At 42.5% G+C, this 288,358-nt stretch overlaps 2 protein-coding genes and 1 long non-coding RNA gene across 5 annotated transcripts; 2 read left to right on the top strand and 1 right to left on the bottom strand.

Annotated features, from left to right (window-relative positions):
• Window positions 1-22,082: 22,082 nt before the first annotated feature.
• Window positions 22,083-22,994, top strand: LOC110528488. Its single transcript, XR_002474264.2, has 2 exons — window positions 22,083-22,433; window positions 22,660-22,994. It is a non-coding gene; the product is annotated as an uncharacterized LOC110528488 (long non-coding RNA).
• Window positions 22,995-74,275: 51,281 nt separating this feature from the next.
• LOC110528483 (disks large-associated protein 4) lies at window positions 74,276-284,531 on the top strand. 2 transcript variants are annotated; one of them, XM_036984063.1, is made up of 13 exons: window positions 74,276-74,632; window positions 117,499-117,565; window positions 178,844-178,892; window positions 226,924-228,308; window positions 229,059-229,279; window positions 234,179-234,341; window positions 237,635-237,899; window positions 258,241-258,689; window positions 260,165-260,262; window positions 266,317-266,810; window positions 269,018-269,109; window positions 275,811-275,975; window positions 281,659-284,531. In XM_036984063.1, exons 4-13 carry the CDS (start codon window positions 226,995-226,997, stop codon window positions 281,896-281,898), a joined length of 3,501 nt encoding a protein of 1,166 aa, XP_036839958.1. In that variant the 5' UTR covers window positions 74,276-74,632; window positions 117,499-117,565; window positions 178,844-178,892; window positions 226,924-226,994; the 3' UTR covers window positions 281,899-284,531. The 2 variants fall into 2 exon arrangements, with proteins under 2 accessions (XP_036839958.1, XP_036839957.1); XM_036984062.1 differs by having other exon boundaries at window positions 266,311-266,810.
• On the bottom strand, window positions 206,795-212,291 carry LOC110528486 (GTPase IMAP family member 7). Of its 2 annotated transcripts, XM_036984064.1 has the most exons (4): window positions 212,196-212,291; window positions 209,287-209,376; window positions 208,428-209,171; window positions 206,795-208,290 (listed from the first exon to the last, which is right to left on the bottom strand). In XM_036984064.1, exons 2-4 carry the CDS (start codon window positions 209,366-209,368, stop codon window positions 208,265-208,267), a joined length of 852 nt encoding a protein of 283 aa, XP_036839959.1. In that variant the 5' UTR covers window positions 209,369-209,376; window positions 212,196-212,291; the 3' UTR covers window positions 206,795-208,264. The 2 variants fall into 2 exon arrangements, with proteins under 2 accessions (XP_036839959.1, XP_021466264.2); XM_021610589.2 differs by having other exon boundaries at window positions 206,795-209,171.
• Window positions 284,532-288,358: the final 3,827 nt, after the last annotated feature.

Raw genomic sequence — 288,358 nt, 5'->3', positions numbered from 1 at the left:
TGGTTTCCGGGGGACTCGACAGATCCCAGAAGTCCAGCCACATAAGGATGACATTGACAAATGTGCTGTACACTCGTGTCCATGACACTAAGAAACAGGTGTCGTGCCATGACTGGCATGGAGCATTTGTTCCAAGATAGGGAAGCCACTGATGCCACTGTCAGAGTTAAGGATGATAGACATAAAGACAGGAAGTTGGATAGCCTTTTGGGAATGAATATATATAAATACATATATATATATATTTTTGCCTGTTGCTAGGTCAAATACATTGGCATACTTTATTACATAGTGCTTGGTGGGTCAAAATCCTGTGGACCAATAGCTGTAAAAAAACACGGTAACATCTGTTTAATTTTACACTCAGTTGGTGAAAAAAAGTACTAAAAACAACAAGAATCAATGCTATAGACAAAGGTGTGTGTAGAGCTCTCGCTCAAAACAGGACCTTGAAAACTACCTTCACAATAACAGGAAATCCGTGGCAACAAGTTACTCAAGTCAGTTGCCCTCCCAACCGTAAAATGAATCAGTCGACATATAATGTACTAATCATATCCCCTCGTTGAGAATTCAATCCAGGCACACACATTTTGAACTTTCGCTAAATGTAGTGCAATTGGTCGCTTATGATAATTAGCGATTTAGTCAAGGTCTATCCGGTGATGCGGTTATGTCTCTAATCTCATTTGGGAAATAACAGTAATTAGGTTTGGCTCGGGCTGAGTCACTTTCTCTGATGTCGTGATGGTGTATTTATTGAAGTACATTTAAACTGCCCAGCCCATCCTCTGACTAACAACATCCATCTATGGGCTGTTTGTGTTTTTATGAGATGGTTCAAATCTCAAACACTGTTATGATGTAGAGATATAAAACTAAACAACTGAGGTCATGTCTGAGTCCCACAAAGATATTTACTCTAGATAATGTTTGCTCACAGGTCCAACTTCCTTCCCTGCTCATGACACCGGCATAGTGAACTGAAAACTACTGTAGCTTATTGTAACATACAGTGCAGGGCACTGATTTAGATTTAACTGCTTGGCTATACATATACCCTTGGGGGAAAGATTAATATGTTGTGCTCTTCTGGTTTTCATGACGTTTAAATGCAATATCCGGTATAAGCCTAAATGCGTTGTTATCTGAAATTAGATTAGGAATAATGAGCAGTTCATGCTGGTTGTAAATTTAAATGAACCTTGCATTGAAAGACTCCCAAACCTTTGAGAAAGCCCCCCTACTAACAACAAAAAGGATAAATGTGGATATATTATACAGCAAAGGAAGGAGATTGAATTGATCCTTTTATTATAATTCACCTTATGAATGACGGGGAGCTTAGCGATTATGAACAAAATTATATTAAATATTCTGTAATGTAATATCTTATTAGTACCTCGCCGTTGGGCTTTGGCTTTCATTACTTTGAAATAAGTCTAGAAAGCCAATACATCCAGTGAGTGAGACTCATGAATTCTGCATAATAGCACAATGGTCCCAAGTCTGGATGAATCACTCCCAGATAAATGAGCTATTTTCAAATCCATCGTAGGTACAGTAATTATTATGTTTCCCATGTACACATTGCACAATGTACAGTTTATATTCCATTTAACTTTGACATACCACTTCTCTGATCCCTACCACACCTCGAAATTACCCCATTTTGGGTGATCACTCCACCACTAAACCTACCTTAGTCACATTTATTGCACCACATTCCTAATTTGACTCATCACCTTACTGTCTATGTTAAAGGTGAAATAAAGACCACACAGAATACTTTTTAAAACAAACAAATTGTAGAAAACAAGCAAGAAAAAGCAAAGTACTATCAATATTTATCGCTTGAGCCCCACCTCCACTTTACCAATTCCTTATACTTGAGCAGACAAAAGGTGACAGCCAGTGTAAAATATTAAAGGGATACTTCAGGATTTTGGCAATAAGCTCTTTATCTACTTCCATGGAGTCCGATGAATTTGTGGATACAATTGTTATGTGTTTGGGTGCTGTTGACTGGAAGTCTATGGGTAGCATTGGCTCGCGAAACTACCTCTAGCTTCCTTCATACTGGACACAGAGACTCTGGGGAAGTAGATAAAGGGTCTCATTACCAAAATCATGAAGCATCCCTTTAACAATATCTTCTGGACCAGAGAAAATACAAAAGGCTGTGAATCATAAAGACAGACAGTGCCTGAGGCTGAGTATTTTATTGTGTGTGTGTGTGTGTGTGTGAAACTTTTCAACTTTCTCTCACTTTGTTCACGCACCCATTCAGAACCAAGCAGTGCAAAACATTAAAGGGTTCTGTAACTAAACATCTTAGACAAGAAAACACATTTGGTGATAAAGTTTTGATACAAGCTTAATAACTAACCCCACCCCCCCACCCCCCCCACCCAAAATGAATAGTCACCTACATTTCAAAGTTGTGTAGACCTAGCTTGTCTGTACAAAATAAGAGGATACACAAAGTGAAAATAGTTAGTTACCTGGTTAAGAAGTTTTTCCCTTCTTGAAGCTTTAAAAGTCCAAATGCTAAATGTTGAGAAAGGTCTCCAAACTCTGTGTAAGCCTTTTGGTTTTGAAGCAGTAGACACAGCTAAAGTGACATATGTTGTGTGTCAGACAGGTGCGGAGAGAGAGAGAGAGAGAGAGACAGAGAGAGATGGAGAGAGAGATGGAGAGAGTTTGAGTTGAGTTTTAAAATCATCTTTATTGGGTCTGGGAGCCCACCACACAATAAATACTCATACAAAACCACAGTTACACATCAATTAAAAACACAACTCCAATTCCTTCTCCACAGTAACTACACACAACAGCCTCTGAATACCCCATATACTCATAAACATATCAATATTGTTGACAAGTTTATGATAGGCAAACTCAACCCTTAGTCTCGCTGCCAACATTCCCTCCAGCATTCCCACCACAACCAAAGACCCCTGTCCCCGATTACTGTTCTTTTGGGTCTTCCATATCGCTAATTTTGCTGCCAATAACACAAAATTAAGCAACACAACTACACCCTTTTGACTAAACCTGTACTTTGGCCCAAATATATACAGTTGGGAAGAGAAAACCTCTCCCAACGTTGAGAACCAATTAGTGATCAGGTCAATCATCCCGACCAACCTGGGACACAGTAAAAACAGATGTGCCAGAGTTTCAGACTCAGCACAGAATGGACACCCCTCCCCAACAGTAGGGTCCAGGTGTACCAGATGCATGTTGGTGGCTATAGCTCCATGTATTATCCTCCTGTCCTCTTATCAATAGGCAGTTTGTATAATGATCGCCAACAGCCTTTTGGAGAGGCACCTGGACCAAGCACACCCGCCAACATCGTCGATTTTACCCCTTCCAGGGAAGAGGCATGGGACACCTTTACACATATTCTGTACATAGCCTTCTTTCCCACCTCCTTGAACTCCCCCAGCTCCGGGGTATCGAAGGAAAGCAGCATCCCCACGTCCTCCTTGAATGCCCCCATCGCAGCACTAACAATCAGTGCAGGGAACACATAATCCAGACCCTCCTTCCACCGATCAGAATTGGAAGTGTCAGTCACATACTGCAGATGAAGCACTGGCAAGGAGTCGCAGACCTCAGCGACGACCTTCCTCAGTAGGCAACCCAGCTTGTAGGCTCCTCATCAGATGACCCAGTCAGGCCAAGCAAATCACCCCCCTCCAGCCTTAAGAGGAAAAGGTGCTTTCTAAGCCCAAACAGCCCTCTCTCCTCATCAATATGTAGGCTGTTTCGACCCAGCTAGAACCGTCTCTGTACAACAATCTCTGGGCTGCTTGAAGCCAAAAAGGTGGTGGTGGAAATGTCCACCAGGCCTTGCCCACCCTCGTGCAGTGGCAGGTACAGGGCTGCAGCTTTAATCCAGTGTTGTCCAGACCAGAAGAAATTGACAAGAGTCCTCTGATGCTCTTGTATCAGACCCTTTGGTGGCTACAAAATCATTAGTCTGTGCCACAGGGTAGAGGCAGCAAGATCATTAGCTAACAGGACACTTCCCCTATAAGACAGCTGGGGCAGCACCCATTTCCATCTTGACAGTCTGGCACACACTTTCTCCAATACACCCTCCCAGTTCTTTTTCTGAAAGACATCGAAGCCTAGAAAAAAAAACGAAGTCTTCATCCCATCTCTGCCCCACTGACGCCCCCTTGGTAACTGTGGAGCGGACCCCATCTGAAGCTGACCTACCCACAGCGCTTCACTCTTTCCCCAATTGACTCTAGCTGAGGAGGCCCCCTCATCCACCTTTAAAGCGTTTGAGAGAACCTTAACATCCTCACCCCCTGTAATAAAAACTATCACGTCATCTGCATACGCAGACAGTGCTATCGTGGGACCCTTCCTTACACCTGGCACAGAGAAACCAGTAAGCCTCGCTCTTAAAAAACAAAGCATAGGTTCAATCGCCAGACTATATACCTGCCCTGAAATTGGGCATCCCTGCCTGATGCCCCTTTGGATAGGGATGGGGCAACTCAAACCACCCCCCACCTTCACCATACATGAGGCCCCAGCATACAATAAATTCATCCAAGACACAAAACATCCCCAAAGGCTTTCATTGTTTTTAACAAGTACTGGTGGTCAAAAGCCTTCTCCTGATCAAAAGAAAGTAAACCCACATTTACATCAGACAGTTTACAAATGTCTAAAACATCTCGTATCAGAAACAAGTTGTCAACAATAGAGCGATCAGGTACACAGTAGGACTGGTCCTTGTGGACCAACAATCCCAGATACTCTTTCAACCTGTTTGAGAGACATTTAGAAACAATTTTGTAATCAGCGCACAGCAAAGCAACAGGTCTCCAATTTTTTTACGAGAGCCAAATCCCCCTTTTTTGGCAACAGTGAAAGCACCGCAAGTTGACAGGATACAGGAAGAGAACCCTCATGAAAAGATTCACACACCACTTCATAAAAATCCTCCCCAATAGACCCCAAAAGTGCTTATAAAACTCAGATGGTAATCCATCGATGCCAGGGGCTCGGCCTGTTGAGAGCTGCATAACTGCTGTGGACAGCTCTTGCAGTGTAATGTCAGAGTCCAATGCGACTCTCTGCTCAGCTCCCAATTGAGGAAGACCGTGTAACAACTGTTCAGCACACAGAGTCACAATCCTCAGCCTTATAGAGGGGCGAGTAGAAATCCACGGCATGTTGACGCATTTCACTGTCATCCGTGGTCACCTTCTCATCAGGGAGACGAAGGCAGATCATTTGTTTACGTTGCAATGTCGACTGTCCTAGTTTTTTTTTAAGCGCTAGGAGCATCCATATCCTTGAGGGAAGCGAAACGAGACCTAATCAAGGAATCCTTCACTCTTTCAGAAACGACCTCAGTTCATGTCTCTTCTCCTGTAAGTTCATGACTAGTCTATGGTCGTTCTGAGTGAGCAGCTTCAATTCAATAGACTTGATGTGCTGTTCAAGGGCCTTGATAGTCTCTTTAACTTCAATTTGAGACGGAGCAGTATACCTGGGCCTTCCCAACCTCCCACCATTGTCTCAAGGACTCAAAATTCCCCTTTTTTCCCAAAACAACAAAAAACCTTTCACAAAACATGACATCATGTAATAATTTAACATTAAAATACCAGTAAGGTGATGACCTTCGTGGACAGGACAAGTGAATATCAACAGTAACAATATGATCAGAGAAACCCACAGGAGTAATGTCACTCCTTCCAACCCTACTACAGTAGTGCTCAGATACATATAACCTGTCTAACCTTCCAACCCTACTACAGTAGTGATCAGATACATACAACCTGTCTAACCTTCCAACCCTACTACAGTAGTGATCAGATACATACAACCCGTCTAACCTTGCTGCACTGACACAACCTTCATTAATTTTTAGCCATGTGTACTGCCTAACTTTCGCATTCCTTACTCTCCACACATCAGAAAGCTCACACTCAGTTAATAGACCAGACAGGCAAGTGGCTGACCGCAGGTGAGGTTCTTCAGCGGTGCGATCAACAGTAAAATCCACTGTACAGTTCCAGTCCCCCCCTAAAACCATCCACCCCTCTTGGTCACACTGTCTTAAGTTTTCCTTTATTTGATCAAATACAGCAATACGCTCGGTACCCTCATTAGGAGCATAAACATAACAAAAACAAACAAAAAACCCATGACATCCACCTTGACCAATAAAACCAGACCCTTGACAATCTCTGTTGTAGATACCACAGTCACCCCTAAGCCTGAGGAAAACAAGATTGCCACCCCAGCACTGAAATTAGTACCATGACTGAGTATATGCTGCCCCTCCCACCACATACCCCAATCAACCTCATTAGCCTCATCACAATGTGTCTCCTGTAGAAAAACTACATTAAGCCTTTTCTGTTTTATTACTTCTAATACCCAAGCCCTCTTATTCCTGTCCCTTCCCCCATTAATATTGAGAGAACCTACCCTTAGTACCTCCATGTAGAAAAGAGAAAAGAAAATCAGAAGAAACCACAGAGAATCCAAAAAGAAAAAAAACACCCTATGAAGCATGATCATCATCGTTGTTTTAATCTTCCCTTATTAACCTGACCACGTTTCCCACCACCTTTTTCTGCTGCAACAGCAGTAACAAATTTCCTCAAGCGAAACCGCTTCTTCTCACTCAACTGGTCTAACCCCACCGTCTTCTGTAACATCACAGCTGACCTCACAAACTTATCAACATCAAAATAATCTGACAATTTGACAGATTTCCCAAAAGTCGGATCCAGAAACCCATTTACCTCCTCTAGATCGTAAATTGAGTCCTCACCAGCTGCTATCATATCAAAAGAGATAGCCCAATAAGCCCAATAACTCGCGCTCCAATAGCTCATTTGGAATAAACGGCGGTACATTTGAAATCGTTACCCTTGTTGACGGAGAAAAAAGCGCCATGCTCAACCATACGATCTACAAGGTGCTCTTCTTTAAGAAATACCACTACCGCTTTATTCATCCGGGATGCATTAAGCAACATTTTCGTATCCTACCTTCTCTCCTACGGCGACCAGAAACTCCTCCACCGTGACAGTAGCTTCAGTAACACACCTAAAGCCGTGCCGAAGTGACAGGAACGGCATCCCCATTCGGGCTGCCATCCCCTCCAAAATCTGGGTAATTTCGATACGAAAAATAAAACACTTAATTCTACCACAGCAAACATAATAACCTTAATCATGCACAGAAGAAAACCAAAAAATGCCACCAAGAAATAGAAAACCGGAAGAAAGTTCTGTATATCTAACTCTACACAACACACGCACTCCTTCGCTCATACAATTCCCAGCATGCACCAAACACTCCCAGCATGGAGAGAGAGAGAGAGAGAGAGACCCTGGCAATAAACCCCAATATAATGATTTTCCAGAGAAGATCCAGATCTCAGGGAATTAGACCAAAGTTCTCAATTGATACAAAATATATAGAATACTGCACACACTACAATTACTTAGGTTTAAAAAAAGCTCAACTGGACACCTTAACGATGCAGTGAATAAACAGAGAGAGAAAGCACGCAGTGCATTCTATGCTATTAAAAAACGAATTCAAATTTGGCTAAAACTAATTGAATGTGTCATTTAACCAATTGCACTTTATGGTAGCGAGGTGTGGGGTCCACTTGCGAAACATAATTTCACCGAATGGGACAAACACCCCATTGCAGCGTTATGTAAGATTCTCCTACACGTCCAGAGGAAAACTACAAACAATGCATGCAGGGCAGAATTAGGCCACTAATAATGAAAACTCAAAAAATAGCAATTCAGTTTTGGAAACATATAATACAGTGACCCCCTCTCATATCATTACCAAGCCCTGCAATGCCAAGAGCTGAGCAAAGAAAAGAGTCCCCTCATCCAGCTGGTCCTGGGGCTGAGTTCACAAACGTGTTCTACTAACACACTGAAGCCTCAGGAGCAGAACATCCAATCAATCAGAATAAAATAATTTACAACACAGTCAAAACAAAACTACATTGCTTATTGGGAAACACAAGCAGAAAGCAAAATGCAGTGCTATCTGTCCCTAAATAGACAGTACATCGTGGCAAACCATTTGACCATGGTTATTGATCAAAAGCTTAGAAAAACCTTGACAAAGTACAGGCTCAGTGAGCACAGCCTTGCCATTGAGAAGGGTAGACACAGGAAAACTTGGCTGCCTGTAGAGGAAAGGCTGTGCAACCACTGCACAACAGCAGAACCTGGCTCCCTGTAGAGGAAAGGCTGTGCAACCACTGCACAACAGCAGAACCTGAGACAGAGCTGCATATCCTGTCAAAATGTTTCAAAAATATAAAACAATTAGAGAGTGTCGTTTCCCAAAATTTTAAACCCTTATTCAAGGCTTCAAAGACCTCTCTGATGAGGATAGGCTACCAGTCCTGTTGGGTGGAGGATGCTGAGAGCTGTGGGTTGGCAGCGTACTACATTGATGCCTGCCATAAGATGAGGGACAGTGTCTGATAAACCAACCAACATGAACATGGCCTCTATGCTTATTTTTATTGTTCAAGGTATGGTTATTTTGACCCTTGGTTATTGTTGTTACTGTTGTCCCATTGACAATTTTGATTCTTATTATTTTAATATTGTAAACATCCAAAGTAAGCTTTGACAACATGTGCATTGTTACATCATACCAATAAAGCAAATTGAATTGACAGAGACAGAGACAGAGATAGAGACAGAGACAGAGACAGGGACAGAGACAGAGACAGAGACAGGGACAGGGACAGAGACAGAGACAGAGACAGAGACAGAGACAGAGACAGAGATAGAGACAGAGACAGAGACAGAGACAGAGACAGAGACAGAGACAGAGACAGAGAAAGAGAGAAAAAATACATCCATTGGTCAGTTATGTATTTTCCAGTATTTTACACATATATCCTATTGCAGTTGACAACAACATTTCTCAACAACAGATGTTTCTCTTCAACCTCAAGAAATGAGCCTGGATTGGACTGGCTGATGAAGATGAAGAAGGGAGCTGGAAATGGGAAGAACGCACACCCCTGACCACAGGGTAAGAGATAAATACTCTACATGAAAACATCTTCTGGATATACTTGTCAATTATTTTCTACCACAGTGTCTGACTGTCTGGTTCTCTGTGTTGTTTACTCACTAGGTAATGGATTCAGATGAGTCTTCTGAGGCTTGTGGGGGCTGTAGAGAAAAACGTGTTCATGAGAGCCATCTTTCAATGGAGTGGTCATAATAGTTTTGTAGGGCAAACTGTTCTGGCGCTACAGATGTTTTCATGAAAAAAAAGATTTTCAGGATTTCTCATCGTCTGACAAACACCACTCTAGCTCTGTCACCTTTCACCGCAGATGCGGAAGGGCGATATCGGCGGATGGACTGGACTGAGACACAGATATTTCTAGGTTAAACAGACAGATTTTGATGGGGATTTTTGTATAATGTTAATTAGATTTCCGCGGGCCACGAAATTGGAGGCTAAGTACTAGGTACTGGAGGGAAAACTTCCATAGTGAGGATAGGAGGCAGGAGGACTGTGCTGAGATGAAAACAGAGAACAGGTTCCTTTAAATGCGTGGAATGACTTATGTGTCAGCCAACGCAACTGGATTTGTGAGAAAATGGTTAAACAGCACCGTAACAACATACTGTAACACAAACTGCAGACTACAGTGAACACAACGTCCTCCTTTCATTCTCTGTATCGTTCTCTCTACGTCTATATCCCTCTGTCTCTGTCTCAAACACACAAAAATGCAAACATGTTCTATTTTTTTGCATTTGCATACGAATAAAAGTCCTACTTATTTCCTGAGGTTGGTGCTTCCTGTGTAGCATCAGTGATGTTTCACACATCATTAGTACAGTATGTTCAAAATAATATATTTGTAAAGAAATTGATCCTGTTGCTTTCACAATGTAGTTTATAGTTTATTTATCTGCAAATAAAACAAGTGAAAGACACAGATAAACTGTTGTACAGGTCAGGTTGGAAACCTTTCTACCAGGTCCGCTTTATCCAAAATCTGCGTAACTGATGTCTTGACGGTGTCAGAGGTGGGGACTGCGTTAGAGCTATCAAATTCACATGCGGCTCCCGGCATTATACCTAAAGCATTACGATAACTCATATGCAGCCTTGTTCAAAAAGTTCCAACACTTGAATGTGAGATGCAATCCATACATTGATTTGGCTGTTAGACTTTAGTCAACATATTTTTGTAGACGGGAGTGGCGCTGAATAACTTTTTATTACCACGCTACAGATGGCTGTATCGGTTGTCTAATACAGGACTAGTAAAGGCCCAGTGCACTACTTTCATCAACAACAACAACAAAAAATCAGGGGGTGCTGAAGGGGGTGCTCAGTACCTCCACTTCCCACAGCTATGTTTGCTTGTATTCTATAAAATGTGTAAATTGTCAAATGCAGGGCTCTCTTGTAAAAGAGACCTCGGTCTCAATGGGACTCCCTGTTGAAATAAAGATAAAATAAAAGGTAAAAAAATCTAAGGATGATGGATATTTTGGCAATGTGAATATAGGAATGATTGAGTATGCAACCTCTGTATCTGATATAAAATGTACTGTGTGTGGTACAGCAATGTGAATATAGGAATGATTGAGTATGCAACCTCTGTATCTGATATAAAATGTACTGTGTGTGGTACGGCAATGTGAATATAGGAATGATTGAGTATGCAACTTCTGTATCTGATATAAAATGTACTGTGTGTGGTACGGCAATGGGAAGGGTGAAGGTTATATTAGAACCAACACCTATTTACCAAACGCATTCCTTGGTCAGAACTAACTGTTTTCTAACTTTAACGTCACACTCTATAGTGAAACTTGAGAAGGTAGATACATCTAAAACTATTCAGTCATATTGTCAAATGCAATTCAGTTATGTGAGGTTAGCATGCTTTTCTTACCTTATTTCTACCAGCTAAACTCTTTTGAGGAAAAACCTTTTGATTTAAGATGCAAAATGTAGTCCCATAAAAACACAATTCCCTAATCCAACATTAGATGGCAATATAGCTCACTCTGTAAAGTCGACTTTGGTAGAAAGTGACTGTCCCTGATTTCCACATTTCCTTAGATTTACCAGTTATCTGTGGGAGGTTAAAAGAGAACATGTTCCCTAAATCAATTCTTTAAACTCAAGAAATCGTAGTCAAATAAACATTGTAATGAGAAACATTAAAGGGGAAATCTGCTGTTCAAACAACAACAAAACAGTCACTGAGGTGTTTGGGGAGAAATGTAACTACACTCAAATTCATGGTCATTGACAGAGTTATCAGATCATAGTGTATAGTGTATAAGTGTATATTTTGAGTTAAAATTCCGTAATGGGGTACGACAGTTGAACTATAAGCTCATGAGGCCTTTGTAAGTTATACATCTTTAAGACTCAGTGGGTGTATGTCATTAATTTAAAAGTCCAAAAATCTATGTACCAATTGCAGATTGCGCCTTAAAAGGTTGCGTATATAAAATAGCATTGCTGAAGGTGCTTAATAACTGTGGCCTAATTCAGTTCAAATGACCCTGAGATTACCATTGTCCCTCCTATTGTATTATGATCAGCTGACGACAGAAGTGGCTAGAGGTAACCTCTTTAGAATAAATATAGCCTTGCGCTCCCTCGTGCTGCTGCCCAACCCTATTCCCACTACGCCCAATGTGCCATACAGTCCTCCACCTGTCACATGTCTTTGTATTTGGGTCAAGCATCCCTAGGAGTCAAGAACTACCAGGTTTGGTTGAGACTGCAGAATCATTCCAGACTACATAGGACTACAGATACGTTTGTTATTAGAGTACTACTCTAAAGCATGACAATACTGTATAAATAGACATACAGTATAGATTAGAGGTGTACTTCTGTATTTTCTTCAGTAATTGAAGTACCAACCATTTGTAAGAATAGGAATGAATGACATCATAGGGCTTGGTAGAATCTGTGTGGTGGAACCCTCACTTTCAGCTCTCCAATCGTGTTAGCATAGGGCCTATGTACAGGTAACTGCCAACTCTATTGGAGGGATGCGACTTCATTCTTCCATTAGAATTTCCATATAACAAAAATATAAAAAATGATGGTGGTGGAAAACACTGTCTCAGGCGCAGCGCCAGAATCTTCCATAAGTGTTCAATTGGGTTGAGCTCTGGACACACACACACACAAACATACGTACACACACACATACACACATATATACCCTTTAAACCCCCTATGCTCCTTTGACACCCCTCTTTCCAAGTCACTGAGATCTCTTCATATTGCCATGGTAGCCAAAATAATGGGCAACTGGGCATTTTAATACATGGTCCTAAGCATGATGGGATATTAATTGCTGAATTAACTCAGAAACCTCACCTGTGTGGAAGCACCTGCTTTAAATATACATTATATAGACTGTTACGTTCCCCAGTTTCTATGTTGTTGTGGGTTTGTATGTATGTGTATATGTGTTAGTAACTTTGACTTTCTTTGCTTTGGTTCCGTCCAGCCCCTTTTCCCCACCTTACCTTGTGAAGGAAGAATAAATGATCCGGTAAATGGTAATGTTCTCTGCCTCTGTCATCCTTACTCGCACCTACGAACACATACCTCTTTCACGCCACGGGGAGTTGAGTAGTAGCAGGGTGTTGTGATTCTTCCGCCAAGAGGTGTATGTAACATAGACAAAAGTACAGTGCCTTGTAAAAGTATTCGGCCCCCTTGAAGTTTGCGACCTTTTGCCACATTTCAGGCTTCAAACATAAAGATATAAAACTGTATTTTTTTGTGAAGAATCAACAACAAGTGGGACACAATCATGAAGTGGAACGACATTTATTGGTTATTTCAAACTTTTTTAACAAGTCAAAAACTGAAAAATTGGGCGTGCAAAATTATTCAGCCCCTTTATTTTCAGTGCAGCAAACTCTCTCCAGAAGTTCAGTGAGGATCTCTGAATGATCCAATGTTGACCTAAATGACTAATGATGATAAATACAACCCACCTGTGTGTAATCAAGTCTCCGTATAAATGCACCTGCACTGTGATAGTCTCAGAGGTCCGTTAAAAGCGCAGAGAGCATCATGAAGAACAAGGAACACACCAGGCAGGTCCGAGATACTGTTGTGAAGAAGTTTAAAGCCGGATTTGGATACAAAAAGATTTCCCAAGCTTTAAACATCCCAAGGAGCACTGTGCAAGCGATAATATTGAAATGGAAGGAGTATCAGACCACTGCAAATCTACCAAGACCTGGCCGTCCCTCTAAACTTTCAGCTCATACAAGCAGAAGACTGATCAGAGATGCAGCCAAGAGGCCCATGATCACTCTGGATGAACTGCAGAGATCTACAGCTGAGGTGGGAGACTCTGTCCATAGGACAACAATAGTCGTATATTGCACAAATCTGGCCTTTATGGAAGAGTGGCAAGAAGAAAGCCATTTCTTAAAGATATCCATAAAAAGTGTTGTTTAAAGTTTGCCACAAGCCACCTGGGAGACACACCAAACATGTGGGTGCTCTGGTCAGATGAAACCAAAATTGAACTTTTTGGCAACAATGCAAAACGTTATGTTTGGCGTAAAAGCAACACAGCAGAACACACCATCCCCACTGTCAAACATGGTGGTGGCAGCATCATGGTTTGGGCCTGCTTTTCTTCAGCAGGGACAGGGAAGATGGTTAAAATTGATGGGAAGACGGATGGAGCAAAATACAGGAACATTCTGGAAGAAAACCTTATGGAGTCTGCAAAAGACCTGAGACTGGGACGGAGATTTGTCTTCCAACAAGACAATGATCCAAAACCATAAAGCAAAATCTACAATGGAATGGTTCAAAAATAAACATATCCAGGTGTTAGAATGGCCAAGTCAAAGTCCAGACCTGAATCCAATCGAGAATCTGTGGAAAGAACTGAAAACTGCTGTTCACAAATGCTCTCCATCCAACCTCACTGAGCTCGAGCTGTTTTGCAAGGAGGAATGGAAAAAAATGTCAGTCTCTCGATGTGCAAAACTGATAGAGACATACCCCAAGCGACTTACAGCTGTACTCGCAGCAAAAGGTGGCGCTACAAAGTATTAACTTAAGGGGGCTGAATAATTTTGCACGCCCAATTTTTCAGTTTTTGATTTGTTAAAGTTTGAAATATCCAATAAATGTCGTTCCACTTCATGATTGTGTCCCACTTGTTGTTGATTCTTCACAAAAAAATACAGTTTTATATCTTTATGTTTGAAGCCTGAAATGTGGCAAAAGGTCACAAAGTTCAAGGGGCCGAATACTTTCGCAAGGCACTGTATATGGACACCCTTCATATTAGTGGATTCGGCTATTTCAGCCACAGCCCTTGTGGACAGGTGTGTAAAATCAAGCACACCGCCATTCAGTCTCCATAGACAAACATTAGCGGTAGAATCGCCTTACTGAAGAGCTCAGTGACTTTCAATTGGGCATTGTCATAGGATGCCATCTTTCGAACGAGTCAGTCAAATTTCTGCCCTGCTAGAGCTGCCCTTCTCAACTGTAAGTGCTGTTATTGTGAAGTGGAAACATCTAGGAGCAACAACAACTCAGCCGCAAAGTGGTAGGTCGCACAAGCTCACAGGACGTCTGAAGCACATAGCTTGTAAAAAACCGTCAGTCCTCAGTTGCAACGCTAACTACCAAGTTCCAAACTGCCTCAGGAAGCAACGTCAGCACAAGAGCGGGAGCTTCATGAAATGTGTTTCCATGGTCGAGCAGCCTCGCACAAGCCTAAGATCACCATACGCAATGCCAAACGTTGGCTGGAGTGGTTTTAAGCTTGCTGCAATGGATTCTGTAGGAGTGGACACGCATTCTCTGGAGTGATGAATCACGCTTCACCATCTGGCAGTCCGACGGACGAATCTGGTCTTGGAGGATGGCATGTAAAGTTTGGAATAATGTTTTGGAGCTGCTTTTTATGGTTCAGGTGAAGGGAAATCTTAATGCTACAGCAGACAATGACATTCTAGATAATTCTGTGCTTCTAACTTTGTGGAAACTGTTTGGGGAAGGCCCTTTCCTGTTTCAGTATGACAATGCCCCGGTTCACAAAGCGAGGCCTATACAGAAATGGTTTGTCTGTGTGGAAAAACTTGACTGGCCTGCACAGAGCCCTGGCCTCAACCCTGTCGAACACCTTTGGGATGAATTGGATCACCGACTGCAAGCCAGGCCTAATAGCCCACCATCAGTTTTCAACCTCACAAATGCTCTTGTGGCTGAATGAATGGAAGCAAGTCCCTGCAACAATGTCTCAACATCTATTGGAAAGCCTTCCCAGAAGAATGGGGTCTGTTATAACAGCAAAGGGGGACCAACTCAATATTAATGATTTTCGACAAGCTTTGTACTTTGTAGTGTACTTTGTATCCCTCAGTTACTCAAGTGTTTCCTTTATTTTTGGCAGTGACCTGTACAGTATGTACCCTACTGTATGTAGACGCTCCGGGGTATGTTTCCTCTAAGTAAAGTTCAGCTTCCCCGCCCTCAATCCTGACCATTAGTGGGGATTCAGCTTCTAGGGGCAACTTCACCCTACTCCTATGTGGAATTTCTCCACGTCTTAGCCACACACATGGTGGTCGGTATTATCCCAGAGCCTGTTTTGCTCATGCTGAGATGTAGGACAAACCCACACATGGCATCCCCCTTACCTCAGTGACACAGCTAGGAAGCAGAACCAGGTAGCCAGCTAGCCCTGGAGCTGGACCGCAGCCAGTTAGGGAAAGGGGGATACCTAGTCAGTTGTCCAACAGAATGTATTCAACTGAAATGTGTCTTCCACATTTAACAACCCCTCTGAATCCGAGAGGTGAGGGAGGGCTGCCTTAATCGTTATCCACGTCTTCGGCGCCCGAGGAAGAGTGCCTTGCCCAGGGGCAGAACAACAGATTTTTCCTTGTCAGCTCTGGGATTCGATCCAGCAACCTTCCAGTTAGCTTCAAAGCTAATGCATGTTGCTGTGATAATCATGCTAATTGATATGCTAAGCCACACTTAGCTAGGCGCTAAGCTATGTTTAACTAGACCTAGATATAAGACAGGATATGGGTAGATAAACCTGAACCTAAACCAACACAACCTCTATCTCAAGCATGGTTACTTTTCAATACTGTATGCATATTTATATACATTAGAGTAAGGCTGTGTCTTGTCGCCAACAACTCACCATTTGTATACCAGAATTAACAGAAATCAAAGTGCTTGCTCAACCAGGGGGCATGGCTCTTGAGTAATGACTTGTAATTCTGGTGGTGAAATAAGTGATCGCTATTACAGACCTCTACATGCTTTGTAAGTAGGAAAACCTGCAAAATCGGCAGTGTATCAAATACTTGTTCTCCCTACTGTATACAGTCCCCTAACCGATGATGATCAGGATGATGTTGATGGTGGGGATGATGATGATTATATTTGAATTAAATTTTATGATATTTTTATGCCGTGGACAACACTAAATGTATTTAGCAACATGGGCAACGATACACCCAACCTCAATATCTGGTGTATGATATGGTAGACTAATATACAATGTCTTGCAAAGTTATTAAGAGCCCTTGGATTTTTTCAAATTTTGTCAACAATTAACACAGCATTTTTTTCCAAGGCTAATAAAAATTCAAGAACTCAAATATAGTCCTTGCAGAAGTTTTCAGCTCCCTAAGTCAATACATGTTAGAAACACCTTTTGGCATCGATTACAGCTTCTTGGGTAAGTCTCTAAGAGCTTTCCACACCTGGATTGTGCAATATTTGCCCATTATTCTTTTCAAAATGATTCAAACTCTGTCAAGATGTTGGGGATCATGGGTAGACAGCAATTTAAAAAAACTTGCCATAGATTTTTAAGTAGCTTTAAGTCAAAACTCTTCACTGTCTTCTTGGTAAGCAGCTCCTGTGTTAATTTGGCTGTGTTGTAGGTTATTGTCCTGCTGAAAGGTGAATTCCTCTCCCAGTCTCTGATGTAAAGCAGGCTGAGCAGGTTTCCCTCTAGGATTTTGCCTGTGCTGAGCCACATCTTGTTTCTTTTTGTCCTGGAAAACTCCTCAGTATTGGCCGGTGTCAACCATACCCATACCATGATGCAGTCACCACCATGCTTAAAAAACGAGGCAGTTACTCTGAAGTGTTGTGTTGGATTTCTCCCAAACATGAAGCATTTTTTAGCATTTATGCCTAAAAGTGTGCACCTTTGCTGTGTTTTTGGCTTTATTTACTTTAGTTCCTTTATTTTTTATTTTGTTTTATTTTCACTGTCATTTAGGTCATTATTGTAGAGTCACTACAATATAGTTGATCAATCCTCAGTTTTTTCCCATCACAGCCATTTAACTCTAAACTGTAACTGTTTAAAAATCACCAATGGCCTCGTGGTAACGTCTATGAGCGGTTTCATTCCTGTCTTGCAGCTCAGTTCAGAAGGATGATTGTATCTTTGTCTTGGTGGTCTAAAAGTTGATATATGGAATTGTTTTAAGATGATCATACTGTGGATAATTTAGCTATTTGAATTTTAGGACCACATTTTTGTGGATAAAATGTTTAATTTAGCAGTTAGTGCTATAGCCCACAGAGATGCATTGAATAACACATTCATAAATGTCAAATCAGATAGTCCAAAAAGAATCAATCATCTACTTCCATACATTTATTTTTTTTTGGACCGGTACTTGGTTACCTTCAGATGATTCCCATGACACTAGTGAGGGTCGTAGAGTGAAACGAGAACACCATCGCTGTCACACCCTGACCATAGTTTGCTTTGTTTTGTTTGGTCAGGGTGTGATCTGAGTGGGCATTCTATGTTGTGTGTCTAGTTTGTCTGTTTCTGTGTTTGGCCTGATATGGTTCTCAATCAGAGGCAGGTGTTAGTCCTTGTCTCTGATTGGGAACCATATTTACGTAGCCTGTTTGGTGTTGGGTTTTGTGGGTGATTGTTCCTGTCTTTGTGTTTGTTACACCAGATAGGGCTGTTTTCGGTTTTTCACATTTTCTTGTTTTTTTGTATATTGTTCTATTTTAATCTTTATTAAAGATGTATCACAATAACCACGCTGCGTTTTGGTCCGCCTCTCCTTCAACAGAAGAATCCCGTTACAATCGCGTTATTGAGTCTCCCTTTCCCATAGTGGGGTCATATTAGTTTGTAGCCCAAACGGTGGGACACTACAGACAGAAGTTGGCACATCAGCGTTATCGACTTTAGATGAGTCCCGTGGGCCCAACCGTTTGGCCGCTACAGATGTTGTTTTTTTTAGAAGGAACGGGTCCTGGTCTGACAAACAGTAGTATAGCGCTGCCACTGTCCACCGCAGATGCGGAAGTGCAACATATGTGGATGCGATGGATTGAGACGTAGCCCATGCCCAAGATATCTCTACCTTAAACTGACGGATTTTGATGCAAAAAAAAAATTTCATTAGATTAGCGCACAGGTGCGTCAATAGACTCTTAGGGAGTCATACATAATCAAATCAAATCAAATGTTATTTGTCACATACACATGGTTAGCAGATGTTAATGCGAGTGTAGCGAAATGCTTGTGCTTCTAGTTCCGACAATGCAGTAATAACCAACGAGTGGAATTGTTAGGTTAGATTACAACTACTACCTTATACACACAAGTGTAAAGGGATAAAGAATATGTACATAAAGATATATGAATGAGTGATGGTACAGAACGGCATAGGCAAGATGCAGTAGATGGTATCGATTACAGTATATACATATGAGATGAGTAATGTAGGGTATGTAAACAAAGTGGCATAGTTTAAAGTGGCTAGTGATACATGTATTACATAAAGATGCAGTAGATTATATAGAGTACAGTATATACATATTCATATGAGATGAGTAATGTAGGGTATGTAAACATTATATTATATTAAGTGGCATTGTTTAAAGTGGCTAGTGATACATTTTTACAGTCTGTTTGCCTTGAGATAGAAGCTGTTTTTCAGTCTCTCGGTCCTTGCTTTGATGCACCTGTACTGACCTCGCCTTCTGGATGATAGCGGGGTGAACAGCGGGGTGAACAGGCAGTGGCTCGGGTGGTTGTTGTCCTTGATGATCTTTATGGCCTTCCTGTGACCTATGGTGTAGGTGTCCTGGAGGGCAGGTAGTTTGCCTCCGGTGATGCGTTGTGCAGAACTCACTACCCTCTGGAGAGCCTTACGGTTGTGGGCGGAGCAGTTGCCGTACCAGGCGGTGATACAGCCCGACAGGATGTGGATAGGGGGATGCTCCCTCTGCTGTTTCCTGAAGTCCACAATCATCTCCTTTGTTTTGTTGACGTTGAGTGTGAGGTTATTTTCCTGACACCACACTCCGAGGGCCCTCACCTCCTCCCTGTGGCCCGTCTCGTCGTTGTTGGTAATCAAGCCTACCACTGTAGTGTCGTTCACAGGATAATTATTAACTTCACCAGGCTTAAAAATATATTTGTTATTGTTACCCATCTACCAATCGCTGCCCTTTGAGGCTTTCGAAAAAGCTCCCTGGTCTTTGTAGTTGAATCTGTGTTTGAAATTCAATACTTGTATGGGGGAGAGAGGAAGGGTCAGTCATTGAAATTGTCAACCCCTAATTTTACACCTGAAATAATTTAGGCTTGCCTAAACAAAGGGGCTTAATACTTATGCAATGACTATTTTTAATTCTGAATTTTGTTTATCTTTAAAAATGTATGTGTGTAGATTGTTGACCAAAAAAGTACAGTAAATCCACTACTTTGAAACATAATAAATTGTGAAGAAATCCAAGGTGTCTGAATACTTTTACAAGGCAATGCAACTGTCATATGTTATCAAGCTTAAATTAATAAACATGCAACGCTGTCCCCTAACCTTTCTGAGTGCTGAAAGATGGTGATGGTGGTGATGATGATTTATTTAATATATTTGATCATCAAAATTAGAAGGCAGCAATTTCACTGCGGTCCTTTAATGAATTAAATCAAAGGTTTTTGGTCGCGTACACATTTTGCAGATACCGTACTATCCCCGGTGTAGCTAAATGTTTATGTTCCTAGCTCCAACAGTGCAGTGATGATGAGAACACCACATTAACCCAGTGAAGGGACAGCATCGCGTGTCAAACTGTTTCTGAAAGTGTTGACTGATTTCCTCTTGATAACAGCGTATCATAGAATCAGACATTGAGGTTAGGTAAAGCGCTGTCTGTGTTGCAGAATACATTTGGTGCTGTTCACAGCAGCTTTGTGTGTTTATAAAAATACCATCATCGTCATGTTCAGTGGTGTAAAGTACTTAAGTAAAACTATTAGTACTACTAAACTAGTTTTTGGGGGTATCTGTACTTTTCTTTACTATTTGTATTTTTGACAACTTTTACTTCACTACCTTCCTAAAGAAAATAATGTACTTTTTACTCCATATATTTTCCCTGACACCCAAAAGTACTTGTTGCTTTTTGAATGCTTAGCAGAACAGGAAAATGGTCTAATTCCTGCACTTATCAAGAGAATATCTCTGGTCATCCCTACTGCATCTGAACTGGCGGACTCACTGAACACACACACTTTGTTTGTAAATTATGTCTGCATGATGTAGTGTGCCCCTTGCTATCCGTAAATTTGTGCTGTCTTGTTTGCTGAAGGAATTTTAAATTATTTATAATTTTACTTTAACTTTTGATACTTAAGTATATTTTTGCTAATTATATTTACTTTTGATACTTAAGTATATTTAAAAACATTACTTTCATTTTTACTTGATTCATTTTCTATTAAGGTATCTTTACTTTGGCCTCCCGAGCGGTGCAGCGGTCTAAGGCACTCCATCGCAGTGCCAGAAGTGTAACTTCTGGGAGTTCCATAGGCCAGCGCACAATTGGCCCAGTATAGTCCAGGTTAGGGGAGGGTTTGGCTGGAGGGGCATTAATTGTCTCATCGCACTCTAGCTGACCTCGTGGAACGATGTTTCCAATGACACATTGGTGCCTCTGGCTTCCGGGTTAAGTGGGCAGGTGTTAAGAAGCGTGGTTTGGCGGGTCATGTTTCAGAGGACGCATGACTCGACCTTCGCCTCCCGAGCTCATTGTGGAGTTGCAGCGGGTACTTTTTCCACCACTGGTCATGTTACAAAATTACCAGTGAAGGGACAGCGTTGTAGGTTTAAATAAATGTTATCATCACCATCATCATCAATCATCATGTTGCAACCGGTTAGGGGACAGCACAGTATGTTTAAAGAAGTGCTATCATCATCATCATCTTATTGCAACAGTACCAGTGAAGAGATGGCATAGCGTATGAAACTGCTTAAAGTGATCAGTCATTTCCTCTTTATCAGGGCATATTACACATTATCATACTTTACATTTGTGTATGGCTAATTCCAGGTGATGCCCTATCGCTTACGTGGTGCACTGCTGAGGGCCCTATGGGCCTTGGTCAGTAGTGGTGCTCTCCTGAGGGCCCTATGGGCTTGGTCAGTAGTGGTGCTCTCCTGAGAGCCCTGTGGGCCTTGGTCAGTAGTGGTGCTCTGCTTAGGGCCCTATGGGGCCTGGTCAGTAGTGAGGCTCTGAGGGCCCTGTGGGCCTTGGTCAGTAGTGGTGCTCTCCTGAGGGCCCTATGGGCCGTGGTCAGTAGTGGTGCTCTGCTGAGGGCCCTGAGGGCTGTGGTCAGTAGTGGTGCTCTGCTTATGGCCCTACGGGGCCTGGTCAGTAGTGGGGCTCTGAGGGCCCTAAGGGTCCTGGTGAGTAGTGATGCACTGTGTTGGGAGTCGGGTGCCATTTGGGATGCAACCTTAGGCCATTGTAAGGTATGATATGGTGTAATAGCTGTTATCAAAAGAACATGACTGATCAGTTTCATAAACAGTAAGACAGGCAATGCTGTCCCTTCACTCCCCTCTCCTTGGAAGTGGAACTAGCGATAGTGATCTCTAATGTCACTAATGCCATGCCCCCTGGTTGAACCAGCACAGTGACTTGGATTAATTCTGGTATAAAAATGGTGAGTTGTTGGAGACAAAACACATGCAGCCTCCAGCATATTGTTACTGAAGCTGAACCAAACACTCAGACTCACTATCAATTCTCATCACCATGAAGATGATGTTGACCATCTCTCTGCTCCTCAGTGTTGGCTTTGCACTGGCTGATACAATGTCTGTTCCAGAATTGAGAAACGACCTGAACAGACCAGGTTGGAAGGTCATCAAGAACTGTGTGAAAGTGACAACGACCGTGGTAGAGGAGTTTGACAACATGCCGCCGCAGGAGAAGGAGACGGTTCAGATCTTCGGGGGACCAGAGTGTGAGAACAACAATGAGAGAAGCAAAAGAGGATTTGTTCGCATCGGCCGACAACTCTCCAATTACTGAAGGTATCCATTTAAATATTTGTTGTTCTTGCACATAATTAAATAGTACAGTGGTGCTTGAATAGTACAGGGGTGCTTGAATAGCAGTGGGATAGATTTGAACCCACTTTTGCACTGGTACATGTATTCTGGAGGCAGTGGCTAAGACCGCTAGACCACCTCAGGCCACAAAGATATCAATTTGACAGAAAACAATATGAATCCACTCTTTCTTTCTCCTCTCTTACAGCCTTGAGTAGTGTCACCTGGAGAAGACTGACCTGGCCTCCCCAGTTTACGTACGTGGCCCTTGACTGTGGGTATCCGGTGACAGTGGACGATCCAGTACAGTGACAGGCAGTGAAGACGACATGGGAATGTGGGATAATCATGAATTAGAAAGTTCAATTAAATTTATTGGATTCACTCCAACTACTGTCTGTCTGAAAAGTGACACACTATACCCTGTGTTTTGCAGATTTTGATGGTCATAATTAGTTTGCTTCTCTGTTATATACCATCTGGTAACTCTCTCTAACTGTGAAGTCTCTGAGGCCATACTGTAATGTATATGAACACAGTATTGAAAAGTAACCTTGAATAATCATAATGTATGTTAACGCTCACATTTTTAATGTTGCGTTGGATATGTATTTTATGGAATGCTTCTAATATGATCAAGATAAAAATAGACTCATCTAAGGTCAGTTTTGTGTGGGTTTCTCCCTAGGGTTTACAATTATAGGCAGGGTTTCTCTCTAGGGTTCAGGATTTAAGGTAGGGTATCTCCCTAGGGTTTAGGATTTGGGGGAAAGGGTTAGCCTTGGTTTTAGGATTTAAGGTAGCTAGGGTAAGCCTAGAGTAGGGTTTCTCTACAGGGTTTAGGATTTGGGGGAGGACAAGCCTTGGGTCTAGCATTTAAGGTAGCTAGGGAAAGCCAATAGTTTAATATTTAGAGTAGAGTTTCTCCCTAGGGTTTAGGATTTGGGGGAGGGCAAGTCTAGGGTTTAGGATTCAAGGTAGCTAAGGCAAGTTTAGGGTTTAATATTTAAGGTACCTCGGGCAAGCCTAGAGTTTATGATTTAAAGTAGAGTTTATCCGTAGGGTTTAGCAATAGTGGGAGGGCAAGCTGATCAATTTATTTCCAGAGCGTATTAAGCTGTGCTACACTAAGTGCTTAAGGTTAACTCTAAATGTCTAGGATCAGGTTAATATCCTAATCGCAATATTTTTGCTATTTTGCTATTTATTAGGATCCCCTTTAGCCACTGCAAAAGAATCAGCTACACTTCCAGGTGTCCACACGAAACATGAAATAATACATAGCGCAGAACATTATTAGTCAAACTGAAATAAATACATTTAACTACTAGCCTACAATGGCCACACCCCCATGGAAATTTAATTAACATAATTTTAAAAATCTGTCTGTTTATGCGAGAGAGAGAGAGAAAATTCCGCATGGGCCAATATCTTACTTTAGCATCTGCGGTGAAAGGTGGCAGAGCTAGAGTGGTCTTTGTCAGACCATGAGACATCCTGAAAATCGTTATTTCACAAAATCGTATGTAGTGTCCGAATGGTTTGGCTTACAAACTATTGTACAACCATACTGAAAGTTGAGACTCTCATGAACACAATTGTTTTATCCGTTTTTGTCACGAATCCCGTTTCCTGAGTCTGTTTTTTGCCTATGTTCTGTCCTGGAGAGTTTTTTCCGGCGTCCTGGAACACACCCTGTCTGGTTGCCGGGCAATGTAGCCAGCTGGGGTTTCTGATTACCCGCACCTGTATCCCATCAGCTATCTGCACACCTGGTCCTGATCATCATCTCTCCTCTTCATAAGCCCGGACTTGACATCCATTCCCTGCCGGATTGTTAGCCATCAACAGTATGTTGTGCCAGAGTATCAGCCTCAAGTTGGATAGAATTTGTTTTGTTGTTTGTTACGTATTGCTTGCCTTGAACTTACCGCCGTTTGTTCTGTCTTCAGTTTCTCATCCGGATCATTTACCCCATTCCCGCCTGGTCGTCGGAGGATTCCGCTTCCCCATTGGATCCACCTATTTACTCCCATCAACTCACCACCGCTACCCGCTACGCCACCTGGGTATATCTACCCATTCACATTCACTTGTAAATAAATACTCACCTTCTTCCTACTCTCCTTGTCCTGGTCTGCTTCTGGGTTCGATTTTGAAGAAACCTGACAGTTTTGCTGTAGGGTACCCACAAGCCACACAAGACGAGTCTGCATGTCCCCAGTACTAGTTTATAAAATGAATGGAAGTATTATTGCCTAAATTAAGGGGATAAATATAACAAATATATACACTACAGGTCAAAAGTTTTAGAACACCTACAGGTTTTTCTTTATTTTTACTATATTCTACATTGTAGAATAATAGTGAAGACATCAACTCAATGAAATAACACATGGAATCACGTAGTAACCAAAAAAGTGTTAAACAAATTATTCAAATAGCCACCCTTTGCCTTGATGACAGCTTTGCACACTCTTGGCATTCTTACAACCAGCTTCATGAGGTAGTCACCCGGAATGCATTTCAATTAACAGGTGTGTCTTAAAAAAAAAAATGTTAATTAGAAGTTCATTTGTGGAATTTCTCTCCTTCTTTATGAGTTTGAGTTGTGTTGTGACAAGGTAGGGGGTCTACACAGAAGATATCCCTATTTGGTAAAAGACCAAGTGCATATCATGGCAATAACAGTTCAAATAAGAAAAGGGAAATGACAGTCCATCATTACTTTAAGAAATGAAGGTCAGTCAATGCGGAAGATTTCAAGAACTTTGAACATTTCTTCATGTGCAGTTGCAAAAACCATCAAGCGCTATGATGAAACTGGCTCTCATGAGGACCGCCACAGGAAAGGAAGACCCAGTGTTACCTCTGCTGCAGAGGATATGTTCATTAGAGTTACCAGCCTTAGAAATTGCAGCCCAAATAAATGCTTCACAGAGTTCAAGTACTGTAACAGACACATCTCAACATCAACTGTTCAGAGGAGACTGTGAATCAGGCCATGGTTGAATTGATGCAAAGAAATGAAATCAATAAGAATAACATTTGCTTGTGGTAGATGATTTGGAATTTGTACAAGTAGTATCAAGAATTGCACTTTTGATCTAAGAAATGCACCAAAGCGACTCAGAAAAACTGTAATCAGCTTCTTGACATGCCACACCTGTCACGTGGATGGATTATATTGGCAAATTAGAAATCATTTGTTGGTGCGTATGGAATGTTTCTTGGATATTTTATTTAAACTCATAAAACATGGGACCAACACGTTACATGTTGCTTTTATATTTTTGTTCAGTAATACATACCAATAATTGTTTCACCTCTTCCACACCCACTTTGTGGAACTTAAAACTATAGTGCTTGTCTTTCAATATTTGGTCCATCATGCATGAATATGAAGACTCAGCATTTGTTATTTGCATGTCATGCCTAAGTATGCAACTCTTGTCAAGAAGAAAGTTATTAAAGTACTTGGCAATATCAGAAGGTTGTGTTATGAACAAGCAATCTGCCTTAATGAAGGATGGAGCCAAGTTTGCTTTTTTGCCTAGAATTGAATTGAAAGTACTCCAAAGCTTTTTACTATCATTCTTTATATAATGTCTATGTGTTCCATAGTTTAGTTTATTCTACTTTTTGTTTAGTTTAGTTACATTATTTCAAAATATACTGTATGTTTGCCAGTCTGCTGTGTATACCCTTTGTCTCATCCCTTTCAGTTTTTCAATTCATCATCTATCCATGGGGATTTGGCAGTTTTAACAGTCAGTTTCTTGATGGGTGTATGCCTGTCAGTAACTGGAAGAAGCAGTTTTATAAGTGTTTCAAGTGCAGAGTCAGGATGTGTTCCTCATTGCACACATCAGACCAACAAATATTTTCACACCTTCAAGATAGGCATCATTGCAAAACCCCTGTCGTGATGTTGGATTGATTAATGTGATGACTGCTGTTCATCGAATGATTAACTGTTTATAATTACGTGATTAAATCAGTTAATAATAACTTAGTAACCTGGGGCACCATGGCTTTATTACGTTTCTATTTCCCAAATTAACTCAAAGAATATCAGAATATCGTTTTTACAACAGTCGCTAATTAATTCATTTCCTCTACAGTCTCATTCTGAACGTCGCATAATCCGGGATTCTGTACAAAGCCGAGTCCCAATAAATAAATCCGTACCACACCAATTGAGTTGATTATTTATTTGCTAACAAGCTAAAATGATAACGTAAGATACACATACACAAACACACAATCTAGGCTATTGGTTAGAACTTAGTATGATAAAACAGGTCCCTAGTGGGCCAACACAGTATGACACGTGTTACACAAGATGGGGATTTCAAAAAAGAGCGATAGAGAGAGTGCACAAGAGAAAAGTACACCTGGGTACATTTGTAAACTATGCTTAGTTTAACCCTAACCTTGCCCCAAACTGCCACTCTGATGAGTAATTACGTGATGTAATTATGTAATTACGTGTCGAAGGTGTCCGATGGGCTGTCTCTTCGTAGACGGGGTTCGCCTTCTCCTCTGTTGACGGCACTTCTTTGGTTACCGGGTCAGTGTCCTTTGTCTTAGTGGTCCTGTTTCCTCGCCCTTGTTCTGAAAAGGGTTCTTCTGAAGACAGCCAGCCGTGTAGCTCAGGGATCCAGCATAGGAATGAAAGCAGTGTGGACACACGATTCCTTGGAGAGTGGTAACCGGGTGGTCCTGATTGAATTCCCCCTCTTAGACACAGCTACTTATCTGTAGCATAGACTGTTAAAAGGTTCCTTTGTCTTCTTCAACGTCGAGTTGCATTTTGGGGTTACAACTAATCATACCTTGGCTGCAGCTCATGGTCAGCTAGTCATGATGTTCATTCTTAACTCACATGTTTTATACCCTCGGGTCAGAAATGGGCGTTTCTGACTTTAGGGCAATTCTCTGAGCGTACCAAGTTACGAGGCAAGGTCTGGATTTTACTCAGATCCAATTTAGACAACTAACTTCACATTTCATCTTAACAAAAACATTCTCTTTGATCTGGACATTTTCCACACAATGTACAGTATGCAAACATCAGGTAAATATTGTGAAAACTCTTCAAGTTATAATGTTTAGATTACAATGTCGTCATTTAACTTTTACTAACATAACAAAAACGACATTGATTTTCACATATCGTCATTACTACCATTTTGGCTGATGAAACATACTGTCCCAAAGTCCATTTTTGCATGTTATTGTTCTGAGGTAGGTTCTCCATAGACCCATCATTCATTCCATTCCTCCACAGTGAGAGGACAAGGGATTTGGTCTGCTACCTTAAGATTTACAATAGGTGTCATAAAACCCCCCACCTCCATACCTCTTGATCTCTGCCCCTCTGGCGGGTGTGAGAGATGTCTCTTGTAGGAGTGTGGTCCACAGTAATCTGTCCCGGCCAGTCATGACAACCCCTTGTATGATCATTTATACACAATTTTAGGAACTTTTGTTTTCTAGATATGGGTATTGTATTTTGATCACTACATACATGGGTGTGGATACTGCTTTAGAGCAGATTTCTGCAACATTAGGTAAAATGTGATCAATACACGTGGATGATTTAGTTCCTGTTCTGTATGTAAATACCCTGGTAGGTTAACTGATAACTTGAACCAGATTGCAGGCACTGGTTATAGCTAGGAGCTTCTTTTTGAGTGGGCAGCTTGATGACAACCAGCCAATATTTATGTCACCCAGAAAATATTCCTCTCTGTTGATATCACATACATTATTCAACATTTTATACATATAGTCCAAATACTGACTTTTAGCACTTGGGGGTGTAGCAACTTCCTACAGAAATATGCTTTAGTGGAAGCAGATGAACCTGTAGCCATATTACTTGCACATCATCTCACTTGAGATCCTCTCTCAGCCTAACAGGAATATGACTCTATTGTAGTAACTTTTCAACACTGTTATCAGTCATATTGGTGGGCAATGGATGAACATATTAATGTTAAAGATGATCTTCGTGTCTTGTGAAAAACCACCCTAAATCTAGTACAACAGTAACACAATGTCGAAACATTCCTTATATGTCTTTGTTGCATCTTTTAGTGTCCCCCTTATTTGCATTCACAACATTGTTAGACTTAGCACAAAATGACCTCTAGCTAATGAAAATGCTTTATATGCTTTTGAAAATATGCTAATTCAAAACAGTGTGCAACATAAATAAAAAATAACATATGCTTATAACATTAGTAATTCAACTCTGCGTTTTCTCTTTCACTTCTTCATAGGTCCTTCACTTCGTACTTATCCACATGACGGTACAGATGTAAGATCTTAATTTGATCACCCTGTTGCAGAATAACTTTCCTGCAATGCAGGACATTTAAAATGTATACCATATTTGAGGTTTAAAAGGCTTCTGAAGTTTGTAATTTGCACTTTGAAATTTCAGACTTCATTTTCCCCTACAAAAATGTCACATTTCCTGTTGCTGCAGGAATATTTTCCTGCTGTAGCAAACTATCTTAAATTAAAATCCTACATCTGTACATCTTTTAGAAACACCACTTGTCCTGAGGCAAACCGCGCACTTCAAAGCAATATTGATATTGGGGTATATATATTTATTTTCTTTCAAAAATGATTCATTTCCCCATAGCTGTTAGCAGAAAACGACGTAAGTTCAGAGAAACTGGGGTTTTGATGTGGGATAAAAAATAGACTGCATGAATGGAAAACAAATCTCATGGGAAATAAGGCCTATTACTGCAACACAACAGTAGCAAATTTAGACTGGAATATGAGTAGTTGAACGAGTCTATATTTGAAGCATTGACACTCATACTGGGGTTGTTAAGGTACACAGACACCATTATAGTGACATGTGGGTAGTTGACATGACTCTCCCTTTTTTTTGCCCATCATGGTAAACACAAGTATAACTTTATGTAATTATTATTATTATTTTTCATGTGGTAATTGTCCAATAGTGTGACTGTCCCAGTTAAGGTCATAGAACTTAAGTAAATTCATGAAAAAAATGTGTATAATTCCCTTCACATACTCTTTTTGTTGTAACACATAAGTTTATTTCATGAAACAATAATCCGCAAGTCTATTCAAGATACTTCAAAATAGTTCTGATTGATTACATTTTATGTCCCTCAAAGCAATGTCCACTTGGTGTGACACAGTTATGTGATTAAACAATGAGTTTATCATGTTTCAGGTAAGACCCAGATGCCGACAACTTCGAAGTAACAACAGTTTATTAATCCAACAGGGATAGGCAAAAGACAGGTCGAGGGCAGGCAGGGGTCAGTAATCCAGATACAGTGCCTTGCGAAAGTATTCGGCCCCCTTGAAGTATTCGGTCCCCCCTCGCTCTTTGTGAAGAATCAACAACAAGTGGGACACAATCATGAAGTGGAACGACATTTATTGGATATTTCAAACTTTTTTAACAAATCAAAAACTGAAGAATTGGGCGTGCAAAATTATTCAGCCCCCTTAAGTTAATACTTTGTAGCGCCACCTTTTGCTGCGATTACGGCTGTAAGTTGCTTGGGGTATGTCTCTATCAGTTTTGCACATCGAGAGACTGACATTTTTTCCCATTCCTCCTTGCAAAACAGCTCGAGCTCAGTGAGGTTGGATGGAGAGCATTTGTGAACAGCAGTTTTCAGTTCTTTCCACAGATTCTCGATTGGATTCAGGTCTGGACTTTGACTTGGCCATTCTAACACCTGGATATGTTTATTTTTGAACCATTCCATTGTAGATTTTGCTTTATGTTTTGGATCATTGTCTTGTTGGAAGACATATCTCCGTCCTAGTCTCAGGTCTCAGACACCATCAGGTTTTCTTCCAGAATGGTCCTGTATTTGGCTCCATCCATCTTCCCATCAATTTTAACCATCTTCCCTGTCCCTGCTGAAGAAAAGCAGGCCCAAACCATGATGCTGCCACCACCATGTTTGACAGTGGGGATGGTGTGTTCAGGGTGATGAGCTGTGTTGCTTTTACGCCAAACATAACTTTTTGCATTGTTGCCAAAAAGTTCAATTTTGGTTTCATCTGACCAGAGCACCTTCTTCCACATGTTTGGTGTGTCTCCCAGGTGGCTTGTAGCAAACTTTATATGACACTTTTTATGGATATCTTTAAAAAATGGCTTTCTTCTTGCCACTCTTCCATAAAGGCCAGATTTGTGCAATATACGACTGATTGTTGTCCTATGGACAGAGTCTCCCACCTCAGCTGTAGATCTCTGCAGTTCATCCAGAGTGATCATGGGCCTCTTGGCTGCATCTCTGATCAGTCTTCTCCTTGTATGAGCTGAAAGTTTAGAGGGACGGCCAGGTCTTGGTAGATTTGCAGTGGTCTGATACTCCTTCCATTTCAATATTATCGCTTGCACAGTGCTCCATGGGATGTTTAAAGCTTAGGAAATCTTTTTGTATCCAAATCCGGCTTTAAACTTCTTCACAACAGTATCTCGGACCTGCCTGGTGTGTTCCTTGTTCTTCATGATGCTCTCTGCGCTTTTAACGGACCTCTGAGACTATCACAGTGCAGGTGCATTTATACGGAGACTTGATTACACACAGGTGGATTGTATTTATTTAGGTCAACATTGGATCATTCAGAGATCCTCACTGAACTTCTGGAGAGAGTTTGCTGCACTGAAAGTAAAGGGGCTGAATAATTTTGCACGCCCAATTTTTCAGTTTTTGATTTGTTAAAAAAGTTTGAAATATCCAATAAATGTCGTTCCACTTCATGATTGTGTCCCACTTGTTGTTGATTCTTCACAAAAAAATACAGTTTTATATCTTTATGTTTGAAGCCTGAAATGTGGCAAAAGGTCGCAAAGTTAAAGGGGGCCGAATACTTTCGCAAGGCACTGTAGGTGGGGAAAAGGTACAGGACAGCGGGCAGGCAGGTTCAGGGTCAGGGTAGGCAGAGGTCAGTAATCCAGATAGGTGTGGAAAAGGTACAAGACAGCAGGCAGGCTCAGGGTGAGGGCAGACAGAAAAGGTCAACACCGGGGGAAATTAGAAAACATTGAGAGACAGGAAAGAGGGAAAACCGCTGGTAGAATTGACAAAACAAAACGAACTGGCAAGAGACAAACAGAGAACACAGGTATAAATACACAGGGGATAATGGGGACGATGGGCGACACCTGGTGGTGGGTGGAGAAATCACAAAGACAGGTGAAACAGATCAGGGTGTGGCAGAGCTAGCATTTGGGCAGCATTGCTTGGAAGGGCTGGAGCACATGGTCTGAACAGATTGTAAGCTTTATAGGAAATATTTATCAAAATATTGCACTTTTCTGTCATTGCCATAAAATCTAATCAAATCATATTGTATTTGTGACATGCGCCGAATGCAACGTTACAGTGAAATGCTTATTTACAAGCCCTTAATTAATTAACCAACAATGTTTAAGAAAAAAATACAAATAAAGTTACAAATAAAGTTACAAATAATTCAACTGCAGCAGTAGAATAACAAGCGAGGGTACCAGTACAGAGTCAATGTGCGGGGGCACTGGTTAGTCAAGGTAATTGAGGTCATTTTCTTAGTCCTTTAGTGTGGCGCCTTTTGAATGTACAGTACCAGTCAAAAGTTTGGACACACCTACTCATTCAAGAGTTTTTCTTTATTTTTACTATTTTCTATATTGTAGAATAATAGTGAAGACATCACAACTATAAAATAACACACATGGAAGCATGTAGTAATCAAAACATTTTTAAACAAATGAAAATATATTTTTACTTGAGATTCTTCAAAGTAGCCACCCTTTGCCTTGATGACAGCATTGCACACTCTTTTAAAAAACATTTTTTATTAAGGGGTGGATCAACTTTAATATTGCAGATAGATTGTTGCTTCCATCAATGTAATTGTCTGCATAATTTCTAATCTCCCATATATTATTAGGGTAAATATAAATATACATATATATATATATATATATATATATATATATATATACAGTGCCTTGCGAAAGTATTCGGCCCCATTGAACTTTGCGACCTTTTGCCACATTTCAGGCTTCAAACATAAAGATATAAAACTGTATTTTTTTGTGAAGAATCAACAACAAGTGGGACAGAATCATGAAGTGGAACGACATTTATTGGATATTTCAAACTTTTTTAACAAATCAAAAACTGAAAAATTGGGTGTGCAAAATTATTCAGCCCCTTTACTTTCAGTGCAGCAAACTCTCTCCAGAAGTTCAGTGAGGATCTCTGAATGATCCAATGTTGACCTAAATGACTAATGATGATAAATACAATCCACCTGTGTGTAATTAAGTCTCTGTATAAATGCACCTGCACTGTGATAGTCTCAGAGGTCCGTTAAAAGCGCAGAGAGCATCATGAAGAACAAGGAACACACCAGGCAGGTCCGAGATACTGTTGTGAAGAAGTTTAAAGCCGGATTTGGATACAAAAAGATTTCCCAAGCTTTAAACATCCCAAGGAGCACTGTGCAAGCGATAATATTGAAATGGAAGGAGTATCAGACCACTGCAAATCTACCAAGACCTGGCCGTTCCTCTAAACGTTCAGCTCATACAAGGAGAAGACTGATCAGAGATGCAGCCAAGAGGCCCATGATCACTCTGGATGAACTGCAGAGATCTACAGCTGAGGTGGGAGACTCTGTCCATAGGACAACAACAGTATATTGCACAAATCTGGCCTTTATGGAAGAGTGGCAAGAAGAAAGCCATTTCTTAAAGATATCCATAAAAAGTGTTGTTTAAAGTTTGCCACAAGCCACCTGGGAGACACACCAAACATGTGGAAGAAGGTGCTCTGGTCAGATGAAACCAAAATTGAACTTTTTGGCAACAATGCAAAACGTTATGTTTGGCGTAAAAGCAACACAGCTCATCACCCTGAACACACCATCCCCACTGTCAAACATGGTGGTGGCAGCATCATGGTTTGGGCCTGCTTTTCTTCAGCAGGGACAGGGAAGATGGTTAAAATTGATGGGAAGATGGATGGAGCCAAATACAGGACCATTCTGGAAGAAAACCTGATGGAGTCTGCAAAAGACCTGAGACTGGGACGGAGATTTGTCTTCCAACAAGACAATGATCCAAAACATAAAGCAAAATCTACAATGGAATGGTTCAAAAATAAACATATCCAGGTGTTAGAATGGCCAAGTCAAAGTCTAGACCTGAATCCAATCGAGAATCTGTGGAAAGAACTGAAAACTGCTGTTCACAAATGCTCTCCATCCAACCTCACTGAGCTCGAGCTGTTTTGCAAGGAGGAATGGGAAAAAATGTCAGTCTCTCGATGTGCAAAACTGATAGAGACATACCCCAAGCGACTTACAGCTGTAATCGCAGCAAAAGGTGGCGCTACAAAGTATTAACTTAAGGGGGCTGAATAATTTTGCACGCCCAATTTTTCAGTTTTTGATTTGTTAAAAAAGTTTGAAATATCCAATAAATGTCGTTCCACTTCATGATTGTGTCCCACTTGTTGTTGATTCTTCACAAAAAAATACAGTTTTATATCTTCTTGTTTGAAGCCGAAAATGTGGCAAAAGGTCACAAAGTTCAAGGGGGGCGAATACTTTCGCAAGGCACTGTATATATATATATGTATATATATATATATATATATATATATATATATATATATATATATATATATATATATATATATATAAAATGAAGGCTATTCCATGTGAGATATTGCCAAGAAACTGAAGATCTCGTACAATGCTGTGTACTACTCCCTTTACAGAAGAGCGCTAACTGTCTCTAAGCAGAATAGAAAGAGGAGTGGGAGGCCCCGGTGCACAACTGAGCAAGAAGGCTTCAGGTCGCCCAAGAAAGTCCAGCCAGTTGATTCAGCTGCGGGATCGGAGCACCACCAGTACAGAGCTTGCTCAGGAATGGCAGCAGGCAGGTGTGAGTGCATCTACACGCACAGTGATGTGAAGACTTTTGGAGGATGGCCTGGTGTCAAGAAGGGCAGCAAAGAAGCCACTTCTCTTCAGGAAAAACATCAGGGACAGACTGATATTATGCAAAAGGTACAGGGATTGGACTGCTGAGGACTGGGGTAAAGTTATTTTCTCTGATGAATCCCCTTTCTGATTGTTTGGGGCATCTGAAAAAAAGCTTGTCCGGAGAAGACAAGGTGAGCGCTACCATCAGTCCTGTGTCATGCCAACAGTAAATCCTCCTGAGACCATTCATGTGTGGGGTTGCTTCTCAGCCAAGGGAGTGGGCTCACTCACAATTTTTCCTAAGAACACAGCCACGAATAAAGAATGGTAACAACACATCCCCTGAGAGCAACTTCTCCCAACCATCCTGGAACAGTTTGGTGACGAACAATGCCTTTTCCAGCATGATGGAGCACCTTTCCATAAGGCAAAAGTGATAACTAAGTTGCTCGGGGAACAACACATCAATATTTTGGGTCCATGGCCAGGAAACTCCCCAGACCTTAATCCCATTGAGAACTTGTGGTCATCCTCAAGAGGTATCTAATGTCTAAAAAATATCTAAAGACACTGAAGCAGCAAACTTTGTGGAAATTAATATTTGTGTCATTCTCAAAACTTTTGGCCACGACTGTATATTTGAGTTTAACCACAACATTTGTTGTATTATTTGTTCTGTATTTTCAGGTGGATGAAACTGAAATTGCAACCAACTTTCTAAGGCTTGATTTCATTTTCAAATAACCGAAAGTGAGCAGCTGTAATCTGAATTAAGGGAAAAGGCCATTCTTGAGCATTAATTTACTAGAGAACCATTTCAAATTTAAGTATAACTTTTGTATGACTGATGCCTTTAGTGAGAGTTCTAATGCTTTGATATGTAATCATTTCTGCCCTCCAAATTCATATTCGTTATATAAATAGAACCTCTTAACCTTTCTGATCTCCCCATCCCGGATCCGGGATCATGAATACAGACTCAAGCTCATTACCATAACGCAACGTTAACTATTCATGAAAATCGCAAATGAAATGAAATAAATATGCTAGCTCTCAAGCTTAGCCTTTTGTTAACAACACTGTCATCTCAGATTTTCAAAATATGCTTCTCAACCATTGCAAAACAAGCATTTGTGTAACAGTATTGATGGCTAACGTAGCATTTAGCGTAGCATTTAGCATTAGCATTCAGCTGGCAACATTTACACAAAAAAACAGAAAAGCATTCAAATAAAATCATTTACCTTTGAAGAACTTCAGATGTTTTCAATGAGGAGACTCTCAGATAGCAAATGTTCAGTTTTTCCTGAAAGATTATTTGTTTAGGACAAATCGCTCCGTTTTCTGCGTCACGTTTAGCTATGAAAAAAACCCTGTATCCAGGATTGTGTAAATCTATCAGCAAGCTCATTAGCATAACACAACGTTAACTATTCATGAAAATCGCAAATGAAATGAAATAAATATGCCATCTCTCAAGCTTAGCCTTTTGTAAACAACACTGTCATCTCAGATTTTCAACCATAGGAAAACAATAATTTGTGTAAAAGTAGCTAGCTAGCGTAGAATTTAGCGTTAGCATTTAGTGTTAGCATTAGCGTTAGCATCCAGCACGCAACATTTCAACAAAAACATAAAAGCCTTCAAATAAAATCATTTACCTTTGAAGAACTTCAGATGTTTTCAATGAGGAGACTCAGTTAGATAGCAGATGCTCAGTTTTTCCAAAAAGATTCTTTGTGTATTAGAAATAGCTCCGTTTTGTACATCACATTTCGCTACCAAAAAAATCCGAAAATTCAGTCCTCAAAACGCGAACTTTTTTCCAAATTAACTCCATAATATCGACTGAAAATATGGCAAACGTTGTTTAGAATAAATCCTCAAGGTGTTTTTCACATATCTCTTCGATGATATATCGTTCGTGGAAGTGTGCTTTCTCTCCTGAATCCCAGGAGAAAATGCCCGCACCTGAAGATTACGCACAAATTTAGACAAAGGACACCGGGCGGACCCCTGGAAAATGTAGTCTCTTATGGCCAATCTTCCAATGATATGCCTACAAATACGTCACAATGCTGCCGACATCTTGGGGAAACGGCAGAAGGTCTAAGCTTATTCCTGTCGCATTCACAGCCATATAAGGAGACATTAGAAGAGCTTCAGAAATTCTGCTCATTTCCTGTTTGACGTATCATCTTGGTTTCGCCTGTAGAATGAGTTCTGGGGCACTTACAGACAAAATCTTTGCAGATTCTGAAACTTCAGAGTGTTTTCCTTCCAAAACTGTCAAGAATATGCATAGTCGAGCATCTTTTCGTGACAGAATATCGCGCTTAAAACGGGAAAGTTTTTTATCCAAAAATGAAATAGCGCCCCTAGAGATGCAACTGGTTATTAATGTTGTCTGGCTTGCCATTCCAAATAAAATGGAATATTTTTTGTTCATATAATTTAAAAAGTAGGTCACTAGGTGTAGGCAAAACCAAAAGCAAATAGGAAAACTGTGATATGACCTAAGTGTTAATCAGGGTGACGTTTCCACAAATAGTGTCACGGATCCCTCCGAAACTTCCATCACGCACACCTGTCCCCTATTCCCACTGATTAGTATTTGTATATATGTGCCCTTTTGTTTCCATGGTCTTGTAGATTATTGTTACAATGTCCATTAGTGCTTGTACCTGTGCTGTGTGTTTTGACTTTCGTGCCATTTTGGATTGCGTAGATGATTATGGGTGTTCCCATGTGTTAATCATTGTGCACGTGTGTTATTTATTCGAGGTACTCCTCGCTCTTTTGTTTTGGTTTTCTATCCTGTGTTTTGTAATATGTTTGTTTGGTCTTTTACACGGCACGCCATAATTTGGGCTTAATAAAAAACCCTATCATACATTCCTGCGACTGTCTCCCGAATCTCTTCATACCAACGTGACAAATAGACAGGTATTTTCCTTTCCATGGTAGCAAGATCTTATCTATTTTTGCTAACTTTCTATAAAAACGTATTGGAGTGAGATCATTTCTTTCTTTCAGGATTTGTATACAGCGTATGCCCACATCCCCGTCAGACCATTTTATTGGTAAACTACACGGTAATGTAAAAGTTGAATTTTTTTGTGATCCAATATGTAATGTAGTACTTGTCATAATTTGGTTTTAATCCAGAGAGGTTAGCAAAATAGTCTAGATCCTCTGAGGCTGTTGAGGGATTCTAATTGTGGTTTTAAAAGAAAACATGAATCATGAGTGTACAATGACACCTTGGATCTAATTTTAACAGCTAACATTTTGATGGCAATAATATACTATATGCCAATAGTGGACAACCTTGTTTTACTCTTCTTGACAGTAGCCATCATTTACTATTTTACACCTTACTATAGGGTTACTATACATAACTTTAATCCATTTTATAAGAGATTCTCAAATTGAAATATTCAAGGTATTTATAAATAAACTCCAGTCGTACTTTATCAAAAGCCTTTTCAAAATCAGTGTCACGGTCGTCCTCCTCTTCATCTGAAGAGGAGAGGCGAAAAGGATCAGAGGACCAATATGCGGCGTGGTAAGTGTCCATGGTAAATCTTTAATAAAGAAAGTACTGAACACTGCCTACAAAACAATAAACAAATAACGACCGTGAAGCTACAAATTAGACCTGAAACAAGCAATCTACATAGACAATCACCCACAAACAAACAGTGCAACCCAGGCTACCTAAGTATGATTCTCAATCAGAGACAACTAATGACACCTGCCTCTGATTGAGAACCATACTAGGCCGAAACATAGAAATGCCCCAAAACATAGAAAAACAAACAGACTGCCCACCCAACTCACGCCCTGACCATACTAAATAAATACAAAACAAAGGAAATAAAGGTCAGAACGTGACAATCAGTTATGAAAGCCAGGCTTGGTTTCCCCGATATTTCATAGTATTCTACTGTTTCCAGTACTTGTCTTGTATTGTCCATGTAAAAAACCTGTCTGATTAGAATGAATAAAATCTGACTATATTTTTAATTCTATGCGCCAAGCATTTATTTAGCATAGCTCTGTTACATAGAATCACAACACTGAAGTGGAAGAGGCCTCCAATTTCCAAATGGACTGGATCTTTATATATACCACTTGGATCTTATTTCAGTAATAATGAAATCAGACCTTGTTGCGTGTCCGATAATCTACAGTTTACATAGGAGTGTTTTAAACATGCTAATAATGGTCCTCTGAGTATATCAAAACGTCTGGAATACTTCCATTGGTATGCCATCCAGCCCTGGAGTTTCCCCAGCCTTAAAGGCTTTAAGCTTTAAATACGTGAGCTCCAAATATCTCTAACTGTCGCCCCAGCATCATTTATTTTATGCACGTGATGTTAGAACGTTCTCTCCATTCCAGAATGTGATTGTTGCGCAACAATACATTTAATCCGCGCTGCCCTCAAATCAAGGCACGCAGCCTGTTTTTATTTATAGGCTGTTTAAACTTGTCAATTTCAAATGATTTACTAACAAGTTTTTATTTTCTAAGAGCAATTCGAATTGAGGTGTGTTACGACGACTCATTCATTCACATAAAAACAGTCCTTTTTGCTTTTGCGGATGAATCATTTTTGGGACATTTCTGACCTGGACAAAATTCCCCAAGCACTTCCCAATTGTTTGTGCAGTTCAAGTCTGCAGACATTTGCGCATCTCCCGTCAGAACAGGATCTGCACACACGTGTTCATATTTTCCGTATGTTGCCCGCAGTCATTGTTGTTTTCGTACTAATATCAACTTTGGAAATGTGTGCTTTTCTATCAAAGTAAGATCCTTATTACATTATAATAGTTTCTGTATGTCATGTTATGCCGCCTCTACTGTCGCTGACTGTACTGTGTGTATAGAGCAATACTATGTTTGTGTATATTCCTTATAATCACGAACACGCTAGGTAACGTTACTCATTTCATAAGCTTTATGTTGTTATATTCAATCGTGCTTATGTAGCTAGCTGCATTCTTCTATTAGCTCTGTAAAACAATGCTAATTCCGTCAGAGAAGTATTAGCTTGTGTTGTATTTTGAAGCTAGCCTTGACTTATGACTCCCAAATGGTGCAGTGGTCTACGGCACTGCATCTCAGTGCTAGAAGCACTCTGGTTCGAATCCAGGCTGTATCACAACCGGCCATGATTGGGTGTCCCATAGGGCGGCGGATAATTGACCCAGCGTCGTCCGAGTTTGGTCTGTGAAGGCTGTCATTGTAAATAATCATTTGTGGTGAAATGCATGGTGATGTATTTTGTCAACTTCCTCTGCTTACTTCTCCTAGTGGCAGACTTTGCAGTGCCTCCGTTTTCCAACTACCTTGAGCAGCAGTTTGAGAGACTTTGCAGGGAAAATGCAGTGCAGTGAGGCGTAGGGTTGTCCGCAGCAGGACGACCCCCAGTGGATGGGCACAGAGGGGTGTGGTGCTCCTCCAGCAGCTCTCTCATGAGGTTCTCTCTGTACTTTTGGTAGGTAAATACTTTACCTATGAGGGAGTGGGGGGGATAGGGGAGAGGATGAGGCAGTGGGTAGGTGGGTGAGATATTGTCACTATAATTGCATAATGGAACTATGTGATTTGTATGTTAACTGTATGTCCAATTACAAAAAATACCTTGTTCAGTAATCATCTCACCTGTTAGTTGGTGGTGAACTATGTGGCCATTGAGGGCAGCAGTGTCGATCAGATGTAAAAATATCTTCTTATACCACTTGTTCGTTTTCCAAGTGCATTCCACAAAACTGTTTATAATGTCCGCTTATCCACGGTTATAGTCAAGCACACAGTCTGGTTGGATTTTTCTCTCTCCCGTCAGGTGGTCCACCTTCCCTGTGGCTGACATAGTTGCTGTATGGACAGTGGAGAGGACATGGACTTCTCGTTTGTCATGCCACTTTACTGCCAGCTGTTGACTGTTCTCGAACTCCACCTTCCCTCTCTGCATCTTCCTGCAACCGAATTCCGACATCCCCTTCTTGTTCGACCTGACTGTGCCACAGGCCCCTGCGCTGTTAGAGAGCTTATGCTCGAAGAGTGTGGGACTGCTGTACCAATTGTCCACATACAAAGTGTGTCCCTTGCTGAGATGAGGAGCAATTATGGTCATCACCATGGATCCGGACACCCCAAGCCCCTCATAATGTTGGATGTCAGTGGTGGACCCTGTGTAAACTATAATATCCTGGACATATCCTGTCTTCACACGTCGCACATGACAAAGAACTTGACCCCAAACCTGTGCATAGTGGAGTGAATATATTGACAGAACGCCAGCCTACCTTTCCATAACATCAGGGACTCATCAATGCATAGGTCCTTGTATGGCACAAAGACCAAATGCTGATGTCAGGCTGGTAAGAACATTTCTTATTTTGTATTACGGGTCATTTAGGTTGGCAGTAGCATTGTTGACTAAATGCAGGCATCACAGCAGAACTAGGAAGCGGTCTTGGGAAAAGAGGGTGTAATAGAAGGGAGTTGCAAACATAGCATCTGTGCTTCAGTATTCTCTTAGGGAGTTATTCTTTACTATCCCCATGAGAAGGACTGTGACCAGGAAGGTATACATTTCATTAATTGTGGTTTTCACCCATTTAGCGAGTTTCCCCCCCCAAGACTGGCTCTCTCTTCTCCTGTAGCTCCAAGGCATAGTGATTGGTCTCCTCTACTATGTCTCCCACCAGCTCCTCTGTCAGAAACAACTTGAAGCACTCTGTTTCAGATGCAAATGGTATGGGGCTTTGCACTCCAGACTGGGACTCATCAAAGCAAACAGCAGGGCCAGGAAGGGTTATATGGCTGGCGGCCTTGCAGCTACCACAGAACTCCTGTACTTCATCCACTGTCTGTCTGCTTCCATCACCACCAGCATCTTCAAAGGGAACTGGGACTTCGTCAGTGGACAAGGGGTTCTCAGATTCAGGGTTCTCAATGTCTACAAGGTTGGTGGGCAGCTCCTCAATGGCACTGGCACTGTCAGAATCTTATTCCTGACTTTCATACTCAGTCTCATTGTCAGAATTTTTAAAAATCTCCAGAATTTCCGCATTTGTGAGTTGTCTACTTTTGAAAGACATTGCTGATGCTACAGCTTAGCTCACTAGCTACATACATAAACAACAACACTGAATGGCTCAGAGTGAGAGGTTACGTGATTGACTGCTTTCACGCGCCACTTGTATCAATAAATCACTATCAGAAAATGTTTTGTGGTAATTATTGATATATTTACTGTTATTTTCACATGTTTTCAAGTACCAGTGACAAATCATGCATTCCGATTCTTGTGTAGATTGTAATGGGCACATATTATGTGTGTAAAATACTTTTTTGAGGGTTGTACTGATTATAATGAGCTAAGCTAATTTCAGCTGTGTGTGGAGCCATGTTTGTTGACATACAATGCATTCTGGCTTTCACATAATGCTGGGATTCACGTCTGTCAGACCAAAGATGTTAACAAAATGAGGTGAGTAAGGATTCACTCATTTTTTGAGAACTTCCAGAAATTAATGGTGGGATGTGAACGATGGTAGACGACACACCCCCTTCAACATGCATTCTATTTACAGACCAAACTCCTCTTGTCTTCTCTTATCTTTGGTTTCTGTGAGCAAAAAAAGCATAGCAGCGCACAGAAACTACCCATAGTCGAATTACTTTCAATTTTTGGAGAATGTTTTACTCAATTATTTAGATCAATGGTGAGCTCACCTGTGATGTGATGAATTATAAATAGTAATTTCTATTAGCTAATTCATATTGTAGTTTCTGTCAGTCGAGAGTTATACAAACATGACCGCTTGTGTTATAGCGCGAGGTCAAATGTAGCCTACATTTTTACGGTTTGGATGATTGTGTTATGCTGTAGATATTTCTGTGAATGTCTGAACATTGCATCCAAAAATAAACTGCTCATGTTCTGGACATAACTTTGTAAGGACTGTGTTTGTGCAAAATGTTTCTGAAAAAAAGTATAAGTAATAAGTATAAGTAATACGCCAGCTTAGTTGACCTAGTTATGTCAGCTGAGATTACATTTTAGTTCTAAGGTTAAATGTTACTGTTTCAACATACTCTTCTAATGAGACCATACAGATGTACAGGATTATGTATAAAAACCGTAAGGGCGTGTCACATTGTTAACTGGCTTGCTTAATCCTTTCCCGTCTCCTTCATTTCCTTGTTCATTTCATTCACACTGATCTGAAAAGAAGGAATGGGTGAAAATAACTTGGTGGATAGTGGAAACCACTGGACTTACTTTCACCTGTCCAATCCTTTTTACAGCATATCAGCGCAGGTGAAGGACAGGAGACAAATAAAATACATTTTCACTCATTGTAGTCAATAAGTGATAGCTACAGAGTCTCTAGCAAAACTGCTAATTATCTTACCCCTACCTAGGTATGTTGTGGAAACCTGTACTTTTCTCACTCATAAATATCAACATAAATGACATTACCATTTTGCATCCCCTCTAGCTAGTCTTGTCTGTTTCATGTGGGATATGAATTGGTACAGTACTGAACCACCTACCGACCACTTATTCAGATACTAGGTCATCGTCATGAATCCAACATGCTGTGCATTACAGAGAATTTGAGGTTTAAATATGTTGGACGTGTATGCATTTTCCTTTTCTTATATACTGTATTCTGTGTCCCCCTCCTCTCCAAACACATTAAAATGCACACGCACACACACACGCATGAACACACACACTCTTCAGTAGTGGCCTGAAGGGTATTATGTGTCTCTGTGTGTATCAGCTCATAACTGTAAAGCCCCCTCAGTAGCTGTGTGTGAGATAACAAAGGGAGAATGCATATTATTCCAAGGTCACCATTTCATCCAAGTATATGCAGACCTTATTATAAGCCTCACCCCCAGGACCATACCACATTATAACCCTCATCCCCAGGACCATATCCAGACCTCATTATAACCCTCTTCCCCAGGACCATAAACTAATTATAACTGTCATGTCTACTCCTGCTCCTCCCCTGCGGCATTCGACATTGATGGTTTACTAACCACCAGTCCTGGCAATGATCACTACGCGCACCTGCTCCTCATGATTAGGCTCACCTGGAGGCGCCGAGAGGCGTTTCATTACCTCCCCTTTATCTGGCACTCCCTTAAGTCTACTCCCCAGGCAGTATTGACTATGTGTTCTATGTCTGTATGCTACTCATGTTTCTTGTTCTGTCCATGTTCCGTTTATTATTAAACTTACAGCGTCCATGTTACAGAATACTGCCTCAACAAATGGAAGCAGCAGGAAATCAGGACATCTCCCAGACAGTCGACGAACAGGGATACCTGCTTCGTAAGCACCATGACCAGCTGGCGCAACAGGGGATGGCTATGGAAGAGGTTCTTTGCAGTCTTCAACGTCTCGAGCATGCCCTAGAGGCGTTGCCTTCCACTAGCGAGGATAGTCTGCTACCAGTCGATCCAGCACATCTGTCCATTCAGCAATCCGCCCAGGTCAGCGATGCCTGTTTGTCCCTCACGGATAAACATGATGGAACCCCATATAAATGCTGTGGCTTCCTACTCCAGTGCTCCCTCTGTTTTGTGCATCAAATGGGAGCCCCCACCACCGAGAGGTCCAAGGTTGCCTCGGTTATTTCTGACTGGGAGGTCGTTGGAGTTGGCTACGGCTGCCTGGGAGAGAGGAGAAGAGGAGCTGGCTTCGAATGAGGGGTTCATGGCTCTGTTCAGATGTATTTTCAATCATCCACCGGAGGCCAGAGAGGGGGTGAGCGCCTACTCCAACTACGGCAGGATGACTAGACCGCTGCCAAGTACGCACTCACCTTCCGGACAGTAGCAGCATCCAGTGGATGGAAGGAGCCAGCACTCCGTACACTATTCCCGAAGAGGACTGCACTAGGAGGTCCAAACGGAACTGGCATGTCGTGACGACAACCTCAACCTCACCACCAGGCGGACTCATCGCGATGGCCATCCGGTTGGATAACCTACTTGGTGATTGTCAGTACCCACATCGCTTCTCTCCCTCTCTCCGTGAACACTGTAGCAGAGCCTGAACCTATGGAGGTAAGGGTCACACGCCTCCCTGAAACAGAGCGACGCAGATGGAGACAGCTGAGGCTATGTCTCTATTGCGGTCAAGGGGTGCGCCAGCTTCAGCAATGTCCGGTATGTCCCATGAGAGCAGAGGGACGGTCACGTCCTGGGGCAGGTGTGAGTATTCCATCTTCATCAGTTTCTGCTAAACCCTTTTTAGTGTCGATCACACTAGCTGGCTGTCCCTCATGTACTGTTTCTACAGCGCTAGTGGATTCTGGTGCTGCGGGGAACATTATTCACCAGACCCTTGACTCCTCTCTGAACATCCCGTCATACCCGTGCTCCTCTCCGTTTCTGGTTCAAGCCCTTGATAATTGTCCACTAGGATCCGGAACCATCACACACATCACCACACCACTCACCCTCACCGTGGAGTCCATTCATCAGGAAAACACCCCCTTCTTCATCACTTGTGCACTAGCTCACAAGATCATCCTCGGCCTCCCATGGCTCCAACACCATAACCCCACCATCTCATGGTCGAAGACGAGAATCACAGACTGGTCACCCGAATGCCGGAGGACCTGTTTTCCTGCTCCCTCTCATGTCGTAGCCCCTGTGGTCTGGGAAGTAGATGTGGACATTCTCCAGGCTCTGGAGAGGGAACCTGCTCCCACTACCTGTCCTCCTGAGCTCATCTACGTTCCAATGGGGATAAGGGAGTGACTGTTGACCTGGGCTCACACAGCTGTCATTGTTGGACGTGCTGGGATCACCCGTACTATACAATCTCTCTCCAAGGGTATTGGTGACCAACCTTGGCGCAGGACATTACTCGCTACGTCAACTCCTGTTCTGTGTGTGCCCAAACTAAGTCTCCCCGGCAAGCTCGAGCAGGGAAACTCATTTCCCTTCTAGTGCCTCAGTGTCCCTGGTCTCATCTGTCCATTGACTTTGTTATCGATCTCCCCTCTGATGGTTTCACCACCATTCTGGAGGTTGTGGACAGATTTTCAAAATCATGTTGTTTAATCCCTCTCTCTGATTCTCCAGGTCACTGAGGCACTGGTCCAGCAGGTCTTCCGGCATTATGGCCTTCCGGAGGACATCATCTCTGACCGTTGCCCCCAATTCACATCACAGGTATAGAGAGCCTTTATGGAGAAGTTCGGGGTCACGGTCAGCCTCACTTCCGGGTATAGGCCTCAGTCAAACGGGCAGGTGGAGAGGATGAACCAGGAGATGGGGAGGTTCCTGAGGAGTCACTGCCAGGACCGGCAGGGGGAGTGGGCCCGATTCCTTCCATGCGCGGAGTACGCCCAGAATTCGTTATGGCACTCCTCCAGTGGGAAGAGTTCTGGATTATCAGCCAGCCCTGGCTCCAAGGAACCCGGGACAGACTGAAACTCCTACGGTGGATGAGTGGTTCAGGCGTCAGAAGAAGCAGACCGTCACCGTAGTGAGACTCCCGTGTTCCATCCTGGAGATCGTGTCTGGCTCTCTACCAGGAATCTCCCACTCTGCCTTCCCTGCAAGAAGCTGAGCCATGGGGACGTTCAATATTCTCCGGAGGGTCAATGAGGTGACGTATAGATTACAACTCCCCAGTGACTACCGCATCTCACCTTCCTTTCATGTCTCACTTCTCAGGCTGGTGGTTTCTGGTCCCCTGTCTGAGGCTGCCCCCCCCCCCCCCCTCTCCTATGCGAACAGATCTACTGGACTCCCTACTGGACTCCCAGGAGGGGTACGGTCCAGAGGAGTGGTGTTGGGTTCCAGTGGAGGACATTCTGGATCCAGTGGAGGACATTCTGGATCCCAACATCATCCGTGATTTCCATCTTTGCCACCCGGACCGGCCCGCTCCTCGACCTCGGGGCCGTCCCTCTGGCCGGCATCATCCTGCTGCTGGAGCCACACGTCAGGGGGCACTCATTATAACCCTCATCCCCAGGTCCATACCTCATTTCCGGTCACAACTTGCAGACTTGTTTACGTGCCGCTGTGCAATTTGTTGCCAACCTTACTTTGCTACCTGACAAATTTACGGTTTATATTTTTAGTATTTCCCTCACTCAACTTTTTTTCATTAAACTATTTCACTCCGGACGTTTTATCTGGACATGGTTCGTCAGGACTTCCAACAGCTGAAGCTAATTAGTAACATTAACATGATGCCTTTTAATTGCAGTCGCTGTACTCACAATATACAGGAGAACGATCACCTTATGGGAAGGATAGCTGTGCTGCAAGTCCAGCTTCAGACGCAATCGTTAGGCAAGGGTAATTTCAGTGTAGGAAAGGATGAAACATCATCTGTGCCACCAGTAAGTACAGATAGTAACGTTAGTACAAATCCCCTCGCACGGTCCCCGCAGCCGAACAACTTTCTCATGGCTTCTGGAGGGAAATGCTGTAGGAATGCTCAACCGGTGTCGCTCATTCGGCCGACAGAAACCGGTTTTCCCCATTAAAAACGTCTTATGGCTGCAGGGGCAGTATTGAGTAGCTTGGATGAAAGGTGCCCAGAGGTGCCCAGAGTAAACAGCCTGCTCCTCAGTCTCAGTTGCTAATATATGCATATTATTATTAGTATTGGATAGAAAACACTCTGAAGTTTCTAAAACTGTTTGAATGATGTCTATGAGTATAACAGAACTCATATGGCAGGCAAAAACCTGAGAAGAAATCCAAACAGGAAGTGAGAAATCTGAGGATGGTATATTTTCAACCCAGGTCCTATTGAATTCACATTGGGATATGAATGAAGTTGCACTTCCTAGGGCTTCCACTAGATGTCAACCGTCTATGGAAACTTGAATGGGGATTCTAATGTGTTGTGGGACTGAATAAGAGCTGAATGAGTCAGCTTACTGGCAGAGAGCCATTTCCTGGTCACGCGCATTCCACATGATATTGCCTTGCGTTCCGTTGCTCCTGTAGACACAAAGGATTTCTCCAGTTGGAACTTTATTGAAGATTTATGATAAAAAAACATCCTAATGATTGATACTAGTTTGAAATGTTTCTTCAACCTGTAATATAATTTTTGAAGTTTTTGTCCGAAGTAATGCACGAGCGTTTGGATATGTATACCTAACGCTAACAAAAGTAGCTACTTGGACATAAATAACGGACATTATCGAACAAAGGTAAGGGAATATTTATAATGTGATTTCTGGTTTCTGTTGACTCCAACATGGCGGCTCATTTGATTATTTGGCGGCTCAGATTATTGCATGGTTTGCTTTTTCCGTAAAGTTTTTGTTAAATATGACACAGCGGTTGCATTAAGGAAAGGTATTCCATGTGTATAACTTGTATTATCACCTACATTTATGATGAGTATTTCTGTTGAATCGATGTGGCTATGCAAAATCACTGGATGTTTTTGGAACTACTGAACGTAACTCGCCAATGTAAACTCAGATTTTTTTATATAAATATGAACTTTATCAAACAAAACATACATGTATTGTGTAACCTGAAGTCCTATGAGTGTCATCTGATGAAGATCATCAAAGGTTAGTGATTAATTTTATCTCTATTTGTGCTTTTTGTGACTCCTCTCTTTGGCAGGAAAAATGGCTGTGTTTTTCTGTGACTTGGTGGTGACCTAACATTATCATTTGTGGTGCTTTTGCTGTAAAGCCTATTTGAAATCAGACACTGTGGTGGGATTAACAACAAGATTACCTTTTAAACGGTATCAGATACATGTATGTTTGAGGAATTTTAATTATGAGATTTCTGTTGTTTTGAATTTGTCGCCCTGCACTTTCACTGGCTGTTGTCATATCATCCCGTTAACGGAATTGCAGCCCTAAGAAGTTTTAAGCAGCGAGTCGGAGTCAGAGGCCACGCCTTCTCTGGTCTCCACTCCTCCTGTTACGGGGTCTGAGACGCCGAAGGCTCCCTCCATTAGCTCTGACAAATTGAAACCCCTAGTCATTGGCGACACATTACCGCAGTATTAGACTTAAAAGGAATCATCCAGCGATCATACACTGTTTACCAGGGGGCAGGGCAACCGACGTTAAGGCTAATCTGAAGATGGTGCTGGCGGTGTTCGCCTTAGCAATCTCACTAGAAATAAGACCTCCTCCATTCCTGCCAATATTGAAAGAGATTGAGATACCTCACATCTCAAAATAGGGCTATTTAATGTTAGATCCCTCACTTCAAAGGCAGTTATAGTCAATGAACTAATCACTGATCATAATCTTGATGTGATTGGCCTAACTGAAACATGGCTTAAGCCTGATGAATTTACTGTGTTAAATGAGGCATCACCTCCTGGTTACACTAGTGACCATATCCCCCGTGCATCCCTCAAAGGCGGAAGTGTTGCTAACATTTACGATAGCAAATTTCAATTTACAAAAAAAATGATGTTTTCTTTTTAGCTTCTAGTCATGAAATCTATGCAGCCTACTCAATCACTTTTTATAGCTACTGTTTACAGGCCTACTGGGCCATACACATCGTTCCTCACTGAGTTCCCTGAATTCCTATCGGACCTTGTAGTCATAGCAGATAATATTCACATTTTTGGTGATTTTAATATTCACATGGAAAAGTCCACAGACCCACTCCAAAAGGCTTTCGGAGCCATCATCAACTCAGTGGGTTTTTTCCAACATGTCTCTGGACCTACTCACTGTCACAGTCATACTCTGGACCTAGTTTTGTCCCATGGAATAAATGTTGTGGATCTTAATGTTTTTCCTCATAATCCTGCACTATCGGACCACCATTTTATTACTTTTTGCAATAGCAACAAATAATCTGCTCAAGACCCCGACCAAGTAGCATCAAAAGTTGTGCTATAAATTCTCAGACAACCCAAAGATTCCTTGATGCCCTTCCAGACTCCCTCTGCCTACCCAAGGACGTCAAAGGACAAAAATCAGTTAACCACCTAACTGAGGAACTCAATTTAACCTTGCGCAATACCCTAGATGCAGTTGCACCCCTAAAAACTAAAAACATTTGTCATAAGAAACTAGCTCCCTGGTATACAGAAAGTACCCGAGCTCTGAACCAAGCTTCCAGAAAATTGGAACGGAAATGGCGCCACACCAAACTGGAAGTCTTCCGACTAGCTTGGAAAGACAGTACCGTGCAGTATCGAAGAGCCCTCACTGCTGCTCGATCATCCTATTTTTCCAACTTAATTGAGGAAAATAAGAACAATCCGAAATGTATTTTTGATACTTTCACAAAGCTAACTAAAATCAGCATTCCCCAAGAGAGGATGGCTTTACCTTCAGCAGTAATACATTCATGAACTTCTTTGAGGAAAAGATCATGATCATTAGAAAGCAAATTACGGACTCCTCTTTAAATCTGCGTATTCCTCCAAAACTCAGTTGTCCTGAGTCTGCACAACTCTCTACTATATCTCTTGACACAATGATGAAAATAATCATGGCCTCTAAACCTTCAAGCTGCATACTGGACCCTATTCCATCTAAATGGGGACCCTATTCCATCTAAACTACTGAAAGAGCTGTAATGTTGAACATAATAAACGGCTCTCTATCCACCGGATGTGTACCAAACTCACTGAAAGTGGCAGTAATAAAGCCTCTCTTGAAAAAGCCAAACCTTGACCCAGAAAATATAAAAAAATATCGGCGCTCTTCCATGCCGTCCCTAGGAGGGGTGCGTCACTTGAGTGGGTTGAGTCACTGACGTGATCTTCCTGTCTGGGTTGGCGCCCCCTCTTGGGTTGTGTCATGGTGGAGATCTTTGTGGGCTATACTCTGCCTTGTCTCAGGATGGTAAGTTGGTGGTTGAAGATATTCCTCTAGTGGTGTGGAGGATGCGCTTTGGCAATGTGGGTGGGTTTATATCCTGCCTGTTTGGCCATGTCCGGGGTATCATTGGATGGGGCCACATTCTCCTGACCCCTCCTCTCTCAGTCTCCAGTATTTATGCTGCAGTAGTTTATGTGTCGGGGGGCTAGGGTCAGTCTGTTATATCTGGAGTATTTCTCCTGTCTTATCCGGTGTCCTGTGTCAATTTAAGTATGCTCTCTCTAATTCTCTCTTTCTTTCTCTCTCTCGGAGGACCTGAGCCCTAGGACCATGCCTCACCCTCAACAACTACTGTGATGATTATTATTTGACCATGCTGGTCATTTATGAACATTTGAACATCTTGGCCATGTGCTGTTGTAATCTCCACCGGGCACAGCCAGAAGAGGACTGGCCACCCCTCATAGCCTGGTTCCTTTCTAGGTTTCTTCCCAGGTTTTGGCCTTTCTAGGGAGTTTTTCCTAGCCACTGTTTGGGGTTTTAGGCTGTTTGGGGTTTTAGGATTCTGTACAGCACTTTGAGATATCAGCTGATGTAAGAAGGGCTATATAAATCATTTGATTTGATAACCCTCATCCACAGGGCCAACCCTCATTAAAACCCTCATCCCCAGGAACATACCTCATTGTAACTCTCAACCCCAGGACCATATCCATACGTCATTATAACCCTTATCACATGGACCAGACCTCATAATAACCCTCATCACCTGGACCAGACCTCATAATAACCCTCATCACCTGGACCAGACCTCATTATATCCCTCATCACCTGAACCAGACCTCATAATAACCCTCATCACCTGGACCAGACCTCATATAACCCTCATCACCTGGACCAGACCTCATTATAACCCTCATCACCTGAACCAGACCTCATAATAACCCTCATCACCTGGAGCAGACCTCATAATAACCCTCATCACCTGGACCAGACCTCATTATAACCCTCATCACCTGGACCAGACCTCATAATAACCCTCATCACCTGGACTAGACCTCATAATAACCCTCATCACCTGAACCAGACCTTATAATAACCCTCATCACCTGGACCAGACCTCATTATAACCCTCATCACCTGAACCAGACCTCATTATAACCCTCATCACCTGGACCAGACCTCATTATAACCCTCATCACCTGGACCAGACCTCATTATAATCCTCATCACCAGGACCAGACCTCATTATAACCCTCATCACCTGGACCAGACCTCATTATAACCCTCATCACCAGGACCTGGACAATCAATTGCCACAACCCTATTCCCTATATCATTCTATACTTTTGACGAGAGTCCTGTGGGCCCTCAGATGACAAGTCATGTACTAAATACGGATATAAAGAGTAATTTGTTCTGAAGCCTAAGTCAAGGCTAAAATAGAAGGAGGGCAGAATGTGTAATCTCTATGGAGAAAGCACAGCATGTGTGAGGTGTGCGTGTGTTGTCTGTGTGCACGTGTCAATCACTATTACACGTGTCAATCACAGACCTCCTATGAGGAAATGTAGTACTGTATGAGTGCAAGGATCTCTATGAAATGATGAGGGAACAGAACATTCAGTTCAATGCAGCAACCCCATAAGACCTCATGCTGTGCAGTTACTGCAGTGCTGGTGTGGTGTAAGATTATGCTTCCCATCAAAATGGTGGCCTACTGTTATTGGCATCACAGAAATAAAATGAGTTGCAGCTGACCTTGGCAATTTGACTGGTAACTCATGAGTACACTTAAAATGGCAAGCCTGAATACCCGTTCGATTAAGTTCAACGGTGTTACCCCGCTTATGATTTGACCTCTACTGATTTCCTTTCTTAAAAGTGATATTCCAAACATTCTCTAATATAATTATATACAAACAAACACACTCACTCGCTCTCTCTCTTTTCTCTCTCTCTCTTTCTCCCTCTCCCTCCCTCTCTCCCACAGATGTCTTATATCACAACACAATAACAATCTCCCAGAAATGTACAAAGAAATCTGACTGGTGTGTCATACTGGATGAGATTTGCGTCTTGGTCCGTGGTTGCAGCTGTCTGTTTATGTTCAGATCTAGTCCTCTAATGAGGTAGAAATTGTCAGCGTCAATTTTTGTTGTGTGTGTGTGTTTTTTTTTATATCTGTGAGCCCTACGGTACTCTATCAGTACTTTCTGGAGGTTTCTAATAGTGTTTTCTAATAGTCTCATTACTGGTATGTTTTCCTGGTTTATTCAAGACTCACACACACACTCATACACAGGCACGCACACACACACACACAATCACACCATAACACTCAGTGAGGTGTATTAGAGATGGGTGACCAAACGAAGAGATTTGTAGTTACAGTACCTTTGAAATTCCCTTCACCCTTTCCAATGCTAGTTGACAATTACGTCCTAATTTTGAATGATGCAAGTAAGCATTTTATTGCACTGCGTACCCCATGTAAACTCAGCAAAAAAAGAAACTCACTGTCAACTGTGTTTATTTTCAGCAAACGTAACATGTGTAAATATTTTTATGAGCATAACAAGATTCAACAACTGAGACATAAACTGAACAAGTTACACAGACATGTGACTAACAGAAATTGAATAATGTATCCCTGAACAAAGGGGGAGGTCAAAATCAAAAGTAACAGTCAGTATCTGCTATGTCCACCAGCTGCATTAAGTGCTGCAGTGCATCTCCTCCTCATGGACTGCACCAGATTTGCCAGTACTTGCTATGAGATGTTACCCCACTCTTCCACCAAGGCACCTGCAAGTTCCAGGACATTTCTAGGAGAAATGGCCCTAGCCCTCACCCTCTGATCCAACAGGTCCCAGAAGTGCTCAAAGGGATTGAGATCCGGGCTCTTCACTAGCCATGGCAGAACACTGACATTCCTGTCTTGCATGAAATCACGCACAGAACGAGAAGTATGGCTGGTGGCATTGTCATGCTGAAGGGTCATGTCAGGATGCAGGAAGGATACCACATGAGGGAGGAGGATCTTCCCTGTAACGCACAGCGGTGAGATTGCCTGCAATGACAACAAGCTCACTCCGATGATGCTGTGACACACCGCCCCAGACCATGACGGACCCTCCACCTCCAAATCAATCCCGCTCCAGAGTACAGACCTTGGTCAAATGCTCATTCGTTTGACGAGAAACGCGAGCCCGAACATCACCCCTGGTGAGACAAAACCGCGTCAGTGAAGAGCACTTTTTGCCAATCCTGTCAGGTCCAGCGACAGTGGGTTTGTGCCAGGGCAATGTTGTTGCCGGTGATGTCTGGGGAGGACCTGCCTTACAACAGGCCTACAATCCCTAAGTCCAGCCTCTCTTAGGATTGTGCGTTCCTGGTGTAACTCAGGCAGTTGTTGTTGCCATCCTGTACCTGTCCTGCAGGTGTGATGTTCGGATGTACCAATCCTGTGCAGGTGTTGTTACACGTGGTTTACCACTGCTGTCCGTCCTGTCTCCCTGTAGCGCTGTCAAAGTGTCTCACAGTACGGACATGGCAATTTATTGCCCTGGCCACATCTGCAGTCCTAATGCCTCCTTGCAGCATGTCTAAGGCACGTTCACGCAGATGAGCAGGGACCCTGGGCATCTTTCTTTTGGTGTTTTTCAGAGTCAGTAGAAAGGCTTCTTTAGTGTCCTAAGTTTTCATAACTGTGACCTTAATTGCCTACCGTCTGTAAGCTGTTAGTGTCTTAACGAACATTCCACAGGTGCATGTTCATTAATTGTTTAAGGTTCATTGAACAAGCATGGGAAACAGTTAGTTAAATGCTTTAAAATTAAAGTGAAGTTATTTGGATTTTTACGAATTATCTTTGAAAGACAGGGTCCTGAAAAAGGGATGTTTCTTTTTTTGCTGAGTTTATATCATACGAATAAACAAACTTGACCGTGAACTTAAAAGGAGAGAGGCAGAGCCATCAAACCATATAGAGCTATTTCTGGGTCTAACACTTTGGTTTAGGAAGCCAGGCCTCGCTGTACATTACCAATCACAGACCAAATCAAACACCAATTTGTTTCATTTGTGCACAGTAAGGAGTCCCTTTGGGGGGAGGGGGGGGCTGTCTTCACATGTAGAGAGATGAGGAGTGATGCCTGAGGAGGGCTGGAGACTACACACACACACACTAGCACAGATACAAACATGCACATACATAGTCACCCACCCACACACACACAAACACACACACAAGCTAGAGCAGACACTAACATACACACACACACAGTAACACACACACACTCACCGTGGACCTATGAAGCTAGTACTCACTAGGATCTGCCTCAGTGGACGAGCATGCCCACTATCCCCATCATGATTTGTGTGCTGCAACATTAATCACACTGTGCTAGCAAAACAGTCCTGTAGCGTAGCATCTGTGTCATCTGACTACTTCCGTATTGAGCGAGTCACTGGTACTTCATGCTTTAGTTTTTGTTTGTAAGCAGGAATCAGGAGGATAGAATTATGGTCAGATTTGCCAAATGAGGGATAGCTTTGCACACGTCTCTGTGTGTGGAGTAAAGGTGGTGTAGAGTTTATTCTCTGGTTGCACATTTAACATGCTGGTAAAAATTTGGTAAAACTGATTTAAGTTTGTCTGCATTAAAGTCCCCGGCCATTAGGAGCACCGCTTCTGGATGAGAATTTTCTTGTTTGCTTATGGCCTTATAGAATTGGTTGAGTGCGGTCTGGGAGCCAGCATCGAATCATATAGCTGAGAATTATCTTGGTAGATAGTGTGGTCTACAGCTTATCATAAGGTTCTCTACCTCAGGCAAGCACTACCTCGAGACTTCTTTAATATTAGACATTCGACACCAGCTGTTATTGACAAAAAGACACGCACTCCCACCCCGAGTCTTACCAGACGTAGCATCTCTGTTCTGCCGGTGCATGGAAAATCCTGCCAGCTCTATATTATCCATGTCGTTGTTCTGCCACGACTCTGTGAAACATAAAATATTACAGTTCTTACTGTTCTTACAGTTCTTAATGTCCTGTTGGTAGGATAATCATAATCGTAGGTCATCATATTTTCCAATGATTGCATGTTAGCAAGTAGAACGGAAGGCAGCCCGACCTGCATCCTCTTTTTCTTTTCTTCATCCAAATGACGGGGATCTGGGCCTGTTCCTGGGAGAGCAGTATATCCTACTTGTCGGACTAGTTAAAGGAAAAAGCTTCTAACAGTTTGTGGTGAGTAATCACTGTTCTGATGTAAAGAAGTGATTTTCGGTCATAAGAGATTGTAGCAGCAACATTATGTACAAAATAAGTAAAAAATAACTTACAAACAAAAATACTAACATATTAGCACAATTTGTCAGGAGCATGTAAAACATCAGCCATCCTCTTCGGCATCATCTTCTTAAACATGCCCTTAAACACGCCATTAAACATGCTAACACACACACACACTAATCGACATGGCATGAATGTTTCAGTCTGTGTGCACTGACATGCTTATTGACGTATCGCGTGCTACGCCATTACACAGGCGTGAGGCCGTTAGCATGTTCTGTAGCAGTCAGACAACTCATATTAACATGTGCATTACAAGAAAGTGTCAAATTCATTTATATGCTGATGACACTGTCATGTACTCTATCGCTTCAACGGCTGACCAAAAATGTTCACTATTGGAGACAGATTTTAAGATATTACAAGGGTCTTTTATACAGCTGAAACCTGTTTTAAATTCAAAGAAAACACATTTTATGATTTTTCATAGGTTCAAAAAGTTGGTTGAAAATACAGTGCCTTGCGAAAGTATTCGGCCCCCTTGAACTTTGCGACCTTTTGCCACATTTCAGGCTTCAAACATAAAGATATAAAACTGTATTTTTTTGTGAAGAATCAACAACAAGTGGGACACAATCATGAAGTGGAACGACATTTATTGGATATTTCAAACTTTTTTAACAAATCAAAAACTGAAAAATTGGGCGTGCAAAATTATTCAGCCCCCTTAAGTTAATACTTTGTAGCGCCACCTTTTGCTGTGATTACAGCTGTAAGTCGCTTGGGGTATGTCTCTATCAGTTTTGCACATCGAGAGACTGAATTTTTTTCCCATTCCTCCTTGCAAAACAGCTCGAGCTCAGTGAGGTTGGATGGAGAGCATTTGTGAACAGCAGTTTTCAGTTCTTTCCACAGATTCTCGATTGGATTCAGGTCTGGACTTTGACTTGGCCATTCTAACACCTGGATATGTTTATTTTTGAACCATTCCATTGTAGATTTTGCTTTATGTTTTGGATCATTGTCTTGTTGGAAGACAAATCTCCGTCCCAGTCTCAGGTCTTTTGCAGACTCCATCAGGTTTTCTTCCAGAATGGTCCTGTATTTGGCTCCATCCATCTTCCCATCAATTTTAACCATCTTCCCTGTCCCTGCTGAAGAAAAGCAGGCCCAAACCATGATGCTGCCACCACCATGTTTGACAGTGGGGATGGTGTGTTCAGCTGTGTTGCTTTTACGCCAAACATAACGTTTTGCATTGTTGCCAAAAAGTTCAATTTTGGTTTCATCTGACCAGAGCACCTTCTTCCACATGTTTGGTGTGTCTCCCAGGTGGCTTGTGGCAAACTTTAAACAACACTTTTTATGGATATCTTTAAGAAATGGCTTTCTTCTTGCCACTCTTCCATAAAGGCCAGATTTGTGCAATATACGACTGATTGTTGTCCTATGGACAGAGTCTCCCACCTCAGCTGTAGATCTCTGCAGTTCATCCAGAGTGATCATGGGCCTCTTGGCTGCATCTCTGATCAGTCTTCTCCTTGTATGAGCTGAAAGTTTAGAGGGACGGCCAGGTCTTGGTAGATTTGCAGTGGTCTGATACTCCTTCCATTTCAATATTATCGCTTGCACAGTGCTCCTTGGGATGTTTAAAGCTTGGGAAATATTTTTGTATCCAAATCCGGCTTTACAACAGTATCTCGGACCTGCCTGGTGTGTTCCTTGTTCTTCATGATGCTCTCTGCGCTTTTGACGGACCTCTGAGACTATCACAGTGCAGGTGCATTTATACGGAGACTTGATTACACACAGGTGGATTGTATTTCTCATCATTAGTCCTTTAGGTCAACATTGGATCATTCAGAGATCCTCACTGAACTTCTGGAGAGAGTTTGCTGCACTGAAAGTAAAGGGGCTGAATAATTTTGCACGCCCAATTTTTCAGTTTTTGATTTGTTAAAAAAGTTTGAAATATCCAGTAAATGTCGTTTCACTTCATGATTGTGTCCCACTTGTTGTTGATTCTTCACAAAAAAATACAGTTTTATATCTTTATGTTTGAAGCCTGAAATGTGGCAAAAGGTCGCAAAGTTCAAGGGTGCCGAATACTTTCGCAAGGCACTGTACACTTGCACTTACGAGCTTAAATGATTCTCGAATTAATCAGGTCTCTGCATTTAAATACTTAGTGATATGGTTGGATGATAAACTGTCTTTTAAAATGCATATTGACCAACCTTGTAAACGGCTAAACATCAAGCTAGGCTTCCTCTATAGAGACAGGACATGCTTGTCCTCTACAAATAGAAGACAAATTGTGCAAGCTACTTTTATGTCTGTTATAGTTTATGGGGATATTATTTACATGCATGCTACGGCATCAACACTTAAATCACTGGATGCATTGTGCACTTAGGTTTATTACGGGTTCTAGCTACAGAACTCACCACTGTGTTTTATATCAAAATGTGGGTTGGACTTCGCTGTCCGTGAGACGAGAACAACATGCTCTCGTGTTTGTCCATAAAGCACTTCTGAATAAACTACCTTCTTATTTATCATCACTCATCAATATTATAATTATAATTCCTAAAACCAGGTTTCAAGCATGGATTACACTTGAGGCCCATGTGATTTCCACAGAGTTGGGTATGGCTGCCTTTTCCTGTTACGCTCCTTGTCTATGGAATAGCCTGCAGATTAAACTTAAACTTGAGACTCTTGTCCCCCTGTCGCCCATTTTAAATATTTATTGGAGGATTTTATTTTTGTATTGATTGTAACTGTTTCGGGTAATGCAAGTTATTGTGGTGTTAGGGGAATAACCTGTCTGTAAATGTAATCTGTTGCTGTATTTTTTTGTGTTATCTGTGATTGTTTTGTTTGTCTTGTGTAGTTTCTTAATCATTGTACCTAAACTGTATGTGTAAACATGTATACGCAGGGCCCAGCTGTAAAAGAGACCTTAGTCTGTCTGTGTTCCTTGTTGAAATAAAGGTATAATAATAAAAACTAGCCATTAACATAGAGAAACGTGGTTGTCGTGATGGTTTGTGAAAACAGACAGCTTTTTAAAAAGACAGGGAAAGTTTAGCCTAGCTTCCACCCTGCCACCACATTCTCTTCAGTTGGAGGCACATGTCATGTGACTGGGGTACATCATTACAATTAGTTAATGGACGCCGGGCTGTGCAGCAAGGTATAGTCCTCATCTGGTCAATCCCCTCTACTAATCTTCTCTTAAACCACATGCATCTAATCCTGCATTGGCCTGGTGCTGGACAATAACCTTTGCCAACACTATTCTCGTCAAATTAGAGACAGGAGTTGAAAGTTACCTAACATTTTAGGTTTTTAGCCTGTCGAGGAAAGCCGGAGGTAATGAAATGTTAACCTAGCACTTTATCACTTAATTTCAGCCCTTTCCCCCCTGTGTGTGTGTGTGTGTGTGTGTGTGTGTGTGTGTGTGTGTGTGTGTGTGTGTGTGTGTATGTGTGTGTGTGTGTGTGTGTGTGTGTGTGTGTGTGTGCGCGCGCACACATGCATGTGTGTGTGTGAGGGAGATGTTGCAGTAGTAGTCAGGTCCTGATGCTGAGAGACTTGGGCTGCACAGCCTTGTCAAAAAACCAGCAGAGCATGAATTAATCTCGGTAAACCCAGAACAGAAATGTTAATTTGGTCAGACACTCAATTATATTTACTCAGTCTGTCCACAAGAGATTAAATGTTTATTAAACACAGCTGGCTAACTCATTGATGCTGATTTTATCAGCTCGTATGGAGAGCATGCATACAGTACGTCCGTATCTGACTCAGCTAATTAAAACCAGTCAGTGCACTTCCTCCCTCAACCCTTCCTCCTATCCTCCTTCAATCCCTCCACTCTCACTACACCTCTCCATTCTTACACCTCTCTCCCTCATTCTGCTTTCCCCTCTATCCCCTTCCTTTCTCTCTCTCTCTCTCTCTCTCTCTCTCTCTCTCTCTCTCTCTCTCTCTCTCTCTCTCTCTCTATATATATATATATATATATATATATATCTTTCAGTTGAATGCATTCGGTTGTGATTGTCACAATGGAATATTAATTCTTAGCTGTCTCTCTCTCTCTCTCTCTCTCTCTCTCTCTCTCTCTCTCTCTCCCTCTCTCCAATATGTTACTCCAGTGCTGTTCCTCTTAGCTCCTCTCTTAGCTTGTCGACAAGCAGCTCATCACCTCTTTGAAAATGTCCTCAATTCCTCTCTAGCCCGGCCGTTACTCACACGTACTAGAATAATGATAGGCAAACCTAGGGCACTGACAGTACTAATCTACTCCCTCCCTCATAAGTGATGGAATATATGTAACAATACCGTTAGACTGATGTTACATAACAGTGTAACGTGTGTGTTCATGTGACAGGAGACAGGGGTGAGGTGGAGTGTCTTCAAATTAGACAACAGAGAAAAGGAGAATGAGTGTGAAAACAAGTTGAGAACAAGGAGAGTGAAAACAAGGTGAGAACAAGGAGAGTGAAAACAAGTTGAGACACAAGGAGAGTGAAAACAAGTTGAGAAACAAGGATAGTGAAAACAAGGTGAGAACAAGGAGAGTGAAAACAAGGTGAGAAACAATGAGAGTGAAAACAAGTTGAGAAACAAGGAGAGTGAAAACAAGTTGAGAAACAAGGAGAGTGAAAACAAGGTGAGAACAAGGAGAGTGAAAACAAGTTGAGACACAAGGAGAGTGAAAACAAGGTGAGAAACAATGAGAGTGAAAACAAGTTGAGAAACAAGGAGAGTGAAAACAAGTTGAGAAACAAGGAGAGTGAAAACAAGTTGAGAAACAAGGAGAGTGAAAACAAGTTGAGAAACAAGGAGAGTGAAAACAAGTTGAGAAACAAGGAGAGTGAAAACAAGTTGAGAAACAAGGAGAGTGAAAACAAGGTGAGAACAAGGAGAGTGAAAACAAGGCGAGAAACAATGAGAGTGAAAACAAGTTGAGAAACAAGGAGAGTGGAAACAAGGTGAGAACAAGGAGAGTGAAAACAAGTTGAGACACAAGGAGAGTGAAAACAAGGTGAGAAACAATGAGAGTGAAAACAAGTTGAGACACAAGGAGAGTGAAAACAAGGTGAGAAACAATGAGAGTGAAAACAAGTTGAGAAACAATGAGAGTGAAAACAAGTTGGGAAACAAGGAGAGTGAAAACAAGTTGAGAAACAAGGAGAGTGAAAACAAGTTGAGAAACAAGGAGAGTGAAAACAAGTTGAGACACAAGGAGAGTGAAAACAAGTTGAGACACAAGGAGAGTGAAAACAAGTTGAGACACAAGGAGGATGAAAACAAGTTGAGAAACAAGGAGTGAAAACAAGTTGAGAAACAAGGAGCGATAGAGCAACGGAGGGTGACCTACAGGTGGAACATTTTTCTGACTCCTGTTTTGCATTTTCAGTCTTATTGAGAGGCGAGGAGAAAGAGAAGAGAAGGAGAAGTAAAGGAAGAGAAGAAAAAAGATAGATCTCACCCCTCCTCATCCACCCCCTCCTCCTGTCAGCTCCTCCTCCACTATGAACATAATTGGTGTGACCTCTCAGAGTGTAAGAGAGATCAATTATATGTGTTTGGATGTCAGCCTTGTATTTTTTTCTCCGATGAAGGCAAAGGTCATTGCCAGTTGGAGCGGGCAGGTGTACAATGTGCTGAGTGTGTCTGGAATCTAACAACTGATATGAGGTTTTCAGGGTTTCTTACTTTGCAGCTGTGACTCCTATAATCTTTGAATAAAACTCTGGTTGTTTGATGATATGGTTTTAAAGAAATAAAGGAGGCAACTGATATTCTCTCTGCATTCTCCCTCTATGTGTGTGTGTGTGTGTGTGTGTGTGTGTGTGTGTGTGTGTGTGTGTGTGTGTGTGTGTGTGTGTGTGTGTGTGTGTGTGTGTGTGTGTGTGTGTGCACATTTTTTTTTTTAACTGCATTGTTGGTTAAGGGCTTGTAAGTAAGCGTTCACTGTAAGGTCTACCTTCACCTGTTGTATTTGACACTTGACAAATACAATTTGATTTGATTTGATTTCCAGCAGGCATCCTCTCTCAGCTGAGTGCAACTAGCTCCCACACCCAGAATATACTTTTTGTTTTTAGATTTAAAAGTGCAGAACTAGAGGTGATCATTTAGAAAAGGTGAATGGCATCCCGTTGACAGTGGTAATAAACTATCACTCTGGGCCGAATAGAATGAGGTCACAATAAATATTAGCTTCCAACTGTACTCTTATCTTGTTGGGGATTTCCTGGCTATTATTCCTTGCTTACTTCCATTGTCTGAATAAGTCGCTGGAGGTGAGTCGTAAAGCTCGCCTGCCATCTTTTCACACGTGAGCCTAATGTAGACAATAGAGATGTATTAGAGATGGTAAAGAAGTGTGTCTTTTTTTGCCCAGGCTTTTGTGTTGAAGATGAAATACATACAGTCGTTTGAAATCAAATGGACATGCTCCAGGGTTTAAATCAAGCACACCCACAATGCAAAGCAATATAGTATTATTGTATCTATTCATATTTGGATTGAAGTCATTACTTTTGTTTCTGTTATACCCAAACTTAATCTGAGTACTTACGTGATGATATAACCAAAGGCACACAGTTTTTTTTATGTGCTTCGAATTGAATGCTTCAAACTTCCTAAAACAAAGAAAACCAGTATATACAAATCCAATTTCACTGTGAGTACTCTCTCTCTCTCTCTCTCTCTCTCTCTCTCTCTCTCTCTCTCTCTCTCTCTCTCTCTCTCTCTCTCTCTCTCTCTCTCCATCTCTCGCTCTCTTTCTGTTGCTCTCTCTCTCTCTCTCTCTCTCTCTCTCCATCTCTCGCTCTCTTTCTGTTGCTCTCTCTCTCTCTCTCTCTCTCTCTCTCTCCATCTCTCGCTCTCTTTCTGTTGCTCTCTCTCTCTCTCTCTCTCTCTCTCTCTCTCTCTCTCCATCTCTCGCTCTCTTTCTGTTGCTCTCTCTCTCTCTCTCTCGCTCTCTCCCGCTCTCTCTCTCTCTCTCTCTCCATCTCGCTCTCTCTCGCTCTCTTTCTGTTGCTCTCTCTCTCTCTCTCTCTCTCTCTCTCTCTCCATCTCGCTCTCTCTCTCTCTCCATCTCGCTCTCTCCCGCTCTCTCTCTCTCACTCTCTCCCACTCTCTTTCTGTTGCTCTCTCTCTCACTCTCTCTCTCTCTCCATCTCGCTCTCTCTCGCTCTCTCCCGCTCTCTTTCTGTTGCTCTCTCTCTCTCTCTCTCTCTCTCTCTCGCTCTCTCTCGCTCTCTTTCTCTCGCTTTCTCTCTCTCGCTCTCGCTCTCCCTTTCTCTCTCCCCCTGTACTCTCTTTATATCTCCCCCTCTCTCTAGTCAAAGAAGGGCAAAGGATTTGACATTTAATTAACTTTGCACAGTGTTAAAGGCCTTCCTTTGCCATCAATGACAGCCAGTTCAGATGTTAACATTTGGCTGAAGCATTTGACGAGGCTCTGTAAATTGACAGTACACCGTGGCGGCTGTTTGTGTGTTGACTATCTAACAGGCCCTTGTTATTGAACAGAGGGGCCTGACAGCAGTGATTATAGGTGCTTGACAGCAACAGGCGCTTGACGGGGGCTTGTCTGGGTTTGTTGGTTTGACACAACAGACATCCGAATACAAGAGATGCAATAACCACTCTATTATGTGTTGTGAATAGGATAGCTCATGATCAACATCATCATCGTCAAAGTAAATAATCAGAATCCTACAAGAATAAGCGTTTGCGTAGCTTTGCGTTAAATATTTAAAGAGTAGTCCTACATTATGGGTTTAATTCGTAATTTTACAGTATATTAATTATTGTTGTGCAAAATGTATGCAGAATAACTGTACATGAAATTTGTGCCCACATATGTCAACTGGGTAAGTGAATACCTCCCATCAGTAATATATAGAAAGGGATGACTTACTTACTTAATTAGGCCTATCGCCATATGAGGAGCGCAGGCCATCGACGATGAATGTTCTCTCCTCCCTTTCCCCTGGGAATCCCATTTCCATACTGACAAAAACAAATCTGTCCTGACATACAGGTAACTGACAAATTCATGGAAATACTTGAGGAAATGAGGGATACAAAGTACAGTATATTGAAAGCAGTTGCTTCCACAAAGGTGTATATCCTTAATAAAGCAATTAGCATCCCATCATGTAAAAACACGCAAGGCAGGCCATTATATTGGCCATTAGTTTGGCTACCATGACTATGACCCTATAGGATGGCAATGCCCCCATCCACAGGGCACGATTGGTCACTTAATGGCTTATTGAGCATAAAAACTATATAAACATTATTCCATGTCCGTCTCATTCACCAGATCTCAATCCAGTTGAACATTATGGGAGATTCTGGAACGGTGCCTTTGATAGCGTTTTCCACCACCATCACCGAAACCAAATTATGGAATTTCTGGTGGAAGAATGGTGTCGCATCGCTCCAATAGAATTCCAGACACTTGTAGAATCTATGACAAGGTTCATTGAAGCTGTTCTGTCTCGTGGTGGCCCAACGCCCTATTAAGACACTTTATGTTGGTGTTTCCTTTATTTTAAGCAGTTACCTGTACATTCAGCACACCCCCTTGAGTGAGTTGCATTACAGTATAGGTGTCCACCACATGGATTGTAGCGAAAGTATGCATCATGCTACTCTAGCATGGCTGTGTTCTAGGTTCAGAGTGTTTTTAATTCCCAGGTAGTCAGTACAAACCATCTCTTAAAGGAATATAATAGACCGTAACTAGAATGAGATTAAATGGAGAGAACAGATGATGTCATAAGCAGATGATAAACTTGTGTGATGACCCATTTGATAAGCAGATGGTCATGAACACTTGACAGTTGCATATTTTAGCAGACACTCTTATCAAGAGTCACTTACAGTAAGTAGTGAGTGCATATATTAAAAAACAATTCCGTACTGGTCCCCCATGGGAATCAAGCCCACAACCTTGGGGCTACAAGTGCCATGGTATGTCAACTGAGATACACACACAGTTCTGCATTACAATTATCTTTTCAATCACTTTGGTCCTATTTTCACACGTGCTGAATTTTCCAAAACTCTTACTAAAACAAACTGCAAACTGGTTCACTAGTAATGCAGCCAGGCTTTATTCAAAACGTTAATTTTGTTCGAATACATTTTTCACCACAAAACCATTGATCCAAATATTTAAAAGTTTACTGTGAAATATCATTAAAACATTGATTTAATCACCAAAACATCTTCTCTTATGACAAGACACTCATATCAAAAGTAATGTGAGCATTGCATTATGAAAGGCATTTCCTCTTTTCATTATAGATACAAAAGTATGTGGACACCCATTTAAATTAGTGGATTCGGTCACACCCATTGTGGGACAGGTGTATAAAATCTAGTGCACAGCCATGCAATCTCCATGGACAAACATTGGCAGTAGAATGGCCTTACTGAAGAGCTCAGTGACTTTCAACTTGGCACCGTCATAGGATACCACCTTTCCAACAAGTCAGTTCATCAAATGTCTGCCCTTCTATAGCTGCCCGGGTCAACTGTAAATGCTGTTATTATGAAGTGGAAACCTCTAGAAGCAACAAGGGCACAGCCGCAAAGTTTTAGGCCACACAAGCTCACAGAACAGGACCACCGGGTGCTGAAGGGCATAGCATATAAAAATTGTCTGTCCTCAATTGCAACACTCACTCACTCACTGAGTTATAAACTGCCTCTGGAAGCAACGTCGGCACAATAACTGTTCATCGGGAGCGTAATGAAATGGGTTTCCGTGGCCGAGCAGCCGCACACAAGCCTAAGATCACCATGCGCAATGTTAAGCGTTGGCTGGAATGGTGTAAAGCTCACCGCCATCTGGAACATTGGAAACACGTTCACTGAGTGATGAATCACGCTTCACCATCTGGCAGTCCAATGGATGAATCTGTGTTTGGCGGATACCAGGAGAACGCTACCTGCCCGAATGCGTAGTGCTAAGTGGGGGAGGAGGAATAATGATGCGGGGATGTTTTTAATGGTTCGGGCTAGGCCCATTAGTTCCAGTGAAGGGAATTCTTAAAGCTACAACATACAATGACATACTAGGCAATTCTGTGCTTCCAGCTTTGTGGCAACAGTTTGGGGAAGGCCCTCTCTTGTTTCAGCATGACAATATCCCTGTTCACAAAGCGAGGTCCATACAGAAATGGTTTGTCGAAATTGGTGTGGAAGAAATTGACGTGCCTGCACAGAGCCCTGACCTCAGCCCCATCGAACACTTTTGGGATGAATTGGATCGCTGACTGCGAGCCAGGCCTAATTGCCCAACATCAGTGCCCAACCTCAGTAATGCTCATGTGGTGGAATGGAAGCAAGTCCTCGCAGCAATGTTCCAACATCTAGTGGAAAGCCTTCCCAGAAGAGTGGAGGCTGTTATAGCAGCAAAGGCAAGACCAACTCCATATTAATGACCATGAATTTGGAATGATATGTTCAACGAGCAGGTGTCCACATACTTTTGGTCATGTAGTGTATGAACATGTATTCATGTGAAAAATGTACAATATTTCTAGATGAAACACTGATTATGTTTGTTGAAAAAGTGACCTTACATGTCTGTGTTCTTCTTCGTCAATTGAAAATGTGATTACAGTTTTGAAACAACTGTGTTTTTGATGATCTGTTTTGAGTTTTGTAGTAAGTGCTGTAAAAATACTTGGAATAAAACACCATAATATTAATCTAATTAATTAAGCAAGTACCAGTCAAAGGTTTGGACTCATTCCATACTCATTCCATGATTGTTCTTTATTTGTACTATTTTCTACTATTACACATATGGAATCAGTTAAGAACAAATTCTTATTTGCAAGGACTGCTTACTCCTTCCTCCCTGTCAGGCAATTGAACCCTGGTCTCCCGCGTGCCTGTATTCTCTAGTACAGCCATTATTGAAGGTACTCGAGGTCACCGAGAAAGTCTTGACATGGCCTGTTCTCCCTGGTGTAAGAATTAGGTGCTTTCCCATGCCAAATAAACATATGCAGGTGGCTTAAATTCTTTATTATCCTAATGTAAAAGCATATGCTGTACAGTGGTGTATTTGTTCATCAGCATCTTTATGCTTTCGTTAACCTCTTACATTTACCCCCCTACTTTTTCAATTTCCGCCTGAAGACATACCCAAATCTTACTGTCGTCCTGTTCCCTTTGCAGAAAAGCATCCCCAAAGAATGATGTTTCCACCTCCATGCTTCACGGTTGGGATGATGTTCTTGGGGTTGTACTCATTCTTCTTCTTCCTCCAAACACATCGAGTGGAGTTTAGACCAAAAAGCTCTATTTTTGTCTCATCAGACCACATGACCTTCTCACATTCCTCCTCTGGATCATCCAGATGGTCCTTGGCAAACTTCAGACGGGCCTGGACATGCGCTGGCTTGAGCAGGGGGACCGTGCATGCGCTGCAGGATTTTAATCCATGACGGCGTAGTGTGTTACTAATGGTTTTCTTTGAGACTGTGGTCCCTGCTCTCTTCAGGTCATTGACCAGATCCTGCCGTGTAGTTCTGGGCTGATCCCTCACCTTCCTCATGATCATTGATGCCCCACGAGGTGAGATCTTGCATGGAGCTCCAGACCGAGAGTGATTGACCATCATCTTGAACTTCTTCCATTTTCTAATAATTGCACCAACAGTTGTTGCCTTCTCACCAAGCTGCTTGCCTATTGTCCTGTAGCCCATCCCAGCCTTGTGCAGGTCTACATTTTTTTCCCTGATGTCCTTACACAGCTCTCTGGCCATTGTGGAGAGGTTGGAGTCTGTTTGATTGAGTGTGTGGACAGGTGTCTTTTATACGGGTTATGAGTTCAAACAGGTTCTGTTAATACAAGTAATGAGTGGATTTATTATATTACAACAGACCAGCTGTATCTACTGTCTCCATTTCACTTTGGCCATTGTTGTGGGTCTGCCCTCCCCTCAACAGCCTCAAATAGGCTATTTCATGTGGGGGTGGGGTGGGGCGGCAGACACACGCATCTCACATTTCATTACATTACATTTTTATATATTGCTACTAAATCTTTTTTAAATCACAAATAATATTTTAGATTATTAATTTCAATCAACGGCATTAGCATGAGAAGAACTTACCAGTCCAAAACGATGTCCCCTCCGTTCAAAAAATATTCCTGGGGTGGGGCGGCAGACACACGCATCTCACATTTCATTACATTTGTGTTACAAACAAACCAGTTGATTGCAGGGAAACTAAACAAGAATGACCTTTTTCTCGCTCACTCTAGGTTAAATTAAATGAAATATCCAAAATATTGTTACTTTTTAAACAAAGCGATTATTATTAATAATTAATTAATTAATTAATTTAGAATTAGGTATTCTTACAGATACTAACGGAAAATGCCCCTTAGATATTCATTTGGAATCCTCCAATCTTCTAAATGTGATTATTGGTCGAGAATCAGGTCTTTGAAAAAAATATGTTTAGATATACTGTAGGCCTACCATACGCAAAATTAATATTGTTTACACTACATTTAGGGTGTGGAAATGTTATGCCCCTTAGATATTAATTTAAAATCCTCCAATCCTCTTATGCTGGAGCCTAGTCCAGACCGTCACGTACGGTGCAATATTTGCCATTCCGGGGTTTAATTTTTAGTTTTTCTCAGAATAGAAGCTTCATAATATTAATCAAATGAATTAAGGCAAATTTCTTAAATTCAATCCCATGTATTATGTTATTTCAAAAAAGGTTTTAAATTCTCTAGTAATGCCAATATGGGAGACTATCAAATGCTTCTCAATGATGCCCGCTGGTGGTCAAACTATCACTAACTTGCATTAACATAAAAAATGGCTGACAATTAAATAACGAGCCATAGAATGCTGCAGCAGCCCACAAGGTGTGCTGCAGTATGACACCACTTTTAAAGGAGGAACCACTGTACGGTCACTGTGGGGACAAGGTCATCAATGCAATTATTGATGAAGCCAGTGACTGATGTGGTGTGCTCTTCAATGCCATCAGAAGAGTCCTGAAACATATTTCAGTCTGTGCTAGCAAAACAGTCCTGTTGCTTAGCATCTGCGTCATCTGACCACTTTTTTATTGACCGAGTCACTGGTGCTTCCTGCTTTAGTTTTTGTTTGTAAGCAGTAATCAGGAGGATAGAATTATGGTCAGATTTGACAAATGGAGGGAGAGCTTTGTACGTGTCTCTGTGTGTGGAGTAAAGGTGGTCTCGAGTTTTTGTCCCTCTGGTTGCACATTTAACATGCTGGTAGAAATGAGGTAAAACGGATTTAAGTTACCCTGCATTAAAGTCCCCGGCCATTAGGAGTGCCGCCTCTGGTTGAGAGTTTTCCTTTTTGCTTATGGCCATATACAGCTCATGCGGTCTTTTAGTGCCAGCATCGGTTTGTCGTGGTAAATAGACGTCTACGAAGAATATAGATGAAAAATCTCTTTGTAGATAATGTGGTCTACAGCTTATCATGAGATACTCTACCTCAGCCGAGCAAAACCTTGAGACTTCCTTAGACATCGTGCACCAGCTGTTGTTTACAAATATACATAAACCGCCACCCCTTGTCTTACCAGAGGCTGCTGTTCTATCCTGCCAATACAGTATATAACCCGCATGTTATTCATGTGGTCATTCTGCCACAACTCGGTGAAACATAATATATTACAGTTTTTAATGCCCAATTGGTAGGATACACATGCTTGTAGTTCGTTCACTTTATTATCCAGTGATTGTACGTTGGCCAATAGTACCGATGGCAAAGGCGGATTAGCCACTCGTCGCCGGATACTGTCTTTTTCTCCTGAGAATGATGGGGATGAGGGCCTTGTCGGGTGTCTGGAGTAAATTCCTCTCGTCCGACTCATTAAAGAAAAATTCTTCATCCAGTTCAAGGTGAGTAATCGCTGTTCTGATGTCCAGAAGCTATTTTCGGTCTTAAGAGATGATAGCAGCAACATTATGTACAAAATAAGTTACAAACAATGTGAAAAAACTAACAAAATAACACAGTTGGTTAAGAGCCCATAAAACGGCAGCCATCCCCTCTGTCGCCATCCTAACCATTACTCATGCTCCAAGTCTCTAATATACAGTAGACTGTGAAAACTACTGACAAGGGCAAACCTTTAAATTTCACAACTAGGGTTGTGTTCGATTGGACTCCAGACCCACATCCCTCCCCCCTCCAAAGCCACCTCTCAGACCTCACCCTCCTCTCCAGACCTCACCCCCCTCTTCAGACCCCATCCCCCTCAATAGACCCCACTCCAAACCCCAACCCCTCTCCAGACCCCACCTCCTTTTCCAGACCCTACCCCCTCTCCAGACCCCACCCCTCTCTGCATAATTAGTATTTTATTTTAGTATTTCGTATTTTATTAGGATCTCCTGCTAAAGTAGCAGCTGCTCTTCCTGGAGTCCACACAAAACATCAAATATCTATTATTAGACAGGCAGTGGTGGAAAAAGTAAACAATTGTCATACTTGAGTAAAAAACATATGCTTCCCATGCCAATACAGCCCTTGAATTGAATTGGTTCAGAGCGAGAGTAAAAGAGAGAGAGAGAGCTTGTTTGGAGGAGGGGCAGAGATGTCAGATATTGTTTTTAAGAAGAAAAACACAGTGAATATATTACAGAGCCGTTCTTTTGCCGTCCTTTTGCCGTCCGACAGTTGAAAACCAGTGCTGTAAAGTATTTAAGTAAAATTACTTTAAAGTACTACTTAAGTCATTTTGGGGGGTATCTGTACTATACTTTCAGAGTTGGGGAGTAACGGATTACATGTAAGGGATGCCAGTAAAATATCAGATTACAGATACTTTCGAAAAACTAGATGATTACTCTAAGGATTACTTATAAATTCAGAAAGGATGTTTGCGGAAAAAAATCTTTGACACTTGAATGGAAAGAGTGCTCAAAGCTGTTATGAAGGCAAAGGGAGACTACTTTGAAGAATCTCAAATATAAAATATATTTAGATTTGTTTAACATTTTTTTGGTTACTACATGATTTCATATGTGCTTTGCATAGTTTTGATGTATTCCCTATTATTCTACAATGTAGAAATAGTAAAAATAAAGAAAACCCCTGGAATGAGTAGGTGTGTCCAAACTATTGACTGGTACTTTATATTCATTGATTCTTGAAGAATATACAGTGCCTTGCGAAAGTATTCGGCCCCCTTGAACTTTGCGACCTTTTGCCACTTTTCAGGCTTCAAACATAAAGATATAAAACTGTATTTTTTTGTGAAGAATCAACAACAAGTGGGACATAATCATGAAGTGGAACGACATTTATTGGATATTTCAAACTTTTTTAACAAATTCAAAAACTGAAAAATTGGGCGTGCAAAATTATTCAGCCCCTTTACTTTCAGTGCAGCAAACTCTCTCCAGAAGTTCAGTGAGGATCTCTGAATGATCCAATGTTGACCTAAATGACTAATGATGATAAATACAATCCACCTGTGTGTAATCAAGTCTCCGTATAAATGCACCTGCACTGTGATAGTCTCAGAGGTCCGTTAAAAGCGCAGAAAGCATCATGAAGAACAAGGAACACACCAGGCAGGACCGAGATATTGTTGTGAAGAAGTTTAAAGCCGGATTTGGATACAAAAAGATTTCCCAAGCTTTAAACATCCCAAGGAGCACTGTGCAAGCGATAATATTGAAATGGAAGGAGTATCAGACCACTGCAAATCTACCAAGACCTGGCCGTCCCTCTAAACTTTCAGCTCATACAAGGAGAAGACTGATCAGAGATGCAGCCAAGAGGCCCATGATCACTCTGGATGAACTGCAGAGATCTACAGCTGAGGTGGGAGACTCTGTCCATAGGACAACAATCAGTCGTATATTGCACAAATCTGGCCTTTATGGAAGAGTGGCAAAAGAAAGCCATTTCTTAAAGATATCCATAAAAAGTGTCGTTTAAAGTTTGCCACAAGCCACCTGGGAGACACACCAAACATGTGGAAGAAGGTGCTCTGGTCAGATGAAACCAAAATTGAACTTTTTGGCAACAATGCAAAATGTTATGTTTGGCGTAAAAGCAACACAGCTGAACACACCATCCCCACTGTCAAACATGGTGGTGGCAGCATCATGGTTTGGGCCTGCTTTTCTTCAGCAGGGACAGGGAAGATGGTTAAAATTGATGGGAAGATGGATGGAGCCAAATACAGGACCATTCTGGAAGAAAACCTGATGGAGTCTGCAAAAGACCTGAGACTGGGACAGAGATTTGTCTTCCAACAAGACAATGATCCAAAACATAAAGCAAAATCTACAATGGAATGGTTCAAAAATAAACATATCCAGGTGTTAGAATGGCCAAGTCAAAGTCCAGACCTGAATCCAATCGAGAATCTGTGGAAAGAACTGAAAACTGCTGTTCACAAATGCTCTCCATCCAACCTCACTGAGCTTGAGCTGTTTTGCAAGGAGGAATGGGGAAAAAATGTCAGTCTCTCGATGTGCAAAACTGATAGAGACATACCCCAAGCGACTTACAGCTGTAATCGCAGCAAAAGGTGGCGCTACAAAGTATTAACTTAAGGGGGCTGAATAATTTTGCACGCCCAATTTTTCAGTTTTTGATTTGTTAAAAAAGTTTGAAATATCCAATAAATGTCGTTCCACTTCATGATTGTGTCCCACTTGTTGTTGATTCTTCACAAAAAAATACAGTTTTATATCTTTATGTTTGAAGCCTGAAATGTGGCAAAAGGTCGCAAAGTTCAAGGGGGCCGAATACTTTCGCAAGGCACTGTAACTTATAAATGCCTCATGAGTTTAGTTCAACTGTCACACTCCGTGAGAACCCAAAATATAAGCTTGTTTTACTCCAATGTTTGCAAACATTGTAAATGTAAATATACACTGTATAGCCTCATAACATGGTTAAAACAATCATTTTGATGTCATGGACGGTCAGTCCTTGCATCCATCTGAGAGTGGTTTTTCCAGGCCCATCCCTCAGCATTTTACCAAAACAGAGACTGTTATGTTATAGTTTCATCTGTGGATTCGCGGTTTAAACAGCTGCATATTATCAAGATATCAAAATGTCACCAACAAAAATGTAAACAAATGCAAATGCAGCATATGACATTCATTTTTCACATGTAAATAGCACTTTTCAGTAGTGCTCAAAGAATGTCATTCCATGAGTGCAGCATTTTTTCAGTCCAATCAGTCCTCCATGACAACAAAATTATAAACCACAGTAGAGCTGGTTAATACATCCTTAGTTTTGGGGTCATGCTCAGGTAAAACAATTTGGCTAATCTATTATTCCATATTTCCAAGTCCTATTCTTGAAGATCAAGGTGTATAACATTTATTGGAACGACAGGAATTCTGATCGACCTTTGTTTTTAATGTGAATATATAAGTTAATCAAATTACTATATATAGTAGAAAGCGATGGGTTAGAAGAAGCCTACAGAACCAACCCATAAAGTAACATTTTACATCCATATATGGCCAGCTATGTAAACTTTGACGTTGATTTATCCTGCAATAGATGTTGTTCAATTGGTAACATACATTTTTGTCTTCTTCTAATGCCTCTGGAAAGTAATCAAAAAGTATTGGAATGTAATCAGATTACTTACTGAGTTTGGGTATACCCAAAATTACATTACTGATTACAATTTTGGGCAGGTAACTAGTAACTGTAACAGATTACATTTAGAAAGTAACCTACCCAACCCTGTTTAATTGTCTATTTACTTTTTGACAACTTTTACTTTTACTCCACTATATTTCTAAATAAAATAATGTATGTTCTGCTCCATACATTTTCCCTGAAACCCCAAAATACTCATTACATTTTGAATGCTTAGCAGGACAGGAAAATGTCCTTAACGAGAAAATCCCTGGTCATCCTTACTGCATCTGATCTGGCGGACTGACTAAACACAAATGTTTTGTTTGCAGTTTATGTCTGAGTGTTGGAGTCCGGTTTGCTTAATATAAGGAATTTGAAATGATTTATACTTTTAACACTTCAGTATATTTAGCAATTACATTTACTTTTGATACTTAAGTATATTTAAAACCAAATACGTTTAGACTTTTACTCAAGTAGGATTTTACTGGGTGACTTTCACTTTTACTTTAATCATTTTCTATTAAGGTATCTTTACTTTTACTCAATTGGGAAATGTAAAATTGGGTAATTTTTCCACCACTTTTGAGAACAAAGCTTTAACAAAGGAATATAAATTGTCCTATTAATCCATCCTGTTTTAAATGTAGGTCCGTCTATTTACATATCATACGGGAATCTAGTAGCTGAGAGTATTTGTATGGTATAAGAATTAAATCACATTAGTTAGTTATTTTTATTGCAATGTTATTTCTTGCAAATTCATTCATAATCCTCAAACCTCATGCAAATCGATCAAAGCAACCTGCTCCAGTGCTTTCCATGGTACTGATTTGAATCTCTCTCTCTCTCTCTCTCTCTCTCTCTCACACACACACACACCCTCTCTCTCTCTCTCTCTCTCTCTCTCTCTCTCTCTCTCTCTCTCTCGGTTTCCCAAGTGGTATGAGAGCGTTGCAGCATCTCTGCCTCGCCTGCCTGCCTGGCCTCACAGAGCCCCTGTCTCGGCAGTCTCCCTAATGCAAACGAATATGAACTGCTCAGTAATGGGGATCGCTGTGAACCTGGGCGCTTGCATTTCCTCTAAACGGAGAGAGACGGGCGAATAACAGACTCGACATCGGTAAAGTGTGCTATTTAAAAACTGGAGCACTGCGTTCGTTTATCATATTTGTGTTTATAACCGTTTTTATTTATTCTCAAAACGTTGCTGCCGGTCTTCAAAATATAGCCCGATTAGGAAGTTCTCGTCAATAAGAGCAGGATAATCGCAAATCAAGTCTAGTTCAATCTTTCTCCAGACCGATTGAATAGCCGATTTGAGGACTCCGAAGGTAAGATTTGAAAAACGGATTAATAAATTGTGTTATGATGTTTACATGGGCGTTTGTAGTTTAGGCTAATAAACTAAATAAATAACCAAACCCATGGCACAGGAAATACATGTTTATATGTGTCACGAACGCCAGTTATAATGTTATTCAGCGACTGCATAAGTGGTTGGCATCAATTTATTTCTACTGTAGTCGATGGTGGTTTTAATCATAGTTTTTTATTTTTTATATATTTGTGCATTAGGCTACAGGAATGAATTGATGCTGGTTGGCAGGTGATTTTTTTTTAAACTGGTTTATTTCAGCCGCTTGTGGCATGACATGTAGGCCAAGTCGTTTTGTCCATTAACAGAGCTTTTGGAGATTGATTTAAAGCAATAACCTCAATATTCAATTGAACAAATAATAGTAGTAGCCTAATAATGTTGAACATAGAAGCTTTTCCTTTGGCGATAGAGGGGGCTTTGAGGCAGAAATTGAGAAATTGAGAAAGAAAAAGTGTCGTATTAGGAATTCTTGGAGATATATTTCTCCATGGTGTTGAGCCAAGTCAAAAGCAGGTTTGGTTTCTTTGAATGTAAGAAGAGACGCAACACTAAACATCAACATTGACCCTTGCAGTAGCCTAGTCCGTGGTTTTTGACTTGGCCTATGTGTTGTTTTGCACACCTTGGAGAAAATGCCGCGTTGCACTATTCGGATGAAACCACTTTTCAGAAAGCTTAGACGTTAAAAATAGAGCGTACCGCTCACTGGGTTGTTATGTGGCAGTGATGTGACTCTTGTTAACAATGCGTGTCTGCGTTCAACACCTTTGAGTCGGCTTTGGGCTAGAGCACCATAATGTCCAACTACTTTGAAGTTTGACGCTATCTTGTTTTGCCTTATTATATGTATTTGTCAGTGACAGAGAATGGTAGTAGCCACCGATTCTCCCACCCTCAGAGTATGAGGGTCTGGTGGGGATGTAGAGTTGTTGACATGCTGCAGGAGGAATATTGATATATTTTGATGATATGGTAACAACTGCAGACTGCTGATTCTTAAGACTACATTCTTATCATACTATGACGAAATGGTCAGCAGCTCTACTTCAGCGTTGGCGAGAAATTAGCTATTGAACTTCACATGGACCTATTGAACACTTGGAACCTGCCAGGAAACAACCCCCTCGTCCTTACCTTAGAGCTTAGACCCTACCAACTTAATAAACATTATTTCCACGTGAACTGACGTGAAATAGACATTGAACTGACATCTGTGCCCAGCGGGTAGTTGCTTCATGTTGATCTGAACTAGAATTCTATATATAAGCAATATTGGAGCTCCTACCTGCCGTCTGATAGGGGATATGGAATTGTTGCATATTACTTATGCCTATCCAGTTTAGATCTACAAAGTGCCTATGGGCAGGGGCAGGGCTTGTAGGCCTTGGCCTAGGGGTTGTTTCTGAAAGGGAGCAATGATGACTCGTCTTACTAGAAATGATGACCATGTCCTCGCTCTGGTGAAGACTAATTATAGAGTAATTTATACTACGAGCCAAAATGAGTCACTGCATCTAATTCACAGTGACAGACACACCACGTGCTGGGCCAAAGATAGACCGTTAATCAAAATAAATCAATAGCATTTTCCCGCACCATTTATTCATATGTTGTCCATAATGGCCAGTCGACTTCGGCAACTCTCCATTTACTGTGAGGTTGTCATGAGGATAAAGAGTTATGTTTTGCCCTGAAAGGTAAGTGCGCCATAATGTGCCAGACTACAGTATTAGGTAAATGTGTCTTTCATGCCATCAAATGAACATCAGGTTTAGCGCCCTTTGAACAGTTGTTCTGTGTGACCTCAATAGCATGGCCCAACTGCATTAGTGTCCTCAATTTGTTTCAGTTAGAAAAAATGGGGGAAAAGAGAAGAGCTGCCAGGGTATGGGCATTCGCAGCCAGTTTGGAGTCCCTCTCCTCTCTCGTTTTCACATTCTCTCACTCACTCTCATTTTCACGCTCTCACCCTCTTTCTCTTTAGCTCACATGCACTTACTCATGTCATGTTCGCCAGTTTCTCTCATCTTCCACACACACACACGCAAGCACGCACGCACACACACACACACGCACACGCACACACAGATGGATAGAGCCCTGTTTTAAAATACTTACTTTAAGCTTTTGATTGTTGATGTATATATCACACTAATTCTTTGTATGTGAATTCAGCCCCTAAGTGTTTAAAATGTTTGTTTATGTATGGCCTGTCCCAAACCCTGTGGCCCGTTCTTATATAAAACCTATATACACCTGCAGTAGTTTTACAGTTACCTACGTAATGCTACGTAATACGTAATACTACGTAAAAATTAAACTGATATCTAATTTCTCCTAACCCCAGGAGTATACAAAGGGTAAGTCATTGCTATTTAGTCTATTTGCGCATAGAGGCTGGGTTAAGAGAATAATGTAATATTATGGCAGGGGTAGGACAAGCATTATGTATAGCCAACACTGTAATGAATATCTGCAGAGATGAAGGTGTGCATTCCAGTTCTCAGACGGACCGCTAGATTACACCATGTTACATCAACGAGAAAAATGAGAATTCTGAGAATGAGAGAAAAACAAATACGAAGAAAATTCAGGGCTTCCGTTCCCCCAAGATAGCTTTGGCAAAGATTCTCAGCCTTTTCTTGTGAGCTGGTAGATTCCGAAAGCATCTTTATTGACTTTGGGTGCATCCATTGCAAAGCTATGGTTGTGAATGAGTTATTATGGCTGTCTGACAAGAGAAGGAAACGAGAGAAAGAATGTGGATGTCATTGTATTGACTTCCCGGGCTGAGGTATGGAGAGAGAGGGGGGAAGCAAGCACAGGAGAACGCACACACGAATACTCTACAGCATCAGTGGCTATGCTTTGAAGTTTAAGCTTCCACAAACAGACAAAGTAGCAGCTGTCATCCCTCTCTGCTTTGGTATTTAACATAGGCCTAGTATCTGCAGAGACAAAAAGGCAAACCTCACATTCATATCAACATGTGTGCTTTGTTTTGGTGTAAAATCTCCTTTCAGCAAAGCTACAGTGCCTTGCGAAAGTATTCGGCCCCCTTGAACTTTGCAACCTTTTGCCATATTTCAGGCTTCAAACATAAAGATATAAAACTGTATTTTTTTGTGAAGAATCAACAACAAGTGGGACACAATCATGAAGTGGAACGACATTTATTGGATATTTCAAACTTTTTTAACAAATCAAAAACTGAAAAATTGGGCGTGCAAAATTATTCAGCCCCCTTAAGTTAATACTTTGTAGCGCCACCTTTTGCTGCGATTACAGCTGTAAGTCGCTTGGGGTATGTCTCTATCAGTTTTGCACATCGAGAGACTGACATTTTTTCCCATTCCTCCTTGCAAAACAGCTCGAGCTCAGTGAGGTTGGATGGAGAGCATTTGTGAACAGCAGTTTTTAGTTCTTTCCACAGATTCTCGATTGGATTCAGGTCTGGACTTTGACTTGGCCATTCTAACACCTGGATATGTTTATTTTTGAACCATTCCATTGTAGATTTTGCTTTATGTTTTGGATCATTGTCTTGTTGGAAGACAAATCTCCGTCCCAGTCTCAGACTCCATCAGGTTTTCTTCCAGAATGGTCCTGTATTTGGCTCCATCCATCTTCCCATCAATTTTAACCATCTTCCCTGTCCCTGCTGAAGAAAAGCAGGCCCAAACCATGACGCTGCGACCACCATGTTTGACAGTGGGGATGGTGTGTTCAGGGTGATGAGCTGTGTTGCTTTTACGCCAAACATAACGTTTTGCATTGTTGCCAAAAAGTTCCATTTTGGTTTCATCTGACCAGAGCACCTTCTTCCACATGTTTGGTGCGTCTCCCAGGTGGCTTGTGGCAAACTTTAAACAACACTTTTTATGGATATCTTTAAGAAATGGCTTTCTTCTTGCCACTCTTCCATAAAGGCCAGATTTGTGCAATATACGACTGATTGTTGTCCTATGGACAGAGTCTCCCACCTCAGCTGTAGATCTCTGCAGTTCATCCAGAGTGATCATGGGCCTCTTGGCTGCATCTCTGATCAGTCTTCTCCTTGTATGAGCTGAAAGTTTAGAGGGACGGCCAGGTCTTGGTAGATTTGCAGTGGTCTGATACTCCTTCCATTTCAATATTATCGCTTGCACAGTGCTCCTTGGGATGTTTAAAGCTTGGGAAATCTTTTTGTATCCAAATCCAGCTTTAAACTTCTTCACAACAGTATCTCGGACCTGCCTGGTGTGTTCCTTGTTCTTCATGATGCTCTCTGCGCTTTTAACGGACCTCTGAGACTATCACAGTGCAGGTGCATTTATACGGAGACTTGATTACACACAGGTGGATTGTATTTATCATCATTAGTCATTTAGGTCAACATTGGATCATTCAGAGATCCTCACTGAACTTCTGGAGAGAGTTTGCTGCACTGAAAGTAAAGGGGCTGAATAATTTTGCACGCCCAATTTTTCAGTTTTTGATTTGTTAAAAAAGTTTGAAATATCCAATAAATGTCGTTCCACTTCATGATTGTGTCCCACTTGTTGTTGATTCTTCACAAAAAAATACAGTTTTATATCTTTATGTTTGAAGCCTGAAATGTGGCAAAAGGTCGCAAAGTTCAAGGGGGCCGAATACTTTCGCAAGGCACTGTATAACCTATACAGAACATAGCTTTGCTTTGTTTGTCTTCAGACTAGGCCCTGCAAGGGTGATTCATTTTTCCTCGATTAAGAGCAAAAACAGTCGCAGGACTTTAAATGACCTTCTTCAGCTTTCGCCACGTCTCTGGTATTGTCAAAAGTGTGAATAATTTAGTCTATGAAAATGTCAAACAGCCCCTCTCCGTATGCCAGAAGATGTTTGGGTTTTTAAAAGTCAGCCACAGACATTACAGCACTGACAGAGGGCTCTGTTAGAAACAGCTAGCTCAGATTCTAATTAGACAGTGGCAATGCAACAGGGATCAACAAAGAATATTGAAAATTAAGTGGATGTGGATGTTGCACAGCGATAGTTTATAATGAACAGAAGTAATCAGCAGTCTGATAACTACAAGAGGACACTGATTGTCAGGAAGGCAAATGTGAATTTCATTGAGCTTTTTGCCTAAACGTTGTAGTTAGCTGTCATTGAATATCTTGTTGGTGATAGAGCATTTCATTCATGCGATGGCAAGAAAATGTATATTGTACCCTTAAAATGATCACTGTCGTTGTAACTTTTCTTCATTTTCAAGGGCTGTTCTTTTCAAACTATTTTCAATGCTTTGGATAAATATCATTGTAGGCCATCTTCTCAAGGTCTGTCTTCATGTGAAATATACTTTGTTACGGTACAATCTTAGAAAAAAGGGTTCCAAAGGGTTCTTCGACTGTCCCTGTAGGAGAACCCTTTGTGGTTCCAGGTAGAACCCTTTTTTGGTTCCTGGTAAAACCCTTTTGAGTTTCATGTAGAACCCTTTCTGGAAAGGGACCCAAAAGGGTTCTACCTGGAACCAAAAGGGCTTTACCTGGAACCAAAAAGGGTTCTTCAACGGGTTCTCCTATGGAGACAGCCGAATAACCTTTTCAAGTTCTAGATAGCACCTGTTTTTATAGACGTGTAGCATGAAGTACTTTAAAGGCCTTTCATTGTGTGTGGACATCTAATGCACATAGACACATACAGATATGACATGAACAGGTTGACTGTCTGTCTGCCTCTGCAGTGCACAGCTCTGGTCCTCGAGAGCCAAAGTCCTGCAAAATGTTTGTCCTTGCCTTAGGAACTTAATTTATCCCTGAGAAACCAGGTGAGTAGACTAGCCAAACCAGTATAGCATCCAACAATCAAACAACTGAAAACCAGCAGGTCTCCAGAACTGATAACCAGCAGAACTGCAGAACTGAAAACCAGCAGAACTGCAGAACTGAAAACCAGCAGAACTGCAGAACTGAAAACCAGCAGGACTGCAGAACTGAAACCCATCAGGACTGCAGAACTGAAAACCAGTAGGACTGCAGAACTGAAAACCAGCAGGACTACAGAACTGAAAACCAGTAGGACTGCAGAACTGAAAACCAGCAGGACTGCAGAACTGAAAACCAGCAGGACTGCAGAACTGAAAACCAGTAGGACTGCAGAACTGAAAACCAGCAGGACTGCAGAACTGAAAACCAGCAGGACTGCAGAACTGAAAACCAGTAGGACTGCAGAACTGAAAACCAGCAGGACTGCAGAACTGAAAACCAGCAGGACTGCAGAACTGAAAACCAGCAGGACTGCAGAACTGAAAACCAGTAGGACTACAGAACTGAAAACCAGCAGGACTGCAGAACTGAAAACTAGCCAGACTGCAGAAAACAAGTGGTGGTATTGTGCACCCCTGCCTTGTTCCTCTGGGGTTCTTTCCCAAACTCATTAAATTGGACTGCAGTCCTGTTGTCTCTTCTCCGACCTTCTCCCACTCTGAGTCTTCTCCTGAGTCTCAGTGGTATTGAAATGTGGGGACGGAATGGGAAGAATTAGTAAGAGATTCTTGACATCAATAAAGTACTCCCCACTCATCCCAACCCGAAGCAATACGCCTCGAATTAAAATGTCCGTCTTCCCCAAGCTGCTTAGTCACGAGCTGCTTAGTCACGGTCACTAAGGCTTCAAGTAACCTGCCAGGCAGACGCGAGCCACCCTTCTCGGGAAACAAGACTGGCATGATGCCCAAACTCATGGCATGGCAGGGGTTAGTCTATGTCGCTCTGCTGAGGCAGTTGTTATTCTACACACAGCAAGTACAGGTTTCAGGTTGAAGCGGTGCAAGCGAGCGATAAGGCTGTGTTGCCGCTAACTGCTGTTTGAAAGTGTGGACAGGGGTTGTTGTTACGTTTTAGTTATATATGTAGGTGTTTTCATACTGTTAGACTTGTTAAACTCTGTGTGAGTTCTTGTTGTTTTGGATTTTTCAGGATTATTAGCCAGAGGCAGTGAAGAGAGACAGGAAAGTAAGGAGGAGAGATGGCATGCTAGAAAGGCAGTGGCATTAACTGCTAGACCACCACAGGTCACATACTTCATGTGAGTTAATGTATCATATGTCTTGCGTGAACTATACAAGACTGTGAAAATGGTTACATGGAGGGTGACCAATACTATTCAATTATCTTCTCTCTGTACATAATATAGTAATTGCTGCTAATATGATTTATACACTACATAAACTGACACTGGCTTTAAGCTGTGTTTTTCTCCCCCCACAATTCTACGGTTTATTCTCAACGGAAAGCTAACGTTAAAAAAAGGCAATTGTTCAGTATTCCAACTCTCTGCTAATGACTGTATGTGTTATGCTTCAACGCCCACCTTAGGTCTAACAACCGTCTGTTGCCTCCTGAGAAATGTCTCTGCAATTGAAGGTCCACTTTGCTTAGCCTTATACATGACTCCAATTGATTTGTCAATAGAGATGGTGATTTCACCATGGATCAACATCCTATAATCTCCCGACAGAAAATATGTATCCCGTAACATGCTGTATCTCTAGGACCTCCATTTGGCCCTCATGATGAGACGTCTGCATCTGTACTGACCTGGGTTCAACTAATTTTTTTAAATGTTTTTTTTGTGTGAATTTTTTGGTATCCAATTGTTTTTTAGTAGCTACTATCTTGTCTCATCGCTACAGCTCCCATACGGGCTCGGGAGAGATGAAGGTTGAAAGTCATGCGTCCTCCGATACACAACCCAACCAAGCCGCACTGCTTCTTAACACAGTGCCATCCAACCCGGAAGCCAGCCGCACCAATGTGTCGAAGCCAGCCGCACCAATGTGTCGGAGGAAACACCGTGCAGTGCGCACTAACCAACCCGGCCCGCGATGAGACAAGGATTTCCCTACCGGCCAAACCCCCCCTAACCCGGTTACGACAGAGCCTGGGCGCGAGCGAACCCAGAGTCTCTGGTGGAACAGCTGGTGCAGTACAGCGCCCTTAACCACTGCGCCACCTGGCCCGGGTTCAAATACTTTAAGTGTTTGCGCTAGCCTGCCCTACAGTGCCAGATGGGTGGGGTTTTGCAGTCTTGCTACTATTCTATTGGTGCCATTGCACCAGGCAAGCTCAATCAATCCCAGCTAAAGTATTTGAAATAATTTCAAATAGTACCACACAGAGTGGGATCCATTCACTTCAATTTAATTGACAGGCCAGCCTAATAGAACATGTATGAAAATAACCACGCTGATCTATAATTGATGAGGGCCAATGGAGTGTGAAATAGTTTTTGCTCTGTGTTTGCATGTGTGTGTGTGTGTGTGTGTGTGTGTGTGTGTGTGTGTGTGTGTGTGTGTGTGTGTGTGTCCTGGATCTAGCAAGTGGGTGAGATCCTTATTGTCAGAGTCCTCTGTGGTGCTCTATGATTCATTAATGGCTCCTATCACCTAAAGAAGTTTACACAAAGCAGCGGGACATCCCCACACAGACAGAGAGACAGAGGGGGAAACAGTGCTACAGTATGTATGTGTTACATGTGTGTGTTACACAGGATGATTGCTTGGGCTATAGAGCCTATCAGATCCCCAATCATTGACAGCTCAGCAGAGACTTTTGCAACTGGCCTATTCAACGTTTCCTAACATGTCCTAATGTCCACACTAGCATTAGTATGTGTAGCAGATGAGGAGGGCAGCTTCAGGAGGGCGGTCAAGTGTGTTTGCGTGGGGGGAGCCTGAGGCTTTCTAAGCTTAGAGTATTGACTGGATTCAAAGGGAAGTAGGTGTATTGTAATCAAGGTCGAGAGAATGTTCACCTGAAAGCTTTGTGAAGAGAGTGAACATTGAACACAGCATAGCGGACCTTCTTCCATCCCTCCCTCCCTCCCTTCCTCCCTCCCTCCGTCAGTCCCACCCTCTTTCCTTCCTTCCTTCCTTCCTTCCTTCCTTCCTTCCTTCCTTCCTTCCTTCCTTTCTTCCTTCCCTCCCTCCCTAGATTGAGAATAATTTTTGGAGGTTCGACAATGGCCTCTAACTCAGAGCAGTGACAAATAGAGACACCAGAGATAGAGAGAAAGTGAATGAGAGAGAGAGAGAGCGATACAGAGGGAGGTACTGATGAAAGGGGGAGAGATAGGCAGAGTGAGGCAGACAGAGAGGAAGAACAAACACCTCTCGCTCTCTTCCGATTGTTCATTGGTCCCCACTTCACCCCGTCAATACAACACCCGTAGAATCCATTTTCACAAGTCACTGTGCCACATCACCCCCATACAAGATAGGCTACGGTAATGTGGGCCTTTCCTTCTAAAGCCTATCTGTTCCCTGTTGGCACTCTCTCCAACTCTCTCCTTCTGTTTTTCTACCTCCCTCTCATATTCTGATCTCTCTTTCTCACTACATCCCGCAGTCTCTCCCCATACCTAAGACCTCTCTCTGAATGGCCTCAATCAAATCGCTTGCCTTCCTAGTGTGAATGATAGCCTAGCCGCTAGCCAGCCGGCCTGTTTCTGGCACTCTCTCTAATGGAGATAAAATGGCCGTCTCTCGACAGATGCATCTCTGTGAGGTGCTGGTCGAGCTGCCGGCCGCTCAATCATAACAGTGAACCTGGGAACTGCAGTGAGTAAAGGTCTTTGTCTTGTGTTTTCATGATAGAATGTGTTATGGTGTCAAAGGTGAGACAGGTGAGATATACTGTACTGTAGGTCTAATGTGCAACCTGCTTATTGGATAACTCCAGGGAGGTAGTGGTAAAAAAAGGATGGGAAACATTTATTGCCAGTAAAGATAAACATTATCGGTAGCACTAACGGTAGCACTAATTTAGCATAATAGTGCATAAAATGTTACTCACAGGAATTTTCAAGTGTTTGTCAACTGTACATCCCCTGGTTAAATCAGTGATGGAGAAAAAAAATGGAATTCTTAACAGAGCATTAGCTCAAATCCGAGGACACAGGTATCTATCCCTCTCGTAAGGAGATTAAATAATTGTTGGAGAATTAGACCGAGACCTTCTTGCTTCTCAATTTACTAAAAGGCTTCATTGTAATACGTGTTCCCTGGTGTGTATCTGGATAAGAAATTAAATTAAAGAGATGTGCTCTGCTTTACTTGTTCCTCTGTCGTCTATGTTCAATCCAGTTGTTATGTGAACACTGGCACGGTAATCATCTCTCCCCATTGAGGTGAACAGAATCAATTTAACCGACGGTGTCTGTGACTAGAATACTGTATTCTGACTTCGGATTAGGCTGTTGAGCATATGAGATGGAGTCGTCAAAGCTCGTTTCTGACTCTCAATTATTGTGTTGCAGCCTTACAGTCAAGGGCCCTATAAGGAATACATAGCAAGCATAGCATAGCATAGCATAGCATAGCATTACAGTTCACAATACCTTTGTAATCATGTAATAAGCATGAATTCATTATAATTATGAATTCATTATCTCTGCATTTAGTTGTACAGTAATTAAATGATTTTGGGTTTCCTGTTTGACAGTCCAAGAGCATGTCTACTTTACTGTTTTGTGTGTGACGTTCAGACCTGGGTTCAAATACTATTTGAAACCATTTCAAATACTATATCTGTGCTTGAATGAGCTTGTCTGGGTTAATGGAACCACTCAGAATAGTCAAAATACTGCAAACTCCGCCCATACGGCATTTCAGGAACATTAAGTAAACGCTCAATGTAGATTTTAAATACTATTTGAACCCAGGTCTGTTAGTGTGACATTGTCCTTCCCGTGTTTTCCAGTGGAGCGGACACATTGTGTGTCCCTTCTAAGCACTGTGTAGGATAAGCCCTGTAATTGCTTTGTTGTTGAAGATAGGTAGCTATAGAGCAATTCCCCAGCACAAATTGCATATTAACTTCGACTTCATGCACCCGGAGAACAATAAAAACAATGTGGCACAATTAATAGCTTGACACCACTGAAGAAAACACAAGAGGAAAGAAATGAACACCATGTCATGACTAGGTTTTCCATATTGTCTTGTACTGCACAGATTCCATGTGCATTTTCACTGTGTGTTTTTTATTGCTTTGATCAGCCTGTCACCACAGGCTTAATTCAGATTCAAATTTTACCAGATGAAAGTTTATTCAGGAGCTTCAAAGATTGAAAGGTCTGTGTGTGTGTGTGTGTGTGTGTGTGTGTGTGTGTGTGTGTGTGTGTGTGTGTGTGTGTGTGTGTGTGTGTGTGTGTGTGTGTGTGTGTGTGTGTGTGTGTGTGTGTGTGTGTGTGTGTGTGTCCTGGATCTAGCAAGTGGGTGAGATCCTTATTGTCAGAGTCCTCTGTGGTGCTCTATGATTCATTAATGGCTCCTATCACCTAAAGAAGTTTACACAAAGCAGCGGGACATCCCCACACAGACAGAGAGACAGAGGGGGAAAGAGGGAGAAATATAGAGATAGAGAGGTGGGAAGATACATAAGTGGCAAGAGAGAGAATGAGAGAGAGAGAGACGGAAAGACAGAGAGAGAGAGAGAGAGAGAGAGAGAGAGAGAGAGAGAGAGAGAGAAATAATGGTGTTCCAAAAAGGTCCAGTCGCCAGGACCACAAATACAAATTCCATCTAGACACCATTGCCCTAGAGCACACAAAAAACGAAACATACCTTGGCCTAAACATCAGCACCACAGGTAACTTCCACAAAGCTGTGAATGATCTGAGAGACAAGGCAAGAAGGGCATTCTATGCCATCAACAGGAACATAAAATTCAACATACCAATTAGGATTTGGCTAAAAATACTTGAATCAGTCATAGAGCCCATTGCCCTTTATGGTTGTGAGGTCTGGGGTCCGCTCACCAACCAAGATTTCACAAAATGGGACAAACACCAAATTGAGACTCTGCATGCAGAATTCTGCAAGAATATCCTCAGTGTACAACCTAGAACACCAAATAATGCATGCAGAGCAGAATTAGGCCGATACCCACTAATTATCAAAATCCAGAAAAGAGACGTTAAATTCTACAACCACCTAAAAGGAAGCGATTCCCAAACCTTCCATAACAAAGCCATCACCTACAGAGAGATGAATCTGGAGAAGAGTCCCCTAAGCAAGCTGATCCTGGGGCTCTGTTCACAAACACAAACACACCCACATTACACAGATCCACAAAGAATTCGAAAACAAACCCAATTTTGATAAACTCCCATATCTACTGGGTGAAATTCCACAGTGTGCCATCACAACAGCAAGATTTGTGACCTGTTGCCACAAGAAAACACTGTATATATACATAATGTGACATTTGTAATATCTTTATTATTTTGAAACTTCTGTATGTGTAATGTTTACTGTTAATTTGTATTGTTTATTTCACTTTTGTATATTATCTACCTCACTTGCTTTGGCAATGTTAACACATGTTTTCCATGCCAATAAAGCCCCTTGAATTGAATTGAATTGAGAAAGAGAGAGAAGGAGAGTCCGCCAGGTTCAGAATGTAGCTCAGGAAAACAATGAGCAGTAATGCACAAGCTTCGAGTATGCCAGAGAGCTCAGGAAGGGCACCCGATGATAGTGCATGGCATAAATAGGTATTTTTTAGGGGCCTTGCTTTTGATCTGTCACGACAGAGACAATTTGTTTTTCACTTTGTATGCTGGTGTTCAGTTGCTCCTTTGTGTCAAATCGCCTTTTATTATTGTTATGTATTTTTTACCAGCGTACAATTTGTCATTTCATATGATTCAACCTTTTTATCTGCAGTACGTTTGACGTGATAAAAAACGTGTTTTTCTCAGCACATTTTGTTTTTCAAATAGCTCTCTTAGTGTTGTCGTATTACTGTGGGTGTTACAGCAGAAAACTCCATATGCTGTCTTTGACACCTTTAATAACAGAAAGTTACAGAACAACTTCATACATCTCTTGGAAGGGAACGTAATGCTTCAGATGACATTCTGTTCTGGCACCACTGAGGAACAACTTCATCTGGAACGCCACGTTTGACACAGTAACAATATAGGAATATGCAGTGCATTATGGGTGATGGTGACTTTTATTAGTAATTTCTGTTTTGGTCCTCAGACTGTTATAAATGCTCAAGAAACGCTTTATGACTGAGAGTCAGACACTGGTTTCGTGTGGACCATGGCCACCAGCAGTATACCCAGCTAACAAATGTTGCTTCACAGAATGTAGTGGGAAAGTTATTTGTCATTAAACCAAACCGTAACACTCTATCATCCCCCCCCACCCACACCACCTGTTTTGGGCCCAGTTCAAAAGTAGTGCACTACATAGGGAATAGGGTGCCATTTGGGACATGTTTTTCTTATCACTGTGGCGGGTGTCTGAAACAACCTAATTACTCACTGTAGAGTCTGAGATTGCAATCTCCTCCATTTCCATATTTTCTATGTTGCTGCACTATCTACATTCTCTGGTATCCTCCACAAATTCAAAGTGCAGAATAAAAGCACAGTTTGTGAGCGTATAAGAACTCGTACTGTGATCTTTGAAAAATGCTTTGATCACTTGGATGCTTTCATTTCATTTCATTTTTGCTAATGCATTCTCTTTGTTTTGTGTGCAGCGCTGTGTGAGGTCAAATCAAATCAAATTGTATTTATCAGCCGAAAATCACTGGTGTAGACTTTACAGTGAAATGCTGGCTTAAGAACCTTTCCCAAAGATGCAGAGTTTAAAAAGAACAATGAAAAATAGAATAGTAGCTAACACGAGGAATGAAATAAAATACACAAGAATGGAGCTATATACAGGGAGTGCCAGTACCAAAGCAATGTGCAGAGGGAAGAGGTACACTACATAACCAAAAGTATGTAGACACCTGCTTGTTGAACATCTCACTCCAAAATCATGGGCATTAATATGGAGTTGGTCCCCCCTTTGATGCTACAACAGCCTCCACTCTTCTTGGAAGGCTTTCCACTAGATTTATTTACTATTTATTCATTGATCTGGCCAAGGCTTTCGACTCTGTCAATCACCACATCCTCATCGGCAGACTCAACAGCCTTGGTTTCTCAAATGATTGCCTCGCCTGGTTCACCAACTACTTCTCTGATAGAGTTCAGTGTGTCAAATCGGAGGGTCTGTTGTCCGGACCTCTGGCAGTCTCTATGGGGGTGCCACAGGGTTCAATTCTTGGACCGACTCTCTTCTTCTTCTCTGTATACATCAATGTCGCTCTTGCTGCTGGTGAGTCTCTGATCCACCTCTACGCAGACGACACCATTCTGTATACTTTCGGCCCTTCTTTGGACACTGTGTTAACAACCCTCCAGGCAAGCTTCAATGCCATACAACTCTCCTTCCGTGGCCTCCAATTGCTCTTAAATACAAGTAAAACTAAATGCATGCTCTTCAACCGATCGCTACCTGCACCTACCCGCCTGTCCAACATCACTACTCTGGACGGCTCTGACTTAGAATACGTGGACAACTACAAATACTTAGGTGTCTGGTTAGACTGTAAACTCTCCTTCCAGACCCATATCAAACATCTCCAATCCAAAGTTAAATCTAGAATTGGCTTCCTATTTCGCAACAAAGCATCCTTCACTCATGCTGCCAAACATACCCTTGTAAAACTGACCATCCTACCAATCCTCGACTTTGGCGATGTCATTTACAAAATAGCCTCCAATACCCTACTCAACAAATTGGATGCAGTCTATCACAGTGCAATCCGTTTTGTCACCAAAGCCCCATATACTACCCACCATTGCGACCTGTACGCTCTCGTTGGCTGGCCCTCGCTTCATACTCGTCGCCAAACCCACTGGCTCCATGTCATCTACAAGACCCTGCTAGGTAAAGTCCCCCCTTATCTCAGCTCGCTGGTCATCATAGCATCTCCCACCTGTAGCACACGCTCCAGCAGGTATATCTCTCTAGTCACCCCCAAAACCAATTCTTTCTTTGGCCGCCTCTCTTTCCAGTTCTCTGCTGCCAATGACTGGAACGAACTACAAAAATCTCTGAAACTGGAAACACTTATCTCCCTCACTAGCTTTAAGCACCAACTGTCAGAGCAGCTCACAGATTACTGCACCTGTACATAGTCCACCTATAATTTAGCCCAAACAACTACCTCTTTCCCGACTGTATTTAATTAATTTATTTATTTTGCTCCTTTGCACCCCATTATTTTTATTTCTACTTTGCACATTCTTCCATTGCAAAACTACCATTCCAGTGTTTTACTTGCTATATTGTATTTACCTTACCACCATGGCCTTTTTTGCCTTTACCTCCCTTCTCACCTCATTTGCTCACATTGTATATAGACTTGTTTATACTGTATTATTGACTGTATGTTTGTTTTACTCCATGTGTAACTCTGTGTTGTTGTATCTGTCGAACTGCTTTGCTTTATCTTGGCCAGGTCGCAATTGTAAATGAGAACTTGTTCTCAACTTGCCTACCTGGTTAAATAAAGGTAAAATAAAAAAAATAAAAAAGATGTTCCACTACTTGCTTCCATTGAGTCATAATAGCATTAGTGAGGTCGAGCACTGATGTTGGGCGATTAGGCCTGGCTTGCAGTTGGCGTTCCAATTCATCCCAAAGGTGTTCGATGGGGTTGAGATCAGGGCTCTTTTCAGGCCAATCAAGTAATTTCTGTATGGACCTCGCTTTGTGCACGGGGGCATTGTCATGCTGAAACAGGAAAGTACCTTCACCAAACTGTTGCCACAAAGTTAGAAGCACAGAATCATCTAGAATGTAATTTTATACTGTAGCATTAAGATTTCCCTCCACTGGAAATAAGGGGCCTAACCTGAACTATGAAACAGCCCCAGACCATTATTCCTCCAAAATGTACAGTTGGCACTATGCATTGGGTCAGGTAGCGTTCTCCTGGCATCCGCCAAACCCAGATTAGTCCGTCGGACTGCCAGAGGATAAAGCAGGATTCAGAGAACAGAGGATGCTTTGCGCACAGTGATCTTAGGCTTGTTTGCGGCTGCTCAGCCATGGGAACCCATTTCATGCAGCTCCCGACGAACAGTTAATGTGCTGACATTGCTCCCAGAGGCAGTTTGGAACTCGGTAGTGAGTGTTGCAACAGAGGACAGACTATTTTTACGAGCTTCAGCACTCAGCGGTCCTGTTCTGCGAGCTTGTGTGGCCTACAACTTCACAGCTGAGCCGTTGTTGCTCCTAGACGTTTCGACATCACAATAACAGCCCTTACAGTTGACCGGGGCAGCTTTATCAGGGCAGAAATTTGACTAACTGTTTTGTTGGAAAGGTGGCATCCTATGATAGTGCCACGTTAAAAGTCACTGAGCTCTTCAGTACAGGCCATTCTACTGCCAATGTTTGTCTATGGTGATTGCATGGCTGTGTGCTTGACCTGTCAGTAACGGGTGTGGCTGAAATACCCAAATCCACTCATTGAAGGGGTGTCCACATACCACATACTTTTGTATATATAGTGTACTTGAGGTAGATGTGTACATGAAGGCAGGGTAAAGTGGCATATGGATAGATAATTATAAGTAATAAACAAATAAAGCAGCAGCAAATTTTGCGTTTAAAAGTAAGTATGTGTGTGTGTGTGTGTGTGTGTGTGTGTGTGTGTGTGTGTGTGTGTGTGTGTGTGTGTGTGTGTGTGTGTGTGTGTGTGTGTGTGTGCGGTGCAATTGCCGCACAAAGCTGTGATGCAGCCAGTCAAGATGCTCTCAATGGTGCCACTATAGAACATTTTGAGTATCTGAGAGCCCGTGCCAAATCTTTTCAGCCTCCTGAGGGGGATGAGGCGCTGCTGTGCCCTCTTCACGACTGTGTGAGTGTGTATGGACCATGTTAAATCCTTAGTGATGTGGACGCCAAAGAACTTGATGCTTTCGACAGCCCTGTCCATGTGAATGGGGGCGTGCTTTCCCTTCTTTCTCCTATAGTCCACAATCAGCTCCTTGGTTTTACTGACGTTGAGGGAGAGGTTATTGTCATGGCACCACAATGCTAAGTCTCTGACCTCCTTCCTGTAGGCTGACTTCACGCCATCAGTGTTCAGGCCTACCACTGTTGTGTCGTCAGCAAACTTAACTTCTTGCGACGAGCAAACCCGTATCCGGGAGTGTAATCATAGCCTCAAGCGCATTACCATAACGCAACTTTTCCTATTCATGAAAATCGCAAATGAAATGAAACAAATATATTCAAACACAAGCTTAGCCTTTTGTTAACAACACTGTCATCTCAGATTTTCAAAATATGCGTTACAGCCAACGCTAGACAAGCATTTGTGTAAGTTTATCATGGCATAATGCTATGCTAGGCTCTGCTGGCAGCAGGCAACATTTTCACGAAAATAAGAAAAGCAACCAAATTAAATAATTTACCTTTGAAGAACTTCAGATGCTTTCACTCAGGAGACTCCCAGTTAGATAGCAAATGTTCATTTTTTCCAAAAATAATATTTTTGTAGGCGAAAAAGCTCTCGTTTGTTCATCCTGCTTGGCTGAGAAATCTACCGAAAAATACTTCAACTATAACGCCAAACTTTTTTCAAAATTTGCTCCATAATATCAACAGAAACACGGCAAACGTTGTTTGGGATCCATCCTCAAGGTGTTTTTAACATATGTATTCGATAATATCTCCGTCGAGGCAATTGGTTTCTCATAAGAAACGATTGGAAAAATGGCTACCTCAGTATTTTACGCAAGATTTTCTCCGGGAGACACCATGTGACCACTCGCTATATATGGTCCCTTACAGCCATTCTCCAATGGAAAAGCCTAAAAAGCTCATTTGTAGCTCATTCACGGCCATATAAGGAGTCATTGGCATGAGGCGGTTTAAAAAAATGAGGCACTTCCTGATTGGATTTTTATCTGGGTTTCGCCTGTAACATCAGTTCTGTGGCACTCACAGACAATATCTTTGCAGTTTTGGAAACATCAGAGTGTTTTCTTTCCAAATCTGTCAATTATATGCATAGTCGAGCATCTTTTCGTGACAAAATATCTTGTTTAAAACGGGAACGTTTTTCATCCAAAAATTAAAATAGCGCCCCCTATATCCTTAATGATAGTGTTGGAGTCATGCGTGGTCACGTAGTCGTGAGTGAACAGGGAGTACAGGAGGGGACTAAGCACACACCCCTCAGGAAGTTCAGGATCCAGTTGCAGAGGGAGGTGTTCAGTCCCAGGTTCCCTAGGTTGGTGATGAGCTTGAAGGGGACTATGGTGTTGAACGCTGAGTTGTAGTCTACGAACAACATTCTCACATTGTTATTTCCCCTCTTGTCCAAGTGGGAGAGGGCAGAGTGAAGTGCAATTAAGATTGCGTCATCTGTAGATCTGTTGGGGCGGTATACAAACTGGAGTGGGACTAGTGTGTCTGGGATGATGGTGTTGATGTGTGTCATTACCAGCCTTTAAAAGCACTTCATAATTACAGATGTGAGTACTACAGGGTGATAGTCATGTAGGCAGGTTATCTTGGAGCTCTTGGGAACAGGGACAATGGTGGTCATCTTGAAGCATGTTGGGATTACAGACTGGAACATGGAGAGAATGAACATGTCTGTGAAGAATCTAAAGAGGCCCTTGAAGAGCGAAATGACTATGGTGGAGTGGGGTCCATGTCCCCCCCCTATAGGTTTAGTTTTTTTTGCGGCCGGAGTCCGCACCTTAGGGGGGTGGGGTACTGTCACACTCTGACCATTATTTCAGTTGTTTGTTTCTATGTTTTGTTTGGTCAGAGTGTGATATGAGTGGGCATTCTATGTTGTATGTCTATTTTGTCTGTTTCTATGTGTTTTGGCCTGATATGGTTCTCAATCAGAGGCAGGTGTTTGTCGTTGTCTCTGATTGGGAACCATATTTAGGTAGCCTGTTTTGTATTGTGGGGTGTGGGTTGTGGTTATTGTTCCTGTTTCCAGTGTTCCTTTGTTCACGTTACGGGACTGTTTCGGCTTTGTTCATTTAGTCAGTTTATTGTTTTGTTCGTTGTTTAAGTTTTCAATTAAAATGGATTATCATCACGCTGCATTTTGGTCCGATCCTTACTCGTCCTCCTCGGACGAAGAGGAGGAGTTTCGTGGCAGAATACCCCACCTACAATGGACCAAGCAGCGTGGTAACGGCCAGCAGCAGCAGCGGCAAAGAACGCAGGACTTATATACTTGGGATGAGATTCTAGACGGCGAAGGACCCGGAGCACAGCCAGGGGAATATCGCCGCCCCAAAGCAGAGCTGGAGGCAGCGAAAGCAGAGAGGCGCCGGTATAAGGAGGCAGCACGGCTGGAAGCCCGAGAGGTAGCCCCAAAAAATTATTGGGGGGGCACACAGTGTTATGCGGTGGAGCGCACAGTCTCCCCAGTGTGTGTGCATAGCCCGGTGTGGTACATTCCAGCTCCTCGTATCGGCCGGGCTAGAGTGGGCATCGAGCCAGGTGCCATGAAGCCGGCTTTACAAATCTGGTCTCCAGTGCGTCTCCTCGGGCCGGCGTACATGGCACCAGCCTTACGCATGGTGTCCCCGGTTCGCCAGCACAGCCCAGTGCAGGCTATTCCACCTCGCCGCACTGGCCCGGCTACCGGGAGCATTCAACCAGGTAAGGTTGGGCAGGCTCGGTGCTCAAGAGCTCCAGTGCGCCTGCACAGTCCGGTCTATCCAGTGCCACCTCCACGCACCAGCCCTCTGGTGGCAGCCCCCCGCACCAAGCTGTCTCTCGTCTCATCCCTACAGGTGCTCCCGCCTGTCCAGCGCTGCCAGAGCCTTCCTCCTGTCCAGCGCCGCCAGAGTGTCCCGTCTGTCCTGAGCCGCCAGAGTGTCCCGTCTGTCCTGAGCCGCCAGAGTGTCCCGTCTGTCCTGAGCCGCCAGAGTGTCCCGTCTGTCCTGAGCTGCCAGAGTGTCCCGTCTGTCCTGAGCCGCCAGAGTGTCCCGTCTGTCCTGAGCCGCCAGAGTGTCCCGTCTGTCCTGAGCCACCAGAGTGTCCCATCTGTCCTGAGCCGCCAGAGTGTCCCGTCTGTCCTGAGCCGCCAGAGTCTCCCGTCTGTCCTGAGCCGCCAGAGTCTCCCGTCTGTCCTGAGCCGCCAGAGTCTCCCGTCTGTCCTGAGACGCCAGAGTCTCCTGTCTATCCTGAGCTGTTAGAGCCGCCAGTCTGTCCTGAGATGTCAGAGCCGCCAGTCTGTCCTGAGCTGTCAGAGCCGCCAGTCTGTCATGAGCCGTCAGTCAGCCAGGAGTTGCCAGATCCGTCAGTCAGCCAGGAGCCCCCAGAGCCGTCAGCCAGCCAGGAGCCGCCAGAGCCGTCAGCCAGCCAGGACCTTCCAGAGACGTCAGCCAGCCAGGAGCTGCCAGAGCCGTCAGCCAGCCAGGAGCTGCCAGAGCTGTCAGCCAGCTATGAGCTGCCAGAGCCGTCAGCCAGCCAGGAGCTGCCAGAGCCTTCAACCAGCCAGGAGCTGCCAGAGCCGTCAGCCAGCCAGGAGCTGCCAGAGCCATCAGCCAGTCCAGAGCTGCCCCTCAGTCCGGAGATGCCCCTCAGTCCGGAGCTGCCCCTCAGTCCAGAGACGCTCCTCAGTCCAGTGGGGCCTTTAATTAGGGTCTTAAACCCAAGGTCGGAGGCAAGGGTCGCCACTCTAAAGAGGCCCTTGAATGACTATGGTCGTCCCGCACCAGAGCCGCCACCGCGGTCAAATGCCCACCCAGACCCTCCCCTATAGGTTTAGGTTTTGTGGCCGGAGTCCGCACCTTAGCAGGGGGGGGGGGGGGGGGGGGGGGGGGTCTGTCACACTCTGTCACACTCTGACCATTATTTGAGTTGTTTGATCTATGTTTTGTTTGGTCAAGATGTGATATGAGTGGGCATTCTATGTTGTCTAGTTTGTCTGTTTCTATGTGTTTTGGCCTGATATGGTTCTCAATCAGAGGCAGGTGTTTGTCGTTGTCTCTGATTGGGAACCATATTTAGGTAGCCTGTTTTGTATTGTGGGGTGTGGGTTATTGTTCCTGTTTTCAGTGTTCCTTTGTTCACGTCACGGGACTGTTTTGGCTTCGTTCATTTTGTCAGTTTATTGTTTTGTTCGTTGTTTAAGTTTTCAATTAAAATGGATTATTATCACGCTGCATTTTGGTCTGATCCTTACTCGTCCTCCTCAGACGAAGAGGAGGAGTTCCGTGACATGCGTAAAAGGCATTTAGCTCATTTGGGAGTTCTGCGTCACTGGGCAGCTCATGGCTGGGTTACCCTTTGTAATCCTTTATTGTCTGCAAGCCCTGCCACATACGACGAGCGTCGTAGCCGTTGTAATAGTATTCCACATTCCTCCTGTATTGTCCTTTTTCATATTTGGTGTCTCGTTGGAGGTCGTAACGGGATTTCTTGTATGCGTCCACGTCCGTGTCCCGTTCATTGTTAGACGTAGCTTTAGCCCAGCCTGGATGTTGCCTTTAATCCATGTTTTTTTGTTAGGGTACATTCTTATCGTCACTGTGGGGATTTTTTAAATTTTTTTTTACCTGTATTTAAGTAGGCAAGTCAGTTAAGAACAAATTGTTATTTTCAATGACGGCCTAGAAATAGTGGGTTAACTGTCTGTCCTCGTCTATGCACTTATTGATGAAGCACGTGACTGTTGTGGTATGGTTCATAAGGAAACGTTGTCAATGAATCTGTGAATGTAACGGTTTTCCGTATGAGAAGGAGAGTCGGACCAAAATGCGGCGTGTCTATTGCAATCCATGTTTAATGAAGTAACACACTAAACACAAACACTATCAAAACAATAAACTTAACGAAAACCGAAACAGCCTATACTTGTGTAACCTAACACAGAACAATGACATCAGGACACTAAGGACAATAAGGACAATCACCCACGACAAACTCAAAGAATGTGGCTGCCTAAATATGGTTCCCAATCAGAGACAACGATAAACACCTGCCTCTGATTGAGAACCACTTCAGACAGCCATAGACTTAGCTAGAACACCCCACTAGCTACAATCCCCATAAATACACACCACATACAAAAACCCATGCCACACCCTGGCCTGACCAAATAAATAAAGATAAACACAAAATACTTTGACCAGGGTGTGACAGTGAATTGGGAGCTTTAACAGTTGGGAGCCTTCTTGTTCTATACTATGCTTCATAAGGACATCAAGAGATACGCAGAGAAGATGCTTCTAACATCTGATTCAGGGTCAGTATGGTGAAGGTCAGTATTGGGGGTTGGGTAATCTGATCCTAGATCTGTGGTTAGGAGCCACTTCTATTTCTACCTCAAGCCTCACCAGATACAAAGATGTCCAAAGTCAGCCTGTAACATCACATACCATACTAACTATTGGTCAAACCTTAACCGTGCACTTGTCTGTGGGTAGTAGAGCAACCAAACTATAATACGACTAAGCAAATTCTTTCCCAGAGCCGGGTTTCTATTTCCATTGCCAGGTAATACAATCTGTGTCTTTCAAGGCAAAATATCAAGTCAAACTTTCCCTGTCTTCGTTTATAGCTCAGCATAAACCTGAGTCCCCTGGGTACAGGGCCCATCCATGTCAGTCAAATCGTAGCCTGTTCCTGATTAACTTGCCTCATCCTATCACACGACCCTTATAGCTTATATTTGAGGAGAACAGTATTAACGACATCATCCATTTTTTTACTGCATCACAAGGGTTTAGCGTTTTGATGCTAATTCATGCCAATCTAAACTCCCCTATGTCCCTTTTCTGCTTGTCTTTTTTCTTTGACTGAATCATTATTTTTGGGAGATTTCAGTTAAGAATGTTTTTATATTTGATTTGGGTTTGACAGATTTATGATAGCTTTGAACGGCACCTCAATGTCAGTGATCGTCTGAGTGAGTGTGTGATGTATGTTGATCCCTCACGGATTATCGATGAGTAAATAAACAGAGAAATAGCTCTGTTATTCTCTTAAAGGCTTGCAAAAAGTGAAAACCATTTTCTCCCTAGATTAGCTATAGGTTCGGATAGAATGGGATTTATTGTGAGGTAATAATGGGAAAATGGAATTGTGTCCATTTAATCTGCTGTAAATTTTTTTGGTTAGGAGCTGAGATTTGATGGTCACAGTAACATACCTATTTTCTGTAATGGGGAAATGGGAGAGCATCATACTGTAGCTAGGTATGAAAGCGCTGGTATGAAAGAGCTGGTATGAAAGATCTGGTATGAAAGAGCTGGTATGTGTGCATGTGCAGTCATTTACATTTGACATTTTAGTAATTTAGCACTCACTCTTATCCAGGGGGACTTGCTCAAGGGCACATTGACAGATTTACACATTGCCAGGGTTTCAGACAGTCATACATAACATAATAGAACAGATAGACAGACAGACAGACAGACAGACAGACAGACAGACAGACAGACAGACAGACAGACAGACAGACAGACAGACAGACAGACAGACAGACAGTGCACTTAACACATGATTGTATGCATACATGTTATAATATTATATTACTTGATTATTTGTGCTTGCAAACATACTACATCTCCTAGCCTAGCCATCTATCAAGCCTCATGAAACTGGTTTAGCACACCATTGTTCACGGGATCTGACAGGCAGACAAAGAGAGACAGAGAGTCTGGTGAAGAGAATAGTGCTAAATCACAAGCGTGGAAAATCAATTGATTTCAGAAGAGGAGATAAACATTGAAGCCACAACACCGCTTAGCCTGTGAAACAGCTGGAATTGACTGATTTCTTTGCCTGGGGATTGTAACACTTGGCACTCACAACCCTAATTGTTGTCCCTGCATTCATGCATGTGTTTGGGGTGTACCAATAGAAATAACTATACTTCTGATTACATCTTATGGTGACTAACTTACTATGGCTAACTCCTGATGAAATTGGTCAGAACTCTGCCCAATTGGGTCCGATGGTCTCTCTGTGAACTGGTCAGTATGAAGAGAATCACTTCAGTAAATCGTGTTAAGGTCGATGGTGCTTTCTTCACACACTAGTTTTTAGAAAGAAACAAGGATCAGACCTCACGTGGTGTAGCTGGCAGGAGAATGCCAGAAGCTTCAGAAATGCTCAAAGAAACAGAAGAGAAATATGTGGGAGCAAGACCAGAAGGTGTCAGAGGAAGGCTCCAGCCACCCTAGTAATAGGCTGTTCTCTCTGCTACCACACCGCAAGCGGTACCGAAGCACCAGGTTTAGGTCCAAAAGGCTTCTTAACAGCTTCTACCCCCAAGCCATAAGACTCTTGAACAGCTAATCAAATGGCTACTCGGACTATTTTTATTTTCCTCAAACCACCCCCATTTTTACGCTGCTGCTAATCTCTGTTTATTATCCATGCATAGTCACTTTACCCCTACCTACATGTCCATATTACCTTAATTATCTTGACTAACTGGTGCCCCCGCACATTGACTCTGTACCAGTACCCCTTAAATACAGCCTTGCTACTGTTAATGTATTGTTGCTCCTTAATAATTTGTTATTTTCCTATTTTATTTTAACAAATTTTACTTCAGTTTATTTTAGTATATACTTGCTTAATACCTTTTTTTCTTAAACTGCATTGTTGGTTAAGGGCTTGTAAGTAAGCATTTCACTCTAAGGTCTACATCTGTTGTATTAGGCGCATGTGACAAATAACATTTGATTTGTTTTTTTTGCTCCATCCAACCAAGAGCTGTTTCTTACACCAGTGAAGAAATCCCTTTAAGAGGTTATGAGGCATTAGAACTGCTTCGGTTCAAAAACATGTCCGTTAGTCGCTGCTGTATATGTCATCCTGTAAATCGCCTTGAGTGACTGACCATTTATGTGCTTGATTAAATATATAGTTATATACTTACATACTTATATACTTATATTTGATGCTTCCAATTTTGAATCTTTAATTGAATCATCCAATTTAGGATGTAATATATTGAAATTCATCTTAGAAATGAACTGATCTTCCTGACCTGATATGCAGTAAATATTCTCAGTCCTGCTATTTCTTTATTGGTTAAATTGTTAACTTACACTAATTTATCTTGAAATCACTTATTTGTTAAATATTTTGGTGCTGTGTTGGGTAGGCTTACTTGGGTTTTAGTCCCAATTGGTCAGAATTCATTTTTGTATAATCTGTATAGTGTAGTGTTATAAAATCTGGATTTGTTATTGTCTTAGTCAAGTTTTGGTCTTGATGTTGTATTTATTACAGGTCTATGAGGTCATGGTCCAAAGGTGTATAAATGTTGATGTGTACTTGGTTCTGTTCATAACTGTTTTATATTATGCAGTTATGTTCATGTCATGGTCATCACTGGTCTTGGTCTCACTCACCCTTGATCTAGTTCATTTAGATTTTGACTCAACCCCTCCATGGTCATCTTTGGGACATTTATGATGGACTGCTGGCTTATCTCCCAGCCTTGTGAATGAAAGATGCGGTTACAACCTAGGCCCTCATTACAGAACATCCCTTGTAGGACTGTGAAGGCCACTGAATCCCACTGTGAAAGCCATTGAATCCCACTGTGAAAGCCACTGAATCCCTCTTCTCACCCTGTGATTCATTTTAAATTTAATTTCAAACGTTAACTTCATCTGTACAACTAAAAGCTGTGATTTTCCCCTAGTTTGTCACTGTAACTTCTTCAGTTACTCTATATACTGTATACTGTATGGTGCATTATTGGTACTACTCTACTGTATTTGGATGGTGTATGTGCTTGGTGGTTTAACTTCTTTAGGACTGGGGGGCAGTATTGAGTAGCTTGGATAAAAAGGTTCCCAGAGTAAACTGCCTGCTACTGAGGCCCAAAAGCTAGAATATGCATATAATAGTAGATTTGGATAGGAAACACTCTGAAGTTTCTAAAACTGTTTGAATGATGTATGTAAGTATAACAGAACTCATATGGCAGACAAAAACCTGAGAAAAAAATCCAACTTGGAAGTGGGAAATCTGAGGTTTGTAGTTTTTTAAGTCGAATATACAGTGTCTATGGGGTCATATTGCACGTCTTAATGCTTCCACTAGATGTCAACAGTCTTTAGAACCTTGTTTGAGGTTTCTACTGTGAAGGGGGAGAGAATGAGAGCTGTTTCAACCAGAGGTCTGGCAGAGTGCCATGAGCTGATCGAGCACGCCCGTGAGAGTTAGCTGCGTTCCATTGCATTTCTAAAGACAAAGGAATTGTCAGGTTGGAACATGATTGAAGATTTATGATAAAAACATCTTAAAGATTGATTCTATACATCGTTTGACATGCTTCCACGAACTGTAATATAACTTTTTTGACATTTCGTCTGAACAAGTGATTGCTCATTATGCATTTGGATTACTGGGCTAAACGCACAAACAAAAAGGAGGTATTTGGACATAAATGATGGACATTTATTGTGGAACTGCATTCCGATCAAGATCATCAAAGGTAAGTGAATATTTATAACGCTATTTCTGATTTTTCTGACACCTATCCTTCTTTGGAAAATGTCTGGATGTTTTTCTGTGGCTAGGCGCTGACCTAACAGAATCGAAAGGTTTGCTTTCCCGTAAAGCCTTTTTGAAATCTGACACAGCGGTTGCATTAAGGAGAAGTTTATCTATATTTCCATGCAGAACACTTGTATCTTTTATCAATGTTAATTATGAGTATTTCTATAATTTGATGTGGTTCTCTGCACTTTCACCGGATGTTTGTTTGAGACAATGCATTTCTGATCATAACACACCAATTTCAAATGAGGTTTTTGGACATAAAGATTAACTTTATCGAACAAAACACACATTTATTGTGTAACATTTAGTCTTGTGAGTGCCATCTGATGAAGATCATCAAAGGTTAGTGATTCATTTAATCGCTATTTCTGATTTTTGTGAGCCCTCTCCTTGGCTGGAAAATGATTGTATGGTTTTCTGTGACTAGGTGCTGACCTAACATAATCGTTTGGTGTGCTTTTGACGAAAAGCCTATTTGAAATCGGACACTGTGGCTGGATTTATAAAAAGTTTATCTTTATTAAAATGGTTTAAAATACTTGTATGTTTGAGGAATTTTAATAATGGGATTTCTGTTGTTTTGAATTTGGCACCCTGCAATTTCACCGGCTGTTGGCGAGGTGGGACGCGTCCCACATATGCCAGAGAAGTTACTGTAGAAACAAATAACCAAGGCTAGGAGTAAGCCCTAGAAAAGTCTACGGCAGCTAAAATGGGAAATCTGATGTTTCCTTATGTTTAAGTGAAGTTGAATTTTCACAATATCAGCACATTTCCTGTGCTACGTTCGGAGAAACGTGGAAAGTTGCACACACGAAAACCTATGCATATTTGATGACACTCTACGATTACCCTCCAAGGTGAAATAAAATGGTTTTGTGTCTCCCACAATTTGTACAGCTATTGGGTGCTTTCACCATATGCACTTTATGTCAAAAGACTGATTTTAAACACAGTTAGCATACGATGTAGCAGAAGTTAGTGCAGTCTTTGATAATCTCAGAGTGCCGGAGCAAATTTAGGCCCTTCAGTGAGGTTTTAAATAGGCCATGGACTGACCTAATTGCCTGAGTACCGCAGCTGTCAGTGCAAATGGGACTGGTACTCAGCTGAGGAGGAGGAGGAGGAGGAGGAGGAGGAGGGAGCAGGAAGGGATGGGTGAGGATTCGAGAGGAACGGAGAATAGGAGGGCAGAAGGTGGGGAAGTAAAAAGAGATGGGTGGATAGAGGGAGAAGTAGAAGAGAAGAAGTACTGAGGGAGGGGAAGGGAGATGGGGAGTGAAGAAGGGAGAAGTGACTGACAGTAGAAGGCTGTCTAGACCATCACTCCTGTGAAGGAGAAGGGCTGCTGTAAACACACACACACACAAACCAACGATTGCCCTAACCAAAATGGCCTTGCTTTATTTTGCCCCTGCTCGCTGGAATTGACGGGATGAGAAGAATTACATTCTGGAGGTCATTTCATTCAATCTCTACCTATGACACATTTAGACTGGTTTTGTTAGGGCAATAAAACAGGTGGAGATTGGGAGTGCGACCGTATGACTCCATACCTGTTGGTCACAGCAGTTCCAGTGAGGACGACCGTGAAGGTGGCTTGGAAATGAGTAAACGGCAACAAACTCATTGATCTGTGTGATATGAACCTATCAAAGGTGGATTGTTTTGAAGAGGAAAAGTTTGGTTGTTTCAAATCCCTGCTCTTTGATTGACAGATTCCGGCAGGGTTACCATGTTCTCGCTCTCTCTCTCTCTGTCTTTGTTTCTTTCTGTTTTTCCCCAGCTGCCACTGTCCTTATTTTTGACCCATATTTTGACCTGGAACAGTTCTGACCACATAAGGAAACATCAGATTTTCCATTTAGCTGCCGTAGACTTTTCTAGGACTTACTCCTAGCCTTGGTTATTTGTTTATACACTATTTGACATATGGTAAAGATGGTTGTTTGAAAGTTCTGGGGAACCACTGTGGGTTATTTGCAACAGGTTTGGTTGTTACAAAATGAAGACTGTCCTTTTAGCAAAACCAAAAATATTGTATTTCTAATATTAGTACACAGTAAGCAGATGGACTATTTTCAGTGGTGTAAAGTACTTAAGTAAAAATACTTTAAAGTACTGTACTACGTAAGTACTGTAGTTTATTTTGGTATTTGTACTTTACTATTTATATTTTTGACAACTTTTACTTCACTACATTCCTAAAGAAAATTATGTTATTATGTTATAAATGATGTTACTCCATACATTTTCCCTGTACTCATTACATTTTGAATGCTTAGTAGGACAGGAAAATGGTCTAATTCACACACTTATCAAGAGAACATCCCTGGTCATCCCTACTGCCTCTGATCTGGCTGACTCACTGAACACATGCATCGTTTGTAAATTATGTCTGAGTGTTGGAGCGTGCCTCTGGCTATCCATAAAAAAATGTAAAACAAGAAAATCGATCCTTCTGGTTTGCTTAATATTAAACATTTGAAATAATTTATAGTTTTACTTTGACTTTTGATACTTAAGTATATTTGAGAAATTACATTTACTTTTGATACTTATTCATATATTTATTAAATCCAATTATTAAAACCTTATTATATTTTTAAATCCAAATACTTTTAGACTTTTATTCAGTAGGATTTTACAGGGTGACTTTCACTTTTACTTGAGTCATTTTCTATTAAGGTATCTTTACTTTCACTGAAGTATGACAATTGGGTACTTTTTCCACCACTGGCTAGTTTGTAGAATGAGTGATGCACCCTACCATTGTGTGTTTGGGTAGCCTCATTGGCAGTCAGTGTCTACTATAGTATCTTAAACAGGTGAATCTACCATATGATAACAAATCTGGAAAGAATCCACCTGTCACGACTCCGACCGAAGGTGGCTCCCCTTCCCGTTCGGGTGGTGCTCGGCGGTCGTCGTCGCCGGCCTACTAGCTGCCACTGATTATTTTCTCCCCCTCCTTATGTGTGTATTGGTTATACCTGTTATGAGTTTGTGGTAATTAATTGGGCTTTATTAGTCAGCTGGCCCGTCTGTTTCTTTGTGCGGGATTAATATTTGTAACATTTGTGTATGTTGGAGACGAACGTGTTTGTTTCTGTTCGTGGATTTTGCTGGACTGTTTTCGTCCCCGCGTTTGGGGCATTTGTTTTGAGCACCCAGTGTTTCGTGGGGGGGCCGTTGTTCACCGCATTAAAAGAGCACTATATTGAACTCTCTGTTTCCTGCGCCTGACTTCACACCCACGAAACCCAGATTGTTACACCACCCCTCCCTCCCTCTGCTGCAGATACAATTGCAGAAGATTACTGCAGCATATTGTCTTGCATAAGGAGATGACTGTACTAATGTTAGCACGGTGACAAGACTGAGTGTCACATATGCACATGACTCACTATACAAAGACTTCTGTCTTCACACCAGGGGATTATTGGGTGATTGCATCATCATTTGAGACAATGGCTGCCAACAAACACATTTTATTTGGAGTTTTGTGACAATTAGTTCTTCTTCATGCCCTTATTGCTTTGTCTGCTTTTTCAGTACTTAGAGAGCTTCATTGCAAAATAAGATTGTGGCTAAATTCCATCATGCATGACATTTAGAATGAGATTAGTCAATTGGTGTGACAATGTGACATTTGAACCCTGGGGAAAGTTTGTGAAGTTAGTTATGCTGCTAGTTGATAGTGATGTCTTGCAATTTAAGAAGGATCACCTGTGCAAGAGGATAAGTCACTTCAGTTGTGGAAGGTAAAATATGCTTTTAGCAAAACAGTAATGCACACAGTATCACCATGCTTACTAGTTTCTAAATCACAATGCTGTGGTAAAAAGAGCATAAAGCTAGACGAAATGGGAGTTTGAAGTCCTGTCATAATGCAAATATAAAAGGTTCATATAGGTAACAATGTTGACGTGTCATGCTCAGTTTTCTACCACAAAACACCAGAAAATTGCCAAAGAGAGTAAAACCAACTCACCTGCTTTTCACTGTGATTTTCTTATTCGATGTTCAATGTTTCCTTTTAAAACAATATTTTAAAATAATAGTTTCACCATTTTAAAGAGAAGGTTCAGTTCATGTAACAGGGTTTACCTTCAAAATGAGGGACAAATGTAAATGAATCACTAATCACATTAAATAAATAACAATCTTCAGAAAATACTTAGTCCCTGAAAATAATACTTGGACTTTACAATGATGGTGAAAACTTTGGGAACTTCGGGTAAGTGGGTTCAAATCTTCCTAGAAGTCAGAAAAACATGACGTGGAACATATATTTAAAAAACAGATTTATTAAAATGTCCATTTAATATAAAAGTCTTGGTGAAGAAAGTTATGCAATGATTGAACATGATGCCATTTATCAGTACTTGATTCATCAGAAGACAACAATCAGGCACCAGCAACTGTCTTTTTTTTTCTTAGAGGCTCAGAAAACATGTTCCTTATCCATACACAGGCCCGTTTTGAATCAGACCTGGCTTCTATTTGAAATCTGTCAAATACTTCTAGCATTTGCTTTAGCCTGCCTTGAGCGACAGGTGGGCGGGATTTTCAGTTTTGGTACTTTGCTATTGGTTCCATTGCAACATGCAATCTCAATCAAGCACACCTAAATTATTGAAATAATTACTTCAACCTGTGCCTGTTCTGTATAGTGAATAACTCATTTAGATCAATTGTTTTTATTCAACATTTTTTTTGTATGATCAAAACACTTTTAGAGGCACTTTTCACTGTCCTCCAAGAGTTGCTGAATTTTCTCTTCACTTCAATTTGCTTCTCTATTCGTGCACCTTGGTTGAGGAGTGACTTAGCTGTAGTGTTCTTTTCCCTTTGTACAAAGCCCTCACAGCCTCTCATGAGCAGTAAACTCTGTGAGAGAAGAGATGCCAATAAACGGCCTGAAGAACCCTGCCTCCAGGCAGAACCCTGACCCAGGAAGAACCCTGCCTCCAGGCAGAACCCTGACCCAGGAAGAGGTGGCGGCGAGGCCGCACGCAGACGGCCAAAGCGGCTAATTAGAATATCTGGACACAACAGCCTTGTGTGGGTGGCCAATGAAAGGGTTGTGCTGCAAGCAAATGTGTCAAGTGATTCATTCAATTTGTTTTGGGGGCACTCAATGGAGCCGTCTCATGCCAATTGCAAAACACTCAGGGCCCTTTTTCCTTTATTTCAAAGGGCCTGGTCCTGGTTTTTGGGATGAGACAAAATCATTATCTCCATGCACTATGATAATGCATGTTTGGATCCATAGAACAATGATGAAACAGAGAAAATTACTTAATATTAAAGGAATATACACTTAGTCTGGATTAATTTAGTGAACTGTCTGTTTAATTAAACATCCTGTCTTGTAGCATATATTGTATATTGTAGGAGGTGAGTGAGAGGCAGTAGGGCATATTTCCTGCAAATGCAAATTCATCGTACCCAATGTTTTTCAGCAGTACTTCATTGTCTATGTGTGAGTGTGGGATGCGTCCTGCTTGCATCTGTTGTGTGTGCGTGTGCTTGTGTGTGTGTCGATGAGTACTTTTGTGTGTTTGACAATTGTACTCACAACTACTCTTATGGAATTTAAAGAACTGATCATCAAAGAGCAAACAGCCTATCTACTTAACCACAAAGTTGAACATGAAACCTGGGTCATATCCATTAGGCACCAAACGCAAGAAAACTGACTGAAACTTGGAGGGATAACATGAACCTGAAGAAAAGTTTGTTTTTGTTTTACTTTGCAAAACGTTTTGGTACAGTGTGCCCTTAATGAATACCCTGAGATTACTTCTCTTCCACTGTTTTCAAGAGAATAGTAGAGAATCGCTACACTCACTGTTTTCACGTTTCAGCTTTCATTACATTGTAATTACAGCTATTTGCTTCTGCTTCCATTGTACTGTCCAACCTCTATACCTGTCCAATGCTGTTTTCAGGGTCAATATTGTGATTCAAATGACAAAACCATAATTTTAAGTGTTTCAATTAGTGTAATTATGAGTTGAAATGGGTGAGGTTGGTAGGGGCATAACTGTTGTGGTATGGTCCACCCCGGGCTATATCTTTATTTTATATTCTTTTAAATTCTATTGTGTCTTAGTAGACTAACTAAGATGACGTTATCATAATGAGCTAACTTCCCAGTTCCCTACATGCAGACTGCCTTTATGGATTCTTCCCAACGTGGACATGCAGGGTGGCAGACGTTGTAGTAAACCACCCCATAATGATAGTCTTGTCAGAGAGGAATTCTGCCAATGTTGTTATCTATGAGTAGGAAGATGCCACATTGTTTTTGATGATGTCATTGTGCTGAGTGTACCATTAACCTGTTTTACAGAGTTTTCCGCCCCTGTGTTGGCTCAGTAGTTATACATCTGTCTGGGAAGCTTGTTGAGTGTGTCTGTGTACGCACCTCTTTTTCTCCCCCTCCATTGTTTCCCTCCCTCCATTGCTCTCTCTCTACCTCTCTCCCTCTCCTGCCTAGTTCTTCTTCTCTCTGTCTCTCCATCTAATCCATACAACATCTTTGGCCATAGCAGTAGCCACTTTAAACCATAGAAACATTCAGTGGATTTTTTACAGAAAGGTCAGCCTCACTGGACTTCCGATTTCTTTCTCTGTAGCCTTACTATAATCAGAAATAAGATCATCCTATTGGCTTGATGTGAGAGGCACTTCCTGTCTTTGCTGTGATTTCATCTGAGAGACTATAGTGTGTTGTTGACAGATTATAAGCAGGTTAAACCTCTAAAGGTCTAAGCCTTGGCGGAGGGATGGGGTTCTACTAAGCTAACATATCTTTTTGAGATATTTATACCATGGATCATTTTGCTATTTCATTTAGAATTTTAGGACCCCTGTAGGTATCTGAAAAAATATTGCATTTGGCCTTTACTACTATCGCCCATAGAAACGCATTATGTAACACATTCTTAAATGGCAAAACAGACATTCAAAAAATGATCGTAAGGAAGAAGGTTTTGAAGTTTCTGTTCTATATCTAGGAGATATAAAAAAGCTCAGGAAATATTTTTGTTTTTTGGACACGTAACCCCTTTTTTGTTGGCACAAAACTACCTCCATACTTCCATAAACCGTTTAAACCCGTACCTGGTTACCTTCAGATGAGTCCCAAGAACACTTATGGGCGTCGTAGAGCAAAACGGAGAACACTATCGTGTTCGTGAGAATCTCCCCTTTCGATATCAGTTTGTAGCCCAAACCGTTCGGACGCTGGAGACGTTTTCATGAGAAGACACATTTTCGAGATGTCTCATGATCTGACAGACACCGCTGAAGCTCGGCTACCGCGGCCACCCATCTCTAGCTTAAACTGACGGATTTTGATGGGGATATTTTTATTATGTTACTTAGATTGACACACGGGTGGTCAGATAACAAGGTTACAACCAATTATCAACCTCTTTTTCTGGTCGCTAACATGACATCCAAAAAAACGGCATTTTACAATCAGTTTACAACCTGACCAGAATCTCACAGACAATGCTAGAATGAAGTCATTGCAACCACCTGGCTGGGTCAATGCAGGAAACCAGGAGAGGAAACCTTTTTTGAAACAATTGAGGTGCAACCTAACCCCTAGCACTGTGGACACAGATCCTAAGGGTCAATCATGCTTTGTAAGGCCAAACTGGTCCTAGATCAGTATTACTACTCTGAGATGCTCAAGCTCCCGAGTGGCGCAGAGGACTAGTTCACTGCATCTCAGTGCTGGAGGCGTCACTACAGACCCTGGTTTGATTCCAGGCTATATCACAACCGGCTGTGATTGGGAGTCTCATAGGGCGGCGCACAATTGGCCCGGGGTCATCTGGGTTTGGCCGGGGTAGGCCGTCATTGTAAATAAGAATTTGTTCTTAACTGACTTGTCTAGTTAAATAAAGGTTCAATACATGTAAAAAATGCAAACTGATTCATTTTATTGTCGCGAAAGCCACCATTTTTGACCTGGACTATCTTTCCCCCTTTAGATTAGGACATACTGCATTTCATAGCACAAATTGGATTTAAAGATCCCTTTAAACAAAAAGAGGTTTAGGTAAATAGAAAGCACGGTGGCGTAGCTTTACGTCTGATTAAATGTTATTGCTTCCCTTTTTAAGAGGGGTTTAAAAGTAGGGCTTACTTTTTATTTGCTTAAAGACCACCTGCCATGAGTGAGTGAGAGAGAGAGAGAGAGAGAGAGAGAGAGAGAGAGAGAGAGAGAGAGGCCGGGGCAGTATTATAGTAATCTAGAACAGATTGATGGGTATGGAAGTGTGGGACTGGACAGTGGAAGCTCCACGGAAGAAATGCCTATGCCAACTCTCTCTGCCCTCATCTGTCAGACCTCTCCCTCTTTCTCTCCCCTCTCCACATCTCCTTTACCGTCACCCTTTCTCTCTGTCTTTTTTCACTATCATTGTTCTCTTCCCACCTTCATCTATCCTCTGTCATTCGTCCACCTCGTCTTAATTTCTCTCTTTCTTTCTTTGCCATCTCTGGTCCCTCTCATCCTCCCCCTCTGTTGTCTTGTCATCCGTCTCTCCTCTGTTACTATCTCTTCTCTCACTTTGTTTTCTCTCCCTCCATCCCCTGTCTACTGTACATGCTGTATATATTTTATCTTGCTATTCTTACTCTACCTCTGTGTTCTCTCTCTCTTTCTCACTCTTGCTCTCTTTCCCAACCACGGCCTAGCTTGAGGTAGATTCAGTCTCCATGGCGATCGCTGGAGGCTCCGCTGCTCTTACCAAGGTCACCTCTACGCTAGTGTCACCCAGTACAGCGCTACTCACCAACAGCTGAGAAAGAGGGAAAGAGAGAGAGAGAGAGAGGGGGAGAGCAAGAGAGCGAGAGGGAGGGAAGTTGAGCGATGGAGAGGCTTACATGTAATCTGTTACTCACAAAATAGAGGCATAAAAAGACAAAAGTAAAGGAAATGCAGAGTGAAGGAAATGCAGAAATGTATGAAAATGCTGAAAATATTTTTTTATTGAAGTTTGATTGAACAGTATAAAACAATCAGATAAGAGAAAGCCCCATTAAAACCACTAATGTCACGTTCTGACCTTAGTTCTTTTATTTATGTCTTTGTTTTAGTATGGTCAGGGTGTGAGTTGGGGTGGGCAGTCTATGTTTTGTGTTTCTATGTTTAGGTTTCTGTTTCGGCCTCGTATGGTTCTCAATCAGAGGCAGGTGTCATTAGTTGTCTCTGATTGAGAATCATACTTAGGTAGCCTGGGTTTCACTGTTGGTTTGTGGGTGTTTGTTTCCGTGTCTGTTTTGGTTTGGTTTTCGTTCATGTTCACATTTATTGTTTTGTATTTCTTAGTGTTCAGTTTCTGTTTTATAATAAACGATAGGGACACTTACCACGCTGGGTTTTGGTCCGATCCCTGCTACACCTCTTCAGACCAAGAGGAGGAAATCTGCCGTTACAACTGACTGGTTCTGCTTCGGTTCTGTTGGCACCTAGTGTGCTTGCATATTCCCTTGAAAGACCTTCACTTGAAAAATGAGACGCCATAGCCAATATACAATTCCTCAGAATAGACAGAATTAATCTAAGATAACTCAAGAAATCTGTAATTAATTAACAATTAATTAAACAATTAAGTGGACATTTTAGTCACGCATTTAACATCTAACTAAGTAGGATGTTTGGTGCAGTATTTCTCAAGTTAAAAAATGTGCATGACAACGAGTCGTCTATCGTTGAATGAAAATAAACACTTCATTGAAGAATCACTACTGTTGACCAATCACCGATTTAGGGGCGTAGACTTCGGCTTCCGAACTTCGGCTTTCCTCAAGAAAATGCTTTGTGTGCACGAACAGCTGAAAACAAAAACCTTGCCAAAGACCAAAACGAACTAAAACATCACAAAATGTATTCATAATATATACACTAACTGTTTTGGATGGGAAGCAAGTGGACACATTTAAAATGTTTTTGTTGCCACCCTTTTATTATAAAAAACATGATCATACTATTTTGGCAATATTGCAAACAAGAGAAGTGGGTTAACAAAAACATTGTGAGGTTCCACAAAGCAGGGGCTTGTGCGGGAGATCATCTAAGCACCACAGTACAGCACACAGAGTGAATAAGAGCACTGAACAAAACACAGGCATTGCAATTGACAAGCTCTAAAGACACGCCATATGAGCTGGAAGCAAGAGAGTGGATGTCTATAAGCCAGCTGGCAAGTGTTTGGCTATGCCATTAGGATGCTAGCAAGGTTACCGATTTAGCCTACAAAGCACTGGCTGTTATACTGTAAATGGTTGATACTGTGCAGTGCTACTGACTGACCTACTTGGAAACCAATGATTATGTTAAAAGGTATATTCTGCAATGGTAAAACTGGGTCAGACAAACACTTCTTATACACACCTATCACACATACAACTGTACACACACACGCACGCACGCACGCACGCACATACAAACACACACACACACACACACACACACACAAGCGCACGCACGCGCACGCACACGCACACGCACACACACACACAAACAAACAAACACACTCACCCTCACCCAGACTTCATACCTCTTCTACAGTTTTCTCATCCCTCTTACTTAGGTTCATCCCCCTCTCTCGTCCTCCCTCTCTCCGTTCTATGGCCTCCACCTCCCAGGGAGTGTGCTGGAGGAGTCGTCTGCTTAGAAACATTAATATTTCAGCCACTACCACGCACCACACACACACACTAGGGGATCCACAAGTTCAGTATATGGGAGAAGATAAGGGTCTGAGTGTCTGATGCAATGGGGGAGTGTGTGACAGCGGGAAGGAGAGGGAGAAAGAAGGAGTGAGAGAAGAGAGATAAAAAAAATGGAGGGGATATCAGCGAGTTGAAATGGAGAAGTGAGGGAGGGGGGTTACGAAACAAAGATGGAGCAAGTGTCTCGTTTTTTCCCCGTAACCATGTCTTTGGTGAAATTGTCTCGCTTTTGTGAAGGTAGTAGTCGCAGTCACGCCACTAAAACATAACATTGAAATGTAAAGCGAAAGAGAGGAAAATAGAAAGAATGGAAGGGTAGCAGAGAGAAAGAAAATAAGACAAGGGGGAGATTTAAAAGGATATGTGTGTATAAGAGAAATTGAAAACACAAGATGAAAATGCATTATTTAAAGAAAGAGAGCGCTAACAGCATAATGTGATCCAATACCATGTAGGAGAAAGAGGGGGAAAGGATAGAGAGAACAAGGCCCATTCGGGAAGGAGGAGGGAGTGATGGGGAGGGAGAAGAGGGAAGTGGTGAAGGTGTGCCAGACACAGCAGGATATCCTGTATGGCTGATGATTGAGGGCTGTGGGCAGGCTTCCCCTTCCTCTCTGTGTGAACTGCAGTGTGGCCAACTTTTTACCTCCTGTTAACTAGGGCGGTTGCCACAATGATGTTTGTCATGGTTACGGTTGGTACTTTCCTGTAGTCAAATGACCAAATCGCCCTTAATGGCCTCATGGGTGGAATGTTAATGTTTTAATAATTTCAGAATTAATAAACATTTTTCTTTTTAATGCAGATGATCCGGTGTTTCTATGTCAAATTGTTTTGTTATACAAATACAGGGATTGTTGTTTAAGCCCTTAACCATGTGTATACTTTTGTGTGGTCCTGATTTAGCCCACTGCAGTAAAAGGCTAACACGGCAAGGGCCATCCCAGGGGAAACCAGAGGGATGCTATACCTGGTGGTTAACTGTTTTTTTACTCTATGTCAAATCTACGTTTGTGTGATGCCACGCCAGCAGGAGCAAACATTTTTGGGGTTATCTCAGATTGTTCTGGCAATTTTCATGTAGAAACTTAATTAGGAGGATATATTTTTTAAATGCTTTTTACACAAACCATTTTTTACACAAACCATTTGTATCACCAACCATTTAAAAAAAAAAGATAATTAAAGTGTCCATTTTAGGCCCTTTTCAGACCTATACATGCCTCATGTACATGTAAGATCCTATGATCGGTGAATATTAATATATATATATTAATATATCATATTAATATTTCAAATCCAGACTTTTTTATTTTGTTCATTTTAAGACATATTGTTTGGAACAATATACTCTTCAATTAAATCACATTTTCAGAGAGGGCTCTCTGCTGTTTCTGAAGATATGATACATTTTATGAGCACCACCAACACAGTGAATGGGAAAATGGATTTAAATTGAACCCTGCTGGTAATTTGCTGAATGTACAATCTTAAATGAGTGTTGTAATTGGTTAATGACTTATAATAGCCATTTATATTTATAAAATGGGTCATATCATTAAAAGTAGCAGAGAGCCTACTCTGGAACTTGGACATGTGTGAAGAGTACAGTATTTTGTTACAAACAATATGTCTTAAAATGAACAAAATAAAAAAGGCAGTTTTTACGATATTAATATGAATATTTGTAATGTTGAATTAATTAATGTGGATTTTTTTAAATTTTAGAATCAAAACATACTACATTTTTTAGAGCACACTTTAAGGAGTATGACACGAAGATGTTGTCAGTATCATGTATGGTTCACAGATCATAGTGTCTTACAGGAGGCATGTATAGGTCGAAAATGTAATAAAATAGATTTTCGTGATAAATGTAAAAAGCATGTTAAACATCCTTCCTCCCAATAAAATGTGAGGATTGCCAGAACAATCTGAGATACCAAAAACATTTAACGCTCCCTCTGTCGTGGAACCGCCCCATTTTAGTACATTGTGTACAGTATACACAGTGCTAGTGTAGATGTGAAACTGACAGCTCAGCCTAAAGTGTCGCCAATTGTGCCGCTAAATAGTTCACTTTTCGGTGTCTCGACTGGTAAGACACTTCGGGAGGGCGGTCACGTGTGCTAGCCAGGCAGAGGTCCTCGGTTCGAGCCTTGGTGGACCCAAATCAGGTGGAAGCGGTACTCGCTATGCAAGCAGTGTGACATCCTTTACACTAGCAACCCATATGTAGTTGATAAAAACACATTGGATGACTTCACATTCAGCTGAAATTGCTGCTATATTTGGTTGTCTCATGGTATTGGCATGGTCAAAATACTGCACCAATCGGGCCTCCCGGGTGGCGCAGTGGTCTAAAACATCGTAGTGCTAGCTGTGCCACCAGAGACTCTGGGTTCGAGCCCAGGCTCTGTCGCAGCCGGCCGCGACCGGGAGGTCAATGGCCTAGCGTCGTCCGGGTTAGAGAGGGCTTGGCCGGTAGGGATATCCTTGTCTCATTGTGCTCTAGCGACTCCTGTGGCGGGCCGGGCTGACCAGGTTGATAGGCATACGGTGTTTCCTCCGGCACATTGGTGCGGCTGGCTTCCGGGTTGGATGCGCGCTGTGCAGCTTGGTTGGGTTGGGTTGTGTTTCGGAGGACGCATGGCTCTCGACCTTCGTCTCTCCCAAGCCCGTACGGGAGTTGTAGCGATGAGACAAGACAATTGGATACCACGAAATTGGGGGTAAAAAAAATAATAATAATTAAATACTGCACCAATCAAGTGTGATACATGATATTTTATCAAATTCAATAAATGTGTTTATGGTACATTTGTTATTATGAAAGCCTCATCTTGCAAACTCACTCTTTGCTGTCTTGCAATAGAAGACAAAGAGCATTTGCGCTTGCATAAATCAATGACAAACTGATTCCATCGAACAAACAACTTTACAAACCACTGTCACATAAGACATCAAACTACAAACTCTTCACTCACCCAAACACCAAACTCACATTTGAGCTAAATGTCCCCATCATCTCTACAGTCCCTTCTTCCTTATGCACCACAGCTCCCCCAGTTCCACAGTGTCTTTGTTTTTAATTAAGGTGTTTCGATGGATGTTTTTGATTAGCTAGGCCTTATTTGCCTAGCTATGAACCACATGTTGCTCTCTCCATATTTACCCCGGACTATAAGGCTAGGCCTGTCAATGACCATAGAGAGGGAAACAGACTCACTGCACCCCTCCAGCCAAAACAGATTATGGGAGCATATCTCCCATGGTGCATTGCGTGTGCATTGTGTGTGCCTGAGCACCTTTGTAACGGCCAGGGGGTGCATATCACAATAGAATGAACAGAGAGAGAGAGAGAGAGAGAGAGAGAGAGAGAGAGAGAGAGAGAGCGATCACAGAGAGGTGATATGTTCAGTTTGTTTATCTGGAAATAGATTTCTTCACACTGATCTCCCAGCGGAGTAGCAGCCGTTGCTATGCGCCCTCTGTGATTCGAGTGTGAGAGGAGAAGCATGGAGGAGGAGGTGGAGGAGAAACGGGGGGAAGGTTGGACTGTCTTTTTAATCTCAAGAAGAGTTTTGTCATTCATGCTTATAGATGCTGAGGTAGAATGATAAAAAGTAGGCCAAGTGTGTGCGTGCGTGCATGCATGCGTATCTGTATGAGTGAGTGAGTGAGTGAGTAAGAGAAAAAGAGAGAGACAGGGAGAGAGAGTGCCCTGAAGTTAAGATTTCTCTGAGTGGACTGTGAGTGGTTGAGCTCAGATGGCCCCACTGCGCTGCTGAAACAGAGGCTGTAATGTATGTGTGTCAGTGGAGTGCTACTGTAGGTTAATGCACCACCACTCACTGAGCTTCTGTATGCTATGAGGGTCCTGTGGTTAGCACCAGTGTTAGCGATGCCTTAGGAAACTGAAACTGCATTGAGCCCTAATGGCTGGTCAGCTGTACAATACATGGTCAAACAAACCCTCCAGTCAAGACTTCCTGATGACTAATGTTAACTTGTGAGCTATGTGTACATCTTTTGTCGCTGCTCAGTCAGCAAAACATGAAGCCTCTTTTTCTTCTATGTCTACCATGATCCGACATATCCCTCTCCCTCAGGCTTCAGCATCTTAACTCAAGCTGCCATCGCTTTGGCTGGTCTATTTGTGCGGTCTAGTCCGAATATTGATTTAACTTTTTTTCTATCTAGTTTATCCTGTCGGTCCTGTCACTATCATTAATTATCACGGCTCTCACCTTGTGTTGATGTATCCAACACATTTGATTGTGGCTAAAGGCTAGAATGATAGGAATGATATGTTCAAATCCCTCTTGATGTGTCTCTAAGGGGGTCCTGTTCTGTTGGATGAACAAGAGCTGAACTGTGATAGCATTGATTGAACAAGAGCTAACTGCATGCAGACACACATACACACACACACGAGTGTACGCACGCACGCACACACAGAAACACTCACTCACACACACACACAGGATCAAACTCAAGCGCAACAGCAGATTGCAGGGCAATGGTAAGCTATGACTCCAACCTGGCCTAGATGGCCCTATTGGGTTCAAGCCAAGGTATCAGGGGACTAGGCTTCCATAGAAGTAGTCCATCCCACCAAAGGTCAGGGCTGGTACGGCCACATTTGCTATCAATCAACATTCATCCCTTATCAGTGTGTGTTACCAAAAAGGAAGACAGAAGTAGTAATAGACTTACTGTGCAGTGGAGGCTGCCGATGGGAGGACGGCTCATAATAATGGCTGGAACGAAGCAAATGGAATGGCATCATGTATTTGATACCATTCCACTAATTTCACTCCTGTCATTACCACAAAACCCATTCTCCCCAAATAAGTTGCCACCAACCTCCTTTGCTTTGTGACAACTCTTATCCACACTACTGTATATGTATGGCTTTTGCTATGTGGCGTCATGTGATGGTAATATGGGTGTAGCTTTATCTCATTGAGGACCTCCACCAGTATTGTAAGGGGGCAGAGTTTTGTCTGGTTATCTCAACTACCATGCACGTTGTTGCTTACACTCAACTCTATGGTTTTGAAGTTTTAATGATTATTACAGCCAACAATGCTTTTCCAACGCTATGTGGTATGTTCAATATTTTGAAACAATTCTCATTGGGAAAATATCCTTTCCAAAACTTGGTTCACTTTTAAGGGAAAGTACTTGCCGGAGCTTCTTCCTGAAGAATGATCTTAATCGGAAGTTAGGATTCTTAATTAAATTGTCTGATCTCCAAAGTTGCTCCAATTCGCATACCTCTGAAAGATAGGCCTAATTGATTTCCAAAACAAAGAAATGGCTGGATAATTCAATTTCTTCTGTTGATAATTACCGAAAAGATAAGTAGGGTTTTGAAGACACTAGATTAAGATGAAGTGCATTAAGTCTTGTGTTATTTGCTGACTCATTGCCTTTTAAGCTAAAGCTATTAAATTATCTGAAAAACTCATTAACTCAAACTCGAATCAGCAGTATTAATGTACAGATTCTATATCCCTTAATTCCTTGTACCCTGCCAAGTCCTCTATTTACTACAGAAGGCTCACAAAATATGTGAATGTATTGTAACTTTCACTATTACTATGGCTAATCATGCTAATGTTTCCCTCCATTTTGTGTTGCAGGATTTCTTTATCTATTGGCCACTACGTCCATGTCTTTGAAGACGGATTATCTAAACCATTCAACAAGGTATGTGTGCTGAAATATCAGATATCTTCTACCAAAGTGTCCCTGGTCTTCAAAAGTGCAAAGTGACATTCCCTCCTCTTTGGGTCCTGTCACCTCCTTGCTTTCCTCCTTCCATCCGAATCTGGCTGACATTGTGAAGGATACCGGTGGTTTGAGTCCTAAGGAGACACTGACCTACTTGTGGTTGATGCTGGATTTTTTGAAAAGGCTGAACTACCTAGGGAATTCGCTTATGGGGGAGGCAGTTGACATTGTCCTTGCCCAGGTTGAACGTTGATGGATACCAGGCATTTGGATGGAGCGTCACTGTCAGGCTCACAAAAGGATGGGTCTATGAACGGTGGAACTTTTTGTCCAGTGTTATGAGCTTTGATGAATTTCTTGCTTTTCTAAGCTCACTTTTGTCCTTACCGATTAGAATATAAATGACAATTTACATAATGATAAATGGTTAGGGTATTAGACGAGCACATATGTTGTAGTAGTGTTCTGCGGTTTCAAGGATGATAAGGCCTATTTTGTTTGCCAAAGGTACGCACACTGTTGCCTGCCGAGCACTTACTGTAACCCTGACTGAACAAGCTTGCTGCTCAACATTATGAGTGGTGTCGGGATATAACCCTAAAGTACACCACTGGACTAAGTTATTTCTTGTAGTCTTTTAGGATTTCATTCAGAGCAAGTGTAGATATGTATAATTTTACCTGGGATACTGTTCCTTTTGAAGAGCTACTTCCGAAGTACAATGAAACATTTTTAAAACAATCCCTCCTCTCTCCTCTACCAATTGGATGGAAGGAATCAAATTAGGATGATTAGAAAATAAATAAATTCACTTTGGTTTTGTATAAAAACAGGAATGTGTGTATTTGCACACTGCTAGAAGCATGACTCTAACTAGTTAAGCTGTTTAACGGTGGGTGTTAAATATTCCAGGACAGTGATAGTGGCTACTTGGTTATCACACTTCAGACCAATTCAATATTTTGCTGCAGCTGTGATTTCTCGCTCTGTTGGGTTCCCGGAACATACATGGTCATGAAACAGTGACCCATTTGATAAAAGCTTATAGAATGAAACATCAGAGAGAGCAGAAGCTACACATACTTAGAGCTGTTGTTTTCAAGGAAGACCCATGTGATAACAAGGAATACAACATGCATGCTCTGTGTATGCATTCTGCAATCCTCAAACATCCCCTTTTACATAGAAATGGTTGCTCCCATAATGCTTCCTAAGCACACACACACGCACAGCAACTCTGACCTCTGAATTCAAATCTTATAGGGTTCATTTAGAGGAGCCTGTCACTCTATAGCAACATGGTGATGTTTCAGAGCTCAAGGCCAATCATATTCCTCCTTGAGTTCAAACAGCCTTGGGAGACCAGCACATGATTTGGCCTGAAATTAGCACATGGCCTATGGCCTCTGGAACAACCGTTGCAGACATCCGTCATCATTTTAAGGGGTAATAAACATGTAAATAAACATGCTAAGGAGGAACAAACCCATTCATTTATTTCTCTAATTGCTCTTTACATGGCAGGGTGTTGGGAAGAAGATCAGTGCCTCCCTGGAGGGCTTGAGTTCCCCGCCCTCCAGGGATTCGAACCAGTGTTTCTGTTTGTCAAATCAGTCTTTCCCCCTAACCTTCCAGGCCATATTGTTGAATGTTGTAGATTTTTACATTAGGGTGTTCCTACAACTAAAAGGCAGCAGAGTTATTAGGGAGAGCTTACCATTTCATCTGAATTGCAAATGGAAGTGAATAGGTGTACTGTAAATATCTATGCATACTAATGCCATGTACTTTAGGCCGTGTGTTCTCTCTCGTGTGTCACCAAGAATAGAAGCCTCTGCCCAGCTATGATGATTTATGATTTCATTACAGAAATGTCCGCCACACTTTCCCGCTGTCCATCAAGCAAGCCCATTGAGAAATGTGGTTACACTTACAATTTCAGGTATGTTGCAATTGATAATAGCTGTGCTGTACACATACTGTCTATAGACTGTTGTAAGGCTAGCTCTATGTCAGCAAAACATGTAGCCCTTGGATTATGTCAAGTAATTATTTCATCAGTGTTCAGAAATTCCAATTATATTCATCTGTCTGACACCCAGAGGTTGTAAAGTTCTGGTCTTAAATAAAACAGACAGAATTCCCAACTCACAAGTGATCAGATCCCAATTTATTTGCGAGAGTTTTCGCAAATACATTTCTTCTTATACCATCCTAAACTACGCACATACATACATACATACATACACACACACATACATACACACCAACATGGATTTTCTCATGAGTCTAACCACAGTTTATAACCCCTCAGCTAACCGTTCCAGTCTCCCCCAGACACTAGAACTCTGGAGGAGCTCTCCCTGTCCTCTCTTATCTCCACATACATTCCTTTCTCCCTAGGTACATGCCATATAACCTCTTCCTAATGAACAAACATTATTTAATACTACAAGAAAGACAGGGTGGAATTCTTGCAAGTTATAGTGCAGTATACCTCATTTAGTCATTATTGATAAAAATCCCATAACAGATTATCAGAAGGAGTGCTAGTAAACAAATAGCTGATTTATCCCATGATGATACTGTTTGAGAAATATTTAATATCCAAGCACGAGAGATTCTCTAGTTTCCCCCAAGGCTTATTACATTTGCTTCAATCAGCCCACTCACTTTTACTCACTTCTATATTGTTTTCTCGGAGAGCTCGGCTCATTGCATTGCATTTTATCTAGTTGATGAATTGTTGATGCTATTACTCTTATTTGATTTTATCTATCAGAGGCTACTGTGTACCAGTGTATCTACTGTACACCCCCTGCATATCTTTTTTTGCAAAAGCTCCACAACATGATGCATATAAACTGATACCAGGTTGGCAATCCGCGTGCGTTATTTATCATGGGAACGTTGCAAGGGAGATTGCCGATTTTCCCCTATGACTGTGGCATACTGTTTAGTCAAAGTAAACCCATTTACAAGAGCTTGGGACTATAAAGTTCTCTCTGCAAAAAGATAATTCAGAGATAACTGGCTATAAGGTTCTGAAACCTCATTGGTTTGAATGGTGTCAGCAATTTTTTATCTTCAATTCTTTTGAACTTAACCTGAATTGGGGTATTTACACTACTGTACGTATAGGTAGTGAACATTGAACAGAACAAGGCAATGTCAATAACTCAATCTTGACCAAGATGCAGATAGAAACTTATAGTCCCACGCTCTTTATTTACTATGATTTCAGCTGGAATCATACAATTGATAGACGAGTATGAAGGGGCTAGCATAACATTTGCTCAGGGGATATTCCCCCTGACTGCTGATTGGCTTACAACCGTGGTATATCAGACCGTATACCAGGGGTATGGCAAAACATTTATTTTTACTGCTCTAATTATGTTGGTAACCAGTGTCGTGTCTTTGGCTATGCCGGATTAAGTGATATGACATGCTATTCTATAAAATCCTTTCTCTGTAATTAATATTACATGATTGAGCTAATCATATAAATGTAATTAACTAGAAAGTCGGGGCACCACGAAAGAGTGTTTATAGAGCTAGTAATATTTTACATCAATAGCAGTCAATATTAATTGTCACCTTATTTCAGTCTCATCTGAAAGTTGTAAATTATTGGTTATCTTCACAAACCCCGGCTAACAAGTTGAATCAGCAATACAAAATTGGGTTGAATTATTTATTTTTAAAATGTCCCTGATGGATGGAGCCGACATCATTTCTGGTTACACAAAGGAAAGGAGGTTGGGTTTGAGTGAAAGAGCGGGAAGACTGAGGAACAAAGGGAGAAGCCATGCTATCGTAAATACAGTATCTTATGCATTCTAAATTACCGCCCATTTGGAAAAGGAAAATGCAATAGGTATTTACTCTGAGCTGCGCTTCGGTAGGTTGGACGTAGATGCTGGCCGTGTTGGCCAACAGAGATCTTCCTGTCCTTGGAAGAATGTCTCTGGTGGTAAATTGGATACGTTGTAGTATCGTCATTGTGTGTTAGACTGGGTACGTCGTCCATCCTTTCCTAGCCCACGTTTACAGCGGCCGCTGCTAACTCAACGGCTAGGATGTCTCACTTCTTTAGTGAATAAGAGTTCAAAGTTCAAACCATTCACAACCAAAGCTCACGCTGAGGTTGGCTTAGTTCTGTAGTTGACATTTTAGTCATTTTTAACGTATGGACCGCCGTCCTATTGTCCTCGGAACAGAAAGTTATTTGCCCTTTTAATGCAGAGGCTGCAGGCCTCACGTACTCGGAACAGAAGGTTACATTTTCGTCAAGGACTTATATAGTGGTGGGAGAGAAGGGTGTGTTTCATAGTTTATAACCCATGTCTCTTCACAGAGACGGGCCACTGATTGAGCAGAGCTCTAACCTTATGAAAACTCAAATCTCTCATTTGGAAGCTAAAATTACATTTAATCTTTTCACAAATAGTTTCATATTCAAACATTTAAATTGCAGAACAATTCCATGTGAATCTGATCTGCGAATCTGACTTTCCCAGATACAGTTTATGTCGTCCTGTCATCAGTCATAATGTCTCAGATGACAACCGAACTGACATCATATTCATGAAGTACCAACGCATATTTTCAACTGGTCCTATTACAGAAATATGGCTCCTTCCCCCTCACTTGTTTGATGTTCCCAGACTCTCTATGTTTAACAAAGGCTATTCAAGTCCTTCAGTAGAGTCAAGGGAGAGAGAGGGGAGAAAGGTATTTATGAGGGGGTCATAAATCTTACCCACAGGCCAATGTCATGACAACAGTATAATAGCAATAAGGCACCTCGGGGGTTTGTGATATATGCCCAATATACCACGGCTAAGGGCTGTATCCAGGCACACCGTATTACGTCTTGTGTAAGAACAGCACTTAGCCGTGGTATATTGGCCATGTACCACACCTCCTCGTGCCTTATTGCTTAATTATACTGTATGTAATGAACCCATTAGACAATACAGAGCTATGCTATGTTTACAGTAGCTTATAGCAATTCCTTGCAGGGTATAGACCCACACTGCCAGTCATTTGTACCACTCCACAGCTCTGTGTATACCTTCCAGTCTTACCTTTGGCTAAATGTAACCATGTCCATACTCCATGCGTTATGCACGGATGCTTTTCTCATCCACGGCGCATAAAGTCCCTCACCAACTATCTCAGTGCATCTGGCATTTCCATGTTAAATCAAATCAAATAAGATTTTAATCATCACATGCTTGGTAAACAACAAGTGTAGGCTAACAGTGAAATGCTTACTTATGGGACCTTCCCAACAATGTAGAGAGAAAATGAGAGTAATCAGTAAAACACTGAATAATAAAATGAATAATAAATACACAATGAGTAATAACTTGCCTGTATACACGGTGTACACGTACCGAGTCGATGTACAGGGGTACGAGGTAATTGAGGTAGATATGTACATATAACTAGGAATAAAGTGACTAGACAACAGGATAGATGATAAACAGTAGCAGCAGTCAAAAAAGTCAGTGCAAAAAGGGTCAATGCAGATAATTAACCAATTAGCTACCCAGACTATTTAACTAACTATTGGCTTATCTTATGGCTTGGGGGTAAAAACTGTTAAGATGCCTTTTTTGTCCTAGACTTGGCACTCCGGTACCGCTTGCCATGCGGTAGTAGAGAGAACAGTCTATGACTGGGATGGCTGGGGTCTTTGACAATTTTTAGGGCCTTCCTCTGACACCGCCTGGTGAAGAGGTCCTGGATGGCAGGCATCACTGGGGGCGCACAACTGATCGCTGTCCTGATATCCAGAAGCTCTTTTCTGCCGTAAGATACGGTTGCAGAAACATTATGTACAAAATAATTTACAAATATCGCGAAAAAAAACCCACATAATGGCACAATTGGTTAGGAGACCGTAAAAAGGCGGCCATCTCCTCCGCCGCTCCTCCTGCCCTGACACCACACTGCCAGGTCCCTGACCTCCTCCCTATAGGCTGTCTCATCGTTGTCGGGGAGACAGTGGTTTTGGTGTCCTGGCCATGCAGTCGTGGGTGAATAGGGAGTAGAGGAGGGGACTAAGCACCCACCCCTGATGGGCCCCCGTGTTGAGGGTCAGCGTGGCAGATGTGTTATTGCCTACCCTCTCCACCTGGGGGCGGCCCGTCAGGAAGTCCAGGATCCAGTTGCAGAGGGGGGTGTTCAGTCCCAGGGTCCTTAGTTTAGTGATGAACTAGGAGAGACCTATGGTGTTGAAGAGCATTCTCACATAGGTGTTCCTCTTGTCCAGGTGGGGGAGGGCAGTGTAGAGCGCAATAGAGATTACATCATCTGTGGATCTGATGGGGTGGTATATATATATATACATACACAGCAAAAAAATAAATGTCCCTTTTTCAGGACCCTGTCTTTCAAAGATAATTTGTAAAAACTTCACAGATCTTCATTGTAAAGGGTTTAAGGATACGTCAATTTTTTTCAATTTTTGACTAAAATGACTGCCTGTAGCTCAGGCCCTGAAGCAAGGATATGCATATTATTGGTACCATTTGAAAAGAAACACATTAAACTTTGTGGAAATGTGAAAGGAATGTAGGAGAATATAACAGAATAGATCTGGTAAAATATAATACAAAGAAAAAACCAACCCTTTTATATATTTTTTGTACCATCATTTTGAAATGCAAGAAAAAGGCCATAATGTAATATTATTCCAGCCCAGGTGTAATTCAGATTTTGTTCACCAGATGGCAGCAGTGTATCTGCAAAGTTTCAGACTAATCCAATGAACCATTGCATTTATGTTAAAGATGTTGTTTCAAGAATGACCAAATGTGCCTAATATGTTTATTAATAACTTATCATGTTCAAAATGATGCCCTCTCCTCAAACAATAGCATGGTATTTTTTCACTGTAATAGCTACTGTAAATTTGACAGTGCAGTTATATATTACATTGTCACAACACAACTGATTGGCTCAAACGCATTAAGAAGGAAAGAAATTCCACAAATATATATATATATATATATATATATATATATATATATATATATATATATATATATATATATATATATATATATATATATATACACAGTACAAGTCAAAAGTTTGGACACACCTACTCATTCAAGGGATCTTCTTTATTTTTACTATGTTCTACATTGTAGACTAATAGTGAAGACATCAAAACTATGAAATAACACATATTTAACACAAAGAAGCCACCCTTTGCCTTGATAACAGTTTTGCATTCTCTCAAACAGCTTCATGAGGTAGTCACCTGGAATGCTTTTCCAGCAGTCTTGTAGAAGTTCCCACATATGCGGAGCACATGTTGACTGTTTTTCCTTCATTCTGTGGTCCAACTCATCCCAAACCATCTCAACTGGGTTGAGGTCGGGTGATTGTGGAGGCCAGGTCATCTGATGAAGCACTCCATCACTCTCCTTCTTAGTCATATAGTCCTTACACAGCCCGGAGGTGTGTTTTGTGTCCTTGTACTGTTGAAAAACAAATGATTGTCCCAATAAGCACAAACCAGATGGGATGGCGTATTGCAGCAGAATGCTGTGGTAGACTTGCTGGTTAAGTGTGCCTTGAATTCGAAATAAATCACTGACAGTATCACCAGCAAAGCATCCCCACACCCTCACACCTCCTTCCTCCATGCTTCACTGTGGGAACCACACATACAGAGATCACCCGTTCACCTAGTCTGAGTCTCTCAAAGACACGGCAGTTGGAACCAAAAATCACACATTTGGACTCATCAGACCAAAGGACAGATTTCCACCGGTCTAATGTCCATTGCTCATATTTCTTGGCCCAATAAAGTCTATTCTTCTTATTGGTGTCCTTTAGTAGTGGTTTCTTTGCAGCAATTCAAACACGAAGGCCTGATTCATGCAGTCTCCTCTGAACAGTTGATGTTGAGATGTGTCTGTTACTTGAACTCTGTGAGGTGCAATCGGAGGTACAGTTAATTGCAGATTTCTGAGCCTGGTAACTCTAATGAACTTATCCTCTGCAGCAGCGGTAACTCTGGGTCTTCCTTTCCTGTGTCCTCATGAGAGCCAGTTTCATCATAGCACTTGATGGTTTTTGCGGCTGCACTTTGAAACGTTCAAAGTTCTTGAAATTTCCGCATTGACTGACCTACTTAAAGTAACGATGAACTGTTGTTTCTCTTTGCTTATTTGAGCTATTCTTGCCATAATATGGACTTGGTATTTTACCAAATGGGACTATCTTCTGTATACCACCCTTACATTGTCACAACACAACTGATTGGCTCAAACGCATTAAGAAGGAAAGAAATTCCACAGATGACCTTTTATCAAGGCACACCTGTTAATTGAAATGCATTCCAGGTGACTACCTTATGAAGCTGGTTGGGAGAACGCCAAGACCGTGCAAAGCTTTTATCAAGGCAAAGCGTGGCTACATTGAATAATCTTTGTTTAACCCTTCTTTGGTTAGTACATGATTCCATATGTGTTATTTCATTGTTTTGATGTAGAAAATAGTAAAAATTAAGAAAAACCCTTGAATGAGTAGGTGTGTCCAAACTTTTGACTGGTACTGAGTATGTGATGGGATGTATAGACATTATGGACAGTATGTGGATAAAATATATAGTATATCTGAAGAATACTTGGAACGAATAGTATATGTACAGCAATCGTTGAATAGAATGGACTAGAATACAGTAAATACATGTAAAATGGGTCAAACAGTATGTAAACATTATTCATGTGACCAGTGTTCCATTTGAAAAGTGACCAGTGTTCCATGTTTATGTACATAGGGCAGCAGCCTCTGAAGTGCAGTGAGGAATAACCGGGTAGCCGGCTTGTGACAGTGACTAAGTTCAAGGCAGTGTACTGGATGGAGGCCCGCTAGTGATGGCTATTTGACAGTCTGATTGCCTTGAGATACAGTAGATGCTGTTCATCTGTCCCAGCTTTGATGCACGTGTACTGACCTTGCCTCCTGGATGATAGCGAGGTGAACAGGCCGTGACTCGGGGGGCTGAGGTCCTTGATGATCTTCTTGACCTTCCTGTGACACCAATTGCTGTATATATCCTGAAAGACAGGCAGTGTGCTCATTGTGATGCGTTGGGCTGGCCGCACCACCCTCTGTATGTATGTAAGTATGTACAGTGCATTCGGAAAGTATTCAGACCCCTTTTTCAAAATGTTGTTACGTTACAGCCTTACTCTAAAATGGATTAAATAATGTTTTCCCCTCATCAATCTACACACCATACCCCATAACGACAAAGCGAAAAACGTTTTTTTTAGAAATGTTTGCAAAGTTATGAAAATAAAAACCAAAAAGCCTTATTTACATAAGTATTCAGACCCTTTGCTATGAGACTTGAAATTGAGCTCAGGTGCATCAATTGTGGTAAATTCAATTGTTTGGACATGATTTGGAAAGGCACACACCTGTCTATATAAGGTTGCACAGATGACAGTGCATGTCAGAGCAAAAACCAAGCCATGAGGTCGATGGCACACTGAAACCGATGGTCACACTGACAGAGCTCCAGAATTCCTCTGTGGATATCAAATCAAATCTAATTTTATTTGTCATACACATAGTTAGCAATGTTAATGCGACTGTAGCAAAATGCTTGTACTTTTAGTTCCGACAGTGCAGTAATATCTAACAAGTAATCTAACAATTCCCCAACAACTACCTCATACTCACAAATCTAAAGGGGTGAATGAGAATATGTACATGTAAGTATATGGATGAGCAATGGCCAAGCTGCATAGGCAAGGTGTAATAGATGGTGTAAAATGCAGTATATACATGCAATATGAGTAATGTATTTAGTGTGCATTGTATAAAGTGACTAGTGATCCATTTATTAAAGTGGCCAGTGATTTGGTCTCAATGTAGGTAGCAGCCTCTCTGAGTTAGTGATAGCTGTTTAGCAGTCTGATGGCCTTGATATATAAGCTGTTTTTCAGTCTCTCGGTCCCAGCTTTGATGCACCTGTACTGACCTTGCCTTCTGGATGGTAGCGGTGTGAACAGGCAGTGGCTCGAGTGGTTGATGTCCATGATGATCTCTTTGGCCTTCCTGTGACATTGTGTTCTTTAGGTGTCATAGAGGGCAGGAGGTTTGCACCCCGGTGATGCGTTGTGTGGAGAGCCTTGCGGTTGAGGGCGGTGCAGTTGCCGTACCAGGCTGTGATACAGCCCGACAGGATGCTCTAGATTGTGCATCTGTAAAAGTTTGTTAGGGTTTTGGGTGACATGAAGAAGGCACTGTTGCGCCTTCTTCACATCACTGTCTGTGTGGGTGGACATTTTCAGTTTGTCTGTGATGTGTACGCTGAGGATCTTAAAACTTTACACCTTCTCCACTGCTGTCCTTTCGATGTGGATAGAGGCGGGCTCCCTCTGCTGTTTCCTGAAGTCCACAATCATTTCCTTTGTGGAGGAAACCTGGCACCATCCCTACGGTGAAGCATGGTGGTGGCAGCATCATGCTGTGGGGTTGTTTTTCAGCTGCAGGGACTGGGAGACTAGTCAGGATTGAGGGAAAGATAAATAGAGCAAAGTACAGAGAGATCCTTGATGAAAACCTGCTCCAGAGCGCTCAGGACCTCAGACTGGGATGAAGGTTCAGCTTCCAACAGGACAACGACCCTAAGCACATAGCCAAGAAAACGCAGGAGTGGCTTCATGACAAGTCTCTGAATATCCTTGAGTTGCCCAGGCTGGACTTGAACCGGATCTAACAGCTCTGCAGAGACCTGAAAATAGCTGTGCAGCGACGCTCTCCATCCAATCCACCCAATCCGCTCCCCATCCAATCAATTCGAACACCTCTGGAGAGACCTGAAAATATCTGTGCAGCTACGCTCCCCATCCAATCTGACAGAGCTTGAGAGGATCTGCAGAGAATAATAGGAGAAACTCCTCAAATACAGGGGTGCCAAAGTTGTAGCGTCATACCCAAGAAGACTAGAGACTGTAATCGCTGCCAAAGGTGCTTCAACAAAGTACTGAGTAAAGGGTATGAGAACTTATGTAAATGTGAACTTATGTAAATCAGCTTTTTTTTTTTTGCTGAAATTTCTTTAAACCTGTTTTTGCTTTGTCATTATGTGCTATTGTGTGTAGATATATATATATTTTTACCCATTTTAGAATAATGCTGTAATGTAACAAAATGTGGAAAAGGTCAAGGGGTCTGAATACTTTCTGAATGTACTGTATTTATATATGTATATATGTATGTCACAGGAGGTTGGTGACACCGTAATTGGGGAGAACGGGCTCGTGTTAATGACTGGAGCGGAATCGGTGGAATGGAATCAAATACATCAAACACATGGTTTCCTGGTGTTTGATATCATTCCATTTGCTCTGTTCCGGCCATTACTATGAGCCGTTCTCCTCGGCAGCCTCCTGTGATGTATGTTCTGCATGTATGTATGTTTTGAGCTGTTCTGTGTGTGTTCACTCTCTCACACTCTCTCTCTTTCTGTATTCCTCCCTCTGTTTCTCTCTCTGTGTGTTAGCAGTGTGTCCAGTCTGTATAGGGCTGTAGGCATTACATTAACATGCTCTAATCCTGTGGGTGGCTTATTGGAAACAAATCCCCCTCAAAGCTTTTAAAGCTCCTGCCTTTTTATTTTTACCCCACTCTCGTCACCCTCCTCGCCCTCCTCCCCCCCAAATGGCCACCGTGGCCCTATGGCTCAATTCTAAATAAACCAATAGCTAGATGTGAAAGGATTGGTATATGGAATATGGTAATAGTTCCACCTGACTTTCTGATAGGCTATATTGAATTTTAAATCACCTATCCAGTCCTTTCAGGGGGTGTATAACAATTTGAACGATAAAAAAATATATGTACATTTTTTTACAGGAAAGCTCAGTAGTTAATTTTTCCTAGACCTAGTAGGCCCCTTCACTCGTGAGTTGGTTTGCATGATTTCATTGACATGCCATATCTAAAAAAACCTGTTTCTGTGCTGTTCCTCTATAATGTTTTCTCTATCCCTGTGAACAATGAAACAATGGAGAGTTTGTGGAAAGTGAGTGAGTCATTGTTGACTGTGGATTGTATGCTTGTTTAAGTCCTAGATTACCATGAAGTATCTGGATGCTGAACATGGGAGAGTTCACCTGAGGCCATAGATATGGATATTGTTCATATCACTTGTCCTTGTATGTGCTGAGTGTATCATCTGTGCTGTCAGATGAGGCCACATGCAGGGTCTGGCTTTTGTTTTCCTAGCTTTTGTTCTGTAAGCTGTCCCTATGTGGGGGGACATGGGTTTTGTAGTTCAGTGTTCTATGTCATACCTTACATTTCTAGCATTGAGAATGGACTGTTCCTTACTCTAGGTAGATGTCACCCTTACAGACACAGACCTATGATCAGATTACTTCCTCTTCAGAGAGTTACAAATGGCTGCCTTATTTTGTGACCTCCTTGCTCATGCCTGTATATTGCAGTAGTACACAAGCTCTCAGCATCCAGATACTTCTTGCTGACCTGTCGGAATAACAGACAGGGATCATATCAGCATACGCCGAAAAGTAAGAAAAACAATTGCGAGAAGAAGGGGGGGGGGGGGTTTGTAGTTCAGTGTTCTATGTCATAACTTACATTTGTAGAGAATGGACTGTTCCTTGCTCTAGGTCAGTCCTTCTCAAATAGTGGGGGGCTCGGAGTGATGCCAGGGAACATGCTTTTTTTTGCCGCAGGGAGTAGGTTTTTTTTGCACCGAACAAGAACACACAGCACAGAGCAGGAGATATGAACCCCACTCCATAGCAGAGGAGCTGATACTGCCTGCAGCATTAGACATGGTCTCTGTCATGCTGGATGACGCAAGTGCTGCAAAAATAAAACTATCCCTCCGTCCAATGACACTGTCGCCAGACGTATAAATGACATTGCTAACGATCTTAAAGAACAGCTGGTAGATAACTCAAAGACAAACATTTTGCCTTACAGTTCGATGAAGCAACGGACAGCAACAAAGACTGTTTGTTTATCGCTTATGTACGTTTTGACATTATAAACTCCCTGTGTGAGGATCTACTGTTTTGTAAATATGTCAGAGACAGAGTCACAGCTGAAGACCTATTCAAAATGCTGGACTGCTTCCTGACTGAGAAGTGGCTAAAGTGGGAGAACTGCATTGGTGTTTGCAGTGATGGTGCACAGACCATGGCAGGGATGAGAAAAGGACTTCGGGCACTCATCAAGAAGGCCTCACCTAATGCTGAGTGGACACACTGTGTTATACACAGAGAAGCACTGGCATCAAGGCACCTTTCCTCTGAATTAAGTGAGGTTATGACTGACATTGTAGGTGCAGTCAATTTTATAAAGACCAGACCACTAAAAACAAGAGTCTTCTCTGCTATCTGTGAGGAGATGGGAGCTGAACATCAAGCTGTGCTGTTTCACAGTGAAGCAAGGTGACTGTCACGAGGAAAAGTCTTGTCCCGAGTTTTTGAGCTCAGAGAGCAGATAAGAATGTTTTCGGAGCAGGAGCACAAGTATGACCTCGCAGAAACATTTTGTGATGAGAACTTCCTGGCAAAACTGGCCTACCTGAGTGACATATTTGGAAAGCTAAATGAACTAAATCTACAGCTTCAAGGGAAAGATAAACACCTCCCTCAGGTCACAGACAAGATCAGCTTTTTCACTCGAAAGCTTGCAATGTGGGGCAGGCGACTTGATGAAGGAAATACTGATTCATTCGAGAACCTGCATGAATTTGTTGACACTACTGACTATGATGCCACCTCAGTGATTCCATATATTAAGGAGCATATTTCATCACTGATGGGATTCTTTAAAAAGTACTTCCCTGAAAACAGTTCCCAATATGACTGGGTGAGAGATCCTTTCAATGCACCAGCTCCAACTGGTTTCAGCTCTGCAGAGGAGGACCAGTTAATTGATATGACGTCTGACTCCACATTGAGACTGAGGTTCACATCACAGACACTGAGTGAATTCTGGCTGAGTGTAGAGAGGCAGTATCCACTCTTAAGGCAGAGGGCCATGGGCATTCTTCTTCCTTTTGCAACATCTTATCTTTGTGAGACTGGCTTCTCTGCTGTTGCTGCACTGAAGACCAAGTACAGGTACAGGTACAGAGAGTTGCAGTATCATGCTTCAAACCCCGCTTCGAAAAGCTGTGCTCTGCAAAACGTGCTCATTGTAGCCATTAATCCCGACTTCCTCATTTTGATTTTAAAAAATCAGCACAAATGTTTTTATTCATTTTTGTTTTATAGGTCAAAGTGTTTCATATATTGTGCTCCTGAGTTAATGTTGCTGATTAATTTTAAGTTATTATTATTTATTGATTATATTTAATTTAATTTTTCAGTATCAAATGGTCAAAAAAAAATTCCAGTTTAAATAAGGCTTGAATTTTTATTTATTTTTTCAGGCAAATTGATGCACTTTAAGTCTTTTCTGTTACTAAAAAACAATGTTAATAAAGTTATTCTTTGTTGTAAGTTGATCTATATTTCTTTCTTTCTTCTTTTTTTCTTTTCTTTAATGTTAATAAGGATACAATGTTATGCAGAGGTGTACTTATAACAATTTTATAGACAAATTATACTATTTACAGTCGCGGCGGAGAGTTGGGGGGCGCAAAATGTTTACTTCTTACAGTTGAGAAGCACTTCTCTAGGTAGACATCACCCTTATAGACACAGACCTAGGATCAGATTACCCTTCCCAAATCCTAACCATAACAATTGATGTTGGATTCTTAACTGACTAGTATTTAGGGTGCGACTTTCATCATACTCCCAGTTACTTCTCCGACACACATGAAGCAATGGCTCCTTCTCATAGAGCTCGGACTATAAAAGAGAACGAGTTTGACAATGCATACATTTATTTTCTGCTTATTTGCATCAGTTCTCAAGAAAGAAAATGAAATTCCATTTTTCTTTCTCATTATTCCAAATATCTGGCTTTAGCTCTGTTCGCACGGGACTAGTATTACTAGAGAAGGTTGATCATTTATTTATTACCCCAGAATGTCTGTTATCCCAGAGGAGGATTCGTAAATTGCCCCCTGTAATTCTATCTTTTGTTTTCTATAAATTGACAGTTATGACGGATGTCCAGGCGATAACAGGCCACACTGACAACTCCAGCTTGGTTCCCAACTTTCTAAACCAAACCAAACCATCTTTGATATAGTGTCACCATAATATTTTAACTGAGGAAGTGTGATCATAATCATTAGGATATTTTAGTGATCCTAAGTAGAAGTGCTCACTTGCACTTGATGTGCATTTTTAGGCTATGTGTGGGAAAGTGAACTTGTCATTTGTTAACGTTTACCTGAATTGTATGCTGCTTTGAGATCTATTAACAGTAAGGGTCGCATTAAATAGGCACACATTTTTTTATGATGCATTGGCCAGTGTTCAATGAAGTTGCACAATACCTATAAAGACAAGTATTCACTGTGAAAGTTGATACATGTAGGCCCTTCATCTATAGGCCATGTGCAGCACTCTATTTATCGCTTTCTTGCTCAAACCGCAAGTAACACCTGTCAAACTCAGACATTTCTCTCAAAACACAGGGTTGTGGATTCGCACAGGGCTACTATTATCAGAGGACTTTGGAGTTTGCCCCAAAAAAGTAGGTTATTCTGGCTGGAATTGTTACTCTCCTGCCATGTAGAAACATGGCTGATTCAAACAGGAATATAATCACAGATGTGGTGTTTGTGCTCGTGCACATAATTACATTACCGGACCTCCACCAGTAAAACCAATCCTGTGTTGGAATTACACTCAGTCAAGACAACTAGAATGATACAATTGGCTTAAAATTAACTTGTGGTTACCATCCCTCTACTTTGGGTTTCCATTTGTGACTAACAACACATTTAATGTAGTGTAATCAGATCAATGTGACAGATAGTTGTGAGGCTTTTGGTCTTGGACAGAGCTCTTTTTCATGCCGCTGTGATATTGTAGGCTATTAAGAGGATAAGGTGAGTGCAAGCTCAAAAGCAGCTTCTTTGATTGACAGGAGAGTTGATTGTGTATGAACGCTCGTGTAGTTGTCCGTTATGTGTTTCATCTGTGGAAAACAGCATGTGAAAATATCTGACCCACGTTCAATCAATAGTTAGTTATTTTGATACATACTTAATAACGCTATGGCAGTGATTCCTAAATAGTGGTACATTTTGTTGGAAACATAGATCCTATTTACACTTTAGATTACCTTAATACGTTAATAGTAATGTTAAAATGATACAAAATATGACAGTGTGATACAAATAAAATATGCTAGTCATGAAATGGTATGTTTACACTTCCTGTTCAGCGAGTTAAAAATGGTTGCCTTATTTTGTGAAATTCTTGCTCATGCCTACTGTATATTGCAGCAGTACACAAACTCTCAGTACATGGTCACCTTACTGACCTGTCGGGATAACAGACAGGGAGGTAACCGTGTTGCCATAATTCGGGTCAAGCCTCAGCCAGACGTCAGCAACAAGTTGACAGCTGCAGGACAAATTGGCCACCTTTGAATGGTGCTAGTTTCTTTATCGACATTGCTTGTTAGAGGTTCCTGAGACCCAGCTCCACTATCGCAGCTCACACATTTACTTTTTTAGCCTCATCGAACAGTGAGGTAATTAAATATACATAAAACCGCCCGGTTTTTATTTCACATTGATATCTTAGCCTTCCCTTCACCTTCCCTTGCAAGCAGACATGCCTCTTTGTCCTAGTTTATGAGTGAAGCTGAAATAGGAGCTCTGTATTAGTGTCAGGAATGAACATCGATCATCGATTTTTATAAAGACATAATCCTGTAGATGAGGTGTATTTAACAAACAATGCAGGCTTTTCGAAGAAAACTTTCTAGTTTGGAATTACATTTTCCTCACAGATTGACAGTGTTCTTGTTGTTGTTTCAACACCTGGCTTTGCCCCATGCATATTTCAAAATGTTCTCCAGAGTTTTCAACATGCACATGATGACGGTAAGCATTTTTTAAGGACAGTGTTGTGAGCTACACTGTCTCGTAGCTTGCAGTGACAGCAGGGCTTATACTTCCTGTGATTTTCACTGACTCGTTTCTCCTTTCTTGCTCTTCCTCTCTCTCTCTCTCTCTCTCTCTCTCTCTCTCTCTCTCTCTCTCTCTCTGTCACCTACCTCTCTCTGGCGCTTCCTCCCTTTCCTCTCTCTCTTTACCCCTTTCTCTCTCCCATTCCAGTGGATGCTCATTGTTTTACCTCAAATCTGCAAGTCATCTGCTCTCAAGTCTTCCTCCTGCGTCTGTTTGATGTATCTCTCTGCTCGGAATCCATTTGGCAAGATTGATAGATTAATACAGTGAATCTCAGACAAAAATAAGCTGCTCATTTCGATAAGGGATTCATGAATCGCTCCAAGCAGATACAGTCAGTTCTACGTTCAGCTCTGCTCAGGAGTCGTCTTCTTTTTCTCCTCTTCTTTTTGTTTTACTGTTGACGGTTCACCGGGCCAATCAGATAGGATTGTGGGTAAACACTGAACTGTGACCTATTCCTTTATTGCATTAAATGTGTTCTGTTTAGATTTTTACAGTTCAGCCTTTTAGACCCGAAGTGCAGTATGAAAAACAAACATGCAAGCATGACCCTGGTGTTTTCATAGATCTTCTTGGGTCGTAGATAAATTACATCCCATTGGATTGAGTTGGAGGGCCTAAGAAACCCTGTTGACCTGAACCAGGGTCAGATTTAGGTAGCATCAGGTTCAGTCACGACAGAACCAGGCTGATCTGGAGGTTCAGGTGTAGTGTGCGATGCGGTGTTCTTTCATTTGGGAGACAGTGGCCCATGATCCTCTGCTCTGATCAGATTGTTGTTTTTTTACCTCCCAGAATTAGTTTTATTTCACAATGAAACATATGACGAAGATAAATGATGTAATCATGTGTATTTCAATTGTACCGAACCTACATAGCCTTCCTCCTGGGCTTGGCTCCTCCAGTATAATAGTATAACATCTCAACATCAACTGTTCAGAGGAGACTGCGTGAATCAGGCCTTCATGGTCCAATTGCTGCAAAGAAACCTCTACTAAAGGACACCAATAAGAAGAAGAGACTTGTTGGAGACTTTTGTGTCCAAACTTTTGACTGGTACTGTATTGGTACACAGTACCACAGTACTGGTACTGTGGTACACAGTATATTAGAATGATGGTGGATGAACGAGGACAGGAGATGTTGAGAACAGGCACTGCCTGTCACAGGGGGACAAACCAACTGGCACTGGGACAAACCACTGGGGCAGGGGAGGAGGGGTGGATGATTTAGGCAGTCAGGACATGAGGGCATCTAAGGACAGAGAATATATCTTTAGAGTAGGGAAAAGGGTGCAGTGGTGTGAAAATCAATTATGTGTATATTTTTTCATTGAGATATCGGTTGATACTTCTGAGATTGATCAGAACCCTGACCTGCAGAAGTGGGAAATGAACTACAAAAATAAGTCTCTGCAGCATGCATACATCACATTAACTATTTATGAAAAACAAACAGAATACATTTGAATGAAGTACAGCTTTTTTATGGATGTGAAGACATAATAAGTAATGATGAACATAGAAAGAACATTATGATCTGAACACAGTGGGTTGATGTGAAAAACAATATGGTTAGATATGGCTCCATAGATGGATGGATGTGATGTATCCGCCCCTCCTGATGTGAAGGGGACTGCTTAGTGTGCGAATGTTTACTGTTTGCAGCTCCCTCACGACTCCCATCAGCCATCACACCTCCTGTCAATCACCCAGTGCCCACACCGCTCCACCCACTAGAGCATCCACCTATAGAGAAACCCTTATAAAGTACTGTATCCTCTGGCACTGTCACTGTGCTTCCTCAAGAATAAACATATTAGAACTCAGAGCTCATTGCCTGAACCTAAAGTTCCCTCCTGCAGAATCTTCAGTATAGGCTTTTATTTATGTCAAGTTAAAAACATGAAACGTCTCTTTAACATGCTATTTGACCTTTTCTTCAACCTTTATCAATTTATTAGCTCTGGAAAAAACAGCTGTAACCTTTGCACTGTTGCAAACCAAGGTTGGGGTCTATTCTGAATTTCTGAATCTAATTCAAATTCAAACAATGGATTTGAATTGAAGGAAGTAGAATTTAACTCAAACCAATTCAACTAAGACATGAGACATGAAAGTCTCATTCATTTGACAAATCATTTATCAAAAGGATATGCCACTTATTAATGTAAAATACACATACCATTTCAGATATTACTTTGATTATAACTCAAATATATCAAACAGTATTCTTCTTTGTCATGAGATAGATTGTTCCCTTCCATACTGCAGTGTTTGATCTAATGCATTCTGGGAAATGTATTCTGATACTTAAAAACATTAAGGGAATTTTGAATTATTATAGACAACCCACAACATGATCTTATAATATTTCCAGACCACTAATTATGTTTAATTGTTTTAAGAACATTTGTTTTAAAAATGAAATTTTTCAAGATTATAGTGGTAACCATACAGATATAAATGCAGAAGCCATTTGAATTTCATTGAATGTGATTGAATTATATTAGACTTCCTTTCATTCAAATTCAATTCAAATTCTGCTTTCCGTGGGGTGTGGCCAATTTAAATTCAATTCAAATTCAAGAATTGAATTGGAATTAAAGAGCAATTCACAACTCAATTCAGAATTGACCCCAACCCTGGTGCAAACGCTTTTCAAAGCCTATGTTGTTATTCTGTAATATGGGTTTGTTCTCAACGGAGTCGTGATGAAGACCTGAGTGGTCGAAACATTGTCAACAAATCCCACGGGAGCATAGAATGCAGTATGCAGTCTTATAACTTTCACAAGCTTACAGTGAAACACCCCTTAACTTACCCCAGAGTCCAGGTGAAAACATGTACAACCCGAGCAATAATTCTTGCGATCTGTCAACATTTAAGAGCTTTTTTGTATTTACTCCCCCAGGTCTAGCGCATTGTCCTCTTCCTCTCTTTTATTTTCTCCCCTAGTCTCCAAACCTCTCGCACCCTCTCATTGCATTTTCCCTTTCCAGACAGCTAATTTAATTTGTGAGTTAATTAACGAGGTTGACCTCAATTAAAAACAATAATTGCACCGTTACGTTTGGAAACCCAGACTGGGACACATTGCAGACACATAGGAAACCATTTGCAGCAATTGGAGAACCAAAGTTTATTTTTACTGCAGATACGAAACAAAGATGACTGAATGATATTCACATTTACTAGACTATTTTCTGTTGTGACATATCATGGTAACTAGAGTTAGGAGAAACAAAGTGCTGATGAAGAGAACCATGTTGATAGAGGTGAGGAACACTTACTCTCCTGAGAATGGAGAAAATAACTTGGATTTGAAATCATCAGTTATCTGAGACCTTGAGATTGGGGCAATTCAGAAAGGAACGATTGCCGGCCAGCACTTGCAATCGCCTACAGTTTTTCCTGTAGATGTCCGTTCTTGTTGTTTCCAGGCTGCTGAGGAAATACAGTGGTGTGTTGCTGGTACCCCGTCTGATGGGTTGGTAGCTCACAACTTGTTAGCCAAGAGTGGAGTGGAGGAGGCAGGTTGGACTAGGTCAGATCATGTACTCAGACTAAGTCTCATCTCATATTCCTCAACCTACTTCAGGTTCTCTCTCTCTGTTTCTCTCTGTTTCTCTCTGTTTCTCTCTCTGTTTCTATCTTTCTCTCGATCTGTTTTTCTCTCTGTCTCTCTTTCTCTCTCTCTACTTTTTCTCTGTTCATAAGAGTTGGATGATGGATTATCATACAGAAAATGATACCCTCTGTCTTTAATCCCATATGTTCTATGCCTACATGAACAAAAGCACTTGCATAAGATCAGTGTCCCATAGTGCCTGTAATGGACCTCGTGAGAAGAACAGAGACCAACATCCATGATGCCTAAAATGGTCCTCGTGAGATGAACAGAGACCAACATCCATGATGCCTATAATCGTCTTCGTGAGATGAACAGAGACCAACATTCATGATGCCTATAATCGTCCTCGTGAGATGAACAGAGACCAACATCCATGATGCCTAAAATGGTCCTTGTGAGATGAACAGAGACCAACATCCATGATGTCTATAATGGTCCTCGTGAGATGAACAGAGACTAACATCCATGATGCCTATAATGGTCCTCGTAAGATGAACAGAGACCAATATCCATGATGCCTATAATCGTCCTCGTGAGATGAACAGAGACCAACATCTATGATGCCTATAATCGTCCTCGTGAGATGAACAGAGACTAACATTCATGATGCCTATAATCGTCCTCGTGAGATGAACAGAGACCAACATCTATGATGCCTATAATCGTCCTCGTGAGATGAACAGAGACTAACATTCATGATGCCTATAATCGTCCTCGTGAGATGAACAGAGACCAACATTCATGATGCCTATAATCGTCCTCGTGAGATGAACAGAGACTAACATTCATGATGCCTATAATCGTCCTCGTGAGATGAACAGAGACCAACATTCATGATGCCTGTAATGGTCCCTGTGAGATGAACGGAGACACCACCATCCATGGTCGTTGTGCTCATGACTCGCCTAGAAATTCACTTGATTATATTCATGCTATGTGCGTTGTGAAACGTTGACATATGGCTGAGCTTTTGTCTGGATGATGAGATGTATGGGAGTTGCTGAAAATTTACATAATGATACTTCTGTGTCAAATTATAAATAATATTTCAAATGTATTACATTTCTATAGCGTTTTTTATATAAGCACTTCAAACTATTTAGTTCTACTTGTGCTTTCAAAAGCAGCTCAAACATAGAACATGTAAGAAGGAACTACAAAGCCATTGAATTATACTGTGCATTATAGGGAAATAATGCACTCTCGAGAATGCCCTTCTAGCCAATTAGAATTGAATATTCAACAATGCCATGGTATAAGTGAGGTATAAATGTCAACGTTCTGTACATTACCTTGGAAATAATGATTTTGCCTGAGTTTGCCTTCTCGTCAGGACACTCAACACTGTTCTTTACGAGGAGATTGCATTGCATATCAAACACTATGCTAGAAGCTACCTAAGCTAAACAGTTTGTTGCTAGCAAACCTGCCAATATACCGTGCATTAGGAAAGTATTCAGACCCCTTGACTTTTTCCACATTTTGTTACGTTACAGCCTTATTCTAAAATGGATTACATAATTTCCCCCCCCTAATTAGTCAACACACAATACCCCATAATGACAAATTAAAAACAGGTTTTAAGAAATGTTTGCAAATTTATAAAAAATAATAAACATAAATATCACATTAATGTAAGTATTCAGACCCTTTACTCAGTACTTTGTTGAAGCACCTTTGGCAGTGATTACAGACTTGAGTCTTCTTGGGTATGACGCTACAAGCTTGGCACATCTGTATTTGGGGAGTTTCTCCCATTCTTTTTTGCAGATCCTTTCAAGCTCTGTCGTGTTGAATGGGGAGCGTCACTGCACAGCTCTTTTCAGGTCTCTCCAGAGATGTTCGATCGGGTTCAAGTCCGGGCTCTTGCTGGGCCACTCAAGGACATTCAGAAACTTGTCCCGAAGCCACTCCTGCGTTGTCTTGGCTGTGTGCTTAGGGTCATTGTCCTGTTGGAAGGTGAACCGTCGCCCCAGTCTGAGGTCATGAGCACTCTGTACTTTGCTCTGTTCATCTTTCCCTTGATCCTGACTAGTCTCTTAGTCCCTGTTGCTGAAGAACTTCACCACAGCATGATGCTGCCACCACCATGCTTCACCGTAGGGATGGTGCCAGGTTTCCTCCAGACGTGGTGCATGGCATTCAGACCAAAGAGTTTAATCTTGGTTTTAACAGACCAGGGAATGTTGTTTTGGATGGTATGAGAGTCGTTTAGGTGCCTTTTGGCAAGCTCCAAATGAACTGTCATGTGCCTTTTATGGCCACTCTACCATAAAGGCCTGATTAGTGGCGTGCTGTAGCGATGGTTGTCCTTCTGAAAGGTTCTCCCATCTCCACAGAGGAAGTCGTGTTCTTGGTCACCTCCCTGACCAAGGCCCTTCTCCCCTGATTGCTCAGTTTGGCCAGGCGGACAGCTCTAGGTAGAGTGTTGGTGGTTCTAAACTTCTTCCATGGAACGATGGAGGCCACTGTATTCTTGGGGACCTTCAATGTTGCAGAAATGTTTTAGTACCCTTCCCCAGATCTGTGCCTCGACACAATCCTGTCTCGGAGCTCTACGGACAATTTCTTCGACCTCATTGCTTGTTTTTTGCTCTGACATGCACTGCCACAGGCTAACCCCCATTAGCATTTCCGTAGGGAAACTTACGTTACAGTAGTTAGCCTTAAGATTGTTAAGGACACAGTACTAGGGTTAGCCCTTGCTAATGCTAACAGTATATCATCTAACAGTTAACCACTGTAATGATCACCTTTACTCCCTTTTAGTAGTGCATAGGGCTCACTAACTGCCTTTAGCCTTTTGTGTATTTTAAAATGGGACATAGGAGCTTGAAGTAAGAGGATTCAGTTAGCACTGAGATGCTAGCTCGTGTGTCCGTATGTCACATGCTACTTTCACTGCCGTTGTGCCGAGGGAATTCGAGTAGGTAGCTAAAATAGGTAGAGGTCTGAGGCTTCAGTTAGCAATGAGTCGCTAACCTCACTGCATCCGCAGGCCACATGCTAAGTTTGATTAAGCCCAGATGAATGGATGAGTTGGATTAAGGCCATGATCCACGCTAGTCGCGAGTTTTAGCATCGTTGACGCGCCACAACAGGATGTCATCACCGACACGCAAAGCCTCATCAAAATGTGCCTGCCCAGATTCCCTCCTCCTGACACACTCACACCCTGCCAACAGCCAAATAACTAGCACACATCAGGGTCAACAAGTCACAGTCTCTCTCTCTCTCTCTCACACTCTCTCTGTTTGTCACTCTCTCTCGCTCTATAACACAACTATATTTGTAGTTCATGGTGCACTGTTATTAAAAAGATGACACATTTTGATTGTAGTCTTTTTCAAGGCTTCCATTTCTCTTTCTGATAAACTGTCACTTTTCCACATAGCTCACGACCCATTCTGTGGCAGTCCCTCATCTTATCTATTCAAGCTAAATGTGTAGCTGTGGTGGCCCTTCCGATGCCATTATATGCCCTCTGTGCTCCAGAAGCTTTTATGTCATGTGCCCAATAGAAACGGATGACTTGTGACTCTTGTCTGGTTTAGGATTCTGAGAAGCTGGCTTCTGTTGCTCCCAGTCTGGGATGGAGGGATGTTGATGGAGGGAAGGATGGAAAAATGGATGGAGTGAATGAGGAAGTTGTTTTGCATTGGACAGCTGCACTGAGGCCTGGAAGCATGATGGTGGCCTGCGTATACACTGTAGGATTACAGACAGACATGGAAAGTCTCTCTCTCTGTCTCTCACAAAAACACACACACTCTAATCACAGAACCAGTGCTAATAAAGATTCTATCAGACACACACATTCATAGGCATACACATAAATATACAAGCACCTACAGTACACACACACAACATCAATATATAAACTCAGCAAAAAAAGAAACGTCCTCTCACTGTCAACTGTGTTTATTTTCAGCAAACTTAACATGTGTAAATATTTATATGAACACAACAAGATTCAACAACTGAGACATCAACTGAACAAGTTCCAAAGACATTTGACAAACAGAAATGGAATAATGTGTCCCTGACCAAAGGGGGAGTCAAAATCAAAAGGAACAGTCAGTATCTGGTGTGGCCACCAGCTGCATTAAGTACTGCAGTGCATCTCCTCCTCATGGACCACCAGATTTGCCAGTTCTTGCTGTGAGATGTTACCCCACTCTTCCACCAAGGCACCTGCAAGTTCCCAGACATTTCTGGGGGGAATGGCCCTAGCCCTCACCCTCTGATTCAACAGGTTCCAGAAGTGCTCAATGGGATTGAGATCCGGGCTCTTCGCTGGCCATGGCAGAACACTGACATTCCTGTCTTGCAGGAAATCACGCACAGAACGAGCAGTATGGCTGGTGACATTGTCATGCTGAAGGGTCATGTCAGGATGAGCCTGCAGGAAGGGTACCACATGAGGGAGGAGGATGTCTTCCCTGTAACGCACAGTGTTGAGATTGCCTGCAATGACAACAAGCTCAGTCCGATGATGCTGTGACACACCGCCCCAGACCATGATGGACCTTCCACCTGCAAATCAATCCCACTCCAGAGTACAGGTCTCGGTGTAACGCTCATTCCTTCGAGGATAAACGCGAATCCGACCATCACCCCTGTTGAGACAAAACCATGACTCGTCAGTGAAGAGCACTTTTTGTCCGTCCTGTCTGGTCCTGCGACGGTGGGTTTGTGCCCATAGGCGACATTGTTGCCAGTGATGTCTACAAGCCCTCAGTCCAGCCTCTCTCAGCCTATTGCGTACAGTCTGTGCACTGACGGAGGGATTGTGCGTTCCTGGTGTAACTCAGGCAGATGTTGTTGCCATCCTGTACCTGTCCCGCAGGTGTGATGTTCGGATGAACCGATCCTGTGCATGTGTTGTTACATGTGGTCTGCCACTGCGAGGATGATCAGCTGTCCGTCCTGTCTTCCTGTAGTGCTGTCTTAGGCGTCTCACAGTACGGACATTGCAATTTATTGCCCTGGCCATATCTGCAGTCCTCATGCCTCCTTCCAGCATGCCTAAGACATGTTCACGCAGATGAGCAGGGACCCTGGGCATCTTTCTTTTGGTGTTTTTCAGACTCAGCAGAAAGGCCTCTTTAGTGTCCTAAGTTTTCATAACTGTGACCTTAATTGCCTACCGTCTGTAAGCTGTTAGTGTCTTTACGACCGTTCCACAGGTGCATGTTCATTATTTGTTTATGGTTCATTGAACAAGCATGGGAAACTGTGTTAAAACCCTTTACAATGAAGATCTATGAAGTTATTTGGATTTTTACGAATTATCTTTCAAAGACATGGTCCTGAAAAAGTGATGTTTTTTGTTGTTGTTGCTGAGTATAGAACTGTATGAAAAATGCATAATGTAATTCCCACGTAAAAAAAATACTGCATTTGACTATAGAATATGACAGTACTTACTGTAGAATTTTGTAGAAACTGTAGTATACTGTAGAATACTGTACTACACACTATTTGTTTTTATTTTTTTATTTTTTATTTCACCTTTATTTAACCAGGTAGGCTAGTTGAGAACAAGTTCTCATTTACAACTGCGACCTGGCCAAGATAAAGCATAGCAGTGTGAACAGACAACACAGAGTTACACATGGAGTAAACATGTACTCTTTTAGTTTTTGTCCTGTAGGTTTCCACAATGAGAAAGCCTCCACTTCTATGTCAAAGGTAACAAAACAAAAACACTTCACTAAATACTACAGTAATGTCCCCAAAAACACTACAGTATACTACAGTCTGCAATTACTTAAAAATTTACATACAATTTTTTTACTACAGTATTTATACTATAGTAAACTGTAACTATTACAGTATACTACAGTAAATACTACAGAGAATACTATAATATTCCTACCATAGTTTACACTATGGTATTTTTTCATGTGGGTACACATCTGTGTCTGTTCAACTCACCACCACTGAAACCTGTAGGCATTATTCAGTCCCTGGGGCAAAAATATGTTCTAATAAAAAAGCATTCACACACACATTCATGAGTAGGCTAAACACACACACAGACACACACAGCCTACTGACATTCACTCCAGCAGAGACTAGACCAAAGCACCTCAAGGCAATCCAACTCCAGCATTTCATGTATGTGTCAGGTATTCACTCCACCATTGGGGAAACACAATAAGCGGGGAGAGGAGGTGGAAATATATATAAATAGACAAACCACAATGGCGGTTTCATAACCTTGTGTGTCACTGAGAAAAGGTCGACACTCAGCTCTGACTCACATTTGACATGCCATGTTTGTTTTGGTATTAGCAATAACTGCCACTTGACCCTGGGCACCTTGTGTGTCCGTGCGTACTGCAAATATAATTATGTAAATGAGGGCTTTGGATGTGTAGATCAGAAGTCAATTTAGACAGTAGGTTAAACAGCTTGAGAGGACTAATCCTCTATAATTATCACTGGCGACTGGGCAGCAGGCCTGGGTTCAATTACTATTTGAAATCCTTTCAAATACTTGAGCTGGCTTGATTGAGTTTGCCTTGTGCAAGGGAACCAATAGGATTATTAAAAAAAACTGCCAATCCTGCCCATCTGGCACTCCAGGCAGGCTAAAGCAAACGCTAAACATATTTGAAAGATTTGTAATATTATTTGAACCCAGGCCTGCTGGGAGGATTACAGAGAGGATGGGACTTCTCTTTAGGGAACATTTTCTACTAGTCAAGATGGCATTTTTCAGGCTGTTTATAGTCATTGTCAATGTGCAGATACTCTGTCAAATGTACATTGTAAATCTTATCTCTCTCGCTCTCTCCCCCTGGACAACTTTACAGAACAATTCTGCTGACATTAAATGGCTTTGTATTTTTCTCCTTTGACTGGTTTGTTCTATTTGACTTGTCTGTATTATTTGACTTGTCTGTATTATTAGACTTGTCTGTGCTATTTGACTTGTCTGTGCTATTTGACTTGTCTGTATTATTTGACTTGTCTGTGCTATTTGACTTGTCTGTATTATTTGACTTGTCTGTATTATTTGACTTGTCTGTATTATTTGACTTGTCTGTATTATTTGACTTGTCTGTATTATTTGACTTGTCTGTGCTATTTGACTTGTCTGTATTATTTGACTTGTCTGTGCTATTTGACTTGTCTGTATTATTTGACTTGTCTGTATTATTTGACTTGTCTGTGCTATTTGACTTGTCTGTATTATTTGACTTGTCAGTATTATTTGACTTGTCTGTGCTATTTGACTTGTCTGTGCTATTTCACTTGTCTGTGCTATTTGACTTGTCTGTATTATTTGACTTGTCTGTATTATTTGACTTGTCTGTATTATTTGACTTGTCTGTATTATTTGACTTGTCTGTATTATTTGACTTGTCTGTTCTATTTGACTTGTCTGTATTATTTGACTTGTCTGTATTATTTGACTTGTCTGTGCTATTTGACTTGTCTGTGCTATTTGACTTGTCTGTATTATTTGACTTGTCTGTATTATTTGATTTGTCTGTGCTATTTGACTTGTCTGTATTATTTGACTTGTCTGTATTATTTGACTTGTCTGTGCTATTTGACTTGTCTGTATTATTTGACTTGTCTGTATTATTTGACTTGTCTGTGCTATTTGACTTGTCTGTATTATTTGACTTGTCTGTATTATTTCAAACAGTTCCATGAAAACGGATCAAAAGAGGGCATATAGACATAAACAGTCTTTACTGGAAGTCCCTGACACGTGGTTTCAGCCAGCAGCAGTGTAATAAAGAGCATCCATAGCCTAATGGTTACCAGGATGGAGACAAGACACTGTCCTTTTCCTCAAACACTGTGTAGGAAGGAAGTGATGCTACTTTTATTTTGCAGGTTGACATTTATTGTCATGAATCTCTCCCTGGAGGCAGCTCTGCAGAGTGGTCACTAGCTGGCACAGCCACAAAGTCATACAATCTTATGTTAAACCTAACCCTAACCTTAACCCTAACCACGCTGCTAACCCTAATGCCTAACCCTAACCGTAAATTAAGACCATGAGACCATTTTCATGAATTTTTCCAATATGTGACCCACCACCTGGATTCGGGCCTATGTAGCTACATTTTAAACAGTGTTTTTTACATTAGATAAAAGTAGAGACATGTACTGCAGTTGAGAAACAATGAGAAAATGATTCTGCTTTGAAAGATGATAAACTTTTTTCCCCACTTTTGAGAAAATGGCCCGTGAATGTTTTGGTACACCTACTGGAGAGCCGTTCTTTGTCTACACCCACTAAGCATCGTTCACACCCTCTTAAGCCTTAGCCCCACCCATCTATTTAAGGATTCAGAGTGTAGTAAACAACCAATGTTTTCAACACTAAAAGTGGTGAAAGTAGTAGAAAAAATTCACTTTATCTAGTCCTTGGCCTATATCCTAATCTGACTTTGGTTCAGGTCATGTTGTTCTTCACATTACCGTCTCTGGTAAACACACACTATATCAAATCAAATCTAAGTTAATTTATCACATGCACAGGATACAGAAGGTGTAAACAGTACAGTGAAATGGTTACTTGCATAGTGGAGTCTTTTGTTTAGACATGTAGCTAGCTAAACAATGAACCATAATCCCAACTAATGCCGCATTCAAAACAACTGGGAACTCAAAAAAAACGTGACTGGAAAAAATCGATTTGAACACTCATCCAACTCGAAATTCCAACTCTAGAACTCAGGCCTGTTTCTAGAGCTCATACACAGATCATACACGTAATGTTAGCTAGCGAGCCAGCCAGCTAATGTTAGCTAGCTAGCTAGCAGTCTGCTTTAACTTGTAATGAAGATGACTTTCTGACAAAATTATAAATGCACAATATCAGAAAATGTAGCGAGACTCCTACACGATGATGAACGCTTCTCCTTCTGTCATGGATGCCATGGTTGCCCTTAGTTTGAAGATGTAATCCGGAGACGGGTGTTTCTGTTTTCTCTTTTTGGACTCTCTGTATTTGGGAATCATCTCTCTGCTTCCCCCGGGCATTCCACTGATTTCAAAACCCGGTCAACTTCTTCAGTGACAATGAAACCGTTTCATCCCCACCATTGTTATCAGAAGACTCTACGATGTCTAGTTCAATTAAATAGTTTTTACCTAAATTACGTAATTTCCTCATTGTCTGATTCAGAGACAATGAGCATTGCACGATGATTCTCCAGAAAGTAGTCCAGCACAATGTTTTCCCACTGAACTTTGTCGATAGCACAATTAACTTCAGGGCAGAAATGTTGAGAGCAGTAGCAAAAAAAATTCAGTTCTTCATGATATCTTAAAAAAAGCAGTGGTAGACAGGATTATCCACACATATTTAGCAGCGCATGTTATAGACAGAAGCATGCTACATGGCAGACCAATCTGAACTCATCTCTCAGCATGTCCAGCCCAGCCATTATCTCAGCCAATCATTGCTAGCAGGAAGGTTCCTGTATTTTCCCATGGCTAAACCAACTAGGCTTGTTATTTAACAATTGTATTCATATTTACAGATGCCATAAAAGTTTGTTATTAAGGCACATAAAAGTTTACATGTTCCAGAAGGCATTTTTGCCAAAAAAACGTATTTTGATAACAAAAAATGTAAAAAAAAATTCAAATGCCTCTCCTGTGAGGTATTGATGTGCAACAAATGCCTAGTTTCTTGAAACGGGTCACATATATCCCATTTTGACTTTGCAGCTGGCTGATCTACGAAATCGCTCAGTTCTGCCTCCAGGGCAAGATTCATGACAATATACGTCAACCTGCTATCACTTTGTGGCACTGAAACTGAGAGAAGAAAGCCTTCACTGTAAGGGTGACTTTTTCTCTGGCTTCAAAATCATGGCAGCCATTTTGTCTTTGTCGCATTATGTACCGTACTGCATTTGGTGTCAGGTGAAGGCAGATATAACTATAACCAGGCTGTATTCTTTTGGTGGAGCAGAAATAGTTCAAGCGGAAGTTGTATTCAGTAGTGTCTCTAATTTTGCCTCCCAAAATGTACGAATGTTCCAGTTTACAAGTCTGTATGGATACAGTTTGGCATAGAGGAACTACGTAATTGCCGTATCCCCTTGTTGCCCACATCCCCCGGACACAAAATAGTAGCTAGCAAGATGGAGGTCACAGAGGTTATTTTTAATGAGTGCATTTGGCAAGTGGCTAGTTTGCTTCAACTACCTTCACTAAAACTAATGCAAAGATTTTGCCTGCACATTGTGGTTTTGAATGTTTGGCTGCTGATTTGTTGGAAGAGTTGTCTTTGTGATGAGGACTCACCATGGAACATTTTTTTTTTCCTTTAGAAAGTTTCCAAGAGAGTCCGTTGCCTACGGTCTGGATTTTCGAGAATATTCATCAGTTGGCAAATTGCGAGAATCAGAACAGGACAGAGCAGAGAATATGCCAACAGCTGAATGAGGCAGAACAACAACAGAATAGAAAAAGGAACCAACATATCATACAGTGTAAGTAATGTGTTGCTGTATGTGACATAAAGTACAGTATGTTACTACAATGGTTATGTGACTATTTTGACATGTTGTAGTGAGAACATGTTGTCGGTACACCGGAGTTTAAAAATGAGGGTTGAAGGTGCTCTTTAGTTTGGGGGTCTTCTAAAGTCATGGGACAGTGAAGGACGAAGGCACTCTTAAAACCAGTCTTTATAATAGCTTTATGAACACGACATAGAAATAGTCGCTTATACATTTTTTTTCAAGAAGTCTTCGTTAATCCCAAGAAAGGCAGAACAGGGCTTTTTAAAAATCCTCACTCTTTAGAAATCCTCTGTCTTGGTATGTCATCATATCAGCTCTCTGCATGCAATGGCGCCATATATTTTCTTTTTTCTTTCTCTCCCTCCTCCCGTCACTCATTTTTCTCCCCGTTTCTCTGTAAATGTCCTTTGTTCCAGACTTCCAACATAGTAGAGTTCGGCCCACTGACTTCCATTCAGGATTTCAAGGGCGGACGGAGAAATCAGACTGACAGGCCCCTGAGTGAACCGTGTGTCTCTCTCCTAAATATGGACGTTTCCAGAGAGAGGGGGGTAGGGGACAAGCAGAAAGTTGAGTCTCCTGGACGATAAACTTTGAGTGAGAGTCACTGCAGGCTTGAGTGATGGCTAAACTGATTTAATTAATTCTATATCTAAATCCATCCAAAAGAGGACTAATCGTAGTACAGTATTTTGAGAGACACATTATGAATCCCAAATAGTCCCCTATTCCCTATATAGTGTACTCCTTTTAAAAGTAGTGCACTATAAAGGGAATAGGGTGGCCATTCGGGAAGCAGAACATAGGGTAGTAGAGGGGAATAGTAGAAATAATGTCTTCTAGTATCTGAATTGTCTACACTTTAGAGACTTGCTAGCTAGTAGATGTGATCAAAATAGCTTTTTACCACCTGAGGAACATTGCCAAGGTGTGGCCGTTTCTGTCTCAGGCTGATACAGAGAGACTCATCCATGATTTTATTACAAGCAGGCTTGACTACTGTAATGCTCTCCTGTCTAGTCTACCCACGACAGCCATTGGTCAACTGCAAAACATACAGAATACTGCAGCACAGGTACTGACCAAGACCAGATGGAGAGCACACATTATACCGTTTTTTAGTGTTTTAGAATTCATTTTATGGTTATTATTTTGTTTTTTAAATCTATCCATGATTGTGCACCACAATACATATCAGACATGCTTTTGAGTTATGTACCCAGTAGGTTCCTCAGGTCCTCTGGCACTGGCTTTTAACTATCCCAAAGTCTAGGACAAGAGACATGGAGAGTCAGCATTTAGGTATTATGCCCCCAACCTGAGGGGGGCCGAAACTGTGGACATATTTAAGAGATCTTAAAACACACCTTTTTAGCTTTGTTTTCCTTAAGGTGCTTTTTAGTCTTTCAGTTTTTATTGTTATTCTTTTGGTTGTCATCCTCTTATGTTTGATGTGTAGTAAATATTTCTGTATTTATTTTCATTATTTTTCATTTATGTTTTTTTCCTGTGAAGCGCATTCATGTCTGAAATGTGCTATATAAATAAAGCTTGAGTGGATTTCATTTAGACAACAACAAAGACAAACGGCTTCATCATTCACTACACTCACAAAGACGTTTTGATACATTTGGGAACTCTCTTGTGCTCTGATCATGCCCATGCCATGTGTGTTTCTACCTCAGCTGTTGGCTACACACACGTTTTATTTTTTAAATCTTTGTCTTATTGTTTTATTGTAATGATTCATGAGCAAATAATGTAAAGTATTCTTAACTCTTATTTGGGCTGGATAACTGCACAATGTTATAACAGATGTCAGAAGATCAATACTTGGCCAGATCAGTGTATTTAGTAAGATGAATGTTTCCCTAAGTACAGTAGTCCATAGAGGACATATGAAGAAAATAATATTCCTCCGTTATGTTGAGATCACAACTTATTTATCTCATGATCATGACATAACAAAAGTTGTTTTGTCGAGATCACAAAATAATTAAAAGTACCATGCATCATCCATTAGTTTGTTCAGATCCCTGAGACTGCAGTTGATCGCAATGCGCTCGTGGGGCATTTAAGCCCTGAACGATGCCAGATTGACAACACTGTTTCCCAGGCTGCGTGCTGCCCACAAAACCACAGCCAATCGCATGCAAGGAACAACGCAGCTAGTCTTGTGAGCAAGCCAGTTAGCTAGTTAGTCTTGGTAGCTAGCTAGCAAGCTAGCTTGTTATCTATGCTGGTTGTTAGCTTTCATAACTGATACAGTATGTGTATAAATATAAGGGACACTTCATGTTTTGTAGATAATAAAAAAATGTACCGTGGGTGAGCTTCATTCTTGACAGGCTGGTCCGATTCCATTTCAGCTTCAGAGGCTGATGTCAGGATGCTGCCTTGTAGGCTGTTTCATATGTAAAGCTCCTTGCACGCATATTAGCCGTCAGCACTTTATAGGCGGATTCATATATGCTGACGACTGTTTCAGATCATAGTCACATACATCATGCAGCCTAGCCATTAGGCCTATATGTTTTTACAAGGTTTTTATCAGAACTAAAGTAGGCAAATAACCTTAAGCATAGCCTACAGGCCTAGAATCCCTGGAACAGGGTTGGAAAGCCCATAGTCTACTGAAACGTATTCTAACAAGCCCAGTCATTGAGCAATCGCGTGTGGCCGCTATTTGGCCACTGTTTAAAACATGATCCCAGCTTTCTCATGCTGCTATATCTATTGCTCAATTCTTAAATTGAAGCACATTCATCCACTTTATAACCGGTGTAGCCTACCTGGCATATTACAAACGTAACTGCGGGAAGTGCTTTCTTTTTTTATTATTCAAATTTGCTATTCAAGAGCAGGCTACGGATTATGTTTTTTTGGTGTGATATTCTAATAAAAAAATAATTCCACACATATAGTAGTAGGCTATATGTTAAAACCAGATTAAATTTAGAATAATCTGATGGGTGAGAATATTATCAAGTTCTTGTCAAATTGTGACTGAGAGACGATGAAGTCTGTGTAGCCTGCGCAAGAAACAGAGCGGACCGCATGCCTTTCATGTGAGTCACATCATGCAGCCTGAGAATGTATTAGAAATCAAAATTCATAGCATAAAATGTGTATCACAATTAAAGTTTACATGAATAATACTAAATTAGGCATATAGGAGGACCTGTTTCATACGATCACTTTGACATGGAAACCAACCACTAGGGTTTTTATACTGCCCTCTGGGTAGCCAATGTTATTTCAACAGGCTTTGGTTTTGATAGGGCGTAAGCGTCTGGTTCCACAGGTTGCACATTCAAATCCAGCTATAGAAAGATTTTGTTCTATTGTTGTTTTAAGCCTATCCCAAACCTTAACCCTTACCTTAACCATTTGGCGTTAATGTCTAACCTTAAGAATTCAGAGTTAATGTCTAAACGTAACCTTGGAATGATACAGAGAAGTAACCAAACACTTTGGAACATGGATGAATGTGAGACTGTGAGTGTCTGTTGCTTTGTTAACTGCTCAACACAGAATAGCCACATGTCCTTTCTATTGTATTCAGCTACGTTCAATTGTATTCGTCTTCCTATAAGATGATTCCATGGGCATTATAAGCCAATCTTGTCTGCTAAATGAGCGTGTGTAGACCACAGCCATATGACATAGCCAGATCAGGGACTAACGTAAGGACGACTCAGAATATGCTATTCTGTTCTTCTGAAATAGGCTACACTTTCTTTATATCATAGTGTTTCTTTAGACCTGCCTAAAATAAAACGTGGATTTATTGTGATGTGTAGGCTATATTACATTGATTTATTTGACTTGTTTAAATGTAGATGTTCCAAAGGTCTGCATCAGTGGCTTGTAGGCTATGCGTGGGAGCCTGGAGATATTAAACGTGTTTATGTTAATTCATGGTCAATTACCATCGGTTATTTGCATGACAGTTACCGGCTTATAAAATTTCATGACCGCTACAGCCCTAGAGGCATCACACCGGTGGTCTGTGGTTTGGGCTGTGTGTTGCAAAATGTCCCTGAGATGTTTTGTCTTTGAATACACACACACACGTATACACACACACACATATACACACACACACAAGCACATATAACTATGTACAGTGACACTGGCAAAGTTACACCTGCATATTGAGGTAATCAGACCTATGACAAACAAGCACACACGCACGCACGCACGCACACACACACACACACACACACACACACACACACACACACACACACACACACACACACACACACACACACACACACACACACACACAGCACTCTTCCCTCTGACCTTTACCTCGTTGTGTCAGCCAGTGTCAGGTGACGTGGCCACATCACATCATGTCAGAGATGTCCAAAAGGAGACCTCTCTTCTCTGTACATCATGCATCAAAGGCTCCATGACGCTCTGAGCCTCTGAGCCAATCACTGTCTATACAACAACAAGGCCAGTCAACCCGCATAGCAACACCCACAATGTCCATCAAGTGCACATCCAAATCAAATGGAGTGTACTGACCTTTTCACTGTGGAGGAGGCCCTCTGTATTGTATCTATTCCATCATTCATTTGGGTGCCAAGGCTGATGTATTCGGAGATCTGCCTCTTAGCTTTGGATGGATCTATCCATCTTCCTAGTTCTTCTTCCCAAATGTCACCCAATTCCCTATTTAGTGCACTACTTCTGACCGGAGCCTTATGGGGCCTGGTCAAAAGTAGTGCTCTATATAGGGAATAGGGTGCCATTACAGCCATTAGGGATGTAACCTAGATATGCCCCCACAAGTTCCTCCTCGATGGGAAATAAAAAATGAAGCCTTAATAGCGACAAGAGTAAATTGATTAGAAGAGCATTCCCCTTTTTGTATTGTGTTGTGTCAACTTGTGTTTTCTTGAGCTGTATGACTTTCTGTTACCTGCTCTGTTGTTGCATCGTTTCGAGTGTTTAGAGAGAGACAGAGAGAGAGAGAGACACAGAGACAGAGAGAGACAGAGACAGAGACAGAGAGAGAGAGACAGAGAGAGAGACACACAGAGACAGAGAGAGAGACAGAGAGAGAGACAGAGACAGAGAGAGAGAGAGAGAGAGAGAGAGAGAGAGGTGAAATCTGGTGGGGGTTTTCAGTCTATATCCTTGAGTGTGTTTGGTGTACTCAGCTCATGGGGGAACACCTGGGCTGTATGAGCTTTTAATTTCCTCTTGTGCTCTATCTATAGGCTATGAGCAACATGTTTGTCACGCAAAACAGCACAAAAAATACCTTAAAACTCCTCATTATATGGAGTACGGTTTTATTTTGAACTTTTCTTCAGCAAGGTGTATTATAATAATGTTTCTGCATAATTACATTGTGTGTAACAAAGCATACAAAACTTACCAATGATACACAAGTGGTTAAATAAGGATGTCAAATGCATTGAGAGGCCATGGTTCCATAGCATGACATGGAATGTGACTGCAGACTATTGAAGCCTCCAGGCTTTGTCCCAAATGGCACCCTTTTCCCTGTTTACAGCACTGCATTTGACCAGGGCCCATGGTAAAAACTACTGCATTATATAGGCAACAGGGTGCCATTTTGGGACGTAGGCAGCGTTTCACAGAGGAACATATACTCTTCCCGGAAAAGCCTCTGTGACAAAGACATAAGCTTTTCATTGGCTTTGGATTGGTTTGAGTGAGACAGGCAAGTGTAATAATGTTAAAGTGGCTAAGCCTTCGGGCATCTTTAAAGCTCTTTGAAATGCTGGGCAGGGAGAGAGAGAGAGAGAGAGAGAGAGAGAGAGAGAGAGAGAGAGAGAGAGAGAGAGAGAGAGAGAGAGAGGACTAAAAGGACCGAGTGGCTTGTCTGAGTGTCCACTGTTGCCACATGCACAGGTCTATGCTGTCACACACATTATGTTTCCCTCCATAGATTTCCCTGAAATGTCGTGATAGTGTCTGTAGTTATGGATGACAGATTGAAATTGTCTTTAGCCCCTTTAATGTGACACAAAAAGCCTTGGTGGGCAATGCCAGTTAACCCATCTCCCCCTGCATGTCAGAGTTGGCATGAGACTGTCACTGTGTCAAAGCAGACAAGGAGCATTTGTAACACTCTAAATTGTTGATTTGACTGTTTTATATAGGAATTGAGTTGAGATTTGAATGTGTATCTGCTACTCAAACCGTTATTACTCGTTCAAACTCGTTCAAATGGCTTCTGACCCATTCACTTGCTAAATGTATACTCAAAAGTATGGAACACTTTTAAACTCACTCCGCATACTGTCTAGGCCATTGAGCACAAGGTTAAATTCACATTAAATGCACATACAGTATCTCAGGATTAAATGCACATATGGTATCTCAGGATTAAATGCACATACAGTATCTCAGGATTAAATGCATATATGGTATCTCAGGATTAAATGCACATACAGTATCTCAGGATTAAATGCACATACAGTTCCTCAGGATTAAGTGCACATACAGTACCTCAGGATTAAATGCACATACAGTATCTCAGGATTAAATGCACATACAGTACCTCAGGATTAAATGCACATACAGTATCTCAGGATTAAATGCACATGCAGTATTTCAGGATTAAATGCACATACAGTATCTCAGGATTAAATGCACATACAGTATCTCAGGATTAGATGCACATACAGTTCCTCAGGATTAAATGCACATACAGTATCTCAGGATTAAATGCACATACAGTATCTCAGGATTAAATGCACATGCAGTATCTCAGGATTAAATGCACATACAGTATCTCAGGATTAAATGCACATGCAGTATCTCAGGATTAAATGCACATACAGTATCTCAGGATTAAATGCATGTATAGTAAGACCGGATTTCAGCCTTGGATGAATCCACGTGGTGTAAACACGAGTAAATCTATCTATCTAGCTAGGCCTATCTATCAGACGACATCAAGGTCAGGAATATGCCGTCTCATCCCTTTGCTCTCCTCCAGTTGGTTTGATCATCATTCATAAAGCGGGCGGCTGTTGCAATGCCCCCTGGGTAGAACGAGCGGGACGTCCGACGGTGGCAGCTTTTGACGAATCGCTGCCTTTAAACTATTAAACATTATGCAGTTAACGTAGTCCGCCATACATTCTAAATCCAACCAAGAGAGAGGAGATGAGGGACTATTTTCTCTCTTCCAGATACCATAAAACTCCCAACTCCCCCTACCGCCGCTGCCGCCACCGGAGAGAGCCTCCTTCGCCGCCGCGTTTGAGGGACGGTATGTAGCTGAAAATACCTGTTTCCCAGTCCTCCTCCATCTGTGGCGCCGGTTCAAATAAAATCTAAATCAAATGAAAGTGTATTGGTCGCAAACACAGATTTGCAGATGTTATCACAGGTGCAGTGAAATGCTTGTGTTTCTAGCTCCAACAGTGCAGTATTATCTAGCAACAAAAAAAACAAGACACATGAAATCCAAAAAGTAAAAAGAAAGAAATTAAGAAATATCCAAACGAGCAATGTCAGAGTCCAGAATATAAATATGCAGTGTTTAACCTCTCTAGGGTACGTGGGACGGTAGCATCCCACCTCGCCAACAGCCAGTGAAATTGCAGGGCGCCAAATTCAAAACAACAGAAATCTCATAATTAAAATTCCTCAAACATATATGTGTTTTACACCATTTTAAAAATACACTTGTTGTAAATCCAGCCACAGTGCCACAGTTTCAAAAAGGCTATACGACAAAAGCAAACCAAACGATTATGTTAGGTCAGAGCCAAGACACAGAAAAACACAGCCATTTTTCCAGCCAAAGAGAGGAGTCACAAAAATCTGAAATATAGATCAAATGAATCACTAACCTTTGATGATCTTTATCAGATGACACTCATATGACTTCATGTTACACAATACATGTATGTTTTGTTCAGTAAAGTTCATATTTATATCCAAAAATCTGAGTTTGCATTGGCGCGTTATGTTCTGTAGTTCCAAAACATCTGTTAATTTTGAAGAGAGCCACATCAATTTACAGAAATACTCATAATAAACATTGATAAACGATACAAGTGTTATTCACATAATTAAATATATACTTCTCCTTAATGCAACCGCTGTGTCAGATTTTAAAAAAAACTTTACGGAAAAAGCAAACCATGCAATAATCTGAGTACGGAGCTCAGATGACAAATCAAGCCAAATTGATATCCACCATGTTGGAGTCAACATTAGTCAGAGATAGCATTATAAATATTCACTTACCTTTGATGATCTTCATCAGAATGCACTCCCAGGAATCCCAGTTCCACAATAAATGTTTGTTTTGTTCGATAATGTTCATAATTTATGTCCAAATAGCTACTTTTGTACAAATCAAACAAATCCAAAGTCACGAAGCGCGTTCACTAGGAGCAGACAAAATGTCAAAAAGTTATGTTACAGTCCGTAGAATCATGTCAAACCATGTATAGAATCAATTATTACAATGTTTTTAACATGAGTCTTCAATAATGTTTCAACCGGAGAATTCCTTTGTCAGTAGAAATGCAATGGAACGCAGGTTGCTCTCACATGAACGCGCGAGACTGAGCTCGTGGCTGCTGGCAGACCTCTGACTCATTCCCCTCTCATTCGCCCCCACATCACAGTAGAAGCATCAAACAAGTTTCTAAAGACTGTTGACATTTAGTGGAAGCCTTAGGAAGTGCAACATGAACCCATAGACACTGTGTATTCGATTCTAGCTTTTATGGCAGAGTAGCAGGCAATTTAATTTGGGCACACTTTTCAGCCAAAATTCCCAATGCTGCCCCCTACCCTAGAGAAGTTAAACAATAAAGCCCTCGAACCCGGGGATTATCATGTGATAACTTCCGACTAAGGGCTGTTCTTAGGCCTGTGTAAATTAGTTTTTAATTTTTTCAACTTCATTCTGAAGTTGCTACCCAAGTGGGCTGGTCATTAGTTATTTTCTCATGTTTTGACCCAGTTGTTAATTATAATAATTCTATTCATTCAACATTGCTATGCTAAACAAATCATTAACATGTAACTAGCCAGCAGAGATTAAATGATGATGAGAGAATAACTTTTTTTTTAATAATTGTGTGTAGATGGGTTAGAGATTTTTTATTTGATACATTTTGAATTGTAAACACAACAAATGTAACAAAACAAATAATTGGAATAAGTCAAGAGGTATGAATACTTTCTGAAGGCGCTGTATAAAGTGGATGAAACAGTATGTAAACATCATTAAAGTGACCAGCGTTCAATAACTCTATGTACAAAGGGCAGCAGTCTCTAAGGTGCAGTGTAGAGTACTGGGTGGTTGCCGGCTAGTGACAGTGACTAAAGTCCAGGGCAGGGTACTGGGTGGGGGCTGGCTAGTGGTGAATGTTAAACGGTCTGATGGCCTGGAGATAGAAGTTGTTTCTCAGTCTCTCAGTCCCAGCTTGGATGCACCTGTACTGTCTCCACCTTCTTGATGGTACAGTAAGGGGGGGCATTTGTGGCTGAGGTCTTTGATGATTTTCTTGGCCTTTCTGTGACACCGGGTGTTGTAGATGTCCTGGAGGGCAGGCAGTGTTCACCCCGGGTGATGTTGACTTGACTGACGGCGTGGAACTTCGTCATGTTAATGCCTGTCAGGGAGGAGGAGACGAGAAGAAGTGCTTCATATTTAGAACATGCCCTCACTTCACATGAACTAGGAATTAGCAGGGGAACTTGTTTCAAGTGTGTGTGGTGTCCTTTGATTAGGACTGTGTGTTCATATGACTTGCCCCTATTTGTCCCTTTCGCTTGGCCCTATTGGTTGGCCCTTGTTGTTTTCCTTCTGTAAAGGAAAATGTCTGCTTTCTCGACATGCTCCTATCACAAGAGTGATGATGCATGCTAGGAGTGCCTCTGGGTGAGGCAGGGAGGGATTTGAATGTTTCTCTCTCCTTCACTCGTTGCCTTGTTTCTCAGCCTCTGCCTGAAGGAAAGATGGTGATTACTTAGTTGGTCTGTCTCACTTGTCTCTCTCTCTCTCTCTCTCTCTCTCTCTCTCTCTCTCTCTCTCACTCTCTCTCTCTCTCTCTCTCTCTCTCTCTCTCTCTCTCTCTCTCTCTCTCTCTCTCTCTCTCTCTCTCTCTCTCTCACTCACTCACTCACTCTGTTTTTATTCATCTTTTCACTTTCCTGTCTCCTTCTCTCTCTCTATCTGTATCTTTGCTATCCTACCTTGCTAAGAGGAGGCTGGGGCGGAAATGGTGCTTCTTTTAGAAGTGTGCGTGCATGTGTTCTTGCGTGCAGGTGGGTGGGTGGCTGTGAGAGCATTCAGGAGCATGTGTCACAGAGACAGCTCTTACAAAAGGTGAGTTACATTGCCGTTATTATACAAAATATTACATTTTCTCACTTCACAATGCCAGTCATGTTTTGTAAGGCGATCAGCAGGATCAAGAGTCTGTTTTGGGGTATATAGTGTTGTCAGAATTCCCACCACACCAGTGTAGGGACAGGGACAGCCCCTGGAGTTGACCGACATGCAAATGGTGATAATACTGCTGCAGACTGTCGCAGTCCCCATCCTGAAACAGCCCGTGGGAGTGTGGCACAGCTGTAACTCAAGGGATCTGGGGCAATCACTGATTCAGACAGTCTGTGTACTGCAGCAACAGAGCCACTACAAAAGAGTAGCTACTACAGTGCATACTCAACCAAACTATGTGGTAAATGCTGTGTTGGTTAGTGCTGTTATTTGTCTTTTATTTGAGACGATTAAGTGAAATGCTTGTTGTGGCTACTTCTCTATGATATCTCACATCCACTTAGGCTGATAACATACGGCAATATCATTTTTTATTTAACTAGAAAAGTCAGTTCAGAACAAATTCTTATTCACAATTACTAAATTGTAATTGTTCGCCTACCTCCTCATGCCTTTTGCACACAATGTATATAGACTATTTTTTAAATGAAATGTTTAAAAAAAATCTACTGTGTTATTGACTTGTTTATTGTTTACTCCATGTGTAACTCTGTGTTGTTGTCTGTTCACACTGCTATGCTTTATCTTGGCCAGGTCGCAGTTGCAAATGAGAACTTGTTCTCAACTAGCCTACCTGGTTAAATAAAGGTGAAATAAACATTTTAAAAATAAATAAATAAAAATTACGACCTACACCGGCAAAACCCAGACAATGCAGGACCAATTGTGCACCACCCTATGGGACTCCCAATCAAGGCCGGTTGTGATTCAGCCTGGATTTGAAACATGGTGTCTGTAGTGACAGCTCTAGGACTGAGATACAGTGCCTTAGACCACTGTGCCACCCAGGAGCCCCAACATGTATGTTTGCACTTGTTCAATGGGGTGTAGTTAACTATATTGAATTCAGGAAATTAATATTCTGACACACAACACCATATTTGCGGACCAGCAGTGTATGGCAACAACCATGTGAATCATCTTGTAGCTCTCAAAGCTGGCACCAAATCACCAGCTCTATCATACACTAAAGTAACTACGGTGTCAGTTCTATTCACACATGGGGACAGACAGGAGATGATACCAGAACCAAAATGATGACACATTTATACTGTGTCCCAAGATGGATAGACTAGAACGTTCTGGAACATGGAGCTCTGGGCCTGTATTCACAAAGAATGCTGATCTAGGATCAGGTCCCTCCTGTCCATGTAATCGTATTCATTATTATCTACAAAGCAAAACTGATCCTACATCAGATCAACACTCCTACTCTACACTTTGCTGAAACTGGCATTTTGATCTTAATCCTTGGCATCTCCCGGCAGTAGCTACTGGAGAACAACTGTCAGGTTGAGGATTACTGTAAGTCTAACATGAATCCAAGGTCATCCAAACACACACTCTTGTCAAACAGTTGAGTTGAGCAGGAATCACCACAATCATATACTTACTCTTAGACCCATTACATGGTCTGTATTATTTAAACGTTTCCATCAGATTCTTCCTCGTTTTCATCTTTCCTGGAAATACCTGATCTGATAACACACATCCCCCTGTTTCTAGGAAAGCACATGGATAAGAAATGTGCCCTCAGAAAGTACGCTAGACATAAAGTACACAGATTCCATTCACACACCATTCACACATCATTCACACAACATTCAAAATATACCTTAGCTAGCCGATAAGCATCAGCTAGCATATGTAATATAATCAGAAATAACACAAAACTTCTAACAGTGTTATGCATTTGTCTTTCCAGAGAAAACACACCAAAAGAATACATGTACAATATACATAGCAACAACTGTACAAATAAAATCCAAATAATAACCAGAGTAGTAACGGAAAAAGATGAAACCTCACAAAGTCTTTACCCTGGTGTGATAATCATCATCTCCAAGTGAATGCCCAAGGCAAAGTGAGCTAAATAAATAGCCTTCCCTCCAGCTGTCTTCTTTAGTTACTCTGCTGATGAAAATAGAGCCTGTCCCGAACGGCTCCCTATTCCCATAGGGCTCTGGTCAAAAGCAGTGAACTATATAGGGGATAGGGTACTATTTGGGATGCGATCCCCTTTCAGACAGTAATGTTCAGCTTCTTTTAGTTCAGCCTCTATTCACAGTTGATTCATGCAGCAATAAACTCCAAAGTGTTTCTCATCCACAACAGACTGCATACATTCCCCCCGATTAACACCCAAAACGAGTCATGCCAATCCAAAATATGGAGCATTCAAAAATCTCTGCACACTCTTGTTCATGTTTCCCCCTCAGTTTAGGGGGACGGCATAGGCAAATTAAGTGATTAGATCAATGACCAGGGTGCTGTAATAGCATGTTGTTCTTGAAAAACACCTGCGCATTGACATTGCCCCTGAGTCTCATTCAAACAACCTTGTTGCAGTAATGCTCAGGCAGATGTTAGCATTAGCGCTAGCACTCGAGGAGCAGACCAGATGTCTGCTTCAGCCTGTTGTTCTGGAGAAGAAGTAGAGCAGATTGTAATGGTGTGTTTGGGTAATCAGGATCCCTATTGTGCCAAGGAAAACACATCCACACTGCACTGTACCTTCTGGTTCATTCTCTACTCTTATTTCCTTCGGCATCCCCTGCTTGACCATGCATTTGTTCTATGTGATTATTTTAAGCCTTCTCATTGAAAGCAGGAGGATGTGTTAAGTGGGTCGGCTGTGTATTTTAGATCAACCTAAAGGGAACACTTTTCTTTTTGAAGAAATGTTCTCATCAAGTCACAGTGGTTCCCACTTCTGACACCAAATGTGCCTAAAGAGTATAATCTCGCACTTCATTATAGGTGAGCATGCCCAAATGCCTATCCTGCTGTTCTGGGTCATTTGAAGGATTCTACAAGCAGGCTGGTAAGAAGTAGAACTGGGCTGGTATGCACAGATACCTCTGCAGTAGATCCAGCTACAGGTAATTTAGCACTCGGCGGTACCATTCTGTAAACTTGTGTGCCTACCACTTAGTGGCAGAGCCGTTGTTGCTCCTAGACGTTTCCACTTCACAATACCAGCACTTATAGTTGACCGGGGCAGCTCTAGCAGGGCACAAATTTGATGAACTGACTTGTTGAAAAGGTTCCATGTTGAAAGTCACTAAGCTCTTATGTAAAGCCATTCTACTGCTAATGTTTGTCTATGGAGATTGCATGACTGTGTGCTCGATTTTCCACACCTTTCAGAAACGGGTTTGGCTGAAATAGCCGAATCCACTAATTGGAAGGGGTGTCCACATTTTTTGTATATATAGTGTATTTCCCCTCTTAGAAATTCCAAGCTGCAGCTTATTTCAGGAGTAAGTTGAGTGTTAACCATATCATTCCAGTAAGTTAGAGGCTACAAGGTCACTCCTGCAAAGCGACTAGCCAAAATCTAAACCGGACCCTTTCCTTAACAAAACTCGTTATCCCTAACTCTATCCTTAACCCTAAAACCTAACCCTAACCTAACCCTAACCTTAACCCTAAAACCTAACCCTAACCTTAACCCTTATCCTTAACCCTAACCTTAACCCTTAAACCTAACCCTAACCTTAACCCTTAAACCTAACCCTAACCTTAACCCTTAAACCTAACCCTTGCAGGTCAGGAGTGTCCATATAGCCTTTTCCTTCCAGTAAGGGGAAGTGAGGTATGACTTTTGCTGCGAGCACCATTTATGGCCAGAACAACATTGTTGGGACCGGCAGCGATATTTAGACGGAAGGTCTATGTGATAATTGTGTTGTTACTCGCGGTCTAAGTGTTGCTCCACACTGTAATTGAAAGTGACTGATTCAGTTACAGATATTTATTCATCCCGCAGGTCTTAGGAAACCTAATGGTCGGGCCTTAAGTGCCTCCAGTGCCTGCCATAAAGGAAGGAGAGGCCGTAATAATTGTGACTGTAGCTTGGCTCACATAATGGTGGCTACCTGCCACAATAATTAATCATTAGAGATGACACGCTGGTGTTTGGGGTATAGCGGCCTGGCGAGGTAATTGCGTTAAACAATCAAAACAACAGGTGCAAGAACTGTAACCACAGGCCCACGGCAACGCCTGTGGGATGGAGGGAAACCATCACACAGCCCTCTTGAGTGTCTAACAAGTCAGTTTTACCCCCAGACAGAGCGTCCGGGGCATTGGAGTGATGGCATAGCCGACATGCTATACTGAAACAACTTCTAGTTAGTCTGGCTGGCGATGCAAGATATCCTAATGGTCAGTTGACAGGCATGGGGAAATTGATTCCTGTGATGTGTTGACTGTGCTTGATTGTTTCAAACGTCTCCAAGAGGCTTAAGAGCATGATTCTGAGATTGAACCTGTTGTTCCACTGCCCACGTTACATAAGGGCATGAACAGGCCTCGGGCAATGTACCATATGGGTATGGCTGCTCTTGTCAGCAACAAAACAATTCAGACTGCTGTCTGTCGGTCTATCCATCTGTCCCTCTGTCCTTCATTCCATCAGTCTGACTGTCTGCTTTCCCTCAACCTGCAAGTGTAATTAAATGATGTGATATTCCTTTGCCTCATTGAGTGTCAATGCAGCATGGATGTCAAACTAATTTTGCCTCGGGGGCTGTATTTGCTTTGGTATATATTGGTATCTTGGTATATTTCCTCAACATTGTTTTGGGAATTTTCTATACCTCCTGACTGTCTAGCTTTAATTTCAGTGATTATTAGTGGGCTGGACACAGTCAATAAACGGTATACATATAGGTCCGTTATCTCTTCTACACAATTTTCATTTGGCTATAATCATTTTTAAGTATATTGAGATCGTTGTATAAAAATAAGTAATTATTCAGCCACCTTAGGGAAGAGTGTTGTTGTTCCATGTCAAGTCTCTGTGATGAGGACGCCGTGGAACTTAAAACTCATGACTCTCTCTACTGTAGTCCCGTTGCTGTGGATCAGGATGTGTTCCCTCCTCTGCTTCCTGAAATCAACATCCAACTTCTTTGTTTTGCTGACTTTGAGGGGCAGGTTGTTATTTTGGTTAGGTCAGGGTGTGACGAGGGTTGTTTGTTAGTTTTTGTATTGTCTAGGGTTTTTTGTATGTCATGGGGTTTTTGTAAGTCTAGGTGTTTATATGTCTATGGTTGCCTGAATTGGTTCTCAATCAGTGGCAGCTGTTTATCGTTGTCTCTGATTGGGGACCATATTTAGGTAGCCATATTCCTTGGGTAGTTTGTGGGTTCTTATTCTATGTTTAGTTGCCTCTCTGCACTAGCCATATTAGCTTCACGTTTTGTTGTTTTGTTCAGTGTGCTTTCTTTATTAAAGAAGTATGTACGCTTACCACGCTGCACCTTGGTCTCCTCCATATGACGACCGTGACAGAAGAACCCACCATAACAGGACCAAGTAGCATGAAAAGGAGGAGCAGCGTTTAATGGGGAGATGGACCTGGGAGGAGATATTAGATGGAGCAGGACCCTGGACACAGCCAGGGGAGTATCGTTGTCCTAAGAGGCAGCGAAAGCAGAACGGTGATACTATGAGGAGAAATACCGGAGAATGGAGGAACGGCAACGATATTAGATGGAGCAGGACCCTGGACACAGCCAGGGGAGTATCGTTGTCCTAAGAGGCAGCGAAAGCAGAACGGTGATACTATGAGGAGAAATACCGGAGAATGGAGGAACGGCAACGATATTAGATGGAGCAGGACCCTGGACACAGCCAGGGGAGTATCGTTGTCCTAAGAGGCAGCGAAAGCAGAACGGTGATACTATGAGGAGAAATACCGGAGAATGGAGGAACGGCAACGATATTAGATAGAGCAGGACCCTGGACACAGCCAGGGGAGTATCGTTGTCCTAAGAGGCAGCGAAAGCAGAACGGTGATACTATGAGGAGAAATACCGGAGAATGGAGGAACGGCAACGATATTAGATGGAGCAGGACCCTGGACACAGCCAGGGGAGTATCGTTGTCCTAAGAGGCAGCGAAAGCAGAACGGTGATACTATGAGGAGAAATACCGGAGAATAGAGGAACGGCAACGATATTAGATGGAGCAGGACCCTGGACACAGCCAGGGGAGTATCGTTGTCCTAAGAGGCAGCGAAAGCAGAACGGTGATACTATGAGGAGAAATACCGGAGAATAGAGGAACGGCAACGATATTAGATGGAGCAGGACCCTGGACACAGCCAGGGGAGTATCGTTGTCCTAAGAGGCAGCGAAAGCAGAACGGTGATACTATGAGGAGAAATACCGGAGAATAGAGGAACGGCAACGATATTAGATGGAGCAGGACCCTGGACACAGCCAGGGGAGTATCGTTGTCCTAAGAGGCAGCGAAAGCAGAACGGTGATACTATGAGGAGAAATACCGGAGAATGGAGGAACGGCAACGATATTAGATGGAGCAGGACCCTGGACACAGCCAGGGGAGTATCGTTGTCCTAAGAGGCAGCGAAAGCAGAACGGTGATACTATGAGGAGAAATACCGGAGAATGGAGGAACGGCAACGATATTAGATGGAGCAGGACCCTGGACACAGCCAGGGGAGTATCGTTGTCCTAAGAGGCAGCGAAAGCAGAACGGTGATACTATGAGGAGAAATACAGGAGAATAGAGGAACGGCAACGATATTAGATGGAGCAGGACCCTGGACACAGCCAGGGGAGTATCGTTGTCCTAAGAGGCAGCGAAAGCAGAACGGTGATACTATGAGGAGAAATACCGGAGAATGGAGGAACGGCAACGATATTAGATAGAGCAGGACCCTGGACACAGCCAGGGGAGTATCGTTGTCCTAAGAGGCAGCGAAAGCAGAACGGTGATACTATGAGGAGAAATACCGGAGAATGGAGGAACGGCAACGATATTAGATGGAGCAGGACCCTGGACACAGCCAGGGGAGTATCGTTGTCCTAAGAGGCAGCGAAAGCAGAACGGTGATACTATGAGGAGAAATACCGGAGAATAGAGGAACGGCAACGATATTAGATAGAGCAGGACCCTGGACACAGCCAGGGGAGTATCGTTGTCCTAAGAGGCAGCGAAAGCAGAACGGTGATACTATGAGGAGAAATACCGGAGAATAGAGGAACGGCAACGATATTAGATGGAGCAGGACCCTGGACACAGCCAGGGGAGTATCGTTGTCCTAAGAGGCAGCGAAAGCAGAACGGTGATACTATGAGGAGAAATACCGGAGAATGGAGGAACGGCAACGATATTAGATGGAGCAGGACCCTGGACACAGCCAGGGGAGTATCGTTGTCCTAAGAGGCAGCGAAAGCAGAACGGTGATACTATGAGGAGAAATACCGGAGAATAGAGGAACGGCAACGATATTAGATGGAGCAGGACCCTGGACACAGCCAGGGGAGTATCGTTGTCCTAAGAGGCAGCGAAAGCAGAACGGTGATACTATGAGGAGAAATACCGGAGAATAGAGGAACGGCAACGATATTAGATGGAGCAGGACCCTGGACACAGCCAGGGGAGTATCGTTGTCCTAAGAGGCAGCGAAAGCAGAACGGTGATACTATGAGGAGAAATACCGGAGAATGGAGGAACGGCAACGATATTAGATGGAGCAGGACCCTGGACACAGCCAGGGGAGTATCGTTGTCCTAAGAGGCAGCGAAAGCAGAACGGTGATACTATGAGGAGAAATACCGGAGAATGGAGGAACGGCAACGATATTAGATGGAGCAGGACCCTGGACACAGCCAGGGGAGTATCGTTGTCCTAAGAGGCAGCGAAAGCAGAACGGTGATACTATGAGGAGAAATACCGGAGAATGGAGGAACGGCAACGATATTAGATGGAGCAGGACCCTGGACACAGCCAGGGGAGTATCGTTGTCCTAAGAGGCAGCGAAAGCAGAACGGTGATACTATGAGGAGAAATACCGGAGAATGGAGGAACGGCAACGATATTAGATGGAGCAGGACCCTGGACACAGCCAGGGGAGTATCGTTGTCCTAAGAGGCAGCGAAAGCAGAACGGTGATACTATGAGGAGAAATACAGGAGAATAGAGGAACAGCGAAGATATGAAGGTACAAGGCTAGCACGGAAGCCCGAGAGGCATCCCCAATATTTTTTTGGGGCGGGGCACACGAGGAGATTGCATGAGTCAGGTTGGAGACCTGAGCCAACTCCTTGTGCTTACTGTGGGGAGTGTGTGACTGGTCAGGCACCGTGTTATGCAGAGATGCGCATGGTGTCTCCAGTTCACATTTCTAGCCCGGTGCGCTCTATTCCAGCTCCTCTCATTGGCCGGGCTAGAATGGGCATCCAGCCAGGAAGGAAGGTTCCGGTTCAGCGCTCCTGGTCTCCGGTATACCTCCTTGGACCAGGATATCCTGCGCTGCCTCTGCGCACTGTGTCTCCGGTGAGTCTGCACAGCCCAGTGCGTCCTGTGCATTTGCAGGACGGGTTGTGTCAGCTCTACACTCCAGACCTCCAGTGCGCCTCCACAGCCCAGTACCACCAGTGCCGGCACCACGCACCAGGCGTACAGTGCGCCTCCAGAGTCCAGTACGTCCTGTTACTCCTCCCCGCACTTGCCCTGAGGTGCGTGTCCCCACGCCGGTACCACCAGTGCTGGCACCACGCACCTATCAGGCCTACAACCATGGTGCTGTCAGCAAACTTGATGATGAAGATAGTGTCGTGCAAAGCAATGCAGTCGTGCGTGCACATGGAGTACAGCAGAGGGCTGAGGACACTGTTTGAATAGGACCCTTGATTATCTATCTGGTCCTTGAATCCTGGCAGCACCCATCAAGAACAACATAGACAAGCAATATTTTTTGTATCTGAAGTATATCCGCCCAACTCCTACACCAAGGACAGGTGAATGTATATAATTATCTATCTAATCTAGTCTGAATACATCTAGATGAATAGCTAAATGAGGTGGGTTGAAAGGCTGGCCTTGTAATTAAAACAACCAATTGAACCAGTCTAGCATAAATACTTCACCCCCACAGTATTTTTAGTTACTAAATACTTTCATTTGATTTATTAGGATCCCCATTAGCCGTCTTACTGGGGTCCGACGTATAACGAGAAATACATTACAGACACGGGCCGAGTGGTGCAGTGGTCTAAGGCTGTGCCGCTAGAGATTCTGGGTTTGAGTCCAGGCTCTGTCGCAGCCGTTTGCAACCGGGAGACCCATGGCGCAGCGCACACTTGGCCCATCGTCGGGGGAGGGTTTGGCTGGCAGGGATGTCCTTTTCCCATCGCGCACTAGCGACTCCTGTGACGGGCCGGTGCAGTACACGCTGACACGGTTGCCAGGTGTACGGTGTTTCCACCGACACATTGGTGCAGCTGGCTTCCGGGTTAAGTGGGCATTGTGTCAAGAAGCAGTGCGGCTTGGCTGGGTTGTGTTCCTGAGGACGCATGGCTCTCGACCTTCACCTCTCCTGAGTCCATACGGGAGTTGCAGCGATGGTACAAGACTGTAACTACCAATTGGAGACCACAAAATTGGGGAGGAAAATATTATAAATAAATTCCACAATTTACGTACAATAAAAAACATTAGCATCTAGTGTGTGTGTGCATCAGTTACACATACATGTCAGTACATACACACAACAAGTAGGTCACGTGATGGAGGGACACAGAGCCAATGACAGCTTAGTCAAGTAGATGTTAAGGCACACACCGCTCAAGTCCCAAGTAATCAAGTTAAATTCTAACAGGCTGTACAGTACTCAGGAGATAGGCTTTCAAAAAATGTAGTGTTTTTAGGAACTGCGCTCTAACTTTGTTTTTAAGCTACGCTAACAAGTCATTTTTCCCCTGTATGACTTCTCAATCCCTCTTGTCACCTATCCTCCACAAACGCAAGCTGTCCTGCTTCATATCACTGTCACTGGATATTTCTCCTTTTCTTATTTTGACTTCAAGTGTCTCTGCGAAGCCATGAATGTGCTATTTGTTTCTTTGAACAAATCTATTTTGGGCAGTGGGTCCAGGACATGCTGTCCTCATAACGTCAAGGAGATAAAGAAGAACTAGTTCAAGACTTGGACTGGATTTTTTTCCCTCATTGCGTTCACATTTGCCAACTGGTGCCTCTGACTTATAAAGTACACCACTCATAGTGAGTGATAGGCACTTTCGTTAGTTAGGTGACATATTATAAGGGATTGAATTGAGATGTGAACACCTGCGCGAACTCTCTAAGTTAATGCCTAGGTTTTAGATCTGCGGGCTAACATAGTCTTATGCCCTGGGTTCGAATCCATTTGGTCAATTACATAATTATAGTGATGTATTGTATACTGTTGAGGTAATCACTGTAAATGAGGGAACTCCAAGCCTATGTTTGACCATTTTTGTACAGGAGCCTAAAATAGTATGATAAAGATGGTGCATCTGATTTATGAGAGAGAGAGAGAGAGAGAAAAAAAAATTGGCATGATCTACATTCTCAGCTCAGAGGTAAATGACAGACATTACATTTAAAGTCCCTAGCAATCCCTCGCCAGTGCTTAGAAAGGGTCTTTGCGTCATAGCTGATGTCTTTATATTCACACCCGTGACTTTAATAGCTTTACTTCAAGACCATAACTGTACATTCAATCATGAATTAGTGAGGCAGCTTTTTGTTATCCTACACAGGGGAAATAGAATCCACTGAGTGTACCAAACATTGGATTGTGTGTGTGAGCCATTCAGAGGGTGAGTGGTCAAGACAAAAGATTGAAATCCCTTTGAACAGGGTATGGTAGTAGGTGCCCGGCGCACCGGTTTGAGTGTGTCAAGAACTGCAAAGCTGCTGTGTTTTTCACGCTCAACAGTTTCCCGGTCCACCACCCAAAGGACACCCAGCCAACTTAACAGCAGTGGAAAGTACTGGAGTCAACATGGGCCAACATCCCTGTGGAATGCTTTCGACACCTTATAGAATCCATGTCCCAACGAATTGAGGCTGTTCTGAGGGCAAGAGGAGGTGCAAATCAATATTTAGGAAAGGGTTCCTAATGTTCTGTACACTCAGTGTATTTCCTCAGTTAAAAGATTTTCCTCGGCTATATGCATGCCCAGAAACTATTTCAGCACTCAATTATCATTGCTCAGTTTGGAATTACCCATGCAAAATCTCTAACAGATACATTGTTATTGTTACTCAGTAGAGCCATTTACTGTTAGTGAGGACTCCTACCCCACACACATGCCCAATCTGGGAGAAAAATGTACCAACGAAAGTTGAGTTGACATTCATTATGCATTTCCTAAATTAAAATAAGAGCCTAATCCAACAACCCATCACCCGCAGATCCCTCATTGTGCTTACAAATGTTTTCTCTCGTTTGTCTTATAGTACTTTCCACTCCACAACCCCTGTGTGTGTGTGTGTGTGTGTGTGTGTGTGTGTGTGTGTGTGTGTGTGTGTGTGTGTGTGTGTGTGTGTGTGTGTGTGTGTGTGTGTTTCTATGTGCCTGCATGTGTTGTGTGTGTGAGTGTGTATGTTTTCTAGCGCCTGTGTGTGACTTCAAATCCATCTGCAGTGGGCTAAAAGAAGCCAGTGAATTCTGCTCAACATTACTCCCACTACTTCTAAATTCTGATCAACATTACTCCTACTACTTCTAAATTCTGCTCAACATTACTCCCACTACTTCTAAATTCTGCTCAACATTACTCCCCCTACCTCTACATTCTGCTCAATATTACTCCCCCTACTTCTGCATTCTGCTCAACATTACTCCCACTACTTCTACATTCTGCTCAACATTACTCCCACTACTTCTACATTCTGCTCAACATTCTGCTCAACATTATTTTTGAATAATCATAATTCTGCCAAATGTGAATTATTTAATTGTGGTCAAAATGATCTTGTTGTTGTTGTTACAGTAAGTGCTCTAACTGGGTAGAAGGCTATGAGAAGATGACTGTGTTGTTTTATCTGATTTTGTTCCATCCGCACGCAGCACTATTGATAGACATTGTGACGATGAGGGGTTTTGAAATGAATCTGACTGAAAGAAAAGAGGAATGGAGATGGAAATAGAATGAAGTAGAAAGACATAACATCACTTCCACCACAGTTTGAATGGATAAAATGTTCAAGGGGTACTTTCACATTTGCTTTGCTGTGCTACATTAAATGCTGCCAAACACCTTGACAAGGAATGACAAACCAAAACAGTTTCATTTTAAAACTGGAAGATAAAGTGAGATTTCAGTACTTGTGCACACTGGCTGTTCGTGAACCAAGACAGAGGTTGAGTCAGACACAGCATCACTTTTTGTTAACACAAGTCTCTCCTCTCTCCAGCCAGTCTGTGCTGCTGTAGTCTGTGTCTCTCCTCATACAACATATTGGATGTCTACTTTCATTCTTCCATAAAACAAGAGCAGGACTTCATGCCGTGATACTTTTGCTCCCCCAGTCTTCAAACGGGCTACATCCACTTTGAATATACATATAGAGGAGCATATTTTCCGTTCCTTCATATAGGAAAGTATTAAATGCTTTATGCGTCATTTCTACCATCTCCCTTTCTTGAACCTTTGTAGTTGGTCTTTGTTTTTTGGGATAGAGCAGTGGTTGATGGTCCTTGTGCAGTATGCACACACACACGTAGGCGCGAAGCACATGCACGCGCGTATGCACAGACACACACACACACACACACACAAACAATTAATCTCTGACAGAGAGACTCTGAGGCAGCTCTCCCTATGTAGTTGAAAGATTAGCCTCTGCCCTCGGGCCACTGTTAGCTCTGCCCAAACGAGCCCTCCACACATCAGAGTTGCCTTCGCTGGGACCCACTATGGTCCTCGATTAGTGAGCTCCAACAGGGCCTAGCCATGTCCAAACTCCAGCCTATAGTCCCAGAAAAAACAGAGAGGGGGCATTATAATTGGATGGTCAAACTGAACTCCCATAGCTAAGCTAACCCATCCCTAGTCAGCTGGATCCAACCCCAGCCTAAAGGCCCATAAATAACCCAGCCTAAAGGCCCATAATAACCCAGCCTAAATGCCCTTAACCCAGCCCCAATCAACTGGCTCCAACCACAGCATAAACCCAAACTTTTTCACTCAGGCCCCCATTCCAGCATTGGGGAACATCTACATCTATATGTCACTCCCTTGGGTTCTTCTGCCTGATTACCATCCCTATATATGTCACTCCCTTTGGTTCTTTCCCTAGGCATATTGTTTCTGTTCCTGTGTTTCGTGTCTCTACGCTACTCGTGTTTGTTATATTGTTCAATATTATGTTTATTATTAACTCACCACCTGCACTTGCTTTCCTACTCCCAGTGTCCACATTACACATAAGCACTGTTCACGACACACCTCTGATGTTGTCGGAGAGAAAATGTTGCATGTTCCTGCAATTCCACACATCTTTTCATGGGGTTCATAGGAAATTTAGCCGTTTTAAAGCAAATTTTATTACAATTCTAAACAATTTGCCAGGTCTAATGTAGAGGTCGACCGATTATGATTTTTCAACGCCGATACCAATACCGATTATTGGAGGACCCACAAAAAAAAGCCGATACCGATTAATCGGCCGATTTTTTTTATTTTAATTTATTTGTAATAATGACAATTACAACAATACTGAATGAACACTTATTTTAACTTAATATAATACATCAATAAAAATATTTTTAGCCTCAAATAAATAATGACACATGTTCAATTTGGATTAAATAATGCAAAAACAAAGTGTTGGAGAAGTAAAAGTGCAATATGTGCCATGTAAAAAAGCTAACGTTTGAGTTCCTTGCTCAGAACATAAGAACATATGAAAGTTGGTGGTTCCTTTTAACATGAGACTTCAATATTCCAAGGTAAGAGGTTTTAGGTTGTAGTTAATATAGTATTATATATATAGTAGTATATTGTATATATATAGTAGTATATATAGTAGTATATAGGACTATTTCTCTCTATACCATTTGTATTTCATTAACCTTTGACTATTGGATGTTCTTATAAGCACTTTAGTATTGCCAGTGTAACAGTATAGCTTCCATCCCTCTCCTCGCCCCTACCTGGGCTTGAACCAGGAACACATCGACAACAGCCACACTCGAAGCAGCGTTTGCTGCTTCGAGTGTGGGGAATACATCGCACCCCGCTAACTAGCTAGCCATTTCACATCGGTTACACCAGCCATTAGGCTGATAGGCTTGAAGTCATAAACAGCGCTGTGCTTGCTAAGAGCTGCTGGCAAAACGCACGAAAGTGCTGTTTGAATGAATGCTTACGAGCCTGCTGCTGCCTACCATCGCTCAGTCAGACTGCTCTATCAAATATCAAATCATAGACTTAATTATAATATAATAACACACAGAAATACGAGCCTTTGGTCATTAATATGGTAGAATCCGTAAACTATCATCTCGAAAACAAGACGTTTATTCTTTCAGTGAAATAAGGAACCATTCAGTATTTTATCTAACGGATGGCATCTAAATATTCTTGTTACATTGTACAACCTTCAATGTTATGTCATAATTACGTAAATTCTGCCAAATTAGTTCACAATGAGCCAGGCTGCCCAAACTGTTGCATATACCCTGACCCTGCGTGCAATGAACGCAAGAGAAGTGACACAATTTGCATCGATTATATGCAACACAGGACACGCTAGATAAACTAGTAATACCATCAACCATGTGTGGTTAACTAGTGATTATGATTGATTGATTGTTTTTTATAAGATAAGTTTAACGCTAGCTTCTACTGCATTCGCATAACAGGCAGGCTCCTCGTGGAGTGCAATGAGAGGCAGGTGGTTAGAGCGTTGGACTAGTTAACCGTAAGGCTACAAGATTGAATCCCAGAGCTGACAAGGTAAAAATCTGTCGTTCTGCCCCTGAACAAGGCAGTTAACCCACCGTTCCTAGGCCGTCGTTGAAAATAAGAATGTGTTCTTAACTGACTTGCCTAGTTAAATAAAGATTAAATAAAGATTAAATAAAGGTGTAACAAAAATAATAATAATTGGCGTCCAAAAATACCGATTTCCGATTGTTATGAAAACTTGAAATTGGCCATTCCGATTAATCGGTCGACCTCTAGTCTAATGTAATAGTTGAGTGACTCGAACATTACTACAAAATCTATGACCTAAAAAACATTGTTTTGATCTGGGCATTTTGGGACATTTCTGACAGGTTATAAATAGCTCTCTAAGGTATACAATGACAGGCTTGACAAGAGAACACTCACACTTGTTATTTCAGGGTCAGTAAGCAGTGTATGGTGATCAGGGTCTCACACACACACACACACACACACACACACACACACACACACACACACACACACACACACACACACACAGAAAAACACACACACTAAGGCTGTAGTGCCCTTGTCTCCACTTGTATCCCCCCGTAGTATATCCTCTATGCATGGCTACACACACACACACACACACACACACACACACACACACACAAACACACACACACACACACACACACACACACACACACACACACACACACACACAAACACACACACACACACACACACACACACACACACACACAATCTTGCATAATGAAGAACACACAGTTCACCCCAAGCCCCAGTCAAGCCCAGGTGTGAAAGCACCCTGCTGTTGAAAGGAATCTGAGCCAGCAAAAAACGTAACGGAACAATTTGACAACCCCTAACAAACGTTGAAGTTGTTACACAACAGCTTTTTAATACAGATGAAGATGAGATGTTGTGAAGCCAGTTGGTACCTTTGTTCTCTATACTCTCAGGTGCAAAGAGAGAGAAAGATGAACGTAGGCCAGGGAAGTACAGTACAGTACGGTTGAGTACAGTACCGACTAGTACAGTACAGAATAGAATAGTACAGAATAGAATAGTACAGTACAGACTACTACAGTACACAATAGAATAGTACAGTACATATTAGTACAGTACAGAATAGAATAGTACAGTACATATTAGTACAGTACAGAATAGAATAGTACAGAATATAATAGTACAGTACAGACTACTACAGCACAGTACAGAATAGTCCAGTACAGAATAGAATAGAATAGTACAGAATTGTCCAGTACAGTACAGTACAGTACAGACTAGTACAGTACAGACCAGTACAGTATAGTATAGTACAGAATATTACAGTAATGTATAGTACATTACAGTATAGTACAGAATATTACAGTAAAGTACAGTATAGTACACTACAGAATAGTACAGTACAAAATAGTGCAGAATAGTATGTACAGTACAGTACAGTATAGTACAGTATAGTACAGTGCAGAACAGTACATAATAGTGCAATACATAATAGTACAGTACAGAACAGTGCAGTACACTACAGTACAGATTAGTATAGTACATAATAGAATAGTACAGAATAGAATAGTACAGTACAGACTAGGACAGTACAGAATAGTACAGTACATAATAGAACAGTACAGTACAGAATATAATTGTACAGAATATAATAGGACAGTACAGAATATAATAGTACAGAATAGAACAGTACATAATAGTACAGTACAGTACAGAATATAATAGTACAGTACAGGATAGATTAGTACAGTACAGACTAGTACAGTACATAATAGAATAGTACAGTACAGACTAGTACAGTATAGTACAGAATAGTACAGTAGAGTATAGTACAGTATAGTACAGTACAGTGTAGTACAGAATATTACAGTGAAGTACAGTATAGTACAGTACAGAATAGTGCAGTACAATATACAGTGCCTTGCGAAAGTATTCAGCCCCCTTGAACTTTGCGACCTTTTGCCACATTTCAGGCTTCAAACATAAAGATATAAAACTGTATTTTTTTGTGAAGAATCAACAACAAGTGGGACACAATCATGAAGTGGAACGACATTTATTGGATATTTCAAACTTTTTTAACAAATCAAAAACTGAAAAATTGGGCGTGCAAAATGATTCAGCCCCTTTACTTTCAATGCAGCAAACTCTCTCCAGAAGTTCAGTGAGGATCTCTGAATGATCCAATGTTGACCTAAATGACTAATGATGATAAATACAATCCACCTGTGTGTAATCAAGTCTCCGTATAAATGCACCTGCACTGTGATAGTCTCAGAGGTCCGTTAAAAGCGCAGAGAGCATCATGAAGAACAAGGAACACACCAGACAGGTCCGAGATACTGTTGTGAAGAAGTTTAAAGCCGGATTTGGATACAAAAAGATTTCCCAAGCTTTAAACATCCCAAGGAGCACTGTGCAAGCGATAATATTGAAATGGAAGGAAGAAAAAAGCAACACAGCTGAACACACCATCCCCACTGTCAAACATGGTGGTGGCAGCATCATGGTTTGGGCCTGCTTTTCTTCAGCAGGGACAGGGAAGATGGTTAAAATTGATGGGAAGATGGATGGAGCCAAATACAGGACCATTCTAGAAGAAAACCTGATGGAGTCTGCAAAAGACCTGAGACTGGGACGGAGATTTGTCTTCCAACAAGACAATGATCCAAAACATAAAGCAAAATCTACAATGGAATGGTTCAAAAATAAACATATCCAAGTGTTAGAATGGCCAAGTCAAAGTCCAGACCTGAATCCAATCGAGAATCTGTGGAAAGAACTGAAAACTGCTGTTCACAAATGCTCTCCATCCAACCTCACTGAGCTCGAGCTGTTTTGCAAGGAGGAATGGTAAAAAATGTCAGTCTCTCGATGTGCAAAACTGATAGAGACATACCCCAAGCGACTTACAGCTGTAATCGCAGTAAAAGGTGGCGCTACAAAGTATTACCTTAAGGGGGCTGAATAATTTTGCACGCCCAATTTTTCAGTTTTTGATTTGTTAAAAAGGTTTGAAATATCCACTTCATGATTGTGTCCCACTTGTTGTTGATTCTTCACAAAAAAATACAGTGTTATATCTTTATGTTTGAAGCCTGAAATGTGGCAAAAGGTCGCAAAGTTCAAGGGGGCCGAATACTTTCGCAAGGCACTGTAGTATAGTGCAGAATAATACAGTACAGAATAATACATAATAGTACAGTACAGTACAGAATAGTAGAGTACAGAATAGTACAGTCCAATACAGTACAGAATAGTACAGTGTTTTTTTTATATATATTTCACCTTTATTTAACCAGGTAGGCTAGTTGAGAACAAGTTCTCATTAACAACTGTGACCTGGCCAAGATAAAGCAAAGCAGTGTGACAACAACAACAACACAGAGTTACACATAAACAAACGTACAGTCAATAACACAATAGAAAAATCTATGTACAGTTTGTGCAAATGTAGACGATTAGGGAGGTAAGGCAATAAATAGGCCATAGAGGCGAAATAATTACAATTTAGCAGAACAGTGCAGTACATCACAGTACCGAATAGTACAGTACAGTACAAAATAGTACAGTACAGAATAGTTCACTACAGTACAGAATTGTACAATACAGAATAGTACAGTACAGAATAGTTCACTACAGTACAGAATTGTACAATACAGAATAGTACAGTACAGAATAGTTCACTACAGTACAGAATTGTACAATACAGAATAGTACAGTACAGAATAGTTCACTACAGTACAGAATTGTACAATACAGAATAGTACAGTACAGAATAGTTCACTACATTACATAATAGGACAATACAGAATAGTACAGTACTGTGCAGAATAGTACAGTACAGAATAGTTCACTACAGTACAGAATAGTTCACTACAGTACAGAAAAGTTCACTACAGTACAGAAAAGGACAATACAGAATAGTACAGTACAGAATAGTTCACTACATTACAGAATAGGACAATACAGAATAGTACACTTCAGTACAGAATAGGACAATACAGAATAGTACAGTACGGAATAGTTCACTACATTACAGAATAGGACAATACAGAATAGTACAGTACTGTGCAGAATAGTACAGTACAGAATAGTACAGTGAAGAATAGTAGTGTTCAGAATAGTTCAGTACAGAATAGTAGGGTACAATATATTATAGTCCTCTACAGAATAGGTCACTACAGAATAGCACAGTACACAGCAGTACAGAATAGTACAGTACAGAATAGAATTGTACAGTACAGAATTGTGCAGTACAGAATAGCACAGTACACAGCAGTACAGAATAGTACAGTACAGAATAGAATTGTACAGTACAGAATTGTGCAGTACAGAATAGAATTGTACAGTACAGAATAGAATTGTGCAGTACAGACAAGTGGAAACACATGGCATGCTGTTGCTTTGGCTTGATGGCTTGGTCCTAATCAGAAGGTTCCCCTAAAGACTTGTCCAGGATGAGATAATTATGATTTAATGCTGGCTTAGAAGTCAGGTGTGTGTGTGTGTGTGTGTGTGTGTGTGTGTGTGTGTGTGTGTGTGTGTGTGTGTGCGTGTGCGTGTGCGTGTGCGTGTGTGTGTGTGTGTGTGTCTGTGTTACTCAGGGATTTTCCATAGCAACAGCGTGTTTTGAGTTTACCTAAATTACATTAGTTATTCCCTTTACATTAATAAACTCATAATTGTTCTATTTTTCTTTGACAGGAAACTCCTTCCTATCGAGACCTTGGCTCCCCAAGAATGAGCTGTCAATGTAAGTACCTGGGCTGAATAAATTATTGAATGAATACATTTATGAGTGAATGGGTGAATGGATGAATGAGTGAGTGAGTGAGTGAATGCCCTGATTGAAGATCATAGGAACACATTCCCAAATGCAGCCCAGTCTCATCAGTTCATGTATATTGGCGGCTTTGGTGCTGTCTTTTCATTAGACCATCTTCCGTACCAGGAGAGAAAAGGCAGCATTCAAAATGGATGATCAGGGCTGCTTTCAAGGAGTGGCACTGCTTGTAGTCGTAACCTTTCAGGCCTGTCTCCCTGACCCTTGGAAGGAGACGTTGTGATTCCAGTGTTGAGGAAAATCAAGCTTCCATCTGCAGGTTGGGTACCTGGGTATTCTGAAGTTCCCATAGAATTGCAGTCCATGTCACCAGAACTTTTCATTATAGCCTCAGATCAAGAGATATGTGTCTTTATTCATAAAACGCTGATCTAGGATCAGTCTGTCCATGTTATCTTATTCATTATGATCTGACAGGCAAAGTTGATCCTAAATCAGCACTCCAGAAGCTTTTTGAAAGTGACATGGTCTGAAAGTGGAGAAAAGTATCATCAAATAAATGTTAGTCTCTCTCTCAGACCATGTTGTTAGTCTCTCTCAGACCATGTTGCTAGTCTCTCTCAGACCATGTTGCTGGTCTCTCTCAGACCATGTTGTTAGTCGTCCAGTTGTTACTGAGCCATTGATTACTTACTCTGTCTGTCTGTCTGTCTGTCTGTCTGTCTGTCTGTCTGTCTGTCTGTCTGTCTGTCTGTCTGTCTGTCTGTCTGTGTCGCAATCTATACAGTCTTTCTCTCTCTCTCTCTCTTTCTGTCTGTCTGTCTGTCTGTCTGTCTGTCTGTCTGTCTGTCTGTGTCGCAATCTATACAGTCTTTCTCTCTCTCTGTCTGTCTGTCTGTCTGTCTGTCTGTCTCTCTCAGACCATGTTGCTGGTCTCTCTCAGACCATGTTGCTAGTCTCTCTCAGACCATGTTGTTAGTCTCTCTCAGACCATGTAGCTAGTCTCTCTCAGACCATGTTGTTAGTCTCTCTCAGACCATGTTGTTAGTCTCTCTCAGACCATGTTGCTAGTCTCTCTCAGACCATGTTGCTGGTCTCTCTCAGACCATGTTGCTAGTCTCTCTCAGACCATGTTGTTAGTCTCTCTCAGACCATGTAGCTAGTCTCTCTCAGACCATGTTGCTAGTCTCTCTCAGACCATGTTGTTAGTCTCTCTCAGACCATGTTGCTTGTCTCTCTCAGACCATGTAGCTAGTCTCTCTCAGACCATGTTGCTAGTCTCTCTCAGACCATGTTGTTAGTCTCTCTCAGACCATGTTGCTTGTCTCTCTCAGACCATGTTGCTAGTCTCTCTCAGACCATGTTGTTAGTCTCTCTCAGACCATGTTGCTGGTCTCTCTCAGACCATGTAGCTAGTCTCTCTCAGACCATGTAGCTAGTCTCTCTCAGACCATGTAGCTAGTCTCTCTCAGACCATGTTGCTAGTCTCTCTCAGACCATGTTGCTAGTCTCTCTCAGACCATGTTGCTAGTCTCTCTCAGACCATGTTGCTAGTCTCTCTCAGACCATGTTGCTAGTCTCTCTCAGACCATGTAGCTAGTCTCTCTCAGACCATGTAGTTAGTCTCTCTCAGACCATGTTGCTATTCTCTCTCAGACCATGTTGCTAGTCTCTCTCAGACCATGTTGCTAGTCTCTCTCAGACCATGTTGCTAGTCTCTCTCAGACCATGTTGCTAGTCTCTCTCAGACCATGTAGTTAGTCTCTCTCAGACCATGTTGCTGGTCTCTCTCAGACCATGTTGCTAGTCTCTCTCAGACCATGTTGCTGGTCTCTCTCAGACCATGTAGTTAGTCTCTCTCAGACCATGTTGCTAGTCTCTCTCAGACCATGTAGCTAGTCTCTCTCAGACCATGTTGCTAGTCTTTCTCAGACCATGTTGCTAGTCTCTCTCAGACCATGTAGCTAGTCTCTCTCAGACCATGTAGCTAGTCTCTCTCAGACCATGTTGCTAGTCTCTCTCAGACCATGTAGCTAGTCTCTCTCAGACCATGTTGCTAGTCTCTCTCAGACCATGTTGCTAGTCTCTCTCAGACCATGTTGCTGGTCTCTCTCAGACCATGTAGTTAGTCTCTCTCAGACCATTTTGCTAGTCTCTCTCAGACCATGTAGCTAGTCTCTCTCAGACCATGTTGCTAGTCTCTCTCAGACCATGTTGCTAGTCTCTCTCAGACCATGTTGCTAGTCTCTCTCAGACCATGTAGCTAGTATCTCTCAGATCATGTTGCTAGTCACTCTCAGACCATGTTGCTGGTCTCTCTCAGACCATGTAGTTAGTCTCTCTCAGACCATGTAGCTAGTCTCTCTCTGACCATGTAGTTAGTCTCTCTCAGACCATGTAGCTAGTCTCTCTCAGACCATGTTGCTGGTCTCTCTCAGACCATGTAGTTAGTCTCTCTCAGACCATGTTGCTAGTCTCTCTCAGACCATGTAGCTAGTCTCTCTCAGACATGTAGTTAGTCTCTCTCAGACCATGTTGCTAGTCTCTCTCAGACCATGTTGCTAGTCTCTCTCAGACCATGTTGCTAGTCTCTCTCAGACCATGTAGCTAGTCTCTCTCAGACCATGTTGCTAGTCTCTCTCAGACCATGTTGCTAGTCTCTCTCAGACCATGTAGTTAGTCTCTCTCAGACCATGTTGCTAGTCTCTCTCAGGCCATGTAGCTAGTCTCTCTCAGACCATGTAGTTAGTCTCTCTCAGACCATGTTGCTAGTCTCTCTCAGACCATGTTGCTAGTCTCTCTCAGACCATGTTGCTAGTCTCTCTCAGACCATGTAGCTAGTCTCTCTCAGACCATGTTGCTAGTCTCTCTCAGACCATGTTGCTAGTCTCTCTCAGACCATGTAGTTAGTCTCTCTCAGACCATGTTGCTAGTCTCTCTCAGACCATGTAGCTAGTCTCTCTCAGACCATGTAGTTAGTCTCTCTCAGACCATGTTGCTAGTCTCTCTCAGACCATGTTGCTAGTCTCTCTCAGACCATGTTGCTAGTCTCTCTCAGACCATGTTGCTAGTCTCTCTCAGACCATGTAGCTAGTCTCTCTCAGACCATGTAGCTAGTCTCTCTCAGACCATGTTGCTAGTCTCTCTCAGACCATGTATCCAGTAAAGAGACAGACCCATATCATCCTTCTATCCAGTCAAGAGACAGACCCATAGCATCCTTCTATCCAGTCAGTCAGTCAGTCAGTGTCTTTCAGTTTATCTTGTCCCAGTCTGTCTTTCTATCTTTCTGACCATTTGACCGTCTGTCTGTCTGTCTGTCTGTCATTCTGTCTGTCTGTCTGTCTGTCTGTCTGTCTGTCTGTCTGTCTGTCTGTCTGTCTGTCTGTCTGTCTGTCTGTCTGTCTGTCTGTCTGTCTGTCTGTCTGTCACAATCTATACAGTCTTTCTCTCTCTCTCTGTCTGTCTCCATCTTGGCTGTGTCCATCTTATGTAACCCCCAACTTAAGGCCCTTTTCCAAAGCTTTCCAATGCATCGTCCAGTTGTTACTGAGCCATTGATTACTTACTCTGTCTGTCTGTCTGTCTGTCTGTCACAGTCTATACTGTCTGTCTGTCTGTCTGTCTGTCTGTCTGTCTGTCTGTCTGTCTGTCTGTCTGTCTGTCTGTCTGTCTGTCTGTCTGTCACAATCTATACAGTCTTTCTCTCTCTCTCTGTCTGTCTCCATCTTGGCTGTGTCCATCTTATGTAACCCCCAACTTAAGGCCCTTTTCCAAAGCTTTCAAATGCGTCTTCCAGTTGTTACTGAGCCATTGATTACTTCCATTGAGCGAGCATGGATGGGTCGGTGGGTGGATGGATGGACGGATGATTTTCCATTGTTTTTGAATAGGTCCTTGGTATAAAAACATCCCAGCCTGTCCTCCCTCCGGGAATGAGGACAGAGGAGAGGAACGGAGGAGAGAGGAAGGTGGAGTAGAAAGAGAGGGATGTGATTGATGCATTTGTCTGTCTCCACTGTCGCAGCCGGGGGAGTAGACTGATTGGCAATTTCCTTGAGTCAGAGAGCAGAACTTCTCTTCCCTACCTCCTTCTCCTCTATCTCTTTCTCCCCTTTTCCTTCATTATGTTCTCATCCTATCCTCTTGGACTCAAAAACAACAAACAAACAACACATATGATCTACAGTACCTCAACTTGCCTACTGTACCTCAACTAGCCTACTGTACCTCAACTGGCCTTCTGTACCTTACCTGCCTACTTTACTTCAACTGGCCTTCTGTACCTGAACTGGCCTACTGTACCTCAACTAGCCTACTGTACCTCAACTGGCCTTCTGTACCTTACCTGCCTACTTTACTTCAACTGGCCTTCTGTACCTCAACTGGCCTACTGTACCTCAACTGGCCTACTGTACCTCAAGGGTCCTACTTTACCTCAACTGGGCTACAGTACCTGAACAGGCCTACAGTACCTCAACTGCATTCTGTACCTCAACTGGCCTTCTGTACCTCATCTGGCCTACAGTACCTCAAGGGTCCTACTTTACCTCAACTGGCCTACAGTACCTCAACTGGCCTACTGTACCTCAACTGGCCTAGAGTACCTCAACTGGCCTTCTGTACCTCAACTGGCTTACTGTACCTCTACTGGCCTTCTGTACCTCTACTGGCCTTCTGTACCTCAACTGGCCTTCTGTACCTCTACTGGCCTTCTGTACCTTACCTGCCTACTTTACTTCAACTGGCCTTCTGTACCTGAACTGGCCTACTGTACCTCAACTGGCCTTCTGTACCTGAACTGGCCTACTGTACCTCAACTGCCCTTCTGTACCTCAACTGGCCTACTATACCTCAACTGGTCTACTGTACCTCAACTGCCCTTCTGTACCTCAACTGGCCTACTATACCTCAACTGCCCTTCTGTACCTCAACTGGCCTACTGTACCTCAACTGCCCTTCTGTACCTCAACTGGCCTACTATACCTCAACTGGCCTTCTGTACCTCAACTGGTCTACTGTACCTCAACTGGCCTACTATACCTCAACTGGTCTACTGTACCTCAACTGCCCTTCTGTACCTCAACTGCCCTTCTGTACCTCAACTGGCCTACTATACCTCAACTGGTCTACTGTACCTCAACTGGCCTACTATACCTCAACTGGTCTACTGTACCTCAACTGCCCTTCTGTACCTCAACTGGCCTACTATACCTCAACTGGTCTACTGTACCTCAACTGGCCTACTATACCTCAACTGGTCTACTGTACCTCAACTGCCCTTCTGTACCTCAACTGGCCTACTATACCTCAACTGGTCTACTGTACCTCAACTGGCCTACTATACCTCAACTGGTCTACTGTACCTCAACTGCCCTTCTGTACCTCAACTGGCCTACTGTACCTCAACTGGCCTACTGTACCTCAACTGGCCTACTGTACCAAATGGTTTACTGTTACTGTATATATATATACAGTAGTATATGCTGAGCAAGAGTGTGCAAAGCTGTCATCAAGGCCAAGGATGGTTACTTTGAAGAATCTCAAATATAAAATATATTTTGATTTGTTTAACACTTTTTTGGTCACTACATTATGTGTTATTTCATAGTTCTGATGTCTTAACTATTATTCTACAATGTAGAAAATATTAAAAATAAAGAAAAACCCTTGAATGAGTAGGTGTGTCCAAACTTTTGCTTGGCACAAATTGCAGCCGTTGCCGTGGTGACGGGCGGCTCATCCCAGCTGATGTGTTGATAGGTTGATAGACGGCCATTAGTGTATTATGGTGACATCATGAAAGGATTGGGAAACTGACTGACACAGTTCTCTGAGAGGGAGGGGCCCCTGACCCTGTCACACTACTGTCACACTGCCACCCTACTCACACTCCCAAACAGGAAATGCTGAACGTGACCTCCAATACCATCTGTCAAAAGAGGAAGTGCTCTTTCCCTTTCCTTCCTGTGGAAGGTCAAGGTCATGTGACTAGATCAGAACGGCCGCCATGACCCCTGAATGCTGTGGATTTGCTAAGCATTTTGAAATGGATCACAGCTAGTTTGGGTTTATTGTGTAGATTTTAAGGATTTAATAGCCTAGATGTGTTGTTTGTTCATTAAAAGAATGTTATTTGTTTATACTGCAGTTGGCATGAGATTATGTGTGTATCCTGTTGATGGAGAGATAAACTGCTGTAGTGTGAGAGCTTTGGGTTGAGCATGTGGATTTTTGGACCATGTGTAAATAGTGTAATAGGCTTTCTATTGTACTGGTATGGAATATATTCCACTTTGGTCCTAATAGAATAGTATGCACAGATGGGGTTACATCACAGAGTTATGCTGCTTTATCTGCTGGTGTGTGTGTGTGTGTGTGTGTGTGTGTGTGTGTGTGTGTGTGTGTGTGTGTGCGTGTGCGTGTGTGTGCGCGTGTGTGTGTGTGTGTGTGTGTGTGTGTGTGTGTGTGTGTGTGTGTGTGTGTGTGTGTGTGTGTGTGTGTGCGTGTGTGTGCGCGTGTGCGTGCTTTTGCGCGTCTCTATTAGCCTCAGCTCTGCTCTAAGCGCGGCACTTTGGGATAGCTTCCCATGTCCGTTTTATCCTCCCTTGCTAAATAAACACCCATTGTGCTACACACACACACAATCATGAGAGGCTGAAAGTAAAATAGCACAAGACTGGGACAACCTCCTAACGTTGCTCCAAACTGCCGCAACAGACGTCAGCATTGCCTAATTTAAAGGGAAGCTCTCTTGAAATAGAGTGAGTTCCAATCTGGGATTCAAGTACACTACCCTGTTGACTTCACTCTCTTCAATCTGATTGGACTGGATTGGGTAAGGAAGTGTCATAACAATAGGGTATTCCATCCTGTTGCTCTCACCTCTCCATCTATCCACCTCAAATCCACAAGGGGAAGTCAACAAGGTTAGAGGGTAAGGATTTAAGTTTTCAGAGTGGAACTCAGACCATGCTTTCTACTTGTTCAGAGTGGACCTCAGCCCTGCCATCTACTTGTTGTCACAGATGAGAGGTAAACACATTTCATGGCTAAATCACCACTTGTTGAAGCATCCCTTTTAAGCTGTTAGTTCATTCTCTCTGTTGCGGCTTATAACTTGCGATATATCTGAGATTCAGAATAGGAGCTATAGACAGTATTAGGTAAACACACTTTTGTATACCTATACACTGAGTGTACAAAACATTAGGAACACCTGCTTTTTCCATGACATAGACTGACCAGGTGAAAGCTATGATCCCGTATTGATGTCACTTGTTAAATCAACTTTAATCAGTGTAGATGAAGGGGAGGAGACAGGTTAAATAATTAATAAGCCTTGAGACAATTGACACATGGATTGTGAATGTGTGCCGCTCAGAGGGTGAATGGCCAACCAAAAATATTTAAATGCCTTTGACTGGGGGTAGTAGGTGCCAGGCTCACTGGTTTGTGTCAAGAACTGCAATGCTGCTGTGTTTTTCACACTCAACAGTTTCCGGTGTGTTTCAAGAATGGTCCATCACCCAAAGGACATCCAGCCAACATGACACAACCGTGAGAAGCATTGGAGTCAACATGGGCCAGCATTCGATGGGCCAGAGTCCATGCCCCGATGAATTGAGGCTATTCTGAGGGCAAAAGGGGGTGCAACGCAATATTAGGAAGGTGTTCCTAATGTTTTGTACAGTCAGTGTATATGCCATAGCATGAGGCAAATAACTGCCCAGCACCAATTTATTTATATTATACTAATTTAAAATGATCGTTAGTTCCATTGCTGTAAATGGCTCTACCTTCCCTTAACAGACCCAAATTAAATCCATTCCACACAGCCACGATAAATACTTATAATTCCGTGTTCACATCTTAGCTTTTAAATTAACAATTTTTTGAGGGCACAGAAGTTCCCTATTCGTCCCCACTGTTGCTGGTGAAGCCATGCTTCTGTCTTTCAGTGTGTGTGTGTATGTGGGTGTGTGCGTGTGCGTCTGCCTCATGGTCTTCAGAGATTGGCTGAATTGAATTGGCCATCCCTCAGAACAGAGGAGTGGTACATGAATAGCTGTGAAAATAGTCCAGAGCCCAGTACTGAGGTATACAGCGTATACAGCGTAGTGTAATTAGGACACGGTTAGCACAAGCTACTGCTGCCTCACACACAAGACTGCCCACAGACACACACATACACATATTTAGTTAAATAAACAATCTCAGGGACACACACATAGTCTACATATTGTATCTTCTTTCATCTTCTCTCTTTCTCTTGTCATTGATTTTTCTTTTGCCCTCCAGCTCTCTATTTTTCCTCCTTCTCTCCTGTTCTCTCATCATATCCCTACGTCCATCTCTCCCTTTCTCTCTCATCATATCCCTTCATCCATCTCTCCTGTTCTCTCTCATCATATCCCTACGTCCATCTCTCCCTTTCTCTCTCATCATATCCCTTCATCCATCTCTCCCGTTCTCTCTCAGCATATCCCTTCGTCCATCTCTCCCGTTCTCTCTCATCATATCCCTTCGTCCATCTCTCCCTTTCTCTCTCATCATATCCCTTCGTCCATCTCTCCCGTTCTCTCTCATCATATCCCTTCGTCCATCTCTCCCTTTCTCTCTCATCATATCCCTTCGTCCATCTCTCCCGTTCTCTCTCATCATATCCCTTCGTCCATCTCTCCCTTTCTCTCTCATCATATCCCTTCGTCCATCTCTCCCGTTCTCTCTCATCATATCCCTTCGTCCATCTCTCCCTTTCTCTCTCATCATATCCCTTCATCCATCTCTCCCTTTCTCTCTCATCATATCCCTTCGTCCATCTCTCCCTTTCTCTCTCATCATATCCCTTCGTCCATCTCTCCCGTTCTCCTCTTTCATTTTACAACAGATCTTCTAATTCAGCATTTAGCTTTAGATCTTTTAGTTTTTTACCAGTGTCAGCACACCTCTCGTTTGCACCTCTCTCTGTATTATCCTTCAAATGTACATAGAATTTTCAGGTGTATCTATCAAATGTTATTTGTATACTGCTTTGTAAGTTTAGCATTCCAAATTGGGAAATTATTGATGTTGGAAGTTGGTATGGAAACATGTGGCTGCCAATATTCATTCATGTTGAAAAGCGAATTGGATAGTGACTAATCAATAACACCGGTTTTGACATATATATCCGTCCATAATTGGAGATGCATATTGTGTAGTATTGTGTCTCCTGTGGGGCTTTATTGCTCCTGATGGCCCAGTCACACTTCACTTTATAAAAATGACCTTGCAATGACCAATCCTAAAGCGTTTCTGAGCTAAAACGTTTGGGATCCACCTGATACTAAAGGAGGCTCCAACACCAACTGGATCCTTGAAGAAAATAAATATTTCCCAACAAGGCTTATATCCGGCAGCTTACATCTGAGAGACTCTTGGTGGCTTTTACTCTTGGAGTTTATCACCTCTAACAGCAAAACAACCAAATGGCCATTGTGTACAAAGATTTCACAATAAGATAAAACAATAGTGATGCATTTTTACACCTGTTATTGTATTAAAACACCACGTTGATTTTAATGGATTACACATTTTAAAACTGTATATTATGATTCTCTCTGTGTAGAAGTTTCCCTTTAGTACAGATCTGGGATCAGCTTAACCATTACATATCTTAACCTCATCCAGTAGGTAGTAAAAACACACAAATGCAAAAACAGACCTTAGAAAAGTGTCTAGGGGCAAATCCATCCCACTCCATATGAATGCAAGGAGATAGTTATGTTTGTATTGGATAATATCACCCCCTAATGGTTAGAAGGGCACATTGTTTCTATGTTTGTGAATGGAAATGTGGCGAGGTCAGGGATTGGACACCATGCCAAACTCTCCCTTCCCATTGGACCACGAGCAGATGGCAGCTCCCCTGTGCACGAGGCAGGGAGAATTCTCCTCCCATAAGCCGGTAGCAGGGCATGCACACACAAAAGCAGACATCTTGACACAGATATACACACAGACAGACACATTGACACAGATATACACACAGACAGGCACATTGACACAGATATACACACAGACAGACACATTGACACAGATATACACACAGACAGACACATTGACACAGATATACACACAGACAGGCACATTGACACAGATATACACACAGACAGACACATTGACACAGATATACACACAGACAGACACATTGACACAGATATACACACAGACAGACACATTGACACAGATATACACACAGACAGACACATTGACACAGATATACACACAGACAGACATCTTGACACAGATATACACACAGACAGACATCTTGACACAGATATACACACAGACAGACATCTTGACACAGATATACACACAGACAGACACATTGACACAGATATACACACAGACAGACACATTGACAGAGGTAAAAACACAAAACATCCAGATACAAATACAGACAGGACAGACACACAGACTCAAATACAAAAAACAAGCCGACAGACAAACGGACACGCACGCACACACAGTTCAATTGGTCCTCCAGGCCTGCCTTTGATGCAGCTAACTGCATAATGATGCTTTCTGCTCACCCCTCCTTTATCTCTCTATCTATTCTCCTCTTGAATCACCTCTTCTTTCTCTGTTAAAGAGATGTCATGGCTATAATGGTAGCAGGAGTTATGCAGTATCTATACCATTGTGCTGGTTATAGATAGCTTATAATAGTCATATTTTTGTGGACCGGGGTACTAAATGTTTGAAGAAATAGTGGGATTGTAAGTCGCATTGGATAACAGCGTCTGATAAATGAGTAAAATGTCAATGTAATAATCCGAGTGTTATTTCCTACCACAAGTTTCTTCATAATGAAAAGTCCATCAGACCATATTGACCTCGCTGCTCTATCAATCATCGCAGTGAGAAGCAGCTAGACCCAACTCAATACTTTAAATAGAGAAATAGCTGAATCAATTCTCTCCTACCACTGCATGTACTTCCATATTTTCAACTGCATGGACTCACTCACTCATTCAATTATATTATATCATTTATTACAGTAACAGACAGAACTGCATGCAGAAAATCAAATTAGAGTAGGCTAGCTACCTAACCCAGGTCTATTCCAAACACAGGGCTAAATCAGAGTAGGCTAGCTACCTAACCCAGGTCAATTCCAAACACAGGGCTAAATCAGAGTAGGCTAGCTACCTAACCCAGGTCAATTCCAAACACAGGGCTAAATCAGAGTAGGCTAGCTACCTAACCCAGGTCTATTCCAAACATAGGGCTAAATCAGAGTAGGCTAGCTACCTAACCCAGGTCTATTCCAAACACAGGGCTAAATCATAGTAGACTAGCTACCTAACCCGGGTCTATTCCAAACACAGGGCTAAATCAGAGTAGACTAGCTACCTAACCCGGGTCTATTCCAAACACAGGGCTAAATCAGAGTAGACTAGCTACCTAACCCAGGTCTATTCCAAACACAGGGCTAAATCAGAGTAGGCTAGCTACCTAACCCAGGTCTATTCCAAACACAGGGCTAAATCAGAGTAGGCTAGCTACCTAACCCAGGTCTATTCCAAACACAGGGCTAAATCAGAGTAGGCTAGCTACCTAACCCAGGTCTATTCCAAACACAGGGCTAAATCAGAGTAGGCTAGCTACCTAACCCAGGTCTATTCCAAACATAGGGCTAAATCAGAGTAGGCTAGCTACCTAACCCAGGTCTATTCCAAACACAGGGCTAAATCATAGTAGACTAGCTACCTAACCCGGGTCTATTCCAAACACAGGGCTAAATCAGAGTAGACTAGCTACCTAACCCAGGTCTATTCCAAACACAGGGCTAAATCAGAGTAGACTAGCTACCTAACCCGGGTCTATTCCAAACACAGGGCTAAATCAGAGTAGACTAGCTACCTAACCCAGGTCTATTCCAAACACAGGGCTAAATCAGAGTAGGCTAGCTACCTAACCCAGGTCTATTCCAAACACAGGGCTAAATCAGAGTAGGATAGCTACCCAAACAAGGTATAGTACAAACACAGGGCTAAATCAGAGTAGACTAGCTACCTAACCCAGGTCTATTCCAAACACAGGGCTAAATCAGAGTAGACTAGCTACCTAACCCGGGTCTATTCCAAACACAGGGCTAAATCAGAGTAGACTAGCTACCTAACACAGGTCTATTCCAAACACAGGGCTAAATCAGAGTAGGCTAGCTACCTAACCCAGGTCTATTCCAAACACAGGGCTAAATCAGAGTAGGATAGCTACCCAAACAAGGTATAGTACAAACACAGGGCTAAATCAGAGTAGGCTAGCTAGGCTGATGACTCTGTAAGTGAGGCTGGGTGAGACCTAAGCATAATTATAAGGCATCTTTCTAATCACGTATAGCATATTGACTCTATTAAATCTTCACAAATGTGTGTGTATCTTCACTGACAGTCTGTACCTTGCCACTATTTTGGCCTAATGCTTGTCACAGGCGACAACAGCAATTATCATTCAGGAGGCTACACTAAGCCAAGCCGCGTGGCAGGATGTGATATGAGACAGTCAGCTAAATGCACTGTGAATTGATTGTGAGGAGTTGACCCTCTAGGCTATCAATCGGTGTAGAGATTGTATTTAGAGTTCTCTGTGACATTAAATGAGCATGTGTAGGATGCACGTTAATAGCGGTAGGATAGAAGTGGCAGTTGGTTGTGTGGGGAGAGATGCGCTAAGCTAATCGTCGGTTGTGTCGTAATGAATGATAGTTAGGCTACTCTCTGGGAGCTGGGTTATCAAGCGTGTGTATGCATTCTTCCTGTGTGTGTGTACGCCAGTGTGTGCATTCTCGCTGCACCATCAGCATCATTAATCTCATTTGCCTATAAGTAAATCACACTCCATTTTCATGGGGCTGTGAATTAATGGAGATATAATCCGTGAGGTATTTGTTTGTCTGTTGCTATCATTTGCAGTCAGCCTAATAGTACTGAGCTTCATGCATCTATTCTATTTTATTCTTCCCTTTTTAATGAGTGTTCAAGGTTGTTAGCATGTGATTGGAGAGTAACACGGTTTATAACATATGTCCTCTATTCCTAGATTACGGTCTAATAATGAGTGTTCAAGGTTGTTAGCATGTGATTGGAGAGTAACACGGTTTATAACATATGTCCTCTATTCCTAGATTACGGTCTAATAAGCTTTTTGTGCAGCAGCAGCTGAGCTTGTATTTCTTTTGTCCTCGGTCAGAATCCCCTCAACTTGTATTCGGGGGTCAGAACTACGGACCGTATGTATTCTAACTATCAACTTGATACTGCATGATGTTTTTATATCACGCTATTAAGACCATATCAAATCAAAAAACAATATCCTGACACCTGAAGTTTTTGAGAGTGCGTATAGAAACTCATACAACGGGTGGGTCTAATCCTGAATGTTGATTGGTTAAAAGCGCATTCCAGACGGTGTCAATTTTTTTTATTGACCCTTTCACTAAATATACTAATCAGCCACGTTCTGCATAAAGAAAACAGTGATAAATCAGACACAACATGCAGTGTTTTAGATACTCATAGTTGACCCCATAACCATGTAAAAAAAAAAACGAATGAAAAAAAAAAACTTGTACAGTTGAAGTCGGAAGTTTACATACACTTAGGTTGGAATCATTAAAACTTGTTTTTCAACCACTCCACAAATTTGTTGTTAACAAACTATAGTTTTGGCAAGTCGGTTAGGTCATCTACTTTGTGCATGACACAAGTCATTGTTCCAACAATTGATTACAGACAGATTATTTCACTTATAATTCACTGTATCACAATTCCAGTGGGTCAGAAGTTTCTATACACTAAGTTGACTGTGCCTTTAAACAGCTTGGAAAATTCAAGAAAATTATGTCATGGCTTTAGAAGCTTCTGATAGGCCAATTGACATCATTTGAGTCAATTGGAGGTTTACCTGTGGAGGTATTTCAAGGCCTACCTTCAAACTCAGTGCCTCTTTGCTAGAACTGTTTGGCCATAATGACCATCGTTATGTTTGGAGGAAAAAGGGGGAGGCTTGCAAGCCGAAGAACACCATCCCAACCGTGAAGCACGAGGTGGCAGCATCATGTTGTGGGGGTGCTTTGCTGCAGGAGGGACTGGTGCACTTCACAAAATAGATGGCATCATGAGGTAAGAAAATTATGTGGATATGTTGAAGCAACATCTCAAGACATCAGTCAAGAAGTTAAAACTTGGTCGCAAATGGGTCTTCCAAATGGACAATGACCCCAAGCATACTTCCAAAGTTGTGGCTTAAGGACAACAAAGTCAAGGTATTGGAGTGGCCATCACAAAGCCCTGACCTCAATCCTATAGAACATTTGTGGGCAGAACTGAAAAAGCTTGTGCAATCAAAGAGGCCCACAAACCTGACTCAGTTACCCCAGCTCTGTCAGGAGGAATGGGACAAAATTCACCCAACTTATTGTGGGAAGCTTGTGGAAGGCTACCCGAAACGTTTGACCCAAGTTAAACAATTTAATGGCAATGCTACCAAATACTAATTGAGTGTATGTAAACGTCTGACCCATTGGGAATGCGATGAAAGAAATAAAAGCTGAAATGAATCATTCTCTCTACTATTATTCTGACATTTCACATTCTTAAAATAAAGTGGTGATCCTAAATGACCTAATCCTTTACTAGGATAAAACTTCAGGAATTGTGAAAACTGAGTTTAAATGTACTTGGCTAAGGTGTATGTAAACTTCCGACTTCAACTGTATATGGGTTTCATTCCTTTGACTCTGCTGTTCCATTTTCAATTGTAAAGTAGCAGAACTCCCTGTGATAAAAAGACATACACCCCAGTGGAGGAGGATGGCTCATAATACTGGCTGGAACGGAGCCAATGGAATGGCATCAAAACACATAGAAACCATTTGTTTGTTGTATTTGATATCCTTCCACCAATTTCTCTCCAGACATTAACATGAGCCTGTCCTCCCCAATTAAGGTGCCACCAACCCCCCATTTAACATTTTACTGCAGTGGGCTAAATCAGGGTCACACAGTGTTTCTTGCTCGAAAAAAAATCCACTTTGCAACAAAAGTATACACCCCACGCACATGGCTATGGTCTTTAAAAAAAGACACATGTACCATGTAAGATATAGAGTTGAAATATATTCAATTTTGAGTTTGCATCCCAATATTACACTGTAAATACATCACAGAAAACTGAAATACAACAAAACCATTTCACATAGAAACACTGGTGTACCACGGTGTACATTGAGGCATCTTCCCCAAAGTTCTCCTGGATCCACTTCACAGTGTTCCTTTCCTCCTCTGTGAACCTCCCCAGCCTGATCACCAACAGGAACACATGGGGTCCTGGAACTGACATGTAGATGCAACTTTCTAGTTCCCTTTTCATTTGATCTACACTCATTGTTGGGTCAAAGAGTCCTGGCGTGTCAATCACATCGATCTTCCACCCATCCACCTCTTCACTCCCTTTCTCACACTTTGTAATGACAGAATCAGCGTTGGGCTCCACTTTAAACACCTCTCTCCCCAGGATAGTGTTTCCTGTTGCACTCTTCCCCACTCCAGTCTTACCCACCAGAACAATCCTCAGATCAGTGGGCTGCCCTGAATCTGTGGAAACAGACGAAAAAGTGGGGGATGCTTGAGTTGATCATAAAAGCAAGCTTCTAGATAAGATAGAGAAAAACATGTGTTCTGTGTGCATGTGAAGTATATGGATGCGTACCTTGACATTGACCAGTAAAGATTTGCAGACACAGTGTTACCAGCAATAGAATCATCAGAGTCCTTTCTCTTCCTTGTGTCATCTCAACAGCTGCAGTGACCAACCAAAATCACAGAAACAGACAATTATGTCATTCGTAAGGTTGCAAAGTTCTGGTAAATTGTCCCAAACACCCAGGTTTTCCAGAAATCCCGGTTGTAAGATTCCTGGGTTCAGGAAGGAAAAAAAGGGAAATTCCATTATCCTACAACCAGGATTTCTGGTAAACCAAGGAATTTTGGGAAAATTACTGGAATTTTGCAACCCTAGTCATTACCAACAAAACCAGTCCACACTTCTACAGAGACTCATCGGATAATGTATGGCCGCGTTCACAGATGGTTAAACCAATTATAATTTATTCTTAGCTGAATGATATAACGATCTAAACAATAGGCTTACTCTGCTTCACAACACCTGCCATCACATGGTTGGAGAGTTATTTATCCAATAGAGCCCAGAGAGTGTTCTTCAATGGAAGCTTCTCTAACATTAAAAATGTACAGTGCATTGGGCCGTTGCTCTTCTCTATTTTTACAAATGATTTGCCACTGGTCTTACACGAAGCTAGAATGACTATGTATGCCGATGATTCCACATTCTACATGTCAGCACCCAAAGCCAGTGGACTCACTGACATTCTAAATAAGGAGTTACAGTCAGTATCAGAATGGGTGATTAATAATGAACTGGTCTTTAATACATCTAAACCTAAAAGCATTGTATTTGGTCCAGAACATTCTCTAAGACCTGAACCTCAACTTGAGTTGTGTATAAAGGTTGTGACCATTGATCAAGTTGAGGAAGCTAAACTCCTGGGTATAACATTGGATGGTCAATTATCATGGTCAAGTCATATTGACAAAGTTGTTATGAGGATGGGGAGGGGTATATCTGTTATAAACATCAACTGTACTATTTGTTCAGGCTATATAAACGCAGCATGTAAAGTGTTTGTCCCATGTTTCATGAGCTGAAATAAAAGATCCCAGATTTTTTCCAGACGCACATGAGCTTATTTCTGTAAACATTTTTGCACAAATTTGTTTACATCCCTGTTAGTAAGCATTTCTCCATTGCCAAGATAATCCATCGTGTGGCATATCAAGAAGCTGATTAAACAGCATGATCATTACATTACAGGTGCACCTTGTGCTGGGGACAATAACAGGTCACTCTAAAATGTGCAGTTTTGTCACAGAACACAATGCCACAGATGTCTCTAGTTGAGAGAGTATGGAATTAGCATTCTGACTGCAAGATTGTCCACCAGAGCTGTTGCCAGAGAATTTAATGATACATTAAAGCAGCCTCCAACGTCGTTTTATGGAATTTGGCAGCATTTTCTTGAAAGAATGAAATAAAACAACATAATTCATGATGGTTTCTATTTGATTTTAGTCCGTTTTGGAGTGAAAGATAGTTTCAGTATAGTTTTAGTTTTTCATACAGGTTTGTTAATTATTCTATTTCAGTGTACTAAATTGTTTTTTCATTATTAGTTTTTGTTTTAGTTTCAGTTTAGTATTATAACCTTGCTATGGAGGAGGGAGGTCAGTGACCTAACATCAATGGTTTTAGATGTATACGCCATTTGGACTGGAAGCTATTGAAACTGTGATCTGTGTGTGAATTAATAACCACAGTTGTAATATAATAAACATTTGTAGAAAATCAAAGGTGGATAATTTAGAAAAAATGTATGGTGTACATTTGATGAGAGATGTTAAAGAAACTATAACGCTTGTATGTAGATCTGTAGCTCATATGGATAGGAAGGTATTGAAAGTTAGACCTATCACAATAAGTATGCCTGTAAAATCAGGGAAGTGGTGAACTGGAATTCTAACGAATGTAGCTGTCACACCCTGACCATAGTAAGCTGTTTATTCTCTGTGTTTGTTGGGGCGTGATAGTGACTAGGGTGGGTCATCTAGGTTTTTTGTATGTCTATGTTGGCCTGATATGGTTCCCAATCAGAGACAGCTGTTTATCGTTGTCTCGGATTGGGGATAATATTTAGGTAGCCATTTCCTCATTTGTGTTTGTGGGATCTTGTCTACATTGAGTTGCCTGAGTGCATAACAGTAGCTTCACGTTTAGTTTGTTCTTTTTTCTTTTGTTTTGTTTTGTTTGGTGAGTTTCTCTTTATTAAAATATTTGGAACTCTATGCACGCTGTGCCTTGGTCTATTCATTACGACGAACGTGACAGTAGCATGGATGACGGGGTCAGTGACTTCACATTATCTGGTTTTACATCTCCATTTCATCTAGATATGGAGCACCCTTAGTAGTTAGTGGTAACTAATACAAATATTTGGCCCTTCAGCGACTGGAGGCCCTATGCAGTGTGTGTCATCTTCATATTTGGTGAACCCTCCTGAATGGGAATTGCAATAACCTTTATTGCACTTTTACGAAGGTCCCTAAACCACCTGAGTGCCAGAAAAGCATGTAGACTACTTTCCGGCTTTGTTAAAACTTCTTAGGGCTGCAATCCCGTAAACAGGTTTGATATGACAACAGCCAGTGAAAGTGTAGGGCGCCAAATTCAAAACAACAGAAATCTCATAATTAAAATTCCTCAGACATACATGCATCTTATACCGTTTTTAAGGTAATCTTGATGTTAATCCCACCACAGTGTCCGATTCAAAAAGGCTTTACAGCGAAAGCACCACAAACGATAATGTTAGGTCACCACCAAGCCAAAGAAAAACTCAGCCATTCTTCCAGTCAAAGAGAGTCACAAAAAGCACAAATAGAGATAAAATGAATCACTAACCTTTGATGATCTTCATCAGATGACTCTCATAGGACTTCATGTTACACAATACATGTATGTTTTGTTTGATAAAGTTAATATTTATATAAAAAAAATCAGAGTTTACATTGCCGTGTTACGTTCACTAGTTCCAAAAACATCCGGTGATATTGCAGAGAGCCACATCATTACAGAAATACTCATTATAAATGTCGATGAAAATTCAAGTGTTAGACATGGAAATATAGATATACCTCTTCTTAATGCAACCGCTGTGTCAGATTTCAAAAAAACAATACGGAAAAAGCAAACCATGCAATAATCTGAGACGGTGCTCAGAAAACAAATAAAATGTTCCGCCATGTTGGAGTCAACAGAAATCAGAAATTACATTATAAATATTCCCCTACCTTTGATGATCTTCATCAGAATGCACTCCCAGGAATCGCAGTTCCACAATAAATGCTTGATTTGTTCGATAATGTCCATTATATTTATCCTGTTACGGTGTGTGAATGAGGACCCAAAAGCGAATTAACGTAAACAGAGCTTCTTCTGACCGGTGTGGAGGAAGAGAGGTGGCCCTGGACCGACTGAACACCGTGCGCAGATCGTGATATTCCTCCGGCACCCCTGTCAAATCACCAGGCTCCTCCTGTGAAGAAGAGACAGAGGAAACAGGAGGGATAGCAGACATTAAACATTTCACATGACAAGAGACGTTCCAGGAGAGGATAGAATTACTAGACCAATTAATGGTCGGATTCTTCTGTTACGGTGCGTGAATGAGGACCCAAAAGCGAATTAACGTAAACAGAGCTTCTTTAATGACAAAACATAGGTAGGCTCAGATGGACCGGCAGATTCCGACAGGACAGGACAAGGTTGCAGCAAACATGACGATAGTCTGGTTCAGGCATGAATAACACAAACAAGAATCCGACAAAGACAGAAACAGGAACAGAGAGAGATATAGAGACCTAATCAGAGGGAAAAAGGGAACAGGTGGGAAAAGGGGTGAACGAGGTAGTTAGAGGAGACAAGGAACAGCTGGGGGAAGGAGGGTAAGAAAAGGTAACCTAATACGACCAGCAGAGGGAGACAGGGTGAAGAGAAAGAACAGGAACAAGACACAACATGACAATACATGACAGTACCCCCCCACTCACCGAGCGCCTCCTGGCGCACTCGAGGAGGAAACCTGGCGGCAACGGAGGAAATCCTCGATCAGCGCACGGTCCAGCACGTCCCGAGAGGGAACCCAACTCCTCTCCTCAGGACCGTACCCCTCCCAATCTACTAGGTACTGATGACCACGGCCCCGAGGACGCATGTCCAAAATCCTACGGACCCTGTAGATGGGTGCGCCCTCGACAAGGATGGGGGGGGGGGGGAAGACGAGCGGGGGCGCGAAGAACGGGCTTGATACAGGAGACATGGAAGACCGGGTGGACGCGACGAAGATATCGCGGAAGAAGAAGTCGAACTGCGACAGGATTAATGATCTGAGAAATACGGAACGGACCAATGAACCGCGGGGTCAACTTGCGAGAAGCGGTCTTAAGGGGAAGGTTCTGAGTGGAGAGCCAAACTCTCTGACCGCGACAATATCTAGGACTCTTAGTTCTACGCTTATTAGCAGCTCTCACAGTCTGCGCCCTATAACGGCAAAGTGCAGACCTGACCCTCTTCCAGGTGCGCTCGCAACGTTGGACAAAAGCCTGAGCGGAGGGGACGCTGGACTCGGCGAACTGAGATGAGAACAGCGGAGGCTGGTACCCGAGGCTACTCTGAAAAGGAGATAGCCCGGTCGCAGACGAAGGAAGCGAGTTGTGGGCGTATTCTGCCCAGGGGAGCTGTTCTGACCAAGACGCAGGGTTGCGAAAAGAAAGACTGCGTAAGATGCGACCAATAGTCTGATTGGCCCGTTCTGCTTGACCGTTAGACTGGGGGTGAAAGCCGGAAGAGAGACTGACGGAAGCCCCAATCAAACGGCAAAACTCCCTCCAAAATTGAGACGTGAATTGCGGACCTCTGTCCGAAACGACGTCTGACGGAAGGCCATGAATTCTGAAAACATTCTCGATGATGATTTGTGCCGTCTCTTTAGCAGAAGGAAGCTTAGCAAGGGGAATAAAATGAGCCGCCTTAGAGAACCTGTCGACAACCGTAAGAATAACAGTCTTCCCCGCTGACGAAGGCAGTCCGGTGACAAAATCTAAGGCGATGTGAGACCACGGTCGAGAGGGAATGGGAAGCGGCCTGAGACGGCCGGCAGGAGGGGAGTTACCGGACTTAGTCTGCGCGCAGACCGAACAAGCAGCCACGAAGCGACGCGTGTCATGCTCCCGGGTGGGCCACCAAAAACGCTGGCGAATGGAAGCAAGCGTACCCCGAACGCCAGGGTGGCCGGCTAACTTGGCAGAGTGAGCCCACTGAAGAACGGCCAGACGAGTAGGAACGGGAACGAAAAGAAGGTTCCTAGGACAAGCGCGCGGCGACGGAGTTTGAGTGAGTGCTTGCTTTACCTGCCTCTCAATTCCCCAGACAGTCAACCCGACAACACGCCCCTCAGGGAGAATCCCCTCGGGGTCAGTGGAGGCTACTGAAGAACTGAAGAGACGAGATAAAGCATCAGGCTTGGTGTTCTTAGAGCCCGGACGATAAGAAATCACGAACTCGAAACGAGCGAAAAACAGCGCCCAGCGCGCCTGACGCGCATTAAGTCGTTTGGCAGAACGGATGTACTCAAGGTTCCTATGGTCAGTCCAAACGACAAAAGGAACGGTCGCCCCCTCCAACCACTGTCGCCATTCGCCTAGGGCTAAGCGGATGGCGAGCAGTTCGCGGTTTCCCACATCATAGTTACGTTCCGACGGCGACAGGCGATGAGAAAAATACACGCAAGGGTGGACCTTGTCGTCAGAGAGGGAGCGCTGAGAAAGAATGGCTCCCACGCCCACCTCTGACGCGTCAACCTCGACAACGAACTGTCTAGTGACGTCAGGTGTAACAAGGATAGGTGCGGATGTAAAACGATTCTTGAGGAGATCAAAAGCTCCCTGGGCGGAAACGGACCACTTAAAGCACGTCTTGACAGAAGTAAGGGCTGTGAGAGGAGCTGCCACCTGACCGAAATTACGGATGAAACGACGATAGAAGTTCGCGAAGCCGAGAAAGCGCTGCAGCTCGACGCGTGACTTAGGGACGGGCCAATCAATGACAGCTTGGACCTTAGCGGGATCCATCTTAATGCCTTCAGCGGAAATAACAGAACCGAGAAATGTGACGGAGGAGGCATGAAAAGAGCACTTCTCAGCCTTCACAAAAAGACAATTCTCTAAAAGGCGCTGGAGGACACGTCGGACGTGCTGAACATGAATCTGGAGTGACGGTGAAAAAATCAGGATATCGTCAAGGTAAACGAAAACAAAGATGTTCAGCATGTCTCTCAGGACATCATTGACTAATGCCTGAAAGACAGCTGGAGCGTTAGCGAGGCCGAAAGGAAGAACCCGGTATTCAAAGTGCCCTAACGGAGTGTTAAACGCCGTCTTCCACTCGTCCCCCTCCCTGATGCGCACGAGATGGTAAGCGTTACGAAGGTCCAACTTAGTGAAAAACCTGGCTCCCTGCAGGATCTCGAAGGCTGAAGACATAAGAGGAAGCGGATAACGATTCTTCACTGTTATGTCATTCAGCCCTCGATAATCTATGCAGGGGCGCAGGGACCCGTCCTTCTTCTTAACAAAAAAAAACCCCGCTCCGGCGGGAGAGGAGGAGGGGACTATGGTACCGGCGGCAAGAGCTACAGACAAATAATCTTTGAGAGCCTTACGTTCGGGAGCCGACAGAGAGTATAGTCTACCCCGGGGGGGAGTGGTTCCCGGAAGGAGATCAATACTACAATCATACGACCGGTGTGGAGGAAGAGAGGTGGCCCTGGACCGACTGAACACCGTGCGCAGATCGTGATATTCCTCCGGCACCCCTGTCAAATCACCAGGCTCCTCCTGTGAAGAAGAGACAGAGGAAACAGGAGGGATAGCAGACATTAAACATTTCACATGACAAGAGACGTTCCAGGAGAGGATAGAATTACTAGACCAATTAATGGTCGGATTCTTCTGTTACGGTGCGTGAATGAGGACCCAAAAGCGAATTAACGTAAACAGAGCTTCTTTAATGACAAAACATAGGTAGGCTCAGATGGACCGGCAGATTCCGACAGGACAGGACAAGGTTGCAGCAAACATGACGATAGTCTGGTTCAGGCATGAATAACACAAACAAGAATCCGACAAAGACAGAAACAGGAACAGAGAGAGATATAGAGACCTAATCAGAGGGAAAAAGGGAACAGGTGGGAAAAGGGGTGAACGAGGTAGTTAGAGGAGACAAGGAACAGCTGGGGGAAGGAGGGTAAGAAAAGGTAACCTAATACGACCAGCAGAGGGAGACAGGGTGAAGAGAAAGAACAGGAACAAGACACAACATGACAATACATGACAGTACCCCCCCACTCACCGAGCGCCTCCTGGCGCACTCGAGGAGGAAACCTGGCGGCAACGGAGGAAATCCTCGATCAGCGCACGGTCCAGCACGTCCCGAGAGGGAACCCAACTCCTCTCCTCAGGACCGTACCCCTCCCAATCTACTAGGTACTGATGACCACGGCCCCGAGGACGCATGTCCAAAATCCTACGGACCCTGTAGATGGGTGCGCCCTCGACAAGGATGGGGGGGGGGGGGAAGACGAGCGGGGGCGCGAAGAACGGGCTTGATACAGGAGACATGGAAGACCGGGTGGACGCGACGAAGATATCGCGGAAGAAGAAGTCGAACTGCGACAGGATTAATGATCTGAGAAATACGGAACGGACCAATGAACCGCGGGGTCAACTTGCGAGAAGCGGTCTTAAGGGGAAGGTTCTGAGTGGAGAGCCAAACTCTCTGACCGCGACAATATCTAGGACTCTTAGTTCTACGCTTATTAGCAGCTCTCACAGTCTGCGCCCTATAACGGCAAAGTGCAGACCTGACCCTCTTCCAGGTGCGCTCGCAACGTTGGACAAAAGCCTGAGCGGAGGGGACGCTGGACTCGGCGAACTGAGATGAGAACAGCGGAGGCTGGTACCCGAGGCTACTCTGAAAAGGAGATAGCCCGGTCGCAGACGAAGGAAGCGAGTTGTGGGCGTATTCTGCCCAGGGGAGCTGTTCTGACCAAGACGCAGGGTTGCGAAAAGAAAGACTGCGTAAGATGCGACCAATAGTCTGATTGGCCCGTTCTGCTTGACCGTTAGACTGGGGGTGAAAGCCGGAAGAGAGACTGACGGAAGCCCCAATCAAACGGCAAAACTCCCTCCAAAATTGAGACGTGAATTGCGGACCTCTGTCCGAAACGACGTCTGACGGAAGGCCATGAATTCTGAAAACATTCTCGATGATGATTTGTGCCGTCTCTTTAGCAGAAGGAAGCTTAGCAAGGGGAATAAAATGAGCCGCCTTAGAGAACCTGTCGACAACCGTAAGAATAACAGTCTTCCCCGCTGACGAAGGCAGTCCGGTGACAAAATCTAAGGCGATGTGAGACCACGGTCGAGAGGGAATGGGAAGCGGCCTGAGACGGCCGGCAGGAGGGGAGTTACCGGACTTAGTCTGCGCGCAGACCGAACAAGCAGCCACGAAGCGACGCGTGTCATGCTCCCGGGTGGGCCACCAAAAACGCTGGCGAATGGAAGCAAGCGTACCCCGAACGCCAGGGTGGCCGGCTAACTTGGCAGAGTGAGCCCACTGAAGAACGGCCAGACGAGTAGGAACGGGAACGAAAAGAAGGTTCCTAGGACAAGCGCGCGGCGACGGAGTTTGAGTGAGTGCTTGCTTTACCTGCCTCTCAATTCCCCAGACAGTCAACCCGACAACACGCCCCTCAGGGAGAATCCCCTCGGGGTCAGTGGAGGCTACTGAAGAACTGAAGAGACGAGATAAAGCATCAGGCTTGGTGTTCTTAGAGCCCGGACGATAAGAAATCACGAACTCGAAACGAGCGAAAAACAGCGCCCAGCGCGCCTGACGCGCATTAAGTCGTTTGGCAGAACGGATGTACTCAAGGTTCCTATGGTCAGTCCAAACGACAAAAGGAACGGTCGCCCCCTCCAACCACTGTCGCCATTCGCCTAGGGCTAAGCGGATGGCGAGCAGTTCGCGGTTTCCCACATCATAGTTACGTTCCGACGGCGACAGGCGATGAGAAAAATACACGCAAGGGTGGACCTTGTCGTCAGAGAGGGAGCGCTGAGAAAGAATGGCTCCCACGCCCACCTCTGACGCGTCAACCTCGACAACGAACTGTCTAGTGACGTCAGGTGTAACAAGGATAGGTGCGGATGTAAAACGATTCTTGAGGAGATCAAAAGCTCCCTGGGCGGAAACGGACCACTTAAAGCACGTCTTGACAGAAGTAAGGGCTGTGAGAGGAGCTGCCACCTGACCGAAATTACGGATGAAACGACGATAGAAGTTCGCGAAGCCGAGAAAGCGCTGCAGCTCGACGCGTGACTTAGGGACGGGCCAATCAATGACAGCTTGGACCTTAGCGGGATCCATCTTAATGCCTTCAGCGGAAATAACAGAACCGAGAAATGTGACGGAGGAGGCATGAAAAGAGCACTTCTCAGCCTTCACAAAAAGACAATTCTCTAAAAGGCGCTGGAGGACACGTCGGACGTGCTGAACATGAATCTGGAGTGACGGTGAAAAAATCAGGATATCGTCAAGGTAAACGAAAACAAAGATGTTCAGCATGTCTCTCAGGACATCATTGACTAATGCCTGAAAGACAGCTGGAGCGTTAGCGAGGCCGAAAGGAAGAACCCGGTATTCAAAGTGCCCTAACGGAGTGTTAAACGCCGTCTTCCACTCGTCCCCCTCCCTGATGCGCACGAGATGGTAAGCGTTACGAAGGTCCAACTTAGTGAAAAACCTGGCTCCCTGCAGGATCTCGAAGGCTGAAGACATAAGAGGAAGCGGATAACGATTCTTCACTGTTATGTCATTCAGCCCTCGATAATCTATGCAGGGGCGCAGGGACCCGTCCTTCTTCTTAACAAAAAAAAACCCCGCTCCGGCGGGAGAGGAGGAGGGGACTATGGTACCGGCGGCAAGAGCTACAGACAAATAATCTTTGAGAGCCTTACGTTCGGGAGCCGACAGAGAGTATAGTCTACCCCGGGGGGGAGTGGTTCCCGGAAGGAGATCAATACTACAATCATACGACCGGTGTGGAGGAAGAGAGGTGGCCCTGGACCGACTGAACACCGTGCGCAGATCGTGATATTCCTCCGGCACCCCTGTCAAATCACCAGGCTCCTCCTGTGAAGAAGAGACAGAGGAAACAGGAGGGATAGCAGACATTAAACATTTCACATGACAAGAGACGTTCCAGGAGAGGATAGAATTACTAGACCAATTAATGGTCGGATTCTTCTGTTACGGTGCGTGAATGAGGACCCAAAAGCGAATTAACGTAAACAGAGCTTCTTTAATGACAAAACATAGGTAGGCTCAGATGGACCGGCAGATTCCGACAGGACAGGACAAGGTTGCAGCAAACATGACGATAGTCTGGTTCAGGCATGAATAACACAAACAAGAATCCGACAAAGACAGAAACAGGAACAGAGAGAGATATAGAGACCTAATCAGAGGGAAAAAGGGAACAGGTGGGAAAAGGGGTGAACGAGGTAGTTAGAGGAGACAAGGAACAGCTGGGGGAAGGAGGGTAAGAAAAGGTAACCTAATACGACCAGCAGAGGGAGACAGGGTGAAGAGAAAGAACAGGAACAAGACACAACATGACAATACATGACATATCCAAGTAGCTACTTTTGTTAGGGCGTTAGGTACACATATAAAAACGCTCGTGCAGGTCAGGCATAACTTCAGACAAAAACTTCAAAAAGTTATATTACAAGTCTTAGAAACATTTCAAACTAAGTACAGAATCTATCTTTAAGACGTTTTTATCATAAATCTTCAATAAAGTTCCAACTGGAGAATTCCTTTGTGTGTAGAGGAGCAATGGAACGCAGGTCGATATCATGTGAAATGCACGTGACCAGGAAATGGCTCTCTGCCAGTAACCTGACTCATTCCCCTCTCATTCAGCCCCACAACACAGTAGAAGCCTCATTCAACTTTCTAAAGACGGTTGACATCTAGTGGAAGCCCTAGGGAGTGCAACGTCATCCAATTCATTTCCTGGCATATAAGTTTCATTTTCCCTGTAACTAGTATGTTCTAGCCAATCAGAAAGTGTTTTAGGCAAAAACCCAATCCAGTGCAGAGATAAATTCTGATATATTATTATCAAGTACTCTGTAGCCTTATGCCAACAACCATAAAACGAGTGAAAATATGTGTCAGATAGAATCTGTATACAGAGAGTCTGTCAGTGCCATACGGTAGCAACAACATAGTGAAAGCCTTTTATGCATAGTTATAGTATCCAACAACAGGTTGTATAGTATATGATTCTATTGAGCCTCTGCTTATGTTGTGCTGTCTATAAGGCAGCAACGTGGGTGGTAGCAAAGCAATGTTAGAGAGTATTAGGAAGGGTGCTCTTTGGATGAAAAGGTCTTGGCAATAAGGAAAACACCTGTACTTTCCAAGGCACTGATATCTGGTACTTGATAAGAGCACAGATTTGTATACATTTGTATGGGTGTATGGCTCGGTTTAGGCCATAATCTCTCTCCTCCTCCTGCACCCTTCGCCTCACAGTTTTTGAGAGTGCTTATATATCAAATGTATTTATAAAGCCCTTCTTACATCAGCTGATGTCACAAAGTGCTGTACAGAAACCCAGCCTAAAACCCCAAACAGCAAGCAATGCAGGTGTAGAAGCATATATCATGCTAAGGTCATATCAAGTTAAAAACAATACCCTGACACATGAAGTTTTTGAAAGTGTGTAAAGAAACGGAGGTAACCTGGCGGTTAGAGAGGCGAGCCGGCAACCAGAGGCTGGGTTGCCAGTTCGAGACACGGGTCCGATGGGAAAATTCTGGCGGGAAGTGAGCTGGCAACCGGAGGTTTGCAGGTATTAAATCCTAGATGCTGTTGTGCCCTTGAGCAAGGCACTTAACTCCCCGGGCACCCCCGCACCTCTCCAAAGCCTGTATGTGTATTTATTTGTGTCTTTCAGAGGGATTGGGTTAACAGAGGAAATAACATTTTGGTTGGACATTGCGGGTAATTGACCAATAAAGTGATCTTAATCTTAATAACAGACAAGAGGTAGTTACACTCTTAATTTATTTTTATTTAGCAATTCACCAAATATATTAATCAGACCCATTTTACATATAGAAAACAGTGATAAAATAGATGTACCTTTTTGTCTTATAGACCACATGGAAAATTCAATAAATAGGATTTATTAAATATGAATAAAGAATTGCTAAAGTGCCAAAAAATGTGCGCTTTGACATGTCCCTAGTCATGTTTTTCCAATTTCTAAGAATATTTAACCCACATAACCCACACATGGTTATACATTATTCCCTTTCAAAGATTTGTTACAAAAGAAACATTGAACATATAATAGTCCCATTATAGTGTAATAGCAGGTGAGCTGCTTTCTGATATTTTATGGTGGAAAACTGAGCCCGTTGAGCATATCACGTCAAATTCAACCCTGTTACTTTAATGACACGTCCTTTGAACTTACTATACTCCTTTTGTTATCGCTTGAGACGGGAAAACGTGTTTTTATGGAGTTGATCATGTGCTCCTTATGGCAGAATGTTAAAATGTGGTTAAATTAATCGTTTTTTTGTAATCAAGTTACACTAACCAAAATGTACTCTATTCGTGTAACGACCCAGAACATAATACCACACACCAAACTAAACATAGAGCTTCAGGCTTAAACTTAATTTGGGTTTCATTCCCTTGACTATGCTGTTCCATTTCAAATTGTAAAGTTGCAGAACTCCCTGTGATTTTGAATTGTATATCCCCATTAACACACACTTACTAAATACATACACCCTTAATACACACATCCCTATAAAAACATACACCGCTATGTAATACTTTTAATACCACTAAATGCATACTGTACATACTATATATCCTAACTAAATAAATACACACCCAGTTGGCCTACACCTGCTTTGTTCAGAAAGTGTAGTGAACGTTAAAGTAAACAGAACATTGAGCATTGTAACTCCTGTTGTTGATTGGGTGATTATGTATAGTGCATGCCGCTTTAGCAGGAGTTTTGTGTAAGCCCGTCAGGAAATAAGGGCAAGGCCAGACCAGGACACGTAGATTTTATCGTATCCGTGAATCCAGTGCTTTCTCAGTGGTAATCATACGTTGACGTAAGGGGAGATGACGCATCGATATCCATACAATTTCCATCCATTTCCACAAATAAAAAGTTGAGATGAGTTGAACTTTTGACGTGCCGACTGTTACGTAACCATCCGTTTAGCCAATTAGAAAATAGGGTATATTATACATCTACATGCACCTGGACCATGGACTAAAATGAATCCGTTCTAATTTGGTGTCCACAGACAGTCTGGCCTCGCCCTCAGTTGCCTCTGCTCCATTCCCCGTCATACCCATAAAATAGGAGCAAATGCATCTCAGTTGTTAGAAAACATGTAGTTCAGTATACTGTCGCAAAACATAGCAAAACATTTAACCAACTGAATGCACCCCTGGCATTTTAAAGGTCAAGCATCTCCGTAGTGCAGTGTTTCTTAATCCCGGTCCTGGGGACACAAAGGGGTGCACATTTCTGGTGTACAGTATTGTTTTTGCTTTACACATCTGATTCAAATCATCAAATCTTGATGATGAGTTGATCATTTGAATCAGCTGTGTAGTGCTAGGGCAAAAATGTGCACCCCTTTGTGTTCCCAGGACCAGGATAATAAAACACTTGCTTAGTGAGTACAGGTACAGGTACAGGTATTGGCCACAAACCTGCTAAGCCAAACAACATCCATGGACTGTGGTATTTCAATTGAGGCCAGATCTCTTCTCTGATCTTTTCCTGTGCCGTCTCATAATCCTCATTGGTGTAGTACTTTCCTCCATTATCCTCCACTATCTGCTCTATCTTCCTCAGCAGCTCTCTGACCTGAGTGTAGTTCTTTCTCTTGACATTGATGATTGAGTGATATCTGTTCCCACAGCTTGTAACAAGTTTCCGCAGTTCTTTGCTCTCTTTCAGAAACTCAGAAACTGATTTTTTCCCTATCTGATCTTCACCAGTGAACAGCACCATGGTGTACATTGAGGCATCTTCCCCAAAGTTCTCCTGGATCCACTTCACAGTGTTCCTTTCCTCCTCTGTGAACCTCCCCAGCCTGATCACCAACAGGAACACATGGGGTCCTGGAACTGACATGTAGATGCATCTTTCTAGTTCCCTTTTCATTTGATCTACACTCATTGTTGGGTCAAAGAGTCCTGGCGTGTCAATCACATCGATCTTCCACCCATCCACCTCTTCACTCCCTTTCTCACACTTTGTAATGACAGAATCAGCGTTGGGCTCCACTTTAAACACCTCTCTCCCCAGGATAGTGTTTCCTGTTGCACTCTTCCCCACTCCAGTCTTACCCACCAGAACAATCCTCAGATCAGAGGGCTGCCCTGAATCTGTGGAAACAGACGAAAAAGTGGGGGATGCTTGAGTTGATCATAAAAGCAAGCTTCTAGATAAGATAGAGAAAAACATGTGTTCTGTGTGCATGTGAAGTATATGGATGCGTACCTTGACATTGACCAGTAAATATTTGCAGACACAGTGTTACCAGCAATAGAATCATCAGAGTCCTTTCTCTTCCTTGTGTCATCTCAACAGCTGCAGTGACCAACCAAAATCACAGAAACAGACAGTAATGTCATTAGTAAGGTTGCAAAGTTCTGGTAAATTGTCCCAAACACCCAGGTTTTCCAGAAATCTCGGTTGTAAGATTCCTGGGTTATAATTTATTCTTAGCTGAATGATATAACGATCTAAACAATAGGCTTACTCTGCTTCACATCACCTGCCATCACATGGTTGGAGAGTTATTTATCCAATAGAGCCCAGAGAGTGTTCTTCAATGGAAGCTTCTCTAACATGAAAAATGTACAGTGCATTGGGCCGTTGCTCTTCTCTATTTTTAAAAATGATTTGCCACTGGTCTTACACGAAGCTAGAATGACTATATATCCGATGATTCCACATTCTACATGTCAGCACCCAAAGCCAGTGGACTCACTGACATTCTAAATAAGGAGTTACAGTCAGTATCAGAATGATTAATAATGAACTGGTCTTTAATACATCTAAACCTAAAAGCATTGTATTTGGTTCAGAACATTCTCTAAGACCTGAACCTCAACTGGAGTTGTGTATAAAGGTTGTGACCATTGATCAAGTTGAGGAAGCTAAACTCCTGGGTATAACATTGGATGGTCAATTATCATGGTCAAGTCATATTGACAAAGTTGTTATGAGGATGGGGAGGGGTATATCAACTGTACTATTTGTTCAGGCTCTGGTCTTGTCCCCTCTTGATTACTGTCTGGTAATATGGTCAAGTGCAGCAAAGAAAGACCTAGCAAAGCTACATCATACATACATCATTAGCTGATCATGTATATCCTGTCTGATTTAACATATTCTGGTGTCTGACTCTGATCAGACCAGACAGTTACTGTACAGAGAAGTTGCAGGTGTGTCACTCTCACAACAATCTACTTTAAGGTTTATTGATCTAAGATGGACCCACTTGAACAAGATAAATAATTTCTTGAGCAACATTAGGATACCTAGACCTTCCTATCCTAGCCTCGTACGATCATCCTGATCTTGTGATTCAATGTTCAAACTGAATGTAAGCTTGTTAGATCAGGATGGTTGTACGATGCTATTACTATCCTGACCTGGAACATATTTGAAGACTATTTATTGGTTTAGTGGATATTGATGTCATTTTTTAAATAATTTAACGCTAGTAAATTTTTGTTCAGTTTGGATATTGGTTTGATATTCAGAGTTTACTTGTCAATACCTATTTGACAGAAGGTCCTAGGATGATATACGTATCTACACCGAACAAAAATATAAACGCAGCATGTAAAGTGTTTGTCCCATGTTTCATGAGCTGAAATAAAAGATCCCAGACTTTTTCCAGACGCACATGAGCTTATTTCTGTAAACATTTTTGCACAAATTTGTTTACATCCCTGTTAGTAAGCATTTCTCCATTGCCAAGATAATCCATCGTGTGGCATATCAAGAAGCTGATTAAACAGCATGATCATTACATTACAGGTGCACCTTGTGCTGGGGACAATAACAGGTCACTCTAAAATGTGCAGTTTTGTCACAGAACACAATGCCACAGATGTCTCTAGTTGAGAGAGCATGGAATTAGCATTCTGACTGCAAGATTGTCCACCAGAGCTGTTGCCAGAGAATTTAATGATACATTAAAGCAGCCTCCAACGTCATTTTATGGAATTTGGCAGCATTTTCTTGAAAGAATGAAATAAAACAACATAATTCATGATGGTTTCTATTTGATTTTAGTCCGTTTTGGAGTGAAAGATAGTTTCAGTATAGTTTTAGTTTTTCATACAGGTTTGTTAATTATTCTATTTCAGTGTACTAAATTGTTTTTTCATTATTAGTTTTTGTTTTAGTTTCAGTTTAGTATTATAACCTTGCTATGGAGGAGGGAGGTCAGTGACCTAACATCAATGGTTTTAGATGTATACACCATTTGGACTGGAAGCTATTGAAACTGTGATCTGTATGTGAATTAATAACCACAGTTGTAATAGAATAAACATTTGTAGAAAATAAAAGATGGGCAATTTAGAAAAAATGTAAGGTGTACATTTGATGAGAGATGTTAAAGAACCTACCACGCTTGTATGTAGATCTGTAGCTCATATGGATAGGAAGGTATTGAAAGTTAGACCTATCACAATATGTATGCCTGTAAAATCAGGGAAGTGGTGAACTGGAATTCTATGAAATGTAGCATGGATGACAGGGTCAGTGGCTTAACATTATCTGGTTCCATCTAGATATGGAGCACCCTTAGTAGTTAGTGGTAACTAATACAAATATTGGGTCCTTCAGCGACTGGAGTCCCGATGCAGTGTGTGTCATCTTCATATTTGGTGAACCCTCCTGAATGGGAATTGCAATCACCTTTATTGCACTTTTACAAAGGTCCCTAAACCACCTGAGTGCTAGAAAAGCATGTTGACTACTTTCTTGCTTTGTTAAGGGAAGAGTTCGACTATCGGTCTAAAATAATAATCATAATAATTTAAAATAATCTAATTCTAGATATCACTCTCATCATCCTAGGACCCTCCGTCGGAGAGCTATTGATGAGCCAACCCCTGAATATCGAAAGTCAAAACAAAGTTAATGTGGTGATCAACCATGCATAAAGACTTGGCATGAAGGTATCAATAAACCAGTTGCTATACAGTTATTCAACTATTGTAGAGGAATTGCAGTTGAATACTAGCCGGCTTTCTAAAACTGGCACATTTACAGTAACATTGATTCATGTGCACTGTCCCTGTAAAACGAAATTGAACAAAGGAGAGTATATTGTTGTAGAACGTTTAGCAAAATATTACTCCTACGTTATAAAGTTGAATACTCACTTTTACTGCAGTTAAATGATTTGTGAATTGGTGCCTCTTGTGACTATGAGAGCTGAAGCAATGTGCAGTGCCATACGTTATGAGTTTCGTTTTCCCGGCATATATAAGTTTCGTTTTCCCTGTAACTAGTGTGTTCTAGCCAATCAGAAAGTGTTTTAGGCAAAAACCCAATCCAGTGCAGAGATAAATTCTGATAAATGATTATCAAGTACTCTCCTTAGCCTTATGCCAACAACCATAAAACGAGTGAAAAAATGTGTCAGATAGAATCTGTATACAGAGAGTCTGTCAGTGCCATACTGTAGCAACAACACAGTGAAAGCATTTTATGCATAGTTATTGTATCCAACAACAGGTTGTATAGTATAGGATTCTATTGAGCCTCTGCTTATGTTGTGCTGTCTATAAGGCAGCAACGTGGGTGGTAGCAAAGCAATGTTAGAGAGTATTAGGAAGGGTGCTCTTTGGATGAAAGGTTCTTGGCAATAATGAAAACTACTGTACTTTCCAAGGCACTGATATCTGATACATGATATGAGCACAGATTTGTATACATTTGTATGGGTGTATGGCTCGGTTTTGGCCATAATATCTCACCTGCTGCACCCTTAGTCTCACAGTTTTTGAGAGTGCTTATATATCATTTTAAGGTCATATCAAGTTAAAAACAATACCCTGACACATGAAGTTTTTGAAAGTGTGTATAGAAACGGAGGTAGCCTGGCGGTTAGCACAATTGGAAATGCAAACTTGTACTGTATTTGAGGTTTAAAAAACTTCTAATTTCCACTGACATTTCAGACTCGAGTTGCCCTAACGAAAAATGTATCAAACCCTACAGAAATGTACATTAATTATAATCTACATAATAATTTACGTTTCCTGTTGCTGAAGGATTATTTTCCTGCTGTATAAAACTGGCTCAAATTGAGATACTACATCTGTGTGGCTTGGCTATGGCCACATCTCTCTCTACCTGCCTCCACAGCAACTCAGACTGCCATTCTAGTCAGTATTTCACAGATTTCATTAATGGCTTCCATGGAATCAGCCTTCATCCATCCACCTTCTGTAAATTCTTGTTAATCTAACTGCACTGCCAATTTACAGTAGCTATTACTGTGAAAGAATGCCATGCTATTGTTTGAGGAGAGTGCACAGTTATGTACTTGAAAATGCATTATTAAACCAATTAGGCACATTTGGGAAGTCTTGATATAAAAAATGTAACAGAAATGTATTTTCTATTTAACTACACAAGTCAGTTAAGAACAAATTCTTATTTACAATGACAGCCTAGGAACAGTGTGTTAACCGCCTTGTTCAGGGGAAGAACAACAGATTTTTACCTTGTCAGCTTGGGGATTCGATCTAGTAACCTTTTGGTTACTGGCCCAACACTCTAACCACTAAGATACCTGCCGGCCCAGAAATACAATGATTCATTTGATTCAAAGTCTAAAACTTTGCACATACACCGCTGCCATCTAGTGGCCAAAATCTAAATTGCGCCTGGGCTGGCATTGCGCCTGGGTAGCATGTTTTTTCTATGTATTATCTTTTACCAGATCTAATGTGTTATGTTCTCCTACATTAATTTAACATTTTCACAAACTTCAAAGAGTTTCCTTTCAAATAGTATCAAGAATATGCATATCCTTGCTTCAGGTCCTGAGCTACAGGCAGTTAGATTTGGGTATGTCATTTTAGGTGAAAATTGAAGAAAAAAAAGGCTGGATCCTAAAGAGGTTTTAACCACCTTGCCAGGCAGGGCACTGGCACAGACCGTCTGGGGCTTGGCAGGCTTGCTGGAGTGGCACCAACCAGCCATCCCCCCTCTGCCACTCCCTGCCACCCGCCGCCGGCCCAATCCTCTTTACCTGCCTCACAATGCCAATCGGTGTGCCACCCTTTGTGCCTCATGCCAGGGATGCCCGTTGGAAAAGCTCTTCTGTTTTGGAGTCTGGCGAGAGAGAGACAGATGGGAAGCTGGGAAGAGGGAGGGGTCTACCCGGAGGTAAGGGCTCTCCTGGTGACAAGACACTAGGGCTGTGGCTTTGTACCTGCCGGCTGTGGAACGGGAGGTAGGGGAGATAGTCAGCAGCAGAAGGTGCTGCTATCAGAGTGGATCAGAAGCGAGGTGGAGGTTTGATGTTGGACGTGTGAGAGGAGAGGAGGGGACTCCTTGCTGGGTTTCAGCTGGCTACTCGTGCGATGCTGAGAGCAACGACATACTGTATCTCCATCCATCCCCATGCATGAACACACACACTCTCTCTCTCTCTATCTCTATTGCACGCTCTCTCTCTCTCTCTCTCTCACACACAACATACACTCTCTCTCTCGCACACTCTCTCTCTCTCGCACGCTCTCTCTCTCTCTCACACAACACACACAATCTCTCTCTCTCTCACACACACACACACACACACACACACACACACACACACACACACACACAATATAAAATGAACAGTTAACAAAAGTTCCAAAGGAATAGAGACATTTCAAATGTCATGTAATGTCTATATACAGTGTTGTAACGATGTGCAAATAGTTAAAGTACAAAAGGGAAAATAAATATGGGTTGTATTTACAATTGTGTTTGCTCTTCGCTGGTTGACCTTTTCTTGTGGAAACAGGTCACAAATGTTGCTGCTGTGATGGCACAGTGTGGTATTTCACCCAATAGATATGGGAGTTTATCAAAATGTGATTTGTTTTCTATTTCTTTGTGGCTCTGTGTAATCTGAGGGAAATATGAGTCTCTAATATGCTCATACATTTGGCAGGAAGTTAGGAGGTGCAGCTTAGTTTCCACCTCATTTTAAGGGCATTGTACACATAGCCTGTCTTCTCTTGAGAGCCAGGTCTGCCTACGGCTATGCTCACTGAGTCTCTACATAGTAAACACTTTCCTTCATTTTGGGTCAGACACACTGGTCAGATATTCTGCCACTGTGTACTCTCTGTTTAGGGCCAAGTAGCATTCTAGTTTGCTCTGTTTTTTTGTTAATTCTTTCCAATGTGTCAAGTAATTCTCTTTTTGTTTTCTCATGATTTGGTTGGGTCAAATTGTTTTGCTGCCCTGGGGCTCTGTGGTGTCAGTTTGTGTTTGTGAACAGAGCCCCAGGACCAGCTTGCTTAGGGGACTCTTCTCCAGGTGAATCTCTCTGTAGGTGATGGCTTTGTTATGGGTTAGGAACTACTTCCTTTTAGGTGGTTGTAGAATTGAACAGCTTTTTTCTGGATTTTGACCATTAACAACAACCATAAAGGACAATGTATTCTAAACTCAGCAAAAAAAAGAAACGTCCTCTCACTGTCAACTGTGTATATTTTCAGCAAACTTAATTAACACGTGTAAATATTTGTATGAACATAAGATTCAACAACTGAGACATAAACTGAACAAGTCCCACAGACATGTGTCATGTGTCAAGTGTCAGTGTGTAGTGGGTCGGATGAAGTCAGGCGCAGGACACAGAACTGAGTAAAAACGTAACTTTACTCGAAAATAAACCAAACACCAGCTCACAGAAATACTGACCACTTAACAACGAATAAACACACACAAAAACCATGGGGAAAACAGAGGGTTAAATAATGAACATGTAATTGGGGAATTGAAACCAGGTGTGTAAAACAAAGACAAAACAAAAGGAAAATGAAAGGTGGATCTGCAATGGCTAGAAGGGCGGTGACGTCGAACGCCGAGCAAGGAGAGGGACCGACTTCGGCGGAAGTCGTGACAACATGTGATTAACAGAAATGGAATAATGTTTCCCTGAACAAATGGGGGGTCAAAATCAAAAGTAACAGTCAGTATCTGGTGTGGCCACCAGCTGCATTAAGTACTGCAGTGCATCTCCTCCTCATGGACTGCACCAGATTTGCCAGTTCTTGCTGTGAGATGTTACCCCACTCTTCCACCAAGGCACCTGCAAGTTCCCAGACATTTCTGGGAGGAATGGTCCTAGCCCTCACCCGCCGATCCAACAGGTCCCAGACGTGCTCAATGGGATTGAGATCCAGGCTCTTCGCTGGACATAGCAGAACACTGACATTCCTGTCTTGCAGGAAATCACGCACAGAACGAGCAGTATGGCTGGTGGCATTGTCATGCTGGAGGGTCATGTCAGGATGAGCCTGCAGGAAGTGTACCACATGAGGGAGGAGGATGTCTTCCCTGTAACACACAGCGTTGAGATTGCCTGCAATGACAACAAGCTCAGTCCGATGATGCTGTGACACACCACCCCAGACCATGATGGACCCTCCTCCTCCATATCGATCCTGCTCCAGAGTACAGGCCTCGGTGTAAAGAATATGCCTTCGAGGATAAACGCGAATCCGACCATCACCCTGGTGAGACAAAACCACGACTAGTCAGTGAAGTGCCAATCCTGCCAGTCCTGTCTGGTCCAGCGATGGTGGGTTTGTGCCCATAGGCGACGTTGTTGCCGGTGATATCTGGTGAGGACCCGCCTTACAACAGGCCTACAAGCCCTTACAATGAAGATCTGTGAAGTTATTTTGGTTTTTACAAATTATCTTTGAAAGACAGGGTCCTGAAAAAGGGACGTTTCTTTTTTCGCTGAATCATAAAACACGGGACGAGATGTTAAAAACTGTCCATTGTGCCAATAGATGGAATGCACTCGCATGAGATTTGCCGTGATGTTGACAGAGTGGCATGGGAGGTTTATTTCTTAGACTGGGTTAAGATGTCAATTTTGGGACACATCCTCAGTAGTGTGCCTTTGAATCAGTGGGTGTTTCGGCCTTTAATCACTAAACACTCTCATCAAAGGTGGCCAGCTAAAGGGTGATCAAGCCTTAGCTTGTGTCCCATGCCCAATTAAGATGTCCCACGGGACTATGCAAGGCAGGGGCGTCCTCTTCCCTGAGCCAGTCCGACAGCTGACCGCATACCTCATATGCTCTCCTCAAGTTGGAGGGATCTGAATTGGGTTCTCAGGTGGGGGTGGGGGGTCATGAAGTTATAGCCCAGCAAGGGTCCTTCCGTTTAATCCAGATCCACTGGCTGCCTCTTTCAGCTGCTTGAGAAACTGCTCTGACGGTCTGCCGCAGAGCCTGTCCATGGATTCCAAGTTCTTTCAGCAACCTGATGGTGGAAGAAGCCACGAATCCTCTGCATCCCACTTCAACTGTCCAGACTTTTGCATTCCAGCCACGCTGAGTTGCGTCTGCTGCCAACTCTGTGTAACTCAGTTTCTTACGCTCGTAGGCCTCTTCAACAGAGTTTTCCCACAGGACTGTGAGCTCTATGATGTACACAGCCTTTCGTGAAGGGGACCAGAGTACCATGTCTGGCCTAAGGTTGGTAGAAGCAATCTCAGGTGGAAAAATTAGTTGCTGGCCAATATCGACAAGCATCTTCCAGTCCCGGGCCATGGCTAGGTGTCCAGTTTCTGGCTTTGTAGGAGGATACTTGGGCCTTTTCTGTCCCTCCCAGATGAATGTTGTTGTTTTGACGGGATTGCTTGTTTTTGGAGGTAATGAATTGGTTGCACTCCTCTTGGTCTCAAGTGCTGCAGCCAGGCTCTTGAGGACCTGATTGTGCCTCCAGGTGTAGCGGCCTTGTGAGAGGCTGGTCTTGCAACCTGTCATTATATGCCTGAGAGTCGCTGGAGCTGGGCAGAGGGGGCAGGTTGAGTCCTCGCCATACCATTGATGTAGATTTTTTGGTGATGGAAGCACATCATAAACAGCTCTTATGATGAAGCTGATGTTGCTTGCCTCCATTTGCCAAAGCTCACTCCAGTTGATCTTTCTCCTCTCCAGGCCTTCCCACCACGTCCATTGCCCTTGTTTAGCAAGAGAGACAGCCTTTGCACTTCTTGCAGTCTCCTCCTGTCTGCGCACCTCCTCGACCACCAGCTTCCTGCGTTCAGATGTTGTTGCCTTATGGAACGTTGGTTTGCTTGCTGCCAGGCCAAAGCCTCCTCTTCCATGCTGGATATTCCCCACAATGTCTTGGTGTCTCAGGGCTGATGTTGCTTGCTGCACAGCCTTGGATGATGTCCATTTCCATCCAGTTTGTAGGGGAGGTGCAGCCTTGCTAATGGTCTGGTCTTTAGAGTCCTTCAATGTCATCTGAAGTCTTACTTTAGAGCACTTGTACTCCTCCGTTAGACTTGTAAGAGGTAGTTCAAGGACCCCTTTGCCATAGAGGCCGATGTTACTCAAGCATCGTGGGACACCCAGCCATTTCTTCACGTATGATGTAATGGTTCGCTCCATCTTCTCCACTGTTGTTATTGGGACCTCATAGACGGTGAGTGGCCACATTACCCGGGGGAGAAGTCCAAACTGTAGGCACCAAAGCTTGAGCCTCCCAGGCAGTAGGGTCTTGTTGATGTTCTCAAGACCGTCGGCGATGTCCTGCCTTACTTGCTGCACTTGATCTTTATCCCGGAGGCTTTCGTTGTACCATCTACCCAGGCTCTTGATGGGTTGCTCAGACACCGTTGGTATCGGGTCATCTCCAATGCAGAACCTCACATCTTTAAGCTGTCCCTTGACTATGGAAATGCTTCGAGATTTGCTTGGCTTGATTTTCATCCGGGCCCACTTGATGTTATCCTGCAGTTTTGCAAGTAGCCGCCTGGTGCATGCTGCAGTGGTGGTCAGTGTAGTCATGTCATCCATGTATGCTCGGATAGGTGGGAGACGGAGCCCCTCCTTAGTTCTCTCACCGCCGACCACCCATCTCGATGCCCTGATGATGACTTCCATGGCCATAGTGAAGGCCAGAGGAGAAATTGTACAGCCTGCCATTATGCCTACTTCCAAGCGCTGCCATGTTGTTGTGAAGTCAGGTGTTGTGAAACACAATTGCAGGTCTTGGAAATAGGCCTTTACCAGTGTAGTGATGGGTTCCCAGAGGAGTTCATGGGGAACTGAGCCAAAGGCATTGGCCAGGTCGAGGAAGATGACATAGAGGTCTCTCTTGTCCTTCTTAACTGTTTGGATCTGGTGCCAAATCATACTAGTATGTTCCAGGCAACCAGAGAAACCAGGAATGCCTGCTTTCTGTACAGATGTATCAATGTACTTGTTCCTTTCCAGATAAGTTGACAGCCTCTGTGCTATTATACTGAAAAAGATCTTCCCTTCGACGTTGAGAAGGGAGATTGGTCGGAATTGACTGATGTCTGTCGCATCGTTCTCTTTCGGGATTAGCACACCACCAGCCCTTCGCCATGCCTTTGGTATTATTTCCTTCTGCCACACTATCCTCATGAGCCTCCAAAGAAAGCGTAGAACATCTGGGGCGTTCTTGTAGAGCTTGTATGGTACTCCATTAGGCCCAGGAGCCAAGGCCGCTCTTGCTCTTCGGACAACGTTCTCTACTTCCCTCCATTTTGGAGGGTCAGTGTCCAGATTGAATTCTGGTGGTTGAATAGGTGGGATGTCATGTGGGATGATTATCTGCTCATGCCTTTTCATGTCCTGGTGGACCTTTTCCAGATGTTCTTCCAGTTCAGGCTTTGGAGTTTTTAGGATTCCGCACTTTTCCTTTGCGAAGAGATCTTTGACAAACGTAAAGGGTTTTTTATAGAACTGTGTTCTTGAGTGTTCCTTCTTCCTACGAAGTTTCCTTAAGTTTTCCGCTCTTCGCAAGGTTGCCAGCCGACATTTAATGTCTGCTTGGAGTAGCATGAGACCTTCTCTCTCTGCATCAGAGGCCTTCTTCCACTGCTTCCTCAGCTGCCTTCTCTCTCTGACAAGTATCTCGATCTCCTGCTGCCTCCTAGATTTGGCTGGTGCGGGTGGTGTCTTGCCACTTCTCCTTTCGTTTACTCCAAAGCGCTCTTCTCCGTAGTGGTAGATAATGTCTCCCATCCTTTCAAGCTTTTTCTCTGCTGTTCCTACCTGTTGTTCCAAGATTTTTGTCAGGTCGTTGTTGATTGTTTCCCACTCTCTCTTTTCAACAGCTTTGGGCCACTTCACACTCGGTCTGTGCCCTTTGATCTTTTCCTGTTTTAGAGGTCTATGTGGTTGGGTGAGTTCATCCACCGGCATTTCTGTGCTTGTGTTATCCTCCTCGGTTACAGGGGTGCTGATGCTCTGCGAACTTTGGTTTGCGTCCCGTCGCTGTGCTTCATTCGACAGATTTGACTGGCTGCTTCGTAAGAAGTACTGGTCAATGTGAGGTCCCTGTCTCTGCTCTCCCAAGCACCTTTTCCTCCCTTGATGGATCCTTAACCCCATTGCCGATGTTACTCTCTCCCAACCACAGCTGCACGCCTGAAGTGTGTGTCCTGCTGCTGTTATGGTTGTCTCATGTGCTGTGTTCCTACTCGTAGTCGTTTCCGTTCCTGGGTCCGTAACCATGTGATCAGTCGTTGAGCCATCTTGCGCCCCAGCTCTCGCAGGCTCTCAATTTATAACTGATTAAAGTATTTTTAGCCTGAACCTAATTGATATGTCGAATTTTATGTTCCTTTTGATGACGTAGAAGGCTCTTCTTGTCTTGTCTCTCAGCTCGTTCACAGCTTTGTGGAAGATACCTGTGTCGCTGATGTTTAGGCTGAGGTATGTATCGTTTTTTTGTGTGCGCTATGGCAATGGTGTCTAGATGGAATTTGTCTAATCAACAAGAGTATGAGAAAACTTTGCCTTTGTTTTGGTTTGTTTTTTTGTCAATTAGGGTGTGCAGGGTGAATATATGGTCTGTCGTACGGTAATTTGGTAAAAAGCCAATTTGACATTTGCTCAGAACATCGTTTTCGCTGAGGAAATGTACGAGTCTGCTGTTAATGACAGTGCAGAGGATTTTCCTAGGGTTGCTGTTGACGCATATACCATGGTAGTGTCATGACGTTGGCCTCTTTGGGTATAGCAAGCCCATCCCCCTCTCCCTGCCTCCCCCTTTCCTCCTTCAACTAGGTTGCTGTGGTCAGAGAGACGTCGTAAATTCCTGAGAATCTCCTCATGGACACACAGTATAGAGAGAGTAGATTTTCATGGAAAACAAAGGAAATCCTTCCACCTCACATAACTTGAGGTACAAACATTTCATGTTTCTGAGAAAGTATAAAAGATCGGTGAAGAATCCAGCTACGAACTGGTCCGTTTGTCACAACTTGGGGAAGCTCATGGGAGACGGTGTGGCCACATTACCATAACGCTGTTTATATAATAGCCTCACATATGAGGTTTACCTAATTTATCTAATTGTTGTATAAGATGAATGAGTGAGAATGATACTGTTTGTATAATTGTGTAATATGATTTTGGACTGTTTAATGAAGAAAAATACAATTCCCTTTTGATTTGAACTAAATTAGAGGACCGCCCCTGAGCCCACTTAGGGTCAGGCCTCCTGGGACAGCCCCTTTTCTGCCATTCCAAATAAAACCCAACTTTAAGAAATTATCAGCAGACCGAGCTTACCTCAATTACGAGATGGCTAAAGGCTGCAGATCATGTTTGTCTCCAGTTGTAGGAGAAAGGTTGTAGACTATTGCTGAATCTTTTAACCATACCACGTGGTTAAACTCTTAGACTATCGATACAGACATAATAAGAACAAGTCTTTGATATGAATTACTAGTCTGCAGCTAGGAATTCGGTATCATTGAACGTGAACAACGACAACTCCCGAAACAGCCATTCTATAACAAATTTCACTCTGAACAATCCCCTCTAACCACAACCGAGAGAGAAAGGGAGAGAGACGGACAATTCTACAAAAGACATGAACTTTTCACCAACGATCAAGATGACACCCTGAGCGTAAATATATATATATTGATTGCAATTGTTCCCGAATGAGTGAGCTTTCATGTGCAAAGGATTAGCATTTCAATTGTTATAATTATCACTCTGTAGTAACTTCTTAGTCGACCTCCACTTCCCCTTTTGTCTAACAAGCCGCCATGCCGGTTTAGCCCACTAGGGCACATTTTCCTATCATTTCATGTAACCATATTTACCTTGTTTGTTTGTTTGTTTATGCATTTCTGTGAATTACTTAGTTAGTAATTAATAAATGATTTAAAACAATTGATGTATGGATGACTCATAGTGAAGACTGGGTTTGTGCAGATAACCAACAATTTACGACGTTTAAAATGAGACTAACGTGAGGTAAAGTAAATAATTCATTAATTCGAAGACTAATTGATCAGATAAAATATCTGAAAAGTTATTTTAGGAAATGATAACTTTGTAATCTGAATATTTTTCCTTGGTGCCCCGACTTCCTAGTAATTACGGTTACATGATTAATCAGTCTAATAACTAATTACAGAGAATCTTTGATAAAACTAGAAGTCTTCAGTTAATGATAGTAAATACATGACAGTAGTTATTGGGGTCAAAATTGTGTCCACTTTTGTGGATTGGGGTCATCAGTCCTTGGTTCCAAATATTGGGGAAGATGCCAGAACTGAAAAGGATGTTAAAGAGTTTAAGAATAGCCCATTGGAATTTGTGGTCTGTATATTTTATCATTTAATTTAGGATACCATCAACACCACAGGACTTTTTGGTGGGAGGGTTTGTATTTTGTCCTGTAGTTTATTCAATGTTTTTGGAGAATACAGTGGGTTCTTGTAGTCTCAAAGAGCTCTCTTGAATTTTTTCAACATTTTGTTAAAAATCGTGCAACATTTCAATGTCCTGCTACTCATGCCAGGAATATAGTATATGCATATGATTAGTATGTGTGGATAGAAAACACTCTGAAGTTTCTAAAACTGGTTAAATCATGTCTGTGACTATAACAGAACGTGAACAGCAAGCAAAATCCCAAGAAAAACCTGTTCACAAAAAATAAAAATATTCATCCGCCAGTCTCTGAAATTGTCTATGGCAAGAGAAAATAGATAGCGACCAGTTGACAGTTCCTACAGCTTCCACACGATGTCGCCAGTACTGGCAATTTCATTGGATTTAATCCTTGGTGGAATGAGAAATAGGCCCTTCCTGTCATCCAGTAAACAGGAAGAGGCTTATGGGAGAGAGACAATGGACGATGATTTCAAGAGTAGCTGCTATTGAATACAGATCGCCCCGTGATCAATTTGATCGATTATTAACGTTTACAAATACCTAAAGTTGGGTTACAAAAGTAGTTTGAAGTGTTTTGTCAAATTTATAGGCAACTTTTTTAATTTAAAAAAATGACGTTGCGTTTTGGAAAGCTTATAGGCAACTTATAGGCAACTTTATAGGCAACTTTATAGGCAACTTTTTTAATTTAAAAAAATGACGTTGCGTTTTGGAAAGCTGTTTTTTCCTGGATCAGACGGGCTATATAAATTGACATTTTGGGTATACATGGACGGATTTAATCGGAAAAAATACCCAATTGTGATGTTTATGGGACATATAGGAGAGCCAACAAAGAAGCTAGTCAAAGGTAATGAATGTTTTATATTTTATTTCTGCGTTTTGTGTAGCGCCGGCTACGCTAATTATTTTGTTTACGTCCCCTTCAGGTATTTCGGGGTGTTGCATGCTATCAGATAATAGCTTCTCATGCTTTCGCCGAAAAGCATTTAAAAAATCTGACATGTTGGCTAGATTCACAACGAGTGTAGCTTTAATTCAGTACCCTGCATGTGTGTTTTAATGAAAGTTTGAGTTTTATCGAGTACTATTAGCATTTGGCGTTGCGCACTTCCATTTCCTGTTGGCTAGGTGAGACGCTGGCGTCTCACCTGGCTCTAAGAGGTTTTAAATAGTTGTCTCTAAGATTTGTATTTGATCATGTACAGTGTCTTTGGAAAGTATTCAGAACGCTTGACTTTTTTCACATTTTGTTAGGTTAGAGTCTTATTCAAAAATGTATTCAATAGTTTTTTTCCCCTCATCAATCTACACACAATACCCCATAATGACAAAGCAAAAACAGGTTTTTAGAAATTGTTGCAAATAAAATATACAAATAAACTGAAATATAACATTTACATAAGTATTCAGACCGTTTACTCAGCACCTTTGGCAGCGGTTACAGCCTTCTTGGGTATGACGCTACAAGTTTGGCACACCTGTATTTAGGGAGTTTACTTTCTAGAGCTCTGTCAGAGTGACCATTGGGTTCTTGGTCACCTCCCTGACCAAGGCCCTTCTCCCCCGATTGCTCAGTTTGGCAGGGTGACCAGCTCTGGGAAGAGTCTTGGTGGCTACAAACTTCTTCTATTTAAGAATGATGGATGCCACTGTGTTCTTTGGGACCTTCAATGCTGTAGATTTTTTTTCTTGCCCTTCCCCAGATCTGTACCTCGACACAACCATGTCTCAGAGCTCTACGGGCAAATTCCTTTGACCTCATAGCTTGGTTTTTGCTCTGACATGCACTGTAGAACATTATAGAGACAGATATGTGCCTTTACAAATCATGTCCAATCAATTGAATTTACCACAGGTGGACTCCAATCAAGTTGTAGAAACATCTCAAGGATATTCAATGGAAACAGGATGCATCTGAGCTTTTTTTAATCAATTTTAGAATAAGGCTGTAATGTAACAAAATGTGGAAAAAGTCATGAGGTCTGAATCCTTTCTGAAGGCAGTTTGTTTATGCTGTTGGTTATTTTTTAATTTATTTTTTTACAGCTTTTTTGCTACATATTCATACATTTTACATGTACATTTTACATACTTTTATATAAAGCAGTCACATAACAATAATACATTACCAAACATAAACTCTTTAATCCCACCCCTCAGCCACACTCAGCCCATCCCACCTATCACCATAGACCTCAGCTCTTTAATCCCACCCCTCAGCCATACTCAGCCCATCCCACCTATCACCATAGACCTCAGCTCTTTAATCCCACCCCTCAGCCACTCTCATTGTATTATATTGTATTATATTATTTATTGACTGACTATTGCTTTCCAAATCGCCCAACACTGCTATTTGTAAGGTTCATTTTAAGTGAATGTTGTGATTTTTGAAACATTCCTAAACCTGTGACCAGAAACAAGCTACATAAGGAAAATACAAGAATAAATGATCTATTGATTCTGTCTCTTCGCAGCAAAATCTACAGAACTGAGATTGTTGTATGTCCCATGCCCCATGTTTGTTTGTTATACAGCCAAAAATATTGGAGATGTGGTTTATCCATACATCTCTGTTTTGGATAGATAAATCTTCATGTTGTTGTTTGTTTAGTGTGTTCCAATTTTCCCAGAAGTGGTTAGATTCTATGGATTCTTCAATTACATTGAGCTGATTTCTGACATGCTATTCCTTCTTTTTCCGTAGTCTATTTCTGTATTGTTTTAGTGATTCACCATATTGAAGATGTAGGCTCAGGTTTTCTGGATCTCTATGTTTTTGGTTGGATAGGTTTCTTAATTTATTTCTTAGGTTTTTCCATTCTTCATCAAACTATTTGTCATTGTTGTTAACAGTTTTAGATTTGAAAGGGAATCTGAGAGGTCAAATATACTGTTTATGATTCTACTGCCAAGTTTGCACCTTCACTATCACAGTGAAATGTATTGTCCAGGAAGTTGTCTAAAAGGGATTTGCCTAATAGTTTTTTGGTAGGTTTCCACACTACATTCCTTCCATCTATAGCATTTCTTAATATTATTCAGTTCCTTTGGCTTTGATGCCTCATGATTGAGTATTGCTCTGTTCAAGTAAAATGTGATTTTGTTGTGATCTGATAGGGGTGTCAGTGGACTGATTGTGAACGCTCTAAGAGACTCTGGGTTGAGGTCAGTGATAAAGTAGTCTACAGTACTACTGCCAGTAGATGAGCTATAGGTGTACCTACCATAGGTGTCCCTTCGAAGCCTACCATCAACTATGTACATACCCAGCATGCGACAGAGCTGCATGAGTTGTGACCCGTTTTTGTTGGTTATGTTGTCGTTGTTGTGTCTAGGGGGGCATATGGGGGAGGGAATGCTGACACCTCCAGGTAGGTATTTGTCCCCCTGTGTGCTGAGGGTGTCCGGTTCTTGTCCAGTTCTGGTGTTTAGGTCGCCACAGACTAGTACATGTCCCTGAGCCTGGAAATGGTTGATCTCCCCTGTAGGATGGAGAAGCTGTCTTCATTAAAGTATGGGGATTCTAGTGGTGGGATATAGGTAGCACACAGGAGGACATTATCCTCTGTTGAGATAATTTCCTTTTGAATTTCTCTCTCTCTCTCTCTGTCTCACTCACACACACACACACACACACACACACACACACACACACACACACACACACACACACACACACACACACACACACACACACACACACACACACACACACACACACACACACACACAAACATTGACTCTACAATGCCATAGCTGTAGTTGTTCATGACTGCTAACATTTGTTGGTTTCCACAAGACAAAATTAAAATGAACCCCCTGAACTGCATTGTTTCATTTCACTTCCAGTGATTCAACACTGATGTTCACCATGGAAAGCTGTGGGAAGCTGGCTCATTGAGATCTAAATATTTCCTTCACAGCCCTCAGAGGGCTAGTCTGTTTCTGAGCATAAATGGGTGTGTTTGTTTGCCTGAACATTTATGTACTGTATGATCAAAATGGTGTGTGTGCATGCGTGCGTGTTTTTGAAAGTGTGTATATTATATTGTACAATGGTGCCTTCAGGGGTGCGCTCGTGTGCATATTTGTGTGTACAGCATGACAGCATGCATCGGTGCGTTTTGGTCTGTCTGGGCAGAACCTACTCTCGCTGTCTCTCTTTTTTTTGTAGGACTTATCCTCCAGGCCTGTCGTCTCTTCCCGGCTGGGGAGTCTTCTAGAAGGGGGCCCCTCTTGACCACCATGAAAGGGTTAGGAGCCAAACGCAACCGCCATCTGTCTGACTCCTGCGACCCCACCCAGGGCCCCCCGGAGCCCCTGTACTCACACCAGGCCTCCACCCTGCCTCGGAGCCCCTATCTCCTCAGCCCCACCAGCATGGACCACTACGGCACCATGGATCCCCGCCACTACAACCCCAGTATGGAAGCCCACCACAACCAGGGATCCCTGCCCCTGGACTACTCCCTCCCCCTCAACAACCAGCTGTCCAACAGCAGCACCTTCCCCCATGTCCACTACAACTCCCATTATGACCCCAGCGACTTCTCCCCGCCACAGGAGGACAGCATCGGCGGCATAAGTACAGGAACCCTGGGCACCTCCATGTCGATGGGGATGGGGATGCATGGAATGGGAGGCCTACAGAGCAGCCGGGGGGCCATGATCACCAGTGGTTCGGCTACTATCTCCGGCGGGGCCAAGATGAACCGGCAGTTGCAGCCCAACCTGTTGGACCAGTTGGAGAAGCAGCTGCCCGGGGGGCCTCGTGACGGCTTCAGCACACTGCAGTTCCACCGGAGCACATCGGCTGCCCTCTCCGTCGCCTCCAAGCAGCGCACCGACAGCCCCGGGCGCATCCGTAACCTGATGTGCTCCGTCCAGAAGCTCTTCGCCAAGTCACAGTCCATGGACGGTCACAACCTCAAGGGCGTCAACGGGCGTTCAGGGACAGGTAGCGGTAGCGGCGGGACCTCGTCCGGAACCGAGGACAGCGGGAAGCGGGACCGGCGAGCAAAGAGCAAAGACCGGGGCGGAGCCAAGTCAGATGGGGGCGGGACGGGCAAGCGGCGGCCGCGTTCCAACATGTCGGGCTACTGGAGCTCGGACGACCTGGACAACGCCGACCTCAGCAACTACCGCAACCCCATAGCCATGACGCTGGGACGCCCAACCACCCATGCCACCCAGCACACCACCCATGGTATTACCTACGATGCTCAGCAGGGGGCACTACAGCAGCAGCAGGGACAGCAGAGCCGCTACGTGGTCCACAGTGGCTACAACACCATTAGTTCGTCTAAGAGCAGCAACGAAGTCATGAAGTACCAGCAGATGCTGGCAGGACCCGGAGGTGGGGGAGGAGGGGGAGGAGGGATCAGCATGGGAGTGAACACTAATGACTTTATAAAGGGAGGTTCGTGGTCGACGCTGACCCTGGGTCAGCCCAGGCAGGTGCTGCAGAAGGGCCACTCGGCTACCCTAGACCGGTCCATGCTCAAGTCCAAGTCGTGCCAGCAGGAGCTTGCCTGCCACTACCTGCAAGTGGGCCGACAGGTGAGTATTATTTAAACAATTTCTGTTGTCAAACAGTTATCATCATATCGGATGAAGTGCTGGACATAAAACAAATGTGGAGACAAAGAATAAAGCATACTTAAATACAAATATATTTACTGTCAAGACAGTTTGTCAGGTCTGACAAAGATCTGTTTGGATCAAAACATAAAACATAAAAGTACTGTAAGTGTTGGACCATTTGAGTGTCAGGTTGATTATTCCTCCACTATGTCTCAGTCAGCTGTCAGTTTGTTCCGTTTATTTAACTAAAATATGGTCATTTCTGCAAATGTTTTCTTTTATGAGCCTGACTTTATGTGCTGACATTTATGACATACCACTGTAAATGGCACACACAATTCCATGTGACATTAACATGCTGTTATATAAATGTCAGTTCCAAGTCTACCTATAGAATTGTTTTGACTTTGTTTTCAAGTTTGAAAGTAAAGATATTCAGGGAGGAGTTGGTAACTGCCCCGTAGCACTCAAATAATTGTATTTATTTATTGTGTAATCGATAAAACCATATCTATGGTCAAGAAAAGTAGAGTGTGAGTCCCTCAGTGATACATTTTGGATCCTCTTTAGCCCATACTGTAGATACTGTAGATTATAGAGTGAATACTGTAAAACAAATGACATTATGTAAAAAAAAATATTATACTGTCAAAATCATGTCAATATAAATGGCATAAGGATAAAATGTCATATAGAAAAACATATCTGGGTTGCTGCTTCTTGCAGGGGGACTGGAGTAGCACGCTGGGCCGCAGCGGAGGAGGAGGAGCCAATGAGATCCCATGTCGGCGCATGCGGAGCGGCAGCTACGTGAAGGCCATGGGTGACCTAGAGGACAGCGACGACTCGGACGGCAGCCCCAAGCCCTCGCCCAAAATGGCCGCCCGCCGTCAGAGTTACCTCAGGGCCACCCAGCAGTCTCTGAGCGACCAGCTACCGCCACGCAAGTAAGCTCAGTGCCAAAGTTTCATAGCATGGACAATGGACATGTAAGCATAATGACATACAGTGCATTCGGAAAGTATTCAGACCCCTTGACTTTTTCCACATTTTGTTATGTTATAGACTTATTCTAAAATTGATTAAATAAAACATTTCCCTCATGAATCTACACACAATGCCCCATAATGACAAAGCAAATCTATTTATTTATTTATCCGTTATTTTTCCAGGTAAGTTGACTGAGAACACATTCTCATTTGCAGCAACGATCTGGGGAATAGTTACAGGGGAGAGGAGGGGGATGAATGAACCAATTGTAAACTGGGGATTATTAGGTGACCGTGATGGTTTGAGGGCCAGATTGGGAATTTAGCCAGGACACCGGGGTTAACACCCCTACTCTTACGATAAGTGCCATGGAATCTTTAATACAGGTTTTTAGAAATGTTTGCAAATTTATAAAAATAATAATAATAATACCTTATGTACATAAGTATTCAGACCCTTTGCTACTAGACTCGAAACTGAGCTCAGGTCCATCCTATTTCTATTGATCATCCTTGAGACATTTCTACAACTTGATTGGAGTCCACCTGTGGTAAATTCAATTGATTGGACATGATTTGGAAAGGCACACACCTGTTTATATAAGGTCCCACAGTTGATAGTGTATGTCAGAGCAAGAAGTCACAAGGTCGAAGGGATTGTCCGTAGAGCTCCGAGACAAGATTGTGTCGAGGCACAGATCTTTGGAAGGGCATCAATAAATGTATTCAGCATTGAAGGTCCCCAAGAACACTGTGGCCTCTATCATTCTTAAATGGAAGAAGTTTGGAACCACTAAGACTCTTAGAGCTTGCTGCCCGGGCAAACTAAGCAATCAGGGGTGAAGTGTCTTGGTCAGGAAGGTGACCAAGAACCCAATGGTCACTATGACAGATCTCCAGAGTTCCTCTCTGGAGATGGGAGAACCGTCCAGAAGGACAACCATCTCTGCAGCACTCCACCAATCAGGCCAGACAGAAGCCCCTCAGCAAAAGGCACATGACAGCCCGCTTGGAGTTTTCCAAAAGGCACCTAAAGGAATCTCAGACCATGAGAAACAAGATTCTGTGGTCTGATGAAACCAAGATTGAACTCTTTGGCCTGAATGCCAAGCGTCACGTCTGGAGGAAACCTGGCACCATCCCTACGGTGAAGCAGGGTGGTGGCAGCATCATGCTGTGTGGATGTTTTTCAGGAGCAGGGACTGGGATTGAGGGAAAGATGAACAAAGCAAAGTACAGAGAGGTCCTTGATGAAAACCTCAGGACCTCATACTGGGGTGAAGGTTCACCTTCCAACAGGACGATGACCCTAAGGACACAGCCAGACTTGAACCAAATCAAACATCTCTGGAGAGACCTGAAAAAAGTACTGAGTAAAAGGTCTGAATACTTGTGTAAATGTGTCATTTAAGTTTTTTTTATACATTTGCAAACATTTCTAAAAACCTGTTTTTGCTTTGTCATTCAAAAATCGAATTTAAAAAATGATCTATTTGTAGAATAAGGCTGTAACCTTAAAAAAAATGGATAAGGTCAAGGTGCCTGAATACTTTCCGAATGCACTGTATGACTTGGTAAAACACTCAGGTGGAAAGGAACCTAGACTAACAACAATAATTATTATGCATTTCAAACACGCAAGCAAAAACACACACAAATCCTCATGCCCACTCTCTCTTTCTCTCTCAAATCCATACATGTACACACATACACACACAGACTAACCACACACACATGGCCCATGGCACCATTTCAAACGGAGGTGTAACGAGGAGAAAGGAGATGGTCAGGCTTCCAGCTCTTGGCATTCCAGTTAACAGGCAAACTAAAAGAGACTATAGCAAACACACACAGTCAGACAAGCTGTGCTCACTCAAGCGTGGGATTAAGCACTGTCAGACTCCCACCCCCTACACATGCCAGAGCTCCGATTACGGTTTCCTCATCCTTCATTTATTAAACGTTCCCACAACGTAACGGCTTGGCCTGAAATGATAGACTCCTCATACCGTAGCGTTTCCGCAACATCACAAACACGATGCCGCCTTCAGCTTCTGCTCAGACAGACAGTGAGTCACCACAAACTAAGCTATAGTCTCATCATCTCACACTGACTCACTGAGGTTTCTAGCACGTTGTCTCTAGATGACATCTCTTTCTGAAGCAGGCAGACACAGACTGGGCTAGACACAGAGGGACACAATGCATTTGGTATCCTATTAATTTTCACATAATGACAAAGAAAATGAACCCCCATTTGGATGAATAGTGGCAGAGAGTGGGAGCACCAATGAGCAAGCTGCTGTGTTTTGTTTTTAACGTCTCTGTTGATTTGCTCAAACAAAGACATTTGTTGTGTTCTCCGGGTTCTCTGTGGTCAGGGCTGTAATTGAAGTAAATTTGGCCCAATAAGATCTTAAACCTAATTTGGCACAAATGTAATTCCATTGGGGAGTTTAGAGTGGCTGGCTATTATTTGGTTCAGATTGCCACCACAAAATGAGGAAGTCTAAAGGCAAAAGGAATACAGTACAATTTCAGTCCACAAGAGGACAGCAAATCACGAAGCAATAAGCATACATGCCTGGTAATATCACTTTATCAAATTACGTCATTATAGAATCATGTTTTTGTCGACAGAGACAACACACACACCATAATAACGCAGCAGGAAGGTTTTCTTAAAGAAGTAAAAACATGGAGTAAAAAACACTTAAATGAATTTCAAACCTGCACGCTAAACAACTCTAACCCTGCTCCCCTCCCTGCCAAAAAAACAAATGCCACACCCCTGTTCTCCCTCGTGGTCTGCTCCACCCTGGTTGTCAGGAGCAGCAGAGCCCTGGATTACGCCATGCTGCAGGGGGAGCTGGAAGCACTGTGGTCTCCTCTGCACAGTGTGTCCTCTCTGCACCAACTGGGCAGGTCAGTGCTATGCAGCCAGCCAATCACCACCAAGGGGACAGGTTTACGCTTGCACCAGATTGGACGCTGTCCCCAATCAATCAGTCAGTCACCCAGACCCCAGGTCTTGCCCACCTCTTCAGTTCACCCATGCTCCGTCAGTGCCAACGCCATGCCACTCACCACCAGCCCTTTCCTCCAAGCTAATTCTCCCACCCCATAAAAGGAGTGTCATTGCCCAGCTTAGCACATTCCATGCCAGGGGTACCCTGTCTGTACTCAAGGATCATCACAATCACATGACAAGTGCAATGTCATGTCACTATCACTGTGTGCCAGGAAATACCAAAAAATTATAGGCTCTCTTTTGGTAATCCCATTCAGTATTTCTGAGCTGAATTTGGATAATTTTCCCTAATGCTCTTTAATGTTGGCACCATGATGCGTGGAACAAGGCTTTACATATGCTTGACCTGTGTATCATTGGCTTTGCATTGTTTGGGTGCTATATGGGGAATATTAATGTAATGAGATGAGATGGGAGATATATTATTCACAGGTGTTATAATGGGGCAGTGATGCTGACAGGTGATATGATGGGGGCAGTGATGCTGACAGGTGTTAGTAAGATGGGGCAGTGATGCTGACAGGTGTTATGATGGGGGCAGTGATGCTGACAGGTGTTATAATGGGGCAGTGATGCTGACAGGTGTTATAATGGGGCAGTGATGCTGACAGGTGTTATAATGGGGCAGTGATGCTGACAGGTGTTTAATGGGGGCAGTGATGCTGACAGGTGTTATGATGGGGCAGTGATGCTGACAGATGTTATGATGGGGGCAGTGATGCTGACAGGTGTTATGATGGGGCAGTGATGCTGACAGGTGGTATGATGGGGCAGTGATGCTGACAAGTGTTATAATGGGGCAGTGATACTGACAGGTGTTATACTGGGGCAGTGATGCTGACAGGTGTTATAATGGGGCAGTGATGCTGACAAGTGTTATAATGGGGCAGTGATACTGAGAGGTGTTATAATGAGGGCAGTGAGGCTGACAGGTGTTATAATGGGGGCAGTGAGGTTGACAGATGTTAGTAAGATGGGGCAGTGATGCTGACAGGTGTTATACTGGGGCAGTGATGCTGACAGATGTTCTGTTGGAGGCAGTGATGCTGACAGGTGTTATACTGGGGCAGTGATGCTGACAGGTGTTATAATGGGGCAGCGATGCTGACAGATGTTCTGTTGGAGGCAGTGATGCTGACAGGTGTTATACTGGGGCAGTGATGCTGACAGGTGTTGTAACGGGGGGCAGTGATGCTGACAGGTGTTATAATGGGGGCTGTGATGCTGACAGGTGTTATAATGGGGCAGCGATGCTGACAGATGTTCTGTTGGAGGCAGTGATGCTGACAGGTGTTATACTGGGGCAGTGATGCTGACAGGTGTTGTAATGGGGTCAGTGATACTGAGAGGTGTTATAATGGGGGCAGTGAGGCTGACAGGTGTTATAATGGTGGCAGCGATGCTGACAGATGTTCTGTTGGAGGCAGTGATGCTGACAGGTGTTATGATGGGAGCAGTGATGCTGATAGGTAATGAAAGGAACCAGGGATGAGAAGTGACCTAACCTGAACTTCTTTCTACCTTTCTCAATTCCTCTTCCCTATCATCTCCGTTCCTCTTCTTTTCTCTGCTTCTCTCCTCCTCCCCTTTCCTCTGATCTTATCCCCTTCTCTCACATCAACTCCACCCTCCTCCTCTCCTCTCCCTCATCCCCTTCTCTCCTCAAATCAACTCTACCCTCCTCTGCCTCCTTCCCTTCCCTCCTCACATCAACTCTACCATTCTCCTCTCCTTTCCTCTCCCTCCTCCCGTTCTCTCTGATCTCATCCCCCTCTCCTCTTCTCTCCTCCCCCTCTCCTCTCTTCCCCTGCTCCTCTCCTCTTCAGCTGTCTTCCTTCACTGCGAGAGCTGTCTACCAATCGTAGCCTGGACAACCTGGACTGTCTGGGGGATCCGGTGAGGGGCTCCCTGTTCCCCCGCTGGGACGATGAGGACTTCAGCCAGGGAGGCGGCTGCAGCACCCTGGGGAGGAGCAGCTACATGGGCCAGGTCAGAGGTCACCAGGGATGGGGTAGTGAGGTACAACTGGCATGTGACTTAAACTTCTCAGGATAATATTTTTTTTTTCTTCTCCTGATCCCCTTTCAGGTTTGTATATATTTTTTGTGTCAGAATAGTGGGACTGTACAGAAAGAGGGAGATAGATGTAGGCAGGCACAGACAGGAGAGTGACTGAGACAAGGCTCAAACCCTGTTGTCAAATGCTATGCGTTGGGAGCGTTACCACTACACCAGACTCTGGCATTTTAGACCATTTCATTGACCAGATTTTCATTTTAGAATGACCTATCACATAAACTCTCCACTCCTACACCTCAGTAGACTCTGTTCTAGAAGATTTTGTATACACTGGAATCCCAACACAGGAAGACCCATTACCCTTCTACTGACAAGGTCACCATGGTCATAAAGAGTGTGCATTTTACAAAAGGCCTGTCAAACTAGGCTTTACAGTCCATTAGTAAACTCAGCAAAAAAGGAAATGTCCCTTTTTCAGGACCCTGTCTTTCAAAGATAATTAGTAAAAATTCAAATAACTTCACAGATCTTCATTTAAAGGTTTTAAACACTGTTTCCCATGCTTGTTCTATGAACCACAAATAATTAATGAACATGCACCTGTGGAACGGTCGTTAAGACACTAACAGCTTACAGATGGTAGGCGATTAAGGTCACAGTTATGAAAACTTAGGACACTAAAGAGGCCTTTCTACTGACTTTGAAAAACACCAAAAGAAAGATGCCCAGGGACCCTGCTCATCTGTGTTAACATGCCTGCAGCAAGGATGCATGCTGCAAGGAGGCGTGAGGACTGCAGATGTGGCCAGGGAAATAAATTGCAATGTCCATACTGTGAGACGTCTAAGATAGCGCTACAAGGAGACAGGATGGACAGATGATCGTCCTCGCAGTGGCAGACCAAGTGTAACAACACCTGCACAGGATCGGTACATCCGAATATCACACCTGTGGGACAGGTACAGGATGGCAACAACAACTGCCCGAGTTACACCACCAGGAACGCACAATCCCTCCATCAGTGCTCAGACTGTCCGCAAGAGGCTGGACTGAGGGTCACGGTTTTGTCTCACCAGGGGTGAGATTCAATTTTATCGTTGAAGGAATGAGCGTTACACCGAGGCTTGTACTCTGGAGCGGGATCGATTTGGAGGTGGAGGGTCCGTCATGGTCTGGGGCAGTGTGTCACAGCATCATCGGACTGAGCTTGTTGTCATTGCAGGCAATCTCAACGCTGTGCGTTACAGGGAAGACACCCTCCTCCCATGTGGTTCTGAACTGGCAAATCTGGTGCAGTCCATGAGGAGGAGATGCACTGCAGTACTTAATGCAGCTGGTGGCCTCACCAGATACTGACTGTTACTTTTGATTTTGACCCCCTCTTCATTCAGGGACACATTATTCCATTTTTGTTAGTCACATGTCTGTGGAACTTATAACTGTGGAACTGACCGTCTCAGTTGTTGAATCTTATGTTCATACAAATATTTACACATGTTAAGTTTGCTGAAAATAAACGCAGTTGACAGTGAGAGGACGTTTCTTTTTTTTGCTGAGTTTACATGTTTAGCATTTTGACCCCATCTTGGGGAATTTAAAACGTTTAATTCCAAAAATGTGTGTTGATTTACATGTAAATTAGTAGAAGAGTCTAACGGTTTTCTACCGCTGAAGGAGAGGAGGACCAAAATGCAGCGTGGTTAGAGTTCAACATGTTTAATCAAGACCATACATGAGAGCACTACAAAATACAAAAACCAAAACAGTCCTATCTGGTGCAATGGCACAAAGACAGAAGACAATCACCCACAAAATACCCGAAGAACATGGCTGCCTAAATATGGTTCCCAGTCAGAGACAACGACAGACAGCTGCCTCTAATTAAGAACCAATCTAGGCAACCATAGACATACAAATTTACCTAGAAAGGAAACAGCCCCATAAACATACAAAACCCCTAGACAGCTTCCTCTAATTGAGAACCAATCTAGGCAACCATAGACATACAAAACTACCTAGAAAAGAAACAGCCCCATAAACATACAAAACCCCTAGACCAGGTAAATACATAAATCCCCCATGTCACACCCTGACCTAACCAAAATAATAAAGAAAACAAAGATAACTAAGGCAAAGAGTTATTTGGAGCTGCAAGGTACAATGTTAATTATTACACCCCATTATTTCAGAAAGCCTTCCTGTGAAATTTTTACTGTATATCAAACAAAACAGTACAACAATGCAATTGAGTAGACACATGCTGCTGTTATAAATATACAGTACTATAAGACTACTGGAGCAAAAACAGGTCTGGGACCAGGTTATAGATCTCATGCTCTCACTTTATCTCTCTCTTTCTCTCACTTGCTCTCTCTGTCACTGCTCCCTGCTCTTTGATTTGTTACCACTAAATCGTGAGGCCGAGCCAACTCCATAAGTTACAACTCAAGTACCATATTTATTATATTCCTGTCACTCCAACACTGTGTTAGGCTTGCATTTTAGTAAACTTGGTCATGTCCCTCAGACAAATCTCAGTCCTTCATTTGCACTGATGCTCTGATCTAATTTCTCACCAAGTTCATGCGAGTCAATCAAATTACTATTTTTTATGAGAAGTTAAGACATCTTTGATTAATACTATGAAAGTGACACAAACTAATTGGCAGTAAAAAAAAAAATAAATATGTAGCTTGTTAACTACCTTGGACTTTGACTATAAGTTGCTATAAGGAGTTGATTCGGGGTCGGGACAAAGTGTAACTGCTGCACTTTGCTTTCCTCTCACCCAGACTTAATACTGTAATGTGTCCTTTCGGCTGCATTTGATTGTATCCACAACTGTCACACAGGTGGAGCTAGCTCACCCCTCTAACAGACACTGTCAGCTATGCTCTCCATGGCAGACCTGGCTGAGTTCAAATAGTATTAGAAATTTGAAAAACTCAGGGTGTTTTCTTCAGCCTGCCTGAAGTACCCAATGGGTAGTGTTGGCACTTTTGGGACTATTCCATTGCTTCCAATACGCTAGGTAAGCCGGATTAAGCACAGTTAAAGTATTCAAAAAAAATCTAAATACTACTTGAACCCAGTTCTAATGACCATGCCTCTCTTGTCCTGGGTCTAACCATGCATTTCTGTCCCAGTCTGGACATCTAGCCTGAAGTAGGAGCCATGCAACGCTGTCCTCTCACTCTAGCATTGCCACCCAGACCATGATGCCAACCTATGCCACTAGTGCCAACCTGCCTCTCTCCTTCCAGCTGCAGGACCTGGAGATGATTAGCCAATGCTACGATGATAGCTGCTCTGAGTCGGCGTTCCGAGAATCCCACACACTCTCACACTCCCATTCCCAGGCGGTGGAGCCTCCGGATCTACCAATGCCCACGTGCTTCCGATCCCGTAGCCATAGCTACCTGCGGGCCATCCAGGCCGGATGCTCACAGGATGACGACACTGCTTCCGTGGACTCGGATTCACCGCCGCCCACCGCCACTACTGTTCACACCTATAGCACCAGCACTGGTGAGTAGGCTTACCTACTGATGCTGATCAATGGTTAGTTTTGCACTATTACCTGCTAATGGTTGAGCTTTACATTAGGGAGCTGGGTATTAGGTTAAGCTGATTCTAGATCTGTGCCTATGGGCAACTTCGCTGGATTCTTATTGTTGTTGCATTGTCGAGAAGGAACCCGCAAGTAAGCATTTCGTTGGATGGTACCATGTACATAAGACTAATGAAATGTCAACTTGAAAAAAGTGAATTATTGGATTATGGATTATGCAACATATCCTACACCGTCGCTGATTAAATTAAATTCCTGAATTAAGTTTTGTGTTATTGGTTTGTGGCTGCAAACTGTAATGCTGTGAGAAGAGGATTGTGAAAGTGATGTAATCTTATGGGTCGAGATTGACAGAGATTGACCTGGTTATTGGTTATGTTTGTGCATAGAATCATACCTGTGAGCTCTCTCTGTTTGAATGAGGCCTAACCAATAGAACTCTACATGAATCATTTCTTCTTGGCTAGTGACAGTTACCTAGCAATGGCCATTTTGTTTGTGGTGGCTGCAGGGGCGGAGCCAGAGGGGTGTCCGGGATGGACATTAACTTTTTTTGCTCTCCTGCAGAAGCTTTATAACTTTGTATCTGGCTGGTAAGTTCATCTCAAGTGTCTTACAGTTCAGAAAGAGCTGTATCCACAGCAGCAGCCCAGGGAACTACAAAGACTTACGGATGGAAGGTGGGCATGCAGATACACAAATGTTCTGTCATGGTCTATGGATCCCCTGAAGTAGTCTTGGCCACCCCCTGGCCACCCCATGTATAAAACTCTAGTTCCGCCACTGGGGGCTGGCTGAGCAAGTACAGAGGCTGAAATAGACACTCGGTTCGTTAGAACTGACATCGTGAATTTCTTTGCTATTTTGTATCCACGTGCTACAATGCAGGTTACAGTGTGTAATGTTGGTTGTTGTCAAAAGCCTCCACATCGCGGAGCTGTTGACCGTTTTCGCCACGCCACTTGACCCGGTTTAAAGAGACCGTTTCCTGGACAGTAGGCTTTACCAAAAGCTTGCTGTTACTATTTATCGTCTTTGACAGATACTGTTTCGACTTTGGATGTTTAGAAGTCAACAGCTCCTGCGATGTTGTCTTCATTTAAAAAAATGATTTTTTCTTCTGATAGGCTACGAGGGTAAGTGTTTGGTGCCAATAGTGTGACTTTTATGGAAATATCTATCTCAATCGCTTCTCAAGTCCTGAACAGCTTTGCATTGTATATTGTTCGAGCATGTGACGCAAAGGATAGGCTACTGTATATACGATACTGTAGCCGCTGCTATTTGATTTTGAAAGTAAACCTGCGGCGAGGACACAGTTGAGCTCTCTGAGGTATAACATTTGGCCACTGTCTATAGATGCGCAATAATCGGCAATCGAGATCAGAGCGCGCGCGATGTAGCCTAATGTAAAGTCAGGTTTCATTCATTATTGTGTGCGAAAGGCGGATCATATTGTATTTAACTGTACGTCGCAATGGATAAGAGCGTATGTTAAATGAAAATGTATTTTGTTTTGTGTAGGCTATTACCAATAAGGTATCTAGGTGTATCTGAGCAACTTCATTCTACATTTCTGTGAGAAAGAGAAGGAGAAGTTGTTCATATGGATATGTCTTGGCAATCAATTCTCATTGTCAACGAAGAAACCTCACTTGTAATGTATGCTTTTGGCTATGTAAGCTATACAAATAAAATGGGCATAATAGCTATATCGCCCTGAACCAGTGAAAGCAAATATGTTAGTCACATGGTAAGACCGGTAAGACTGACTGGGAATTATGTGACATATTCCATTTGTTTTGTTTAGCATCATTGTAGCCATACAGCAAGGTTTCTCAAAATTGATCCTGGGTCCACGGTTAGTTTTTTGCCTTAACACTACACAGCTGATTCAAATAACCAACTCATCATCAAAAGTGTTGATTATTTGAATCAGCTGCGTAGCGTTTCCCAAATTCAGTCCTCGGGACCCCAAGGGATGTCCGTTTTCTTGTTTTTGCCCGAGCACTACACAGCTGATTAAAATATTAAAAGCTTGATGGTTAGTTGATTATTTGAATCAGCTGTAGTGGGGGCACCTGCCAAGTCCTAGACCTTTGGCCTGGTGGAAGGAACAAACACGCTCCATCATGGGAGGGATATTCCAGGGTGAAAGCTCAACAGCTCTCCCAGAAAAATGTCTCATTAGTGGAATGTGTGTAATATAGAGATGTGCACATATCTTCTGGGTACTCGGTTAAAGAGCATATTTGGCCCCTGTGCCCCTCTATTAGCCACTTCCCCTCTTCTGCTCTCTTTGCTAATCTGTTTCCATGTGGAGGGAGGAGATCTGGAGTAACATCTGCTAAATATGTGTATGAGACCAATAAAATTTGATTTGGATTCAATATGAGACAGCAATGCTCAGGAAACTAAATACCCAATGGGCAAAAACTAGTTGAATCAATGTTGTTTCCATGTCATTTCAACCATCAAAGTCATCAACGTGAGGGAATTTATTTATTTTTTCAACCAACTTTAACCAACATTTTGGTTGATTTCACATTGAATTCACATTAGTTGACAACTCAGTCAAATGTAAATGAAAACTAGACGTTGAACTGACTTGTCAGTAAATAGCTTGTCAGTAAATAGCTTGTCAGTAAATAGCTTGGCAGTAAATAGCTTGTCAGTATATAGCTTGGCAGTAAATAGCTTGGCAGTAAATAGCTTGGCAGTAAATAGCTTGGCAGTAAATAGCTTGGCAGTAAATAGCTTGTCAGTAAATAGCTTGGCAGTAAATAGCTTGGCAGTAAATAGTTGTGTTCTTCACTTACGTTCTAAATCACTTCTTTACATACTTTGGTCTTTTAAAGCCCTTTAATGGAGTTCCATCACCAACAGTGATGTAGGTTGTGGGAATGTGGTTGGCCAATGTCCCTTTTCCAGAAGATTCTCATAGCTAACTGTAGAACGCTATTAATAGGGGACAGACTCACTTGGCTGCGGTGAATCGACTGTGGTGAATGTCGAGAAAATTGTAGTTTTCAGTGATTAAATAGTGGTCCAGTTACCGAAGGGAGCCAAGAAACTGCAGTGTGTAATTTTCCTGACTCTCAGCCCTGCCTAGCATAGCAAAGAGCTAGTGAGCTACACAGTCGGCAGTGAAAGGACTGAGGATGACTCATTCATACCCATGAGCTCATAATATGACACTGAAACCTGGGTGTTAAGGGAGAGGTTAGCTGTAGCTATGTGGGTGTGATCTATGATCCATGAGATCATACCATTCTAAATGACCATCCTCCTCAACTCCTCCTAACCCACCGATGGAGATAAGCTATAGGGACTTTCTCAGCCTCACGATGTGTTCAGTTGGTGTAAACACAACACAGAATTCACAGGACTGACAGGAGTTAATTTGCCCTTTTCAATGTCGACCTTGCTTAGAATAGCAGCGGAATGTCTGGCTTTGGTTGAAGCAAGCCTTGTGAATTCTAGAGGGAAAGTGTGTTTTGTGAGTGAGATTGTGGCTAGTGTGGTCACACTGAAACAATAGTCCTAATTCTTCAGTCTGTTTTACTGTGGGCAGCAGTAATTGAAAAGAGGTTGGGGAGTTAATTTGGCCACTGAATGGGCTGAAGTCCTTAAGGGAAGGTAGCCAAACCACCAAGGCCAGGTCCAATCCTTTATGTTCTGTGGAGAGATTAATTGTCCAAGGAGGATGACAGGAAGGCTGGCAATTCCAAGATGGCAGATAAGCAGAAGCAAGTTAGGTTTTCGGTTGCTAGGATCAGGAAAGCAGGCACCTGATTTGTCTGTCCATTGTTTCTAATTGGCCAATCTCATTCCTATCTACGGTACATTTCCCATAAATTAGCATAGCGAGCCAAGAACATTTGTTATGTTCATTTTGGTTTTGTTTTATATAGTAGTTGGCAAGAGACCTACTACTAAGCACTTTTCTTGGAAGATGCTTAGTGCAATGTTTCTCAAATGATTGGGATTGTACTTTACGGTTCTGTGTGAGTGGAGTCATTTGGACACTACCTATGTTCAGTTATGTATTTTTTTTTCAAATCAAGCCGTCCCTGACCTCCAGTTGTCTCTGGGGAAGCAGGACAAACGACAGTACTAAATACAAGCTGCTGATATGCCTCTACCCCTTTACGTTGCCAGTGCCACAGCATCTGTCTGTTTCTTTTCACCCCTGATGACTAGTGAAAACTTTAGCACCCCCATCGACAGAGAGAAGGCCTTGTCCCACTTAGTATGGTCATTATTTTTGTAATGACAGTGTGCAAATCTATGGAAAGGTGAACAGGCAGGATTTTTTATTATTAGTTTATTATTAGTTTATAGATTAGTTTATAGATTAGTTTATTATTCCGTGACATTATTTTATAGAATGAATAATACAATTGAACAAAGCTGAATAAAATATAAATATTTTCTCCAAACGATTTGAGGGAGTGTGCACATGCAGCTATTCTGTGTTGAGCGGTTAACAAAGAAATAAGTATTCCTGTATATTTAATTTAGAGTTATTAATGTGCCTTTAGTTGTTCTACAAACATTGGGCTATGTTTTGATTTTTAATACATAGTATGGCTGCATGATGAGACTGATGATTTAAAAAAAAGTTGTTTGAAAGGCATGAGCTCTGCTTTGTTTTTTGCACAGGCGGTACTTACTCCAATAGTCTCTCATTCACAATTTGACATGCACTTGATAATGCCTCAAATTTCATGGCGGCATCCCCTTGTGGCCGTAATTCACCCTAAAAAAAATCCTGCCTGCTAATTATCTATAGGCTATGTTTCAACTTTTCAATTTCAAATGATTTTCTAACAAGTTGCATTTTCTAACAACAGTTTGAATTGAGCTGTGTTCCGCCTCCTCATTAATTCACATTCAGCGTTGCAGACACTTTATTTTTGAGGTTTTACTGAGCCATATAAACTTCTCTCTTCGAGGAGAGCCCCCCCCCCCCCCCCCCCCCCCCCCCCTCATGGACTGCACCAGATTTGCCAGTTTTTGCTGTGAGATGTTACCCCACTCTTTCACCAAGGCACCTGCAAGTTACTGGACATTTCTGGGGGGAATGGCCCTAGCTCTCACCCTCTGATCCAACAGGTCCCAGATGTGCTCAATGGGATTGAGATCCGGGCTCTTCGCTGGCCATGGCAGAACACTGTCATTGCTGTCTTGCAGGAAATCACACACAGAATGAGCACTATGGCTGGTGGCATTGTCATGCTGGAGGGTCATGTCAGGATGAGCCTGCAGGAAGGGTACCACATGAGGGAGGAGGATGTCTTCCTTGTAATGCACAGCGTTGAGATTGCCTGCAATGACAACAAGCCCAGTCCAATGATGCTGTGACACACCGCCCCAGACCATGACGGACCCTTCACCTCCAAATCGATCCCGCTACAGAGTACAGGCCTCGGTGTAACGCTCATTCCTTTGACGATAAACACAAAGTTGATCATCACCCCTGGTGAGACAATACAGCGTCTCGTCAGTGAAGGGCACTTTTGCCAGTACCGACTGGTCCAGCGATGGTGGGTTTGTGTCCATAGGCGACGTTGTTGCCGGTGATGTCTGATTAGGACCTGCCTTACAACAAGCCTACAATCCCTCAGTCCAGCCTCTCAGCCTATTGCGGATAGTCTGAGCACTGATGGAGGGATTGTGGTATAACTCTGGCAGTTGTTGTTGCCATCCTGTACTACTGCAAGGACGATCAGTCCGTTCTGTCTCCCTGTAGTGCTGTCTTAGGCATCTCACAGTACATACATTGCAATTTATTGCCCTGGCCACATCTGCAGTCCTCATGCCCCCTTGCAGCATGCCTAAGGTGCGTTCACACAAATGTGCAGGGACCCTGGGCATCTTTCTTGTGGAGTTTTTCAGAGTCAGTAGAAAGGCCTCTTTAGTGTCCTAAGTTTTCATAACTGTGACCTTAATCGCCTACCATCTGTAAGCTGTTAATGTCTTAACAACGTTCAACAGGTGCATGTTCATTAATTGTTTATGGTTCATTTAACAAGCATGGGAAACAGTGTTTAAACCCTTTACAATGAATATCTGTGAAGTTATTTGTATTTTTATGAATTATCTTTGAAAGACAGGGTCCTGAAAAAGGGACGTTTCTTTTTTTGCTGAGTTTATGTAGCATAATGTATTTACAGTTTTATTCACAAGTACTCGTGACAAATAATGCATTCTGATTATTTCATATATTGTAATGGACACCTATGATGTGTGTAAAATACTTTTTTGAAGGTTTTACTGATTATAATGAGCTAATCTATTTGCCAGCTATGTGTGGCGCCATGTTTGTTGACATTATACAATGCATTCTGGGTGTCACGTAATCTGTCAGACCAAAGATGTTATAATGAGGTGAAGGAATGGTTCACTCATCTTTCGGGTAAACTTCCGGAAGTGAATGAAGGCAAGTGGATGATCGTAGACGACACACCCCCTTCAACATGCATACTATAAACAGACCAAACTCATGTTGTCTCCTTTTAATATCTTTGGTTGATGAAAAAAAAAACATTCCAGTGCACAAACTACCCATTTTCAGAATACTTTCGATTTCTAGAAAGAGTTTTACTTCATTATTTCAATCAATGGTGAGCTCACCCATGACTTAATTATAACTTTGTAAAGACTTTGTAAAATGTTTCTGTGAAAAAAAGTGTTGCCAGCTCAAATGCTTATTGTTATGTCAATTGAAAATGGACATTCTAAATAAGCATTCTAATCAAACGTTCTCATCACACCGGTTTGATCATAGGCAACAGGGACCACTATAGATTGATCACACCTGTTTGTTGGTCCGTGTGAAAAGGTTAAATATATTGTTAGAACTGTCCACATTGACTTTTCGTCAGCCAACAAGATGAGTAGGACTAACCAACAGAAAAAACACTAGTCTATGTCAATCTACTATCCCCCATAGTACAAAAGTCAACCTATTCTATTCTGCACGACAAATAAATATTCCAAACATAGTCTGGGACAGTTGTGGGATGGGATAGATCCCAAATTAATACAACCACTAATAGTTTATCAACATTTTAAGCTAAAGGTTTTGATCTGTTGCATCAGCGACATTGCATAAAAAACAATGTCGCTGATGCAACAGATCAAAACCTTTAGCTTAAAATGTTGATAAACTATTAGGCTACTTCTTCACATTATAAGCGCAGCAATGCGCACATGGTACTAGACTATAAGCGCAAATGTTCCATTAGCGGAAAACACCATTATCAAAAGTGACTGCAAATGCAATTATGCAGGTAATGCTTTTATTATAAATGTGCATTATTTTTTTTATTTACCCCTTTTTCTCCCCAATTTCATGGTATCCAATTGGTTGTTAGTCATGTCCCATCGCTGCAACTCCGGTATGGACTCTGGAGAGGTGAAGGTCAAGAGCCGTGCGTCTGTAACGTCTGCTTCCAACTCATAAAACACATAAATCCCCTGAACACAGTTCACTTTCCAGCTCACTCTCGCAAACACATAAATCCCCTGAACACAGCTCACTTTCCAGCTCACATTTTCAGACACATAGATCCCCTGAACACAGCTCACTTTCCAGCTCACATTTTCAGACACATAGATCCCCTGAATGCAACTCACTCTCCAGATCCCAATCACCTGAATTCTGTGTATGACCTTCGGCCTGCCCCTGGACCCAGCAACCTGCCTCCTCCTGTTGTCCTTTACTAATAAACACCTGCTGTGCCCTGCGCTTGAAACCAGCACTCTGTCTCCCATTATAACCATTGCAGCATCCTCCGAAACACAACCCAGCCAAGTTGCGCTGCTTCTTGACACAATGGCCGCTTAACCCGGAAGCCTGCACCAATGTGGTGACCGTGTCATGTAATGTTCATCATAGGTACACTTCAACTATGACAGACAAAATGAGAAAAAAAATCCAGAAAATCACATTGTAGGATTTTTTATTAATTTATTTGCAAATGATGGTGGAAAATAAGTATTTGGTCAATAACAAAAGTTGATCTCAATACTTTGTTATATACCCTTTGTTGGCAATGACAGAGGTCAAACCTTTTCTGTAAGTCTTCACAAGGTTTTCACACACTGTTGCTGGTATTTTGGCCCATTCCTCCATGCAGATCTCCTCTAGAGCAGTGATGTTTTGGGGCTGTTGCTGGGCAAAACGGACTTTCAACTCCCTCCAAAGATTTTCTATGGGGTTGAGATCTGGAGACTGGCTAGGCCACTCCAGGACCTTGAAATGCTTCTTACCAAGCCACTCCTTCATTGCCCGGGTGGTGTGTTTGGGATCATTGTCACGTTTCATCTTCAATGCCCTTGCTGATGGAAGGAGGTTTTCACTCAAAATCTCACGATGCATGGCCCCATTCATTCTTTCCTTTACACGGATCAGTCGTCCTGTCCCTTTGCAGAAAAATAGGCCCCAAAGCATGATGTTTCCACCCCCATGCTTCACAGTAGGTATGGTGTTCTTTGGATGCAACTCAGCATTCTTTGTCCTCCAAACACGACGAGTTGAGTTTTTACCAAAAAGTTATATTTTGGTTTCATCTGACCATATGACATTCTCCCAATCTTCTTCTGGATCATCCAAATGCTCTCTAGCAAACTTCAGACGGGCCTGGACATGTACTGGCTTAAGCAGGGGGACACGTCTGGCACTGCAGGATTTGAGTCCCTGGCGGCGTAGTGTATTACTTTGGTCCCAGCTCTCTGCAGGTCATTCACTAGGTCCCCCCGTGTGGTTCTTGTGATCATTTTGACCCCACGGGGTGAAATCTTGCGTGGAGCCCCAGATCGAGGGAGATTATCAGTGGTCTTGTATGTCTTCCATTTCCTAATTATTGCTCCCATAGATGATTTCTTCAAACCAAGCTGCTTACCTATTGCAGATTCAGTCTTCCCAGCAGGTCTACAATTTTGTTTCTGGTGTCCTTTGACAGCTCTTTGGTCTTGGCCATAGTGGAGTTTGGAGTGTGACTGTTTGAGGTTGTGGACAGGTGTCTTTTATACTGATAACAAGTTCAAACAGGTGCCATTAATACAGGTAACGAGTGGAGGACAGAGGAGCCTCTTAAAGAAGAAGTTACAGGTCTGTGAGAGCCAGAAATCTTGCTTGTTTGTAGGTGACCAAATCCTTATTTTCCACCATAATTTGCAAATAAATTCATTAAAAATCCTACAATGTGATTTTCTGGATTTTTCTCATTTTGTCTGTCATAGTTGAAGTGATGAAAATTACAGGCCTCTCTCATCTTTTTAAGTGGGACAACTTGCACAATTGGTGGCTGACTAAATACTTTTTTGCCCCACTGTATATGCCAGTTAGGCTCTGCACCACTTGTAAAGCGGATTAATGTGCTTAATTTTATTAAGTTATTTGGCCACTTTGGTTGGGGTACAAACCTTATTAAAAATATAGGCCCATGGGCTAGGCTACATAAGGTGTGCAACTGTGATTTGAAAAAGTCGCAAAAAAAGGCATTGTTTCTTATGCTGGGCATCATTCACAAGTGATAATATACTGTATAATTCACAATAATATTGTCATCCATTAGACTATTCTTGATTTAATCTTGTCTTTACATATACTAAATAATATTTGTGACATTTGTTTTGATTTAGAATGGACCATTATCCTGCACCTGTATCCTAACGGGCAACAGGGAAAAATACATGTAATCTATTCACTTAAATAGTGAATGGAGGACGCTTTTCCCTGTGGTTTATTTTCATGCCAGCCAGGTAGGCTATACTCCTGTTATAAATATAAGCAATGTGCTTAATATTAGGAAAGTTGATTAAAAATATATAGTTGGACTAGCCTATAGAAAGCTGATGTGATCCTCGTCTTTTTATTAGTGGCCATCACTCTATTTTCTCCTGCAATTTCATAGCCTATAGAAATGTTGTGCAACATGAGCTCACGGCTCTCATAAAGATTCACCATTACATTTGCATTGCTGTCATATTGATTAGAGGGACAATAGAGGGCTGAATACCAGGCAGTTATCAAGTTTGGTAGGCTACTAATGAACAGCAGCAGCATCAGAGCTTGGAGAAGCCTAATTACCGTGACTAAACGGTCATGTGGAATTTGACTGCCTTTATGACTCGTGACCGCCGGTGTGGCGGTAAGAAAGTCACCGCAACAGCCATACTGCCAATGGGCCTGTAATCATCTCATTTTTTTTTTTGCATCGCCAGTTCTTCTTGGGAGCGAGATCTAGTGGGGGAGAGATTAAGTGATAGATGCTGAATATTTGTTTTAGTACACTGTTTTGTCATTAGTGTTGCTGGGGTATCTGCGGTTCATTGTCATATGTGCTTATTACCTGACATTTTGTTCATTATGTAATGAAGTCCTTGCCTTTGCATCAGTGTGAAAGTTTCAGGTTCTCAGCTAAACAGTAAGTAATTTGTAAACAGACACGTACAATGACTTGTCATGACAACTATCCTGCTTAGTTTGCATCAGGAGGTTGCCTTGCAGTTGGACAGTTTAAGGTGCCACATGGTTGGGTTAGCGTCTGTCCATTATGCAGCATTGTTTACACCTCCAAAAAACTCATGAACTAGTCTCACAAGTGGACAGCTAGACCAATGTCCAGAGGGCAGGATAAGACCAGACCGTTGGCTCCTTTCACATTCCACAGAGTAAACATTTTGAACAAAGCTCCGGGTTGTTGCATAACTTCTGGTTAAGTCAGAACAGCTGCTCTTATTTAATATAATTGCACTTCGGGGATGGCAGCCAGCAATGAGTACAGAATGAGCTTCATTAAGTCAGGAAAGGTATTTAGATTGACTGTTTGCAAAGCCTTAAACTGTTTTGCAGATGGGTTCTGAATGCGAGCTTTGTCAGCATCACAATTCTGTACATTACTGGTGGAAGGATTAGTTGCATTATCGCAGTCATCACACACTGGGCTGACTATGTTGTATGTAAGTGATTAGGCGTAACAGACAGAATTTGGAGGGAAATTTACTCCGGAGACCTGCACTCTCTTCCGCTATCCATATTAGATCTCACATTTAATTGGCATTTAAAGGAAAATTCCACCCTAAAACTATCTTTGAAAGTTAAATATCTTGAAAACTTTGCTGACATGCAAAATATTTTGGGACTACATCAAAAATGGACTAATAAAACAAATGCCAAAAGATGGTTTAATTTCAGTGGCTTCCTTTCCTTCATCTTGACTAATCTGAAGATATCAGGCTAGGGGAAAGCAATATGGGAGGATGCCTTCACCAGTCCATTTCTTTAATGGCAGGTGCAAATGGCCCAGAGAAGACATTTAAAGGAATCTACTTTAAACTATTGAGATGCATGTTTTTGCCTTCTTTAAATGTTTTCACTCTCCTGTATCCTGAGCTAGCCTGATGTACATTGCCTTCAGAAAGTATTCACACCCCTTACCTTTTTCCACATTTTATTGTGTTACATCCTGAATTAAAAATAGAATAAATGTAGATGTTTTGTTTCTGGCCTGCACATAATGCCCCATAATGTGAAAGTGGAATTATGTTTTTAGAAATTGTAATTAAAATTGACAAGTTGAAACGTCAATATATTCAACCCCTTTGTTATGGCAAGCCTAAATAAATTCAGAAGTAAATATTTCTTAACAAGTCACGTAAGAAGTTTAATGGACTCACTGTGTGTGCAATAAGTGTTAAACATGATTTTTGAATGACTACTTCATCTCTGCACCCCACTCATACGATTATCTGTAAGGTCCCTCAGCTGAACAGTGAATTTCAAACACAGATTCAATGACAAAGACTAGGGAGGTTTCCAATTCATCGCAAAGAAGATCACCTATTGGTAGATTGGTAAAAATTAAACAAGCAGACATTGAATATCCCTTTGATCAATGCGAACTTATTAATTACACTTTTGATGGTGTATAAATACACCCAATCACTACAAAGATACAGGAGTTGTTCCTAACTCAGTTGCCGGAGAGGAAGGAAACCATTCAGGGATTTCACACAAGGCCAATCGTGACTTTAAAATAGTTAGAGTTTAATGGCTGTGATAGGAAAAAACTGAGGAAAAACTACTTTGGAGTTACTCCACAATACAAACCTAAATGACAAAGTGACAAGAAGGAATCCTGTTCAGGTTTAAAATAAAGTAAAACTGCAAAAAATGTGGCAAAGAAATTGACTTTATTTCCTGAATAAAAAGTTTGGGGCAAATCCGACAACACATCACTGAGTACCATTCTTCATATTTTCAAGCATAGTGGTGGCTGCATCATGTTATGGGAATACTTGTCATCGGCAAGGACTAGGAAGTTGTTTTTTTATTATAAAAAGGAACAGAATTGAGCTAAACACAGGCAAAATCCTAGAGAAAAATCTGGTTCAGTCTGCTTTCCACCAGACACTGGGAGATTAATTAACCTTTTAGCAGGACAATAACCTAAAACACAAGGCCAAAGGAACACTGCAGTTGCTTACCAAGACGACATTGAATGTTCCTTAGTGGCCTAGTTACAGTTTTGACTTAAATCTGTTTAAATCCATGGCAAGACTTGAAAATGGCTGTCTAGCAATGATCAACAACCAACATTCACAGAGTTTGAAGAATAATAATGTGCAAATATTGTACAATCCAGGTGTGCAAAACTCTTTGAGATATACCTGGGGGGCGCTAGAGAGCGTGCTATGGAGTAGACGTGCTTTGCTTAACCTTTCACAACCTATAACTTCAAACATTGTCTAGCAGTATGACAAAGGGAAAAGGCAGCAAAAAAGGGGGCGCTAAACGAGATAGACAACGAACCAATTTCAACATCGCCGACCCACGAGGAGTTAGCTGAAGATGCTAGCTCCCAAGAGTTCCCCTCAGAACCTACTCAAAGTGACCTACTGGCTGCTATAAACTTACTAAGCAAAAAGGTGGACACAAGGTTGGCTGATATCTAAAAGATTATTGGGACTTTGACTGAAACTGTGAAGGCAACTAAGGGCAGGGTGCATGAGGTTGAGCAGACGACAGTAGATCACGAGGCCAGGCTACAGGACAAAGACACCAGAACATCTGAAATTTGGGATCCAGGAGGACACTGAGAAAGGGAAACCCACTGAATTTGTCTCAGGGCTGATACCGGCATTGCTGGGGAGTGAACACTTCAAAACAGCCATCCAGATCGACCGCACACACAGATCACAGGCAACGAAGCTGGCCAAGGGCGCACCACCAATGCCATTCATTGCACAGCTGCACAATCCCCAGACCAGGGATCACATCCTCAAGCTGACTAGTCAAAATTTCCCCTTTAACTACAACGGAGCGAGGGTGTCTTTCTACCCAGATCTTACTTTGGAGTTGAGGAGTCGTCGACGAGTATGATGAGTTACGCAAGAAATGCAGGGCGGCCAACATCCGATATGGATTCCTCTTCCCGGCCCGGTTTAAGGTAACAGTTGAGGGATCAACACGTACGTTTGACAACCCAAAATTGGCCGATCTGTTCTTGTCAAGCAAGCTCCCTCGCTGAGGATACAGAACGGTTGTGTCAACCGGCTAAGTGGCGAAATACAGGCCAGGAATGTGTTTGAATTTCCTGCCAATGTATTTTCGATCAGAAGATCAGAAATTGGGACTTACAGTGCTGTCAAAAAGTATTTGCCCCCTTCCTGATTTCTTATTTTTTTGCACATTTGTCACACTTAAATGTTTCAGATCATCAAACAAATTTCAATATTACACAAAGATAACCCAAGTAAACACAAAATGCAGTTTTTATTTATTAAGGGAAAAAGCTATCCGAAACTTCATGGCCCTATGTGAAAAAGTAATTGCCCCCTAAACCTAATAACTGGTTGTGCAACCCTCAGCAGCAACAACTGCAATCAAGCGTTTGCGATAACTGGCAATGAGTCTTTCACATCGCTGTGGAGGAATTTTGGCCCAATCTTCTTTGCAGAATTGTTTTAATTCAGCCACATTGGAGCATTTGAGCATGAACCGCCTTTTTAAGGTCACACCACAGTATCTCAATCAGATTCAAGTCCGGACTTCGATTAGGCCACTCCAAAACCTTCATTAAGTTTTTTTAAGCCATTCAGAGGTGGACTTGCTGGTGTGTTTTGGATCATTGTCCTGCTGCAGAACCCAAATGCTCTTCAGCTTGAGTTCACGAACAGATGGCCGGACATTCTGCTTCAGGGTTTATTGGTATAGAGCAGAATTCACAGTTCCATCAATCACAGCAAATCGTCCAGATCCTAAAGCAGCAAAGCAGCCCCAGACCATCACACTACCACCACCATATTTGACTGTTGGTATGATGTTCTTTTTCTGAAATGCTGTGTTGTCTCGTCAGTCCACAGAATATTTTCACAAAAGTCTTGGGGATCATCAAGATGTTTTTTGCCAAAAGTGAGACGAGCCTTTATGTTCTTTTTGGTCAGCAGTGGTTTTTGCCTTGGAACTCTGCCATGGATGCCATTTTTGCCAAGTCTCTTACTTATGGTTGAGTCATGAACACGGACCTTAACTGAGGCAAGTGAGGTCTGCAGTTCTTTAGATGTTGTTGTGGGTTCTTTTGTGACCTCTTGGATGAGTCGTCGCTGCGCTCTTGGGGTAATTTTGGTAGGACAGCCATTCCTGGGAAGGTTCACCACTGTTCAAAATGTTCTCCATTTGTGGATAATGGCTCTCACCATGGTTTTAAAAATAAAAAAAAATATATATATATTACCTTTATTTAACTAGGCAAGTCAGTTAAGAACAAATTCTTATTTTCAATGATGGCTTGATGGCCTTGTAACCCTTTCCAGACTGATGCCAATTACTTTGTTTCTCATCGGTTCCTGAATTTCTTTGGATCACGGCATGATGTCTTGCTTTTTGAGATCTTTTGGCCTACTTCACTTTGTCAGAATGGTTCTATTTATTTATTTATTTATTTATTTATATATATATTTTTATTTTACCCCTTTTTCTCCCCAATTTCGTGGTATCCAATTGTTTAGTAACTACTATCTTGTCTCATCGCTATAACTCCCGAGACGAAGGTTGAAAGTCATGCGTCCTCCGATACACAACCCAACCAAGCCGCACTGCTTCTTAACACAGCGCCATCCAACCCGGAGGCCAGCCGCACCAATGTGTCGGAGGAAACACCGTGCACCTGGCAACCTTGGTTAGCGCGCACTGCGCCCGGCCCGCCACAGGAGTCGCTGGTGCGCGATGAGACAAGGAATTCCCTACCGGCCAAACCGTCCCTAACCCGGACGACGCTAGGCCAATTGTGCGTCGCCCCACGGACCTCCCGGTCGCGGAGGAAAGGAAAGAATGAATGGGGCCATGTATCGTGAGATTTTGAGTGAAAACCTCCTTCCATCAGCAAGGGCATTGAAGATGACACGTTGCTAGGTCTTTCAGCATGACAATGATCCCAAACACACTGCCCGGGCAACAAAGGAGTGGCTTCGTAAGAAGCATTTCAAGGTCCTGGAGAGGCCTAGCCAGTCTCCAGATCTCAACCCCATAGAAAATCTTTGGAGGGAGTTGAAAGTCCGTGTTGCCCAGCAACAGCCCCAAAACATCACAGCTCTAGATGAGATCTGCATGGAGGAATGGGCCAAAATACCAGCAACAGTGTGTGAAAACCTTGTGAAGACTTACAGAAAACGTTTGACCTCTGTCATTGCCAACAAAGTATTGAGATAAACTTTTGTTATTGACCAAATACTTATTTTCCACCATAATTTGCAAATAAATCCTACAATGTGATTTTCTGGATTTTTTTTCTAATTTTGTCTGTCATAGTTGAAGTGTACCTATGATGACTAAATACTTTTTTGCCCCACTGTATATACTACAATTTGAAACGCCTTTTCAACGTAATGTATCATGATCATAAAGTTGAGGCAGTGGTAATTGCTCTTGACGCAGAGAAGGTATTTGATCAAAATATGGCAGCCGATACTGGATAAATGGTCTAGTCCCGCTTCATAACTGGGTTGATGATCTGCTCCTACTCTGTGCTGTACTCCACTCAATATTTATTTTTGGCTTAACTACACTGCTTGTAATGACTATATGCTGTCTTCTTATACATGTACCGCCTAATAGGATTTAGTTTTATTTTGTGTATGTATGACTTAAGTTTTGTTTTGTCCTCTAAATTGGCCATCCCATTCAACAGTACAATGAATGTCAATGTTTGTATCGCTGTCTTTTTTATTTTATTTTTTATTTGAAAATAATAAACATATATTATGTAGATTTACCCAGAAAGATTCACAGCTCAGGGGGTTGAATACTTATGTAAATGATATGTATTTCTGTATTTGCAAAAATGTCACTTTTTAGTGTAGATTATTGATAAAATATGACAATTAAATTCATTTGTAACACAAAATGTGGAAAAAGTCAATAGGTGTGAATAGTTTCTGAAGATAATATAGGTTATAGCCAGCTAACCCAAATACTGTAGGACCTCAATAACCCTCTAGCCCAAAATAAATGATGTCCTAGTCCTATGTAATCTGAGAAGAGGAGGTAATTTATGATTTTCCAGTTGTAAGAAAAGCTGATTTTATGGGTTTTCCACCCAAGGGTAAATTCTGTTTAGATTGATGCAAGCGTGCTATGACACTTGGAACCCATAGGGCAGGGAAGGCATCCAAATCCTGTCACCCTCGCACACGCACACACACACACTGCAGAATGGAATCTGGAGCAGAGCCAGCATGTCACATAGCTGCCATTACGACAGCAAACCCTTCCAGCCCCAGGAACATCTCTGTTATTCGGGGTGGCAGTGGTCACTGGTCCCACTATCAGTACCATCTTCCTCTGACATGGCTGTCTGTTATAAACTATGGAATATAGTATATGTCTGGTACTGTATAGCATTAAACAGCAGGGAAACACTTTTTCCAAGATTATTTACAAGATTATTTATGTCATACACAATCTTACGTAATTGTCTTGCACCAGCCGTATGGTGCTTACCTGTTGAAATACATTTTTATAATTTATAACCCAGGTATTTACTCTGGTACAGGGTCTTTGCAATATCAAGTTTGACCAACAGAACAATATGACACACTACCTAACTAACACAAAGGAACCAACCACTCACAGCAGTTGACATGGCAGTACATCTCCACAGCATGTGTTGCCTTCTGATTATTTTTAGAAAATTATCCTTTATTTTCTCCCAAAGCAGTTGGCCTTGCTGTAAGGCAATCTATGGTCATAGACTAGTGTGAGTGATTTATGGGGCGGGCAGAGCGTGAGGAATCTTTCCTGGGGCCGTATAGCCAGGTAGTTACTGGATATGGTGTCAATGGTATGTCAATGAGGAGATGGATGACTACATTGGAAAGATGAACTTATTCTCATCCTTACACAAGCTATGTACTGTTGTTGTTGTTGTACGGCTATAATGCTCTACTGTTGTGGGGAATGAATGTTGTTGCTGCCCTATTTGAACCAGATATGTGTGAGGTGAGGCAACGTGTAAAGTATGAGAAGAGATAGGAGCAACTGGGTATAGTGTTGTTGTTCCTCATAGTGATGGAATAGTGAAGGCCAGAGATTTCCGAAGAGCATCCTTCATTCAGGGTTCAACCCGTCATGCTGGTGTGTTCATTGCCAATGTGATACCTATCTATTTCTAACATTCTGTGTATTGTTGTTGCATTCCCCATCTTGCTCTTGGACTTGTAATAGGGATTCACACACTATTTGTGCAATGCATTTTTTTTGCTCCACCCACTCTTTTAGCGGTGTGCCTTATGATCTTTCCTACTCTTCTCACAGTAAATGTATCTCACTGTGAGATAAGGATGAGACGATTATAACCTTTGAGACAATACGAGACGATAACCAATATCTGAAAGATATGATACTGTCCTCCTGTTGTAGTTTGTAGTTGTTTAGTAAGACTTAAAACTATGAATTCATTGCCTGTAGTTTTAGAGTTATACAATGGCTTAAAGTTTCTAAATGCTGCAGACTAGTTTCACTTTGAGACAAACCTTACCGAGGTTGTAGTCTGCACTTTGACAGAGCAACGAGAGGCAGTGTAAACATTAGCTTGCTGCTTTGCAGTGAAATGAGAGTGAGCTCATGTGAGCATATCATTTGGTGAGGCCGCGACACACACAAAGGCTATAAGTCCTATAAAGCTATAAGTCTGTGGATCAAGCCGCACAACAGATCTTTTGTTTTGAGTGTTTTCTTTCAAGCTCCCTCACGTGTTTATGTTGCTCGTAGGGTTCAAAAAGCCTCTCTCAAGTAGCTGAGATTTACAGCCATAGGGAGATATTACTAACATAGCAATGTTAATTCTAAAAAAAGCTGTCATAGTCGTACACGTTTCCTTTAGGCTAAGGGTGAAACATTTGGAAATACACCTCAGGGAATATGCTAGAAAAAGATAATGGCTATTAACTATTTAGCTTTGTAGGTGATCACATGTTGACTTCGATGTCCAAAAAGTGACTGTGCCATGTCATGCCAATGCTTGTTACAGGCTACATCTAGCCTACAGCTGCAACTGCCTGTCATTGAGGATGTTCAACTCACTTTTGATATAATAAATATCTCTGGGCAGATAGAATTACACCAGGCTAAATTCATCTTCACTTTCAAAAAGTATTAAAATATAGTAATTCGAGACTGGACAACTTGACACACGTCCAGAGCCGTCTTAGGACACACCAAAGCAAAGTGTCCTCAGACAAAATCCATTGTCTTGTGCGGCGGTGATGTCAGCATGCGCATTGGTTATATTCATGTGAACATTTTTCCTTTGGCACATTCAGTCAGACCTTTGCCAAACCCACTCCAAGCTCCAGAAATGCTAGCTCCCCCACTAAGCCTATGTCCTTACTAACCCTCCTCTAGAAGCCTGCTACGTATCCCCTCCATAAGGAGTGGAAAACAAGGAAGCAAAGTTGTGTCAAAGCCATTATTTGGGCTACAGTAAACGTTGGTGTTTTGGTGAGGCAGATGTCCTCTGTCAAAGGCAGCTATGCTGATTTTTAAACATTCAAAATAGATCCATTCAGACTCGTCTGTAGCATGATGCTAGACTAAAATTGTATGACATTATTTGAGGATAATTTTGAGTCAATGTGGTTGCCTGTCACCTGGCCTATAATTTGAGAAGTCACTTCTCCAGTCCTAGATTTGAATGCTGTTTTGGCACTGATTGGTCATTAGGGGACCAGGCTAACTGTCGTCAGTTGACTCGGATTGTTTACAATGACATTCCTGACCACCACTTGAGTTTGAGATCCTGGTTGCCCCTCTCTGCCCTATCAAGTCTATAGATGGTTTCAGATACAGCCTCCATTAGGTGTCAAGTAAGGTTTCCATTGTATATATCTATTGTAAACATCCCACAGCAACCACTGAATTTTTGTGAAGTGCACTCATCCCACTCTTATTTCATGAGGAAGACTTGACGTGGGGTGATCAAAAGGCAACAGTGCCACTTTGACACTTTGTCCTGCATGGTGATTGACTGCGCTATTTTGGATTAGTTTCACACCTGACCCCTGTCTGGGAAGAGCAAAAATATATATATATTGTACACAATGTGTGATATTCATCACTGAATGCATTAGACCAGGGGTGGGCAGCTGGGAGGGGTGGAGGGTGGAACTCAGTCAGGGTCTCAACTTACTGTTGAGAATTAGAATAATAGAATATGCAATGTGCAATTTCGAAAGTTGGTTGTGCATCAGCAGTCACTCAATTAGATTATCTTATACAATGGAAACACATTTTTAGACGTTTTTAAAAATACAAAACAGAAATAGCTTATTTACAAAGTATTCAGACCCTTTGCTATGAGATATGAAATTTAGCTCAGGTGCATCCTGGATCCATTGATCATCCTTGAGATATTTCGACAACTTGATTGGAGTCCACCTGTGGTAAATTCAATTAATTGGACATGATTTGGAAAGGCAAACACCTGTCTATATAAGGTCCCACAGTTGACAGTGCATGTCAGAGCAAAAACCAAGCCATGAAGGAATTATTCCGTAGAGCTCCAAGACAGGATTGTGTCGAGGCACAGATATGGGGAAGGGAACCAAAACACTTCAGTAAAATTAATGGTCCCCAACAACACAGTGACCTCCATCATTCTTATATTGAAGAAGTTTGGAACCTTCAAAATTGGTGTCCACACTACATACTCTATAGGAATCTCTCTCATGTTCTTTTGCTTTCTCTCTCTCTCTCACTCTCTCTCTCTCTTTCCCCCTCTCCTCCAGTCTCCACATGCATCACCACCTGTAAGAAGCCTGCGCCACCGCCCGTGCCACCCCGCACCACTTCCAAGCCCTACATCTCTGTGACGGTGCAGAGCAGCACTGAGTCAGCCCAGGACACCTACCTGGACCACCAGTCTGAGCGTGATCGCCGCAGCAAGACCATTACCAGTCAGTCCAGCCAAGCCCACAGCAACTCCTCCGACAGCCTCGACAGCACGCGCGCCAACAGCTTGGCTCGGGGTATCCCTTGGCCCATCCCCGTCCCCATCGCCACCCCCCGGGAACCCCTCACCACCACCACCGTCCACCACACCACCACCGGGACTGACACCAACGACTCCCAGCGTGAACCCTTGAAGACGACGGGCACCAACAGGGGGAACCTGATGGCAGAGGAGCCCCTCGTGGACATCGTGCCCCGGAGGAAGCTTTCCTCCATAGGCATACAGGTAGGAGCGCCGTTACGAGCGCCGTTAGTCAGTGACGTTATGGTATCGTCAGTGAAGTTAGAGTCATTAACGTTACATTAGTCAGTAACATCACAGTAGTGGAGCTAGAGTTTCTGTGGCAGTATGGTTGAGGCCCAGCAATGGACTGGCGTACAGCAACCAATTGGCTGCCGGTTCAAATCCTGAAATGGGTGCGTGGGGGTGTGTACTACTATTGTTTCCTTGACAACAGCAATGAATATAGTATCAGTCAAAAGTTTGTGCACACCTACTAATGCAAGGGTTTTTATTATATTTTTACAATTTTCTACATTGTAGAATAATAATGAAGACATAAAAACTATGAAATAACACATATGGAATCATGTAGTAACCAAAAAAGTGTTAAGCATATCAAAATGTATTTTATATTTGAGATTCTTCAAAGTAGCCACCGTTTGCCTTGATGACAGTGTTGCACACTCTTTGCATTCTCTCAACCAGCTTCATGAGGAAAGCTTTTCCAACAGTCTTGAAGGAGTTCCCACATATGCTGAGCACTTGTTGGCTGCTTTTTCTTCAGTCTGCGGTCCAACTCATCCCAAACCATCTCAATTGGGTTGAGGTCCGGTGATTGAGGAAGCAAGGTCATCTGATGCAGCACTCCATCCCTCTCCTTGGTCAAATAGCCCTTACACAGCCTGGAGGTGTGTTTTGGGTCATTATCCTGTTGAAAAACAAATTATAGTCCCACTAAGCGCAAGCCAGATGGGATGGCGTATCGCTGCAGAATGTTGTGGTAGTAATGCTGGTTAAGTGTGCCTTGAATTCTAAATAGATCACAGTGTCACCACACCATCACACCTCCTCCTCCATGCTTCACGTTGGGAACCACACATGTGGAGATCATACGTTCACCTACTCTGCGTCTCACAAAGACACGGTGGTTGGAACCAAACATCTCAAATTTGGACTCATCTGACCAAAGGACAGATTTCCACTGAATGTGCGATACTAAATTTCTCAATATGTCAAAATATGTACTTTTACCTTGGGCTCATATTTACAGAGGGTATTAAACCTAACCATTGATTGTTTTAAGGAATAACCAAGCACTATACTGCACTGATGCAGTATGGATTTTTCTTGTGCTTACAGCTCAAATGGGGCTTGCTGAATTTTTAGAGTGTGCCATCTGGAAAAGGAAAAACCCAAAAGAGTACTCCCCATGTTTGCCTGAGGCAAATATTATGCTTTCACTTCATTATTTAAGATGTTTATTTTTTCAGACTCAAGTGTTGAAGGTTTGGAATTAGACAAGTAGTCCTTTTTTTTCATTCGCACTCTGCAAATGGTCAAATCTCACAATGCTAGGAGAAGTGTTTAATGTCTCAAGAACCACATTGATATATCATTTTAATCTTGGAATTCTGGATGACCACCAAATTCCTCCAGATTCAACCTTTTGATGACTGTGTTTTCTGATTGGTTGCCAGGTTGACTGCATTCAGGAGGAAGTCCAACGAGTGGAGACACCGACACCACCATTGGCCAGATTCCAGTCAATCGGAATACAGGCGGACGACGGCTGGCAGTAAGTATGCCACACTCGGCTTCACTCCCCTTTGTTCCCTCTCTTTGAAGTTTTATGTTTTATTAGTTGTATGTACAGGATACACATGGTATACACCATCCAATGAAATGCTTAATTGCAGATTCCTTCACGACAATGAACAACAATAAGAAATAAGAAAATACAAGAATATGAGCATGAAGTAAATGGCTCAGGAGAATGGAATTAACATTGTAGCATAAGTATCATACAGGAAGGCACAATTTATAGTAAATGTACACATGTATCAGGGACGGGAGGGAACTCCTAGTTTGCATGCAGAGTGTTGTGAAGTTGGTTGTCAGAATTCTCTCACAATTTGATTACTTCTGAATGTGGCCTGTATCAGTTGATATCGTAGAAAGAGCCTAAACAAAGAACTTTGTCTTACTTGACAAACAAAACGTGCATATATACCGTTGAAGTCAGAAGTTTACATACACCTTAGCCAAATACATTTGAACTCAGTTTTTCACAATTCCTGACCTTTAATCCTAGTAAGAATTCCCTGTCTTAGGTCAGTTAAGATCACCACTTTATTTTAAGAATGTGAAATGTCAGAATAATAGTAGAGATAATCATTTATTTCAGATTTTATTTCTTTCATCACATTCCCAGTAGGTCAGAAGTTTACATTCACTCAATTAGTATTTGGTAGCATTGCCTTTAAATTGTTTAACTTGGGTCAAACATTTCGGGTAGCCTTCCACAAGCTTGCCACAATAAATTGGGTGAATTTCAAACCACTCCTCCTGACAAAGCTGGTGTAACTGAGTCAGGTTTCTAGGCCTCCTTGCTCGCACACGCTTTTTCAGTTCTGCCCACAAATGTTCTATAGGATTGAAGTCAGCGCTTTGTGATGGCCACTCCAATACCTTGATTTTGTCGTCCTTAAGCCATTTTGCCACAACTTTGGAAGTATGCTTGGGGTCATTGTCCATTTGGAAGACCCATTTGCGATCAAGCTTCAACTTCCTGACTGATGTCTTGAGATGTTGCTTTAGTACAGTGCCTTGCGAAAGTATTCGGCCCCCTTGAACTTTGCGACCTTTTGCCACATTTCAGGCTTCAAACATAAAGATATAAAACTGTATTTTTTTTGTGAAGAATCAACAACAAGTGGGACACAATTATGAAGTGGAACAACATTTATTGGATATTTCAAACTTTTTTAACAAATCAAAAACTTAAAAATTGGGCGTGCAAAATTATTCAGCCCCTTTACTTTCAGTGCAGCAAACTCTCTCCAGAAGTTCAGTGAGGATCTCTGAATGATCCAATGTTGACCTAAATGACTAATGATGATAAATACAATCCACCTGTGCGTAATCAAGTCTCTGTTAAATGCACCTGCACTGTGATAGTCTCAGAGGTCCGTTAAAAGCGCAGAGAGCATCATGAAGAACAAGGAACACACCAGGCAGGTCCGAGATACTGTTGTGAAGAAGTTTAAAGCCGGATTTGGATACAAAAATATTTCCCAAGCTTTAAACATCCCAAGGAGCACTGTGCAAGCGATAATATTGAAATGGAAGGAGTATCAGACCACTGCAAATCTACCAAGACCTGGCCGTCCCTCTGAACTTTCAGCTCATACAAGGAGAAGACTGATCAGAGATGCAGCCAAGAGGCCCATGATCACTCTGGATGAACTGCAGAGATCTACAGCTGAGGTGGGAGACTCTGTCCATAGGACAACAATCAGTCGTATATTGCACAAATCTGGCCTTTATGGAAGAGTGGCAAGAAGAAAGCCATTTCTTAAAGATATCCATAAAAAGGGTTGCTTAAAGTTTGCCACAAGCCACCTGGGAGACACACCAAACATGTGGAAGAAGGTGCTCTGGTCAGATGAAACCAAAATTGAACTTTTTGGCAACAATGCAAAACGTTATGTTTGGCATAAAAGCAACACCCTGAACACACCATCCCCACTGTCAAACATGGTGGTGGCAGCATCATGGTTTGGGCCTGCTTTTCTTCAGCAGGGACAGGGAAGATGGTTAAAATTGATGGGAAGATGGATGGAGCCAAATACAGGACCATTCTGGAAGAAAACCTGATGGAGTCTGCAAAAGACCTGAGACTGGGACGGAGATTTGTCTTCCAACAAGACAATGATCCAAAACATAAAGCAAAATCTACAATGGAATGGTTCAAAAATAAACATATCCAGGTGTTAGAATGGCCAAGTCAAAGTCCAGACCTGAATCCAATCGAGAATCTGTGGAAAGAACTGAAAACTGCTGTTCACAAATGCTCTCCATCCAACCTCACTGAGCTCGAGCTGTTTTGCAAGGAGGAATGGTAAAAAATGTCAGTCTCTCGATGTGCAAAACTGATAGAGACATACCCCAAGCGACTTACAGCTGTAATCGCAGCAAAAGGTGGCGCTACAAAGTATTAACTTAAGGGGGCTGAATAATTTTGCACGCACAATTTTTCAGTTTTTGATTTGTTAAAAAAGTTTGAAATATCCAATAAATGTCGTTCCACTTCATGATTGTGTCCCACTTGTTGTTGATTCTTCACAAAAAAATACAGTTTTATATCTTTATGTTTGAAGCCTGAAATGTGGCAAAAGGTCGCAAAGTTCAAGGGGGCCGAATACTTTCGCAAGGCACTGTATATCCACATACTTTTCTTACCTCATGTAGCCATCTATTTTGTAAAGTGCACCAGTTCCTCCTGCAGCAAAGCACCCCCACAACATGATGCTGCCACCCCCGTGCTTCACGGTTGGGATGGTGTTCTTCGGCTTGCAAGCGTCCCCCTTTTTCCTCCAAGAATAACGATGGTCATTATGGCCAAACAGCAATATTTTGTTTCATCAGACCAGAGGACATATCTCCAAAAAGTACAATCTTTGTCCCCATGTGCAGTTGCAAACCGTAGTCTGGCTTTTTTTATGGCTATTTTGGAGCAGTGGCTTCTTCCTTGCTGAGCGGCCTTTCAGGTTATGTCGATATAGGACTCATTTTACTGTGGATATAGACACTTTTGTACCTGTTTCCTCCAGCATCTTCACAAGGTCCTTTGCTGTTGTTCTAGGATTGATTTGCACTTTTCGCACTAAGATACGTTCATCTCTAGGAGAAAGAAAGCGTCTCCTTCCTGAGCGGTATGACTGCTGCGTGGTCCCATGGTGTTTATACTTGTGTACTATTGTTTGTACAGATGAACGTGGTACCTTCAGGCATTTGGAAATTGCTCCCAAGGATGAACTAGACTTGTGGAGGTCTACCATTTTTTTTCTGAAGTCTTGGCTGATTTCTTTTGATTTTCCCATGATGTCAAGCAAAGAGGCACTGAGTTTGAAGGTAGGCCTTGAAATACATCCACAGGTACACCTCCAATTGACTCAAACTATGTCAATTAACCCATCAGAAGCTTCTAAAGCCATGATATAATTTTCTGGAATTTTGCCAGCTTTTTAAAGATACAGTCAACTTAGTGTATGTAAACTTTTGACCCACTTGCCAAAACTATAGTTTGTTAACAAGAAATTTGTGGAGTTGTTGAAACACAAGTTTTAATGACTCCAACGTACGTGTATGTAAACTTCCGACTTCAACTGTATATATGGGTATATATAAGGGTATACTGTATAACTATTGTTGTCTAAACAACAGTATTCCATTTTCAAATAAAAACCTCAATGCTATTTTATTGGCACCCCATACCAACAATTAAAGTACAGTGCCTTCGGAAAGTATTCAGACCCCTTGACTTTTCAGCCTTATTCTAAAATGTATTGCATATATTTTTTTCCTCAGCAATCTACACACAATACCCCATATTGACAAAGCGAAAACAGGTTTTTATACTTTTTTGCTAATTTATTTTAAAAAAAACCAGATACCTTATTTACATAAGTATTCAGACCCTTTGCTATGAGACTCAAAATTGAGCTCAGGTGCATCCTGTTTCAATTGATCATCCTTGAGATGTTTCTACAAATTGATTCGAGTCCACCTATGGTAAATTCAATTGATTGGACATGATTTGGAAAGGCAAACACCTGTCTATATAAGGTCCCACAGTTGACAGTGCATGTAAAAAAACATGTCAAAAATTAGCAAAAACCTGAGACATGAGGTGGAAAAAATTGTCCGTAGAGCTCCGAGACAGGATTGTGTCGAGGAACAGATCTGGGGAAGGATACTAAAAAGTATATGCAGCATTGAAGCTCCCTAAGAACACAGTGGCATCCATCATTCTTAAATGGAAGAAGTTTGGAACCACCAAGACTCTTCCTAGAGCTGGCTGCCCGGCCAAACTGAACAATTGGGGGAGAAGGTCTCTAGAATTCCTCTGTGGAAATGGGAGAAGCTTCCAGAAGGACAGCCATCTCTGCAGCACTCAACCAATCATGCCTTTATGGCATGTGTCCAGACAGAAGCCACTCAGTAAAAGGCACATGACAGCCAGCTTGGAGTTTGCCATAAGGCACCTAAAGAGTCTCAGACCATGAGAAACTCGATTCTCGGGTCTAATGAAACCAAGATTGAACTCTTTGGCCTGAATGTCAAGTGTCACGTTTGGAGGAAACCTGGCACCATCCCTACAGTGAAGCATGGTGGTGGCAGCATCATGCTGTGGGAATGTTTTTCAGCGACAGGGACTGGGACATGTTTGGGAATGTTTTTCAGCGACAGGGACAAAAAAAAATTCATATCGCGGCAGGTACTGCTCATCCTCTAAATAAAACAAGTATGTCAGGGACTAGTCAGGATCAAAGCTAAATTGAATGGAGCTAAGTTCAGAGATCCTTGATAAAAACCTGATCCAGAGCACTCAGGACCTCAGACTGGGGTGAAGGTTCACCTTCCAACAGGACAATGACCCTAAGCAGGAGTGGCTTCGGGACAAGTCTCTGAATGTCCTTGAGTGGCCCAGCCAGAGCCCGGACTTGAACCCATTTGAACATCTCTTGAACGCTCCCCATCCAACCTGACAGAGCTTGAGAGGATCTGCAGAGAGGAATGGGAGAAACTCCCCAAATACAGGTGTGCCAAGCTTGTAGCGTCATATCCAAGAAGACTCAAGGCTGAAATCGCTGCCAAAGGTGCTTCAACAAAGTACTGTGTAAGGGATCTGAATTATTGTGTACATTTGATATTTCAGTTTAAGAGATTTGGCACATTTGCAATAAATTCTAAAAACCTGTTTTTGCTTTGTCATTTTAGGTTATTATGTGTAGATTGATGAGGGGGAAAAACAATTTAATCTATTTTAGAATAAGGCTGTAAATTAAAAAAAATAATAATAAGTCAAGGGGTTTGAATACTTTCTGAATAAACTGTATGTCCCTTATTCATTATTATTATTATTATTGTTTATTATTATTCTATTAAACATGAATATTCAGACTTCTTTTCACAGATTTACATCTTCCCCTTGTTTGATGTTTTCTGTTCTATCACTTGAATGGGAAGGCAGGATCGTAGTCATGGTCAGATGATGGTCAGGGTTTGTGTGCCTGTTCCCCAGCCAAGTTCTTTTCCCATACATGTAATGAGTCATCGAGATGGATAGAGGTTGAACTTGCCACAAAAGACTGTGATACCATGTGCAACTACATTTTTAAAAGTAGTTAACTGTGTGGTATGCCCTGTATCCATCTCTATGGTCTAGTCTAGGTTCTGTGTGTTATTCCTATATTGATCAGTCCAGGATGAAGTGTCTAGCATTGAGAACATTGGTTGGTTTGTTTTGTAGCAGGAAAAGGCTTCGTCATATGTTTTCCCCTGGTGTTTGTTTTTACACACAAGAATAACAAATGTGATGTTTTTTTCACATACAGAAGCAATCAGGGTTGGTTTGACTTTGGTTGGCTTTAGTTTGGAATTTGTGTTAGGTTGCAGGCACATTCTGGTTAATGAAGTTTACTTATACATATTAGTTTACCAATACTATATATTGCATTGCCTTGACAACATTAATAGAGATGCAATGTCTATTTTCACCATTGTTATTGATTGAGCATTGACCACGTTTTCCTATGTCACTTTGTGTGTGTTTTTTCAGTCTCAGTCGCTCCAGTAACATGACTTCCAAGCAGGAGACAGACTCAGACACACAGGACCTCCCTGTCATCTCCCACGCCAAGCCCGCCCCCGAGAAGAAGAGCATGGTCAACAACGCCTGCCAATCCATGGACTCTCCCCCGAGCGGCGACCAGTTCAGCCAAGGCAACGGATCAAATCCCACCGCTGACACCAGTACGTCTCCACCTCCGCTACGGCAGTTCCTCAACCGCTCCACCACACGTTCCTCCTCCGACTCCTTCGCCGAGAGCCTGGATCCGGCCCTGGACCCCTCGTTCCTACCCCCTCCGGACCCCTGGCTGGAGAGTGGGAATGAGAATGGGGGCAGTGGGAACCCTAACGCGGTGCCCCCTCCAGGCCCTGCATGCCGGCGGGACGGCCATTGGTTCCTCAAGTTGCTGCAGGCAGAGACGGGCCGCATGGAGGGCTGGTGCCAGCAGATGGAGCAGGAGACCAAAGACAACCAGCTCTCAGAGGAGGGTAAGACACACTTTAGTATATAGCTCCACCATCCACATCATGTCAGTGAATTGATCTACAAAGTGTTCTGACCCGATGACCTGATCTGACCTGACCCAAGGGCTTAAAGCCTAGCGAGGGTTCAACCACAACACACACACACACCGACACTCTGCAGTGGATAAGGCGGTAATAGCTGGAGTTAACACACAGACAGGCCTCTAATTCCATAATTACACTAATGTACTCTGGACCTGATTACAGATCCAGATTAGATAAGTATCTCAACATCAGGCTGAAATGACACACACAGACAGACACACTGAACAGTCCTCACACAAAATCTCAGTCAAGCATGCACGCTATATCAGAATATCTTGACCAAACTAAGAAAAAAGCAAAGGGTCATTTTGTGTCAGTGTATGTATCTGCCATTTGCAGTGTGTGTGCTTGCGCATTCATTTCTCTCACTGTTGGCACGATAGAGTTGACATTGAATCTGATTAGTGCCGGACCATAGAAACACCTGGTACTGCTGGCCCCCTAATCTCAAAGAATCTGATTTATTGCAGGACTATAGAAACACCTGGTTCTGCTGGCCCCCTAATCTCAAAGAATCTGATTTATTGCAGGACTATAGAAACACCTGGTTCTGCTGGCCCCCTAATCTCAAAGAATCTGATTTATTGCAGGACTATAGAAACACCTGGTTCTGCTGGCCCCCTAATCTCAAATAATCTGATTTATTGCAGGACTATAGAAACACCTGGTTCTGCTGGCCCCCTAATCTCAAAGAATCTGATTTATTGCAGGACTATAGAAACACCTAGTACTGCTGGCCCCCTAATCTCATTGAATCTGATTAGTGCAGGACCATAGAAACACCGGGTTCTGCTGGCCCCCTAATCTCAAAGAATCTGATTTATTGCAGGACTATAGAAACACCTGGTACTGCTGGCCCCCTAATCTCATTGAATCTGATTAGTGCCGGACCATAGAAACACCGGGTTCTGCTGGCCCCCTAATCTCAGTGAATCTGATTTGTTGTAGGACCATAGAAACATCTGGTTCTGATGGCCCCCTAATCTCATTGTCATAACCTCATCATCCAGTGGTCCTATTTAAAAAAAATAAAAAATTGTTCGTTTTTGATCCAGCATTAAAACAGGGACTAAAGTCATAAATACTGGATGAAAAAGACTCAAGTATCTATTAGGCCCGGGACGATACCAGTATCACAATGCTCGTTACTATAGTGGCAAGGAAACAAACAGGAAGCGGATTTCACTTCTTTAGAAAAATAGCCCTAATGTTGGAAAAAACATAATTATGTTGTCATCCAGAGTCAGATTTATTTATTTTCCATGCTATAGCACACTATATTTTACATACAGCAGGTTTTTATAGGACCAATTGACTCTGCGTCGTGTTTTCATTTTTGCCATGGAAAAAATATTGTGACACTGGTATTGCTCTAGTAGCTATGTAGGCTTAGAGTGCTACCTTTAAAGAGGATAACACTGCCCATTACACTGTAATCCTCTTGGGTGCTCCCCATGTAGTCGTTTAGACACCCCACATTTGCTTGGGTTTGTTTTGGGAACGTTGCTGGGATGGTTTGCTGTGTTAATGTGATGTTTCTGTTTGAACAGGCTGACATTTTTCTCCCTCACAAATCATCTTGTCTCCCTGTGACAAATCCTTTTCACAAATGTCCTTGTGTGCAGTCTATCTGTCAATTTAGTTGTACAGATAGAGGGAAGTGTGTAGAGACAACCACATCTCCTCTCTTATGATGGTAGTGTTCTAAACCCATACTTTCTTGGGACGAGTGACCTTTAGGCGTGGTGTCCGTGCTCAAAAAGGTCCTTGACTCTTAGTACGTGGCAGAACAGTCTTGTTTTTGAGAATGTACTGAAATGAATGTATAGGAAGACCTGATACACATCAGTTGCTAGGGGGGAAAGTTTATTAGCATTAGGTTCGAGTTTTGTACCTAAATGGAGCAATGAGAGACACTCCTTGACACGCTCTGTTTATTGGTTTTGCATTCCCAATGCCCCAACAAACTGTGTGTGTGTGTGTGAGTGTCTGCCTGACTACCTAACTGTCTGTCTGTGTCTGCCTGCCTGCCTGTCTGTACCTGCCTGTCTACCTGTGTCTATCTGTCTGTCTGTGCACGTGTGTGTCAGTATGACTCAATCTGTATGTATTCTTGTTATCTGCAGTGTTGGGGAAAGTCCGCAGTGCAGTGGGCAGTGCTCAGCTCCTCATGACCAAGAAATTTGAGCAGTTCAGAGGACTGTGTGAACAAAACTTGGTAAGTATCAACTCTCCATGTTACAACTCGCCCATACACACATCACCAGACAAAACAATACAACACCATCACCAGACAAAACAACACTACCACAACACCATCACATCACCAGAAAAAAACAATACAACACCATCACCAGACAAAACAAAACAACACTACCACAACACCAACACGTCACCAGACAAAACAATAATACCCCACCACAACACCATTACACCATCACATCACCAGACAAAACAATAATACCCCACCACAACACCATTACACCATCACATCACCAGACAAAACAGTACTACACCCTCACATCACCAGACAAAACAATACAACACCATCACCAGACAAAACAACACTACCACAACACCATCACATCACCAGAAAAAAACAATACAACACCATCACCAGACAAAACAAAACAACACTACCACAACACCAACACATCACCAGACAAAACAATAATACCCCACCACAACACCATTACACCATCACATCACCAGACAAAACAATAATACCCCACCACAACACCATTTCACCATCACATCACCAGACAAAACAATAATACCCCACCACAACACCATTACACCATCACATCACCAGACAAAACAATACTACTCCACCACAACACCATTACACCATCACATAACCAGACAAAACAATAATACCCCACCACAACACCATTACACCATCACATCACCAGACAAAACAATAATACCCCACCACAACACCATTACACCATCACATCACCAGACAAAACAATAATACCCCACCACAACACCATTACACCATCACATCACCAGACAAACAATACTACACCCTCACATAACCAGACAAAACAATACTACTCCACCACAACACCATTACACCATCACATCACCAGACAAACAATACTACACCCTCACATAACCAGACAAAACAATACTACTCCACCACAACACCATTACACCATCACATCACCAGACAAAACAATAATACCCCACCACAACACCATTACACCATCACATCACCAGACAAACAATACTACACCATCACATATCCAGACAAAACAATACTACACCATCACATCACCAGACAAAACAATAATACCCCACCACAACACCATTACACCATCACATCACCAGACAAAACAATAATACCCCACCACAACACCATTACACCATCACATCACCAGACAAAACAGTACTACACCCTCACATCACCAGACAAAACAGTACTACCCCACCACAACACCATTACACCATCACATCACCAGACAAAACAATACTACCCCACCACAACACCATTACACCATCACATCACCAGACAAAACTATACTATTCCATACTCTACACACACATCAAATAACCAGACTAAACAAAGGTTAACACAACCCAACACACTTACATTACCAGATAATCAACCCCACATACTTACATTACCTGAAAACCGCTTATATTACCAGATAATCAACCCCACATACTAACGGAGCATACAGAAAGTATTCAGACCCCCCCCCCCCCCCCCTCCCCACCACCCCTGATTAAATCAACTTTTTTCCTCATCAATCTACAACAATACCCCATAATTAAAAAACAAAAACAGGTTTTTAGAATGTTTTGCAAATGTATTACAAATAAAAAACAAATACCTTATTTATAAATGTATACTTATTTATATAAGTATTCAGACCCTTTGCTATGAGACTCAAAATTGAGCTCAGGTGCATCCTGTTTCAATTGATCATCCTTGAGATGTTTCTTCAACTTGATTGGAGTCCACCTGTGGTAAATTCAATTGATTGGACATGATTTGGAAAGGCACACACTTGTCTATATAAAGTCCCACAGTTGACAGTGCATGTCAGAGCAAAAACCAAGCCATGAGGTGGAAGAAATTGTCCATAGAGCTCCAAGGCAGGATTGTGTTGAGGCACATATCTGGGGAAGGGTACCAAAACATTTCTGCAGCATTGAAGGTCCCCAAGAACACGGTGGCCTCTATCGTTCTTAAAGGGAAGAGGTTTTGAACCACCAAGACTCTTCCTGGAGCTGGCCGCCCGGCCAAACTGAGCAATTGGGGGAGAATGGCCTTGGTCAGGAAGGTGACCAAGAACCCGATGGTCACTCTGACAGAGTTTCTCTGTGGAGATAGGAGAACCTTCCAGAAGGACAACCAGCCAGGCCTTTATGGTAGAGTGGACAGACGGCAGCCACTCCTCAGTAAAAGGCACATGACAGCCCGCTTGGAGTTTGCCTTAAGGCACCTAATGGACTCAGACCATGAGAAACAAGATTCTCTAATCTGATGAAACCAATATTTAACTATTTGGCCTGAATGCCAAGCGTCACGTCTGGAGGAAACCTGGCACCATCCCTACAGTGAAGCGTGGTGGTGGCAGCATCATGCTGTGGGGGATGTTTTTCTGCGACAGGGACTGGGAGACTAAAACGTTCCACGGGTAAAACGTTCCACTGCAATAGTGAAGGTGTAAACTTGACAGTAGAAAATCTTAACAGTATATTTGACCTCTCAGCTTCCCTATCAAATCTAAAAATCTAAAATAGAAAACCGAAGAAAATTAACAACAATTACAAATGGTTTGATGAAGAATGCAAAAATCGAAGAAAGAAATTGAGAAACCTGTCCAACCAAAAACATAGTGAGTCTACGCCTTCACTATGGTGAATCACTAAAACAATACAGAAATACACTACGGAAAAAGAAGGGACAGCACGTCAGAAATCAGCTCAATGTAATTGAAGAATCCATAAACTCTAACCACTTCTGGGAAAATTGGAAAACACTAAACAAACAACAACACGAAGAATTATCTATCCAAAATGGAGATGTATGGGTAAACCACTTTTCCAATCTTTTTGGCTCTATAACAAAGAATAAAGAGCAAAAACATATACAGTGGGGCAAAACAGTATTTAGTCAGGCACCAATTGTGCAAGTTCTCCCACTTAAAAAGATGAGAGAGAACTGTAATTTTCATCATAGGTACACTTCAACTATGACAGACAAAATGAGAAAAAAAATCCAGAAAATCACATTGTAGGATTTTTTATGAATTTATTTGCAAATGATGGTGGAAAGTAAGTATTTGGTCAATAACAAAAGTTTATCTCAATACTTTGTCATTGCCAACAAAGGGTATATAACAGTGGTCAAACATTTCTGTAAGTCTTCACAAGGTTTTCACACACTGTTGCTGGTATTTTGGCCCATTCCTCCATGCAGATCTCCTCTAGAGCAGTGATGTTTTGGGGCTGTTGCTGGGCAACACGGACTTTCAACTCCCTCCAAAGATTTTCTATAGAGAAACTGCTTCAACAAAGTACTGAGTAAAGGTTCTGAATACTTATGTAAAGGTCATATTTCAGTTCTTTACTTTAATACAATGGCAAAAATGTCTAAAAACCTGTTTTTGCTTTGTCATTATGTTGAGTTTTTTTTTTTTACACGTTTTATAATAAGGCTGTAACGTTTACAAAATCTTAAATGCTTTCCGAATGCACTGTACATGACCACAAAACCCCTTACATTACCAGATAATCAACCCCACACACTTACTTGACCAGATAATCAACCCCACACACTTACATTACCAGATAATCAACCCCACACACTTACATTACCAGATAATCAACCCCACACACTTACATTACCAGATAATCAACCCCACACACTTACATTACCAGATCATCAACCCCACACACTTACATTACCAGATCATCAACCCCACACACTTACATTACCAGATAATCAACCCCACACACTTACATTACCAGATCATCAACCCCACACACTTACATTACCAGATCATCAACCCCACACACTTACATTACCAGATCATCAACCCCACACACTTACATTACCAGATAATCAACCCCACACACTTACTTGACCAGATAATCAACCCCACACACTTACATTACCAGATAATCAACCCCACACACTTACATTACCAGATCATCAACCCCACACACTTACATTACCAGATCATCAACCCCACACACTTACATTACCAGATCATCAACCCCACACACTTACATTACCAGATCATCAACCCCACACACTTACATTACCAGATAATCAACCCCACACACTTACATTACCAGATCATCAACCCCACACACTTACATTACCAGATAATCAACCCCACACACTTACTTGACCAGATAATCAACCCCACACACTTACATTACCAGATCATCAACCCCACACACTTACATTACCAGATCATCAACCCCACACACTTACATTACCAGATCATCAACCCCACACACTTACATTACCAGATAATCAACCCCACACACTTACATTACCAGATCATCAACCCCACACACTTACATTACCAGATAATCAACCCCACACACTTACATTACCAGATCATCAACCCCACACACTTACATTACCAGATCATCAACCCCACACACTTACATTACCAGATCATCAACCCCACACACTTACATTACCAGATCATCAACCCCACACACTTACATTACCAGATCATCAACCCCACACACTTACATTACCAGATCATCAACCCCACACACTTACATTACCAGATCATCAACCCCACACACTTACATTACCAGATCATCAACCCCACACACTTACATTACCAGATCATCAACCCCACACACTTACATTACCAGATCATCAACCCCACACACTTACATTACCAGATCATCAACCCCACACACTTACATTACCAGATCATCAACCCCACACACTTACATTACCAGATCATCAACCCCACACACTTACATTACCAGATCATCAACCCCACACACCCTTGTTTACTTTACTTTGTTACGTTTATTTTTACATGGACAGTGCACATTGATCAACATTTCTGAAAAAGTGCTAGTTTTAGCCAGGCCTGCTATTTTTTGACCACAGTCCCTGGGCACACTTCATCACATCACTAGACAAACACATGCCAAATGGAAAGACACAGAGCTTAAATTTGGCTAGCTAAGTGACAAGCTGAATGCTAACAGACAGGAAGGTCAATGGAGAAGTGATTGATGGGACTTTTTCCAGACCTGCGTGGTTAAACTATCGTAAGGGGTGGACATGGCTGTATCATTCTCAGGGCAGGTGTGCCGGTTTTGACTAAGATAAATAACTTTTCGTAGCAAGTTAGGAGAATTAACGTGGCAAGTTAGGAGAATGTTTAGGGTTAGCTAAAATGCTAAAATTGTTGCAGACACGACTCGAACATATCTTGCTACAACCAGGCCTGCCCGTGGAACAGTCTTGGTTTACACTAATGTGATGCTGTGTAGACATGTCTCTTTGTATCACGTCACTCTACTGATCTCAGTACAGGGTACTCAGACTGACATCCCCAATTATTAGAATAAGACTAACCTCAGGTTGACGGTCTGCAAACGCCTGCATTTTGTTGGTAGCATTCTCTGACTGTTAGCTATTCTCAGTGGAAATTCACTGTCATCATATTCGGAATGTATTATGTTCTCTCAAATGAAAGAGAGACCAGCAGTTATTCAGACAGAGGACCGACAATCTGTGGTTGTTAATGCAGTTTTAATGAATAATGTTAATCTCGTAATGAAGCTCAGTGTAAGTATCAGAGTAGCAAAGGCTACTGATTGTGTTGATTGAGTCGGTTATAATAGGAGTCTATTTTAATGCAGCTATATTATTGAACTCGTGTTTTGTATTAATCGTTGTGCAGTGAACCTTTTTGGTTAGCGATTAATTGTGAAATGATGTGGTATCCTGATAAAATTCAATGAAAGGGCACCTTGATCCAAAATAAGTTGAACCATTGTACCATTGAAAAAAGAGTTTGACATCCAGAATAATGTTTTTCCCACATGTAAAAAAACAAATATTTTGTATTTATGGACAATTTCCTATGGATGCTTTTCATATCATTACACAGAAAGTCACTCTTTGCATGCTAGTGCTACCATCTTTTGTTGTGTGTTTTGTTCTGTGTGTTCTAATATTTGAAGATCCAGAATGCAGAATTAGCATGATAAAAACTTGGCGGAGAGTTGAGTCAGAAGGCTCTGGATAAGGGCTCAAACCCCAGTCTAGTTGCAGCTGCAACGATGCTGTGTGGGCAAGAAACACAAGCAGACCCAACCATAACAAAGAGCATTAGTAACAGAATGAGTGAGTCAGGTGGGAAGAAAAACTATGGGTTTCTGTATGTGACTCAGGTTCTCTGAAGGAAATTAGAGCGTTATCTCACTATGGGGAATGCTAGAGAGGAAGTCGAAGGGTGACCGTCATCCCATCCATCTGCTCTGACTGACTTATTTTACATACTTTAAAAGGAGATGAGGTTTACGGTTTATGTGAAGTGGTCAGTCCACCTTTTAAAAAAATGTTTTTTTCTTCATAGGGAAAAAAATCAGTATAAGTTTTTGACAGGCATACATTAAACGATAATACAGTAGCATCAACATCGACACCTTCCAACATACACAATATTTACCCAGAATAGTCAGATGGAATTAAACTATTCAGTTTGACGAGGTCTCCTGTCATTGTGTTGTAAGACAGCTCCCTCTAGTGTCAAAAGTGGACAAAGCAACACTGAATTCATTTAAATCTCCTCTTTTCAATCTCCTCTTCGTGCCTCTCTCCTTTTCCCCCTTTCTCTTCACTATTTCTTTATTTTCTTCCACTTTCCCACACCTCTCTTTCTCCCCCATTTTCTCCTTTCTCCCTCCCTTCAGAATGTGAACGCCAACCTGAAGACCACAGCCCAGGACCTGGCAGGCTTCTGGGACCTGCTGCAGCTCTCCATCGAGGACATCAGTCTCAAGTTTGATGAGCTCTACCACCTGAAGTCCAGCGACTGGCAGCCCCCTGCCGTGGCCCACTCGCCACCCGAGCGGAAGGTACTTCCCACCCCTGCTGCCCAGTGCACAGGCTGGGGTAGGAAAGCCGCCGTAATCGGCCTCTCTCCTCCCTCCCCACCTCCCCTCTCACTTCCCCCCTCCCTATGTGAAGTGAACACTAAAAGGGGCTTCCCAGACCAATGTGAAGGGGCTTGGTAGAAGGCACCTCCCTTTACACATGCATGGGCCTCAATCTCAAAGAGGACAGTTTATGACTGTTTCTGCGGTTTAAGCCCCTCCTTTAAAAATGCATGTCGGGGTACAAGACATGCTCTGCTCTGATGTCTCAAGTATGGTAATGGCAGAGCTGCATCACGTCACAGAATGTGGCCTGGCTTTACGCTCTCTCCTGTGTGTGTGTGTGTGTGTGTGTGTGTGTCAGAAGTCCTTACAAGGATAGTAAAACACAGAGAATTCGGACAAGGGGGGACATTTGGCTGGTCCCCACAAGGAAAAAGGCTATTTTAGGGTTAAGGTTAGGGTTATGTTAAGGCACGTGTCAAACTCATTCCACAGAGGGCTGAGTGTCTTCGGACTTTCGCTCCTCCCTTGTACTTGAATGATGAATTAAGGTGTCTAATTAGTAAAGAACTCCCATCACCTGGTTGTGTAGGTCTTAATTTAAGGGAAAAAAACAGAACTCACAGACACTAGGCCAGCCATGGAATGAATTTGACACCCCTGGTTTAAGGGTTAGGTTTTGGGGTTAGGAAAAATATGATTTTGAATGGGAATCAATTGTTTTGTCCCCATAAGGATAGTAAAATGTGTGTGTGTGAGTGTGTGAGGGAGAGCTCTTTGTGACTGTGTGTATGTGTGAATATATAGTTCATTTGTGTGTGTGTGCGTGTCTGTTGTCTGTCTCTCTGTGTGCGACACTGCGTGTGGGGGTCGTAGGGGGGTGATTAGTTGGTATGATGCATGTGGGAGTGGTAGGGGGGTAATTAGTTGGTATGATGCGTGTGGGGGTGGTAGGGGGGTGATTAGTTGGTATGATGTGGGGGGGGGATTAGTTGGTATGATGTGTGTGGAGGTGGTGGGGGGTGATTAGGTGGTATGATGCGTGTGGGGGTGGTAGGGGGGTGATTAGGTGGTATGATGCATTTGGGGATGGTGATTAGTTGGTATTATGTGGAGGTGGTAGGAGGGGTGATTCGGTGGTATGATGGGTGTGGAGGTGGTGGGGGGTGATTAGGTGATATGATGCTTGTGGAGGTGGTAGGGGGTGATTAGGTGGTATGATGCGGGTGGAGGTGGTGGGGGGGGGGGGGGTGTTTAGTTGGTATGATGCAGGTGGAGGTGGTAGGGGGGGTGATAGGTGGTATGATGTGGGTGGAAGTGGTAGGGGGATGATTAGGTGGTATGATGCGTGTGGGGGTGGTAGGGGGTGATTAGGTGGTATGATGTGGGTGGGGTGGTGATTTGTTGGTATGATGCATGTGGGGTGGTAGATGGTGATTAAGTGGCATGTTGCGGGTGGAGGTGGTAGGGGGTGATTAGGTGGTATGATGCAGGTGGAGGTGGTAGGGGGTGATTAGGTGGTATGATGCAGGTGGAGGTGGTGGGGGGGTGATTAGGTGGTATGATACGTGTGGGGTGGAAGGGGGGTGATTAGGTGGTATGGTGGAGGTGGAGGTGGTAGGGGGTGATTAGGTGGTATGATGCGGGTGGAGGTGGTAGGGGGTGATTAGGTGGTATGATGCGGATCGAGGTGGTAGGGGCGTGATTAGGTGGAATGATGCGTGTGGAAGTGGTAGGGGGTGAATAGGTGGTATGATGCGGGTGGAGGTGGTAGGGGGTGATTAGGTGGTATGATGCAGGTGGAGGTGGTGGGGGGGTGATTAGGTGGTATGATACGTGTGGGGTGGAAGGGGGGTGATTAGGTGGTATGGTGGAGGTGGAGGTGGTAGGGGGTGATTAGGTGGTATGATGCGGGTGGAGGTGGTAGGGGGTGATTAGGTGGTATGATGCGGATCGAGGTGGTAGGGGCGTGATTAGGTGGAATGATGCGTGTGGAAGTGGTAGGGGGTGAATAGGTGGTATGATGCGTGTGGGGGTGGTGTTTAGTTGGTATGATGCATGTGGGGGTTGTAGGGAGGGTGATTAGTTGGTATGATGCGTGTGGAGGTGGTGGGGGGTGATTAGGTGGTATGATGCGGGTGGAGGTGGTAGGGGGGCTATTTGGTGGTATGATGCAGGTGGAGGTGGTAGAGGGGTGATTAGGTGGTATGATGCGGGTGGAGGTGGTAGGGGAGTGGTTAGGTGGCATGATGCGTGTGGGGGTGGTAGGGGGGTGATTAGGTGGTATGATGCGGGTGAGGTGGTAGGGGGGTGATTATGTGGTATGATGCGGGTGGAGGTGGTAGGGGGGTGATTAGGTGGTATGATGCGGGTGAGGTGGTAGGGGGGTGATTAGGTGGTATGATACGTGTGGGGTGGAAGGGGGGTGATTAGGTGGTATGGTGGAGGTGGTAGGGGGGTGATTAGGTGGTATGGTGGAGGTGGTAGGGGGTGATTAGGTGGTATGATGCGTGTGGGGGTGATTAGGTGGTATGATGCGGGTGGAGGTGGTAGGGGGGTGATTAGGTGGTATGATGCGGATCGAGGTGGTAGGGGCGTGATTAGGTGGTATGATGCGTGTGGAAGTGGTAGGGGGTGATTAGGTGGTATGATGCGTGTGGGGGTGGTGTTTAGTTGGTATGATGCATGTGGGGGTTGTAGGGAGGGTGATTAGTTGGTATGATGCGTGTGGAGGTGGTAGGGGGGTGATTATGTGGTATGATGCGGGTGAGGTGGTAGGGGGGTGATTATGTGGTATGATGCGGGTGGAGGTGGTAGGGGGGTGATTAGGTGGTATGATGCGGGTGGGGGTGGTAGGGGGGTGATTATGTGGTATGATGCGGGTGGAGGTGGTAGGGGGGTGATTAGGTGGTATGATGCGGATCGAGGTTGTAGGGGCGTGATTAGGTGGTATGATGCGTGTGGAAGTGGTAGGGGGTGATTAGGTGGTATGATGCGTGTGGGGGTGGTGTTTAGTTGGTATGATGCATGTGGGGGTTGTAGGGAGGGTGATTAGTTGGTATGATGCGTGTGGAGGTGGTGGGGGGTGATTAGGTGGTATGATGCGGGTGGAGGTGGTTAGGGGGGTGATTAGGTGGTATGATGCAGGTGGAGGTGGTAGGAGGGGGGGGGTGTTTAGTTGGTATGATGCAGGTGGAGGTGGTAGGGGGGTGATTAGGTTGTATGATGCGGGTGGACGTGGTAGGGGGTGATTATGTGGTATGATGCGGGTGGAGATGGTAGAGGGGTGATTAGGTGGTATGATGCGGGGGGAGGTGGTAGGGGGGTGATTAGGTGGTATGATGCGGGTGGAGGTGGTAGAGGGTTGATTAGGTGGTATGATGCGGGTGGAAGTGGTAGGGGGGTGATTAGGTGGTATGATGCGGGTGGAGGTTGTTGGGGGTGATTAGGTGGTATGACGGGTGTGGGGGTGGTAGGGGAGATTAGGTGGTATGATGCGGGTGGAGGTGGTAGGGGGGTGATTAGGTGGTATGATGCGGGTCGAGGTGGTAGGGGAGTGATTAGGTGGTATGATGCGTGTGGGGGTGGTAGGGAGTGATTAGGTGGTATGATGCGTGTGGGGGTGGGGGTGGTGTTTAGTTGGTATGATGCATGTGGGGGTCGTAAGAGGGTGATTAGGAGGTATGATGTAGGGGGGGTTGATTAGTTGGTATGATGCGGGTGGAGGTGGTAGGGGTGTTATGCTTATGGAGGTGGTAGGAGGGGTGATTAGGTGGTATGATGCGGGTGGAGGTGGTAGGGGGGTGTTGGGTTTGTAGATTGAGTGAAGTGGTACACTACCATTCAAAAGTTTGGGGCCACTTAGAAATATCCTTATTTTTTTATAGAAAAGCACATTTCCCCCGCTTAAAATAACATCAAATTGATCAGAAATACAGTGTCTAGTTTGAGAATCAGATGCCTCACAAGTCCTCAACTGGCAGATTCATTAAATAGTACCCACAAAACACCAGTCTCAACTTCAACAGTGAAGAGGCGACTCCGGGATGCTGGCCTTCTAGGCAGAGTTCCTCTGTCCAGTGTCTGTGTTCTTTTCCCCATCTTACTCTTTTCTTTTTTTTGGCCAGTCTGAGATATGGCTTTTTCTTTGCAACTCTTCCTAGATGGCCAGCATCCCGGATTCGCCTCTTCACTGTTGACTTTGAGACTGGTGTTTCGCAGTACTATTTAATGAAGCTGTCAGTTAAGGACTTGTCTGTTTCTCAAACTAGACACTAATGTACTTGTCCTCTTGCTCAGTTGTGCACCGGGGCCTCCCACTCCTCTTTCTATTCTGGTTATAAACAGTTTGCTCTGTTCTGTGAAGGGAGTAGTACACAGCGTTGTACGAGATCTTCAGTTTCTTGGCAATTTCTCGCATGGAATAGAATTCATTTCTCAGAACAAGAATAGACTGACGAGTTTTAGAAGAAAGTTATTTGTTTCTGGCAATTTTGAGCCTGTAATCGAACCCACGAATGCTGATGCTCCAGATACTCAACTAGTCTAAAGAAGGCCAGTTTTATTGCTTCTTTAATCAGGACAACAGTTTTCAGCTGTGCTAACATAATTGCAAAAGGGTTTTCTAATGATCAATTAGCCTTTTAAAATTATAAACTTGGATTAGTTTACACAACGTGCCATTAGAACACAGGAGCTATGGTTGCTGATAATGGGCCTCTGCATGCCTATGTAGATATTCCATTTAAAAAATCTGCCGTTTCCAGCTACAATAGTCATTTACAACATTAACCATGTCTACACTGTATTTCTGATCAATTTTATGTTATTTTAATGGACAAAAAAAATGTGCTTTCTTTAAAAAACAAGGACATTTCTAAGTGACCCTAAACTTTTGAGTAGTAGTGGATGTTTTGGTGGATGTGTGCTTCAACTACTTTGACTTCATGCCGCTATTTCACTATGACTGCAGTGAATTAAGTGTGGTTCATCCAATGTTCGCATCATACAATTTATTATTTGAGTACCAAACCAACCCCTAGCCCATACCCACTAGGCACTAGGTATATTTGAGAAGAGGTTATTGTTGGTTTGGGATTCAGGGATCCAATAATAATTCAGTGTCTAGTCCAAGGAAGAGTTGCCATCAATGTCATGTATTTGGCTGCACAGTCCATATTATGTCTATCTTGTCGTAATTTGTCTAGATTGTCCATGTCAAGCCTACTTTGTACATATTTTGTAGAAACCATAATCAAACATCACTGTCAAAGATCCATGTCTACCAAATGGAACTCACTATGCTCTTTTTTTATAACTTCTGTATTACCTTTCGTTGCTTCGTTGCTTTCGGAAGAAAACCTTGCATCTCCAAAACTGAAGCTTTTCAGGAAACAAAAAAAGCTATTTTACCATGTATGAACATACAAGCACAAAACTTCAGGAGTTGTTTCGAATACTTTTTCTTGATCCTAAAGTCATAAAATCTTCAAAGTGGGGAGTTACCCCTTTCAATTCATCAACAAAAAAAAGGTTTTCTTTCAACAGCAACAAGGCCTTGCATCCTCTCACTCTCCCCCCCCCCCCCCCCCACATGTCTCTTCTGTTTCCTTGTGGTTGACGGTTGACTTCGTCCATTGCGGCCCTCCACCAACACCACCAGGAGGACCAGAAAGAGCCCCCTCCTCCAGTGCCAAAGAAGCCTGTTAAGGGGAGGCCGATGCTGGGACGTGAGAAGAGCGTCGACTCCGCCTCTTCCACCTCTTCAGCGGAGAAGCACCGGACGGAGGCCCGCAGGCGACTGCTGGCCGCTAAGAGGGCCGCCTCGGTTCGGCAGAACTCAGCCACGGAGAGTGCCGACAGTATTGAGATCTACGTCCCCGAGGCCCAAACACGTCTCTGAGAGAAAGAGAGAGCGAGAGAGGGGGAGAGGGAGAGGGAGATAGGAGGAACTGCCTCTGAGATGGAGGGGAGGGTTGGGGTCTTCTCGCCATACACACACAGGGTAGGCTGGTCCTGGTGACAGCAAATCTAGATTAAGTGAGAAAGAGAGGAAACAAGAAAATAAAAACTATTGGGCTGTAGACTATGGGGAACTCTCGTCTCCTCTCGCGAGGCTGCCATGGAAAAACCTCAACCGCAAACTTTGTTACTATTGTTAGTACTCTTGATTATTAAATCAATTATTAAATCAATTGAAAATTATACAAATGGTTATTGATGATGATATTATCTCCTAAAGAACCTATATCAAGACTGTTTTAGATGTACCTGTATCTTGGCTGTAACAGATCTAATAAGCGGACAGAGTAAGCATTTGTGCTTTCCGCCGCTCCTCCCTGACTCCCTCCCCCATGCCTTGGCCAACACGTAGTTTGCACAACGCCACCATGTGGTTTAATGTACACACTTACTCAGAGGAGCACACACACACACACACACACATGCTTCAGACCCTCAGCTATCTATGTCTTCCTGGTGCTTTTTTGTTTGTTTTTATTTGTTTTGTAAGAGCCCCTTGCCTGCATTCAAAGCAGTTCTAGATTCTTAAGAGGTTTTGGAGAGCAAGGAACCGAGAACTAAGGGTGGAAATAACAAGTATCACCACTTGTATAAGTGAGATCTATTGAAAGCACAATTGATGTTTACTTAGTTCATTTTTTGTTTAAAAAAAAAAAATGTTTTTTTTTATTTTTTATTTATTTCACATTTTAGGTACTTTTTAACTGACTCAAAACACACTCACAAGTCAATATTTTCTGGAATGTAATTTGAATATCCTACTATTCCATTGAGATTATATTGTTTTCTGCCGTTTTAGGATGTATTCATCAGCCAATGTCCACAGTCCCATGACAATGGCCACGCTTTGTACTTTCATTTCTTTGTATTGCTCTGTGAATTTATTTCTAGGTCATATTCATTAGGCAGTTAATCAGTTTCACCTTTTGCTACAGTGTGCCCTAATGAATAATATCATGGTGTGGGTATATCAGAGCAATTGAACATAATTCAGGTTTGAGTGAAGGACCAGGACCACCATTGAGAACAATCCCACTGTGCAAAGTCTGCATTGTTTCCTCGTTGTTTCAAGATCCTTTACCAGCGTAATGATGTTGCATCATTGTGGCTATTTCATTGAACATTTAAAAATCCAGTAGGTTTTTAAAGTATGTACTTCCAGCAACTCAAGCTGGGTTGCAGCAGCAGCAATATCACAGGAATTGAAAGGTTAGAGGGGTTTCTTTCCCCCAACTTCTGCCCCAGCGTCTCTCTCTGCAATGAACCTTTTGTTGTTTTGTTGTCACTGTATTTCAATGAGTAAATTAGTTGGCGGATGCAGGTGCGTTTCCCACATGGGACCCTCACTCAATATACATGGAAAACATGTGGTCCATTCCACCGTGAAATTCCAGTCACTCCAACCATGATTTGAATTGCCCTCCTATAGAGAATTTAAATGGAATTACGCCCAATTTTGACTTGTAGTTAAGCATTAATTAACTTTGACTAATGGCTGCACACTGTACTCGGCAATGGGAATTTGATATTGATACATTACACTGAATATTTGGTACTACTATAGGTATTTGCTACTGTATAGGGCGGCAGGTAGCCGAGCGGTTAAGAGCATTTGGCCAGTAACCGAATGGTCGCTGGTTTGAATCCCCAAGCCGACTAGGTGAAAAAATATGTCTGTGCCCTTTAGCAAGGCACTTAAGCCTAATTACTCCTGTAAGTCGATAAGTGTCTGCTAAATGAATAAAATCATGTAAGTGTAATATATTTTTCCACATCATGGATCTTGACCAGACACCCTCTTGAAAAGAGATGGCTAGAGAAAGGAAAGGAGACCAGGGAAGGGACTAGGAGAGGAAACCCTGTCTGACTATTGAGATGCTTCAGTGACACTGTGTGAAACCAGGAAGTTGTTATTTTATCTTCCTATTGGTCATATTTTGCACTACAAATTCATCCTGGAATGAAGAAGAAACGCATAGTTTTTTAAATTTGTTCAACCATATTGCTATCTACCATTGTTGTTTTTGTTAAATATCATCCCCAAATGCCTACACTTTTTTAAAATTGAGACAAATCATTAAATCTCTATTACATTACATAAATGTAATTTGTTTGCCATCCTTTGTTTTTGAAAATGCTGTTGTTGGTACAAAAAAAGAAATGCATTATCATTGTGCCTCTATGGGAAGTAAGTATAGTGATATCAAAACTGATTCACTATTTTAATAGGCCTGTGAAAGTGGAATGGGGGCCTCCCGAGTGGCGCAGCGGTCTAATGCACTGCATTGTAGGCATCACTACAGACCTGGGTTCGATACCAGGCTGTGTCACAGCTGGCTGTGACCGGGAGACCCATGAGGCGGCGCACAATTGGCCCAGTGTCGCCCAGGTTAAGGGAGGGTTTGGCTGGCTTGGAATTCCATGTTCCATCGTGCTCTAGCGGCTCCTTGTGGCGGGCCGGGCGCCTGCAAGACCCCAGTCACCAGCTGCACGGTGTTTCCTCCTACAAATTGGTGCGACTGGCTTCCAAGTTAAGCTGGCAATGTGTCAAGAAGCAGTGTGGCTTGACAGGGTCGTGTTTCAGAGGATGCATTGGCTCTCAACCTTCACCTCTCCCGAGTCCGTAGGGGAGTTGCAGCGATGGGACAAGACTGTAACTACCAATTGGATATCACAAAATTGAGGAGAAAAAATTACAAATGGTTCCAGGCAAGTGATTTAAAAAATGGTAATCTAACAAAACATTATATCAAATGTATTTATATAGCCCTTCTTACATCAGCTGATATATCAAAGTGCTGTACAGAAACCCAGCCTAAAAACCCAAACAGCAAGCAATGCAGGTGTGGAAGCACGGTGGCTAGGAAAAACTCCCTAGAAAGGCCAAAACCTAGGAAGAAACCTAGAGAGGAACCAGTCTTCTTCTGGCTGTGCCGGGTAGAGATTATAACAGAACATGGCCAAGATGTTCAAATGTTCATAAATGACCAGCATGGTCAAATAATAATAATCACAGTAGTTGTCGAGGGTGCAACAAGTCAGCACCTCAGGAGTAAATGTCAGTTGGCTTTTCATAGCCGATCATTGAGAGTATCTCTACCGCTCCTGCTGTCTCTAGAGAGTTGAAAACAGCAGGTCTGGGACAGGTAGCACGTCCGTTGAACAGGTCAGGGTTCCATAGCCGCAGGCAGAACAGTTGAAACTGGAGCAGCAGTACGGCCAGGTGGACTGGGGACAGCAAGTAGTCATCATGCCAGGTAGTCCTGAGGCATGGTCCTAGGGCTCAGGTCCTCCAAGAGAGGTAAAGAAAGAAAGAAAGAAAGAGCATACTTAAATTCACACAGGACACTGGATAAGACAGGAGAAATACTCCAGATACAACAGACTGACCCTAGCCCCCCGATACATAAACTACTGCAGCATAAATATTAAAATGGTCAAATATCAAATGATCATAACATATTCTCTGTTTGTGGTTGAGAGATCAAGAAAGTATGTGTCTCACTGTAGGTATTTGATTGTCCAAAGTGGTGTAGGGTGAAGTTGCCCCTGGACGCTGATTTTGGGTAAGTTTCGCATTTCCCCCACATGGTTAAAGTTAAGATTGGAGGGGGGAAGCTGATTCTAGATCTGTACCTAGCGGAAACTTCAGCCTGGAGTGCCACAGTCGGGTTAAAAAGATCTCACTTGCCAGACTCGCAGAGTGAACAGCATTTTTTAACAGTTGGTCATCACAATCATGCTTTCCATCATATATTTCCAACCAATAGTAGTTTTTATATCAAATTATGACTTCAAATGACTAACCTTTGTATTTGCATGAACACGTCTGCTAAATGGCATATACACTGAGTATACTAAACATTAGGACTACCTTCCTACTATTGAGTTGCAACCCCCCATCCCCTTTTGCCCTCAGAACAGTCTCAAGTTGTTGGGGCATGGACTCTACAATCTACAAGGTGTCAAAAGGGTTCCATAGGGATGCTGGCCCATGTTGACGCCAATGCTTCCCACAGTTGTGTCAAGTTGGCTGGATGTCCTTTGGGTGGTGGACCATTTTTGATACACACAGGAAACTGTTGAGCGTGAAAAACCCAGCAGCGTTGCAGTTGTTGACACAAACCGGTGAGCTTGGCACATACTACCATACCCCGTTCAAAGGCACTAAAATCTTTTGTCTTGCCCATTCACCTTCTGAAAGGCACACATACACAATCCATGTCTCAGTTGTCTCAAGGCTTAAAAATCCTTATTTAACCAGTCTCCTCCCAATCTACACTGATTTGAATTGACATCGATAAGGGATCATAGTTTCACCTGGATTCACCTGGTCAGTCTATATCATGGAAAGAGCAGGTGTCCTAATGTTTTGTATTTCTGTGTTACTTTCTTGGTCGTGCGAGAAAACGCATGCAGTTTTCCTGGCTAGGGCATACACATGGCTAGGACATACAGTAGTGGCTAGGGCATACACATGGCTAGGGCATACACATGGCTAGGGCATGCACATGGCTAGGACATACACATGGCTAGGGCATACAGTAGTGGCTAGGGCATACACATAGCTAGGGCATACAGTAGTGGCTAGGGCACACACATGACTAGGGCATACAGTAGAGGCTAGGGCACACACATGGCTAGGGCATACAGTAGTGGCTAGGGCATACACATGGCTAGGGCATACAGTAGTGGCTAGGACATACACATGGCTAGGGCATACACATGGCTAGGGCATACACATGGCTAGGACATACACATGGCTAGGGCATACAGTAGTGGCTAGGGCATACACATGGCTAGGGCATACACATGGCTAGGGCATACACATGGCTAGGGCATACACATGGCTAGGGCATACACATGGCTAGGGCACACACATGGCTAGGGCATACACATGGCTAGGGCATACACATGGCTAGGACATACACATGGCTAGGGCATACACATGGCTAGGGCACACAGTAGTGGCTAGGGCATACACATGGCTAGGGCATACACATGGCTAGGGCACACAGTAGTGGCTAGGGCATACACATGGCTAGGGCATACACATGGCTAGGACATACACATGGCTAGGACATACACATGGCTAGGGCATACACATGGCTAGGGCATACAGTAGTGGCTAGGGCATAAACATGGCTAGGGCATACAGTAGTGGCTAGGACATACACATGGCTAGGGCACACAGTATTGGCTAGGGCATACACATGGCTAGGGCATACACATGGCTAGGGCATACAGTAGTGGCTAGGGCATACACATGGCTAGGGCATACAGTAGTGGCTAGGGCATACACATGGCTAGGGCAAACACATGGCTAGGACATACACATGGCTAGGACATACACATGGCTAGGGCATACACATGGCTAGGGCATACAGTAGTGGCTAGGACATACACATGGCTAGGGCACACAGTAGTGGCTAGGGCATACACATGGCTAGGGCATACACATCGCTAGGGCATACAGTAGTGGCTAGGGCATACACATGGCTAGGGCATACAGTAGTGGCTAGGGCATACACATGGCTAGGGCAGACACATGGCTAGGGCATACACATGGCTAGGACATACACATGGCTAGGGCATACAGTAGTGGCTAGGACGTACACATGGCTAGGGCATACACATGGCTAGGGCACACAGTAGTGGCTAGGGCATACACATGGCTATGGCATACAGTAGTGGCTAGGACATACAGTAGTGGCTAGGACATACACATGGCTAGGACATACACATGGCTAGGGCATACAGTAGTGGCTAGGACATACACATGGCTAGGACATACACATGGCTAGGGCATACACATCGCTAGGGCATACAGTAGTGGCTAGGGCATACACATGGCTAGGACATACAGTAGTGGCTAGGACGTACACATGGCTAGGGCATACACATGGCTAGGGCATACAGTAGTGGCTAGGGCATACACATGGCTAGGGCATACAGTAGTGGCTAGGGCATACACATGGCTAGGGCATACAGTAGTGGCTAGGGCATACACATGGCTAGGGCATACAGTAGTGGCTAGGGCATACACATGGCTAGGGCATACAGTAGTGGCTAGGACATACACATGGCTAGAGCATACAGTAGTGGCTAGGGCATACACATGGCTAGGGCAAACACATGGCTAGGGCATACACATGGCTAGGGCATACACATGGCTAGGGCATACAGTAGTGGCTAGGACGTACACATGGCCAGGGAATACAGTAGTTATAGGGAGGGAACTCTCCACCTACGTTTGTACTGCGTAGGTCAAAGTCAACTTTATTAAACAGGTTGTTTGCTCCTCGTCAGGTCTTAGAACAGCCCTTAGTTGAGTTATTTAC

Source organism: Oncorhynchus mykiss, chromosome 7 (genome assembly GCF_013265735.2).
Source record: "Oncorhynchus mykiss isolate Arlee chromosome 7, USDA_OmykA_1.1, whole genome shotgun sequence".
NCBI lineage: Eukaryota > Metazoa > Chordata > Actinopteri > Salmoniformes > Salmonidae > Oncorhynchus > Oncorhynchus mykiss.
This window is presented reverse-complemented; position numbering and strand designations above follow the sequence as displayed.

Bases quoted from the DNA above. Each gene is read 5' to 3' on its own strand.
- LOC110528486 (XM_021610589.2), bottom strand. From the start codon at position 209,368: ATGACACAAGGAAGAGAAAGGACTCTGATGATTCTATTGCTGGTAACA. The intron at 209,172-209,286 runs GTACGCATCCAT...CTGTTTCCACAG, and splicing joins ATTTACTGGTCAATGTCAAG to ATTCAGGGCAGCCCTCTGAT.
- LOC110528483 (XM_036984062.1), top strand. From the start codon at position 226,995: ATGAAAGGGTTAGGAGCCAAACGCAACCGCCATCTGTCTGACTCCTGC. The intron at 229,280-234,178 runs GTAAGCTCAGTG...TCTCCTCTTCAG, and splicing joins GACCAGCTACCGCCACGCAA to CTGTCTTCCTTCACTGCGAG. The intron at 266,811-269,017 runs GTAAGACACACT...TGTTATCTGCAG, and splicing joins CAACCAGCTCTCAGAGGAGG to TGTTGGGGAAAGTCCGCAGT.